This window comes from Entelurus aequoreus, linkage group LG11 (assembly GCF_033978785.1).
Source record: "Entelurus aequoreus isolate RoL-2023_Sb linkage group LG11, RoL_Eaeq_v1.1, whole genome shotgun sequence".
NCBI classification, from domain to species: Eukaryota; Metazoa; Chordata; class Actinopteri; order Syngnathiformes; family Syngnathidae; genus Entelurus; species Entelurus aequoreus.
In genome coordinates, this window is record NC_084741.1 from 18,545,896 (window position 1) to 18,780,895 (window position 235,000).

Sequence of the window (235,000 nt, forward strand, 5' to 3'; positions counted from 1 at the left end):
ATTATTTCTCGATTGTTTGTAAATGTTGCAGTTTATAAAAAAAGGTTTATAAAATAAAAAAATAAAAAAGCTTCGTGTCAGCTGATAAACCATCGTGACGTCACTTTCGCTTCTGTGATAACGCAATTATAAGAACTACATCTGATATGTTATTCTGTACTGTACAATGTCAATTGGTCTATAAAAAGTCAAATTGGTGTGCTGTTGAAAAAAACAATATTTGGATCATTTTAAGTTTTTGATACATATTCTGATACGCTCGTTCGTCATTTCCTCATCTGTCATATCAGCTGCTAAACTACCGTGACGTCACTTCCGCTTCCGTGATAACGCAATAATAAGAAATATATCTGATATGTTCTACACTGTACTATGTCAATTAATATATAAAAAGTCAAATTGGTGTCCTGTAAAAAGCAATATTTTGAATATTTTTAAGTTTTTGATACAAATTCTGATACGCCAGTTCGTCATTTCCTCATCTGTCATCGCTGCGTGCCTCGTGTCAGCTGATAACGCCAAGATGACGTCATTTCCGCTTCCGTGATTACAACAATAACAAGAAAAAGGGCCGAGAAGGAGACGAAGACCTGACGACGCGTTCCACTATTTTGAACAGGTATAAAGGTGGACGCGGCCTTAGTGACAGGGCGTGTTAAAGCGAGGGACGTGTTGTCAAAGCGAAAGTGAAAGTGTCTCGTAGGAGCGGGCCAGGCTAACGTTAGCCGCTAAGCTCACCGAGCTAGCCGTAGCCGCTAAGCTAACGCTGGTAAACATGACAGCTGTTGAACACTCACACAAAAACACTACAAATGTTGAATTGTGTGCATATTAAACCTGGTTATTGTAATTTGATGTTTTCACGTCGAAATGTGGTGACTGTGTAGTTTCGGTCACAACAAAAACTATTTTCGCAAGTTGAATATAATACAGGTTTGTAGAATGGACGGTAATAGCTTTATATGGCGTGTAGTCCATGTCAACTTTTTTTTTTTTACAATTTAGCTAAAAATCAACAACAATATTAGAAGAGGCAATTCCTGGAGGAATTGCTTGTGAATGCTCCAATGCTGACGTTGAAGTGAAATGCTGACAGAATGTAGTCTGAATGTAAGAATGGTTTGAATGTTGAAGAGTTTGAATTTCCAGGGAAACCGGAATTTGGTTTGGAACTTGGGGAAAGTGTTAGTTTGAATGTCCATGATGAGTGGAATGTGTTGAAGTTGGAATGGTTTGCATAGGTTGAAAAATGTGGAAATTGTGCAATTTGGAAAAATGTCCCATTCTTTTCAATGGGAACTTCCTGGAATTTTGGGAAGAGCGGGATTTTTCGGAAAATGATTAGGAGCATGCATGTCCTCAATGAGCTGAATTGGTTGGTGTTGGAATTGTTTAAATCGGTCAAGAAATGTTGAATTAGTAGCAGTTTTTGACAGAGCAATTCCTGGAATTTCGGGAAAACCAGGAATTGTTCTAGTTCCTTTACCAACGTGGTTTTTGTCGTAAATACGAGTGTTTTGACGGTGGAACGGATGAAATGGGTTGAGAAATGTGAAAGGAGTAGTCGAACTTAAGGCTGGGAATAGGTAACCAAAAAACGGGAATTCCTGGAAATTTGTTGAATGTGGAAAAATGGTAGTTTGAATGGTGGAATTTGTTAAAGGTGGAATGGGTTGAAAAATGTGGGAATTGTGCAACTTGGAAAAATGTCCCATTCATTTCAATGGGAACTTCCTGAAATTTTGGGAAGAGCGGGATTTTTTTGGAAAATGATTAGGAGCATGGATGTCCTTAATGAGCTGAATTGGTTGGTGTTGAAATTGTTTAAATCGGTCAAGAAATGTTGAATTAGTAACAGTTTTTGACAGAGCAATTCCTGGAATTTTGGGAAAACCAGGAATTTTTCTAGTTCATTTACCAACGTGGTTTTTGTCGTAAATATGAGTGTTTTGACGGTGGAATGGTTGAAATGGATTGAGAAATGTGAAAGGAGTAGTCGAACTTAAGGCTAAGAATAGGTTACCAAAAAAACGGGAATTCCTGGAAATTTGTTGAATGTGGAAAAATGGTAGTTTGAATGGGTTGAATTTGTTAAAGGTGCAATGGTTTGAATGGGTTAAAAAATGTGGGAATTGTGCAACTTGGAAAAATGTCCCATTCATTTCAATGGGAACTTCCTGGAATTTTGGGAAGAGCGGGATTTTTTTGAAAATGATTAGGAGCATGGATGTCCTTAATGAGCTGAATTGGTTGGTGTTGGAATTGTTTAAATCGGTCAAGAAATGTTGAATTAGTAACAGTTAGTTATTGATAAGAGAAATTCCTGGGATTTTGGGAAAACCAGGAGTGTTTCTAGTTCATTTACCAACATGGTTTTTGTCGTAAATATGAGGAGTGTTTTGACGGTGGAACGGTTGAAATGGATTGAGAAATGTGAAAGGATTAGTCGAATTTAAGGCTGGGAATAGGTTACCAAAAAACGGGAATTCCTGAAAATTTGTTGAATGTGGAAAAATGGTAGTTTGAATGGGTTGAATTTGTTAAAGGTGTAATGGTTTCAATGGGTCGAAAAATGTGGGAATTGTGCAACTTGGAAAAATGTCCCATTCATTTCAATGGGAACTTCCTGGAATTTTGGGAAGAGCGGGATTTTTTGGAAAATGATTAGGAGCATGGATGTCCTTAATGAGCTGAATTGGTTGGTGTTGGAATTGTTTAAATCGGTCAAGAAATGTTGAATTAGTAACAGTTTTTGATAGAGAAATTCCTGGAATTTCGGGGAAATGAGAAATCCAGTTCCTTTACCAACATGTTTTTTCACCTAAATATGAGGAGTGTTTTGACGGTGTAACGATTGAAATGGGTTGAAAAAATGTGAAAGGAGTAGTCGAACTTAAAGCTGGGAATAGGTTACCAAAAAAACGGGAATTCCTGGAAATGTGTTGAATTTGGAAAAATGATGATTTGAATGGTGGAATTTGTTAAAGGTGGAATGGGTTGAAGAATGTGGGAATTGTGGAAGTTTGAAAAATGGCCAATTCGTTTTAATTGGGGGAAATACAAAAAAAAACAAGGAATTATGGGAAATCCGGGAATTTCTTTTTAGAATTGTTGAAGTAGAGCACACAATTCCTGAAAAGGCTGAATATTTTGAAGTTGGAACGGTTTGAATCAGATGAAAAATGTGGAAGTTGTGGAACTTTGAAGAATGTCCCATTGATTCAGCAAAAATGGGGAATTTCGGGAAAAGTGGGAATTTTTTAAAAAATGGTAAAAAAAAAACTTGAATGAGTTGAAATGGTTGGTGTTGGAATTTTTCAAAAAGGTAGAGAAATGTTGAAGTAGTAATATGTTGAATTAAGAAATGGTATTACGGAATTTCGGGAAAACTGGGAATTTTTCCAGTTCAAACACAACTTTGTTTTTTGTTCTGATTAGGAGGAATGTTTTGACGGTGGAACGGTTGCAATGTGTTGAAAAATGTGGAAGTCAGGAAAAAAAGGGTGGAAATAGGGCTTTGAAAAAGCAGGAATTCTGGAAAATCCTGGAATTTTTTTTAACTTGGAAAAATTGAATTTTGAATTTCCAGAATGGTGGAATGTGTTGAAGGTGGAATGGTTTGAATAGGTTGAAAAATGTGGAAATGGTGGAAGTTTGAAAATAGCCAATATGTTTTGAATGGGAAAAATGCAAAAAAAAAAAAAATTGAATTATGGGAAATCCGGGAATTTTTTTTTTTAGATTTATTGAAGCAGAGCACACAAATCCTGAACAGGCTTAATATTTTGAAGTTGTAACAGTTTGAATCAGATGAAAAATGTGGATGTTGTGGAACTTTGACAAATGTCCCGTTGATTTCAATGGGAATTTCAGCAAAAATTGGAAATTTCGGGAAAAGCGGGAATTTTTTTGAAAATTGTAAAAAAATTGAATGAGTTGAAATGGTTGGTGTTGGAATTGTTCAAATAGGTCAAGAAATCTTGAAGTAGTAACATGTTGAATTGAAAAATGGTATTATGGAATTTCGGGAAAACCGGGAATTTTTCCGGTTTAAAAAACAATTTAATTTTTTGTCCTGATTAAAAGGAATGTTTTGACAGTGGAACGGTTGCAATGCGTTGAAAAATGTGGAAGGAGTAGTCGTCAGGAAAAAAAGGGTGGAAATAGGGCTTTGAAAAAGCAGGATTTCTGGAAAATCCCGGAATTTTTTTGAAGTTGGAAAAATTGAATTTTGAATTTCCAGAATGGTGGAATAGGTTGAAGATGGAATGGTTTGAATAGGTTGAAAAATGTGGAAATGGTGGAAGTTTGAAAAATGGCCAATTCATTTTGAATGGGGAAAAATGTCCCAGAAAACCTAGAATTCTGGGAAATCTGGGAATTTTTGGAATTTGTCAAGGAAAAGCCCGCGATTCCTGAATAGGCTGAACAGTTTGAAGTTGGAACGGTTTGAATCGGGCGAAAAATGTGGAAGGTAGAGCGAGCCAAAATCTGGAGAAGAATAATAAGAATTAAAGCTGCAGGCAGCGATGGACGGGACCGACTTTGAGGGCTCATAAAATTCAAACCGGAGCAGTAATTAAAACTCTTTCTTTAACTTTTAATCAGAAGTGTTCAATCTCTCTCCTGTGCTAATTTGAAGCCGACACGACAAACGTGCTCAGAGGAGATAATGTTTGAAAAAAGGTGACTGTTTTTACTCAACTTTTGTTTTGAAGGGGGAATTGCAAACTTCCTGTTGATTTTTGCTGGGGGTTGTCAGTGTATGAAATATAGGTCTAAGTGAAACCTACATAGAGGCTTTTGTTTCATGTCTCTACGACATTCCTACTGGGAGTTAGAGGCAGTTTTGTCTGTGTTTTCTTCCTAGGGGGCGCTAGAGAGCAGTTTTGGGGTTTGGTTTTTTGATTAGATCGCAATTTTCGCCAGTCCTGATGTGTGTCCAATTTGGTGAGTTTTGAAGCATGTTAAGGGGGTCAAATTACAGCTCAAAGAGGCGGCGGTATAATAATAAAACGCTAGAAACACAATAGGGTACTCTTACCCAAAGGGACATCGGTCCCTAATAAATAGATGAATTTTGGTGTAGAAAACCATATGTGCGAATGTTTATTCTTGAATTAGATTGTGCAAAAAATGAAGTGTCCAGTGAGTATTTAATAGCTTCCATCTCTTCTTTTTTCGCCAGAAATCCCCACTAAAGGAAGTCCTCACCAACAGATGAGGCTCCTTTAGAAGGGAAACCGTCCCCGCTCACCCCGTGTACAGCAGTGCTTGTTCAGGTTGCGAGGCGGCATGGAAAGGATTTGAGGGAGGTTCCTCCTCAGGTGACATGGAGCCAGGGGCGGCAGATAGCCCCGTCATCCTGGTCATCAAGTCCCCCAACCAGAAGTACCAGGACCAGACCATCACCTGCTTCCTCAGCTGGACCGTGGAGAAGCTGAAGAGGCACATTTCCGATGTGTATCCCAGCAAACCTGTAAGTCCTTCCGTACGTCTTCTCCCAGGACTATTAACTATGTAGCAGGTGAGCAAAGAAATGATGTGTGTGTTGCAGCGCTTCAAGGACCAGCGCCTGGTGTACTCGGGAAAGCTCCTGCAGGACCACCTCCAGCTAAGAGATGTGCTCCGACAGGTACAAGTCCAGGAGCCAAACGCCTAAAAACTGTATCACAATAAGTGTTTGATATCGGTCGATAATTATTGATATTTTTTATGACCTATCGAAAATAAGGACCAGGAGAAAAATGTCTTGGATTAAAATTTTAAACAAATGTAATCTTCCTCTGATTATAAATCCCCTCAGCTATCAAGGCAGAAAGGAAATGTCAACACAAGCATGGAAAACACTCAATGTAAACTACTGTTGTACCCGGTACCAAAATTATTTCGATACTTTTCTAAATAACGGGACCACAAAAATTGCATTATTGGCTTTATTTTAACAAAAAAATCTTAGCGTACATTAAACGTATGTTTCTTATTGCAAGTTTGTCCTTAAATTAAATAGTGAACATACAAGACAACTTGTCTTTTAGTAGTAAGTAAACAAACAAAGACTCCCTAATTTAGTCTGCTGACATATGCAGTAACATTGTGTCATTTTCCATTCTATCATATTGTCAACATTATTAAGGAAAAGTGGTAGAAAATGAATTATTAATCTACTTGTTCATTTACCATTAATATATGCTTACTTTCTCTTTTAACATGTTCTGTCTACACTTCTGTTAAAATGTAATAATCACTTATTTTTCTGTTGTTTGGATACTTTACATTAGTTTTGGATGATACCACAAATTTGGGTCATTACAGGATCATACATTGGTCATATTCAAAGTCCTCATGTGTCCAGGGACATATTTCCTGAGTTTATACAATTAATATAAAAAACAAAAGAAGATGTTGTGATGCCAAAAAATATCGACGTTATCATAGTAGTATCGATTAGATACGCTCCTGTACTTGGTATCATTACAGTGGATGTTAGTGTTGATTCACCAATGGCATTTGTTTACATTTTGACGCCGGTGAGCTACGGTGTGTAGTGAAGCATGTTTAGCTATTCCTAGTCCTGCAGGGATGATACTTGTAAGAAACGTACTTTATTTGTCGCCATGGAGACGAGCATTAGTGATTTAGCAGTAGTTACAAACCTGCCGACTGCAAATGGACGTTCGCCGCTAGCTAGCTAGCCACGTGTTAAAGCACCTCTTCCTGAGGGCGTTTCAGTGTATAACTTCACCTTTATCTTTAGTTTTTAAGCCAAGATGCGTCCGTTCTCTTTTTTCTGTCTATACACTGTGTCTGCTTGTAAGTACTCTGTGATTGTGCGCTGCCGAACATTCTCGTCTGCTCGCAAACCAACAATGACACAACGTGACGAGGAGGAGGATGGTGGACCGGTACTTTTCAGAGGCGGTATAGTACCGAATATGATTCATTACTATCGCAGTACTATACTGATACCGGTATACCATACAACCCTAATGTAAACACAATTCTAAAATCGACACTTAGCAATAACCACTTAAAATGAAGGGGCAAATATAAGCAATATGTATGAAATGCTTAATAAAGTGTAGCATAGTCGTGCAAAGTGAGAAAAGGTAAACAGAAACCCGCATGAGAACTATTTGCTGTAGGTTTAATGCCAAGAAGTTACGGATATGTAACATTTAATTTGGTCTGTTATTGTTAAAGTATGGAAAGGAATTTTATGTTTTGCAGAAATTGATATTTTTAAATATTATTGGACCAAATTACTATTATTTTAAAGTAACACATTTGCGACGTTTATTTTATTTATACAGTACGGCACTTTATTTCCTACCTGTTGGTTCGGTATACCCGAACAGGGAACAGATGAGAGTTGAAAAAAAAAGAAAGGTAAGCGTGGCTAAGGATTATGGTCCGTAAAAAAAAAAAAAAAGTGCCATACTGTCGAGGTGATGTTTTCTCTTTTCATCCACAATTTAGTCGCTCTCTGCAGCACTCATTTTTACTTTCCCTTCTCAGTCCTTGCGGAGAATCAACAGTGAGACAACAAGATGGCGCAACCAAACGTGATTGTTGATACCGTTACCTGATTGGCTGTCACGTGTCCCTCCCACTGCTAAGTGGTCAACAGAGGGCAAATGCCTTTGTTCATGCAACCAACCAAAATATATATATATTTACTTATTGAATGTTTTAGTGAAGGCTTTCTTTTAATTGATATCGATAATGTGGCTATTGTGATATATATTGATTCAGTTGAATTGACTTAGCCTGACCCAAGCCCATAGACTGGAGTTGTATGTAAGCCCTAAAAGCCCCTTTTTGTTTCCTCTTTCTGTCCCTGTGGCCCAGCAGCAGGATGAGTACCACATGCTACATCTAGTGTGTAGCTCTCACACCCCGCCGGGGTCGCCTGCCCCTCAGAGGACATCCACAGTCAACACCGCGGACGTCGGCGTAAGTGCCGCCGTCACTTCCCTTCTGCGTGCACGTGACACTCATCAAAGTCTCTTCTTTTCGTCCTGATTACAGAGTTCAGAAACCGCAAGCTCGTCATCCGCTGCTGCATCGCATTCTGACAGTCCGGCGTCCTCCTCATCCTCTGGTCCGGGGGGGCATGGCGGGCTCAGGCATCGCGGCGGCTCGACCCCGTTGAATCCTCCTCAGATGCCCGCCGGCGCCCCTCAGTGGTGAGCAAGCGAGTTATCACACTGTTGAGAACAACAGTGTGATAAACAACTGTCATATTGAGTTTGACGGTATACTGTCATAGTGAGTAAAACCTAATTTTTGTATTTGCAAACCTTACCAAAACACCTGATTCTAGTAAAACTCACATAGATACAACATTACAGACATTTTTAGACATAATGCAAACCTTACAAAATATATTTTTTCTAGTAAAACTCACAAAGATAAATTTCTCCAGGCATTATTAAACATTTTGCATGTTTGGTTTAGGAATTATGTTTAAATAACTGCCATATTGAGTGTGACAGTTATACTGTCATATTGAGTAAAACCTAATTTCTGTATTTGCAAACCTTACCAAAACACCTGATTCTAGTAAAACTCACATAGATACAACATTACAGACATTTTTAGACATTGCATGTTTGGTTTTGGAGATATGTTTATATAACTTTCATATTTATTATGACAGTTATACTGTCATATTGAGTAAAAAAACTAACTTTTGTGTCTTTGCAAACCTTACAAAATATATTTTTTCTAGTTAAACTCACAAAAATACATTTCTCCAGGCATTATTAGCCATTTTGCATGTTTGGTTTAGGAGTTATGTTTAAATAACTGTCACATTGAGTGTGACAGTAATACTGTCATAGTGAGTAAAACCTAATTTTTGTATTTGTAAACCTTACCAAAATACCTGATTCTAGTAAAACTCACATATATACAACATTATAGGCATTTATAGACATATTGCATGTTTGGTTTTGGAGATATGTTTATATAACTTTCATATTTAGTATGACAGTTATACTGTCATATTGAGTAAAAAAAAAACTAACTTGTGTCTTTGCAAACCTCACAAAATATATTTTTCTAGCAAAACTCACAAAGATACATTTCTCCAGGCATTATTAGCCATTTTGCATGTGTGGTTTAGGAGTTATGTTTAAATAACTGTCATATTGAGTGTGACAGTTATACTGTCATAGTGAGTAAAACCTAATTTTTGTATTTGCAAACCTTACCAAAACACCTGATTCTAGTAAAACTCACATATATACAACATTATAGGCATTTATAGACATATTGCATGTTTGGTTTTGGAGTTATGTTTATATAACTTTCATATTTAGTATGACAGTTATACTGTCATATTGAGTAAAAAAAAAACTAACTTGTGTCTTTGCAAACCTCACAAAATATATTTTTCTAGCAAAACTCACAAAGATACATTTCTCCAGGCATTATTAGCCATTTTGCATGTGTGGTTTAGGAGTTATGTTTAAATAACTGTCATATTGAGTGTGACAGTTATACTGTCATAGTGAGTAAAACCTAATTTTTGTATTTGCAAACCTTACCAAAACACCTGATTCTAGTAAAACTCACATATATACAACATTATAGGCATTTATAGACATATTGCATGTTTGGTTTTGGAGTTATGTTTATATAACTTTCATATTTAGTATGACAGTTATACTGTCATATTGAGTAAAAAAAAAACTAACTTGTGTCTTTGCAAACCTCACAAAATATATTTTTCTAGCAAAACTCACAAAGATACATTTCTCCAGGCATTATTAGCCATTTTGCATGTGTGGTTTAGGAGTTATGTTTAAATAACTGTCATATTGAGTGTGACAGTTATACTGTCATAGTGAGTAAAACCTAATTTTTGTATTTGCAAACCTTACCAAAACACCTGATTCTTGTAAAACTCACATAGATACAACATTACAGGCATTTTTAGACAGATTGCATGTTTGGTTTTGGAGTTATGTTTCTATAACTTTCATAATTAGTATGCGTTATCATACTCAATATATATATATATATATTGTCATATTGAGTAAAAAAAAGGAACTTAAGTCTTTGCAAACCTTACAAAAGATCGTTTTTCTAGTTAAACTTACAAAGATACATTTATCCAGGCATTATTAGCCATTTTCCATGTTTGGTTTAGGAGTTATGTTTAAATAACTGTCATATTGAGTGTGACAGTAATACTGTCATAGTGAGTAAAGCCAAATTTTTGTATTTGCAAACCTTACAAAAAAACTGGTTCTAGTAAAACTCACAAAGATAGATTATGCCAGGCAATATTAGACATTTTGCATGTTTGGTTTAGGAGTTATGTTTGAATACATTTGTATTGCTTTTTTCGCATTATCTCAGGATTCTAAGCACATTACTGTTAAATTGAGTAAAAAACTACTTTTTGTGTTTACAAGCCTTAAAAAAGCATATGTTTCCAGTAAAACTCACAAGGATGCATTATTTCAGGCATTATTAGCCATTTTTCATGTGTGGTTAAGGAGTTATGTTTAAATAACTGTCATATTGAGTGTGACAGCTATACTGTCATTATGAGTAAAACAGCTTTTTCATCCTCTTCCTCACCAGGCCTGACGGAGCTCAGGTGCCTTTGCAGGGTGGCCAGATGTTCATGCCCATGCAGATGTTGTTGTGGCAGCAGATGTACGCGCAACACTACTACATGCAGTAGTAAGTGTCAATGAATCAAACTCTACATATATAGCACTTTTCATACACAAGCAAGTTAAAAACACAAAAGTGCTGAACAAAAAACTAGAAGAAAACATTAATTTACGCACACACAGCACTATTGACAATATCAGAGCCAAAACAAAACATGGCATGGCACTGAGGTTCTGAGGAAAAACGTCATCTTTGAGGCGTTCACACCGGAGAATAACTTAAACTAACGCCATCTAAAAATAGTAGAAAACATGATGAAATAAATGTAAAAATAAATAATATAAATATTGCATTAATAGGTTAATAAAAACAACATTAAGAAAAACTAGTAGTAATAATTAAGACAGAAAACATCACAGTAAAATAAAATAATACAATTAAATATGAGAGTTTTAGATGGTCAGTAAAAAGCCTGATTAAAAAGGTGAAGTGAATTATATTTATATAGCGCTTTTCTCTTTTGATTGATTGAGACTTTTATTGGTAAATTGCACAGTACAGTACATATTCCGTACAATTGACCACTAAATGGTAAAACCCCAATAAGTTTTTCAACTTGTTTAAGTCGGGGTCCACATTAATCTAGTCATGGTACACATATATACTATCAGCATAATACAGTCATCACACAAGTTAATCATCAAAGTATATACATTGAATTATTTACATTATTTACAACCCGGGGGATGAGATGTGGAGGGGGTTGGGGCGGGGGGGGAGTTAGGTTTGGTTGATATCAGCACTTCAGTCATCAACAATTATATCATCTGAGAAATGGACATTGAAACAGTGCAGGTCTGACTTGGTAGGATATGTACAGCGAGCAGTGAACATAGTGAGCTCAGAAAGCATAAGAACAAGTATATACATTTGATTATTTACAATCTGGGGAGGTGGGATGTGGTGGGGGGAGGGTGTTAGTCTAGGGTTGTAGCTGCCTGGAGGTGTTCTTTTAGTGCGTTTTTGAAGGAGGGTAGAGATGCACTTTCTTTTACACCTGTTGAGAGTGCATTCCGTATTGATGTGGCATAGAAGGAGAATGAGCTTAAGACCTTTGTTAGATCGGAATCTGGGTTTAACGGACTCAAAGCGCTTACATTGTGACACCTATTATATCTAAGTTACATTTAAACCAGTGTGGGTGGCACTGGGAGCAGGTGGGTAAAGCATCTTGCCCAAGGACACGACGGCTATTGCGGCTTCACCACATTGTACGCATTTTAAAGCATATTCTACAACATATTTATCCAAGTCAAGGCCCACGGGCCGAATGATTTTTAATTAGTATTAGAAGCGGTCCCGCAGGCCACAGCCGCCTGCTGCTGTTTTGCATGCGCCGATACTCCATCAGTGTTGGTGAATTTTCAAAATGGGGTCCCAGGGACTCCATCAAGTCATAAAAATGGGGTCCCACAGTACATTTTTGGGGTCCCACTTTTTTGTAAGCGTTTTGAAAACATGATACAGGTATGCATTATCCTGTTACATCTCACCTTCTATATTGTGTTTTGGAAAAAGGTTGTCATAAATGTTACTTAATTTAAAAAAAAAAATTATACAAAAGAAAACACATTTTTATGCATGTGTAAATTTATTCAGTTATAAACATTCATTCATTTTCTTCTTTCCTTCATGGATCTAAACTTTACCGCTGCCGGTATTTTTTTATATATTTTTATTGTAATATTTTCAGAATGTGTTTGCTCTATTTTTGACCAAAGTAAGAAATAGAAAACAATCCGAAGTTGTCTTTATTTTTTAGTTTTAATGCCTTGATTTTAATAGTCCTGCACAGATTTTTCTCCATGCGGCCCCTGAGCTTAAATGAGTTTGACACCCCTGCTCTACAACATTGCTCGTCTAGATTAAGCATTTTCAAGCGAATAAATGGCTAAATGAACTAAAATACCAACACTACAGTAGTATTGGCCATTGCAGAAGAACAAAGAATGTTCTGGTCAGTACCGTGGCCACTGATTGGCTCAGCCTCAGGCAGTTTTTATACATTGGATTAAAATAGTGTAAAAGTAAAAATGGTGTTATTTCATGTTTAGAGGTCTCCAGTAATGTTAAAAAACATATTTAAAAGGCTGTAAATAGTCTTGCTATGATCTAGCTATGAAAATATTCGATTTATAACAAACCAATTGATCGTGATAAACTAGAGACGACTGCAATTGTAATATTTGCAATATTCCATGTGGAGCTCACAAAGTCCAAACCTCCAAAATGTTCTAGTCAAACATTGACAGAAAACATGGCCAACCTCTTAGATAAGCTAATATTTAGTTTTGTGTGTGAAAAGATCATTTGATCAGCAGGCCACAATCTGAATCATTTTTTTGCAGGTTTGATCTTTTTTCAATATATTTTAACTAAATAGTATAATTCAAAAAGGACATAAGGACAACCCTGTGCACCAGTTTGAATGTAGACCAGGTTGGGTTAGAGCAGGGGTTCTTAACTTTTTTGACTTTGGGGCCCAACTTTTCTACCACAGAGGGGGTAGGGGCCCACTCAATTATTAACACTGAATTAGTAATTTTACTCTTTTGATTTGCATTATTTTTTATAATTGTATCTATCTTGCTTAGAGTCTAACAGGATACATCTTAGCAAATAATATGAAACCAGCCTATGTAATTTTGATATAAAAACATCAATGGTTACTCAAATCTGATTACAAAGTCAGGCTGATGACAAAAATAACTACTAATCAAATATTCTGCAAAAGAAATGACTCAAAAACTGATGAAAAATAAATGTACATATTTGATTATAATATTACCAATTTGTGTAATTTTTTACAAATAAATCATACTAAAATGACACAACTATGCAGTTCTAAAATAAATTCTAACTAAACTAATAATAGATAATAATATAATATATATGTATGTTTCATAAATAAACTGTCAATAAAATGAAAGTGCAAATAAAAATGCAGCTTCACCACTTTAGTCCTAATTTTTGTGCTTAGGAAACTTCAATCAATCAATCAATGTTTATTTATATAGCCCTAAATCACAAGTGTCTCAAAGGGCTGCACAAGCCACAACAACATCCTCGGTTCAGAGCCCACATAAGGGCAAGGAAAAACTCACAACCCAGTGGGATGTCAATGTGAATGACTATGGAACTTCTGTGACTTTAGCTCCAGACTTCCTCTGTTTGCATGATATTTTCATTACTGCCACAAGTGGTAGAAAGGTGTATTACAACTGAGTATACCGGTGCGGCCCATACAGACCACAGTGGAGAAACAGATATTTTTTGGCGGCCCTGTAGTGGGTGCTCGGGGGCCAATAATGGGTCCTGTGGTTAAAAAACACTGGATTAAAAGGCAGTTTGTTGCAGTGACGTGCGGTGAGGTTCATGGCTGGTGAGGCACTGACTTCATCACAGTCAGATTTACAAACATGAACCCTGAAGAGTATCTTATTCACCGTTTGATTGGCAGCAGTTAACGGGTTATGTTTAAAAGCTCATACCAGTATTCTTCCCCGCTTGGCACTCAGCATCAAGGGTTGGAATTGGGGGTTAAATCAACAAAAATGATTCCCGGGCGCGGCGCCACTGCTACCCTCACCTCCCAGGGGGTGAAAGGGGATGGGTCAAATGCAGAGGACACATTTCATTACACCTAGTGTGTGTGTGACAATCATTGGTACTTTAACTTAACTTTAACTTTACACATACAAACTGTAGCACACAAAAAAGCACATTTAATAAAAAAAAATGTTATTATGGTCTTACCTTAACTTATAAATGAAGTCCATGCGCCGCTCCTTCTGAACAAAAGCATCGATAACTTGTTTATAGAAGTCTTCCTTATCTTTCAGTTTTTTAAAGTCTCTCTGTCTTGATGGAGATGATCCTTTAATTATTACCTCCTGCTTCGATTGAATGTCCAGTTTAGAAAACTGTTTTATCTTAGATATGTAATCCTCCATGTTAAAAGTCCAGGCGAGAGGAAAAAATAAACGATCGCTAACCGTTGCTGCTTGTTGTCACTTATTCTGCAGCCGAGTAGTCGCAAAAATTATCCCTGGGATCACTAGCGCCCTCTACCACCATGAGGCGGGATTACTGCGAGCCTCAGCCAGTGCGTCTTCGCGGCCGTGTTATGATTGCTCAGCACAAGAAATACGTTACACACATACAGTTGTTGACAAAATACACTGTACATTATATACCTCAGATAACTAAACTATGGAAATGTATAATATAATTCATATAGCAATACGGTCTCACTGCACAGCAGGCCAGCAGTTAGCCGAGTCATTGCGCAATCCATGGTGAGGCTCAACTGGCTGCTGACTCACCGCAAGTCTCTTCTCAGTATTTGAACGGCAAATGAGAAAATTCAGCGATTTTGAATAAAACTAATCTAAAACTGGTGAAGTTAAATGGAAAATAATTTTATAGTATAATCACTGGATACATATAACAATTTAATACATTTTTTTTCTTCTTACATTTTTTTTTTCCCATGATGGCACCTGAGGCCCCGCCTCACCTGCCTCCCCTGACTGCACGTCACTGGTTTGTTGTAACCTAAAAAATACACATACACTACCGTTCAAAAGTTTGGGGTCACATTGAAATGTCCTTATTTTTTAAGGAAAAGCACTGTACTTTTCAATGAAGATATCTTTAAACTAGTCTTAACTTTAAAGAAATACACTCTATACATTGCTAATGTGGTAAATTACTATTCTAGCTGCAAATGTCTGGTTTTTGGTGCAATATCTACATAGGTGTATAGAGGCCCATTTCCAGCAACTATCACTCCAGTGTTCTAATGGTACAATGTGTTTGCTCATTGGCTCAGAAGGCTAATTGATGATTAGAAAACCCTTGTGCAATCATGTTCACACATCTGAAAAGAGTTTAGCTCATTATAGTTTAGAAGCTACAAAACTGACCTTCCTTTGAGCAGATTGAGTTTCTGGAGAATCACATTTGTGGGGTCAATTAAACGCTCAAAATGGCCAGAAAAAGAGAACTTTCATCTGAAACTCGACAGTCTATTCTTGTTCTTAGAAATGAAGGCTATTCCACAAAATTGGGTGACCCCAAACTTTTGAACGGTAGTGTACAGTATAACCTGCTTCAGTTTTCCCCACAGGACTGTGATCTATTTGTGGGTTGCGGGAGTTTGCCCAATAATTGTCAAACTTCCACAATTGGCCATGACACATGAGCAAAAAAAATGTCAAATTATGAAAAGCAAAACAAATATATCTAGTTCTATAAATAATACCAATAATAATAACTAGAAAAGTACTCAAGAGAGCGCAGACATTCGCAAGGACCTATGTCCCAATTGTGAAGAATCCTTCAAAAATATCCTGAATCCAGACGGTGATCCGGATCGCGCCCAAAATCTGATCAGTTGCCCGTTATCCAACATAAATACACGACATTTAATAAATGTTGGGCTCTGACGTTGATTTGATCATTTGGTCATTTCCCAAACAATATTCTACAACATAAATACACAACATTTAATAAATGTTGGGTTCTGACGTTGATTCGACCATTGAAATTTGGTCATTTCCCAACCAATATTCTACAACATAAATACACGACATTTAATAAATGTTGGGTTCTGACGTTGATTCGACCATTGAAATTTGGTCATTTCCCAACCAATATTCTACAACATAAATACACAACATTTAATAAATGTTGGGTTCTGACGTTGATTCGACCATTGAAATTTGGTAATTTCCCAACCAATATTCTACAACATAAATACACGACATTTAATAAATGTTGGGCTCTGACGTTGATTTGATAATTTGGTCATTTCCCAAACAATATTCTCCAACATAAATCATACTAAAATGACACAACTATGCAGTTCTAAAATAAATTCTAACTAAACTAATAATAGATAATAATGTAATATATATGTATGTTTCATAAATAAACTGTCAATAAAATGAAAGTGCAAATAAAAATGCAGCTTCACCACTTTAGTCCTAATTTTTGTGCTTAGGAAACTTCAATCAATCAATCAATGTTTATTTAAATAGCCCTAAATCACAAGTGTCTCAAAGGGCTGCACAAGCCACAACAACATCCTCGGTTCAGAGCCCACATAAGGGCAAGGAAAAACTCACAACCCAGTGGGATGTCAATGTGAATGACTATGGAACTTCTGTGACTTTAGCTCCAGACTTCCTCTGTTTGCATGATATTTTCATTACTGCCACAAGTGGTAGAAAGGTGTATTACAACTGAGTATACCGGTGCGGCCCATACAGACCACAGTGGAGAAACAGATATTTTTTGGCGGCCCTATAGTGGGTGCTCGGGGGCCAATAATGGGTCCTGTGGTTAAAAAACACTGGATTAAAAGGCAGTTTGTTGCACAATTGGCCATGACACATGAGCAAAAAAAATGTCAAATTATGAAAAGCAAAACAAATATATCTAGTTCTATAAATAATACCAATAATAATAACTACAAAAGTACTCAAGAGAGCGCAGACATTCGCAAGGACCTATGTCCCAATTGTGAAGAATCCTTCAAAAATATCCTGAATCCAGACGGTGATCCGGATCGCGCCCAAAATCTGATCAGTTGCCCGTTATCCAACATAAATACACGACATTTAATAAATGTTGGGCTCTGACGTTGATTTGATCATTTGGTCATTTCCCAAACAATATTCTACAACATAAATACACAACATTTAATAAATGTTGGGTTCTGACGTTGATATGACCATTGAAATTTGGTCATTTCCCAACCAATATTCTACAACATAAATACACGACATTTAATAAATGTTGGGTTCTGACGTTGATTCGACCATTGAAATTTGGTCATTTCCCAACCAATATTCTACAACATAAATACACAACATTTAATAAATGTTGGGTTCTGACGTTGATTCGACCATTGAAATTTGGTAATTTCCCAACCAATATTCTACAACATAAATACACTACATTTAATAAATGTTGGGCTCTGACGTTGATTTGATCATTTGGTCATTTCCCAAACAATATTCTCCAACATAAATACACAACATTTAATAAATGTTGGGTTCTGACGTTGATTCGACCATTGAAATTTGGTAATTTCCCAACCAATATTCTACAACATAAATACACAACATTTAATAAATGTTGGGCCCTGACGTTGATTTGATCATTTGGTCATTTCCCAACCAATATTCTACAACATAAATACACAACATTTAATAAATGTTGGGTTCTGACGTTGATACGACCATTGAAATGTGGTAATTTCCCAACCAATATTGTACTATATAAATACACAACATTTAATAAATGTTGGGTTCTGACGTTGATACGAGCATTCAAATTTGGTCACTTCCCAACCAATATTCTACAACATAAATACATGACATTTAATAAATGTTGGGTTCTGACTTTGATTCGACCATTGAAATTTGGTCATTTCCCAACCAATATTCTACTACATAAATACACAACATTTAATAAATGTTGGGTTCTGACGTTGATTCGACCATTGAAATTTGGTCATTTCCCAACCAATATTCTACAACATAAATACACAACATTTAATAAATGTTGGGTTCTGACGTTGATTCGACCATTGAAATTTGGTCATTTCCCAACCAATATTCTACAACATAAATACACGACATTTAATAAATGTTGGGCTCTGACGTTGATTTGATCATTTGGTCATTTCCCAACCAATATTCTACAACATAAATACACAACATTTAATAAATCTTGGGTTCTGACGTTGATACGACCATTGAAATTTGGTCATTTCCCAACCAATATTCTACTACATAAATACACAACATTTAATAAATGTTGGGTTTTGACGTTGATACGACCATTCAAATTTGGTCCTTCCCCAACCAATATTCTACAGCACAAATGCAATGTTGAAAGAACATGCTTTCTGACAACGTTCAATCAATGTTGGGTTCTGACGTTGATTTGACCATTGATTTTTTGGGTCATTTCCCAACCATCAACATGGATCCAACGTTAAACATCAACGTTGTCTCAATTTACAAATACTACTATTTTGCAACGTAGTTTCCAAGTCAGTTGTAAAGGACATGTATGTATAATCAATGTTGTATCAATGTCTTGTACCTGCTGGGTATATGTTGTATTAGTTTAGAAAAATGAAAAGAGTCTAAGTGGCCCCGGCATGATGTCATTTTTTTTTAGTGTACGCTGATTTCGACGTTGAATTTGTGTCAGTCAAACTAAATCTGTCTCCTTGGTCTTCAACCTTCGCAGTCAAGCTGCGGTGGCGGCCACCCAGCCCCCCGCCGCCCAGCCCCCCTCCGTGCAGCCGCCTCCCCCGCTGCCCAACGAGGCCGTGCAGCCGCCGCTGGGGCCCGCCCCGGTTGCCGCCAACCCCCTGCCGGAGAACCCGCCGCAGGCCAACGCCAACATCCAGATGAACGCGCAGGGCGGGGCGGTGCTAAACGACGACGAGCTGAACCGGGACTGGCTGGACTGGATGTACACGCTGTCCCGGGCCAGTGTCCTGCTCAGCATTGTCTACTTCTACTCCTCCTTCAGCCGCTTCGTCCTGGCTGTGGGCGCCATGCTGCTGGTTTACTTGTGAGTCTTCTGTCTCCTCAGTTTGTCAGAACGACCACTTCAGTGTTTGTTGTTTGTTTTTTTTAGGCACCAGGCCGGTTGGTTTCCCTTCAGGCCGCAGGAGCAGAACCTTCAAGGTGCGGAACAGGCTCCGGCTCCTCAGCAGGAAGCACAAAGGCATCAAGACATACAGGAAATGGTAAAGTTATGACAAGTAGAACTGGGGCCTCATGTAATATGAGTTGTGTGGATTTCGTCCTAAAAAATGTATTTACGTTCAAATCCTGAAAACAGCGGGTATTAAATTGTCCAAGCACTAGGGCTGCAATTAACGATTCATTTGATAATCGATTAATCTGTCGATTATTACTTCGATTAATCGATTAATAATCGGATAAAAGGGACAAACTACATTTCTATCCTATCCAGTATTTTATTGAAAACAAACAGCATACTGGCACCATTCTTATTTTGATTATTGTTTCTCAGCTGTTTGTAAATGTTGCAGTTTGTAAATAAAGGTTTATTTAAATAAAAAAAAATAATAATAATTTTTATTTTTTTTAAGAAAAAAAAAGAAAAAAAAAAGCCTCTGCGCATGCGCATAGCATATATCCAACGAATCGGTGACTAAATTAATCGGAAACTATTTTTATAATCGATTTTAATCGATTTAATCGATTAGTTGTTGCAGCCCTACCAAGCACTTTACATCGCAATCATCTTGAAAGTGTCCGAAAGTCCAGGCTCCGCCCAGGCCACGCCCCTTTTATAAGCACTCAAATCATATTGAAAGTAGCCCTGTGCTGGAGGTCGGCACGTTCTGCCCAATCACAAGTCAGTAGGAGGGGCTCCTGTCTCGTCTTTCGAGCAAACGACAGCGCGATTGTCCGCCTGTCATCGTCGTCTCTCAGAACCAAACAGGTGGAAACAAAAAAAAGATGATGTCGTGTCAGGAAGAAGAGGATAGATATGCCTGGCCAAAATTGACTCTGGGAATTTAGTGCTGCACCCCGTTTACAAACATGGTCGCTACAATTAAGTTAAAGTTAAAGTACCAATGATTGTCCTCTGCATTTGACCCATCTCCTTGTTCACCCCCTGGGAGGTGAGGGGAGCAGTGGGCAGCAGCGGGGGCCACGCCCGGGAATAATTTTTGGTGACTTAACCCCCAATTCCAACCCTTGATGCTGAGTGCCAAGCAGGGAGGTAATGGCTCCCATTTTTATAGTCTTTGGTACGACTCGGCAGGGGTTCGAACTCACAACCTACCGATCTCAGGGCGGACACTCTAACCACGAGGCCGCCACTGAGTAGATATGATACAGTATAGGCCAAAAGTTTGGACACACCTTCTCATTCAATGCGTTTTCTTTATTTTCATGACTATTTACATTGTAGATTGTCACTGAAGGCATCAAAACTAGAGATAAATGCTTTAAAATATAATATCGGAAATTATCGGTATCGTTTTTTTTATTATCAGTATCGTTTTTTTTTTTTTGTTTGTTTGTTTTTTTTTATTAAATCAACATAAAAAACACAAGATACACTTACAATTAGTGCACCAACCCAAAAAACCTCCCTCCCCCATTCACACTCATTCACACAAAAGGGTTGTTTCTTTCTGTTATTAATATTCTGGTTCCTACATTATATATCAATATATATCAATACAGTCTGCAAGGGATACAGTCCGTAAGCACACATGATTGTGCGTGCTGCTGGTCCACTAATAGTACTAACCTTTAACAGCTAATTTGACTCATTTTCATTAATTACTAGTTTCTATGTAACTGTTTTTATATTGTTTTACTTTCTTTTTTATTCAAGAAAATGTTTTTAATTTATTTATCTTATTTTATTTTTTTATTTTTTTTAAAAAGGACCTTATCTTCACCATACCTGGTTGTCCAAATTAGGCATAATAATGTGTTAATTCCACGACTGTATATATCGGTATCGGTTAATATCGGTATCGGTAATTAAAGAGTTGGACAATATCGGAATATCGGATATCGGCAAAAAGCCATTATCGGACATCCCTAATCAAAACTATGAATGAACACGTGGCCTAGTGGTTAGAGTGTCCGCCCTGAAATGGGTAGGTTGTGAGTTCAAACCCCGGCCGAGTCATACCAAAGACTACAAAAATGGGACCCATTACCTCCCTGCTTGGCACTCCGCATCAAAGGTTGGAATTGGGGGTTAAATCACCAAAAAAATTATTCCTAGGCGCGGCCACCGTTGCTGCTCACTGCTCCCCTCACCTCCCAGTGGGTGATTAAGGGTGATGGGTCAAATGCAGAGAATAATTTTGCCACACCTAGTGTGTGTGTGACAATCATTGGTACTTTAACTTTTTAACTTATGTGGAGTTATGTACGTAACAAAAAAAGGTGAAATAACTGAAAACCTGTTTTATATTCTAGTTTCTTCAAAATAGCCATCCTTTGCTCTGTTTACTGCTTTGCACACTCTTGGCATTTTTTGATTGATTGAGACTTTTATTAGTAGATTGCACAGTACAGTACATATTCCGTACAATTGACCACTAAATGGTAACACCCCAATAAGTTTTTCAACTAGTTTAAGTCGGGGTCCACGTTAATCAATTCATGGCATTCCCTCGATGAGCTTCAAGAGGTAGTCACCTGAAATAGTTTTCACTTCACAGGTGTAATAGTTTTGATGCCTTCAGTGACAATCTACATTTATAGGTTTAGTCATGAAAATAAAGAAAACACATGTGTACAGCTCTGGTAATGGGTACATTCGCACCCACCTGCACAAATGTACTTCAAAATGTAACAGTCAAAATAAATATGATTTTTTTTTTGTTTACTAGGGCATGCATGTATAACATGCATTAGTTTGACCATTTAAAATCAAAGATAATAAGCTGGAGATGCTTGGAAATAGCATAAAAATGCCCCAAAAACTTGGAAAAACGCGATTCATAGAGTTACTTTTTGGTGTAACCATCATGAGCGTTCTGTTCCGGTATATTTCTTTTATATTTTGATAAATCATCATATTTATGTATTACTAAATTTAAATAGGTATTGATCAATCTTTAAGCTGTGTGTATTTGATTTCAGTTTGCTTTTGACATCTTATTTAGAATTGTAGTTGAAACTTTTACAACCTTGTGTTGCGCTCATGATGGCGTAACCAAACTAGATTTCTTTTAATTATCTTATTTTGAATATTTATTCCCTTTTTTACATTTAGTATATTTAAATATTCATTTATAAACATTGAATAAATTTCAAATATCAATAAAAAGCAATTGCCTTCATCTTATAGGGTAATGTTTAGTTACACCAAGTCATGAGCGTAACACTAAGCTTCATCACTTTGACTTGTAATATCTCTAATTCTGGTGATGTTTTATGCTTTTTTCTTTTTGGAACATGTACTATACATATAATACAATAAAGTCCCATATAAAATTATGTTTCTAGCAATACTTTAATTTTGCCTTTGAAAGTAACACTCCAATGTCCATTAGTGGAGCTGTACACCTAAAGTAACACTCCAATGTCCATTAGTGGAGCTGTACACACATTGAAATGAGAAGGTGTGTCCAAACTTTTGGCCTGTACTGTACGTAAAACTTCATAACAGTGGGTGACTCTGATTACCCCAAAAATAAATATAATTTGTTTAATTTACAACAAAATGTGTTCATGCAGTAAGTAGCCTGCTAACAGCCAGACTAGAGTTTCATGTGAAAATTATGTAATATTTCGATCTTTTGCTTTCAAACATGCTAGCGCTATTAAAAAGTAGACGACAGACTTCGACTGTTGTTTGATTACTCAATTTATTATTACAACCCAGGAGAGCTTCTTGTGGTAGCATCCGTCTGTGACACAAAGTCAGGTGCCTATGTACCGCAATCGGCAGCTGCTGCCTGCCTGATTTAGATTTGCTGTTTACTATGATAGCAATAGATGGCAAAATGTCTGCATACATAAATTAATATATGAGTTGGGGTGGGGTGTCCAACTCACTCTAGCTCAGGAGCCACATGAAGGAAAATGTATTCCAAATGGGGCCAAATTTGTAAAATCATAGCATGATAACTTAAACATAAAGACAACTTCAGATTGTTTTTTTTGTTTATAAATAGAGCAACCTCAATCCATTCCCTACTGTATCGCAACGGTGAACAAATAAATGAATATACAATAAGGAAATAATTATTAAATATATATATAAATAAGGTTCAATACCATTGCAAAACATGTAATGGGGATACATTTAACTATAGTATAATGTAAACATACAAGAACGATCAATAAAACAACAAACTTACAGTGAACAAATAAATGAATATACAATAAGGAAATAATTATTAAATATATAAATAAACAATAATGAAAGTTTTGATGAATAGTTAAGTAATTCATGGTTCGCCTATGAGATGAATAATATTATTAAATGTTTTTAAATAAGGTTCAATACCATTGCAAAACATGTAATGTGGATAAATTCAACTATAGTATAATGTAAACATACAAGAACGATCAATAAAACAACAAACTTACGGTGAACAAATAAATGAATATACAACAAGGAAATAATTATTAAATATATAAATAAAAAATAATGAAAGTATTGATAAATAGTTAAGTAATTTATGATTGCCTTTGAGATAAATAAGATTATCTTTTTAAAAAAAATAAGGTTCAATACCATTGCAAAACATGTAATGTGGATCAATTTAACTATAGTATAATGTAAACATACAAGAACGATCAATAAAACAACAAACTTACGGTGAACAAATAAATGAATATACAACAAGGAAATAATTATTAAATATATAAATAAAAAATAATGAAAGTATTGATAAATAGTTAAGTAATTTATGATTGCCTTTGAGATAAATAAGATTATCAATTTTTTTTAAAATAAGGTTCAATACCATTGCAAAACATGTAATGTGGATCAATTTAACTATAGTATAATGTAAACATACAAGAATGATCAATAAAACAACAAATTTACAGTGAACAAATAAATGAATATACAATAAGGAAATAATTATTAAATATATAAATAAACAATAATGAAAGTTTTGATAAATAGTTAAGTAATTTATGGTTCGCCTATGAGATGAATAATATTATTAAATGTTTTTAAATAAGGGTCAATACCATTGCAAAACATGTAATGTGGATAAATTCAACTATAGTATAATGTAAACATACAAGAACGATCAATAAAACAACAAACTTACAGTGAACAAATAAATGAATATACAATAAGGAAATAATTATTAAATATATAAATAAATAATAATGAACGTTTTGATAAATAGTTAAGTAATTTATGGTTCGCCTATGAGATGAATAATATTATTAAATGTTTTTAAATAAGGGTCAATACCATTGCAAAACATGTAATGTGGATAAATTCAACTATAGTATAATGTAAACATACAAGAACGATCAATAAAACAACAAACTTACAGTGAACAAATAAATGAATATACAATAAGGAAATAATTATTAAATATATAAATAAATAATAATGAAAGTTTTGATAAATAGTTAAGTAATTTATGGTTCGCCTATGAGATGAATAATATTATTAAATGTTTTTAAATAAGGGTCAATACCATTGCAAAACATGTAATGTGGATAAATTCAACTATAGTATAATGTAAACATACAAGAACGATCAATAAAACAACAAACTTACAGTGAACAAATAAATGAATATACAATAAGGAAATAATTATTAAATATATAAATAAATAATAATGAAAGTTTTGATAAATAGTTAAGTAATTTATGATTGCCTATTGTTTTTAAATAAGGTTCAATACCATTGCAAAACATGTAATGTGGATCAATTTAACTATAGTATAATGTAAACATACAAGAATGATCAATAAAACAACAAACTTTATCTCAATCCAATCCAATCCATTTTATTTATACAGCACATTTAAACAACAAAATGTTTCCAAAGTGCTGCACAACATATTAAAAAACAATATTAAAATATTATCCTTATCTACACCAATGACTGAATAAAAACAAAAAATAAATACATATAAAACCAATATAAAATAAATGTGATTAAAAACGATTTTAAAGGGTAAAACTCGCTACAGACAAGTTCAGTATGTTGTTTCCAAGTTCATTTTTCACCAACAATTACTTTCAAAAATTGGTTTGAGACACCAAGCTAATTTTGACGCCATCAGTAAATAATTTCACCACTTATTTATTATGAATTTTGGTTTTCAAACTAAAAATCATTAAATGATTTAGTTTATTCATTTTAAACCATTCAGAAATATTTGATATTTGCTTCTTTTGTCAAGCAATCAAAGTTTAGAATGGGATATTTAAAGGTTTTCGTGCATCAGCAAGCTCAATACACCTGGAACGTGTCGTCATGTGTGTGTCCTCCAGGAGCGTCTGATGGACGACGGCGCGGAAGATGACGACAGCTCAGAGGAAGGAGTACAGGAGGACCCGACCCAGGCTGCCCTCGTCCTCCCAGAGCCCAGCTTGCTCGCCACCGCGTGCTCCTTCATCAGCGGCTTCATTACCTCGCTCATCCCCGAAGGACGAGCACAAGCGGCCAACTAGACACGCCCCCTCCCTCCTCCTCGCCCCTGGTTAGTCCTTCACACGACGCCTCAACCACCTAACGCTAAACCAACATATGTTTTAATCACAGCAGTCAAAAGTAAACATTAGAACGCTCAAATGGTGAGGGATTGTCTTCCATGTCAAACTTTAAAGCAGGATGAAGAAAGAATAGAAAGCGATGTCAGTGATGACAAACTGTGTGCATCAAGTTTGCTATTTAATGCTAATCTATATTCTCATGTAAGTAAATCATTCTCAAATGTACATTTTTTGGAATAAAACTCTTTCTTCCTGTAAGTCATGTTGTGTCCTGCAGGTGGCAGCATGGTCATGTTAAGAAACCACAGGGTGGCCCTCAAGTCACATTAGAAATGTGCATTTATATATGGCAGGGGCCTCATTTATTAAGAGTTGTGTAGATTTCCTAGTAAAAATTTGCGTAAGCTCAAATCCAATTAAATTGCTCCACAAAAAAAAATCCAGCAGGCCATTTGCAGCCGAGGGCACATTCTAAGAATAGTATTTTTATAAAGCAAACAGGTGAAATATAACAAGAAAAGGTTGCTATTTTAACTTAACACAAAGCTGTCATGTCGGCTGTTTTTTTTCTTTGAAGCTGTTATTGCTAAAAAAGAAAAAAATAACTTAAAATCAATGTTATGAATTATTGACATATTCACATCAAAAACTGAAATATTTTGGAGGACAAATATTGAATATTTTGTTTTTGCCATATAAAAAAAAAATCTTTGACAAAAAGAGCATAAAACAAACACAAAATATCAAGTGTCTAGATCTAAGTTGATCTAGAGCAGGGGTCCCCAAACAGCGTCCAAAATCAGGCCCGCGGGAAGTCCCAAGTATAAAAAAAATAAATAAATAAATAATAATTTTTTTCTGTCTTTTCTTATCCACTTTGTACCGCTTGCTACTCATGGTGTCTCCTAGCCGCTCAGGCAAATCATATTGTCTAAAAATGCTTTTTCTCATCGATAACGTGACATCGCGCGCGCGGAAAGTGCGCTATATATATCTAATATATATATATATATATATATATATATAATATATATATATATATATATTATATATAATATATACAACCCGGCCCCCGGCCAAATTGTTTTAACCCAATGCGGCCCCCGAGTCAAAAAGTTTGGGGACCCCTGATCTAGAGACTTAAGTAAAATAAAAAATGTGTGATTTATATTTAACACTTATGAGTGGGACCCTTTTGGATCCCTAAGAATTTTAGTGGAATTTTAATTTTAATTTTTTTTTAAACTTGTCATTGGCTAAAAAATAATAATAAATTAAAAACAATGTAATGAATGATTTACCTATTTAAGGCTCCAATTACTTCACATGAAATATTCCACCTGGGGGAAAATACTTCATACTTTGTGTTTTTGCCACAAAAAACAGGGTGTTGACAAAAAAGGCTTAAAATAATTTAAAAAAAAAAACAAAACAGATCTTACATTTAGATTTAGCGTAAAAACAACAACGAAAAACATGCTATTTTATAACATTTTTATAACAACCAATTCCAGGTCCTTGGGAACAAACCTGAGAGGAACCCTGAAGGTTTAAAAAAATCTATATTGTATTGGTTTTGAAAATAAAAAAAACAAAAATGCCTCCCGCATATTTAGATTTTTCAGTGTGCGCCCCTCGGTGGAAAACCTTTGGACCTCTTGTCCAGGATGCACGTGGTCTGTACGGATAAAACGTGTACAGACCACGGGATACAAATTTTATCTGTAGTAATGTGCAGATCGATATTGAAATATCGATACCGCCAATACCAGATCTGGCGGCGTGGCTCAATTGGTAGAGCGGCTGTGCCAGCAACTTGAGGGTTCCAGCTTTGATCCCTGCTTCCCCCATCCTAGTCACTGCCGTTGTGTCCTTGGGCAAGACACTTTACCCACCTGCTCCCAGTGCCACCCACACTGGTTTTAAATGTAACTTAGATAATGGGTTTCACTATGTAAAGTGCTTTGAGTCACCAGAGAAAAGCACTATATAAATGTAATTCACTTTGCGCTCTAATATCGATCCTCCAATCAAAATATCGATACTTTTGATACCCTTGGTGTCCAAACTTTTTTCCACTAAGGGACGCGTACTAAAAAGTCGAAGAATGTGGGGGCCATATTGATCATTTTTTTAAATATAAAAAAAGATAGTGTCAACTTTGTATTATAGGTGACTAAGTATATTATTATTATTAATTATTAGAAGATTTCTCATTACATATACATTTTTTTGCTCTTTTTTCTTAAATTTTTACTATAGTTTTTTCCCCATGTAATAATTGAATACAAATACTAATAATATGGTTGTTTAACTGCATAGCCTAATGTTTTAAAATTTCTGCCTGTCTGAAAATATTCAGTTACACATTCAACAGTGTTTAGTATGGTTTTAGTTTTTCAAATAAATTCATCAGTGAGTATTATTTAATTGTTTTATTAATTAACTCAACTTTGTTTATATTTTAAGTATATTTTATTTTCATTTTGAGACCTTGTAATATTTTAGATCAGGGATGTGTAAACCATATAAGTAGACGCAGCATAGAGTGCTACTGCCTACTGGCGCTGACGAGACGCGGGGCCGCCATCTTGGAGTGGTGATCCGCTCCACTCTGTGCAATTCATTTGGCAGGAGCAATGAACTGTCAGCGTATTTAATTCATTTTACCTCACTGAATACCACTGATTTACACGTGTTTTTTTGTCATACGTGTATCTATGATAAAGGACACGTTTTGTCATGTTTTATAGTTTGCTTAACAGTAATAGAATATTCTTGTATGCTATAAGTGACCAGACGTCTGAGATCAAAACAGAATATAATCCCAGAGAAGGGAGAAAAAAACGGTCAGCTATTTTTAAATTGAAGAAACAATATGATTAGGTTATATATACATGCGTATATCCTACATAAACAATGTATGAATACATTAGATATCTATATATCTTAGGGACCTATAGACCGTATCTGTTGCAGCAGCAGCAGAGAGTTTATTCTGTCTTGACACTTTGTATTGATATTTTGTATTACATTCTTCCCTTAAATGATCATGTTTACAGTGATTGTTTTATATGTATTTTTTATGTATGTCGCTTTGGATAAAGCGTCTGCAAAATACTTAAACATAAACATATATAAACACCTGAAAGTCTTTATATCAGGTAAAACCACCAATCTGTTTCACTTAATTCAGAAAAAAAACACACAATCTGGACTGTGGTCCTAACTTTTACCCCTGTTGGCTTTTTACAATCTTCATCTTCCTCATTTATTTCAACTTTGTTATTCAAGTGTGACATTTTTAAATGTAATTATTTTTGGTCATACTCTTGTTTGCTCGCGGCTACGATTTCAGTACTATTGAATATCTTTGTTCCTTCTCAACTCTGTGGTAATATTCTTTTCACAAAATACAACCAATAGTACGTTAATGTTAAATCTTACTTATGAAAAGTAATCCCCCCGATTCCTATTTTCAACAGTCCGCTCATTTAAGCAGGAAAACGCTCAACACCGGCCCGGCATCTTTGTTTTCTACCTGTCAACTGTCAGTTTAGGCTGCTCGCTGGCTCCTCATCACCACTTCAAGATGGCGGCCCAATTTCTCGCGTCACAGCAGCCAATGCTGCTTAATACTTATAAGATGTCTATGGTGTAAACCTTTTCTTTAAAAGCCACTTCCTGAAAAGTCAAGTATGTGGGGGGGCCATTTTGTGTATTTCTATTTTTAAAAACATGCTAAAACATATATTATATATTTACAGACACAAGTGTTTGTTTTAGGTAACTAAGTATATGATTATTAGTAGTTTAAAAAGGTCAGTTTTTCCTCATTACATTCCGATATTTTAGGCATATTTGGGGGTGGGTGTTAAAATCCATTCAATAAGTTAATTAATTAACATTAATTTAAAAAAGAAAAAAAAACGTTTAAATCATAAATATTGTGTGGAAAAACAATGAAATAAAATGCCACAAATGTGCTCGAATCATCGTTCCCAGTCGGACCTTTTCAGCGACGGACACACGAGCAGCAACAAGAAGGCTGTCCATGCGTGTAAAATGCCGACACGGAAACTTGGTCAGGTCTTTGTCTGTAAGTAGTTATTGTGTATATAAATATTTTGTTTGTTTCGGATTAAAATCTCTGACTCGTTAATGTTCTTTGTATTCGCCTTGTTTTGTGGCTGAGCAACACCTGACGACCAACGCCTGTCAGGACATGTAGTGCTAAATTTGGCCAAAAGAGGGCGACATTCGCTACACCTCAGGTTTGTTGGCGTTCAGTCACATTCATTTGTTTGCAATGTTTCTTGTAGTTTATTTTGTGAATGTTTTAACACTAGTTCAGTTTATTTCGAACATGCATCACATATTTCCAGTTTCATTACACAGCACGTCCGAAAAGGAGTAGGAAGAAGCAGAGTAATATTTAATCCTACCCCTTTTCATTCCATAGCAATGTTATCCCATTTACTTGTTCTTTGTAACAGAACAGTGAAAAAATAAATCATAAATTAATAATATACCATTGTAAGTAAACAAATATGAAATACATAAAATAAAAAAGGTTCAAGCTGTTCATCACAATTATTGTTCTGTGTACTTTGTGAACACTTGTAGTTTGAATAGTCTCTTAAACTGAATCATATCGGTGCTTTGTTTGATTTCTTTGCTTAATCCGTTCCATAATTTAATTCCACATCCTGATATGCTAAAGGTTTTAAGTGGAGATGTCCGATAATGGCTTTTTTGCCGATATCCGATATTCCGATATTGTCCAACTCTTAATTACCGATTCCGATATCAACCGATACCGATATATACAGTCGTGGAATTAACACATTATTATGCCTAATTTTGTTGTGATGCCCCGCTGGATGCATTAAACAATGTAACAAGGTTTTCCAAAATAAATCAACTCAAGTTATGGGAAAAAAAATGCCAACATGGCACTGCCATATTTATTATTGAAGTCACAAAGTGCATTATTTTTTTTAACATGCCTCAAAACAGCAGCTTGGAATTTGGGACATGCTCTCCCTGAGAGAGCATGAGGAGGTTGAGGTGGGCGGGGTTTAGGGTAGGGGGTAGCGGGGGGTGTATATTGTAGCGTCCCGGAAGAGTTAGTGCTGCAAGGGGTTCTGGGTATTTGTTCTGTGGTGTTTATGTTGTGTTACGGTGCGGATGTTCTCCCGAAATGTGTTTGTCATTCTTGTTTGGTGTGGGTTCACAGTGTGGTGCATATTTGTAACAGTGTTAAAGTTGTTCATACGGTCACCCTCAGTGTGACCTGTATGGCTGTTGACCAAGTATGCCTTGCATTCACTTGTGTGTGTGAAAAGCCGTAGTTATTATGTGATTGGGCCGGCACGCAAAGGCAGTGCCTTTAATGTTTATTGGCGCTCTGTACTTCTCCCTACGTCCGTGTACACAGCTGCGTTTTAAAAAGTCATACATTTTACTTTTTGAAACCGATACCGATAATTTCAGATATTACATTTTAAAGCATTTATCGGCCAATAATATCGGCAGTGCGATATTGTCGGACATCCCTAGTTTTAAGTGTTGTACGAGCATTAGGGGTGTAACGGTACACAAAAATTTCGGTTCGGTACGTACCTCGGTTCAGAGGTCACGGTTCGGTTCATTTTCGGTACAGTAAGAAAACAACCAAATATAAATTTTTTGGTTATTTATTTACCAAATTTGTGAACAATGGCTTTATCCTTTTAACATTGGGAACACTAATTCTGCCCACGTTAATCAACATTAAACTGCCTCAAGTTGATGCTCAGATGAAATAAAATGACAAAACATTTCTTCTACATATAAAAAGTTTCAAGTCAACTCATCATGCTTAATTTATTACAGCATTTGGGAAGCCTGTAGTTGATTTTTATTATGTAAATGTTATATTTTTATCAACATGTGATAGCAGGGACCCTGCCATTCAAAACTAGGCTGCTACATTATTAATGATTAATGTAACTATAGCTGAAAAATAGTACAAGCAATAAGAATAAGCAATAGGAGAGACTACACACACACACATACACCGCAAAATGAGCTAACGCTACGCCAAAAGCGAATTAGCCTTCACCTCAAGCCAGGACTGCGAGCGAGCTGAGCTGCAGTTTAAGTTTCTACAAACCCTGTTTCCATATGAGTTGGGAAATTGTGTTAGATGTAAATATAAACGGAATACAATGATTTGCAAATCATTTTCAACCCATATTCAGTTGAATATGCTACAAAGACAACATATTTGATGTTCAAACTGATAAACATTTTTTTTGTGTGCAAATAATCATTAACTTTAGAATTTGATGCCAGCAACACGTGACAAAGAAGTTGGGAAAGGTGGCAATAAATACTGATCAAGTTGAGGAATGCTCATCAAACACTTATTTGGAACATCCCACAGGTGCAGAGGCTAATTGGGAACAGGTGGGTGCCATGATTGGGTATAAAAGTAGATTCCATGAAATGCTCAGTCATTCACAAACAAGGATGGGGCGAGGGTCACCACTTTGTCAACAAATGCGTGAGCAAATTGTTGAACAGTTTAAGAAAAACCTTTCTCAACCAGCTATTGCAAGGAATTTAGGGATTTCACCATCTACGGTCCGTAATATCATCAAAGGGTTCAGAGAATCTGGAGAAATCACTGCACGTAAGCAGCTAAGCCCGTGACCTTCGATCCCTCAGGCTGTACTGCATCAACAAGCGACATCAGTGTGTAAAGGATATCACCACATGGGCTCAGGAACACTTCAGAAAGCCACTGTCAGTAACTACAGTTGGTTGCTACATCTGTAAGTGCAAGTTAAAACTATCCTATGCAAGGCGAAAACCGTTTATCAACAACACCCAGAAACGCCGTCGGCTTCGCTGGGCCTGAGCTCATCTAAGATGGACTGATACAAAGTGGAAAAGTGTTCTGTGGTCTGACGAGTCCACATTTCAAATTGTTTTTGGAAACTGTGGACGTCGTGTCCTCCGGACCAAAGAGGAAAAGAACCATCCGGATTGTTATAGGCGCAAAGTTGAAAAGCCAGCATGTGTGATGGTATGGGGGTGTATTAGTGCCCAAGACATGGGTAACTTACACATCTGTGAAGGCACCATTAATGCTGAAAGGTACATACAGGTTTTGGAGCAACAATGTGTCCATCCAAGCAACGTTACCACGGACGCCCCTGCTTATTTCAGCAAGACAATGCCAAGCCACGTGTTACATCAACATGGCTTCATAGTAAAAGAGTGCGGGTACTAGACTGGCCTGCCTGTAGTCCAGACCTGTCTCCCATTGAAAATGTGTGGTGCATTATAAAGTCTAAAATACCACAAAGGAGACCCCCGGACTGTTGAACAACTTAAGCTGTACATCAAGCAACAATGGGAAAGAATTCCACCTGAGAAGCTTCAAAAATGTGTCTCCTCAGTTCCCAAACCTTTACTGAGTGTTGTTAAAAGGAAAGGCCATGTAACACAGTGGTGAACATGCCCTTTCCCAACTACTTTGGCATGTGTTGCAGCCATGAAATTCTAAGTCAATTATTATTTGCAAAAAAAAATAAAGTTTATGAGTTTGAACATCAAATATCTTGTCTTTGTAGTGCATTTAATTGAATATGGGTTGAAAAACATTTGCAAATCATTGTATTCCGTTTATATTTACATCTAACACAATTTCCCAACTCATGGAAACGGGGTTTGTACTTTGTGAACACTTGTACTTTGAACAGTCTCTTAAACTGAACCACATCGGTGCTTTGTTTGATTACTTAGCTTAATCCGTTCCATAATTTAATTCCACCTATTGATATGCTAAAGGTTTTAAGTGTTGTACAAGCATAGAAATGTTTTAAATTTCATTTTCCTCCACTAAACACTAAATCTATTTTATTTATGTAAAATACACAGTGGACATTATACTTTTATAATGTTTATTTCATGTTTATATTGTCAGTTTTACACATTCGATCAAAGAAAAAAACTGTCAATAAATAAAACTAGTAAGAAAATCAAAAAGAAGGAACATCAACTCTCGACAAAACTTCTGGGGCTTCTGTTCTTTCATGCTGTTGACTATCTGGAGGTTAGTAGTTGCAGAATAACAAACCGCTACAGTAGTTTTATGAAGTAATAATAATGTACAGTAGACTTCTTCTTCCAGCTCTGACCACTATCAGCAGCTTCTCCATACTTTCATGGATAAATGTCCGCCGTTTGAGTATCCTCTTAAAGTGCCTGGACTAATTCTGCTTCAGTGTGGCGCAGACTAGCGGTGTTACGCTCCAACTTCATATTAAGTTAGCTCGCCCGCTACGTGCTCTCTTATCCTTGTGATGATTTCTTTCTTGAATTCAATGAGTATTATCCACTTCTCAGCACTGTCCTTCACACGCACTTTCTTCAACAGAGTTATTTCCATCTCTAGCTAGCTAGTTAGACCGGATGTTTTGGTCCGATCTTACCGAACTCACTGCAGGGACGATTGTTGAAAGAAAGTTTATTTATCCTTTATTTTTTAGCTTATCTGCTATAGACACGAGAGAACCGCTTGACAACCTAAAACTAGTTTGTAAAACCCCAAATAGTAAATTAAAAAAGACGATTTGCGTGGAATTTTCCTGCAAACTTATTTCCAGACCTTTCCTGCTCCGTCACTAATAATTGGACACAATAGAAAATCCCGCTTTGGGAAGTAAAGGTCTTAGGATGGACCCCATGGTTGTGTTAAAAAGTACAACCTGGAGGATAAAATCTATAGCAGCGATTTTCTCAAACTGGTACGCCAAAGAATCACTTGGTTAAGCTGCAGTGTTTAATTATCCTATATTCAAACACAATGCTACTGTCCAAACTCAGTGTTTCCCACACATTCATTTATTTGTGGAGGCCCGCCACAAAAGAATTACATCCGCCACAAATTTAAAAAAAAAAAAAAGAATTTTTTTTTTTTTTTTTTTTTTTTTTTTGTTGTCCTGTCCAGCTTCTCAGGCAAATCATATAGTTGATGTAGATGCCCATATAGGCTGTTCAGGTTTACTTTACAAAAGAGAAGTGTAGGATACTTCTCTTGTTGCCTTATTTGTATTTGACCACTACTGTTTTCTGTTTATTTGTTACTGACTGTGGCAGGACACCTCTGCCTCTGTTTCACTTTATGTTGCTGGTAAATAATATGGTTGTAGTAGTAGGCTAAAGTGAAATTATTTAGTATGTACTAATTAAAGGGGCAGAGCTTTAAGAGACATTTTAGCTTTTATATTTTATAAGATATATATTTTTTAAGAACCACAATTAATAAATATATTTCAGTGAATAACTTATTGTTCAAATCTGCATATAAATATGTACATAAAGTGTTGTAATTATATTGTAAAATGGATGGATGGATGGATGGATGGACGTTTACAACAAAACTGTTATTATTAATTAGTAAGTATAAATTTTTTGAGCCTTTTTAGAGAAAATATCATTGTAGTAAATTATGCAAATTACTCAATGATGTCATGGTGACCACGCCCATAGCCACGCCCCCACAGCCACAGGTATCTTGGCAGTTTATGGGAAACACTGAAACTGTATGTAATGTTACAGTGGCCAAAGATATGAAATATACTTGTTAAATAAAACCTCTGCCTTGTTTTTAATGAGTGTTTAGGCCTATTACGCTACTGTGTGTTTAATGTTGGTCATTATGGTAGTACCAAGTGTTTTCTGGGGTGGTGAAAAGAGTTAGGAGGTAGCTCTACGGTAAAACATAAATAACGACTTTCTAAGCCCCGCCCCCGCCCGGCGGCCTGTGACGTCGGAGCGAGCGCGGCACCGCGAGGTCATGTGACAGGATACACTTCAGAGGAGTCGTCCGAAAGGCCCGAATTTGATCAGTATGGATTTCTGCGTATTAATTATGCATGACATGGGCTCGACCACCGCTTGATTGGGTTAAAGCACTCCCCCAACCCCCCACATCAAGACGTCCATCCAATCAGGTTAGGACCCCCCCCCCCCCCCCCCCCCCCCCCAGTGTTTGTGACATTTCATCATCCTAATAAGTTGTTGTTATTCAGCCTCTTTCTCTGCTATCACACATGCTTATCTTTACATCACACTTTATTAGCTCTGTGTGTGTGTGTGTGTGTGTGTGTGTGTGTGTGTGTGTGTGTGTGTGTGTGTGTGTGTGTGTGTGTGTGTGTGTGTGTGTGTGTGTGTCAGAGAGAGAGAGGGCGACCCAACACACAAAAAAACAGTAGGTTTTTAACCGGCTTTGTCTATTACATAATACAGTTTTTGTTATTGTTTTATGGTTTATGGAGATGTCCGATAATGGCTTTTTTGCCGATATTCCGATATCAACCGATACCGATATATACAGTGGTGGAATTAACACATTATTGTGCCTAATTTTGTTGTGATGCCCCGCTGGATGCATTAAACAATGTAACACAGTGTTTCCCATCAACTGCCAAGATACCTGTGGCGGTGGGGGCGTGGCTATGGGCGTGGTCACCATGACATCATCGAGTAATTTGCATAATTTACTACAATGATATGATTTTCTCTAAAAAGGCTCAAAAAATGTATACTTACTAAATAATAATAACAGTTTTGTTTTAAACGTCCATCCATCCATCCACCCATCCATTTTACAATATAATTACAACACTTTAGGTACATATTTATATACAGATTTGAACAATAAGTTATTCACTGAAATATATTTATTAATTGTGGTTCTTACAAAAATATATCTTATAAAATATGAAAGCTAAAATGTCTCTTAAAGCTCTGCCCCTTTAATTAGTGCATACTAAATAATTTAACTTTAGCCTACTTGTTAAGTATTCCCCATGTTATCTACGTTTCAGATACTTTATTTTGAAGCATTTCATGACAGTGTCACTTCCGCTTCCTTCCTGTAGGGGTCACTTCCGCTTCCCTTTTGACGTGTGTTAATGTGTGCTGACTTGTTTTCTCTGCTATGTTTAATCGGTGCTCTAGTCTTTGACGATGTGAGTATGTTGATTATTATATAAGACTAATTTAGTTTATTAATAGACATCACTGTGTTTGTGTAACATTTAGGGGCGTTTTAATAATATTATTGATGCTGTGTTGTCAGAATGCTACGAGCTAACATCTCCCTGTTAAGGATAGCATTGCTGCTGCTAATGTGGCTAGCTCATATGCCATTGTGGAAATGCAATATATTATGTCTCTAGTATTTTACTTTGAGCATATTTATAGGCATATATATATATTGTTGTTTAGTTAAATGACATAAATGTTGATGGGTGTTTGCTTGTGGTTTACAGATACTAACTAACTAACTAAATGAACCTACACCAATATGCACCATTAAAGTTGGAGGAGTGTTCCCAACACTTGTGCTACGTTTGTGCTGTTAATATGTTTTGTCTATTATAGTTTTTATGTTATTAAAGTGTATTTAACGTGTTATTTGTAACAAGCCCTCCTAACATGTCATATCAACAAACTTGTCTCATTCGTTTGTGCAACATTTGTGCTGCAAACTTTTTTTTTGTCTATTATAGTTTTAACGTGATATTATTCATAAACATCCCCCACCTTGTCAAAGTCTTCCCAAACCAGTCCCAGTTGTTTGTCCTGGTTTTGTTCTTTTTTTTTTGTGTGTCTGTTATAGTTTTTATTTTACTAATGTTTCATGGTTTTTATGTTTAAACGTGTTATGATTCATAACCAGCCCCCAGCTATGTCAAAATCTCCCCAAACTTGGTCCGAACATTTGTGCTGCAAATTAGTTTGGTTTAACAGTCATAATGTTTGTTGTTAAAGTTTTGTGGGGCTGGTTATGAATCATTAAACATTAATAACATAAAAGCTATACAACATTAACAACATAAAAACTATGATAGTTAATCAAAAACTGTTTGCAACACAAACCAGCACAAAGGAATGAGTCGAGTTTGGGGAGATTTTGACAAAAAATGGTGGCAAATCATTAATTAAATAATGGCAAATCATTAATAAGAATATGGCAATATGATGAGTAAGAATATGGCAAATAATTAGTAAGAATATGGCAAATAATTAGTAAGAATAGGGCAAATCATGAATAAGAATATGGAAAATCAGTAGTAAGAATATGGCAAATCATGAATAAGAATATGGCAAATCAATAATTAGAATATGGCAAATCATGAATAAGAGTTTGGCAAAACAATAATTAGAATATGGCAAATAAATGATTATGGCAAAACAATAATTAGAATATGGCAAATAATTAGTAAGAATATGGAAAATCATGAATAAGAATATGGCAAAACAATAATTAGAATATGCAAATAATTAGTAAGAATATGGCAAATAATTAGTAAGAATATGGCAAATCATGAATAAGAATATGACAAATCATTAGTAAGAATATGGCAAATCATTAGTAAGAATATGGCAAATCAATAATTAGAATATGGCAAATAATTAGTAAGAATATGGCAAATAATTAGTAAGAATATGGAAAATCATGAATAAGAATATGGAAAATCATGAGTAAGAATATGGCAAAACAATAATTAGAATATGCAAATAATTAGTAAGAATATGGCAAATAATTAGTAAGAATATGGCAAATCATGAATAAGAATATGACAAATCATTAGTAAGAATATGGCAAATCATTAGTAAGAATATGGCAAAACAATAATTAGAATATGGCAAATAATTAGTAAGAATATGGCAAATCATGAATAAGAATATGGCAAATCATTAGTAAAGATATGGCAAAACAATAAGAATATGGCAAATCATTAGTAAGAATATGGCAAATCATGAATAAGAATATGGCAAATCATTAGTAAGAATATGGCAAAACAATAACTAGAATATGGCAAATAATTAATAAGAATTGGCAAATCATTAGTAAGAATATGGCAAATCATGAATAAGAATATGGCAAATCATTAGTAAGAATATGGCAAAACAATAATTAGAATATGGCAAATAATTATTAAGAATATGGCAAGTTATGAATAAGAATAAGGCAAATCATTAGTAAGAATATGGCAAAACAATAATTAGAATATGGCAAATCATTAGTAAGAATATGGCAAATCCTGAATAAGAATAAGGCAAAACATTAGTAAGAATATGATAAATCATGAATAAAATAATGGCAAATCATTAATAAGGTTATGGTTATGAATCATAATACGTTAATAATATAAAAAGTATGAGTTGGACAAAAAAATTGCAGCACAAACGATGAGTTTAAATCGGGTTATGAATAGTAATGTAATGAACGTAAAAAAAACATTAAACGTTAATAACATAGAAACTATAATAGTCTAACAAAATTTCACAGCACAAACGATTAGGACAAGTTTGGGGAGATGTCGACAAGGTGGGGGGGTAGGGTGCACTTAACAAAGGTTTTATTCTATGGTTACAAAATAATGGCAGCTCAGTTGACAGAATTGTACCGTAAAAATAACACTGCTACTGTTATTCCATTTTTGCTGACCTCATAAGAACTCATCCCACATACTGTATACTCTATTACAGGCCTGGGCAAATTAAGGCACGGGGGCCACATGCGGCCCGTTAAGCTTTTCAATTTGGCCCGCCAGACATTCCCAAATAATTTTTTTTAGATGTTTAAGATGGAAAGTGTAGCTGCCATTATGATGTGCAGTGATGATGACCGTAAGTCTTCAACTATACAAAATATTTCAATGGTTGGAACCTGCGCTTTTGCATGATATACTAGTTACTATGGTAATCTAATTAGTTACTATGGTAATCTAAGTCACAGCAGCTCAGACGAGGCACCAAGCAGTGGGGCGCGTTTCCACAGTGTTTCCAGAGCGGCCAGCCTGAAATGTGGGTGTCAGGAACAGATGCAAAAGGAGATTTTCACAACAAAGTTCTAAAGCTTAGTGATATATCACATATATCAGATTGTAGGTGGGATTTTTTTTTTAACCCTTCGCGTTCATATTTTGCTGTTAGTTGCATTTCTGTTGCGTTTCGCTTGATTGTAAAATACACTACCGTTCAAAAGTTTGGGGTCACCCAAACAATTTTGAGGAATAGCCTCCATTTCTAAGAACAAGAATAGACTGTCGAGTTTCAGATGAAAGTTCTCTTTTCCTGGCCATTTTGAGCGTTTAATTGACCCCACAAATGTGATGCTCCAGAAACTCAATCTGCTCAAAGGAAGGTCAGTTTTGTAGCTTCTGTAACGAGCTAAAGTGTTTTCAGATGTGTGAACATGATTGCACAAGGGTTTTCTAATCATCAATTAGCCTTCTGAGCCAATGAGCAAACACATTGTAACATTAGAACACTGGAGTGATAGTTGCTGGAAATGGGCCTCTATACACCTATGTAGATATTGCACCAAAAACCAGACATTTGCAGCTAGAATAGTCATTTACCACGTTAGCAATGTATAGAGTGTATTTCTTTAAAGTTAAGACTAGTTTAAAGTTATCTTCATTGAAAAGTACAGTGCTTTTCCTTCAAAAATAAGGACATTTCAATGTGACCCCAAAGTTTTGAACGGTAGTGTATGTCGAGAGGGGGTGTGACGGTCAAATGTTGTATTCAGTGTCTTATCGTTCATAGTTAATATTGTAAATCCCACATTCTTTATTTTCATGTACACACTGAGTGTCTCATTCATTTAAAAAATGTAGAATTCCATTGCGTTTTTTACGGCGATCTGTCATAACGTTTTTAACATTCAGACATTATTGTGAGGTTTTGTATTAGTGTTCCTAAAAATGGATATACCGGCCCCCAGACACATTTTTTCTCTAAATTTGGCCCCCGAGGCAAAATAATTGCCCAGGCCTGCTCTATTATATACTCTTATTTATCTTATCATATTTTATTGCTATTAACAAATATATATTTTAGTGGTGTGTATTCCATATCAGTGTTTCCCATAAACTGCCAAGATACCTGTGGTGGTGGGGGCGTGGCTATGGGCGTGGTCACCATGACATCATCGAGTAATTTGCATAATTTACTACAATGATATGATTTTCTCTAAAAAGGCTCAAAAATGTATACTTACTAATTAATAATAACAGTTTTGTTTTAAACGTCCATCCATCCATCCATCCATCCATCCATCCATTTTACAATATAATTACAACACTTTATGTACATATTTATATACAGATTTGAACAATAAGTTATTCACTGAAATATATTTATTAATTGTGGTTCTTACAAAAAATATATCTTATAAAATATAAAAGCTAAAATGTCTCTTAAAGCTCTGCCCCTTTAATTAGTGCATACTAAATAATTTAATTTTAGCCTACTACTACAACCATATTATTTACCAGCAACATAAAGTGAAACAGAGGCAGAGGTGTCCTGCCACAGTCAGTAACAAATAAACAGAAAACAGTAGTGGTCAAATACAAATAAGGCAACAAGAGAAGTATCCTACACTTCTCTTTTGTAAAGTAATTCTGAACAGCCTATATGGGCATCTACATCAACTATATGATTTGCCTGAGAAGCTGGACAGGACAAAAAAAAAAAAAAAAATATATATATATATATATATATTTTTTTTTTTTTTTTTTTTTTTTTTTTTAATTTGTGGCGGACGTAATTATTTCGTGGCGGGCCGCCACAAATAAATTAATGTGTGGGAAACACTGCATATAGGGCTGGGCGATATATCGATATGCGCGATATATCGCGGGTTTGTCTCTGTGCGATATAGAAAATGACTATAACGTGATATTCGAGTATACATTCTCACGCAGTTGCTTTTAGCTGCAGGCATTACACTACAGGCTCTCCTCGCCCTTTCCTGTGTCTCCTTCTCACAGACAGCAAGCGCAGCTTCTACACACGTCACATACTGTCACGACATACGTCACATACGTATACGCCCTCGTGCAGCAGAGAGCTAGCACGTTAGCTGTGATGCTAGCGGTAATACGAGCGAAAGAAGGTGCGAATCTGGTAACAAATGAAGGAATAATGAATTCCCCCCAAAACAGCAGGGGGTCCATCGTCTGGCGGTGGTTTGGCTTCAAGTGGGAATATGTCAGAGACAACCGTAATTTGTCAAGTGTGGGGCGAAAGCGTTGCTATAAAAAGTAGCATTGCTGCTAATATGTAGCATTATTTGAAAAGTCACCTGCTAGAGAATGAAGAGTGCTTACTCCGCATGTCAACATCTCCATTCGGTGCCACACCATCAAAATGCCGAGGCAACCATTTCCAGATCAACACAGTAAGAAAAAAATGGTGATTTTTTTTAGTTGTGATTTCCTTCTCTGCATGAAAGTTTAAAAGTAGCATATATTAATGCAGTATGAAGAAGAATGTTTTAATGTAGACACAGAATCATCATACTGCTGTGATTATATGCATCAAGTGTTCATTCAAGGCTAAGGCAAAATATCCAGATATATATCGTGTATCGCGATATGGCCTTAAAATATCGCGATATTAAAAAAAGGCCATATCGCCTAGCCCTACTTCCATATTATTATATAACTCTTGGCATTTTTAAACTTGACATTATTTTTTTAAACTTACATTTTAAAATAACTAAAACGTAATGAGAACCTTGGAATGCAACTAAAATAAATTAGACAAAGTGATGAAATCCGACACCAGTTGGATTACAGTATATTTATTGACATATTGGAAACAGAAAAAAAAAAGTTGTAATTGTAGTACTTTATTATATTTGTGTAAGAAAGGCAAAGCTTAGCACAATAATGTAGACATTGACGATGTAAATAATCGTATTGACAAAAACTAGGTCATAAATGTCTATTTTGGAGCGCTGCTTTCTGCTTCTATCAGCGTCCCAAACGTGTCCTTGCTCGTCCCCACAGCACTCTGCGTCCGCCCGCAGACACCGCATCCATCACGCCGCCTGCTCTTAAACTATTAGCATACGGTTAGCAACATGGCCGCCGCCCCAACCTCGGCGGGCGGCCGCTAAAAGCCTGGGCGAGGGAGAAAAGGGGGCCCAAATGCAAAACGGATAGGAATTAGGCCGTTAGCGGGGGACCACGCTGCTGTGTAAATGACGTCCCACAATGCACTGTGGCGCGCGGCTGCTAGCCGCAATTAGCTTGGCCATGCGTCACGGCGGACGGCGATGCCCTTCCCCCGCCCTCTAATCCAATCACAGGAAGTTATTTATTTGTTTATTTATTTTCTTATCAGGACGGAAGATTCTTCCTTCTTCCTCAAGACCATCGACCCGCTTGCTGCTAGCTTGTCTGCGGTGGCGGGTGATGCTTTGCTGATAGACTGTGTGTGTGTGTGTGTGTGTGTGTGTGTGTGTGTGTGTGTGTGTGTGTGTGTGTGTGTGTGTGTGTGTGTGTGTGTGTGTGTGTGTGTGTGTGTGTGTGTGTGTGTGTGTGTGTGTTCTGGCAATGCTTACTTAATGGGCACATCGCTCTGTTTACACAGTCACCTTTAGGGGACCTCTGACGGTATGGGGACAAAAAAACAGGTCCCCTAATGGGAAACCTTTTTAAATGATAGTCAGATCCATTCTGATGATGCCTAAGTGATTTTTAAGCTTTGGCCCATAAAACATGTTTACTGGTTAGTTTGAGTGTGAGACATTTGCACAGCAGCCCCCTCATCGGGCTGTAGCTGGTACTGCACTCGCTGCTTTTTTTTAAATGGTCCTCAGTAGTCACGTACAAATTTGTGTGAATTATGCAAAATTATTTAAATTTGGTCCCCATGAACCATATGAACTCTTTTCCCCCAGAGTCCCCAGTAAGAATGATCAGCACATTACTTCATCAATCCAGAGATTTAAAGATGTGTATGAGCTAACTGGGCTGTGGCCATTTTACCAATTTTCTTTATGCCTCCACAACCTGTAGAAAGGGTGGTCCCCACAAGTGATGATCATTAACTTGGTCCCCATTCCAAATGATAACCTGTGTGTGTGTGTGTGTGTGTGTGTGTGTGTGTGTGTGTGTGTGTGTGTGTGTGTGTGTGTGTGTGTGTGTGTGTGTGTGTGTGTGTGTGTGTGTGTGTGTGTGTGTGTGTGTGTGTGTGTGTGTGTGTGTGTGTGTGTGTGTGCGTGTGTGTGTGTGTGAACATGAATATTGATGTTTGCACTGGTAACATTGTGATGTATGGATGGAAATGACTGCCAAAACTCCACAAACACAACAATGTTTTCACTCACGCCCAACGATTGGCAATTAATAAATACAAATTATTCAATTAAAGAAAATATTTCTTAAAATTACTGCAAGTAAAAAAAAAAAGATTTGCGAGTATAAAAACTATTTTATATATTAAAACAATTTTTAAAAAAAGAAAAAGTTCCATATAAAAAAATCTATTTGCAAGTATTAAACAATTTTCTGCAAGTAAAAAAACATTTCGCAATTATAAATAAAAATTATTCAATGAAAAAAAAGAACTGACAAGTATTTTTTTCCGTTAATTAAAAATAACGATTTGCAAGTATAAACCATGAATTGATTAATGTGGACCCCGACTTAAACAAGTTGAAAAACGTATTCGGGTGTTACCATTTAGAGGTCAATTGTACGGAATATGTACTGTACTGAATAAAAGTTTCAATCAATCAAAAACAATTTTCTGCAAGTACAAAAACATTGAGTTCAAAAACTATTTTCTTTAATTAAAAACGATTTTCAGGTATTAAAACTATTTTCTTGAATTAAAAAACGATTTTCAAGTATAAAAACAATTTCTTCAATTAAAAAACGATTTTCAAGTATAAAAACAATTTTCTGCATGTACAAAAAACAAATAGAGAGTATAAAAACAATTTTCTTCAATTAAAAAAAACAACAAGTATAACAAATGTTTTATTAAAAAACGATTTGCAAGTTCAAAATCAATTTTTTGCAAGTACAAAAACGAATCGCGAGTAGAAAAACACTTTTTTTTTAGATAATAAAAATTATTCGCAAGTAAAAACAATTTTCTTCAAGTTAAAACTTTTGGCAGTGATATTCCACCCTGCGTGATCCACACACTTGCACTCGTAATTCTCACTTTACAATGACAGGTGATACTGCCGAGTCAATTGAAGGTCGTCAGAGCGACTTTTATTTGCGCATGGTGCCGTCCGCCAATAATAACAAAAAAGAAGAAACAGGGTGGGGAGTAAAATGGCGGACAGGGTAATAATATAATCATTTTTTTACTTGCAGAAAAGGCTGTTTTTTTCCTTTGCGAATCATTTTTCTTTTTTATTGGAGAAAATCAACTTTTATTTGTTTAAATTGTTTTTGTATTTGCAGAAAAAAAAAATGACTTGCAGAAATTTGTTTTGTACTTGCGAAACGTTTTCTTTAATCAATTAATTGTATTTTATTTTACCTGTGAATAGTTTTTGTAGTTGGAAAAAATGTTTTTATACTTGCGAATGGTTTTTTTATTTGCAGAAAATCGTTGTTGTTTTTTTACTTGCTGTCATTTTATTAAATGGAAGAAAATTGTTGTTTTACTTGCGAATGGTTTTTAATAGAATTATTATTATTATTATTTTTACTTGTGAATCTTTTTCTGTAATCAATTAATTTTATTTTATTTTAACTGTGAATTGTTTTTTTAGTTGAAAAAAAATTGTTTTTATACTTGCAGAATTTTTTTAAATACTTTTTATTTGCAGAAAATTGTTTTGTTTTTACTTGCAGTAATTTTTTTAAATGGAAGAAAATTGTTTTTTTACTTGCGAATTCTTTTTTATAGAATTATTATTTTATTTTTTTTACTTGTCAATCGTTGGGCAAGAGTAAAAACGTTTTTGAGTGTTAGTGGAGTTTTGGCATTAATTTCACTCCTAAGTTGATTCTTGTATTCACAAAGCAACTCAACTTTACATTTAGTTCTTACTTTTTTATTATTAATTTTTATTTTATTTGAATTTCTACTATATATTTTTTTTATTTTTACTTTAGTTTCTTTTGTAGTTTCTTTTTTATATTTATTATCAAATTTATTAGAAATATTTATTGCTCTGTACTGCTGTAGAAAAACTATTTTTGATTGAATTTGAGAGGTCTGACTTAAATAATGTGTTTATTTACAGTGCTGTTAGATTCTACATCAAATAAATGTTACAAAATGACATGACAAAGCATCACACATTTTTTTTAGATTCTCCTCTAGATCAATCAATCAATCAATGTTTATTTATATAGCCCTAAATCACAAGTGTCTCAAAGGGCTGTACAAGCCACAACGACATCCTCGGTACAGAGCCCACATACGGGCAAGGAAAACTCACCCCAGTGGGACGTCAATGTGAATGACTATGAGAAACCTTGGAGAGGACCGCATATGTGGGTAACCCCCCCCCCCCCCTCTAGGGGAGACCGAAAGCAATGGATGTCGAGTGGGTCTGACATAATATTGTGAAAGTCCAACACATCAGCGAGAGTCCAGTCCATGGTGGGGCCAGCAGGAACCATCCCGAGTGGAGACAGGTCAGTAGCGTAGAGATGTCCCCATCTGATGAACAGGCTAGCGGTCCACCCCGGGTTTGGAGCAGAGTAGAAAAGAAAAGAAAAGAAACGGCAGATCAACTGGTCTAAACAGGGAGTCTATTTAAAGGCTAGAGTATACAAATGAGTTTTAAGATGAGACTTAAATGCTTCTACTGAGGTAGCATCTCTAACTTTTACCGGGAGGGCATTCCATAATATTGGAGCCCGAATAGAAAACGCTCTATAGCCCGCAGACTTTTTTTGGGCTCTGGGAATCACTAATAAGCCGGAGTTCTTTGAACGCAGATTTCTTGCCGGGACATATGGTACAATACAATCGGCAAGATAGGCAGGAGCTTGACCGTGTAGTATTTTATACGTAAGTAGTAAAACCTTAAAGTCGCATCTTAGGTGCACAGGAAGCCAGTGCAGGTGAGCCAGTATAGGCGTAATATGATCAAACTTTCTTGTTTTTGTCAAAAGTCTAGCAGCCGCATTTTGTACCATCTGTAATCTTTTAATGCTAGACATAGGGAGGCCCGAAAATAAAACGTTACAGTAATCGAGACGAGATGTAACGAACGCATGAATAATGATCTCAGCATCGCTTGTGGACAAAATGGGACGAATTTTAGTGATATTACGGAGATGAAAGAAGGCCGTTTTAGTAACACTCTTAATGTGTGACTCAAACGAGAGAGTTGGGTCGAAGATAATACCCAGATTTTTTACCGAGTCGCCTTGTTTAATTGTTTGGTTGTCAAATGTTAAGGTGGTATTATTAAAGAGATGTCGGTGTTGAGCAGGACCGATAATCAGCATTTCCGTTTTCTTAGCGTTGAGTTGCAAAAAGTTAGCGGACATCCATTGTTTAATTTCATTAAGACACGCCTCCAGCTGACTACAATCCGGCGTGTTGGTCAGCTTTAGGGGCATGTAGAGTTGGGTGTCATCCGCATAACAGTGAAAGCTAACACCGTATTTGCGTATGATGTCACCTAGCGGCAGCATGTAAATACTAAAGAGTGCAGGGCCAAGAACCGAACCCTGGGGAACTCCGCACGTTACCTTAACATAGTCCGAGGTCACATTGTTATGGGAGACACACTGCATCCTGTCAGTAAGATAAGAGTTAAACCAAGACAAGGCTAAGTCTGACATCCCAATACGCGTTTTGATACGCTCTAATAAAATATTATGATCAACAGTATCGAAAGCGGCGCTAAGATCAAGAAGCAGCAACATAGATGAAGCATCAGAATCCATCGTTAGCAATAGATCATTAGTCATTTTTGCGAGGGCTGTCTCCGTAGAGTGATTTGCCCTGAAACCGGATTGAAAAGGTTCACAGAGATTGTTAGACGCTAAGTGTTCATTTAGCTGCTGTGCGACAATTTTTTAGAGGATTTTCGAGATAAACGGAAGGTGGGACACCGGCCGGTAGTTCACCATGAGGTCGGGATCGAGGTTAGGTCTTTTGAGTAGAGGATGAATAACCGCTTTTTTGAATGCTAGGGGAACAGTACCAGAGGAAAGTGATAAGTTTATAATATTTAACACTGATGGACCTAATAAAACAAAAAGCTCCTTGATAAGTTTCCCATGAATTGGGTCAAGTAAACATGTTGTTTGTTTTGTCCCATTTACACATTTTAACAATTCCTCTAATGTTATTTCATCAAAGAGAGAGAGACTATTTTGGAGGGCAGTGTCCGTCGTATATACAGTAGTATCTGTGTTAATAGAACCCAGTTGTAGCTGAGATGCGTTGTCTTTAATCTCTTTTCTAATGACTTCAATTTTCTTATTAAAGACATTCATAAAGTCATCTGCTGAGTGGGTGGAGCTACTGGGAGGAGTCCCTTGTTGGGTTAGCGATGCTACTGTACTAAACAGAAATTTAGGATCATTTTTGTTGAGGTGGATGAGATTTGAGTAATATTTAGCTTTAGCTGAGGTAAGCATGCGTTTATAAGTTATTAAACTATCACACCATGCTTGATGGAAAACCTCAAGTTTAGTCGCACGCCATTTGCGTTCCAGCTTTCTACATGATAATTTCTGGGCTTTAGTTTCTTCTGTAAACCATGGGGTACGCCTTTTAGGGGCCCTTTTTAGCTTTAGCGGTGCTACACTATCAATGGTGTCGCGCAGGGCGTCATTAAAGTTGTTAGTGAGGTTATCAATAGAGCCCACATAATTTGGGAATGGTGCCATTACCGAAGGCAGTAGGTCAGTAAGAGTCGTCGTTGCGGGTGCTATAGTAGTTATTATTATTATTATTAGTTTGTTGACAATGAGTCAGAACTTCGAATTTTATAAGGTAATGATCGGACATTACTTTAGTGTACGGGAGTATCGTAACTTTAGAGGTGGTGACACCCCTGACAAGCACTAGATCTATCGTATTACCGTTGCGATGCGTGGGTTCATTTATTATTTGTGTAAGACCACAGCTATCAATTATAGTCTGGAGCGCCACGCATGGAGGGTCCGATGGGGTATTCATATGTATATTAAAGTCCCCCATTATGATTATATTGTCGGCGTGCGTCACTAGATCGGCAACAAACTCTGAGAATTCACTGATGACGTCCGAATAGGGCCCAGGGGGGCGGTAGATGACAGCCAGGTGGAGAGGCAGCGGTGTGACAAACCTCAAAGTGAGCACCTCAATCGAGTTATATTTATTATTTAGGTTAGGTGTAAGATTATAGTTTTCATTGTATATTAGTGCGACACCCCCTCCCCTTTTAAGAGGTCGGGCAACATGTGTATTGGTATAGCCAGGAGGAGATGCTTCATTTAGCGCAAAAAATTCGTCTGGTTTGAGCCAGGTCTCGGCGAGACCAACGACGTCAAGTTTGTTGTCTCTAATGACTTCATTAACTAATAACGTTTTGGAAGATAATGATCTTATGTTTAAAAAGCCCATATTATAGGTAGTGGGCTGTTTTGAGGATTGTTTGTTGAAATTATCCGAAGTAGCAATATTAATAATGTTGCGTTTATTATGCGTATTGCACTTTAAATAGTTTCGACCATATCTAGGAATTGATACGACGGGGATATTCAGATTGTTTGCTTGATGTTGCGATAAACTGAACGCATCATAGTTAGCTACCTCAGTACAATGTATGTCTGCCTCTGACACGGTCACAAAAGAAAAAACATTATGTGAGTTGTGTTTTATTCTAAGAGAATTGCTATGTGTGCAGGGATTATCCAGCCTGACTCCGGCTAGTTCTAGTTTAAATGGCTTCTTACCCGGAGACTCCACGTTTCTTTGGTTAGCTTTTCTCTTTGTTGTTAGCCCAGCTCGGCATCCCCGCTTCTGCTTCCGCTCGCACCGCTTATGTCGTCTCCATTGGCGGTCACCGCTAGCACTTGACTCCGCTGCTACAAAGGCCGCTCAATGTAGCCCACGAAGTATTCCCATGCTAGCGAGGAGGTCCACCGTACATGCATCTTTCAGTCTATAACGACCCGATCCATCCACATCCAGAATTGTCTGTCGGTCGTATGTGATCACAGAGTGTTCACGCTTTGAGCCAGCCATGAAATTGACAGAAATGACGGGTGTTTTTTGCCAAATCGCTCTACACTCCCAAGAGCGTTAGCAGAGCCGCTGCATTCTCATGCGATGCGCCGCCATGCATTTGTGTATTGATAATAATTACAATTATTTTTATTATCAATTCCCACAGAAAAATACATCTTATTTACACTAAGTCGGCATTAAGCAAAAATACCATCCATACATACATTTTCTACCATTACAATAAATCATGAAGTCCATCCATCCATCCATCTTCTTCCGCTTATCTGAGGTCGGGTCGCGGGGGCAGCAGCCTAAGCAGGGAAGGCCAGACTTCCCTCTCCCCAGCCACCTCGTCCAGCTCCTCCCGGGGGATCCCGAGGCGTTCCCAGGCCAGCCGGGAGACATAGTCTTCCCAACGTGTCCTGGGCCTCCCCAGTGGCCTCCTAACAATCTACCTTCAACAGTCTTGAAGGTAGAAAAGCGCTATACAAGTATAACCCATTTATCATTTATATGTTATACTATGAAGTTATTTTCCATTTAACTTAACCAATTTTAGATTATTTTTATTCAAAATCGCTGAATTTTCACATTTGCCGTTCAAATACCGAGAAGAGACTTGCGGTGAGTCACCAGCCAGTTGAGGCACGTCACTGCGTTGAGCCTCACCATGGATTGCGCAATGACTCAGCTAACTGCTGGCCTGCTGTGCAGTGAGACCGTATTGCTATATGAATTATATTATACATTTCCATAGTTTAGTTATCTGAGGTATATAATGTACAGTGTATTTTGTCAACAACTGTATGTGTGTAACATATTTCTTGTGCTGAGCAATCATAAAACGGCTGTGAAGACGCACTGGCTGAGGCTCGCAGTAATCCCGCCTCCTGGTGGTAGAGGCCGCTAGTGATCCCAGAGATCATTCTTGCGACTACTCGGCTGCAGAAGAAGTGACAACAAGCAGCAACAGTTAGCAGCGATCGTTTATTGTTTCCTCTTGCCTGGACTATTAACATGGAGGATTACATATCTAACATAAAACAGTTTTCTAAACTGGACATTCAATCGAAGCAGGAGGTAATAATTAAAGGATCATCTCCATCGAGACAGAGAGACTTTTAAAACTGAAGAAAGATAAGGAAGACTTCTTTAAACAAGTTATCGATGCTTTTGTTCAAAAGGAGCTGCGCATGGACTTCATTTATAAGTAAAGGTAAGACCATAATAACGTTTTTTTTAATTAAATGTGCTTTTTTGTGTGCTACAGTTTGTATGTGTAAAGTTAAAGTACCAACGATTGTCACACACACACACACTAGGTGTGGTGAAATTTGTCCTCTGCATTTGACCCATCCCCTTGTTCACCCCCTGGGAGGTGAGGGGAGCAGTGAGCAGCAGCAGCGCCGCGTCCGGGAATCATTTTTGGTGATTTAACCCCCAATTCCAACCCTTGATGCTGAGTGCCAAGCAGGGAAGAATGCTGGTATGAGCTTTTAAACATAACCCGTTAACTGCTGCCAATCAAATGGTGAATAAGATACTCTTTAGGGTTCATATGTTTGTAAATCTGACTGTGATGAAGTCAGTGCCTCACCAGCCATGAACCTCACTGCATGTCACTGGTATATATGTATATATATATGTGTATGTATGTATACATGTACAGTTTATATTTCTTATATATACATTATATATATATATATATATATATGTGTGTGTGTATGTATATGTGTATATACGTTAGGCCAGGAAAAAACACAGAGGCTATTTCATCCCTACAAGCCTGTTTCGCAGGTTTCCAGGGAAATCTGTGAAAATAAATATTTGTTCTAGAACAATAGGTATACGTAAATAAGAAATTTTGGTTCATTCTTCTGTGATTCATCATGGACAAAAACATGAATAAACAAGAAAACAGGTCATTGTTTGGGTGGTGATATACAGTATATTTCTCAGGTTTGACAAGTAACGTGTTGCATTATTTTCAGAGAACATAATAAATATATTGCACTTAAATAAAATCAACTAAACAACACAGCCCTGTTTGGTGCTCAGATTACAAGGTAAAAAAAAAAAGCATGTCAATAAAGCGGCGTCGTTTTGTACATTTTACATTCATAGAAACAATAAATATTCAGTTTGACTTCCTGAAGTGTCTTTATGTACACGTTCAAACACTTTTAGCAGGGCTAGAGCTACAAGAACTGCAACTTTCTTCAACGTAAACGTGCGCTAGTGAAATACAGAATGCGGGAGTTTTGAGTCCAAATACTGTCGAGGCTTGGCTGCGTGTGACGAGTCCTTGTTTGAAGTCTGCATTTTGATGTGTGTGTTACCTTGAAGGCTTGCAATGTAGGAGTTGGAGTACTCCCTTATATCTTATCTGTAGTAGAACAATGAGCCTGTATTCCTTTCTGGAGAGGGTGGGGGCTTTCTTCGTATGCAAGAAGTTGTCTCTTCCGTTTGAATGTTAGACCAATTCGAGAAGCCGGTGTGAGTGTATTGGTGTGGGCTGGTCTCCTGAAGCTTCAGTAAAACTTGATAATATTCCTATTCTGTCTTGATGGTCCTTCTTACTCTGCATATATGTTATCTGAAAGAACTTGGGATTGACCAGTGACTTTAATTCCCTGAGAGGGAATACTGGGCAGACGCAACAACGGACAAAATGACCGGAAACTTCTCTCATTGTGAGCTAATTCTCCAACATGCTACACGGCATCCTTCTTTTTCTATGTGACGTTAGAATTAACTCGCTAAACCAGCTAATTGTAAACGATGAAGAGTTTGGCCTGTTTGCTTGAGCTACCGCTAGCAAAAATGCTAACCGGGCAGGAAGCTAAGTTTGTTGTTTTGAAGCATCAACGTAAAAAAAAAAAAAGGATTTTGAGGAGTTCAAGTACCTCGGAGTCTTGTTCACGAGTGAGGGAAGAGTGGATCGTGAGATCGACAGGCGGATCGGTGCGGCGTCTTCAGTAATGCGGACGCTGTATCGATCCGTTGTGGTGAAGAAGGAGCTGAGCCGGAAGGCAAAGCTCTCAATTTACCGGTCGATCTACGTTCCCATCCTCACCTATGGTCATGAGCTTTGGGTTATGACCGAAAGGACAAGATCACGGGTACAAGCGGCCGAAATGAGTTTCCTCCGCCGGGTGGCGGGGCTCTCCCTTAGAGATAGGGTGAGAAGCTCTGTCATTCGGGAGGAACTCAGAGTAAAGCCACATGGAGAGGAGTCAGATGAGGTGGTTCAGGCATCTGGTCAGGATGCCACCCGAACGCCTCCCTAGGGAGGTGTTTAGGGCACGTCCGACCGGTAGGAGGCCACGGGGAAGACCCAGGACACGTTGGGTAGACTATGTCTCCCGGTTGGCCTCGGGATCCCCCGGGAAGAGCTGGACGAAGTGGCTGGGGAGAGGGAAGTCTGGGCTTCTCTGCTTAGGCTGCTGCCCCCGCGACCCGACCTCGGATAAGCGGAAGAAGATGGATAGATGGATGAATGGATTTTGAGCTTTTCTACTTCCGTTAGCATGCATGCTAATGTTTGTTTAGCTCTTTATAGCGAGCGAATGCCGCACCGCCATCTTTGTACGCCTTCACTTCCTGTGTCGTTGAAGAATTTGTCCAAAAGGCGGCAAAGCGTCGTCTCCTCGCTTTGGCAAAGTGTTGACATCGTGTGAGTCAACGATGCGTTTGAGGTTCGAGGTCCAGTCGGCCGTCAGGAAAGACGACCGCCGTCGGCAGTCAACTTCGCCGATATTTTGTCAGGACGTTGCTTCAAGTGTCTTTTGTGTGAATATTTACACGGGGACGGCGTGAGGGGGCGGAGTCATACGAAGGGCGTCATGACGGTGGAGGAGTGGCGTAGGCCCTGGATGGCGGCGTAGGGTCCCTGCTGGAAGTAGTGATGGTAGCGAGGCATGTGGAAGGACGGGAAGGACGGCCCGCTGCCCTGCATGGGGGTGAGGGGCAGGCCCAGGCGGCCGTAGGGCGGCAGGGAGCCCTGGATGGGGTGTGGCAGGGAGGCGGACAAGGACTGGGGGGCGTGCTGGAAGCCAGAGAAGCCCGAAGTGGTGCCGGCGACCCAGGAACTCAGAGACAGATTGTCTGACGCGCTGAACGCTGAACCTGTTGTCACATGACGCATGATGTCATCATCTTCATCATCATCACTAACATCCTAAACATAATCCTCTTTATCATTGTCATCATCTTCATCATCATCCTAAACATAATCATCCATCATTGTCATCCTGAACATACTCCTCTTCATCATTGTCATCATCATCATAAACATATTAATCTTCTTCATCATCATCCTAAACATAATCATCTTCATCATTGTCATCATCATCCTAAACATAATCATCGTCATCATTGTCAACATGATCATCATCATCCTAAACATAATCATCATCATCATCCTAAACATAATCATCTTCATCATTGTCAACATGATCATCATCATCCTAAACATAATCATCATCATCATCCTAAGCATAATCATCTTCATCATCATCATCATCCTAAACATAGTCATCTTCATCATCAACATCATCCTAAATATAATCATCTTCATCATTGTCATCTTCATCATCATCCTAAACATATTCATCTTCTTCATCATCATCCTAAACATATTCATCTTCTTCACTATCATCATCATCCTAAACATATTCATCTTCATCATTGTCATTACCATCGTCACATCCTCACTATCATCATCTTCATCATCATCATTCTAAATATATTCATCTACTTGATCATCATCCTAAACATAATCATGATCATCATCATATTCATCTTCTCAGCATCATCATCCTAAACATAGTCATCTTCTGCATCATCATCACCATCGTCACATGCTTACTATCACTATCATCATCATCCTAAACATATTCATCTTCTTCATCATCATCTTCTTCTTCATCATCAACCTAAACATAATCATCATCATCCTAAACATATTCATCTTCTTCATCATCATCATCCTAAACATATTCATCATCTTCATCATCATATTTAAACATGTGCATCTTCTTTATCATCATCCTAAACATAATAATCATCATCATCCTAAACATAATCATCTTCATCATCCTAAACATATTCATCTTCTTCATCATCATTATCCTAAACATAATCATCATCATTCTAAACGTATTCTTCTTCATCATCATCATCATCATCATCATCCTAAACATCTTCCTCATCATATTTAAACATATACATCTTCTTCATCATTATCCTAAACATAATCATTATCCTCCTAAACATATTCATCTTCATCATCATCATCCTAAACATATTCATCTTCTTCATCATCTTCTTTATTATCATCATCCTAAACATAATCATCATCGTCATCATCCTAAATGTATTCATCTTCATCATCATCATTCTAAACATAATCATCATCCTAAACATAATCATCATCCTAAACATAATCATCTTTATCATTATCCTAAACATAATCATCATCATCATCCTAAACTTATTAATTTTCTTAATCATCATCCTAAACATATTCATCTTCTTCATCATCATCATCCTAAACATAATTATCTTCATCATCATCATCCTAAACATATTCATCTTCTTCATCATCATCATCCTAAACCTAATTATCTTCATCATCATCCTAAACATATTCATCTTCTTCATTATCATCTTCTTTATTATCATCATTCTAAACATAATCATGATCATCATCATCATCATCCTAAATGTATTCATCTTCTTCATCATCATCATTCTAAACAATCATCATCTTCATCATCCTAAACATAATCATCTTCATCATCATCATCTTCTTTATCGTTATCCTAAACATAATCATCATCATCATCCTAAACTTATTCATTTTCTTCATCATCATCCTAAACATATTCATATTCTTCATCATCATCATCTTCATCATCATCCTAAACATATTCATCTTCTTCATCATCATCCTAAACATAGTCATCTTCATCATGATCTTCATTCTAAACATATTCATCTTCTGTATCATAATAATCTTTCATCATCCTAAACATATTCATCTTTATCATTATCATCTTCATCATCACCATCGTCACATCCTCACTACCACTATCATCATCTTCATCATAAGATCATCGTTGCACTCATCCTCGCCATCATCTTCATTCTCCTCACATCAACCTCAGATCACCATCCTCATCATCTTCATCTTCACCATCATCATCATCAACCTCACATCCCTAGCTTCATCTTCATTATTCTCACCATCTTCATCATCTTCACCCTCACCACCCTCGACCTCGTCATCCTCATCATCACCATTCTCCTCATCACCATCCTTCCCACCACCACCACCACCATCATCATCTTCACAAACATCACATGACTATCTTCATCTTCATCCTCGTCACACCCAGAAGGCTCACCTCTGCCATGAGGCGTGTGACCGTCGTCTCCCAGGCCGTCGTCCTCGCCGGCGTAGGTCCTGATGGGCGAGCGGGCGTACGAGTGCTTGTGGATGAGGTTCTCAACACTTTCCCTGCAGCACGAGTCCAAGAGAAACACCCGGAAATAAATCTCCTTGTTTTTTTTCCAACACGTTCATCTTCATCTTGAGTATTATAAATTGTTCCTAATACTTTTACAATCACATAATCATGTATTGTACTGCTCTATTACTATTATTATGTTGATAGTTGTATTAGCACACCTGCATATAAACCACTTTACCACATTTTCTACTGTAATTATTAGAGATGTCCGATAAATTATCGGTATCGTTTTTTTTTTTTTATCGGTATCGTTATTTTTTTTTTTTAATTTTTGTTTTTGTTTTTTTTATTAAATCAACATAAAAAACACAAGATACACTTACAATTAGTGCACCAACCCAAAAAACCTCCCTCCCCCCATTGGTTGTTTCTTTCTGTTATTAATATTCTGGTTCCTACATTATATATCAATATATATCAATACAGTCTGCAAGGAATACAGTCCGTAAGCACACATGATTGTGCGTGCTGCTGGTCCACTAATAGTACTAACCTTCAACAGTTAATTTTACTCATTTTCATTAATGACTACTTTCTATGTAACTGTTTTTATATTTTTTTACTTTATTATTTATTCAAGTAAATGTTTTTAATGTATTTATCTTATTTTATTGTATTAATTTGTTTTAAAAAAGACCTTATCTTCACCATACCTAGTTGTCTAAATTAGGCATAATAATATGTTAATTCCACGACTGTATATATTGGTATCGATTGATATCGGTATCGGTAATTAAAGAGTTGGACAATATCGGAATATCGGCAAAAAGCCATTGTCGGACATCCCTAGTAATTATCAATAAACTCTTATTGGCTTTTGACAGCCGACGTGTCATTGCTCCATACGTCCACCAGGGGGTGCCAATGTTCCCAAAGTGTATTTTTGAGTAGTTATTCTTCTTGATTATTTTTATTGGTTGAAAGTCTTCTTTCAATCTTTTTATTAATTAATGATAAATATTTACAACTTCTATTCCTGAAGAAAATGTGAACATATTTATAGTTTCAAAGGACTAAAAGGTAATTTCTACCTACCAACCTAAACGAGCAAAACATTTTGGCCACATGGAATATGTTGGCACCTAAATGTTCAAATGTGTTTCTCGGTGAAATAACATGACGTTGTCTTTTGATGTTTACTACAATAATGCAGCTTAAGCAGTAAAATATGAGGACATTTGTACGAGGGGTGTGGGTGACGATTCCATTCAGAAAGTATTATTTGGTGTAGCTATTATAACTAGATGAGGCAACTCCTGAAGGAATTGCGTGTGAATGCTGAAATTGAACTGAAATCCTGGAATTTTTTTTTTTTTTTTAAGAATTGTTGAAGTACAGCACACAATTCCCAAACAGGCTGAATATTTTGAAGTTGGAACCATTGATTTCAATGGGAATTTCGGGAAAAGCGGGAATTTTTTGGAAAATGGTAAAAACAAACAAACGTGAATGGTCTGAATGAGTTGAAATGGATGGTGTTGGAATTTTTCAAATCGGCCGAGAAATGTTGAAGTAGTAACATTTTTAATTGAGAAATGGTATTAGGGAATTCCTGGAATTTTGGGAAAACCGGGATTTTTTTACAGTTTGAAAAACAACTTTGTTGTTTGTCCTGATTAAGAGGAATGTTTGGACGCTGGAACGATTGAAGTGGGTTGAAAAATGTGGGAGGAGTAGTCGCCAGAAAAAAGGGTTTGAAAAAACGGGAATTCTGGGAATTCCTGGAATTTTTTTGAGTTTAGAAAAATGAATGTCCAAGATGAGTGGAATATGTTGAAGGTGGAATGGTTTGAATGGGTTGAAAAATGTGGAAATTGTGAAAAGTTTGAAAAATGGCCAATTCATTTTGAATGGGAAAAATCTGGAAATCTGGGAATGTTTTTAATTTTTCAAGAGAAAGCCTGCAATTCCCGAATAGGCTGAACAATTTGAAGTTGGAACAGTTTGAATCGGGTAAAAAATGTGGGAGTTGTGGAAATGTGAAGAATGTCCCATTGATTTCAATGGGAATTTCCCAAAAATTTGGGAATTTCGGGGAAAGCGGGAATTTTTTTGAAAATGGTAAAAAAAACAAAAAAACTTGAATGGTCTGAATGAGTTGAAATGATTGGTGTTAGAATTTTTCAAATCGGCCGAGAAATGTTGAAGTAGTAACATTTTTAATTGAGAAATGGTATTAGGGAATTTCGGGAAAACCGGGAATTTTTTGCAGTTCGAAAAACAATTTTGTTGTTTGTCCTGATTAAGAGGAATGATTTGACGGTGGAACGGTTGAAGTGGGTTGAAAAATGTGGGAGGAGTAGTCGCCAGAAAAAAGGGTTTGAAAAAACGTGAATTCCTGGAATTTTTTTGAATTTAGAAAAATGAATGTCCGAGGTGAGTGGAATATGTGGAAGGTGGAATGGTTTGAATGGGTTGAAAAATGTGGAAATGGTGAAAAGTTTGAAAAATGGCCCATTCATTTTGAATGAGAAAAATCTGGGAAATCTGGGAATGTTTTCTAATTTTTCAAGAGAAAGCCTGCAATTCCCGAATAGGCTGAACAGTTTGAAGTTGGAATGGTTTGAATCGGGTGAAAAATGTGGGAGTTGTGGAATTTTGAAGAATGTCCCATTGATTTCAATGGGAATTTCCCAAAAATTTGGGAATTTCGGGAAAAGCGGGAATTTTTTTGAAAATGGTAAAAAAAACTAAAAAAAACTTAAATGGTCTGAATGAGTTAAAATGATTGGTGTTGGAATTTTTCAAATCGGCCGAGAAATGTTGAAGTAGTAACATTTTTATTGAGAAATGGTATTAGGGAATTCCTGGAAAACCCTGATTTTTTTGCAGTTCGAAAAACAACTTTGTTGTTTGTCCTGATTAAGAGGAATGATTGGACGGTGGAACGGTTGAAGTGGGTTGAAAAATGTGGGAGGAGTAGTCGCCAGAAAAAAGGGTTTGAAAAAACAGGAATTCTTGGAATTCCTGGAATTTTGGGGAATTTAGAAAAATGAATGTCCAAAACAAGTGGAATATGTTGAAGGTGGAATGGTTCGAATGGGTTGAAAAATGTGGAAATGGTGAAAAGTTTGAAAAATGGCCAATTCATTTTGAATGGGAAAAACCTGGAAATCTTTGGAATTTTTCAAGGGAAAGCCTGCGATTCCCGAATAGGCTGAACAGTTTGAAGTTGGAACGGTTTGAATCGGGTGGAAAATGTGGGAGTTGTGGAAATGTGAAGAATGTCCCATTGATTTCAATGGGAATTTCCCAAAAATTTGGGAATTTCGGAGAAAGCGGGAATTTTTTTGAAAATGGTAAAAAAACAAAAAACTTGAATGGCCTGAATGAGTTGAAATGGATGGTGTTGGGATATTTTAAATCGGCCGAGAAATGTTGAAGTAGTAATATTTTTAATTGAGAAATGGTATTAGGGAATTCCTGGAATTTTGGGAAAACCGGGATTTTTTTGCAGTTCAAAAAACAACTTTGTTGTTTGTCCTGATTAAGAGGAATGTTTGGACGCTGGAACGGGTGAAGTGGGTTGAAAAATGTGGAAGGAGTAGTCGCCAGAAAAAAAGGGTTTGAAAAAAACGGGAATTCTGGGAATTCCTGGAATTTTTTTGAGTTTAGAAAAATTAATGTCCAAGATGAGTGGAATATGTTGAAGGTGGAATGGTTTGAATGGGTTGAAAAATGTGGAAATGGTGAAAAGATTGAAAAATGGCCCATTCATTTTGAATGGGAAAAATCTGGAATTCTGGGAAATCTGGGAATTTTTCAAGAGAAAGCCTGCGATTCCTGAATAGGCTGAACAGTTTGAAGTTGGAACAGTTTGAATCGGGTGAAAAATGTGGAAAGTAGAGCACATTCACACAATGAAACATTTTCAAAACAGGTTAGAAAAGCTTGTTCGCTAAATACGTATTTTAAAAATTTATTATTTTTTTAAAAATAATGAAAGTTACCTGTACCAAAATGCATTTCTGTACTTTTCTAAATAAAGGGGACCACAAAAAAATTCATTATTGGCTTTATTTGAACAAAAAATCTTAGGGTACATTAAACATATGTTTCTTATTGCAAGTTTGTCCTTAAATAAAATAGTGAACATACTAGACAACTCCTCTTTTAGTAGTAAGTAAACAAACAAAGGCTCCTAATTTAGTCTGCTGACATATGCAGTAACATATTGTGTCATTTATACACCTATTATTTTGTCAACATTATTAAGGACAAGCGGTAGAAAATGTATTATTAATCTACTTGTTCATTTACTGTTAATATCTGCTTACTTTCTCTTTTAACATGTTCTATCTACACTTCTGTTCAAATGTAAGAATCACTTATTCTTCTGTTGTTTGGATACTTTACATTAGTTTTGGATGATACCACAAATTTAGGTATCAGTCCGATACCAAGTAGTTACAGGATCATACATTGGTCATATTCAAAGTCCTCATGTGTCCAGGGACATATTTCCTGACTTTATAAACATAATATACATTTTAAAAAGGAAAAAAAGATGTGATGCTAAAAAATATTGAAGTAATCATAGTAGTATCGACTAGATACGCTCCTGTATGTAACGACCTGGTCGCATCGTGGTGCGAGGTGTTCTCCCAGAGATGCAGACGGCTTCGGACACAGCGTGCAGGTAGGAAAATGATTTATTTAAGCAAATAAATCATAGCAGGGGAAAAAACCAAAGACGTGTACATAGCACAAAAGACAAAAACAAAGGGACTAGCATGGGAGCTAGCAAGCAAAATAATATAGCATGAAAGCTAGCAGGAATCGAAGAAGTCGTTAGCTGTTGCATAAAAGCAAACTAGCAAGCCAGGCCGAGTGAGGCCCGGGCGAAGACTAAATAGCCCTCTGATTAGCGCTCGGGCAACAGGTGCGCGTCCCGAACGCTAACCAGAGGCAGGTGAGCACAATCTGCCGTCATGGCAACAGAAACAAAAACAAGGTGCTGAAAACACACGTGACACTAAAAAGTAAACAAACTGTGATCCGAGCAGCGGATCCTAACACTGTACTTGGTATCATTACAGTGGATGTCAGGTATAGATCCACCAATGGCGTTTGTTTACATTGTGACGCCGGTGAGCTACGGTGTGTAGTGAAGCATGTTTAGCTATTCCTGGTCCTGCAGGGATGACACTTGTAAGAAACGTACTTTATTTGTCGCCATGGAGACGAGGATTAGTGATTTAGAAGTAGCTACAACACTGCAGACTGCGGCTGGACTTAAAGCACCTCCACCTGAGGGCGTTTCAGTGTCGTAACTTCACCATTATCGTTAGTTTTTAAGCCAAAATGCGTCCGTTCTCCTTTTTCTGTCTACACACTGTGTCCGCTTGTAAGTACTCTGTGATTGTGCACTGCCGAACATGCTCCTCTGCTCCTTAAGTAGCAATGACCGGTACTTTTTAGAGGCGGTATAGAACCGAATGTGATTATTGAGTATCGCGGTGCTATACTAGTATTGTGCAAGTGTATCAACATTGTTTGTTTACGTTGCTTTTCATCTCATTTATGCTGATTGAAGCACTTTTAGACTTCCTGTTGCATTATTTTATTTTGATCCCCCCCGGAGTGCATTATCTCATTTGAGTCTTGTCAAAACACAGTGACACAAATTGTGTGTGTGTGTGTGTGCGTGTGTGTGTGTGTGTGTGTGTGTGAGGCATGTGTTCAGCATCATGACAGCCATGGTCCACATTAGCCCCCCCAATCAGGTTAGGAAAGTGCAATATCTGTCAGCAGACCAAATGTGTGTGTGTGTGTCACTGTCCCACCCCTTTGGTACACTAAGTCCCACAATGCACTGCAGGCGTGGGAGCGGGTGGGCGGGGCCTGTTGGCTTCAATCACTCAGTGCAGCCAATTGGATTAAAGTGTGTTTGAGTGCAGCAGGCGACTCCAGACTAATGTGATTTGTGCTGCTCCCCAAAGATCGATTGATCGGGTCTAATTCACAGCCTTCAAACAGTGTGTGTGTGTGTGTGTATGTGTGTGTGTGTGTATGTGTGTGTGTGTGTGCGCGCTTCACGATGCAGGATTGAAGGAAACGAGCAGTTGGTTTGATTTTGGCTTTAGTGCGGTAATCAGGAATGATGAGAATCTGTCTCTCTCTGTGTGTGTGTGTGTGTGTGTGTGTGTGTGTGTGTGTGTGTGTGTGTGTGTGTGTGTGTGTGTGTGTGTGTGTGTGTGTGTGTGTGTGTGTGTGTGTGTGTGTGTGTGTGTGTGTGTGTGTGTGTGTGTGTGTGTGTGTGCGCACGCACAGATTCTTGTATTTGTTAAGTTAAAGTACCAATGATAGTCACACACACACACTAGGTGTGGTGAAATTTGTCCTCTGCATTTGACCCATTCCCTTGTTCCATCCCCCCGGGAGGTGAGGGGAGCAGTGAGCGGCAGCGGTGGCCGCACCCGGGAATAATTTTTGGTGATTTAACCCCCAATTCCAACCCTTGGTGCTGAGTGCTTTACCTTCTTGAGACCTGAGGGAAAATCCCTCCCTCTTTTGGACCAGCCTTTCTAGATATATAAAGATGTGTATTTACAACATTAATAATATATATACATACTATGCACATATGAAAAAGCTTGTTGTGAAAAATGAGTTGGGATTTCACAGGGAAAAGGTCACAATTTCACTTGAAAAACTTTGAAGTTTGGCAGTATTATAATAAAAGTCGTCATTTTACTCAACGCAAGTCGAAATGTTACAAGAAAAACGGAACATTTGTACAATATTATGATAAAAGTTGGAATTTTACTCAATAACAGTCGCAATTTTACAAGAAAAGAGTCGTAATTTTATTCGACAAAAATCAAAATTTTATAAGAAAACTGCAAAATGTTGGCAATATTATAATAATAATTGGAATTTTACTTCAAGTTATTACAGTATGTCTCTCTCTATATATATATATTTGATTTATTTATATTTATTTATTTATTTATTTTTTAAACTAATTTTGACCAAAGGGGGCGCATTTCAATTTCTTACACACACTTATTATTACATATGTTGACCAGAGGGGGAGCACTTTTAAAAGCGACACACAGTCAATTTGAAAACTCCCTCCTTTTTGGGACCACCCTCATGTTGATAGATTTCACCACCAGGGGTGCAAATGAGACATTCTCTATTAGATGCAATGGTTTTCTGTATTGGGACCATGATTTATGTCCTAACTTGTTCACTCCTCCTCATATGGAAGCTACTTTTCCTTGTTGGTGTCTCAAGAAGGGTAGAAATACAAGAACACACACACACACACACACACACACATTCTTGTATTTCTTACCTTCCTGAGACCTCCCAAAAATGCCTCCCTCCCTAGATATATAAAGATGTGTATTTACAACATTAATAATATATACATACTATGCAAATATAAAAAAGTTTGTTGTGAAAAATTAGTTGGAATTTCACAAGAAAAACTCTGAATTTTTGCAGTATTATAATAAAAGTCGTCATTTTACTCAACGCAAGTCAAAATGTTACAAGAAAAACGGAACATTTGTGCAATATTATGATAAAAGTGGGAATTTTACTCCACAAAAGTCACAATTTTATAAGAAAACTGTAAAATGTTATAATAATCATCTGAATTTTACTTGTCACTATTTTACAAGAACAACAAAAAAATTGGCAATATTAGAATCGAATAGAAAGTACTTTATTGATCCCTGGGGGGAATTCAGCACCACAGTTTGCTCACAATAGACAATAATAATAAATAATAATATAATATATATAATATATAACTAATATAAATATATTCTACATATATTCTACATTTAAGTGCAGTCAAGGAACATATGCATTATACAGTATTGTGATACAAATCTGCATTTTATATGACAAATGTCACCATTTTGCATTAAAAATTCATAATTTTACACGAAAAAGTAATAATTTTACAAAAAAATATTGCAATATTACAGAAACAGAAAGAATATGAGAAATTGTTCCCAATTTTATTTTTTAAAAAAAGTTCACACATTGTGAGAAAAAGACTGCTTTTAGTTAATTTTTTTAAATTTATTTTTTTGTTTTTTTATTTACTTCAAGTTATTACAGTAAGTCTCTATATACATATTTTTTTTAAATTAATTTTGGCCAAAGGGGGCGCATTTCAATTTCTTACTCACACATGTTATTTCATATGTTGACCAGAGAGGAAGCACTTTTAAAACCGACACACAGTCAATTTGAAAAATCCCTCCTTTTTGGGACCACCCTCATTTTGATAGATTTCACCACCAGGGGTGCAAATGAGATCTCTTATTTTTTTGTGTTTTGTAATGTGCTTAAGGCCGATGACAAAGGAGTCACGGACCACAGATGGCCCCTGTGCCGCACTTTGGGCAACACAGCTGTAGAAGCTAACTGTTAGTAGCCACTATAGTCTTAGTACTGTAGTGTATTTGTTCATCCTATGGTCACATATGGGACGCGGGTTGTCTTACGTCAGCACCGGAAGTCGTAAAATAAGTTGCTCACCTGGCGGGATTTTTCGGGGATGAATAGGGACGTCCTTCTTTAGCTGCCGTCTTGTTTTATCATATATTGCTGCCTTTGCACCTGTCAATGTTTACTTTTGTATGCACTTTAAATCAACAAAAAAATCCTGACTTTGGAGCAATGTTCACGGACTCTAGTATTTGGCTCTCTATTAGATGCAATGGCTTTCCGTATTGGGACCATGATTTATGTCCTAACTTGTGCACACCTCCTCATATGGAAGCTACTTTTCCTTGTTGTCTCAAGAAGGGTAGAAGTACAAGAGCACACACACACACACACAAACACAAACACACACACACACACACACGCTATAACCCAACACACTATTTCATTATCCGCCAGGGAGGAAAACAAGGCGTAGAAAGAAATAAGTAAACACAAAATCTGTTAAAAGCACGCAAACACACACATTCAAATGCAAACACACACACACACGCCAAAAAATAAACACACACACTGCAGGTCCCAGAATTCTTTGTACCTCTCCATGTCGGTCAGCCGCGACGAATCCCGGAACCCTTTGGCGAAAGGATTGCTGTCAATCTTCAGCTTGGTGATCTAACACAAACGCACACAAACACACAAATCAACACAATGGAATATGCAAGAAGCGGTTCATTTTGGGTAACACACACGCCTATTTTTAGGACTACTTTGTGCTGATGTTTGTGTGTTTTGAAACACACAAAAAAATATTTTTTGTAAAGTTTTGGACACACGTGACTTAAAAGTCGAGACTCCGCGTTGAGAAGCGTTTGTATATAATACAGAGCTAACAGGCTAGTATGCTAACAGGCCAATGTGTTGTTTAGGGGAGGCCATGGGGTTCGGGTCATACAGTGTACAGAAAATTACTTTTAAAAAAAAGTCAACGTTACCCGTTACTTTACCAAGAAATATATTTAAATTGCAAATGGAATTACTATTTAATCAGTGTTATTAATTACTAGGTAAAGTCATTAATGTGTCACTTTAATAAAAAACTTGAAATATCTGGCATGTGTAGTTGAGAGACGTTTCATGAGAGCGGGGTGTTTTGATTGATTGATTGAGACTTTTATTAGTAGATTGCACAGTTCAGTACACATTCCGTACAATTGACCACTAAATGGTAACACCCCAATAAGTTTTTCAACTTGTTTAAGTCGGGGTCCACGTTAATCAATTTATGGTGTGTGTGGGGGGGCATTTAAAAGGCGGTGCCTGTTGCCAAGTGACGTGTGGCGTCAGCGGGCACGTTAGCTCAGCTGTGTTTGTTGGCTTAGCAGCGGAAGTGACTTCTATTGAACCCTTTTATCGGACTATTTTAGCGCGAGTTAAGAGATTGAGTGTGTTTTGATGGCTGTGTTATCCTCTCGGGGTATTGTTTGGATTGCAATCACTGATGTAGTGTGTATAAGTGCGTGTTTACATGTTGTTTGCTGTGTGATGTTGCCCCCTCCTATTTGATGGCAAGTTTGTTTGTCGCTTTCATGAGTAAAACAAATATCGGAAACGTAGATAGAAGTAATGAATTCGATGAGTTGTTACTAGTAAAAGTAGCGAGTTATTATATAACCTGGTTATTACCGACATTCTCATGTGTGTGCGACTCACCAGCTGGTTCTGGTAGGCGGTGACGGCGGTGAAGACGGTCTCCACGAAGACGAAGGTGCGGAATTCCTCGGACTTGAAGTTGAGCAGCGAGGCCGTGTGCTCCTTCTTCTTGATGATGTGAACACGAGGTTGGTATTTGTGCATGGAGTTCAAGATGATCTGCGCGAGTACAATCTTTTAGTGACACTTGAACGCATCATTTTATTTCACTGACTTTAAACACCTCCTTTTATTTGGTTTTTGAACACATTTTCTTAGTTTTATTTGCGATACATCCTTTTACTGGTTTTATTTTTAAACACATTTCATTTTTATTTTTTGGACGCATCATTTTATTTGATTAATTTTGAACACATCCTTTTTTTTAATTTTTGAACACATTTTTTTCATTCATCATTTTATTTTAACTATTTTGAACCCATTGTATTTTATTTTCAAACACATTTTTTGACGGCATACTTTTTTTGGAGTTATTAAACTTTTTTTTAATTTTTTAACACATTTTATTTATATTATTCCTGAACACATCATTTTGTTTTAAACACATAATTTCATACATTTTATTCCTCAACACCTAATTTTATTTATTTTACTTTTGTATACATTATTTTTGTTTTTAAACACATTTTATTTACTTTATTAATTAATTTTTACTGTAATTTTATTCAGGTTTACTTTTTGAAAACATAATTTTGTATATTTTATTCCTGCACACAACATTTTATGTATTTTCTTAAGCATACTTTTTTATACATTTTATTTCTTAAGACATAACTTTATTTTGTTGTTTTATAACATTTGTTTATTTTAAACACATTTTGTTAATTGTATTTCTGGATGCATTATTTTTTTATTTTAGTTTTGAATAAATGTTTTTTAATTTTTAAACACATTTTATGTACTTTATTCATTAATGCATACTGTAATAGTATTTATTTTACTTTTGAAAAACATACTTTTGTTTATTTTATTCCTGCACACAACATTTTATGTATTTTTTTAAAACATATTTTTCTATACATTTTATTTTTGAACACATTTTATTTTATTTTCAAACACATTTTGTTAATTGTATTTCTGAATGCATACTTTTATTTTATTTTGAAACACAAAACATGTTGGAAAACATAATTTTATATATTTTATTCCTGTACACAACATTTTAGGTATTTTTTTAAAACATATTTTTCTATACATTTTATTTCTGAACACATAATTGTCTTTTATTTTCAAACACATTTATTTATTTATTTTAAACACATTTTGTTAATTGTATTTCTGAATGCATTATTTTTTATTTTAGTTGTGAATAAATGTTTTGGGTTTTTTTTAAACACATTTTATGTACTTTATTCATTAATACATACTGTAATTGTATTTATTTTACTTGTCGAAAACATAATTTTATATTTTATTCCTGCACACAACATTTTATGTTTTTTTTTTAAAAACACATTTTTCTATACATTTTATTTCTGAACACATAATTGTCTTTTATTTTCAAACACATTTATTTATTTATTTTAAACACATTTTGTTCATTGTATTTCTGAATGCATCATTTTTTATTTTAGTTCTGAATAAATGTTTTTTAAACACATTTTATGTACTTTATTCATTAACACATACTGTAATTGTGTTTATTGTACTTTTCGAAAACATAATGTTAAATGTGTTATTCATGCACACATTTCTAAACACATTGTATTTCTGAATGCATCATTTTATCCATTTTATTTTGAAAACATCATTTTAAATATTCCATTCCTGAACGCATCATTTTATTTATTTTTGAAAACATCATTTTATATATTTTTTCCTGAACAGAAAATTTTATTTATCTTATTTTGAACACATTTATTTAGTATATATTTTATTTTGAAACTCATTATTTTAACACATCTTTACATTGTTTACGCTTTTGGGGCCTTTTCCCCAATGTTTTTTAAATAAATGAAAAAAATATATGTTTTAGGATCGAGGTGTTAAATCCTGGCTAAAAAAAACACTTTTATTCCACTCTGCATATGACAGCTGGAAATTTTGGATCCAAACGTTTTGCTTTTAATTCAAATGATTTTTAAAAAAAAAATGTATAGTCATTTTATTTTGTCAAAATAAACATTGACTCACGTGACCATGCTGGTCCAGTTCGTTGTTGGTCAGCTTGACTTTCTCGAAGGAAACCATTTGCTTCATCAGCTGCTCTCCGCTGAAAGGCGAGTCTGGATGAACGTACAACCTGCAGGGACACACAACCCGGAAGCGCGGCGTCAGGCGCTCGCCTCTGATTGGCTGACGGGCCTCCCAACTCTGTGGCCAATCAGCGCGCACATGTCACAACTTCTCGTTTTCTTACTTCGCTACTTTAGGAATACAAAATATATTTAAAGCGGTCAAATAATTCAGACTTTTACGATTTTAACGTCTTGTTTATTAAAAATGTTACTAATAATTTAATTTTTGACAGCTTTTGATTCAATTAGGTATTTTTTTTTATTTTAATTTGTATTTTTTAACTAATTATTACATCATACAGTATACTGTGTATGTACTTATTATATTTTCATTTGTTATCAGGTTGATAATAATTCATATATAAATTGATAAGCAAAATATTTAACTATTTCAACGTACAACCTGCAGGACACACAACCCGGAAGCGCGGCGTCAGGTGCTCTTCTCTGATTGGCTGACGGGCCTCCCGACTCTGTGGCCAATCAGCGCGCAGATGTTTCTCTTCGCTACTTTAGGAATACAAAATATATTTAAAACGGTCAAAAAATTCAGACTTTTACGATTTTAACGTCTTGTTTATTAAAAACGTTAATAATAATTTGATGTTTGACAGCTTTTGGGTCAATCAAGTTTTTATTTTTAAACGAATTATTACATCATACAGTATACTGTGTATATGCTTATTATATTTTCATTTGTTATAAAGTTGATAATAATTCGTATATATTAATTATATAAATTGATAAGCAACATATTTAACTATTTCACATTTCTTTCATTTAATGAAACTCCCCTTAAAACATTACCATACATTTTATTATTACCACGCACTAAAAAATGTGGGGTTGGAAAAAATAACCCAGTTTTAACCCAACTGCTGGTTTAAAAAAGGCTAGCCCCTTATTTGAGTTATTTTAACTCAACATTTTTGGGTACATTTTTTTCCAACCCAACTGTTGCGTTGAATTATTTAACCCAAAAGTTGAGTTATGCTAACTCAATGTTGGTTGATTCATAACCCAACTATTGGGTTGATTTATTTAACACAAAAGATGAGTTATGCTCACTACAATGTTGGGTTATTCACAACTCAACTATTGGGTAGCGCAAAATAGTTAAAAATTACACATTTTACTGCATATAAGATGTGTGATTGTAACTAATGTTAATGAGATTAATCCATAATAAAATTCCCTTTAAGAAAAAAGTAACTTTTTAATCATTTAAAAAAAGAGTCTATGCCCAAAAATGCGTTACTCGTTGAAAAACAACCCAAAAATGGTTCATCCTTTTGAAAACCCAGAAATTGATTTAAAATAATACCCTTATAACCCCCAAAAAATTGATTTCTCTTCCGAAAAATAACTCCAAAATATAACCCACATTTGGGTTATCAAAATAACCCAGCATTTTTTAAGTGTGTGTAACAGAGGTCATTTATGATCTCAATTGCTTACCGTCTTACTACTCTTCTTATTTTAATGTCATTTTATTTTAATGTCATATTATCTAATTTATTACATTTACACATTATGTAATGTGACTCTTTATTTAGCAAATTTTATTATTCTAAGTTTAGTACTGTGATTTCCTATATTTTTTCATGGTCACTGAACGTCACATGTCCCAGCAGACTTCCAGTAATTATAATGAATACAGAGTGCATATGGAAACAACAATATAAGTATACTGACCTGGCAGGCAGAGGGGGGTCCGCCTTGCCGGCCACCAGCCACGATGAGCGGTGATAAGCATAGCGATAGCGCTTGTTGTCCACCGGGACTATGTCCATCAGGACTATGTACTTGGAGTCCTGGTCCACCCCGGAGAACGACACACGGATGGTCGGGAACATCCGTCTAAAAAAAAAATTTTTTTTTTAAATTATGAATAATTAGCCTATATTATTATTATTATTATTATAAAGAAAAAACGTTGACACTTCTTTAAAAAATGATGCTCACTTTATAATAATAATTATATAATTATAATATTATTTTATAATAATGTTATAATTATTATAATAATAATTATTATTATTATAAAGAAAAAAAGTTCATTTTATAATAATAATAATATTATTATAAAATAATAATAATTATTATTATTATTATTATTGTTATTATTATTATTACTATTATGAAGAAAAAAAGTTGACATTACCTAATAAAATGAGCAACATAAATGTTTATTATTATTATTATTATTATTATTATTATTATGAAGAAGAAGAAGAAAAAAAGTTGACACTACTTCATAAAATGAGCACCATACATGTTTATCAATAAAATATGTCAAGGAATTCAAACTTATAACAAAATATAAATTGTAAGAGAACCAATAACTAACTGGGGAAATAAGGAGAATAAAGCAAAAAAAAAAAAATCAATATGTTAGGAAATTCATTTGCTAATATGATGAGCTGATATCGTTAAAATTACATTTTTATTGGCAAAATAGTGTTTTTCTGTCTCTTCAAAAATTGCTATTTTTGCGAACCACAATGCGAATACATTTCTAAATGTAGCACATTATTATATTAAAATGTATAAATAAACAACAAATCACTTTAAAAAAATATGTTCATAAATAAATAATAAATCCGTTTGCGTTCTTTATATTCTGACAGAAAATGTCATCTTTTCTTTCAATGACATACATTTAATATTTAAACGTTATCTGATTATGCACAAAAAATGTGATTAATATTATTTTTGAGAAAAATACTCAAATAAATGCTTGTCACTTAATTTTTCCAAGCAAGTTATCCATCAATTTGTACATTAAAAAAATATAATAATGAAATGCTTGGGACATTATGTAATATTGTCATGAGGCCCTTGATGAAAACAAATTTGACACCCCTCCGTTACTCCGTAAAAAAACGGCAGCTCATTACATTTCATGATGGTTTTCACACCAAATTAATGTAAAACGAAAAAAAAACAAAAAACAGTTTGTTATATTTACAGTAAAATTGTGGCAACCGAGCTGCCCTTTTTTGACATTAAAAATCTTTTTTTTTTTTTTTTTTTTTTTTTTTACAGCGTTATTTATCTGCGTGTTCTCTTACCTTCCGGACTTGGTGATGATCATCTCGGTGCCCAGATCGTGGAACTTGTCCCACAGGTCTTTGGTCTCCAGGCTGCAGGAGATCTTGGCCATCTCCTCGCTGGGGACGCCCGGGCTGGTGGGGATGAGGGGCTCCGTGCACGCCGCGGGCACGCTCCCCGCGAACTCTCCGTGCACGTCCAGCGACGACGGGAGGTCGGCGAGGGGCGGCTGGTTGCAGGAGGACTTCTCCACGAACTGTTCTGATGGACCCACGCACAACAGGTATTATTAATATTTGTATTTTTTTTTTTACACACTCTTACTTTGCTAAGAAATACTTGAAGATTATTTATAATTAATTGATGGTAATTGCGTTTGTGTTGTTCATTTTAATCCTAGAATTGTAATAAATATGCTATTATTTGTCTCTGTGGGTAGAGGTGGGTTATTATATATACAGTGTATATATATATGTATATATGTATATATATATATATATATATATATATATATATATATATATATATATATATATATATATATATATATATATATATATATATATATATATATATATATATATATATATATATATATATATAGTTTCGGTCTTTTTTTTCCCCGCAAGGAAAGTGAATTAATAAATTCAATTACGTAATTGTAATCAATTATGTATAATTGTTGGATCGACTAATTCATCACACTCTGATTTACTCAATAAATATATTCCCTAAAAAGATGTAACATATAATAATTGTATTATTCTCTCTTGTTAATTCCATGATTCTGTTGTTATTTGTCTCTGTGGGTGGAGGTGGGTAATTATATATATATTATAACTTCGGCCTTTTTTTCCCCACAATGAAAGGGAATTAATAAATGAAATGAATACAATTATGTAATTGTAATAAATGATGTAATATATAATACATATATTATACCTTTGTTTTTTCCCCCCCACAATGAAAGTGAATAAATATATGTAATAAATAATATTACGTAATTGTAATAAATTATGTAAAATTGTTACATCGACTAATTACATTAATCACACTCTGATTTACTCAATTAATATATTCCCTAAAAGTATGAAATATATTATAATAATATTTTTCTCTCATGTTAATTCCGTGATTCTGTTGTTATTTGTCTCTGTGGGTGGAGGTGGGTAATTATATATAATATATAATACATATATTATACCTTTGTTTTTTTCCCCCCCCACAATGAAAGTGAATTAATATATGTAATAAATAATATTACGTAATTGTAATAAATTATGTAAAATTGTTACATCGACTAATTACATTCATCACACTCCGATTTACTCAATTAATATATTCCCTAAAAAGATATAATATATAATAATTGTATTTTTCTCTCATGTTAATTCCGTGATTCAGTTGTTATTTGTCTCTGTGGGTGGAGGTGGGTAATTATACATTCTGCATAATATATATATTATAACGTCGGTCTTTTTTCCCCCACAATGAAAATAAATTAATAATTCAAATAAATAAAAAATTCCAGAGTTTTTTTTTACCCTAGAAGTAATTTGATTATGTTGACTAGTTATATTTATCACACTCTTATTTACTCAATAAATATATTCCCTAAAAGATGTAATATATGTGATCGTTGTATTTTTCACTCATGTTAATTTTGTTCTTGTTGTTCATTTTGATCCTGGAATTATGATATTTCTGTTATTATTTTTCTCTGTGGTAGTATATAGGCAGGTATTTATATATTATATGTCAGGAAATTTGTTACCGATTTATAACGTTCGTTTTTTTCTCCCTACATTAAAAAAACATTAATATATTTAATAAATCAAAAACCAGGAGTTTTTCCAACATGGAAATAAGTAGATTTTTTTTACTAATTATATTTCTCACAGTCCTATTTACTCACTAAATATATTCCCTAAAAAGATCGAATACAGCATGATTTTATTGTTACATTCATGTTCGTGTTGTTCATTTTAATTCTGGATTTACTAATTATTTGTCTCTGTGGGAGTAGGTGGGTATATGTTAGGAACTATACTACAGATTGATAGCAAGGGTTTTTTTTTTCTTCAAAAAAAACAAATTAATGATTTAAGTAAATAAAGAATCAACAGTTTTTGGACTTGAAAATAAGTTGATTGTATCTATTAATTTTATTTATCACACTCTTATTCACTCACTAAATACATTCGCTAAAAAGATTGAATACAGCATGATTCTATTGTTACATTCATGTTCGTGTTGTTCATTTTAATTCTGGATTTACTAATTATTTGTCTCTGTGGGAGTAGGTGGGTATATGTTAGAAAATATACCACAGATTGATAGCAAGTTCTATTTTTTTTTTTTTTACAATAAAACAAATTAATGATTTAAGTAAATAAAGAATCAGGAGTTTTTGGACTTAAAAATAAGTTGATTGTATCTACTAATTTTATTTATCACACTCTTATTTACTCACTAAATACATTCCCCAAAAAGGTTGAATACAGCATGATTTTATTGTTACATTCATGTTCGTGTTGTTCATTTTAATTCTGGATTTACTAATTATTTGTCTCTGTGGGAGTAGGTGGGTATATGTTAGAAAATATACCACAGATTGATAGCAAGTGCTATTTTTTTTATTTATTTATTTTTACAATAAAACAAATTAATGATTTAAGTAAATAAAGAATCAAGAGTTTTTGGACTTAAAAATAAGTTGATTGTATCTACTAATTTTATTTATCACACTCTTATTTACTCAATAAATACATTCCCCAAAAAGGTTGAATACAGCATGATTTTATTGTTACATTCATGTTCGTGTTGTTCATTTTAATTCTGGATTTACTAATTATTCGTCTCTGTGGGAGTAGGTGGGTATATGTTAGGAACTATATTACTGATTGATAGCAAGTTGGGGTTTTTTTTTTACAATAAAAACAAACTAATGTAATTTAATAATAAAAAATTAAGAGTTTTTGGACTTAGAAATAAATTGATATCATCAACTAACTTTATCACACTAACTAAAAATATTATAATATTGCATATTTACATTCTATCCATCAGCAATAAAGTACACAAATTAAACAATAAATTATCAATCTGTATATTTACATAAAATTATACAAATGTTTATTATTTATGTATTATCTATATACATTTTTTGTCCTTCCAGTATTTATTTTTTCCATTTCCTTTTATTATTGTTTTTCCTTCTATGACATTCACTATAATTAGTGTTTATTTCTGAAATAAATAAAAATAAATAAATAAATGGGGCAATGTCATATTGTATAATTTTGTGAATATATATTACTACCAAGTAATAAACAATAAATACATAAATAAAAACATTTAATTTCTTTGGCAGTTTGATTTTCCCTCTTCAAAATAACTATATTATATACATTGTCCATGTTTACTGTGCAGAAGGAAGTATTAGTACCGAGGGGCTTGATGGTGCTCTCCTCGGCCTCCTTCTCCCGGCTCGGCTTCCCGCTGGACATGAGCGCGGCGATGGAGAAGGCGTTGGCCCGGGAGGACAGCTGCGGCTTCGGGGAGGAAGTGTACTCCATGTCGCTGAAGAACCAGGGAAAAAAAAAAAAAAAAAAAAGTTCTAAAAAAAAAAAAATAAATAAAAATATTCTCCTACTTTGGCAGAAAAGATGCCGATCACCCCCCCACGCCCCCCGTGGAGAGGCGCGCTCCTGCTTGACGTGGAACTTCAGCAAGTCCACAGCGCGTGCATGGCGGGGGGGAACTCTTCCACGAAACAAGAAGAAGAAGAAGAAGAAGAAAAAGTTCCACGCTGCGTGTCTGAGGTGGCGCGTCTTTAGCCAGCTGGGCTCCAACTTCTCCTGCTTTTGACTGCACTACGTCCGCCAATCAGCGGACTTGGCTTCCACGTGACGCCGTCCCACCTCAGCAGCCAATCAAACGCCGCCTTGCTCGGACATGCGTGAGGTGGGCACGTGGGGGTAAGAGGAGGAGGAGGAGGGGGGGGTCGGAATGACGTCATGGTCCAGAAGATCTTGGTATTGTCCATTAAGGAGCTGGGGTTGACTCTTAAAATTAGAGATGTCCGATATTATCGGCCGATAAATGCGTTAAAATGTAATATCGGAAATTGTCGGTATCGTTTTTTTAAATTATCGGTTTCGTTTTTTTTGTTTTTTTGTTTTTCTAATTAAATCAACATAAAAAAAGACAAGATACACTTACAATTAGTGCACCAAACCAAAAAAAAACACCCTCCCCCATTTACACTCATTCACACAAAAGGGTTGTTTCTTTCTGTTATTAATATTCTGGTTCCTACATTATATATCAATATATATTAAAGATGTCCGATAATGGCTTTTTGCCGATATCAGATATTCCGATATTGACCAAACCCTTAATTACCGATACCGATATCAACCGATACCAATATATACAGTTGTGGAATTAACACATTATTATGCCTAATTTGGACAACCAGGTATGGTGAAGATAAGGTCCTTTTTTAAAAAAATAAATAAAATAAGATAAATAAATTAAAAACATTTTCTTGAATAAAAAAGAAAGTAAAACAATATAAAAACAGTTACATAGAAACTAGTAATTAATGAAAATGAGTAAAATTAATTGTTAAAGGTTAGTACTATTAGTGGACCAGCAGCACGCACAATCATGTGTGCTTATGGACTGTATCCCTTGCAGACTGTATTGATATATATTGATATATAATGTAGGAACCAGAATATTAATAACATAAAGAAACAACCCTTTTGTGTGAATGAGTGTAAATGGGGGAGGGAGGTTTTTTGGGTTGGTGCACTAATTGCAAGTGTATCTTGTGTTTTTATGTTGATTTAATAAAAAAAAACAAAAACCAAAAAAAACCCAATACCGATAATAAAAAAAACAATACCGATAATTTCCGATATTACATTCTATAGCATTTATCGGCACACATGATTGTGCGTGCTGCTGGTCCACTAATCTTTAACATTTAATTTTACTCATTTTCATTAATTACTAGTTTCTATGTAACTGTTTTTATATTGTTTTACTTTCTTTTTTATTGAAGAAAATGTTTTTAATTTATTTATCTTATTTTATTTTATTAATTTTTTAAAAAAAGGGCCTTATCTTCACCATACCTGGTTGTTCAAATTAGGCATAATAATGTGTTAATTCCACGACTGTATATATAGGTTGATATCGGTATCGGTTGATATCGGTATCGGTAATTAAAGATTTGGACAATATCGGAATATCGGATATCGGCAAAAAGCCATTATCGGACATCCCTACTTAAAATAAAAAAAATTTCACGCAAAAATCCACATAAATTCCATCCATCCATTTTTCTACCGCCTGTTTAAAAAAATCTGCAAAAGAACAACAAACAAACCTTTCCAAATCAGAGTGAAACAGTCGTTCTGAAACTTATTTGTTTATTTTTTAAATTTTTTTTATACCAAGTACCACCTCAGAAAACCGTGATGACAAACATTGAAATACAGTAACATAGTAGGCCTAAGTATTCATTAAAAATAGAGATGCTTTAAAATGTAATATCTGAAAATATCGGTATCTGTTTTTTTATTATCTGTATCGTTTTTTTGTAGTATTTTTTTAATTTTAATTTTTATATTAAATCAACATAAAAAAGACAAGATACACTTACAATTAGTACACCAACCCAAAAAACCTCCCTCCCCCATTTACACTCATTCACACAAAAGGGTTGTTTCTTTCTGTTATTAATATTCTGGTTCCTACATTATATATAAAAAATAACAAAAAACAACAACAATAACGATAATAAAAAAAACGATACCGATAATTTCCAATATTACATTCAAAAGCATTTATCGGACATCTCTAATATATATTAATATAATATATATTAATATATATATTTAATATATATTTTAACTAGTTACTCACTAACCACTATTAAAAAATTATATATATTAAAAAAATAAAAAAATAAAATATTAATAATACAAAAAATAAAAAATAAAAATTATATATATATATATACATATATATGTTTATATAGCCAATATTTTTGTTGTAGTAATATTTATACTTTTTATATCCATTAATGCACTTTATTCTTACTCATTATTTGCTTGTAATTTTGTTTTCTATATTGTTAAAATGCTACACATTTTTAGGTGAGGGAAAATTTTAACTAGTTACTCACTAGCCACTGTTAAAAATAAATAAAAATAAAAGTAAAATATATATATATATATATATATATATATATATATATATATATATATATATATATATATATATATATATATATATATATATATATATATATATATATATATGTTTATATAGCCAATATTTTTGTTGTAGTAATATTTATAGTTTTTATATCCATTAATGCACTTTATTTTTACTCATTATTTGCTTGTGATTTTGTTTTCTATATTGTTAAAATGCTACACATTTTTAGGTGAGGGAAAATTTCAACTATTCACTCACTAGCCACTATAGAAAAAAAAATAAAAAAATAAAAAAATATATATATGTAGCCAATATTTTTGCTGTAGTGATATTTATACTTTTTAATATCCATAAATGCACTTTATTCTTACTCATTATTTGTGATTTTATTTTATATGTTGTTAAAATGCTACACATTTTTAGGTGAGGGAAAATTTTAAGTAGTTACTCACTAGCCACTATTAAAATAATAAATTAAAAAAAATACATATATATATATATATATATATATATATATATATATATATATATATATATATATATATATATATATATATATATATATATATATATGTATATATATATATATCCAATATTTTTGTTGTACATGTAGCCAATATTTTTGTTGTAGTAATATTTATACTTTTTATATCCATTAATGCACTTTATTCTTACTCATTATTTGCTTCTGATTTTGTTTCTATATTGTTAAAATGCTACACATTTAGGTGAGGGAAAATTTCTACTAGTCACTCACTAGCCAATATTAAAAAAAAAAATAAAAAAAATAAATAATAATAATTAAAAAAAAAAAATATATATATACATATAGCCAATATTTTTGTTGTAGTGATATTTATACTTTTTTATATCCATAAATGCACTTAATTCTTACTCATTATTTGTGATTTTATTTTCTATATTGTTAAAATGCTACACATTTTTAGGTGAGGGAAACTTTTAACTAGCCACTCACTAGCCATTATTAATAAAAAAATAAAATAAATATAAATATATATATATATATATATATATATATATATATATATATATATATATATATATATATATATATATATATATATATATATATATATATATATATATATATATATATATACACACACACATATATATAAAATAAAAAAATAAAAAAATAAAAATATATATTTATATTTATTTTTTTTATTTTTTTTTATTAATAATGGCTAGTGAGTGGCTAGTTAAAAGTTTCCCTCACCTAAAAATGTGTAGCATTTTAACAATATAGAAAATAAAATCACAAATAATGAGTAACAATAAAGTGCATGTATTTATTTATTTATATTTATATAGCCAATATTTCAGAATAATTCCCAGCAATAAAGTAATATTGTGTAATATTCTGATGTACATTTTATCATATAACTGCCAGTAGTGATTGTTTCTTTAAACACAGTGCATGCTAATGACGCTACTGGACTGTACCATTATTACAGGGGGACATTTAAATAGGAACATAAAATCCAGGCAACATACACATCAATTAATACCACTAAAACCCCAACTTGTTTACAAATCATAACATATTCACCATCACATAAAGAGAAGGATACAAATATGACAAAAACAAACAAACGTGTTTACAGTTAATCTAACTTCTCTAACACCCCTATAGACAACATTCTGTTCCTAACCGGAAGTAATGACATGTGTAGGCCAGGGAATCCACAGTGAAACTTTTGCCAGTATTTGAGGAGGTAAGACCTTACAATTTAATAATTCCATATTCTTCAAAGATTTTCATGCTCAATATTATCTTCTTCACCATTTAGAATGAACGTGACATGTAAAAGTTGTTGGCTGTGTAACAATGCTAACTGTAATGAGTCAGCTACTTAAGCCTAAACAAGTTAGCATTTCTGTCTAAAATGCTAACATGCAAGTAACTACTGTTCGTTTAATATGGAGAACTACGTCAAAACATTACAAAACAAACATGGGTGAAATTATTTTGCCATTACTGAGGCAGTTAGTAGTGCTAGTTATCCATGACAAAAGGGAACTGCACTTCTTTTGTTATTTTGTCTATCATTCACAATCCTTCTGTGGAACAAGCACACATATGTTTAACTTTTTTATGCATTCTAAATCACAAATAAACCTTAACAAAAGTCAGCTAACAATACACCAAACGGGAGTTGCTCTACCCCGCCTATAAAGTGCTCTAAAAAAACATCCCAAGACAGCCGTCAGTTTTATATACACACTGTAAGTATATATGTAATGTAGTAACAGACACATTCATAATAACATGTAATATTGATGTATTTTAGTCATTTTAAATATACAACGGTGTATTAATTTCACAAATGTGTCACAACGTTCGCTTTTCCTCTCGATAACAACACTACTAATCATGCACTGCAACAACTGAAATCTAAGTAAGATTAAATATCTCAAATAAGGGCATACTTGCCAACCTTGAGACCTCCAATATCGGGAGGTGGGGGGTTTGGGGGCGTGGTTGGGGGCGTGGTTATTTACCACTAGAATTCACCAACTCGGGTATTTCATATATATATATATATATATATATATATATATATATATATATATATATATATATATATATATATATATATATATATATATAAATATGTATGTATGTATGTATGTATGTATGTATGTATGTATATATATGTATGAAATACTTGACTTTCAGTGAATTCTAGCTATATATATATATATTTATTTTATTTACATAAAATAAATACTTGAATTATCTATCCATTAGATGGCAGTATTGTCCTGTTTAACTTCTCTGTTCATGACTGAGAAATCATTTCGGCCACCGTGTTCAATGGAGAAGTCTGTTCTACATATTTACAGGCAACATACACCTTCCCCTTCGAACTGTCCTGGATGAACTGAAATTCTTGTTTCCATTCGTTTTGGAACTTGCAAGCGTATTTATATTGGGGGAAAGCGGACGTGAGAATAGGCTGTCCCCACTCAGTCTCAGGTCCGCATTGAGCTGGAGGGGGCGTGGCCTCCAGCTCCGGCTGAATACCGGGAGTTTGTCGGGAGAAAATCTCTGCCGGGAGGTTGTCGGGAGAGGCGCTGAATAACGGGATTCTCCCGCTAAAAACGGGAGGGTTGGCAAGTATGAATAAGGGTGATATTGGGTTATTTTCTGTCTAATAAGATAATTATTCTCACTAAGCAGATTTTATGTTAGAGTGTTTTACTTGTTTTAAGGGTTTTGGTCCTAAATGATCTCAGTAAGATATTACAGCTTGTTGCTGAGATTTGATGACCTATATTGAGTAAAACATGCTTGAAACGGGAATAAATGATAAATAATGATAAATGGGTTATACTTGTATAGCGCTTTTCTACCTTCAAGGTACTCAAAGCGCTTTGACAGTATTTCTACATTCCACTTGGAGGGAGCTGCCATGCAAGGCGCTACCAGCACCCATCAGGAGCAAGGGTGAAGTGTCTTGCCCAAGGACACAACGGACGTGACTAGGATGGTAGAAGGTGGGGATAGAACCCCAGTAACCAGCAACCCTCCGATTGCTGGCACGGCCACTCTACCAACTTCGCCACGCCGTCCCCATATATATATATATATATATATATATATATATATATATATATATATATATATATATATGTATATATATATATATATATATATATATATATATATATATATATATATATATATAAGTGTTGCAAAGCTGTGTCATCAACACTCACAAGTATAAAACTACTTTTTTAAAGTAATAATTTCTTATTTCAAGCATGAAAAAAAAATCATGATTTTGACACAATTGTGTCTCATAATTAAAACAGATGACAGCCAAATGGACTTTGCTGTTTTATTTTCAATGAAACAATAGAAAACACGTACTCATATATTAGTACAGTTGACACAGTACATACAGTAAACTGACAGTTAATATTTGAACATTTAACATGTGACATTTCAACAAATTTTGAACAGAAATAGTTCATGCACATTCAGAGAAATTCCTCAAATATACAATTAAAACATTTTTGGCCGGGGGCCGGGCTGTATATATGCGCACTAATTGGCTGAAAGAGCACGCACTTGGTGCAATGATGTCATGTTATCGATGGAAAAATGCATTTTTAGACAATATGATTTGCCTGAGCAGCTAGGAGACCACGAGAGTAACAAGCGGTTGCCTTGTTGCCTTTCCATTAAGAACAATAAATTAGTTTTAGTATAAGTTAGCTGGTTTCAAGAAATGTAATGCGGAGCGCATATCATTATGTCAAGATAATGGCACTAGCATTTACTTAATTTAAGAATATTTTTCAACATATTGAGCAAAAAGGTCTCTTTTTTTTCTATCAAGAAAAGTGCACTTGTTATTAGTGGGAATATACTTATTTTATGGTATTTTTGGGTTCATTGAGGTTAGCTAATTTTACTTGTTTTGGAAAGTCTTGACAAGCCAAAGTTTCTTGTTCTATTGGCAGATAATTTTGCTTAATTAAAATAAAATACCTCTAATTTGTGTATAATTTTTTCTTGTTTTTGAACACTGACTTTTTGCACTGTGGCAGACAACAAAGACTACTTGAGGACAAATGATGATCCAGAAATTTTTTTTGAGCCTGAATATAAGGAGGATGATCTACAAGTTTTAGAAGCCGAGTTATAAACACATCAGCTCTACTGCTAAACAAGATAAACAAACTACGAACATAATAAAACAATCACTTACTGTACAACGTCTGCTCTCACTGGGATGCCGACTGATGGGGTGTTTATATATTCCCGCCTAGATGAAGAATTCATCTTAATCTACAAAAAAATTTTTTTGTGTCTTTCTCACCGTCTCTGGGTCTAAGTTTATCAGTTTATTTCCACAACCTTCTGCTATCCATGTGAAAGGCATGATTTATAATCTAGAATTGACTTTCACCAACTCAGAGGCGATGCAGCAGCTCACCAGCTCAATATGTCAATATAGCAGCATAAGATAGCTAGTTAGCTCTCTGTGATCACAACACCACTAAAAATACATTGTCTGCGTTAACAATTATAATAACAATATCGCTAATACTCGGTTAATATTCAGGTCGCGAGCTATAAATGAAGTATTGTTGGCGACTTTTGAATGTTTTTTTAGAGGGCTTTTTGGACTAAATAGAGTACTCTCATTAGTTGCATTGTTAGCCACCTCGTGCTTGCCGTATTTTGCGACAAAAATGTATAAAATAAAGAAAAACGTATGTGTTTTTGTCTTATACAGAAATTGTGACTGACAGGCCATGAATTTACCATGAATTGATTAACGTGGACCCCGACTTAAACAAGTTGAAAAACGTATTCGGGTGTTACCATTTAGTGGTCAATTGTACGGAACATGTACTGTACTGTGCAATCTACTAATAAAAGTTTTTAAAAAAAGGCAAAAAAAGAAAATGCAGTTCCCTTTTAAAGGGCTTTTTTGTAACTTGCTAAAGCAGAACATTTTAAACCGAAAAATATAACAAGAGCACAACCGGCAAGCTAATGTTACCATCAGTGGTTTAACACAACATACACATTTTTAAATGTATAGTCGAGGTCTCTGTGGTTTATCCGTTATACAGTGCTCAATACCGGGGTAGAGCGGAATATACGTTAGGTATACTTGACACCCCTAAAAAAAAAAATCCCCTGAAGAGGATTTTTTTTAGGGGTGTCAAGTATCCCCTGAAGAGCAGGGAACCCTGCGAAACAGGCTTGTAGGGATGAAATAGCCTCTGTGTTTTTTCCTGACCTAACGTACATGTTTAAATGTATATAATTATCGCAATTACTAAATATATCGCATGAAAATTGCTCATCAGCCTAAGGAATTAGTTTGGCCTTCATGCTTATCCCTCACAGTTGTCTCACACACATACTTGCAGGAAGTGCATGCACAAAAGCAGTCCCAGAGTAAATCAAATGTGCAGTCATGTTGTTGTTATGATCGAACAATGTCAGGTTCAAACCTGGTGACATCTATTAAACAAGACAAGAAGCAAAGAATTAAACAGAGACAGAATTAAATTTGGCTCAATTGAGGAGAAAACGTCTGGGCTGTACTCTTGTACAGTCTCCAGCACGCTCTGGCGAAAGATTGTACGCCACCTCTTTTATTTGGACTTTCGCTGATTACATGGCAACAGCTGTTTCTAAGGGACCTGGGTCGTAAACAGCCATCGCCTTTGGTTACAGAACAGTTCAAAGGAAAGGTCGTAAAACCGATCACAGAAAAGGTCGTAAAACAGTTCAAACAAAAGGTCGCCTTGAGGGGAGTCTGGCCCTGCTTCCTCTTCGCTTTGTAGTTCTTGGGTCAAGACAAAATCTTTCTGTGGATTACAATACATGAAAGAAACAGAACACCTTCATGTTGCTTCCCATCCTACACAGTGGAGTTTTACAAGCCTTCTTCTTGGTAGATCAAAGGCAGCTTTTGTCTTCTCGCCGGGAACTCATTGACACACAAAGTTTGGTGATAACTTAGATACAATTATTCTGACACCCAAACTTGTTTTTTTTTTAACCAAGTACCACCTCAGAAATCACCACAATAAAGACTAACATTAAAATACAGTAGCGTCGTAGGCCTACTTATTCATTTAACACATATATTTACAAATTTTCGCCACTGTAACGTTACAGTTTGACCAGTTTGAAAAGTATGATTTGTTTTATAGGAAAATAAAACAATGCACTTAAATAGTTAATTACATTACATTACAATATTTATTTTGGTGTTATTTTGGCATACCACTAGATGGGGGCCCTCATACCACCAGTGGTGCGCACACCACATTTTGAGAATCACCGCGATAGGATATACATTCAATGATGGCTAATGTTGGCTAGCCCAAATGCTATCATTAGCTAAAACAGGGCTTGAATTTAACCGCGACAACCACGGTAACTGCCGCGACTGCCCTTGCCGTTTGCCATAATGCCCTAAAAATTGACCACCATCGACGGCAACAACCTTTTTTGGGACAATTGTAATATAATTGTTTCGTCGAATAAATTGATAAAAACACCCCGACATAACTTTTTTCTTTCATTTTCAGCTGTTTAAGACATCGGTATAAACAACGAGGGCGCAGCCGTTTCGGAAGAGTGTGTCAAAGGTAAGCCGACAACGAGAGATGCACCAGCTGCATCAGGGTCTGGAAGGACGTCAGGTGTTCGCTGAATTTAGGTCAGGCAGCTCTCAAAATGGGAGAGTCAAAAAAAGAAAACACAAACAATTACAGGCTGTCGGGAAAAAATGTAGCAAGCTACACAACTGAATGTTTATTTTGATTCGTGGCTGTCAACGACCACGTGTGGAACACGCGTGGATTTGTTTACTTTTTTGTAAAGGTTGAACATAAGTCGCTGATGTAAACAATAATGGAATGAAAATTGCATGGCGTTTTATATATTCGTTTATACACAACTTTACTAAAGTTTACTACAAGTTAGGTCATACGCTGTGTGATACAGTCTATTTCAATTTATTGACATTTGATTATTTGTATATTATATAATTGTGTGTGTGTGTATGTGTAAATATATAATATATATATTTATTTTGAGGGAAAGGGGGAATGCAACTGGGCACAATTGGACACTATGCCCATTTTTTTTTTAGATAAATGTGTATGAATATATATGTATATTTATTTATTCAGGGACAAGGCAGAAAGAAAGCAAATAGGCACATGCCCGCCCCCCTAAACCGGCCAGGTCGGCCAGCGTAAGGGGACACTATGCCCAAATCAAGCGGTGCAGCTTCAAATCTTACCAAAGTCGTACTAAAACATTTTGATAGATTTTTGAGCGCTGTGTGTAATGTTCTATATTTTCAAAGGAACATATAAAACGGCACGTATCTCTTGTGTTTGACTGCCATCTACTGGTCACACTTATCATTACACCATGTACCAAATAAAATAGCTTCGAGGTGGTTAAGCTTAACCAAACGTATTCCTTACATTAGGCGCACCGGGTTATAAGGCGCATAATTTTTATACATAGCTGATTATTTGCGCTCTTTTGACATGTAATGCACCTCAAATTTGGCGGCTAAAAAAATACTTTTTTATCACCGAAAGAGCTCTGCCAAAACCGGATGTTGTGATGACGTAGCCACTTCTGCTGCTTTTCCTGCGCACACGAATGACGTAGCTCCACCAAAGATCGTTTCGACTGCAGTTACATTTGAAAAGATCAGAACTGAGATAGGCTCCAGCGCCCCCCGCGACCCCGAAGGGAATAAGCGGTAGAAAATGGATGGACGGAAGAACCCAAACGTCTTCGCACCACCTCTTGGACTAGGTTTACGCTGCATGCCAAAGTGGCCCAAATTGGATTTTTTCTAAATCCGATTTTTTCCAGCTTTGTGATCATCATCAGACTCTAGTATAAACGCGCACTGGCCCCAATGTGGCCCCAATGTGGCCTTGACGTCATTTGCATGCGCAGTTTGATCAGGAAGGACAAGGAAGTCGCTGCTACTACTACTACTTCTTTGCAAATTAAAACTCCCACATCTTAAAAATGAGGAACTTTTTAAGTGAAAACAAATATTAAAGTAGTATAATGTGTGAATGGATGTACAGCACAGGCCAAAAGTTTGGACACACCTTTTCCTCATTCAATGCGTTTTCTTTATTTTCATGACTATTTACATTGTAGATCAGTGGTCCCCACACTACGGCCTGCGGGCCAGATTCGGCCTGCCAGCGTCCAAAGTCCGGCCCACGGGAAGTCAAGTAAAAAAAAAAATAAAAAAAAAAAAAATATATATATATATATATATATAAAAAATATATATTATTTTTTTAAATCTGTCTTTTCTAATCCATTCTGTTTTTTCTAGCCGCTCCGGCAAATCATATTGTCTAAAAATGCATTTTCCCATTGATAAGGTGACATCATCGAGCTTGAAATATGTATATATATGTATATATATATATATATATATATATATATATATATATATATATATATATATATATATATATATATATATATATATATATATATATATATATATATATATATATATACAGCCCAACCCCCGGCCAAATTTTTTTTAACCCAATGTGGCCCCCGAGTCAAAAAGTTTGGGGACTCCTGTTGTAGATTGTCACTGAATACATCAAAACTATGAATGAACACATGTGGAATTATGTACTTAACAAAAAAAGGTGAAATAACTGAAAACATGTTTTATACATCAGGAAGTGTTGTGTAAGAAAGTGTTAAAAATAAAACCATCAAAAGCCATCTGCTTTTGTATAAAGATACGTTAGGTTAAATGAAAATATTATTATTATTATTATTTATCTTACGGTATATCAAAAATAATTTGAGCAAAATTTAATTTAAATATTGTCGGTGTGGCCCTCCAGCAGTGCTCGGGTTGCTCATGCGGCCCCCGGTAAAAATTAATTGCCCACCCCTGCTGTAGGGGATCTCGGAGCAGCAGTGGGCCCCAGAGGCGAGGCGTGCAGGCCCACCAGTGTGTGGACACGCCCTGGCGTCCGCCAACCACTGCCCTATCTATGGGTTAAATAGATATAAGACCTCAACGGTGGAAGTGGCGGAGGATGACACTGCATGTCACAACGGCACTGAAGGCGGATGAAGGCTGCAACAGAGGGTGGTCTCCAGTCGTCATGGATCCATGCCACTGGATCAAGGCCCTTCTCTGCCAAGGACCGTGTGGTGGCTGCAGGCGCACCAGTCTCCCCACGCTAAAAGACGTCACGCGCGGGCGTACTCCGGAATGGGAACCCATCCATTCTGAGGACAGTCATACTCGACCACGAGTGACTGCCGATGATGATGATGATGATGAGTTTCTTCAAAATAGCCACCCTTTTCTCTGATTACTGCTTTGCCCACTCTTGGCATTCTCTCGATGAGCTTCAAGCAAGTGAAAACCATTTCAGGTGACTACCTCTTGAAGCTCATCGAGAGAATGCCAAGAGTGGGCAAAAAAGTAACCAGAGCAAAGGGTGGCTATTTTGAAGAAACTAGAATATAAAACATGTTTTCAGTTATTTCACCTTTTTTTGTTAAGTACATAACTCCACATGTGTTCATTCATAGTTGTGATGCCTTCAGTGACAATCTACAAGTTAAATAGTCATGAAAATAACGAACACGCATTGAATGAGAAGTTGTGTCAAAACTTTTGGCCTGTACTGTGTGTAGTGTAATATATTTGGGAGAGTTGTAAACGTTTTATAACTGTTAGGTAGAGGAGGCACAGGCATCAGCGTAGATCTACGTTCACGTTATTTTTCAACTCACTTAGGTAAAACCAACTTACATAATGTAAGTAACATGTAAGCAAATTCGCCACAGCGTCAATTCCGGTCCTTTTAAAAATGACTATTTCTCAGGAATCAAAGTATATATTCATTTATTACATATAGCCTACAAAACCCAAAATCAGTGAAGTTGGCACGTTGTGTAAATTGTAAATAAAAACAGAATACAATGACTTGCAATTCCTTTTCAACTTATATTCAATTGAATAGACTGCAAAGACAAGATACTTAACATTCGAACTGAGAAAGTTTTTTTTTTTTTTTTTCAAATAATCATTAACTTAGAATTTAATGGCAGCAACACATTGCAAAAAGTTGGCACAGGTGCATTTTTACCACTGTGTTACATGGCCTTTCCTATTAACAACACTCAGTAAACGTTTGGGAACTGAGGAGACACATTTTTGAAGCTTTTCAGGTTGAATTCTTTCCCATTGCTTGATGTACAGCTTAAGTTGTTCAACAGTCCGGTTCAACAGTCCGGGGGTCTTTGTTGTGCTATTTTAGGCTTCATAATGCGCCACACATTTTCAATGGGAGACAGGTCTGGACTACAGGCAGGCCAGCCTAGTACCCGCACTCTTTTACTATGAAGCCTCGCTGTTGTAACACGTGGCTTGGCATTGTCTTGCTGAAATAAGCAGGGGCGTCCATGATAACGTTGCTTGGATGGCAACATATGTTGCTCCAAAACCTGTATGTACCTTTCAGCATTAATGGTGCCTTCACAGATGTGTAAGTTACCCATGCCTTGGGCACTAATACACCCCCATACCATCACAGATGCTGGCTTTTCAACTTTGCACCTATAACAATCCGAATGTTTTTTTCCGTCTTTGCATCAGTCCATCTTAGATGAGCTAGGGCCCAGCGAAGCTGGCGACATTTCTGGGTGTTGTTGATAAATAGCTTTCGCTTTGCATAGTAGAGTTTTAACTTGCACTTACAAATGTAGTGACAAACTGTAGTTACCGACAGTGGTTTTCTGAAGTGTTCCTGAGCCCATGTGGTGATATTCTTTACACACTGATGTCGGTTTTTGATGCAGTACCGCCTGAGAGATCGAAGGTCCGTAATATCATCGCTTACGTGCAGTGATTTCTCCAGATTCTCTGAACCTTTTGATGATTTTACGGACCGTAGATGGTGAAATCCCTAAATTCCTTGCAATTGCTCGTTGAGAAATGTTGTTCTTAAACTGTTCGACAATTTGCTCACGCATTTGTTCACAAACTATGCCACTTCAGATTTGGTGTCCATGCTAACCGCAGCCATAGTTAGCTTTTTTCTGCTAAAAAGTCTTATCATTAATGTTTATGGCGCCACCCACAGTAAGTAGGATAGCCTGAACTTGTTTGTTTACGTTTGTATACGAGATACATTACATTTTTTGTAGTACGGTTCGACCCAAGCTACATAATTTGAAGTTGGTATTGTATGGTCATTTGTACACGGACATAAACGTCATTCTATGGCGGTTTTGCCACAGAAGCTTCTCGCAACTGCTGACAACAGAAAGCAACGTGCAGGTCTTCTTCCTTTCTTATCGTCATAATTCAACGCACGCTCGCTCATTCAATTGCGTAGCACAGAAGAAAGCTTTCAAGACGGATTAAAGTGTTTGTTCTTCTTCTCGTGCCTGGCTTTTAACTGGACAGGGCCCCGATCGAGTCTAGACGTCACCTCAGGCGACGTGTTTATGGAGACGCGACGTTGTTTCCTGCCGGATAGTGAGACTGATAAGCAGCAGCCAATCACTGAGACTTTTTGCACTCGTTGAGGTCTTTTTTAAAACCACTAACATTTGACGCTGTAGATTACAAGGGGGACCTGAACGCATCATGCATCCTGACATACGCTTGTTTTTACTGCATGATGAGGACCAATACTGAACATATCAAACCCACTCTGGGGACAAACAGACACACTGTGTGCATACAAGACAATGTTTATTGTAGGGACATAAACACACTTCCAGAAAATGTGATACTAAGCGGACATTGTGAGAATATTTCAGAGCAGGGCTGTCGAAACTGTAACCTTTTGTGCTCAGGCGTTATTGTATCTGCTGTGTTTATTTCTTATTATCTCTGCCAATATCTCGGCGTGGCGAAGTTGGTAGAGTGGCCGTGCCAGCAATCGGAGGGTTCCTGGTTCGATCCCCACCTTCTACCAACCTAGTCACGTCCGTTGTGTCCTTAAGCAAGACACTTCACCCTTGCTCCTGATGGCTGATGGTTAGCGCCTTTCATGGCAGCTCCCGCCATCAGTGTGTGAATGGGTGAATGTGGAAATACTGTCAAAGCGCTTTGAGTACCTTGAAGGTAGAAAAGCGCTATACAAGTACAACCCATTTATATATTTATTTATAATATGATATTACAATTGTTGGGTTTTGTCTGTTGTTGTTTTTTTTTGGGAGCAACATAACTCATAAATATTTTGGCGGATTTCGATGGAACTTTTAGCAAATGTCCCAAATGGGATAAAGAACAAGTGATTAGATTTGAGAGATGATTGATAGAAGTGTGAATCTTTGGGCACCTAAAAATTCGATCCAATTCTGATTCCATGGGTGACGATTCGGTTCAGAATCGATTCTCAATACATCACAATTCTCGATTCAAACTAACTCTCGCTATGTATTATGTAGTATGATAATTGTAATGAAATGTATCAAAACAGGTTACATGTTAGAAAATCTCTTTCTGGTTGCATGGAGATGGCATAAAAATGTGATACATTTTAAAAAATGTGTGTATATATATATATATATATATATATATATATATATATATATATATATATATATATATATATATATATATATATATATATATATTTGAAAATCCTGAATCGATTTTGATGGAACTTGTAGCAAATGTCCCAAATGGGATAAAGAACAAGTGATTAGATTTGAGGGATGATTGATAGAAGTGTGAATCTTTGGGCACCTAAAAATTCGATCCAATTCTGATTCCATGGGTGACAATTCGGTTCAGAATCAATTCTCAATTCATCACAATTCTCGATTCAAATCGATTCTCGCTTTGTATTATGTGGTATGATAATTGTAATGAAATTGATCAAAACAGGTTACAGGTTAGAAAATCTCTTTCTGGTTGCATGGAGATGGCATAAAAAATAATTTAAAAAAATGTATACATTTTAAAAATGTATATATATATATATATATATATATATATATACACTGTATATATTTGAAAATCCTGAATCGATTTCGATGGAACTTTTAGCAAATGTCCCAAATGGGATAAAGAACAAGTGATTAGATTTGAGGGACGATTGATAGAAGTGTGAATCTTTGGGCACCTAAAAATTCGATCCAATTCTGATTCCATGGGTGATGATTCGGTTCAGAATCGATTCTCAATTCATCACAATTCTCGATTCGAACCGATTCTCGCTATGTATTATGTAGTATGATAATTGTAATGAAATTGATCAAAACTGGTTACAGGTTAGAAAATCTCTTTCTGGTTGCATGGAGATGGCATAAAAATGTATTTAAAAAAATTGATACATTTAAAAAAATGTATATATATATATTTGAAAATCATGAATCGGTTTAGAAACGGGATTAATAGGAATCTCAATTCGGATGTGAATCAATTTTTTGTGCTGATGATTGGGATCAGCATTTGGATTTTTTACTATTGGGAGTTAGGGCCTGGCGAAGGTCTTCCCTATCCCAAGTGCTTCTCTCGTTATTATTTTCTGACTTGCTTTACATTTTTGACTCACCAAATTTGCATGCAAAAAATTTGATATTTTAGTGGTCCCGAACATGGATGTCCAGAACCTCCTCACTGGTGCCCCCTTTACATTCTTTTAAACTAACCTGTCGCTGCTACCGGTTTTGTGGATCGTCATGAGATTTGGCGGACACGTCTATCGTGACAGGACGCACAAACATGTCTCAAGAACACACGTTCGAAAACAAACAGGAGGTCATGCATTTTGGTTTGGATCGGTCGTTTCGGAGTAAAAACCAGGGTTCCTCATAGGGACTTTGACCAAATAATCCAAATCCTAATTTACCTAACCAATCATGTTTATATTGATTTTTTGGATGATGTTGCAGGTCAGGAATAATAATTAGCTGGGGGCTGCAAATGGTTCTCGGACTGCACTTTGGACATGCTTGTTTTAGAGCACAGGTGCATGATTCTAACTAAGGATGTCCGATAATGGCTTTTTGCCGATATCCAATATTCCGATATTGTCCAACTCTTAATTACTATACCGATATCAACCGATACCGATATATACAGTCTTGGAATCAACACATTATTATGCCTAATTTGGACAACCAGGTATGGTGAAGATAAGGTCCTTTTTAAAAATAATAATAAAATAAGATAAATAAATTAAAAACATTTTCTTGAATAAAAAAGAAAGTAAAACAATATAAAAACAGTTACATAGAAACTAGTCATTAATGAAAATGAGTAAAATGAACTGTTAAAGGTTAGTACTATTAGTGGACCAGCAGCACGCACAATCATGTGTGCTTACGGACTGTATCCCTTGCAGACTGTATTGATATATATTGATATATAATGTAGGAACCAGAATATTGATAACAGAAGGAAACAACCCTTTTGTGTGAATTAGTATGAAAGAGTGTAAATGGGGGAGGGAGGTTTTTTTGGGTTGGTGCACTAATTGTAAGTGTATCTTGTGTTTTTTATGTTGATTTGATAAAAATAAAATAAAAACCCACAAAAAACGATACCGATAATAAAAAAAACAATACTGATAATTTCCGATATTACATTTTAAAGCATTTATCGGCCGATGATATCGGCAGGCCGACATCTCTACTTCTAACAATACAATATTATGTAGGCCTTCTTCCACAGGAACGTTCTCATTTCAATAATTACCCGCCTGTGTTTCCACCAAAAACTTCCCGGGTAGATTTAGTTATTCAGGAACTATGTTTAGTTCTGGGAGCAGGGTGGGATTTTCTGGACTTCCCCAGGAACCTTTAAGGAGCGAGCTGTGCTGTCAAACGCTGATTGATTGAACACAGTGGGGGCGTCTCTGAAACTTTACATACAACGTTTCAGCCGCCATTACAGTACGCGTTGACAACTTGTTTATGTCTTATTTCTTGTGTTTCATCAAACTTGACAACCAACAGAAGAACGAAAGGACCTTTTGACTTGCAGGGAGTTTTGTGTGGCGTCTGTGTGCTGAAGAACTAATTAGTGGAACTATCTTGCAGTTTTTTTTTCGGCGGTGGTCTTTAAAGCAGTATGCAGTCATGTTGTTTATTATTTTTCTGAATTTAATTCCAATACGCAAAAGTACGAGAAGTGGATGGATTCTTTTAAACGTATTTACAGAGGAGTATAACGTATACACCTAGACTTCAAAGTGGCAAGGTGAGCTGCTGGCTTGGACTCCGACATCGTAGTTTGAAGAGAAATGTGAAATGAAGGACAAGTACAACAAAGGTAAATCACATCAAATATTCCCTTATTACTTTATTACATGTTGTAAAAGTAGTCAGTGACACGCCATTTGTGTAGTTATGCTTCTCAACCTGAGTGAACCCAATTCTAATGCTAACAAGCTAATGCTGAATCTGATGCCTTTATGTTGCCGCCGTGGGATAGACACTGACCTTTATTATTTATATATTGTTATTTACAGCTGAGATGGACCATTAGGACTCACCTGACCATCATTAATTCTACATTTACTGAGAGGACGACTTTCTGACTGTTCGACAACCTCATTTGAAGTAGTTTAAAAAATAAAATAGAAAAAAATTACTGAACAGCATAAAAGAGTAGACACAAAATGAAACAGTGAAGTTGGCACGTTGTGTAAATGGTAAATAAAAACAGAATACAATGATTTGCCAATCCTTTCCAACTTTTATTCGACTAAATAGACGGCAAAGACAAGATACTTAACGTTCGAACTGGTAAACATTGTTATTTTTTGCAACTATTAGCTCATTTGGAATTTGATGCCTGCAACATGTTTCAAAAAAGCTGGCACAAAATACAAAGAAAGTTGAGGAATGCTCATCAAACACTTATTTGGAACATCCCACAGGTGAACAGGCTAATTGGGAACAGGTGGGTGCCATTATTGGGTATTTAAGCAGCTTCCATGAAATGCTCAGTCATTCACAAACAAGGATGGGGCGAGGGTCACCACTTTGTGAACAAATGCGTGAGCAAATTGTCCAACAGTTTAAGAACAACATTTCTCAACGAGCTATTGCAAGGAATTTTTGGGATTTCACTATCTACAGTCCGTAATATCATCAAATATCATCAAAAGCTTCAGAGAATCTGGCGGTATGCATCAAAAAGCGACATTGACGTGTAATGGATATCACCACATGGGCTCAGGAACACTTTAGAAAACCACTGTCAGTAACTACAGTTTGTCACTGCATTTGTAAGTGCAAGTTAAAACTCTACTATGTAAAGCCAAAGCCATTTATCAACAACACCCAGAAACGCCGCCAGCTTCGCTGGGCCCGAGCTCATCTAAGATGGACTGATGCAAAGTGGAAAAGTGTTCTGTGGTCTGACGAGTCCACATTTCAAATTGTTTTTGGAAACTGTGGACGCTGTCCTCCGGACCAACGAGGAAAAGAAACATCCGGACTGTTATAGGCGCAAAGTTGAAAAGCCAGCATTTGTGATGGTATGGGTGTGTATTAGTGCCCAAGACATGGGTAACTTACACATCTGTGAAGGCACCATTATTGCTGAAAGGTACATACAGGTTTTGGAGCAACATATGTTGCCATCCAAGCAACGTTATCATGGACGCCCCTGCTTATTTCAGCAAGACAATGCCAAGCCAGGTGTTACAACAGCGTGGCTTCATAGTAAAAGAGTGCGGGTACTAGACTGGCCTGACTGTAGTCCAGACCTGTCTCCCATTGAAAATGTGTGGCGCATTATGAAGCCTAAAATACCACAACGGAGACCACCGGACTGTTGAACAACTTAAGCTGTACATCAAGCAAGAATGGGAAATAATTCCACCTGAAAAGCTTTAAAAATGTGTCTCCTCAGTTCCCAAACGTTTACTGAGTGTTGTTAAAAGGAAAGGCCATGTAACACAGTGGTAAAAATGCAACTTTTTTGCAATGTGTTGCTGCCATTAAATTCTAAGTTACCGGTAATGATTATTTGCAAAAAAAAAACAAGTTTCTCAGTTCGAACATTAAATATCTTGTCTTTGCGTCCTATTCAATTAAATATAAGTTGAAAAGGATTTGCAAATCATTGTATTCTGCTTTTATTTACGATTTACACAATGTGCCAACTTCACAGGTTTTGTAATATATGACATAATAATAGTTGTTCATCATGGTCAAGTGTGTATGGGGTGTTGTTGTCCTCTAAAGTGATGGAAACAGGACAGTGTGTGTCCTCCATCTGACTCTCTCTCTCTGAGAAAGAGATGGGGGTGAACTCCCAACACGGATCCAAAGATCCAGAGCCGCTAAACCTGTTAGCAGACTCCTGAATGCAAATCTGCTGGCTGCAGATATTTAATAAGAGACCTGTGCCGACAAATTTGATTACCGGCCTATTGCCAGTGGATAATGTGCTAAAAGCTTTCCCACTCAAGCTTCACTCCTTACTGAATATTATTCACACTTTGAGGGGCCGCCGTGGCCTTAAAGGAGCACGGCGCTTGCGGGGGCAGAGAGCCAAACGCTGTGTTGGTCACAACACAGAGGTTAGCACAACGTAAATGGCTCTAAATGTGCTTCTATTATTAATAATGCAAAATCATGGTACACGTAACAAGTTATACGTATTAAGTTATATATATTGGGTCATACATCAAGCACAAATACTCAGAAAAGTTGACGAACACGAACAATTCAACGCTATGTTGACTTTTTCCAACCTCGACACTTTCAATAAAATATATTTTTTTATCACTGTAAAAGTCACTGTCTTGCGGGTCTACGACTACGTACGTCAAAGTAGCCGAGCGTACAGAGTTGTACAACAGATTTAATGTTTTTCAACACACTCATCAGTTATACGTTTTTCTCCAGCACTTTTCAGTCTCTCTCCCAACTTCTTCCTTCTCCTGCACCCGGCCGCTCACTGTTAAAGACAACAGATGATTAGATTAACACGTACCACCTGTGCAATCTAATCATCTGCCAGCTGTGTCTCGCCGTCAGCACGTGCCACGCCCCCGTCTGACGGCGCTCTGTTTTCAGCACCATGGACAGAGGCGGTGACCTTTACTCCTGCAAGCGCGCTGATCACACTCCCTTTCCACAATCACCGTGTCACTTTTTGGAGTATAATTTCCAATTTATATTAGCCCTGATCGGGGTTACCCCCGGATTGCCAGTATACATGTGGCGGTGGGGGCGTGGCTAGGGGCGTGGTCAATGACGTCACCATAGTTATGACATCCTGATTAATTCAAACATCGTTGATGCATATACTTTCCTTAAAATGGCTTTATAAATGTTTTACATATATTTCAAAACAAATATGTGTTATTAGTATTAACATATATTTGATCCCACCTTCTACCTTCCTAGTCACGTCCGTTGTGTCCTTGGGCAAGACACTTCACCCTTTGCCTCTGATGGCTGCTGGTTAGCGCCTTGCATGGCAGCTCCCGCCATCAGTGTGTGAATGTGTGTGTGAATGGGTAAATGTGGAAATACTGTCAAAGCGCTTTGAGTACCTTGAAGGTAGAAAAGCGCTATACAAGTATAACCCATTTATCATCTTATATCGTTTTGCTCTATTTTTCAATTGTTGCTGCTTATTATAAAGTGTAACACCGGCTACACTGTACTCTGGAACTTAGTTTGCCAAATATGTAAACAGTCACCTTGAGGTGGTTCATCTATGTTCTCCACAATAAAGCCAATGAAAAATTACATCTATATGCAGATGAAGTGCACATACATATAGGAATGATGTTAAATTAATAATACAGTTTGGAATAAACTGAAAGAAAAAGCAATACAATTATTCAGGATAAAGGTTGGCTCTAATGCCGCGAGCTAACGTACAATGGACCAACTCATTGACAGTCTTAACGAAAATTAGCAGGGCCAATCGCAGGGCATGTATATAAGAAACAATCATTCACATTAATACCTATGGACAATTTACAGTCTCCAATTACCCTAACAGGCATTTTTTTGGGAAGTGACCTGGAGAAACCCCACGTACGCACGGGGAGAGCTCGCACACTTGAAACGGAGATGTCAAAACGGATGTTAGATTTCACTGTCGGTAGTAATGTCGATATTAGGCTAGTTTTCACAGGCTTCAACCATAAATGCATTAATCAACTTGAAATTACTTTCTCTTGTACTTTCTCTCCTTAGTTTTGCCGAGTACCATCTCTAATCCAGGGACGATCAGGTGTGCAAACAGGTGTAGGGCTTACGTTGACAGGCGGCAGATGCACGTTTTTCCAATAATTACCATAGAGAAACTTTTTAATGATATTTGTGATGTTTTTCAAACTAGTTATGGTCAACAATGCGTAAATAATAGACTATATATGTATATAAATATATACACACATTAATGCAATACATTACTTTTTGTTTTCATGATTTAGGGCTATATAAATAAACATTGATTGATTGATTGATGTAAAAAACCCTCACATTTTTCAGGTGTGGGGGCTTTTATTTTGCCGTGGCGGTGGGCCACAACATGTAGGTGAAACCCTGCTGATATTCTGTTGCAAGACTGCAGCGTCAATAAACATGCCTTAGCAAAGTTTATGTTTTAATAAATTAACACAAGGGGTGTCCCGATACAACTTTTTCACTTCCTGTACGATGCAGATATTGGAGCCTTGAGTATTGGCAGATACTGATAATGATGCGATTCGACATCAGCAGGAATCACACCTACATTTATTATTTTGTAGAGATAAATGTTTAAAAAAATTATATGAATTCAAATAACTATTTATTATTAACCGTTTGGAACAAACTTACGCTGTTTTTAGGTTGAAATGGAGTGGTCATTGTTTTTCAGAGACTACAATAATTCATGAAGTTTTGGACTGCAATATTGTTCAATTAAAGACTTTTGTTATGTATGTCTAGCTTGTGTGCTATTGCGTGCTTAGCTGTTGTGTAGCTGCTAGTTTCTAGTAGCCTATCATGTTTACCTTTTGTAAATGACTTGACTAAAATACAGGAAAATACCTTTTTGTGATATGTGTGATGTTTTTCAAACTAGTTATGGTCAATAGTGCGTAGATAATAGACTATATATGCATATATATATATATATATATATATATATATATATATATATATATATATATATATATATATATATATATATATATATATATATATATATATATATATATATATACATTCATGCAATACATTACTTTGTTTTCATGTAAAAAAAAATCAAAACATTTTAAGGTGTGGGGGCTTTTATTTTGCCGTGGTTACGACTTTTACTTCCTCTACATAGTCAAGTTTGACCGTCTTCTCGGCCTCCACCAGAGCCGGAGTAGACCCCCCGCGGGGCCGATCCAAGGACCTACTAATACTAAAACATCCAATCGGTAGTCGCGAAGTAAAGGCGCTGCAGCATCGCTTTCATCAGCGATTTTAGATGCAAACCGACGTTTTTTGTTGTTGTTGTAATAACTGAGGAGAAGTAATATAACATAGATAACCTTCACAAGTTGAGACACTTTTATTGTTTGTACATTTTAAGAATAATTTTGCTTAACTTGTTTTTGTTTTTTTACACTAGAACGGCTTGTAGGAATGAACAAATAACAGAAATATAATCTTAGAGAAAAACGTAATTTAAAACATTTATTTGCACGTACAACACTTAAGACCTTCAGTATATGAGTATGTGGAATTAAATTATGGAATGGATTAAGCAAAGCAATCAAACAATGTACTAATATGATCCACTTCAAGAAACTCTTCAAACTTAAAGTGTTTACAAAGTACAAAGAAGAAGAACCATGACAAACATTCTCAATTTATTTCATTCATCCATTCATTCATTCTTAAAGTAATCTTACTTATCTCATCATATGAAATATGACTTACTTCACCAATTATTATTATTAAATTATTACTATTATTTATTTATTTATTTTTATTGTGATTACTTATGGAGTTTATTGTGAATAAATTGTGAACAGGAAGTGAACAGGAAGTGAACAAAAAGCTTTAGCAGCTGTTATGTAAAGAAAAGGGGTAGGATTAAATAAGCTCTGCTTCTTCCTACTCCTTTTCGAACATGTTGAAAAGAGAAACTGGAAATTGTGATGTATCATGTTGTATGCTTGCATGTTCGAAATGAACTCCAACTCAAACTCAAATTTTACCGGAAACATTTCATCCAAGCTTAGCAAAATGGCTTTGTTTGGAACAAACTTATGCTGTTAAACGTGAAGTAAAGGATCACTTGTATCAGAGATTTTAGATGCCAACCCACAGGTAGTGTTGTCCCGATACCAATATTTTGGTACCGGTACCAAAATGTATTTCGATACTTTTCGATACTTTTTTAAATATAGGGTACCACAAAAAATTGCATTATTAGCTTTATTTTAACAAAAATTCTTACGGTACATTAAACATATGTTTCTTATTGCAAGTTTCTCCTTAAATAAAATAGTGAACATACTAGACAACTTGTCTTTTAGTAGTAAGTAAGCAAACAAAGGCTCCTAATTCAGCTGCTGACATATGCAGTAACATATTGTGTCATTTATCATTTTATTATTTTGCCAACATTATTAAGGACAAGTGGTAGAAAATGGATTATTAATCTACTTGTTCATTTACTGTTAATATCTGCTTACTTTTTCTTTTAATGTGTTCTATCTACACTTCTGTTAAAATGTAATAATCACTTATTCTTCTGTTGTTTGATACTTTACATTAGTTTTGGATGATACCACAAATTTAGGTATTGATCCGATACCAAGTAGTTACAGGATCATACGTTGGTCATATTCAAAGTCCTCATGTGTCCAGGGACATATTTCCTGAGTTTATAAACATAATATACATTTTGAAAAAAAAAAAAAAATAATAATAATAATAATAGTAGTATCGACTAGATACGCTCCTGTACTTGGTATCATTACAGTGGATGTCAGGTGTAGATCCACCAATGGCGTTTGTTTACATTGTGACGCCGGTGAGCTACGGTGTGTAGTGAAGCATGTTTAGCTATTCCTCGTCCTGCAGGGATGATACTTGTTAGAAACGTACTTTATTTGTCGCCACGGAGACAAGGATTAGTGATTTAGAAGTAGCTACAACACTGCAGACTGCGGCTGGACTTTAGCCGCTAGCTAGCTAGCCATGTCTTAATTAAAGTACCTCTTCCTGAGGGCGTTTCAGTGTTTTAACTTCACCTTTATTGTTAGTTTTTAAACCAAAATGCGTCCGTTCTCTCTTTTCTGTCTAGACACATTGTCTGCTTGTAAGTACTCTGTGATTGTGCGCTGCCGAACATGCTCCTCTGCCCGTAAAACCAACAATGACACGATGTGACGACGACTGGGGGACCGGTACTTTTTAGAGGCGGTATAGTACCGAATATAATTAATTAGTATCGCGGTACTATACCAATACTGGTATACTGTAAAACCCTACCCACAGGTTTTTTTTCCTAATAAATGAGGAGAGGTAATATATCATAGATAGCCTTTACAAGTTGAGAATCTTTTATTGTTTATACATTTTACATATAATGTTGCTTAAAGGCCTACTGAAAGCCACTACTACCGACCACGCAGTCTGATAGTTTATATATCAATGATGAAATCTTAACATTGCAACACATGCCAATACGGTCGGGTTAACTTATAAAGTGCAATTTTAAATTTCCCGCTAAACTTCCGGTTGGAAACGTCTATGTATGATGCGTATGCGCGTGACGTCACGACGGCAACGGAAGTATTCGTACCCAATGTGTCACCATACAAACTGCTCTGTTTTCATCGAACAATTCCACAGTATTCTGGACATCTGTGTTGGTGAATCTTTTGCAATCTGTTTAATGAACAATGGAGACTGCAAAGAAGAAAGTTGTAGGTGGGATCGGTGTATTAGCGGCTGGCTGCAGCAACACAACAAGGAGTACTTACTTGGATAGCAGACGCCTAGCCGATGCTAGCCGCCAACCGCACGGATGATCGCGTGAAGTCCTTCGTCGCGCCGTCGATCGCTGGAACGCAGGTGAGCACGGGTTTTGATGAGCAGATGAGGGCTGGCTGGCGTAGGTGGAGCGCTAATGTTTTTATCATAGCTCTGTGAGGTCCGGTTGCTAAGTTGCTAAGTTAGCTTCAGCGTCGTTAGCAACAGCATTGTTAAGCTTTGCCAGGCTGAGAATTATTAACCGTGTAGTTACAGGTCTATGGTTTAATAGTATTGTTGATCTTCTGTCTATCCTTCCAGTCAGGTATTTATTTATTTTGTTTCTATCTGCATTTGAGTCAGATGCTATCACGTTAGCTCGTAGCTAAAGTGCTTCGCCGATGTATTGTTGTGGAGATAAAAGTCACTGTGAATGTCCATTTCGCGTTCTCGACTCTCATTTTCAAGAGGATATAGTATCCGAGGTGGTTTAAAATACAAATCCGTGTTCCACAATAGAAAAAGGAGAGTGTGTGGAATCCAATGAGACCTTGTACCTAAGTTACGGTCAGAGCGAAAAAAGATACACCCTGCACTGCCTCTCTAGTTCTTCACTCTAACGTTCCTCATCCACGAATCTTTCATCCTCGCTCAAATTAATGGGGTAATCGTCGCTTTCTCGGTCCGAATCTCTCTCGCTCCATTTGAAAAACAATGGGGAATTGTGAGGAATCCTTCCTCCTGTGACGCCACGCTACTTCCGGTATAGGCAAGGCTTTTTTTTATCAGCGACCAAAAGTTGCGAACTTTATCGTCGATGTTCTCTACTAAATCCTTTCAGCAAAAATATGGCAATATCGCGAAATGATCAAGTATGACACATAGAATGGATCTGCTATCCCCGTTTAAATAAAACAATTTCATTTCAGTAGGCCTTTAACTTTTTTACGCCGGAACGACTCGTAGGAATGAACAAATGGGTTCAACCTTTATCGGAAACATTTCATTCAAGCTTAGCAAAATGGCGCTAGAAAATGTACTGTCACCATTTATAGTAATATTTAGAATATTGTCGCAGCAACACTGACGTTTGAGAGGAAAGTGTTCTCGGTTAGAGTGAATGAAAAAAAACAGTCCAATAGTAATAACCGCAGGCGAGCAGTGAGTGGGCGCTAACAAGATCGTGCTGCTGCACTCAAGGATATGACAATGAAAGCATCCTGACAATTATTCCGCCGGATAAATGGCGTCCGTGTGAGGAGGTCAGCGAGCAAGCGCAGCCAATTCCCAGCAGAGTGGAATTTGGGGAGAAATAATCGCTGGCTGATTGAATTGGAAGGCGGGACATTTGAGCCAGAGTAATGAAATGGCTGTTGTCGTGACCCAACCCTTTCACCTCGCTGACAATTTTTCACCAGATTACAGAGCGGGCGGCACGGGCGACTATTTGCCTACAGGAATACATTAAATATATGTACATGGCGCTGTTTTGGTCATGTAAATCCCCATTATGGCAGCTACTTCTGCTTGTCTTCTGTCACCTGCGGGGCCGACGGGGCCACGGCGCTCTTTCGCTGAGGACCCCAGACCCTGCTTTTGTCTCTCTTTTTGAAATGGCTGCTTTGAAAGAAGATTAGAATAGCAATTAGTGGTAAAAGAACAACACATTCTTACCGTTTGCTGCCGAAAAGAAACTTTCATTGCACGTAACGTGGGAATAAAAGTGATAAAATGTGAAATTTAACACAAAAAAAATTGTCAGACTAAACTTTGGATTTCTTTTTTTTTGTGTCTTTTTTTGTGTGACGTCCCCCACAGTTGGGTAGCAGGATGGCAAAGAGGAAACGTGATGATAATCACTAGCATAGGGAATAGAAAGTACTCTGACATACAGTACAGGACAAAAGTTTGGACACACCTTCTCCTCATTTAATGCGTTTTCTTTATTTTCATGACTATTTAACTTGTAGATTGTCACTGAAGGCATCAAAACTATGAATGGACACATGTGGAGTTATATACTTAACAAAAAAAGATGAAACAACTGAAAACATGTTTTATATTCTAGTTTCGTCAAAATAGCCACCCTTTGGTCTGATCACTTTTTCGCACACTCTTGGCATTCTCTCCATGAGCTTCAAGCACACCTGTGAAGTGAAAACCATTCCCGGTGACTACCTCTCGAAGCTAATCAAGAGAATGCAGAGAGTGTGCTAAAAAGTAATCAGAGCAAAGGGCGGCTATTTTGAAGAAACGCAGACGCAGACCAATACGAGCAGATTAAAAAATATATATTTTGGAATGAATATAGTAACGCAGTGGTTCTAAAACTTTTATTTTTTTTACCAAGTGCCACCTCAGAAAACACTTGGCCCTCCAAGTACAACCATATTGACCAACATTAAAATAGAGTAGCGCCGTAGGCTCAAGTATTCATAAAAACAAGGAAGAAGTTTTATTTAACTTTACAAAACCCAAAACCAGTGAAATTGGCACGTTGTACAATTTGTAAATAAAAATAATAGAATGATTTGAAAATAATTTTCAACTTATATTCAATTGAATAGACTGCAAAGACAAGATATTTAATGTTCGAAGTGAGAAACATAATTTTTTGTCGCAAATAATCATTAACTTAGAATATAATGGCAGCAACACGTTGCAAAAAAGTTGACAAAGGGGCATTTTTCCACTGTGTTACATGGCCTTTCCTTTTAACAACACTCAGTAAACGTTTGGGAACTGAGGAGACTAATTTTTAAAGCTTTTCAGGTGGAATTCTTTCCCATTCTTGCTTGATGTACAGCTTAAGTTGTTCAACAGTCCGGGGGTCTCCGTTGTGGTATTTTAGGCTTCATAATGTGCCACACATTTTCAATGGGAGACAGGTCTGGACTACAGGCAGGCCAGTCTAGTACCCGCACTCTTTTACTATGAAGCCACGCTGTTGTAACACGTGGCTTGGCATTGTCTTGCTGAAATAAGCAGGGGCGTCCATGATAACGTTGCTTGGATGGCAACATATGTTGCTCCAAAACCTGTACCGTATGTACGTTTCAGCATTAATGGTGCCTTCACAGATGTGTAAGTTACCCATGCCTTGGGCACTAATACACCCCCATACCATCACAGATGCTGTCTTTTGAACTTTGCGCCTATAACAATCCGGATGGTTCTTTTTCTGTTTGACCCGGAGGACACAACGTCCACAGTTTCCAAAAACAATTTGAAATGTGGACTCGTCAGACCACAGGACACTTTTCCACTTTGCATCAGTCCATCTTAGTCGAGCTTAGGCCCATTGAAGCTGGCAGCATTTCTGGGTGTTGTTGATAAATGGCTTTGGCTTTGCATAGTAGAGTTTTAACTTGCACTTACAGATGTATCAACGAACTGCAGTTACTGACAGTGGTTTTCTGAAGTGTTCCTGAGACCATGTGGTGATATCCTTTACACACCGATGTCGCTTTTTGATGCAGTACCGCCTGAGGGATGGAAGGTCACGGGTTTAGTCATTTACGTGCAGTAATTTCTCCAAATTCTCTGAAACTTTTGATAATATTACGGACCGTAGATAGTGAAATCCTTAAATTCCTTGCAATAGCTCGTTGAGAAATGTTGTTCGTAAACTGTTGGACCCTCGCCCCGTCCTTGTTTGTGAATGACTGAGCATTTCATGGAAGCTGATTCATGGTAGCTAATTAAGAAATGTTGTTCTTAAACTGTTCGACAATTTGCTCAGGCATTTGTTGACAAAGTGGTGACCCTCGCCACATCCTTGTTTGTGAATGACTGAGCATTTCGTGGAAGCTGCTTTTATACCCAATCATGGCCCCCACCTGTTCCCAATTAGCCTGTTCACCTGTGGGATGTTCCAAATAAGTGTTTGATGAGCATTCCTCAACTTTCTCAGTCTTTTTTGCCACTTGTGCCAGCTTTTTTGAAACATGTTGCAGGCATCAAATTCCAAATGAGCTAATATTTGCAAAAAATATATAGTTTTCCAGTTTGAACGTTAAATATCTTGTCTTAGCAGTCTATTCAATTGAATATAAGTTGAAAAGGATTTGCAAATCATTGTATTCTGTTTTTATTTACCATTTACACAACGTGCCAACTTCACTGGTTTTGGGTTTTGTAGTACACACAAACCCTTAGTAGATCAGGCCCTAAGTCGCTAAGTTGACAACACTGATCCCTCCTGCTGTGTCTTTTTATTCTCTGGCAAGTCGCCACAAATAGATGTATGGGGAACACTGGACGTTAAATGACATGTTCTTAATGTGATGCTGACTGTATTGTAACATAAATGTTCTATGTAATCATACCAAAATTGACAGCTCACCTTCATGCCAACATAGGAAAATATATAATATGAAACTGTTCTTTAGTTCTTTTACAATACTTTGAAGTCGTCACTATTAAGTGGATTCTCATTCACCTGCTGTTAGTGCAGTGACACACACACACACACACACACACACACACACACACACACACACACACACACACACACACACACACACACACACACACACACACACACACACACACACACACACACACTGGTCGGTCTGCTGCCTGCATTCATATGACTAATTAGACGAAGCCTCACACTGTGCCTTTCTTTTGATGTTGATCCCTGGTGCTAATTGCTGCGTCAGTCGCGGGCCACAGTCTGGTTAAGTTCAAATGCAGGACCACTGCATCACCCTGACCATTATAGAACCTTTACTAAATGTCCAGGTGACGTTTCAGTCACATTTCAACATTCTCAAGTTTCACATCAGTGTAAAAATATGCCAAGCAGCATTAATAGTATGAAAGAGACCCTCAATGTGTTTCAAATACCTCCATTAGTAATAGTGGTGTCCTGATTCAACTTTTTCACTTCCTTGGTATCGGAGCATTGAGTATTGGCCAATACCGATATTGGCCCCCTTCGATATCAGCAGGCACGCATGTAGTTGGTGGCTGTAGAAATCCTGGGTTCTTTTCCAGTCACCAAGTGAGTGAACGGTTAAGTCCTAGTCACAATGGATTACTCCACCTAGTGGCCCGAAGACTACACCATCCCTCACCAGAGTGCCACCACCACTTCCGGGCATCTGGCCATCGAGATGTTCTGCAGGTTCGGCGCACCAGAAGAACTCTACAGGGATCGAGGCAGGAACTTTGAGGCCCAGGTCTTTAGTAAGGTCTGTCATCTCTTAGGGATAAAGAAGACCTGGAGGACACCATTGCATCCCTAGAATGACGGCCCCGTACAGTAGGACGTTTTAATCACACCCTGGCCACCCAGCTTGCCATCCTTACAAGCCGCCAGACTTGGGACCTGCACCTGTTCTTGATTTTGAGAGTATACCGGACAGCAGTCCAGGAGTCACTGAACTGCACCCCCGCAACCCTGAGGTTCGGACGAGAACATTAAAATCCTGTCGACGAGTCATACCAAAGACTATAAAAATTGGACCCATTGCCTCCCTGCACTCAGCATCAAGGGTTGGAATTGGGGGTTAAATCACCAAAATGATTCCCGAGCGCGACCAGCAATGCTGCTCACTGCTCTCCTCATTTCCCAGGGGTGGAACAAGGGGATGGGTCAAATGCAGAGAGTTATTTCTCCACACCTAGTGTGTGTATGACTATCAGTGGTACTTTAACTTGACTTAGTGTTTGGGGCTCCACCTGAACCTGGCCTAGACTACTACGGCCGACTGCGAGACTGACTGCGAGAGGTGTACCACTTGGCCTGACAGACCCTCTGTGAGGCCGGCTGTCACCAGAAGCAAGCTTACAAGGCACGCTGCAGAGGCGAGGACTTTGCCACCTGCGCACAAGTCTGGTTGTACTGCCCGGAGAGGAAGAAGGGACAGTCGCCCAAGCTGATGAGCCACTGGGTGGGACCGTGTACCATCTTCGGCTGCGGAAGTGGAACCGGGTGGTAGTCCTCCACTGTGATCGGCTTGTTCCATACCAGCCCCTGATGACATCCGAGAATGGGTCTAGAATAAAAATGGTCAAATTGGTATTGACATTAGGGCCTTTTCCACCACAGGAATTTCTTCAGGAACTTTCCGACTTACCCGAGTAACTAAAATTCCCAGTGTTTCCACCAAAAACTACCTGGGTAGATTTAATTCTTGAGGAACCTTTCTGAGTTCCTCCTAGCTTGGTGGGACTTTTCGAAGCTACCCGGAACCTTGTAGGGGGCATTTTTTTCCCAATACTTATTTTTCAAACGCACGAAGAACGACTTGTTTATTTCTTATTTCTTGTGTATTTCTATTACAACAAACTTGACAACGGAGAGAAAGAAGAACGAAAGGATCTTTGGAAATGCAGGAACTTTTGTTTGGCATTTTTGTGCTGAAGAACGCTGATCAGTGGAACTATCTTGCAGTGTTTACAGTCTTTAATCTATATGCAGTTCATTAGTTTTTACAAACTTCATTCATTTTGTTACGCATGCACCTCCTGGTACCCTAGCACCTCCAAATCCCTTAAATCTAGACTCCAAACATCCCAGAACAAGCTAGTCAGATTACTTCTAGACCTCCACCCCAGATCACACCTCACTCCTACCTACTTCTCCAAAGTGGGCTGGCTCAGGGTGGAGGACAGAGTAAAGCAACTTGCACTGAGCCTAGTCTATAAAATCCGCTACACCTCCCTGATACCGAAGTACATGTCAAACTACTTCTTTAACGTAAATGACCGCCATAACCACAACACCAGAGGGAGCTCCACTAACCACGTTAAACCCAGATTCCGAACTAACAAAGGTCTTAACTCATTCTCTTTCTATGTCACATCAATATGAAATTCACTCCCAACAGGTGTAAAAGAAAGTGCATCTCTATCCTCCTTCAAAACCGCAGTAAAAGAACACCTCCAGGCAACTTCAACCCTAAACTAACACCCTCCCTTCCACATAATACCTCTTCGGATTGTAAATATTCAAATGTAAACAATCAAATGTAGACACTTTTTCTTATACTTTCTGATCTCTCTCTCTATGTCCACTACTTGCTGTACATATCCTACCAAGTCAGTCCTACACGGTTTCAATATCCATTTCTCTGATGATGCAATTGTTGATGCTGATTGTTGATGACTGAAGTGTTGATACCAACCAAACCTAACCCCCGCCCCCTCCATATCCCACACCCCGGATTGTAAATAATGTAAATAATTCAATGTATATACTCTGATGATTATCTTGTGTGATGACTGTATTATGATGTTAGTATATATTTGATAGTATATATCTGTATCATGAATCAATTGACTCAAACAAGTTGAAAATCTTATTCGGGTGTTACCATTTAGTGGTCAATTGTACGGAATATGTACTTCACTGTGCAATCTACTAATAAAAGTTTCAATCAATCAACGCGAAGCTACAAGAAGTGGATGGATTCTATTAAACGTATTTACAGGGGAGTATGAAGCCGGACTTGAAGCGACGACCTCAGCTGCTTACTACTCTGACTTTGTTGGGTAAATGTGAAATAAAGGAGGTAGTACACGAGTGGAATGAATGTAGATAACATCAAATATTGACATATTTACTTTATATTTACTTTATTACATGTTAAAAAAAGAAATCAGTGACACTCCATTTGTGTAGTTATTAGCCTCAACCCGAGTGAACAGAATGCTAATTCTAACAAGCTAACGCTAAAACCGTTGTGTTGGTGTTATTATCTATATATTGTTATTTACAGCTGAAATGGACCGTAAGGAATCGCCTGACCCTCATGAATTCATCATTTACTGACTGTTGGACATTGCGGACAAAATAGATAGATAGTACTTTATTGATTCCTTCGGGAGAGTTCCCTCAGGAAAATTTCAAAATTTCAAAAGCCTGACTTTTTATGAACAATTCAGAGTTTTGTATATTATTGCTTTGTATTTCATCTACCGTGTTTTCCGGACCATAGGGCACACCGTATTATTAGGCGCACTGCCGATGAATGGTCTATTTTTTATCTTTTTTCACATATAAGGCGCACCAGATTATAGGGCGCATTAAAAGAGTCATCCATCCATCCATTTTCTACCGCTTATTCCCTTCGGGGTCACGGGGGGCGCTGGAGCCTATCTCAGCTACAATCGGGCGGAAGGCGGGGTACACCCTGGACAAGTCACCACCTCATCGCAGGGCCAACGCAGATAGACAGACAACATTCACACTCACATTCACACACTAGGGCCAATTTAGTGTTGCCAATCAACCTATCCCCAGGTGCATGTCTTTGGAGGTGGGAGGAAGCCGGAGTACCCGGAGGGAACCCACGCAGTCACGGGGAGGACATGCAAACTCCACACAGAAAGATCCCGAGGCCGGGATTGAACTCACGACTACTCAGGACCTTCGTATTGTGAGGCGGACGCACTAACCCCTCTGCCACCGTGCAGAGGGGTTAGTGCGTTAGTTAGAGTCATATTATTATTATTTTTTTCTAAATGTAAAATACTTCCTTGTGGTCTACATAACATGTAATGGTGGTTCTTTGGTCAAAATGTTGCATGGATTAGGTTTTACAGATCATCTTCAAGCCGCTTTCTGACATAATCTATGCGCCCTTTTGTGGGCGGTCTTATTTACGTGGCTCACCTTCGGCAGCGTCTTCTCCCCGTCATCTTTGTTGTAGCGGTGTAGCGTGCAAGGACGGGAGTGGAAGAAGTGTCAAAAGATGGCGCTAACTGTTTTAATGACATTCAGACTTTACTTCAATCAATAACGGAGCAGCATCTCCTCATCCGGAAACAACAACAAAGCCGGAAATGTGTCCCGTGAAAAACCGTCCGACCGGAACTCTCTAATAACTAAAGTTCCTTGGGTGAATAATCTAAACTCACTACACCGGTATGTTTTAGCGCTTTCATGGCGAGTTTACTGACAGATTTAAGTAAGAACTTTACACTACTTTATATTAGAAACGGCAACAGCGGAGGATGAATGTCCCATAACAAGAAGATAGAGAAAAAGAACATGTTTATCATGGCCTACAAAGGCGGAAGCGCACACTTTTTCAAGATTTATGCAGATCCCAAATACAGATCAGCTGGTACCTGAAGGTAAGAAAAGTTGCTTTTGCATAATACTGCGAAACAAAATGCCAGATATGTCTTACCTTATAAACACACCATAGTAATACTTGTATGTTTAATGTGCTGACAATCCATCAAGCGGTGTGGCTTCATAGCTTACCAAAGTCGTACTAAAACATTTTTATAGATTTTTGAGCACCAGTGTAATGTTCTATATTTTGAATGGAACATAGAAAATGTTGGTGTTGTTTAGTTGAGTCATATTGCCATCATAGTGCAGCCTACACTTAGCTCTTATGTTTGACTGCCATCTACTGGTCACACTTATCATTACACCATGTACCAATATACTAAATCAATTCTCCATACGTCATCAGCCTGATTTGTATAAACTACCTTGAACTTTTAAATGTGGCGGAAACACAAACCACACAGGTCTACAGGAACCTATAGTTCCAGGAACCAACAGAGCCTAATGTAATGTGTTTTGCCGTACTTTTCACTGAGAACGTTCGAATATGTACCACCTCAAAGGCATATTTCCCCCAGACTTCATCCGTCAAAATCCAAACCCTGAAAGCCCAAGGGTGTTGGACGAGGATCCGGAGTAGAAACATATCTGACATATCAATCAATCAATCAATCAATCAATCAATGTTTATTTATATAGCCCTAAATCACAAGTGTCTCAAAGGGCTGTACAAGCCACAACGACATCCTCGGTACAGAGCCCACATACGGGCAAGGAAAACTCACCCCAGTGGGACGTCAATGTGAATGACTATGAGAAACCTTGGAGAGGACCGCATATGTGGGGAACACCCCCCCCCCACCCCCCCCATCTAGGGGAGACCGAAAGCAATGGATGTCGAGTGGGTCTGACATAATATTGTGAAAGTCCAACACATCAGCGAAAGTCCAGTCCATAGTGGGGCCAGCAGGAACCATCCCGAGTGGAGACGGGTCACATATCAGCCACTGATGTGTTCAAACAAGTGTTGGATCTTTAAATGGAATGTTTTAGCGTTTAAATAATAGAGGAGCCGCGGTGGAAGCAGAGGATTGTCGTTTACTCGTGTGCGTCCTGAGACCGCTCGGCGCGACAGACATGCGAGAAGCTCTAAAAAACACGGCTGCCGCGACACCGGCACGCTTTTTGCAGCACGGCGGTGGCAACTGTGAGGTTTTAGCGGCAGCGGCAGGCAGACGGCGTATGGTGCTAAAAGCTGAGAGTAGCACCCCCCCAGCAACCTTCTGCTACCAGTCTTTAACAAGCACAGCTGTAATTGTGTTGTCCCTCTCAATGCCACTTTGACCCCGGTGATCCCTCCCCCCCTCCTCCTCTTTGGGAGTGACTTCTCTAAATATGGCCTCACCCTGTCATGTTAGACTTCTTGTCCAGGTCATAGCTGAAACTGCACTTGAGGAAGTCCACACTTCAAATACGCAGATTTTCACCTGCACGGATGATCTGCTCAGAGCAAAGTTGAAATGGTTTTATGTCTAATATTTTACAGACTGAGAGTTATTTGGTTCCTGATTTGCTTCCGATTAAGTGTTTATTTTTTTATTCAATGTGGACGAGTCCACATTTCAAGTCCATCTGACCCCAGGTGACAGCTGGCTGGGGTATATGTTGCTATGGTAACTTCTGTGCAATGCTTGTGTCAAAAAAGCCTAACCGTAAGAATGTCTGAAAAGAGTTCAGTTAAGTGCATCTTTTTAAAAGGGTTCTTTCAAAACATAAATTCAAAATTTACATTCACAGAATATAGTAACAAAGATACAGTGGTACTTCTGGATGCACACGTGTTTATTTGGTTCTGTGACTGTGTTCTTGAAAAACTTGCTATGCGAGACAGCGTCGTCAATTAAAATGAATTGAAAACTGTGGAGGTCTTGCTCCTCCGGGTTCTCTGGACCACCAATGACGGACATGACAGCCGTGTTCATCTTTGCGAACAAGGATTTATTTTGCAATAAGTTGTGCTTTTCAGCCATGTTCAAGTTTCTCTCGCTCGTTCTCCACCATCAACAACCTCCTCTCCTTCCCGACTGCTGCCTTTAGCAGAGCAACAGGTGATCAGACAAACACTCACAGCTGTGTCATCTACGCACCTGTCACTAATCTCAAATCCGATCCTGACACACCCCGCTTCACTGCAGGTCCGCAGGCCACGCCGCCCCACAAAATCGAATTTAATCTGTGCATTATTTCATTTTAACAGGTAATAGCGCTAACATTATAGGCGGTGTTTGTCACGTCTTCAAAGACAACTGATCAGTTGAATGTCATGAGACCAACAATAACCTGATACTAGGGTTGTACGGTATAATGAATAACTAATGAATCATATTCTGTACTATACCGCCTCTAAAAAGTACCGGTCCGACTTTCACGTCGTGTCATTGTTGGTTTACAAGCAGACGAGCATGTTCGGCAGCGCACAATCACGGAGTACTTACAAGCAGACACAGTGTGTAGACAGAAGAGGGAGAACGGAAGCATTTTGGCTTAAAAACTAACGATAATGGTGAAGTTATAACACTGAAACGCCCTCAGGAAGAAGTGCTTCAAGACATGTCTTGCTAGCTAGCGGCTAAAGTCCATACGCAGCCTGCAGTGTTGTAGCTACTTCTAAATCACTAATCCTTGTCTCCATGGCGACAAATAAAGTGAGTTTCTTACAAGTATCATCCCTGCAGGACGAGGAATGGCTAAACATGCTTCACTACACACCGTAGCTCACCGGCGTCACCGCTAATGACGCCGTTCCTGAATGTAAACAAATGCCATGGGTGGATCTACACCTGACATCCACTGTAATGATACCAAGTACAGGAGCGTATCTAGTCGATATTTTTTAGAATCACAAAATCTTCTTTTGTTTGAAAAAAATAATATTATGTTTATAAACTCAGGAAATATGTCCCTGGACACATGAGGACTTTGAATATGACCAATGTATGATCCTGTGACGACTTTGTATCGGACTGATTTGTGGAATCATCCAAAACTAATGTAAAGTATCAAACAAAAGAATAATAAGTGATTATTACATTTTAACAGAAGTGTAGATGGAACATGTTAAAAGAGAAAGTAAGCAGATATGAACAGTAAATGAACAAGTAGATTAATAATTAATTTTCTACTGCAAAAAAGACTGAGAAAGTTGAGGAATGCTCATCAAACACTTATTTGGAACATCCCACAGGTGAACAGGCTAATTGGGAACAGGTGGGTGCCATGATTGGGTATAAAAGCAGCTTCCATGAAATGCTCAGTCATTCACAAACAAGGATGGGGCGAGGGTCACCACTTTGTGAACAAATGCGTGAGCAAATTGTCGAACAGTTTAAGAACAACATTTCTCAATGAACTATTTCAACGAATTTGGGGATTTCACCATCTACGGTCCGTAATATCATCAAAAGGTTCCGAGAATCTGGAGAAATCACTGCACGTAAGCGATGATATTACGGACATTTGATCCCTCAAGCGGTACTGCATCAAAAAGCGACATCAGTGTGTAAAGCATATCACCACATGGGCTCAGGAACACTTCAGAAAACCACTGTCAGTAACTACAGTTTGTCACTACATCTGTAAGTGCAAGTTAAAACTCTACTATGCAAAGCGAAAGGCTTTTATCAACAACACCCAGAAACGCTGCCGGCTTCGCTGGGCCCGAGCTCATCTAAGATGGACTGATGCAAAGTGGAAAAGTGTTCTGTGGTCTGACGAGTCCACATTTCAAATTGTTTTTGGAAACTGTGAACGTCGTGTCCTGCGGAACAAAGAGGAAAAGAACCATCCGGACTGTTATAGGCGCAAAGATGAAAAGCCAGCATCTGTGATGGTATGAGGGTGTATTAGTGCCCAAGGCATGGGTAACTTACACATCTGTGAAGGCACCATTAATGCTGAAAGGTACATACAGGTTTTGGAGCAACATATGTTGCCATCCAAGCAACGTTACCATGGACGCCCCTGCTTATTTCAGCAAGACAATGCCAAGCCACGTGTTACAACAGCGTGGCTTCTTAGTAAAAGAGTGCGGGTACTAGACTGGCCTGCCTGTAGTCCAGACCTGTCTCCCATTGAAAATGTGTGGCGCATTATGAAGCCTAAAATACCACAACGGAGACCCCCGGACTGTTGAACAACTTAAGCTGTACATCAAGCAAGAATGGGAAAGAATTCCACCTGAAAAGGTTCAAAAATTGGTCTCCTCAGTTCCCAAACATTTACTGAGTGTTGTTAAAAGGAAAGGCCATGTAACACAGGGGTAAAAATGCCCCTGTGCCAACTTTTTTGCAACGTGTTGCTGCCATTAAATTAAAAGTTAATGATTATTTGCAAAAATAAATTAAGTTTCTGAGTTCGAACGTTAAATATCTTGTCTTTGCAGTCTATTCAATTGAATATAAGTTGAAAAGGATTTGCAAATCATTGTATTCTGTTTTTATTTACGAATTACACAACGTGCCAACTTCACTGGTTTTGTGTTTTGTATTACAAGTAGCTCTGTTGCAATCTTTTCTCGTAATATGCAGCCAAACTTTGGAGCGTCAGACGCAATGTTGCTGTCGAATGACGTCATTCCCGCTTGCAGGAATCGTAAAGGGAATCGTTTAAAAAATGGCAAGTGATTCCAAGGATTGATTGATTGAAACTTTTATTAGTAGATTGCGCAGTTCAGTACATATTCCGTACAATTGACCACTAAATGGTAACACCCGAATAAGTTTTTCAACTTGTTTAAGTCGGGGTCCACGAAATCAATTCATGGTAAATGATAAATTGGGAACCGTTAGAACCGGTTCTTAATTCCAACCACTGAGAACAAGTTACTACAATTGAAGTCTGTGCTGATGGTCAGAGACCAATGGTAAATGTGACACAGGTTTGTGAAAATGTAGATTTTGGTACATTTGGGGTTAAAAACAGATAGACAATATCTCCGAGAACATGTGCGTCCTTCATAGACTCCAGTAGCCAATAAGTGTTGGCGTGAAAGCACTGCTAGGATGTAATCTGGTAGTCTCATGGCTTGTGTGCCTTGCTAGAAGTGGGATTAGCATCGCGGCTAAAACAACACTGAAAGAACTGGAGCAGAGCCAAGCAGGCCCAAGAAAAGGTCCATTGTTGGAAGTGTTGTTATTGGCCCGAATAATCTGAGCTTAGTTACACCATATTTTACACACACACACTTGTAATTCCACATCCACACACACACACACACACACACACACACACACACACACACACACACACACAACAAATAAACACTTTACACACTTGTCATGTGGTGCAGCTGATGCCCGTCGTGGATTTCATCCCGGCTCTTTGCGCCAGAGTTAAAATAATAGAACCTGTTTTCTCACGTCTCGGCGCGCCCACGTCACAGACTGTCTGCGATATGATCGGCTTCCATTATTTGACCCCATTAAAAAGTCTGTCTGGGGTCAGAGTTCAAGAAGAGGATTATAGCGTTTGGCAGTGACCACGTCTGAACCCTCCTGGGGGCCGCGGGGAGTGGACTTGATCAGGGCGATGCGGCTGCGACACAAAAGGTGAAGTTGGGAATTATAAATTGACACGTGATTGTTCAATGTCCGTCATCGACTCTTTTTTATAGGTTTTATAAGATACATTTACTATATGTTTGATATAAACATATAGTAACTTATATAGTAAGTTATATAGTAACAAACTTTTCCCCTACAGAGGGAAAAGTTAAATATTAACACTGAATTAGTAATCTTACTCTTAATTGTATTCGTATTCAATAATTATATCTAACCTACTTACAGTTCATAAAGATACACCTTTTAAAATGATATAAAAGCATGTGTTAAGATTATTATCAAGGCGTAGTTCAGGCTGGTTACAAAAATAAATACTAGTCAAATATACTGCAAAAGAAGAGAATCATAAGAATGATGACTAATAAATGCACACACAATTACGCAGTGCTAAAATAAAAAATACAATAATGATAATATATATTTTCCTAAATAATTTAATTTAAGTGCAAATGAAAATACAGCTTCACCACTTAAGTCACAATTTTTGCGCTTAAGAAACTTCTCTATGTATTTTTCGAGAGTTTTTCTGTTTGCTTGATATTGTCATTACTGCCACGAGTGGTGGAAAAGTGTATTACACCGGACTATATATATTTGTATACTTACAGTATGTATAAAAATATACACACACACATGTATATAAATATATAAAAGTATATATATGTATATGTGTAAATATATGTATATAAATATATATATGTGTATATATACACACGCATATATATATACATATATTAATATTTGTATATACATACATATGTAATATATATATATATATATGTATATATATACAACATATATATTACATATGTGTGTATATATATATATATATATATATATATATATATATATATATATATATATATATATATATATATATATATATATATACTGTGTGTGTGTGTGTGTGTATATATATATATATATATATATATATATATATATATATATATAATGTATATATATATATATATATATATATAATGTATATATGTAAATACACACATACATACCCAGAGCTCAAATTGAACCACGGCAACCACATGTTTGCCGCCCTCGTCACTTGCCCTAATGCCCTAAAACATTGACCAGCATCGGCGCCAAGAACATGCCATGACCGCCATTGACTTTTTACTTGTTAATAGACGAGGGATGTAACAGTAAACGGTATAATGATAATTCGCAATAAAATTCCAGATGGTTAGTAATAGTGTGTAATTTTTTAATTACCGAAACCTGTCATTTTTTTAATGCATTTTAGGCAACACAAAGTCAGGTGCATGCGCACTTGCGTCGTTTGGCTTGATAATCATGGCTGACAAACTACACAGACTTTGCTCTGGAGATTTAGAAATGTACATAACTTATAAAAATATATAAAATACTAAAAAAAACAACTCCCTCTATCAAAATGTAAAAATAGAGATAAAGACATAATGTAATGATTAATATTACTTTGGCCATAATTGGCAGCCCTAGATCTCGTACATGAACACTGTTTTTTATCTATATGTTTGCCTTGGTGACCTAAAATATGAGCACTCTTTTAAGGCAACACTTGCCTTGACCTTAAAAAGTTAAAATTCAAGGCCTGCATACCGCGGTGATCGCCAACAATTAATTGGAGAAAGTTGACATACTTTGCACAAAAGTCACAAATTCTCCGTATTTGTTGGTCCAAAGCTCATGAGGATTTTGGCAAAATGCAGGTAATAGGTTATTTTAGTTGATCTGTAAATTTTCTTATTATTATTATTGCGCCGTCGGGAGCGTGTTAGACAGCCTCCTAGTCACGAAACACTGTATGAGTGCATAAAAATTATATTTGGACAAAATAAAAGCATATTTTATTGTAAGTTTATGAGCTGGAGTATGTTTAAAACTATATTAAGACATATTATTTGTTTTTTGTTTTTTTGTCAGGAAAACTAACGACGGCAATGCATGCCTTCGGGCACAGCCGCACAAATCCTTAGTAGCAAACATGGCGCCTGTTTTAATTGGCCATACTCTTTTTGTATACATGACGTGCTGCGTGGTCTAAATAAAAAGTGCCTCTGCTGGTTGCATTAATGTACTGCACTCCACTGGGCAACACAATACATCAACAATCAATTCCACAACATTAACAAATAATAACAAATCAATTATGAAAAGCCTTTGTCGTGGCGTAAAGATACAATGCTTGTTTCGAGGATAAAGAAGAAGAATTCAAGTTGTTATAAAAGTTACCCTAATGCCAAGTGAAAGTGCTGAGATGAAGTTGATGGTCAAGGTGGTGTGTGTGTGTGGTGGTGCGGGGGCGAGTGGGCCTCTTCCTCGTGCCTCCAGTCGAGCAGAAAATCTCAGCAAATTAGTTACCGCGACGACGGCTGGTCGGGGAGCTTTCATCCAGCGCAGCGGCACAATGGGATCGAGGAAAAGAATCACCATCCCGACTAACAACATCCTCCTCCCCCCCAAACCCTCCCTCGCTGCTATCCAACCATCCATTACTCTTTGCAGCATTAGCACCCCTGAAGAGGTGTCACATAAATACTGAACAGCCGCTAAGAACTTGGACAGGCCCGAGAGACACGGCTTTATCCTTGCTTGTGTGTGTGTGTGTGTGTGTGTGTGTGTGTGTGTGTGTGTGTGTGTGTGTGTGTGTGTGTGTGTGTGTGTGTGTGTGTGTGTGTGTGTGTGTGTGTGTGTGTGTGTGTGTGTGTGTGTGTGTGTGCGTGCGTGCGTGCGTGCGTGTGTATGCTGTTTAGTTTTTTTTAATGTATATATATATATATATATATATATATATGTATATGTATATATATGTATATATATATGTATATAAATGATAAATGTATATATATATATATGTATATATATATATATATGTATAGATATATATATATGTATATATATATATGTATAGATATATATATATATATATATGTATATATATATGTATAGATATATATATATATGTATATATATACATATATATATATATCTATATATATATAGATATATATATATATGTATATATATACATATATATATATATCTATATATATATAGATATATATATATATACACATATGTATATATATATATATATATATATATATATATATACACATATGTATATATATATATATATGTGTGTGTATATATATATATAAATGTATATATATATATATATATACGTGTATATGTATATATGTGTATATATATATATATATGTATATATATATGTATATATATATACGTGTATATATATATGTATATGTGTATATACAGTATATATATATATATATATGTATATGTGTATATACTGTATGTATATGTGTATATATATATATATGTATATGTGTATATACTGTATGTATATATATATATATATATATATATATATATATATATATATATATATATATATATATATATATATATATATATATATATATATATATATATATATATATATATATATATATATATATATATATATATATATATATATATATATATATATATATATATATATATATATATATATATATGATATGGGTTAGTTTTTTTGGTGAGAGCCACGTAGGACACGCAATAACCTAATTTGAATAAAACGGTATGCACCAGTTATCAGTTGCACACACAGTCTTAGTAGATCACACACATCACGCCCACTAATAGTAAACACATCTTTATAGTTTGCACGCACTGTTTAGCGGGTGGTATTTGGATCTTGGTTGATCAAGCGCAAAATGTACTATTATTTTTCTTAAGAAGCCAGAACAATATTTAATGTTTCTTCATGTTTTTTATTTTTTCTTTAGTAGAAAAATACAACTAGTTTAAAAGATGTCAATATGTGTGTAAGTACTTTTTGAGTAGATTCAACAATACAGTGATGATAATGATTATTTGGGTCACAATAACTGTGATATATCATTATATGTCATCACGTCACGGCGACAATATCTTTATCATAGATGCTTTAAATCAGGGGTTCTTAACGTTTCTGACCTCGGGGCCCAACTTTTCCACTATAGAGGGGCCCACTCAAGTATTAACACTGAATTAGTCATCTTACTTTTGACTTTTATCATAATTAATAATTATATCTAATAGGGGTGTGGGGAAAAAATCGATTCGAATTCAAATCGCCAGTATCGATTCTCATTTTTCCCAAATCGATTTTCTTCCCCCGCTCCCAGCAATGTGTATGTGACTTCTGGGCTACCGTAGGTATTGCGCAATAAGCAGCGTGGCTACCTGGTGGCAAGCTACTAAGGTGAGTGTAGTGTTGTTGTGTTGCCGCTAAAATGCAGGTAGAAGAAAAAGACACAGAGCAGCCTAAAGAAGAAATACAACCGCCTCCGCGGACTTTGAAAGCAAACGTTTGGAGACACTTTGGATTCTACCCTGGCAAGAAAGGGCTTGACATGACTCATGCAATGTACAGACTTTACAACGCTAAAGTTAAGTATTTTGGGAATACTTCAAATCCCCACGCTCACTTGGACAGACAACAGCCAGAGTTATCAGAGGAAAAGGATCATCCAATCCAATCCAATCCACTTATTTATATAGCACATTCAAACAACAAGAATGTTTCCAAAGTGCTGCACAGCCATGTTAAAAACAATATTAAAGGCCTACTGAAACCCACTACTACCGACCACGCAGTCTGATAGTTTATATATCAATGATGAAATCTTAACATTGCCAATACGGCCGTGTTAACTTACTAAGTGCAATTTTAAATTTCCCGCCACACTTCCGGTTGAAAACGTCTAGATATGATGACGTATGCGCGTGACGTCAACGGTTGATACGGAAGTATTCGGACCCATTGAATCCAATACAAAAAAGCTCTGTTTTCATCCCAAAATTCCACAGTATTCTGGACATCTGTGTTGGTGAATCTTTTGCAATTTGTTTAATGAACAATGGAGACTGCAAAGAAGAAAGCTGTAGGTGGGATCGGTGTATTAGCGGCGGACTACAGCAACACAACCAAGAGGACTTTGAGGATAGCAGTCGCGCTAGCCGAACGACCTCACCTTGACTTCCTCCGTCTCCGGGCCGCCAACCGCATCGGTGATCGGGTGAAGTCCTTCGTCGTACAGTCGATCGCTGGAACGCAGGTGAGCACGGGTCGTGATGAGCAGATGAGAGCTGGCGTAGGTGCAGAGCTAATGTTTTTAGCATAGCTCTGTCGAGGTTCCGTAGCTAAGTTAACTTCAATGGCGTCGTTAGCAACAGCATTGCTAAGCTTCGCCAAGCTGGAAAGCATTAACCGTGTATTTACATGTCCAGAGTTTGGTAGTATTGTTGATTTTCTGTCTATCCTTCCAGTCAGGGACTTATTTGTTTTGTTTCTATATGCAGTAAAGCCTGATGCTATCACGTTAGCTCAGTAGCTAAAGAGCTTCACCGATGTATTGTCGTGGAGATAAAAGTCACTGTGAATGTCCATTTCGCGTTCTCGACTCTCATTTTCAAGAGGATATAGTATCCGAGGTGGTTTAAAATACAAATCCGTGATCCACAATAGAAAAAGGAGAGAGTGTGGAATCCAATGAACCCTTGTACCTAAGTTACGGTCAGAGTGAAAAAAGATACGTTCTGCACTGCACTCTAGTCCTTCACTCTCACGTTCCTCATCCACAAATATTTCATCCTCGCTCAAATTAATGGGGTAATCGTCGCTTTCTTGGTCCGAATCTCTCTCGCTGCTGGTGTAAACAATAGGACAATGTGAGCAGTCCTTCCTCCGGTGTCGTCACGCTACTTCCGGTAGGGGCAAGGCTTTTTTTTATATCAGAGACCAAAAGTTGCGAACTTTATCGTCGTTGTTCTCTACTAAATCCTTTCAGCAAAAATATGGCAATATCGCGAAATGATCAAGTATGACACATAGAATGGATCTGCTATCCCCATTTAAATAAAAAAAAATCATTTCAGTAGGCCTTTAAAATCAATTCTAAAATGAACAGGGAGCCAGTGCAAACTCTCAAAAATTGGGGTTATATGCTCGCGTTTCCTGGCCCCTGTTAAAAGTCGTGCTGCCGCGTTCTGGACTAACTGCAACCGGGAGAGAGCTTTTTGGCTAATGCTAGCATAAAGTGCATTGCAGTAGTCCAGGCCACTTGAAATAAAAGCATGCACCACTTGTTCAAAAAGGTTAAAAGATAAAAACGGTTTTACCTTTACTAAAAGATGATAAAAACATGATTTTAAAGGCCTACTGAAATTATTTTTTTTTATTTAAACGGGAATAGCAGATCCATTCTATGTGTCATACTTGATCATTTCGCGATATTGCCATATTTTTGCTGAAAGGATTTAGTAGAGAAAATCGACGATAAAGTTTGCAACTTTTGCTCGCTGATAAAAAAAAACCTTGCCCCTACCGGAAGTAGCGTGACGCCACAAGCGGTAGTGCTGCTCACAATTCCCCGTTGTTTACAATGGAGCGAGAGATATTAGGAGCAAGAAAGTGACGATTACCCCATTAATTTGAGCGAGGATGAAAGATTCGTGGAAGAGGAACGTTAGAGTGACGGACTAGAATGCAGTTCAAGAGATATCTTTTTTCGCTCTGACCGTTACTTAGGTACAAGCTGGCTCATTGGAATCCACACTCTCTCCTTTTTCCATTGTGGATCACGGATTTGTATTTTAAACCACCTCGGATACTATATCCTCTTGAAAATGAGAGTCGAGAAGGCGAAATGAACATTAACAGTGACTTTTATCTCCACGACAATACATCGACGAAGCTCTTTAGCATGAGCTAACGTGATAGCATCTGTCTCAAATGCAGATAGAAACAAAATAAATAAATCCCTGACTGGAAGGATAGACAGAAGATCAACAATACTACTATCAGGAGACACCGAACCAAACACTGGACATGTAAATACACGGTTAATGTGTATTCGACGCCTGTCGAAGCCTAGCAATGCTGTTGCTAACGACGCTAACTTAACAACAGGACCTCGTCAGAGCTATGATAAAAACATTAGCGCTCCACCTACGCCAGCCAGCCTTCCTCTGCTCATCAACACCCGTGCTCACCTGCGTTCCAGCGATCGACGATGCGGTCGGCGGCCCGGAGACGTAGGAAGTCAAGGTGAGTTCGCTGCTAGCGCGTCTGCTATCCAACAAAGTCCTCCTTGTTGTGTTGCTACAGCCAGCCGCATACACCGATCCCACCTACAACTTTCTTCTTTGCAGCTTCCATTGTACATTAAACAAATTGCAAAAGATTCACCAACACAGATGTCCAGAATACTGTGGAATTTTGTCGAAGCAAACAGAGCTTAGTGTATTGTGTCCAAAAGGGTCCAAACACTTCCGTGGACCTCGCGACGTCACGCGCATACGTCATCCTCCAAAGGCGCTTTGAACCGGAAGTTCCCCGGGAAATTTAAAATTGCACTTTATAAGTTAACCCGGCTGTATTGGCATGTGTTGCAATGTTAAGATTTCATCATTCAATCAATCAATCAATGTTTATTTATATAGCCCTAAATCACAAGTGTCTCAAAGGGCTGTACAAGCCACAACGACATCCTCGGTACAGAGCCCACATACGGGCAAGGAAAACTCACCCCAGTGGGACGTCAATGTGAATGACTATGAGAAACCTTGGAGAGGACCGCATATGTGGGTAACCCCCCCCCCCTCTAGGGGATTGATATATAAACTATCAGACTGCGTGGTCGGTAGTAGTGGGTTTCAGTAGGCCTTTAAAACGCCATTGACTTGTTTGTCCACTAACAACACCGGCAGCTGATCAAGCCACACTTCACCAGTTTACAAAATGACCACCCAGTTCTGAACGGGCAAAGAAGATAACCAGATCCATTGCTTGTTTCATTGCAAAAGACCTGCGACCATACAGCGCAGTGGAGAGAGAAGGCTTCAGGTTCATGATCAACACTATTGAGCCACGGTATGACATCCCATCACGTTCGGAATGTTGTAGCTTCATTTACAGAGAGACTAAGCTAAAAGTGGGGGAAGCTGTGACTAAAGCGAGCAGAGTAGCTAGCAGACATTTTATTACTGCTTTTGTGTTTTGTTAAGAAAAAAAGAGACATAACTAACTAGTATTTGTGTAATTTTATTTTTGGAATTGGCATGTTCTCAGAAATATGAAGGCAGCTAGCTTAAGCTCATTTGATTTATGAATAATTTATTTTGTTTTACACAAAGAAGTAGTTCATAATGAACAGTTACAGTGTTTTTGTATAATTTATGGTAATGTTTGGGCAAGTTCTGGCACCAATTGTATTCTATTGATGTTACAGTCACAGGAGTTGTATTACTGTATTTTATTGTTCTGGTAACTGAGTGAGTAGTAACCGAGTGTCAAATTCAGTCAGACGTTAAAACGTTTTGTTGTAGTTAAAATTTGTGCAAGCATGAATATATCAGACAGCATATTGTCTTGGATTTACATTTGTGTGTTTACATTATTGCAATCAGTTGATAAAACATTGTCCTTTACAATTATAAAATATTTTTTACAAAAATCTACTACTCTGCTTGCATGTCAGCAGACTGGGGTAGGTCCTGCTGAAGTCCTATATATTGAATGAATAGAGAATCCTTTTGAATCAGAAAAATATGGTTTTTGAATTCAGAATCGAAAAATCGATTGATAATCGAATCGTGACCCCAAGAATCGATATTGAATCGAATCGTGGGACACCCAAAGATTCACAGCTCTAATATCTAGCCTACTTACAGTTAACAACCTTGTCAAATTAGGTGAAACCATGTGTTAATCACAAAGATGCATAAACCTTAGACTTAATTGAGGCTGATTAAAAAAATAATGAATAAGAAAGGACTCATAAAGAACCAACTTTTTTTTTTTTTTTTGCATACAATTATGTTGTGCTAAAATAAATAAATTAATGAATATACTTATTACTTAAACCGTCAATAAAATTAAAGTGCAAATGAAAATACAGCTTCAACACTTTAGTCATACGTTTTGCGCTTAAAGGCCTACTGAAACCGACTACTACCGACTACGCAGTCTGATAGTTTATACATCAATGATGAAATCTTAACATTGCAACACATGCCAATACGGCCGGGTTAACTTATAAAGTGCAATTTTAAATTTCCCGGCAAACTTCCGGCTGAAAACGTTTCGATATGATGACGTTTGCGCGTGACGTCAACAGTGCAAGCGGAAGTATTCGGAGCCCATTGAGTCCAATACAAAAAAGCTTTGTTTTCATCTCAAAATTCCACAGTATTCTGGACATCTGTGTTGGTGAATCTTTTGCAATTTGTTTAATGAACAATGAAGACTGCAAAGAAGAAAGTTGTAGGTGGGATCGGTGTATTAGCGGCTGGCTGTAGCAACACAACCAGGAGGACTTTGACTTGGATAGCAGACGCGCTAGCCGACGCTAGCCGCCGACCGCACGGATGATCGGGTGAAGTCCTTCGTCCTTCCGTCGATCGCTGGAACGCAGGTGAGCACGGGTGTTGATGAGCAGATGAGGGCTGGCTGGCGTAGGTGGAGCGCTAATGTTTTTATCATAGCTCTGTGAGGTCCCTTGGCTAAGTTAGCTTCAATGGCGTCGTTAGCAACAGCATTGTTAAGCTTCGCCAAGCTGGAAATTATTAACCGTGTATTTACATGTCCATGGTTTAATAGTATTGTTGATCTTCTGTCTATCCTTCCAATCAGGGATTTATTTATTTTGTTTCTATCTGCAGATATGCATTGATAATTGAGCATTGAGCCCGATGCTATCACGTTAGCTCAGTAGCTAAAGAGCTTCGCCGATGTATTGTCGTGGAGATAAAAGTCACTGTGAATGTCCATTTTGCGTTCTCGACTCTCATTTTCAAGAGGATATAGTATCCGAGGTGGTTTAAAATACAAATCCGTGATCCACAATAGAAAAAGGAGAACGTGTGGAATCCAATGAACCCTTGTACCTAAGTTACGGTCAGAGCGAAAAAAGATACGTCCTGCACTCCACTCTAGTCCTTCACTCTCACTTTCCTCATCCACGAATCTTTCATCCTCGCTCAAATTAATGGGGTAATCGTCGCTTTCTCGGTCCGAATCTCTCTCGCTGCTGGTGTAAACAATGGGAAAATGTGAGGAGTCCTTCCTCCGGTGACGTCACGCTACTTCCGGTATAGGCAAGGCTTTTTTTTATCAGTGACCAAAAGTTGCGAACTTTATCGTCGTTGTTCTCTACTAAATCTTTTCAGCAAAAATATGGCAATATCGCGAAATGATCAAGTATGACACATAGAATGGATCTGCTATCCCCGTTTAAATAAGAAAATTTAATTTCAGTAGGCCTTTAAAACAAGTAGATATATTGAGTTATAACCTAAACGGCCAGCCAAAATACTCTGGAATGTTTGTGAGATGATATGTCATAAAAATAACTATGACCATGTGTGAAAAGTAACAAAGTTTCAGTCAATACTAAAAGGATGAACACCCCAACCAGAGTCCACTGGTAGAGTACATGCACTGTGCAGGAACACCAGCAGTCTTGTGTGCAAACCTTCAGGGAAACACGTTAGCTGCTAAAACCCAAAGATCCGGAACATACACGTTCACACCTCTGAGTGGACTTCTCACTCGCACAATGTCACACTTCCCGACTCCCGACACAAATAAAAATGGTGTCCACTTTGTCATTTGATGGATTTCAATGTCCGTCCATCTGATCGCAATCAGTGACGCGCATGAAAGTCATGTTTTAAAACACACCATTGATCTCAACACTCTTATTTGTATCACCAGCGTATTGATTAGTGTTTTGAAGTGGACTATTCAATTGGACCAGCAGTTATGTTAATTAATTTCTGCTACTTTTAGAGGAGCCGTATGTAAAAATCTGACCAGAAATGGTACTGGAATCACGGTCAAAATTCTGTAGTCCCCTCCCCCTCTCTCTGACTGAGGTTGCCAGATACGCAGCCGAATCCAGCTCGAACGACTGGGCTACTCCAAGGAACTTCAAACTTCCACTGCCTCTTACTAGGAGTTGAGGTGCTGGGGACCACAATAGCATACTTGCCAACCTTGAGACCTCCGATACCGGGAGGTGGGGGGTCGGGGGTGGGGGCGTGGTCGGGGGTGGGGCGGGGGCGTGGTTGGGGGCGTGGTTAAGAGGGGAATATATTTAAGCTAGAATTCACCAACTCAAGTATTTCATATATATATACCGTAATTTCCGGACTATAAGCCGCACCTGACTATAAGCCGCACCAGCTAAATTTAGGGGCAAATACAGATTGCTCCATATATAAGCCGCACCCGACTATAAGCCGCAGGGTTTTGATGTGTAATTACCGTAGTATATAGGGGTTCCTGCTACCACGGAGGGGATTGTCGGGACAGAGATGACTGTTTGGGAACGCAAAGCGTCCCATTTATTAACAATAAATCTTTCAATCATTCAATCAAACTTTCACATCTTTGACATGGCGAACAGCATTCATGCAGAGTACAAATAATACAACGGTGCAAAGTAATACAAAGTGCTCGCCTGTACGTTATCAAAATAACCAGCCTACCGGTATATGAAAAGTCAGTCTTTAATCATTGTGTCATCGTCTTCCTCCTGTGTACTAAAACCACCGAAATCCTCTTCGTCGGTGTCGGAGAAGAACAGGCCGTATATAAGCCGCACCGTTGTATAAGCCGCAGGGACCAGAACGAGGGGAAAAAGTAGCGGCTTATAGTCCGGAAATTATGATATATATATATATATATATATATATATATATATATATATATATATATATATATATATATATATATATATATATATATATATATATATATGTGTGTGTGTGTATGAAAGACTTGACTTTCAGTGAATTCTAGCTATATATATATATACTGTATATATATATTTATTTTATTATACATATAAATAAATACTTGAATTTCAGTGTCCTGGAGGTTATCCAGTAGATGGCAGTATTGTCCTGTTTAAGAGTGTCACAACATTGCTGTTTACGGCAGAAGAACTGCTTTACGGTAGACTAAACGTGACTGCTGTTGTTGTGTGTTGTTACCGCGCTGGGAGGACGTTAATGAAACTGCCTAACAATAAACCCACATAAGAAACCAAGAACTCGCCCTCGACCATTTTACAGTTATGACGTCATTGGGCAGGCAAGCTGTTTATATTGTGGGAAAGCGGACGTGAGAACAGGCTGTCCCCACTCAGGTCCGCATTGAGCTGGAGGGGGCGTGGCCTCCAGCTCCGGCTGAATACCGGGAGTTTGTCGGGAGAAGATTTCTGCTGGGAGGTTATCGGGAGAGGCGCTGAATACCGGGAGTCTCCCGCTAAAAACGGGAGGGTTGGCAAGTATGATAATAGCTGAATAGACAAGTGTTTTGTCAATAACAAATCTCTAACCAACACATTTTACACAGCAATTGGGCTATTTTCAGGAAGAAGTGTGTCAGGCCTGCGTACAATATCACAACAAATGGCAAACATGTGGTTTTTCTCAGTCCTATCAGAAAATTAGACTAAAACAAACTACAACCAATGGTTATACTGGTTAAAATAAGTAGATCATGCTGAGCAGCCTAATGTACGCCCAAAACTAAAGAGTCATTTTACCAAGGTATGCGTATAGGCTACTGTTTCAAACGTTTCAGATTGCCATATAACTTGGTACATGTGGTCCACAATTTGCACACAGGAATGAGGAATTATTTTAACATGTGATATGGTTGTCTTCATACGATTGCCATTATAGCCTGTTAATGTTGGAATGCATTTCCTCAGCGTATCAGCATATTGAGAACAAAATAGGCACTGGTACTACCCATATCCACATAGGTTTTATTTGTCGAAAATATATTTTGCCGTTAGTTTGAATACACATCGACATACAGGCTAACAGGCATATATTTCCCCCGTTATATTTCCGCCTATATGTCGATGTGTCATTGACCGGGCTAGCATGCTAAGCATTGATTGATTGATTGAAACTTTTATTAGTAGATTGCACAGTACAGTACATATTCCGTACAATTGACCACTAAATGGTAACACCCGAATAAGTTTTTCAACTTGTTTAAGTCGGGGTCCACGTTAATCAATTCATGGCATTCGTGGTATTAACATACTAGCTTTGTTAGACAAGATCATAGACTGTATTGGACAATATAGTTTACATACTAAATGTCCATTTCCATTTATTTTAAGTAGTAAGAAAATGTAAATGCCTGACTTACCTATCAAGGAGGAAATTAGCAAATTTGGTGTCGGATGAAAAAATCTTCTCTGCCTTCAATCGTCTCCATCTTTCAAAGGCATCCCCGATACAAATCCTTGTTTTGTTCTTGGCTTTGTCATGAATACATTGAGAATCGTAACGACGCCTTTCAGATTTTCTAAGGTCTGACATGTTTAGTAACTTTACCAGTGGCAGAAGCCAGACGAAGGTGGCGGTGCGTTTTGATTGATTGATTGAGACTTTTATTAGTAGATTGCACAGTACAGTACATATTCCGTACAATTGACCACTAAATGGTAACACCCGAATAAGTTTTTCAACTTGTTTAAGTCGGGGTCCACGTTAATCAATTCATGGCATTCGTGGTATTAACATACTAGCTTTGTTAGACAAGATCATAGACTGTATTGGACAATATAGTTTACATACTAAATGTCCATTTCCATTTATTTTAAGTAATAAGAAAATGTAAATGCCTGACTTACCTATCAAGGAGGAAATTAGCAAATTTGCTGTCGGATGAAAAAATCTTCTCTGCCTTCAATCGTCTCCATCTTTCAAAGGCATCCCCGATACAAATCCTTGTTTTGTTCTTGGCTTTGTCATGAATACATTGAGAATCGTAACGACGCCTTTCAGATTTTCTAAGGTCTGACATGTTTAGTAACTTTACCAGTGGCAGAAGCCAGACGAAGGTGGCGGTGCGTTTTGATTGATTGATTGAGACTTTTATTAGTAGATTGCACAGTACAGTACATATTCCGTACAATTGACCACTAAATGGTAACACCCGAATAAGTTTTTCAACTTGTTTAAGTCGGGGTCCACGTTAATCAATTCATGGCATTCGTTGCATGAACATAGTAGCTTTGTTAGACAAGATCATAGACTGTATTGGACAATATAGTTTACATACGAAATGTCCATTTCCATTTATTTTAAGTAATAAGAAAACGTAAATGCCTGACTTACCTATCAAGGAGGAAATTAGCAAATTTGGTGTCGGATGAAAAAATCTTCTCTGCCTTCAATCGTCTCCATCTTTCAAAGGCATCCCGATACAAATCCTTGTTTTGTTCTTGGCTTTGTCATGAATACATTGAGAATCGTAACGACGCCTTTCAGATTTTCTAAGGTCTGACATGTTTAGTAACTTTACCAGTGGCAGAAGCCAGACGAAGGTGGCGGTGCGTTTTGATTGATTGATTGAGACTTCTATTAGTAGATTGCACAGTACAGTCCATATTCCGTACAATTGACCACTAAATGGTAACACCCGAATAAGTTTTTCAACTTGTTTAAGTCGGGGTCCACGTTAATCAATTCATGGCATTCGTTGCATGAACATAGTAGCTTTGTTAGACAAGATCATAGACTGTATTGGACAATATAGTTTACATACGAAATGTCCATTTCCATTTATTTTAAGTAATAAGAAAACGTAAATGCCTGACTTACCTACCAAGGAGGAAATTAGCAAATTTGGTGTCGGATGAAAACATCTTCTCTGCCTTCAATCGTCTCCATCTTTCAAAGGCATCCCCGATACAAATCCTCGATTTGTTGCTGGCTTTGTCATGAATACGTTGAGAATCGTAACGACGCCTTTTAGATTTACTAAGGCCTGACATGTTTAGTAACTTTACCAGTGGCAGTAGCTACACGAAGGTGGCGGTGTGTAACTGGCAACCTGGATGTGACACACTCACAGACTTTCTAATTGGTCAAACGGTAGAGGGCGGGGCATCGAAATGAAAACAATACAATTTCGGGGCTGTAAATCTAATTTTGAAATGAGCATATCCCGGCTGAACTACTGTTATCAGTTATGGAGGTATTCGAAAATAACAAGATTTATTAATGCCTTTTGACATATCAGGGCCAGTTAATGATGACTTGACATTAAATTATTACATATGGCTCCTTTAATATCATGTAATACAACTTAGCTCCTCAGGAGGCAACACTAAGTCTTAAAGGCCTACAGAAACCCACTACTACCGACCACGCAGTCTGATAGTTTATACATCAATGATGAAATCTTAACATTGCAACACATGCCAATACGGCCGGGTTAGATTAGTAAAGTGCAATTTTAAATTTCCCGTGAAATATTCTGCTGAAAACGTCTCGGTATGATGACGTTTGCGCGTGACGTCACGGATTGTAGCGGACATATTGGGACTCCATTGTGGCCAGCTATTAAGTCGTCTGTTTTCATCGCAAAATTCCACAGTATTCTGGACATCTGTGTTGGTGAATCTTTTGCAATTTGTTTAATGAACAATGAAGACAGCAAAGTGGGAAGCGGTGTATTAGCGGCCGGCTGGACTCTTACCAGGAGGACTTTGAGTTGGATAGCAGACGCGCTACCATAAGTACGCAGCTTTGGCTTCCAAACATTTGATCGCTTGCCCGTACGTGCGTGCCGCTATGTGCATGTCACATACGTAACTTTGGGGAAATATATGTGCTGTATGAACTTTACGGAGGTGAACGGTACTTTGGGCTGTGGGATTGAGTGTGTTGTGCGGGTGTTTGAGTTGTATTGGCGGGTTATATGGACGGGAGGGGGGAGGTGTTTGTTATGCGGATTAATTTGTGGCAAATTAAATATAGGCCTGGTTGTGTTGTGGCTAATAGAGTATATATATGTCTTGTGTTTATTTACTGTTGTAGTCATTCCCAGCTGAATATCAGGTCCCACCCGCCTCTCACAGCATCTTCCCTATCTGAATCGCTTCCACTGCCCTCTAATCCTTCACTCTCACTTTCCTTATCCACAAATCTTTCATCCTCGCTCAAATTAATTGTTAGCCACCTCCCACTTGCTTTATTTTACGACTTAGAATGCATAAAAAAAGAAAAACTTATGTGTTCTTGTCTTACATAAGGATTGTGAATGATAAGCAAAATTCCCCCAAAAAGTTCAGTTCCCCTTAACCTTCGTCTGACCCGTTTTAGTTTTTAAATGCATAAAAGAACCACATACATTTATTTTTTTGCATCAAGGCTTTTTGAATTTGTCAGGAACCTCTATTTCAACAAAATACAACTTTTTTTCCCCCACTAAATTATAAAATGCTCTGGTTGAAATTATGACCTTGGTGTTGTTAGGGTCGGTTTCGATCTAGTTATGAAAATAAGATTATAAAGCAATAATTAGAGCCAAAACTGAACACACTGACAGCCAGCTCCTCTCCCAATTATGTGAGCTTTAGGAGATTCTCATTTTACCTTGTTATCCAGTACAAAAACAAACAAAGACTTTTATTTATTTATACGATTTGAGGTTCATTTTACCATTTTTTAAATTGAAATCGAGGGGTATACTGATAAAAAAAAAGGCCCAATGGCCCACACAAAAAATTTAAAACAAATATTTTCATGTATAAGGAAGCCTAACAAGGTAACCAAGAGACGAGAAACAAATTGGATGATAGATAATTGTTTTTAGTGTATTTTACAGCTGATTAAATCAAAACCGACCCTTTAACATAAGAGATGGTAACAGAAAGCTAACACAAGAGGAAGATTAAGACGTAATTTTTTTCAGCATCCCATTAGGTAACTTTTTAAAGATTTTATTAATAATAAACGTAACCATAGAGTCAACAACGGTTCCAATGACGGCTTGATGATGGAAAGATGTCCGCGGACTTCTGTTGCTCCGTAGCCTTTGACCCCTGACATCCCTCCCTGTTTGCAGCCACTGTGCAGCAGCAGCAGGAGGAGGAAGAGGATCAGTGCGCTCGCTGATAGACGATGGATAATGGACGCCGCCGCGTTCAAAGGCAAATTTATGCAGACAGCCTCTGTGTCTTGCAGAAAGACAACCTGACCCAAAAACAACTTCAACCTTTAGGACCACGATGATAGCTAAATATTTTTTTCTGATTAGGTTGCGTTCTTTATAACTTTAGCATGCGGTTTTGAAATAAAAAGACAATACATGTAATATAGATATCTTTAAGACGTTGCAATTATTGGACAATTTGGATCCAGGAAAATAGGTTCACTTTTTGCCACAAATCATGTAATCAATCAGTAATTTGTTGGTTTTCCGACATGGACTTGTTTCTTCAGCATTGTCAACACGTTTAAGTCAGGACTTTGGGAAGGCCATTCGAAAACCTTAATTGTAGCCTAATTTAGCCATTTCTTTACCACTTTTGGCAAATTTAAACCAACAAATTTAGCTGAACTGCCCCAATTTTGTCAAGAGGAGTGGTCAAAAATTCAAGCAGAAGCTTGTGGATGGCTACCAAAAGTTCCTTATTGCAGTGAAACTTGCCAAGGGACATGTAAGAAAATATTAACATTGCTGTATGTATACTTTTGACCCAGCAAGTATGTGCTCCAATCACTCTATCAAAAAAAAATAAGAGTTGTAGAAATAATTGGAAAGTCAAGACAGCCATGACATAATGTTCTTTACAAGTGTATGTAAACTTTTGACCACGACTGTATAAATGTATGTATTTATGTTTATATGGATGTATGTATTGTATGTATGTATGCATGTGCACCGTTTTATGTACAAACCCTGTTTCCATATGAGTTGGGAAATTGTGTTAGATGTAAATATAAACGGAATACATTGATTTGCAAATCATTTTCAACCCATATTTAGTTGAATATGCTATAAAGACAACATATTTGATGTTCAAACTGATACACTTTTTTTTTTGCAAATAATCATTAACTTTAGAATTTGATGCCAGCAACACGTGACAAAGAAGTTGGGAAAGGTGGCAATAAATTCTGATAAAGTTGAGGAATGCTCATCAAACACTTATTTGGAACATCCCACGGGTGAACAGGCAAATTGGGAACAGGTGGGTGCCATGATTGAGTATAAAAGTAGATTCCATGAAATGCTCAGTCATTCACAAACAAGGATGGGGCGAGGGTCACCACTTTGTCAACAAATGTGTGAGCAAATTGTTGAACAGTTTAAGAAAAACCTTTCTCAACCAGCTATTGCAAGGAATTTAGGGATTTCACCATCTACGCTCTGTAATATCATCAAAGGGTTCAGAGAATCTGGAGAAATCACTGCACGTAAGCAGCTAAGCCCGTGACCTTCGATCCCTCAGGCTGTACTGCATCAACAAGCGACATCAGTGTGTAAAGGATATCACCACATGGGCTCAGGAACACTTCAGAAACCCACTGTCAGTAACTACAGTTGGTCGCTACATCTGTAAGTGCAAGTTAAAACTCTCCTATGCAAGGCGAAAACCGTTAATCAACAACACCCAGAAACGCTGTCGGCTTCGCTGGGCCTGAGCTCATCTAAGATGGACTGATACAAAGTGGAAAAGTGTTCTGTGGTCTGACGAGTCCACATTTCAAATTGTTTTTGGAAACTGTGGACGTCGTGTCCTCCGGCCCAAAGAGGAAAAGAACCATCCGGATTGTTCTAGGCGCAAAGTTGAAAAGCCAGCATGTGTGTTGGTATGGGGGTGTATTAGTGCCCAAGACATGGGTAAATTACACATCTGTGAAGGCACCAGTAATGCTGAAAGGTACATACAGGTTTTGGAGCAACATACACTACCGTTCAAAAGTTTGAGGTCACACTAAAATGTCCTTATTTTTGAAGGAAAAACACTGTACTTTTCAATGAAGATAACTTTAAACTAGTCTTAACTTTAAAGAAATACACTCTATACATTGCTAATGTGGTAAATGACTATTCTAGCTGCAAATGTCTGGTTTTTGGTGCAATATCTACATAGGTGTATAGAGGCCCATTTCCAGCAACTATCACTCCAGTGTTCTAGTGGTACAATGTGTTTGCTCATTGGCTCAGAAGGCTAATTGATGATTAGAAAACCTTTGTGCAATCATGTTCACACATCTGAAAACAGTTTAGCTCGTTACAGAAGCTACAAAACTGACCTTCCTTTGAGCAGATTGAGTTTCTGGAGCATCACATTTGTGGGGTCAATTAAATGCTCAAAATGGCCAGAAAAAGAGAACTTTCATCTGAAACTCGACAGTCTATTCTTGTTCTTAGAAATGAAGACTATTCCACAAAATTGTTTGGGTGACCCCAAACTTTTGAACGGTAGTGTATGTTGCCATCCAAGCAACGTTACCATGGATGCCCCTGCTTATTTCAGCAATACAATGCCAAGCCACGTGTTACATAAACATGGCTTCATAGTAAAAGAGTGCGGGTACTAGACTGGCCTGCCTGTAGTCCAGACCTGTCTCCCATTGAAAATGTGTGGCGCATTATGACGCCTAAAATAGCACAACGGAGACCCCCGGACTGTTGAACAACTTAAGCTGTACATCAAGCAAGAATGGGAAAGAATTCCACCTGAGAAGCTTCAAAAATGTGTCTCCTCAGTTCCCAAACGTTTACTGAGTGTTGTTAAAAGGAAAGGCCATGTAACACAGTGGTGAACATGCCCTTTCCCTAAACTACTTTGGCACGTGTTGCAGCCATGAAATTCTAAGTTAATTATATTTGCTAAAAAAAAATTTAAGTTTGAGTTTGAACATCAAATATCTTGTCTTTGTAGTGCATTCAATTGAATATGGGTTGAAAAGGATTTGCAAATCATTGTATTCCGTTTATATTTACATCTAACAGGAGAGAACACACAGAAGATAATACAAATAATAACAGAAGAAATGAACAAATTAAAAAGATGGTTTGACAAAAACAGTCTATCTTTGAATCTCAGTAAAACTAAAATAATGCTATTTGGTAATAGTAGAAAAGAGCATCATACACGAATACAAATAGACGTAGACATTCGAGTAGACATCGAAAGGGTAAAAGAAACCAGATTTTTGGGAGTATTAATAGATGATCAAATTAACTGGAAATCTCATATACAAAACATACAACATAAGGTGGCAAAAACATTTAAGAAATGAATAAAGCAAAATACGTCCTGGGCCAAAATTCACTTCATATTCTCTACTGCTCGCTAGTGTTACCATATCTGAGTTATTGTGCAGAAGTATGGGGAAATAACTACAAATGTGCGCTACATTCGTTAACCATGTTACAAAAAAGATCAGTTAGAATAATACATAATGTTGGATATAGAGAACATACAAACCCTTTATTTATTAAGTCAAAAATATTAAAATTTGGTGATTTGGTAAAATTGCAAACAGCTAAAATGATGTACAAAGCAATCTATAACCTGCTACCAAAGAATGTACAACAATTCTTCTCAACTAAAGAGGAGAAATATAACCTTAGAGGAAAAAAATAATTTAAAACATTTATATGCAAGTACAACACTTAGAACTTTTAGCATATCAGTATGTGGAATTAAATGATGGAATGGATTAAGTAAAGAAGTTAAAAATTGTACGGATATAATCCAGTTTAAAAGGTAATGACTGAATTAATTAATTACATATTACAAAACTGTTGTGTATACTAATTCACAGATGCTATTTTATTATATAAAAAGGTCAGTAAATGATTCTATATATTTGTAAACGCTTTGAAGTGGGAAAGGGGTAGGATTAAATAAGCTTTGCTTCTTCCTACTCCTTTTCGGACATGATGTAAAATGAAATGATATGAAATTGTGTGATGTATTATGATGTAAGTGTGTTCATGTTCCAAATAAACTAAAGAAAGAAAGAAAGAATTTCCCAACTCATATGGAAACGGGGTTTGTATGAATGATTGTAGCGCACGTGTGTGTGTGTGTGTGTGTGTGTGTGTGTGTGTGTGTGTGTGTGTCTGCGTGTGTGTGAGTCCACCATGAGTCCACAGATAAACTATCTTGTAGACACAAATAGTGTCTCCTCAGCCTGTTAGCGAGCCACAATTAGTCAGCATCTCAAATTAGTAAACGCGACAAGTCTGCGGTCTTTTATCAGCAGCGTTTGGGTCTTTGTGGTGTCTTAACGCTGCCATCCGCTTGCGTACCCGCTGAAGCTGCCGCTGTGGGTTGGGAGGCAAAGAGCGGCACTGAGGGCTAAAATAACTACCGCCGAAAAAAAAAAAATCTTCTGTCTTTTTCACTGTGCCGCCTTTACTGCACGGCTCCGCTTGTCTTATCAGGTCGCTGCGACTGGACGCTAACAGTGACGGCCTGCTGTTCCCAGGGAGGGGGGGGGGGGGCAGGCCTCAATCACTGCTTGTTCCTATGCTGGTGTGGCGGGGGGGGGCTAGTGTGGTGTCGACAGTGCCTTGCCCCGTCCATATTTGTGCATGTTTAGTGCGCTAAGACGCCGCCAAGGAGCTGAAATGAAAACGTTGAAACACTCCGCTATGTTTGTGCGGCTTTGTGGGGACCGAGTGCTTGATAGTAGACAACCACATTTTGGGTGATTTGGTCACGCATTGTAACAACACGAAGCACTACACCAGGGGTGTCCAAACTTTTTCCAGCAATGGCCAAAACAATGTAAGCAAACGGGGGCTACTTTCATACGTTTTGTATAGAGATGTCCGATAATATCGGTAGGCCGATATTATCGGCCGATAAATGCTTTAAAATGTAATATTGTAAACATTATCGGTATCGTTTTTTTTATTATCAGTATCGGGTTTTTTCTTTTTAGGTTTTTTCATTTTAATTAAATCAACATCAAAAACACAAGATACACTTACAATTAGTACACCAACCCAAAAAACCTCCCTCCCCCATTTACACTCATTCACACAAAAGGGTTGTTTCTTTCTGTTATTATTATTTTGGTTCCTACATTATATATCAATATATATCAATACAGTCTGCAAGGGATACAGTCCGTAAGCACACATGATTGTGCGTGCTGCTGGTCCACTAATAGTACTAACCTTTAACAGTTAATTTTACTCATTTTCATTAATTACTAGTTTCTATGTAGCTGTTTTTATATTGTTTTACTTTCTTTTTTATTCAAGAAAATGTTTTTAATTTATTTATCTTATTTTATTTTATTAATATTTTAAAAAAGGACCTTAACTTCACCATACCTGGTTGTCCAAATTAGGCATAATAATGTGTTAATTCCACAACTGTATATATCAGTATCGGTTGATATCGTCATCGGTTGATATCGGTTTCGGTAATTAAAGAGCCTGACAATATCGGAATATCGGATATCGGCAAAAAGCCATTATCGGACATCCCTAGTTATAATGAAGGCAACACATGATGTAAGTGTCTATATTAGCTATAATAGCCTACTATCAAAACTACTTTAAAAGTCTTATGTAAGTGTTATAATGAAGGCAACCCATGATGTAAGTGTCTCTATTAGCTATGTTAGCCTACTATCAAAATGACTTTAAAAGTCTTATGTGAGTGTTATAATGAAGGCAGCACATGATGTAAGTGTCTATATTAGCTATATTAGCCTACTATCAAAATGACTTTAAAAGTCTTATATAAGTGTTATAATGAAGGCAACACATGATGTAAGTGTCTATATTAGCTATATTAGCCTACTATCAAAATGACTTTAAAAGTCTTATGTAAGTGTTATAATGAAGGCAACCCATGATGTAAGTGTCTCTATTAGCTATATTAGCCTACTATCAAAATGACTTTAAAAGTCTTATGTGAGTGTTATAATGAAGGCAGCACATGATGTAAGTGTCTATATTAGCTATAATAGCCTACTATCAAAATGACTTTAAAAGTCTTATGTAAGTGTTATAATGAAGGCCACACATGATGTAAGTGTCTCTATTAGCTATGTTAGCCTACTATCAAAATGACTTTAAAAGTCTTATGTAAGTGTTATAATGAAAGCAACACATGATGTAAGTGTCTATATTAGCTATATTAGCCTACTATCAAAATGACTTTAAAAGTCTCATGTAAGTGTTATAATGAAGGCAACACATGATGTAAGTGTCTATATTAGCTATATTAGCCTACTATCAAAATGACTTTAAAAGTCTTATATAAGTGTTATAATGAAGGCAACACATGATGTAAGTGTCTATATTAGCTATATTAGCCTACTATCAAAATGACTTTAAAAGTCTTATGTAAGTGTTATAATGAAGGCAACACATGATGCAAGTGTCTATATTAGCTATATTAGCCTACTATCAAAATGACTTTAAACGTCTTATGTAAGTGTTATAATGAAGGCAACCCATGATGTAAGTGTCTCTATTAGCTATATTAGCCTACTATCAAAATGACTTTAAAAGTCTTATGTGAGTGTTATAATGAAGGAAGCACATGATGTAAGTGTCTATATTAGCTATAATAGTCTACTATCAAAATGACTTTAAAAGTCTTATGTAAGTGTTATAATGAAGGCCACACATGATGTAAGTGTCTATATTAGCTATAATAGCCTATTATCACAATGACTTTAAAAGTCTTATATAAGTGTTATAATGAAGGCCACACATGATGTAAGTGTCTATATTAGTTATAATAGCCTACTATCAAAATGACTTTAAAAGTCTTATGTAAGTGTTATAATGAAGGCAACACATGATGTAAGTGTCTATATTAGTTATATTAGCCTACTATCAAAATGACTTTAAAAGTCTTATATAAGTGTTATAATGAAGGCCACACATGATGCAAGTGTCTATATGAGCCTATTATCAAAATGACTTTAAAAGTCTTATATAAGTGTTATAATGAAGGCCACACATGATGTAAGTGTCTATATTAGCTATAATAGCCTATTATCAAAATTACTTTAAAAGTCTTACATAAGTGTTATAATGAAGGCCACACATGATGTAAGTGTCTATATTAGCTATATTAGCCTATTATCAAAATGACTTTAAAAGTCTTATATAAGTGTTATAATGAAGGCCACACATGATGTAAGTGTCTATATTAGCTATATTAGCCTATTATCAAAATTACTTTAATGGTCTTATATAAGTGTTATAATGAAGGCCACACATGATGTAAGTGTCTATATTAGCTATATTAGCCTACTATCAAAAAGACTTTAAAAGTCTTTTGTAAGTGTTATAATGAAGGCCACACATGATGTAAGTGTCTATATTAGCTATAATAGCCTACTATCAAAATGACTTTAAAAGTCTTATATAAGTGTTATAATGAAGGCAACACATGATGTAAGTGTCTATATTAGCTATAATAGCCTACTATCAAAATGACTTTAAAAGTCTTATATAAGTGTTATAATGAAGGCCACACATGATGTAATTGTCTATATATCAGCTAAAATAGCCTACTATCAAAATGACTTTAAAAGTCTTATGTAAGTGTTATAATGAAGGCAACACATTATGTAAGTGTCTATATTAGTTATATTAGCCTACTATCAAAATGACTTTAAAAGTCTTATATAAGTGTTATAATGAAGGCCACACATGATGCAAGTGTCTATATGAGCCTATTGTCAAAATGACTTTAAAAGTCTTATATAAGTGTTATAATGAAGGCCATACATGATGCAAGTGTCTATATGAGCCTATTGTCAAAATGACTTTAAAAGTCTTATATAAGTGTTATAATGAAGGATACACATGATGTAAGTGTCTATATTAGCTATAATAGCTTACTATCAAAATGACTTTAAAAGTTTTATATAAGTGTTATAATGAAGGCCACACATGATGTAAGTGTCTATATTAGTTATAATAGCCTACTATCAAAATGACTTTAAAAGTCTTATGTAAGTGTTATAATGAAGGCAACACATGATGTAAGTGTCTATATTAGTTATATTAGCCTACTATCAAAATGACTTTAAAAGTCTTATATAAGTGTTATAATGAAGGCCACACATGATGCAAGTGTCCATATGAGCCTATTGTCAAAATGACTTTAAAAGTCTTATATAAGTGTTATAATGAAGGCCACACATGATGCAAGTGTCTATATGAGCCTATTGTCAAAATGACTTTAAAAGTCTTATATAAGTGTTATAATGAAGGATACACATGATGTAAGTGTCTATATTAGCTATAATAGCCTATTATCAAAATGACTTTAAAAGTCTTACATAAGTGTTATAATGAAGGCCACACATGATGTAAGTGTCTATATTAGCTATATTAGCCTATTATCAAAATTACTTTAACAGTCTTATATAAGTGTTATAATGAAGGCCACACATGATGTAAGTGTCTATATTAGCTATATTAGCCTACTATCAAAATGACTTTAAAAGTCTTATATAAGTGTTATAATGAAGGCAACACATGATGTAAGTGTCTATATTAGCTATAATAGCCTACTATCAAAATGACTTTAAAAGTCTTATGTAAGTGTTATAATGTGTCATGATCCGTGGTCCGGATCATGTTTTGTGTTTTCTGTTTGTTTTGGACTCCTTTAGTTCCTGTTTGTGCACCTCCTGAGTTTGTTACCATGGCTACTTATTATTTGCACCTGCCTCTTGTGTTTGGGACGCTCACCTGTTGCTCATCAAGAGACATTATTTAAGCCTGCCTTTGCCAGTCAGTCGGTCTGGCTTCTTTGTTTGCTTCATGCTCGCGTCATGTAAGTTTTGCTTGTCTCCTAGCCTATGCTGAGTTTAGTTTCGAGTGCGATTGGCACCTTGTTCCGTCGGTTGGTTTTCTGTTTTTGTATCTCTTTGAGTGTTTTTTTGAGAATGAAATGATGTTCCTACCTGCAAGTCCTGTCCGGAGTTGTCCGTTTGCATCCCGGGAAAACGAACCGCGCAGTAAGCCGCAACCAAACCGTGACATAATGAAGGCAACACATGATGTAAGTGTCTATATTAGCTATAATAGCCTACTATCAAAATGACTTTAAAAGTCTTATGTAAGTGTTATTAAAATGACTGTGTGTCGCAGGCTGACGCAAATCTTCGTTGACAGAAATGTTGAAATGTAATATTCATTCTACACCAGGGGTCACCAACGCGGTGCCCGCGGGCACCAGGTAGCCCGTAAGGACCAGATGAGTAGCCCGCCGGCCTGTTCTAAAAATAGCTCAAATAGCAGCACTTACCAGTGAGCTGCCTCTATTTTTTAAATTGTATTTATTTACTAGCAAGCTGGTCTCGCTTTGCCCGACATTTTTAATTTTAAGAGAGACAAAACTCAAATAGAATTTGAAAATCCAAGAAAATATTTTAAAGACTTGGTCTTCACTTGTTTAAATAAATTCATTATTTTTTTTACTTTGCTTCTTATAACTTTCAGAAAGACAATTTTAGAGGAAAAAATACAACCTTAAAAATGATTTTAGGATTTTTAAACACATATACCTTTTTACCTTTTAAATCCCTTCCTCTTCTTTCCTGACAATTTAAATCAATGTTCAAGTATTTTTATTTTTTATTGTAAAGAATAATACATACATTTTAATTTAATTCTTCATTTTAGCTTCTGTTTTTTCGACGAAGAATATTTGTGAAATATTTCTTCAAACTTATTATGATTAAAATTCAAAAAAAATTATTCTGGCAAATCTAGAAAATCTGTAGAATCAAATTTAAATCTTATTTCAAAGTCTTTTGAATTTATTTTAAACATTTTTGTCCTGGAAAATCTAGAAGAAATAATGATTTGTCTTTGTTAGAAATATAGCTTGGTCCAATTTGTTATATATTCTAACAAAGTGCAGATTGGATTTTAACCTATTTAAAACATGTCATCAAAATTCTAAAATTAATCTTAATCAGGAAAAATTACTAATGATGTTCCATACATTCTTTTTTAAAGTTTTTCTCTTCTTTTTTTCGGTTGAATTTTGAATTATAAAGAGTCGAAATTGAAGATACCGTAAACTCTGTTTCAAAATGCAATTGTCATTTTTTTCGTGTTTTCCCCTCTTTTAAACCGTTCAATTAAGTGTAAATATCATTAATTATTAATAATAACATAGAGTTAAAGGTAAATTGAGCAAATTGGCTATTTTTGGCAATTTATTTAAGTGTGTATCAAACTGATAGCCCTTCGCATTAATCAGTACCCAAGAAGTAGCTCTTGGTTTCAAAAAAGTTTGGTGACCCCTGTTCTACACATTTTTACAACATTAGAAAACATTAGTAAAATGGAGGCTTCTCAGAGGGTGAGATAACTCCTGGAAATGACTGGCTTAGAATGGCCAAAGTTATAGATGTGTGTGTCCAAGTTTAAGGAAACGGCAGGCTGTCTTCTTCTAATGGATTTATTATGATCTTTGCAAGCTGGTTAATGTTTGCTGTGGTCTGGAACAGCATGGCACACAAACAACTATCAGAAGTGCAGCCAATATTACATACAGATTATGTGTCATGAGACATATAAATATCAATTAAATTCACGGAGGACACACGTAAAGGAAATTAAATAAGCTCAGAAATACCTACGAATGAATCATAATGATGCAATATGTTCATACAGATAGCCTAAAAAGCATGTTAGCATGGATTAGCTTGCAGTCATGCAGTGACCAAATATGCCTGATGAGCACTCCACACATGTCAAATAACATCAACAAAGCTCACCTATTGTGCATTCACGCACAGCATAAAAAGTTTGGTGGACAAAATGAGACAAAGAAGGAGTGTCATAAAGCACGTCTTCCTGTTTTTCCTTTGAATCCTTTGATTAAACATTGAATATTTAAGAAGTTTTTTCGATGGATGTTATGATTAGGAGATTGATGACTCTGCTCTCTGTGGTCCAGGTGTTTACCTGCAGGGCCGGACAGAGGACGGCGTGGGCATGATGTTTGGCGTCAACCACCAGGGACACTTCCTGCTCACCAACCTGCTGCTGGAGCGCCTGAAGGAGTGCCAACGGAGTCGCGTGGTCAACGTGTCGTCCCTGGCGCACAACTTTGGAAAAATCGACTTCGATTGCCTGACCAAGCACAAAGCTCTGGGCTTGGGGACGTCCTTCGCCCAGGTGTCTCAGATCTACTCAGGAAGCAAACTGTGCAACGTCCTCTTTACTCACCAGCTGGCCAAGAGACTGCAAGGAAGCCAAGTCACCTGCTACGCTCTCCATCCAGGTATGTACTCACTCACTATTCTGTATTCTTTATAAATATACTCACTATGTACCACCTTTAAATAAGGACAGCTTGTGTGGACATGATTACATCATGTTTGTGAGTGAGGTTGGAAAATGTGGGAATTGTGCAACTTGGAAAAATGGATCATTAATTTTGAATTAGGAAAATGTCCCTAAAAACTGGGAATTTTAAGAAATTCTGGAATTTTTTAAATAATTGTTGGAAGTGAGCACACAATTCTTGAACAGACTGAATGTTTTGAAGTTGGAGCGGTTTGAATCAGTTAAACATTGTGGGAGTTGTGGAACTTTGAAACATTTCCCATAAATTTCAATGGGAATTTCATGGAAATTTAAAACATTTTTTGAAAATGTAAACAAATTTGAATGTTCTGAATGATTGGTGTTGGTTTTTTTCAAATCGGTTGAGAAATGTTGACGTAGTAACAGTTTTAATTGAGAAGTGGTATTACGGAATTCCTGGAATTTCGGAAAAAAACGGGAATTTTTCCAGTTCAAAAAATAACTTAGTTTTTTGTCCTGACTAAGAGGAATGTTTTGACGGTGGAACAGTTGAAGTGGGTTGAAAAATGTGGAAGGAGTAGTCGACAGAAAAAAGGATTTGAAAAAACGGGAATTCTTGGAAATCCTGGAATTCTTTGGAACTTGAAAAAAAATAGTTCCTGTTGTTGAAGACTTAAATGATAAATGATAAATGGGTTATACTTGTATAGCGCTTTTCTACCTTCAAGGTACTCAAAGCGCTTTGACAGTATTTCCACATTCACCCATTCACACACACATTCACACACTGATGGCGGGAGCTGCCATGCAAGGCGCTAACCAGCAGCCATCAGGAGCAAGGGTGAAGTGTCTTGCCCAAGGACACAACGGACGTGACTAGGATGGTAGAAGGTGGGGATTGAACCCCAGTAACCAGCAACCCTCCGATTTCTGGCACGGCCACTCTACCAACTTCGCCACGCCGTCAAGTCAAAGACTTGCCGAAATTAGTAGGACAAAATGGTGCTCGCCATATACTCTCATCAGTGAAGTAGTTTATACTAACAGTGGGATTTCTAACAATTAGGAAGGTTTGTGTCATGTTCGTCCTCCTACAGAAACCATATTAAAACAAAAAAAATATTTTTCCCCCCATTTTTTTCTTTTTCATACATTTTTTAAAAAGCTAAATAGCCGCGGGTTGCAGAACCCCGAGTTAACTGAACATAACATCCACATCTTTGCTTTGTGTTATACTTGAAATAACAAAACAAATTGGTGTAAGACAGGGCCGTGCCTTGCAAAATTGGGGCCCTAAGGAAGATCTTATTTTGAGGCCCTTTACAGAACGTATTTAATTTTTAAAATTAATATAAAAAGATTTTTATATGTTTTTTTTAAAACTTGAATTTAATTCAATGTTCAATGATAATTTTACTTTGCAAAATAACATATTTAACATAAATAAACTTAGGTTCGCATATCTTCCTCACACATAATCAGACACATTTTTTCTTCAGTAAAACTCCACCAACTGAAACCTTTTTAAGGGTTTGAGCACGCTCGAAAACAAACCATACCTTGACAATATCTTGTACACAGGCTTTTCATGACAAGACACACGGAAATAATCAAAGACCATATAGCGTAAGACGCCCAGGTCGTCTGCCATTTTTGGTTTTTAGGTCTCATTTTGAGGGAGATTTGGGCCATATCCATTTTTTATGGAATGTTCAACCCCATGATGTTTATTTTGTCTTAAAGGCCTACTAAAATGAGATTTTCTTATCTAAACGGGGATAGCAGATCCATTCTATGTGTCATACTTGATCATTTCGCGATATTGCCATATTTTTGCTGAAAGGATTTATTAGAGAACATCGGCGATAAAGTTCGCAACTTTTGGTCGCTGATAAATAAGCCTTGCCTGTACCGGAAGTAGCGTGACGTCACAGGTTGTGGAGCTCCTCACATCTGCACATTGTTTACAATCATGGCCACCAGCAGCGAGAGCGATTCGGACCGAGAAAGCGACGATTTCCCCATTAATTTGAGCGAGGATGAAAGATTCGTGGATGAGGAAAGTGAGAGTGAAGGACTAGAGGGCTGTGGAAGCGATTCAGGTAGGGAAGATGCTGTGAGAGGCGGGGGTGACCTGATATTCAGCTGGGAATGACTAAAACAGTAAATAAACACAAGACATATATATACTCTATTAGCCACAACACAACCAGGCTTATATTTAATATGCCACAAATTAATCCCGCATAACAAACACCTCCCCCCTCCCGTCCATATAACCCGCCAATTCAACTAAAACACCCGCACAACACACTCAATCCCACAGCCCAAAGTACCGTTCACCTCCGTAAAGTTCATACAGCACATATATTTCCCCAAAGTTACGTACGTGACATGCACATAGCGGCACGCACGTACGGGCAAGCGATCGAATGTTTGAAAGCCGCAGCTGCGTACTTACGGTACCGCGTATCCAACTCAAAGTCCTCCTGGTAAGAGTCTCTGTTGTCCCAGTTCTCCACAAGCATGCGTATCCAACTCAAAGTCCTCCTGGTAAGAGTCTCTGTTGTCCCAGTTCTCCACAAGCATGCGTATCCAACTCAAAGTCCTCCTGGTAAGAGTATCTGTTGTCCCAGTTCTCCACAGGCCAATGGTAAAGCTTGACTGTCATCGTTCGGGAATGTAAACAATGAAACACTGGCTACGACGTAGCCGCTACGTGTTTGTGTTGCTGCAGCCGGCCGCTAATACACCGCTTCCCACCTACAGCTTTCTTCTTTGCTATCTCCATTGTTCATTAAACAAATTGCAAAAGATTCACCAACACAGATGTCCAGAATACTGTGGAATTTTGCGATGAAATAGATGGCCACAATGCTGTCCCAAAATGTCCGTGACGTCACGCGCAAACGTCATCATACCAAGACGTTTTCAGCAGGATATTTCGCGGGAAATTTAAAATTGCACTTTACTAATCGTATTGGCATGTGTTGCAATGTTAAGATTTCATCATTGATATATAAACTATCAGACTGCGTGATCGGTAGTAGTGGGTTTCAGTAGGCCTTTAAAGAATAAAATAACAATAAAAAAAACAGCTACGGGCCACTTTGGACACCCTCGCATTAAACAGTGTTTGCTCTGGCTTAATATTGTTTTTGATGCGACACATAAACGACTGAAAATAAGAACGTTAAAAAGACTTTGGCTCTTCAGACATAAATATACTTTTTAACGACACACACACACATCATGACAGTGGCTATTGACAACCAGGGAAGGCGGAAATACGGGAACTGGTCATAAACGGTGGACATGGCGCGTGGTTAACTTATTTACCCATCAGGCTCTGCTCCCTGAAACATTAACCACTCTCTCTCTCTCTCTCTCTCTCTCTCTCTCTCTCTCTCTCTCTCTCTCTCTCTCTCTCTCTCTCTCTCTCTCTCTCTCTCTCTCTCTCTCTCTCTCTCACTTTATTATTATTTTTTTTAGCTTTAAAAGCTTTTCAGAGCGATAAGGCACAAGCGCCCCTTCCCTTAGGATAGATGCGGTTGTCACGGGTAACTAGAGGTCAGGCCAACAACACACGCACACAGTACACGTGCAGTTTTTTTTAACGTAAAGTCATCCAAAATAAATTATGATATATTATTATATTTTTAATCAATGTAATCATTTATAAATTGTTTTTGCTGAATGTGAGATTGCAAATGGAAACCAGGTGCTTAGTTTTTAAAATCTAAATTTTAATAATTGTATTAATTAAGCTGTTTTTACAACTTTTTTTTTTACTGTTCTGTTTTTTGCTTAAAATAGAATCATTCATTTTGCGTATGCCCAGTAAAACTAAAATAATTCATGATAAAATCTGTCACACATACACAGAAGATGACAGTATCATATTTTATCAATATAGCTTTGGTTTGTAATGATTACTCACTTAATGAGTGTTACTATTTAAATGTGTAAATGGTAGATAAAAACAGAATACATTGATTTACAAATCCTTTTCAACTTAAATTTTATTTAATAAACTGCAAAGACAAGATACTTAATGTTTGAACTAAGAAACTTTATCTTCTTTTTGCAAATAATCATTAACTTAGAATTTAATGGCAGCAACACATTGCAAAAAAGTTGGCACAGGGGCATTTTTACCACTGTGTTACATGGCCTTTCCTTTTAACAACACTCAGTAAACGTTTGGGAACTGAGGAGACACATTTTTGAAGCTTTTCAGGTGGAATTATTTCATATTCTTGCTTGATGTACAGCTTAAGTTGTTCAACAGTCCGGGGTCTCCGTTGTGGTATTTTAGGCTTCATAATGCACCACACATTTTCAATGGGAGACAGGTCTGGACTACAGGCAGGCCAGTCTAGTACCGCACTCTTTTACTATGAAGCCACGCTGTTGTAACACGTGGCTTGGCATTGTCTTGCTGAAATAAGGTTGGATAGCAACATATGTTGCTCCAAAACCTGTATGTACCTTTCAGCATTAATGGTGCCTTCACAGATGTGTAAGTTACCCATGTCTTGGGCACTAATACACCCCCATACCATCACACATGCTGGCTTTTACACTTTGCTTTCCTATAACAATCCGGATGTTTCTTTTCCTCTTTGTTCCGGAGGACACGACGTACAGTTTCCAAAAACAATTTGAAATGTGGACTCGTCAGACCACAGAACACTTTTCCACTTTGCATCAGTCCATCTTAAATGAGTTTGGGCCCAGCGAAGCCGGCGGCGTTTCTGGGTGTTGTTGATAAATGTCTTTCACTTTGCATAGTAGAGTTTTAACTTGCACTTACAGATGTAGCGACCAACTGTAGCTACTGACAGTGGTTTTCTGAAGTGTTCCTGAGCCCATGTGGTGATATCCTTTACACACGGATGTCGGTTTTTGATGCAGTGACGCCTGAGGAATCGAAGGTCCCAGGCATTCAATGTTGGTGTCCAGCCTTGCTGCTTGCGTGCAGTGATTTCTCCAGATTCTTTGAACCTTTTGATGATATTACGGACCATAGATGGTAAAATCCCTAAATTCCTTGCAATATCTCGTTGAGAAATGTTGTTCTTAAACTGTTTGACAATTTTCTCACGCATTTGTTCACAAAGTGGTGACCCTCGCCCCATCCTTGTTTGTGAATGACTGAGCATTTAATGAAAGTTGCTTTTATACCAATCATGGCACCCACCTGTTTCCAATTAGCCTGTTCACCATTGGATTTTCCAAATACTGTAAGTGTTTGATGAGCAATCTTCAGCTTTCGCAGTCTTTTTTGCCATTTGTGCCAGCTTTTTTGAAACATGTTGCAGGCATCAAATTCCATATGAGCTAATATTTGCAAAAAATAACAAAGTTTTCCAGTTCGAACGTTAAGTATCTTGTCTTTGCAGTCTATTCAATTGAATATAAGTTGAAAATGATTAGCAAATCATTGTATTTTGTTTTTATTTACCATTTACAGAACTTCTCTGGTTTTGGTTTTTGTACATTTATTAGAATATAATAATGAATGTTTTGACAAGCAGAAAAATCTTTATTTCAACTATTTTCCCTAAAATTTGCATTGAGACTGTTAAAAGTTTTATCCGATTACTTCAATAATCGAACACAACAGTTGATGGATTGTTAAAAAAAATCGATAGCTGCAGCCCTAAATATAGCAACGTTTGGCTCAATGTGATTGGCTGCCGGACAGGAAGTGACTAAAATGCAGCTGGGTCCAGAAGGTGGAAACAAGGTTGTGTTTTTCTCCCACACTAGTGATAGAGCTATCAGTAGCCCCCCCTCCCTAAACGTCCCTCCTTCCTTCCCCTGGTCCTCAGGAGGAGCCAGCCAATAAAGATAAACCTGACCAAGGAGTCATCCAATAAATGATAAGGGTCTGAGCGGGCCAGCCAATAAAAGATAAGGTGGAAGGGGGGTTATGTCTGACGACTTGACTGTTTTCTTTTTTTGTTCTTTTTCTTGTGGGGATAATATGTGACATGCTGCTGATACGCTTGGCGTCTTGCTGGCATCCGCAGAGACGCGGAACATTCCGGCGAGCAGCAGCAGGGTTCCTTCGCAGCCTCACTCTCTTCTTCCAGTGCGGAATGTGTCGCACCATGATGCAGCGCAACAACTGCTGCACCTGCACCCGTGTCACGCACAACACGCAACATAGTTGTTGACGCTGATGTTTTAGACCAGGGGTCTCTAACTTCTTCTCGTTGAGGACCACGTCGCAATTATGGCTGTCCCAAGAGGGCCACCTTAATGGTGTGACGGACCAGTTTAAATGATGTGGCAGACCACATTGAATGACATGGTGGGCCACTTTAAATGAAGTAGCAGACCACAATGATTGATATGGTGGGCCACATTATATGAAGTAACAGACCACAATGATTGATATGGTGGGCCACATTATATGAAGTAACAGACCACAATGATTGATATGGTGGGCCACTTTAAATGAAGTAACAGACCACAGTGATTGATATGGTGGGCCACATTAAATGAAGTAGCAGACCACAATGATTGATATGGTGGGCCACTTTAAATGAAGTAACAGACCACAATGATTGATATGGTGGGCCACTTTAAATGAAGTAACAGACCACAATGATTGATATGGTGGGCCACTTTAAATGAAGTAACAGACCACAGTGATTGATATGGTGGGCCACATTAAATGAAGTAGCAGACCACAATGATTGATATGGTGGGCCACTTTAAATGAAGTAACAGACCACAATGATTGATATGGTGGGCCACTTTAAATGAAGTAACAGACCACAATGATTGATATGGTGGGCCACTTTAAATGAAGTAACAGACCACAGTGATTGATATGGTGGGCCACATTAAATGAAGTAGCAGACCACAATGATTTATATGGTGGGCCACATTAAATGAAGTAACAGACCACAGCGATTAATATGGTGGGCCACATTAAATGAAGTAACAGACCACAATGATTGATATGGTGGGCCACTTTAAATGAAGTAACAGACCACAATGATTGATATGGTGGGCCACTTTAAATGAAGTAACAGACCACAATGATTGATATGGTGGGCCACATTAAATGAAGTAGCAGACCACAATGATTGATGTGGTGGGCCACATTATAGGAAGTAGCAGACCACAATGATTGATATGGTGGGCCACATTAAATGAAGTAGCAGACCACAATGATTGATATGGTGGGCCACATTATATGAAGTAACAGACCACAATGATTGATATGGTGGGCCACATTAAATGAAGTAACAGACCACAATGATTGTTATGGTGGGCCACTTTAAATGAAGTAACAGACCACAATGATTGTTATGGTGGGCCACATTAAATGAAGTAGCAGACCACATTGAATGACATGACAGCCCTGATTAATAAGGTGACGGACCACATTGAATGACATGGCGGGCCACATTTAATAATGTGGCAGACCACAATGAATGACATGGCGGTCCAATTTAAATAATGTGGCAGACCACTTTGAATGACATGGCGGGCCTGATTAATAAGGTGACGGACCACATTGAATGACATGGCGGGCCTCATCTTATGGTGACGGACCATTTTAAATGATGTGACGGGACAATTTAAATGATGTGGCAGACCACATTGAATGGCATGGTGGGCCACTTTAAATGAAGTAGCAGACCACAATGAGTGCCACGATAGGCCTGATTAATAAGGTGACGGACCACATTGAATGACATGGCGGGCCTCATCTTATGGTGACGGACCACTTTAAATGATGTGACGGGACAATTTAAATTATGTGGCAGACCACATTGAATGGCATGGTGGGCCATTTTAAATGAAGTAGCAGACCACAATGAATGACATGACAGGCCTGGTTAATAAGGTGACAGACCACGTTGAATGACACGGTGGGCCAGTGTAAATGAAGTAGCAGACCACAATGAATGACATGACAGGGCCTGATTAATAAGGTCACAGACCACATTAACTGATGTGGCGGGGCCATATTGAATGACATGGCGGGCCACTTTAAATGATGTGGCGGACACATTTAATGACATGGCGGGTCCACATTAAATGATGTGGCAGACAACATTGAAAAACATGGCGGGGCTCAATAATAAGGTGACGAACCACATTCACTGACATGACCACTTTGAATGACATGGCGGGGCCACATTTAATGATATGACGGATCACGTTAAAAGCAATGGTGGACACGTTAAAAAAAAATGGCACAAAGAGGGACTACCCTCAATACTTTTTAGACGGAAATAAAACAATGACAACATAAAGGAAGTAGTTGAAAGCTTCAATAATTATTTTGTAAATATTGGACCAAAATTGGAAGAAAGGATTCCAGACCCAGTTCCAATTGAGGGACTATAATGATACCATAGAGCGAAATCCCAACTCCATGTTCCTCAGTAATGTGACACAGGAGGAAATAGTTATAATCGTGAAAAAAATGTAAATCTAAGACTTCAACTGATTGTAATGGAATTGATATGGATACGATAAAAAAGGTTATAGAAGAGATCTCAGGACCATTAATGTATATCGGGTAACATATCATTTCAAACAGGTACATTTCCAAACAAAATGAAAATAGCTAAAGTTGCACCAATTTATAAGACTGGAGATAAACATCAATTTACAAATTATAGACCTGTTTCTTTACTTCCACAATTTTCTAAAATCATTGAAAAACTGTTTAATAACAGATTAGAGAGTTTCATAAATAAAAAATAGAATACTCGAAGAGAACCAATATGGATACAGAGCTAATGTCTCAACTTCAATGGCTTTAATTGAAATTACAGAAGAAATTACCAATGCAATAGACAGTAAAAAATGTGCAGCAGCAGTTTTTTATGGATCTAACTAAAGCATTTGACACAATCACAATATTTTAATAAAAAAACTAGAACGATATGGCATCAGAGGGTTAGTCTTAAACTGGATAAGAAGTTATCTAACGAACAGGAAACAATACGTGAAGCTAGGCGAACACATGTCTACAACGCTAAATATATCCTGTGGTGTACCTCAGGGATCAATATTAGGACCTAAATTATTCAATCTCTATATAAATGACATTTGTAAAGTTACAAAAGATTTTAAAGTTAGTATTATTTGCGGATGATACAACAGCGTTTTGTTCAGGAGAGAACACACAGGAGATAATACAAATAATAACAGAAGAAATTAACAAATTAAAAAGATGGTTTGACAAAAACAGACTATCGTTGAATCTTAGTAAAACTAAAATAATGCTATTGGTAATAGTAGAAGAGAAAGTCAAACACAAATACAAATAGACGGAATAGAAATTGAAAGAGTAAATGAAACCAAATTTCTAGGTATAATGATTGATGATAAATTGAACTGGAAATCTCACGTAAAAAATATACAACATAAAGTAGCAAGAAACACGTCAATAATGAATAAAGCAAAACATGTTCTAGACAAAAAATCACTTCATAGTCTATACTGCTCACTAGTGTTACCATATCTGAGCTACTGTGTAGAATTATGGGGAAATAATTACAAAAGTACACTTCATTCATTAACGATGTTACAAAAAAGATCAGTTAGAATAATACATAATGTTGGATATAGAGAACATACAAATCCTTTATTTATTGAATCAAAGATACTGAAATTCCACGACATAGTGAATTTGCAAACAGCTAAAATTATGCACAAAGCAAACTACAACCTGCTACCCAAGAATATACAACAATTCTTCTCAAAAAAAGAGGAGAAATATAATCTTAGAGAAAAATGTAATTTAAAACATTTGTACGCACGTACAACACTTAAGACCTTCTGTATATCAGTATGTGGAATTAAATTATGGAATGGATTTAGCAAAGCAATCAAACAATGTACTAATATGATCCACTTCAAGAAACTCTTCAAACTTAAAGTGTTTACAAAGTACAAAGAAGAAGAACCATGACAAACATTTTCAATTTATTTCATCCATTCATTCATTCATTCTTAAAGTAATCTTACTTATCTCATCATATGAAATATGACTTTCTTCACCATTATTATTATTAAATTCTTACTATAATGTATTTATTTATTTTTATTGTGATTACATATGGAGTTTATTGTGAAAAAATTGAGAACAGGAAGTGAATAAAAAAAAGTTTCAGCAACTGTTATGTAAAGAAAAGGGGTAGGATTAAATAAGCTCTGCTTCTTCCTACTCCTTTTCGAACATGTTGAAAAGAGAAACTGGAAATTGTGATGTATCATGTTGTATGCTTGCATGTTCGAAATAAACTCAAAACTCAAACTCAAACTCAAACTATAGTGGACCCACAAATAAATTTAACGGTAGATCACATTAAATGACATGATGGACCACATTGATTACTTTCTGGGAAGCAGTTTTTGTATATCAGTTTGGAAAATGCTGCTTTTCAAAAAAATTGCGCTGACAATTTAACTTTTAAAAATGAAATTGTCTCACAAATTGATGTGTTTGTTAGCAACATAATGCAAATAATTATGGACTGTCAAGACTAGGACTATGGTGTGGTTTGTTTTCCCGTGGTGCAAGCGACTGGACCGGACACGACGTGAAGGTAATGACATCTTTTAATTAATCTATCAAAAGGTGAAAACAAAAGGCGCGCACAAGGCGGGGAACAAACTTGGCTAATAAAACAAAACTAGCACAAAGGCATAACTATGGACATAAAACAAAACTTGCAAACTATGGCATGAATAAAGAAAGCTTACTTGGAACGAGAAAAGAGCATGAAAAAGAGCAGCATGGATCATCAGCATGAATAACAAGGGTGTGTAGAGGGTGATGTCACCAGACAGACTGCCTGGCAACTGTAAGCTTAAATAATACCGACATGATTAGTGACAGGTGCGCGAGTGCAAAACGTGAGACAGGTGAAACTAATGAGTAGTCATGGAAACAAAACAAGCAAGAGTGCACAACCAGGAACTAAAAAGAGTCTAAAAAAACAAACAGCACATGGCCAAACAAAAACATGATCAACAGACATGACATGGACTGATTTTGATGACATTTTCAGGGAATATCTGAAAAAAAAAAAGTGTCGTATCTACTACAAACACACTTCTCCTGTAGGCTTCCTCTTTTTCCCCCGTTCACGGCGTCACCACCACTCCAATTTGCCGCCGCAGAGGATTTTGGCAGATGCAAAAGCGCCAGAAAAAAACATATTCACCAAGTTTTCGTTTGAGCCCGTCACTCGCCACGGCATTATTGTGAGGATTTTGAAACCGCACTATCTACAATCCTGTTACATCCCTACTGCACACTCATGGTTTTGTGCGTACTGATAGTGTACTGACGTGAAACGCTTCAAGTTACTGTATTTTCCGGACTATAAGGCGCACTTAAAATCCTTTTTTTTCTCAAAACTCGACAGTGCACTTTATAACAGCATCGACACTACTATGGTCCAAGGGACGACTAAACAAGAGGACCTACATTCAGGATTGCATCCACCTACACTTATAGAGATTATTGAAACAACATCAAAGATTGTTGAACAAGAAAATATGGAACTAAAAAATTTCTGCAACAAAGATCACAAAAACCAGGATTTGGAAAATGATATAGATCCAGATACACATTTTTTCTCCCACATTAGGAATAATTGTTTTTATTATACAGATGAACAATATAATAGCAACATTAAATGTGATAACAAATGGTCAATTATTCCTTTTAATAGCAGAAGCTTGTATGCAAACTACAACAACATTAAGAACTTTTTGGAACACATCAACGAACCCTTCAAAGTGATTGCTGTCACAGAAACATGAATTGATGATAAAAAAGAAAAAGATTTTGATCTGGAAAGATATGAACTAAACTACATCAACAGAACCAACAAAAATGGAGGAGGAGTAGCTGTGTACGTGATGAAGAACCTGAACTACAAAGTGGTAAAAAACATGTCATTTGCTATAGATAATATCTTAGAATGTATAACCATTAAAATATGTCAGGAAAAAAAGCAAAAACATGCATGGCGTAGTGGGCAGAGCGCCCGTGTCAGAAACCTGAGGGTTGCAGGTTCGCTCCCCGCCTCTTACCATGCCGTTGTGTCCTTGGGCAGGACACTTCACCCTTGCCCCCGGTGCCGCTCACACCGGTGAATGAATGTTGAATGAATGATAGGTGGTGGTCGGAGGGGCCGTAGGCGCAAATTGGCAGCCACGCTTCCGTTAGTCTACCCCAGGGCAGCTGTGGCTACGAAAGTAGCTTACCACCACCAGGTGTGAATGAATGATGGGTTTTTAACATGTAAAGCGACTTTGGGTACTTAGAAAAGCGCTATATAAATCCCAGGTATTATTATTATTATTATATTCATCAGTTGTATATATAGATCACCTAAGTCAAGTATAGAAACATTATTGTGATTACTTACTGAGTATATTGTGAATAAATTGAGAACAGGAAGTGAACAAAAGTTTTAGCAACTGTTATGTAAAGGAAAAGGGGTAGGATTAAATAAGCTCTGCTTCTTCCTACTCCTTTTCGAACATGTTGAAAAGAGAAACTGGAAATTGTGATGTATCATGTTGTATGCTTGCATGTTCCAAATAAACTCAAACTCAAACCCGGTGCGCCTAATGTGCGGAATAATTCTGGTTTTGCTTACCGACGACCTCGAAGCAGTTTTATTTGGTACATGGTGTAATGATAAGTGTGACCAGTAGATGGCAGTCAAAAATAAGAGATACGTGTAGACTGCACTATGATGGCAATATGACTCAAGTAAACAACACCAACATTTTATATGTTCCATTGAAAATATAGAACATTACACACGGCGCTCAAAAATCTACCAAAATGTTTTAATACGACTTTGGTAAGCTATGAAGCCGCACCGCTTGATGTGCTTCAACATAGGAGTATTATTATGGTGTGTGTATAAGGTAAGGTATTATGCAAAAGCAACTTTTCTTACCTTCTGCTACCCGCTGATCTGTATTTGGGATCTGCATAAATCCTGAAAAATTGTGCGCGTCTGCCTTTGTAGTCTGTGACGACACCATAGTCGATAAGCTTCTTCTTTTTCTCTATCTTCTTCTTATGGGACATTCATCCTCCGCTGTTGCCATTTCTAATATTAAGTAGTGTAAAGTTCTTACTTATATCTGTCAGTAAACTCGCCATGAAAGCGCTAAAACATACCGGCAAGGTTCCCTCTAAGGTGCGCGCCTGTGCAATTGCGCACTGCTCAAGCGTCCTCTGCGCACGACAAATCTATGCCACACACAAAATCAAATTAAAAAATAAGCGCATAACAATTTTCGACACGACACGGACACGACAGAGAAAACAGTTTTCGTCATCATTGTTCAAATATTGTAACGTCTGTCGAGACGCTTTGAGGACATGAATTCCATCCATCACTTTACTGAGCAAAACTCTTTATTGTCGGCCATAAACACATCACCAAAACATTAGTAAAAAGTGGTCATTTTCTGCAGTACAAACCAGACCAAAAGCAACTTTGTTATATCAACAGCAGCCGCTCGCTCTTTCTCACTTGCGCCAACACATGCACATATGGCACTTAGCCAGTGATGCGTTTACAGCCACACAAAAAGTCGTACAACTCCAACACCACACATAAAGTGTCATTCCAGGTCGTTACACTATGATTTACCAATCAAATGTGTGCTTATTCTAGTGTAATTTATTAGGAATCTTAATGTATATATATTAATCATGAAATGCTGTTAGTATATTAAATAAATACTAATACAAATATATTTTTTACAAACAGGAAGTTGCAGGAATGTACACATGATCCCCTGCTTACATCTCATTGTGCAACATGTGAATGTTTTAATGGGAACTAAATGCAATGTCTGAAAGGGGTACAAATTATTTCCAAAGCAGGACCTCCACCCAGACAAACAATACAAGTACACAGTTCATGAAAAACAATATTTTTTGTTATTGTCATTGTAAGTGGGCCTAAACACTTATATTAGAAAAGGAAATTACTGCTGTCATTTGATTATAATAATAAGAGAATGTTGTCTGTCTATCTGTGTTGGCCCTGCGATGAGGTGGGGACTTGTCCAGGGTGTACGCCGCCTTCCGCCCGACTGCAGCTGAGATAGGCTCCAGCACCCCCCGCGACCCCGAAAGGGACAAGCGGTAGAAAATAGATGGATGGATGGAGATGGAACTTGTTATTTAGTCAGGTTTGGGACAGGTGTGTTGCTGGTGTAGCCACAGTGTGCACGTCTGATGTTGCTCACATGGGCTCCACTGAATGCTCAGGGAGTTTTTGCGTTTGCTCACACACATGAAAAATTAGAGGGAACATTGCATACCGGTGTAGTGAGTTTACATTATTCACCCAAGCAACTTTAGTTATTAGAGAGTTCCGGTCAGACGTTTTTTCCCAGAACACATTTCCGGTGTTGTTGTTTCCGGATGAGGAGATGCTGCTCCGTTATTGATTGAAGTAAAGTCTGAATGTCATTAAAACAGTTAGCTCCATCTTTGGACACTTCTTCCACCCCCGTCCTTGCACGCTACACCGCTACAACAAAGATGACGGGGGAGAAGACGCTGCCAAAGGTGAGCCACGTAAATAAGACCGCCCACAAAGCGGACGCATCCGGAAGCGACTGTCAGAAAGCGGCTTGAAGATGAAATGTAAAACATCATCCATGCAACATTTTGACCAAAGAACCACCATTACATGTTATGTAGACCACAAGGAAGTCTTTCACATTTAGAAAAATATAATAATAATTAGGGATGTCCGATAATATCGGACTGCCGATATTATCGGCCGATAAATGCTTTAAAATGTAATATCGGAAATGATCGGTATTGGTTTCAAAGATATCGTTATCGGTTTCAAAAAGTAAAATGTATGACTTTTTAAAACGCCGCTGTGTACACGGACGTAGGGAGAAGTACAGAGCGCCAATAAACCTTAAAGGCACTGCCTTTGCGTGCCGGCCCAATCACATAATATCTACGTCTTTTCACACACACAAGTGAATGCAAGGCATACTTGGTCAACAGCCATACAGGTCACACTGAGGGTGGCCATATTAACAACTTCAACACTGTTACAAATATGCGCCACACTGTGAACCCACACCAAACAAGAACGACAAACACATATCGGGAGAACATCCGCACTGTAACACAACATAAACACAACAGAACAAATACCCAGAACCCCTTGCAGCACTAACTCTTCCGGGACGCTACAATATACACCCCCGCAACCCCCTACGCCCCCGCCCAACCGCCCCCCCCTACCCCCCAACCCCGCCCACCTCAACCTCCTCATGCTCTCTCAGGGAGAGCATGTCCCAAATTCCAAGCTGCTGTTTTGAGGCATGTTAAAAAAAATAATGCACTTTGTGACTTCAATAATAAATATGGCAGTGCCATGTTGGCATTTTTTTCCATAACTTGAGTTGATTTATTTTGTAAAACCTTGTTACATTGTTTAATGCATCCAGCGGGGCATCACAACAAAATTAGGCATAATAATGTGTTAATTCCACGACTGTATACATCGGTATCGGTTGATATCGGAATCGGTAATTAAGAGTTGGACAATATCGGAATATCTGATATGGACAAAAAAGACAATGTCGGACATCTCTAATAATAATATGACTCCTTTAATGCGCCCTGTAATCCGGTGCGCCTTTTATATGAAAAAAGATGAAAAATAGACCATTCATCGACAGTGGGCCTTATAATCCGGTGCGCCCTATGGTCCGGAAAATACGGTACTCTCCCCACCCCTAGGGGGCAGTGTGTTAATGGTAAATTGCATTGGATGGATGGGAAGTGAAAAACATGCTAACCTCGTAAAGCATGAACAAAGAGAATTCAGCCGCATTTATTACTGACGTACAGATACAAGTTGTACTCGACACCACATTGCGGGTCACACAACATCATGCAACCTTGAAATAGAATCGTTTTGGAAAAAAATGCTGAGTGGACAACATCAGTGTTTACTTCCCGGACGTGTCCTCACTGATTGTTTTTCACTTTCTTAAACGGCCGCGCGCTTGATAATCTGACAACGCTAAACGCACGCATTCTTCAAGCGCGCTCATTTGCGTCTGACGGGCCCCTAATGGCGCGCACACACACACACACACACACACACACACACACACACACACACACACACACACACACACACACACACACACACACACACACACACACACACGCAAACGTGCATGGCAGACATGAAGACGGACTTGTCGTCTTTGAGCCTTCTGAGATAAAGTGAGAGTTCTGCTCCATGTCACACACACACACACACACACACACACACACACACACACACACACACACACACACACACACACACACACACACACACACACACACACACACACACACACACACACACTGACAGCACCCCCCACCCTCCTACTGCCACACTGCAGTCGCTAATGATGGACAGCTGAAGGCACACTCTTGGGGCGCCAATCAAATTTGCAGGCCTGTAATTGGATTACAGCGGGCAAGGGGGGAGGGCTTTTATCTACCCCCCACACCCCCTCCACATGCACCCCCCCCCCACCCTCGCTTGTTTGTGCTCTCGTCTGCAGATGAATGATGGACAAAAGAGCGGCCTGTCGACTGGAGGCTGAGTGCTGATTGGTTGGAGGCGACATGGCTTTGTTATTGTGTCTTTTTGCTTTTTGCCTCCATCCCTGTGTGTGTGTGTGTGTGTGTGTGTGTGTGTGTGTGTGTGTGTGTGTGTGTGTGTGTGTGTGTGTGTCGCTGCAAAGGCACCAAAGAGCGAAGCATCACTTAGCTCATTGCCTGGTCGCTGTTGCCTTTTCAGCAGGCCTCAACACCAGAACCAGAACCGTTCAAAGGTTAGGGCCGTCGTGCTGCGCTGCAAATGACAACATTGCTCACACAAAAGAAGCTCAAAGAAGAAAATAATCGTTGTAACCAATAACAAGTAACTTTATGTAACAATTAAGTGTAACTATAAGAACATTTGACAGACCAACAATGACAAGTTCATTTTCAAACACTTGCCGTCATGCATTCGGCTACAAGTTGACGTACCTTGCGTAAGGACGTGTAGTTGCGACTGCTGGTTCCGGAGTTGGCTCATCACGTTTGAAGTGTTGCCTCGCTTCGCGGGTGTTGCAAACAGCGCTAGTGCGCATGCGCCTTTTTGGAGGCGCCGTTGCTGCTGCGTTTCCAGGAAGTGAGCAGTGTCGCCTAAAATGCATTAATAAATGATGGTTTTTTGGTAATTAAAAAATTAAATGGTATTACCAATCGTCCAGAATTTTACCACGGTTTATCATTATATTGTTACCGTTACATCCCAACGTATATGTATATGTGTGTATATGTATATGTGTACCGGTATACTTATTTGTATATGTGTATATGTATACTGTATACGGTCATATATGTATGTATATTTGCATATACAGTATATACCGTAAATGTATATACATGTATATGTATATATATGTATATGTATGTATGTATGTGTATGTACGTGTATGTATGTATATGTATGTACGTGTATGTATGTATGTATATATATATATATATATATATATATATTTAACAAGTAATCGATTAAATCGATTGGAATCGATTATAAAATTAGTTGGCGATTAATTTAGTCATCGATTCGTTGGATCTATGCTATGCGCATGCGCAGAGGCAATTCTTTTTTTATTTTTTTATTTTTTTATTTTTTATAAACCTTTGTTTATACACTGCAACATTTACAAACAGCTGAGAAACAATAATCAAAATAAGTATGGTGCCAGTATGCTTTTTTTCCCAATAAAATACTGGAAAGGATAGAAATGTAGTTTGTCTCTTTTATCCGATTATTAATCAACTAATCGAAGTAATAATCGACAGATTAATCGATTATCAAATTAATCATTAGTTGCAGCCCTAATGCATATATATATATATATATATATATATATATATATATATATATATATATATATATATATATATATATATATATATATATATATATATATACATATATATATATATATATATATATATTTATATATGTATATGTATATACATATATATATTTATATATGTATATGTGTGTGTATATATATATATATATATATACATATATATATATATATATATATATATATATATATATATATATATATATACATATATATATATATATATATATATATATATATACATATATATATATATATATGTATATATACATATATATATTTATATATGTATATGTGTGTGTATATATATATATATATATATATGTATGTATGTATGTATGTATGTATGTATGTATGTATGTATGTATGTATGTATGTATGTATGTATGTATGTATGTATGTATGTATGTATGTATGTATGTATGTATGTATGTATGTATATACAATAAAGCCACAAACTCCTGAATTTTTGTCTTTTAAGCATCATAGTTTTTAAAATGAATTAACAATTCTTTCTGTCTCTGATTCATGTTAAATATCTTGTTAAATATTTGATGGATGAAATTAAGACAAGTAATGACAGAACTTAAACGGTCATTGCTTAAGAATTAAAACATATATGTATATATAAGAAATACATGATGCATGCATGTATTTCTACTGTCATGTACACACATTCAATATATTGTAATTTGTTATGAGTTGAAGTTATACATGGACTAGCATGCGTCATGCTTGACTGGCGGCCATCAGGCTGTCAGCCTGGTGTGTGTGGAGACGCTCCACGTGGGAACGCTGTGGGAAAGTGCGTCCTATCAGCGCTCTCACGCCGGGAAGCTGTCACCTCAGTCGGCCGACAGCAACCCAGAGTGTCAAACAGAGACGCTGACTGCCATCGCAGCCTGATATCACCACTGTGGTGTGTGGTTGTTGTTTTAGTCCAGTACTGTGTGGTATACATGCACCCAACATTACATTTAACATCTCCGTGCACGTCATAGTCATGCACACAGGTGGAGGTTGTCTGAACATTTTACAAGCAATGAGAGAAAAATGATGGTGAAATTAATAAGAAAAAACACTGTAAAATATAGTAAAAAAAAGTATAGTATGCTGATACTGTACACCAGTATAACAACTACTACTACGCCTACTATAATACTACAATAAAGATTGCAAGTGCTAGTACTGTGGCTACATTAATTATTTCAAAAAATAGTGCAGTAAACAATACTGTGCCTTACTTTAATTGGGGTTGAAATGTTGAATTTAGTAGTGTAGAATTTTAGAGCCTGATATAAAATAATATGCAAAAGAACAATATACATAAAACATTATATCATATATATTTTATACATATATTTCATGATTGTACGACTATATTACCGATATATATGTATGTACTGTATGTATATACTGTATATATATATAACCCCAAAACCAGTGAAGTTGGCACATTGTGTAAATGGTAAATAAAAACAGAATACAATGATTTGCAAATCCTTTTCAACTTATATTCAATTGAATAGACTGCAAAGACAAGATATTTAATGTTTGAACTGAGAAACGTAATTTTTTTTGCAAATAACCATTAACTTAGAATTGGCCCAGGGGCATTTTTACCACTGTGTTACATGGCCTTTCCTTTTAACAACACTCAATTAACGTTTGGGAACTGAGGAGACCAATTTTTGAAGTTTTTCAAGTGGAATTCTTTCCCATTCTTGCTTAAGTTGTTCAACAGTCCGGGGGTCTTCGTTGTGGTATTTTAGGCTTCATAATGCGCCACACATTTTCAATGGGAGACAGGTCTGGACTACAGGCAGGCCAGTCTAGTACCTGCACTCTTTTACTGGAAAGCCACGCTGTTGTAACACGTGGCTTGGCATTGTCTCGCTGAAATAAGCAGGGGCGTCCATGATAACGTTGCTTGGATGGCAACATATGTTGCTGCAAAACCTGTATGTACCTTTCAGCATTAATGGTGCCTTCACAGATAAGTACGTTACCCATTTATTGGGCACTGATACACCCCCATACCATCACAGATGCTGGCTTTTCAACTTTGCGCCTGTAACAATCCAGATGGTTCTTTTTCTCTTTGGTCCGGAGGACACGACATCCACAGTTTCCAAAAAAAAATTGAAATGTGGACTCATCAGACCACAGAACACGTTTCCACTTTGCATCAGTCCATCTTAGATGAGCTCAGGCCCAGCAAAGCTGGCAGCGTTTCTGGGTGTTGTTGATAAATGGCTTTCACTTTGCATAGTAGAGTTTTAAGTTGCACTTACAGATGTAGTGACAAACTGTAGTGGTTTTCTGAAGTGTTCCTAAGCCCATGTGGTGATATCCTCTACTCACTGATTTTGCTTTTTGATGCAGTATTGCCTGAGGGATCGAAGGTCCATAATATCATCGCTTGCGTGCAGTGATTTCTCCAGATTCTCTGAACCTTTTAATGATATTACGGACCGTAGATTGTGAAATCCCTAAATTCCTTGCAATAGCTCGTTGAGAAATGTTGTTCCTAAACTGTTCGACAATTTGCTCACGCATTTTTCCACAAAGTGGTGACCCTCGCCCCATCCTTGTTTGTGAATGACTGAGCATTTCATGGAAGCTGCTTTTATACCCAATCATGGCACCCACCTGTTCCCAATTAGCCTGTTCACCTGTGGGATGTTCCAAATAAGTGTTTGATGAGCATTCCTCAACTTTATCAGTCTTTTTTGCAGTAGAAAATTAATTATTAATCTACTTGTTCATTTACTGTTCATATCTGCTTACTTTCTCTTTTAACATGTTCTATCTACACTTCTGTTAAAATGTAATAATCACTTATTATTCTTTTGTTTGATACTTTACATTAGTTTTGGATGATTCCACAAATTTGTTTGTTCCAAATAAGTGTTTGATGAGCATTCCTCAACTTTCTCAGTCTTTTTTGCCACTTGTGCCAGCTTTTTTGAAACATGTTGCAGGCATCGAATTCCAAATGAGCTAATATTTGCAAAAAATAACAACGTTTTCCAGTTCGAACGTTAAATATCTTGTCTTTGCAGTCTATTCAATTGAATATAAGTTGAAAAGGATTTTCAAATCATTGTATTCTGTTTTTATTTACCATTTACACAACGTGCCAACTTCACTGGTTTTGTGGTTTGTACAAAGTCTGAAGCAGTTTACTAAACTGGCGGCCCACAGACCACATCCGGCCCGCCAAAGCTTTTAACAACACTCAAATAGGCTTGATGAAACCATTGAAAATAAGGTACTCCCGCCACTCCACAAGAGGACACGGCGAATGAAACATCAGTGGGTGAGTAGAAGAAGACGGCACTATCGACCGTAAAAAAAATCAAAATAAATCGCGAAAATTGGACTTTTAACAGCGACGGGACAACAAAGTATAAATGTTTTGAAATAGCTGACTTTGTGATGTCTTTTGTATTCGTGGTCATGTTGTTTTTGGCTGTTTAACTCTGCTGATCAAAACTGGTTAAATACACTGAATTTGACCAGCAGTGGCCGATAAAGCTACACCTTAGGTTTAATTGTGTTAAACCAAATGTGTGCAATGTTTGCTGTGTGTATTGACACTAAACCTTCAATTTTATGTATGTAATATACACACTGGACGTTATACTTTTGTATTGTTTATATTTTCAGTCTTCCAGGGCTAAATAAAGGAAGACGTATAAAAAAATAAAATTGCGGAGCAAAAATAATGCAAAAGAAGGAAGATCGATCAGCAAAAAAAAATTAGCTTCTGCTTCTTCATGCTGTTAACTATCTGTCTAGCTGCACACGCTGGAAACGAGTAGCAAGGGCAGAATAATGCATTTATTGACAGTGCACTTTGAAAGCTGATGCGTTTACTTTGTAAATAGGTAAACACAGTTTCAAAGGAATATAAAGACATTTTGATGTCCGGCCCCGTGAGACTTTAGGCTCTTGAAGCTGCGGCCCCTTTCGTTATTGAGTTAAATAGCCCCGGTCTAAAGTGTTAAAGTGTCCTTTCAAAGCGTTAAATCTCTTTCAAGCATCCTCCCACTGCGTAGCCTAATCCGTCTTTCGTGCGTTTGTGCTGCACGAGTGCCGCAGGCGAGCATGTCAAGTACGCTGTGTTCTTTTGGCGACGTGTGCGTGAAGTGCACGACACCCCTTTGTGTACTTGATGGTCATGTGACCACGTCGTGTCCTTTTACAGTACGTCCGTTTTCAGCCCTTTTTGTCTTGCTGACCGAGAATATGAAACAAGGCAGAGTTAAAGTGTTTGTGTTGATGTTGTTCTGCACGTGTGTGTGTGTGTGTGTGTGTGTGTGTGTGTGTATGTGTGTGTGTGTGTGTGTGTGTGTGTGTGTGTGTGCGTGTGTGTGTGTGTGTGTGTGTGTGAGAACGTTGGCTGACATGTTCCAGAGCCTCCTGCTGCTGAGAGTGTGTCAGCCTGGCCGACGCTGAAACAAACTCAGGACAAGTTAATCCTGCAGAGCTCGTCTTTATCAGCGAGCTAGCATACCCCCCTCCCCCACCCGCCCCCCCTACCAACCTGCACCCCCCCGCGGGGGTGATCGATCGACTACTTTGCAAGCACTTGTTCAGGCCCGCGCTTGTTTTCTGCGCGGATTATAAACGTCGCTATTTCTCAAACTGTCCGCATCCACTTCTCGGGGCCTGAACACTTCACTCTCATTCCGTGACCTCCTTGAGTGTCACGCAGGTGTAAAAAGAAGTGAAGCGGCATGCTAAGTGCTGAGTGCTAACCTTGTTTTCCAAGGCACATTTTACCATTAAGTGTAATTTAGGTGTAAAAAGAAGTGGAACATTGTTAATAGCATAACATGTTAATCTTGTTTTATTTAGTACTTTTATTAGGGACGAGTCCCCTTCGGGACAGAGGACCCTATTGTATTTCTAGCGTTTTATTATTATACCGCCTCCTCTTTGAGCTGTAATTTGACCCCCTTAACATGCTTCAAAACTCACCAAATTGGACACACACATCAGGACTGGCAAAAATTGCGATCTAATCAAAAAACCAAACCCCAAAACTCAAAATTGCGCTCTAGCGCCCCCTAGGAAGAAAACACAGACAAAAACTGCCTCTAACTCCCAGTAGGAATGTCGTAGAGACATGAAACAAAAACCTCTATGTAGGTCTCACTTAGACCTAGATTTCATAACCCCCAGCCAAAATCAACAGGAAGTCTGCAATTCCCCCTTCAAAACAAAAGTTGAGTAAAAACAGTCACCTTTTTTCAAACATGATCTCCTCTGAGCGCGTTTGTCGTGTCGGCTTCAAATTAGCACAGGAGAGAGATTGAACCTTTATGATTAAAAGTTGATGAAAGAGTTTTAATAACTGCTACGGTTTGGATTTTATGGCCTTTAAAGTCGGTCCCGTCCATCGCTGCTTGCAGCTTTAATTTCATTAGTTTCTGACAGTTATTCAAACATAACTTCTAAACCAAACATGCAAAACGTTTAATAATGCCTGCATTAATGTATGTTTGTGAGTTTTACTAGAAGCACATGCTTTTGTAAGGTTTGCAAACACAAAAATTAGTTTTTTACTCAATATGACAGTAATGTTCTTAGAATCCTGAGATAATGCGTAAAAAACAATAAAACATTTATTGAAACATAACTCCGAAACCAAACATGCAAAATGTCTAATAATGCCTGAAATAATGTATATTTGTGAGTTTTACTAGAAACATATACTTTTGTAAGGTTTGCAAACACAAAAATTGTTTTTTTTACTCGATATGACAGTAATGTTCTTAGAATCCTGAGATAATGCGAAAAAAATAATGAAACATTTATTCAAACATAACTCCTAAACCAAACATGTAACATGTTTAATAATGCCTGAAATAATGTATCTTTGTGAGTTTTACTAGAAACATGTGCTTTTGTAAGGTTTTCAAACACAATAAAAATGTTTTACTCAATATGACAGCATAACTGTCACACTCAATATGACATTTATTTAAACATAACTCCTTGACCAAACATACAAAATGTCTAATAATGCCTGAAATAATGTATCTTTGTGAGTTTTACTAGAAACATATACTTTTGTAAGGTTTGCAAACACAAAAATTGTTTTTTTACTCGATACGACAGTAATGTTCTTATGCTTATGCTTTTGTAAGGTTTGCAAACACACAAAAAAAGTTTTTACTCAATATGACAGTATAACTGTCACACTCAATATGACAGTTATTTAAACATAACTCCTAAACCAAACATGCAAAATGTCTAATAATGCCCGAAATAATGTATCTTTTGTGAGTTTTACTAAAAGCATGTGCTTTTGTATGGTTTGTAAACACAAAAATTTGTTTTTTACTCAATATGACAGTAATGTTCTTAGAATCCTGAGATAATGCAAAAAAACAATAAAACATTTATTCTAACATAACTCCTAAACCAAACATGCAAAATGTCTAATAATGTCTTAAATAATGTATCTTTGTGAGTTTTACTAGAAACATGGGCTATTGTATGGTTTGCAAACACCAACATTAGTTTTTTACTCAATATGACACTAATGCTGTGATGAGCTGGCAACTTGTCCAGGGTGTACCCCGCCTGCCGCCCGAATGAAGCTGAGATAGGCTCCAGGGACCCCCGCTACACCAAAAGGAACAAGCGGTAGAAAATGGATGGATGTATGGGATGACAGTAATGTTCTTAGAATCCTGAGATAATGTGAAAAAAACAATACAACATTTATTCAAACATAACTCCTAAACCAAACATGCAAAATGTCTAATAATGTCTGAAATAATGTATCTTTGTAAGTTTTACTAGAAGCACGTGCTTTGTATGGTTTGTAAACACAAAAATTAGTTTTTTTACTCAATATGACAGTAATTTTCTTAGAATCCTGAGATAATGCAAAAAAACAATAAAACATTTATTCAAACATAACTCCTAAACCAAACATGCATAATGTCCAATAATGCCCGAAATAATGTATCTTTTGTGAGTTTTACTAAAAGCATGTGCTTTTGTATGATTTGTAAACACAAAAATGTGTTTTTTACTCAATATGACAGTAATGTTCTTAGATCCCTGAGATAATGCGAAAAAAAATATAAAACATTTATTCAAACATAACTCCTAAACCAAACATGCAAAATGTCTATAAATGTCTGAAATAATGTATCTTTGTGAATTTTAGTAGAAACATGTGCTTTTGTAAGGTTTGCAAACACAACTAGTTTTTACTCAATATGACAGTATAACTGTCATACTAAATATGACAGTTATTCAAACATAACTCCTAAACCAAACATGCAAAATGTCTAATAATGCCTGAAATAATGTATCTTTATGAGTTTTACTAGAAACATATGCTTTTGTAAGGTTTGCAAACACAAAAATGTGTTTTTTACTCAATATGACAGTATAACTGTCACACTCAATATGACAGTTATTTAAAGATAACTCCTAAACCAAACATGGTTTAAATCAACAGGAAGTCTGCAATTCCCCCTTCAAAACAAAAGTTGAGTAAAAACAGTCACCTTTTTTCAAACATGATCTCCTCTGAGCGCGTTTGTCGTGTCGGCTTCAAATTAGCACAGGAGAGAGATTGAACCTTTATGATTAAAAGTTGATGAAAGAGTTTTAATAACTGCTCCGGTTTGTATTTTATGAGCCCTCAAAGTCGGTCCCGTCCATCGCTGCTTGCAGCTTTAATTTCATTAGTTTTTGACAGTTATTCAAACATGACTTCTAAACCAAACATGCAAAACGTTTAATAATGCCTGCATTAATGTATCTTTGTGAGTTTTACTAGAAGCATATGCTTTTGTGAGGTTTGCAAACACAAAAATGTGTTTTTTACTCAATATGACAGTACAACTGTCACACTCAATATGACAGTTATTTAAACATAACTCCTAAACCAAACATAGTTAAGTATAATTTAAGTGTGAAATGAAGTGAGTCATTGTTAATCAAATTAAATATTAACCTTCTTTTATAAGACACATTTTATCATTAAGTGCAATTTAAGTGTAAAAATAAGTTGTTCAGTGTTCCTCGTATGCAATATTCCCTTTGTCATATTCTAATTTCGTAAAAGTGTCTTGCAAGGGTAAAAAAAAAGTAAGAGAGACTTAAATTGACCTTTTATGCAAAACCAGCTTGACTTACCTATTGGTACCTGCTGTTGTCTGTTTGGGATCTGCATGAGCTTGAACGTTTGAAATCCAACCATGGAGGCATTGCAGAAATATTTATAAAACAATCTTGCCTTCCTTCATACTTCCTCCAAACCAACTTTCGGGAATTTGCTCTGACCTGTGATGTTTTTTCACACCATATATGTCCGCCATTGTAGTCAATAATCTCCTTCTTTTTCCTCTGTCCTCTTGTTGTGGGGCAGACTGGCTCGTACATGCACATGCTCCCTCCGCTGTTGCCATTTCTGATACAAATTAACGCACAGTTCTAACTTTTATCTGTCAGTAGACTCGCTATGGAAGCACTAGAAACTATAAGATGACGGATAGAAGACGCAGTCGAAGTGGAAGCTCGTAAATAAGACCGCCAACAAAACGGCGCATCCTGAAGAGACGGTCAGAAAGCGGCTCGAAGATGATCTGTAAAACATCATCTATGCAACATTTTGACCAAAGATCCACCATTACATGTTATGTAGACCACAAGGAAGTCTTTTAAATGTAGGAAAAACAAACATAATATGACCCTTTTAAGGCACATTTTAATATTAGGTGTAATTAGGTGAAGTAAATCAGTGTTAATAGTATACAATATTATCTTTGGTTTTCTTTAAGTCAAACTCTAACCTCTTAAGTGCCACGCAAGAGTTAAAAGAAGTGAAGTACCGTTAATAGTATAACATGTAAAGTTTGTAGGAATAGAAAACTAAAAACTAAAATAAGTGATATCCATAAAAGTAGCAAAAACGTGAAAATGTCCAGCTCAGCTTGTGTTGAACGCCAGCGCAAATAAGTGTGTTTTTATAGTGACGATTTTATAAGTCTGGAGAGATGAAGCAGCTGTGACATTCAGAGGGAGAGCTGTGCAGAGTTTATGGCCTGCTACCGCATAAGCTTGGTCTCCTCTGGTCTTCATTCTAGACCTTGGGCACTGTAAAAAAACACAGGTCAGATGACCTAATATGTTACTTGTTTTTAAAAAGTTACATTATAATTAGTATAAATATATATATATATATATATATATATATATATATACATATATATATATATATATATATATATATATATATATATATATATATATATATATATATATATATATATATATATATATATACACACTACCGTTCAAAAGTTTGGGGTCACATTGAAATGTCCTTATTTTTTAAGGAAAAGCACTGTACTTTTCAATGAAGATACCTTTAAACTAGTCTTAACTTTAAAGAAATACACTCTATACATTGCTAATGTGGTAAATGACTATTCTAGCTGCAAATGTCTGGTTTTTGGTGCAATATCTACATAGGTGTATAGAGGCCCATTTCCAGCAACTATCACTCCAGTGTTCTAATGGTACAATGTGTTTGCTCATTGGCTCAGAAGGCTAATTGATGATTAGAAAACCCTTGTGCAATCATGTTCACACATCTGAAAACAGTTTAGCTCGTTACAGAAGCTACAAAACTGACCTTCCTTTGAGCAGATTGAGTTTCTGGAGCATCACATTTGTGGGGTCAATTAAACGCTCAAAATGGCCAGAAAAAGAGAACTTTCATCTGAAACTCGACAGTCTATTCTTGTTCTTAGAAATGAAGGCTATTCCACAAAATTGTTTGGGTGACCCCAAACTTTTGAACGGTAGTGTATATGTGTATATATATGTATGTGTATATATATGTATGTGTATATATATGTGTATTAGGGTTGTCAAATTTTTTTTTCCTCCAAATGAATAGCCATTCATTTTTGGACCGATTCCTTATCGATTAAAAAAAAAAAAAATCAAAAATCTATTTTTTTAAAAATCTGACCTGTCCAGCCACTCTGGCAAATCATATAGTTGATGCAGATGATCATATCTGCTGTACAGAATTATTTTAGAAAAGAGAAGTGTTGGATACTTCTCTTCTCTTTATTTGTATTTGACTTTATTCAATATTTGTGTAGAATTTTAGGAAACAAAAAAACGTTTTCTTTTAAGTAATACATAATTGTATTAGAACTGTTTATATTATTTTATTTTAATGAATTGTTACCCCCAATAATCAAATCGAATCATGCTTTGCCCAAATATTCACAGCCCTAATGTGTGTGTAAGTGTATGTATTAAAGATTAAAGATTAAAGATTAAAGTACCAATGATTGTCACACACACACTAGATGTGGTGAAATTTGTCCTCTGCATTTGACCCATTCCCTTGGGGAGCAGTGGGCAGCAGCGGCGCCGCGCCCGGGAATCATTTTGGTGATTTAACCCCCAACTCCAACCCTTTGATGCTGAGTGCCAAGCAGGGAGGTTATGGGTCCCATTTTTATAGTCTTTGGTATGACTCGGCTGGGATTTGAACTCCAACCTACCGAGTGTTGTAACGATACCAATATTTAGGTACCTGTACTAAAATTATTTCTGTACTTTTCGGTAATTTTCTAAATAAAGGGGACCACAAAAAAATTGCATCATTGGATTTATTTTAACAACAAATTTTAGGGTACATTAAACATATGTTTCTTATTGCAGTTAAGTCCTTAAATAAAATAGTGAACATACTAGACAACTTGTCTTTTAGTAGTAAGTAAACAAACAAAGGCTCCTAATTTAGTCTGCTGACATATGCAGTAACATATTGTGTCATGCATTATATAAAATATTTGTAAATAACCCACCCCCCTCACCTGCAGGTGCAGAAAATGACATAGTAGTCACTATACAGGTATTGTGGTATTTATTTTGTCTGCAATTCTTTAAATGCTGTTAGTTATTCATTCAATATTTGTTAAAACACTCTCAAGACATGCTTTTGTATGTTTGATCAAATTAATTAATTTTCAAAATATCATTAATTATTTATTAAAACACTCTTAAGTAAATTATTTATTTATTTTTTAAATAAAATATAAAAAGTAGGTTGATTGGCAACACTAAATTGGCCCTAGTGTGTGAATGTGAGTGTGAATGTTGTCTGTCTATCTGTGATGAGGTGGCGACTTGTCCAGGGTGTACCCCGCCTTCCGCCCGAATGCAGCTGAGATAGTCTCCAGCACCCCCCGCGACCCCAAAAGGGACAAGCGGTAGAAAATGGGTGGATGGATATTGTTTCATTCATCATTCTATTATTTTGTCAACATTATTAAGGACAAGTGGTAGGAAATGAGTTATTAATCTACTTGTTCATTTACTGTTAATATCTGCTTACTTTCTCTTTTAACATGTTCTATCTACACTTCTGTTCAAATTTATTAATCACTTATTCTTCTGTTGATTGATACTTTACATTAGTTTTGGATGATACCACAAATTTAGGTATCAATCCGATACCAAGTAGTTACAGGATCATACATTGGTCATATTCAAAGTCCTCATGTGTCCAGGGACATATTTCCTGACTTTATAAACATAATATACATTTTTTACAAAGAAGATGTTGTGATGCCAAAAAATATCGACTAGACACGCTACTGTACTTGGTATCAATACAGTGGATGTTAGGTGTGGATCAGGGGTGTCCAAAGTGCGGCCCGGGGTTCATTTGCGGCCCACAGCTAATTGTTTACCGGCCCGCCACACATTCTGGAAATACTATTGTAAAAATAAAAAAGAACATTAAAAAAAGTGGAATGAGGTGAAATGTAACGAGAAAAAGTTGCAATGTTGACATAAAAGCTGCCATGTAGGCTGTTTTTTTTTCTTTTGTCTTTCTTTATTTTTCTTTTCTTGCCATTGCTTAAAAAAAAAAAAAAAGACAAAAAATCCATGTTATAATGAATTATTTTCAGGGCTTTAATTACTTCAAATATTTCACTTTAAAATGTTTTATGTGGTAAATATTGCATATATTGTGTAGTAGCCATATAAAAACATCGTTTTCTTTGACAAAAGCGCATAAAACAAACAAAATAATTGTTCCAGCATAAAATTGACAGATATATCTGAAGTTGATCTCGTAACTTAAGTGTTGAAAGTAAAAGAAAAACCTAATAAAAATAAATAAATTAATGAGTGGGGCACCTTTTATAAATGATAAATGATAAATGGGTTATACTTGTATAGCGCTTTTCTACCTTCAAGGTACTCAAAGCGCTTTGACAGTATTTCCACATTCACCCATTCACACACACATTCACACACTGATGGCGGGAGCTGCCATGCAAGGCGCTAACCAGCAGCCATCAGGAGCAAGGGTGAAGTGTCTTGCCCAAGGACACAACGGACGTGACTAGGATGGTAGAAGGTGGGGATTGAACCCCAGTAACCAGCAACCCTCCGATTGCTGGCACAGCCACTCTCCCAACTTCGCCACGCCGCCCAAATTGGATCCCAAATATATTTAGTGATTTATTTTTATCTTTTCACTGAGATTACTCAAAAATATGAAAGAATTAAAATCAATGGTGTCCTGCATTATTGATCTTTTAGAGCTCTAATTACTAAATACTGCATATTTCAGTTTTACTATAAAAAAAACTAAGTTGTTTTTGACAGAAAAGCCATAAACATTTTTTTTAATTTGTATTACTTTATATCAACTTGAAGTTGATATAGAGATTTACCGTAAGCGTTAAATAATTAAAAAAAAATAATAATCTGACTTTTTTTTAAACATTTTAATGACTGAGACCCTTTATGGTCCCTGGGACCCCTAAAGGTAAAATAAATAAAAAAATCCATATATTTTGTTATGGTTTGAAAATGAAAAATATCAAAATGGCCCCTACATGCTTAAATTTTTCCGTGTGCGGCCCTCAGTGGAAAAAGTTTGGACACCCCTGGTGTAGATCCATTAATGGCGTTTGTTTACATTGTGACGCCGGTGAGCTACGGTGTGTAGTGAAGCATGTTTAGCTATTCCTCGTCCTGCAGGGATGATACTTGTTAGAAACATACTTTATTTGTCGCCATGGAGACCAGGATTAGTGATTTAGAAGTGGCTACAACACTGCCGACGGAATTCCACCTGAAAAGCTTCAAAAATTTGGTTCCCAAACGTTTACTGAGTGTTGTTGAAGGCCTACTGAAAGCCACTACTACAGACCACGCAGTCTGATAGTTTATATATCAATGATGAAATCTTAACATTGTAACACATGCCAATACGGCCGGGTTAATTTATAAAGTGCAATTTTAAATTTCCCGCTAAACTACCGGTTGAAAAACTCCTTTGGATATGACGTATGCGCGTGACGTCACGACGGCAACGGAAGTATTCTTACCCAATGTGTCACAATACAAACTGCTCTGTTTTCATCGAACAATTCCACAGTATTCTGGACATCTGTGTTGGTGAATCTTTTGCAATTTGTTTAATGAACAATGGAGACTGCAAAGAAGAAAGTTGTAGGTGGGATCGCTGTATTAGCGGCTGGCTGTAGCAACACAACAAGGAGTACTTACTTGGATAACAGACGCCTAGCCGATGCTAGCCGCCAACCGCACGGATGATCGGGTGAAGTCCTTCATCGCGTCGTCGATCGCTGGAACGCAGGTGAGCACGGGTGTTGATGAGCAGATGAGGGCTGGCTGGCGTAGGTGGAGCGCTAATGTTTTTATCATAGCTCTGTGAGGTCTGGTTGCTAAGTTAGCTTCAGCGTCGTTAGCAACAGCATTGTTAAGCTTTGCCAGGCTGAGAATTATTAACCGTGTAGTTACAGGTCCATGGTTTAATAGTATTGTTGATCTTCTGTCTATCCTTCCAGTCAGGGATTTATTTATTTTGTTTCTATCTGCATTTGAACCAGATGCTATCACGTTAGCTCAGTAGCTAAAGAGCTTCGCTGATGTTTTGTCGTGGAGATAAAAGTCACTGTGACTGTCCATTTCGCGTTCTCGACTCTCATTTTCAAGAGGATATAGTATCCGAGGTGGTTTAAAATACAAATCCGTGATCCACAATAGAAAAAGGAGAGTGTGTGGAATCCAATGAGACCTTGTACCTAAGTTACGGTCAGAGCGAAAAAAGATACACCCTGCACTGCCTCTCTAGTTCTTCACTCTAACGTTCCTCATCCACAAATCTTTCATCCTCGCTCAAATTAATGGGGTAATCGTCGCTTTCTCGGTCCGAATCTCTCTCGCTCCATTGTAAACAACGGGGAATTATGAGGAATCCTACCTCCTGTGACGTTACGCTACTTCCGGTACAGGCAAGGCTTTTTTTTATCAGCGACCAAAAGTTGCGAACTTTATCGTCGTTGTTCTCTACTAAATCCTTTCAGCAAAAATATGGCAATATCGCGAAATTATCAAGTATGACACATAGAATGGATCTGCTATCCCCGTTTGAATAAAAACATTTCATTTCAGTAGGCCTCTAAGAGGCTGAGCCAATCGGTGGCCACGACACTGAACAGCGCTCTCTGATTGGTTTGATTTAGTTCCTTTAGCCGTTTTTATGCTTTAAAATGCTTAGTTTGGGCCCAGTACGCCTAAAGAAACCTGCGATAGAGTGCCTCATTTTTCTTCCCTGGAATACCGAAGACGAATGGGCGGATTAGCTACGCGGCCCCTCGTGTCCAGGAGAGATCCCATGACCCGGCTGCTTGTTGGCGTAGCGGCGGGGATGCGGCGGCGCTCGGCCTCGGCCTCCCAGAGCTGCCGGGATGCCTGAGGATTAAAGTGTACGGCGAGCGCCGCGTCTGTTTTGTTTCCTCGCAAGTAGCAAGTGAGCGCGGGCACGCGGGAGGAGCGTGTGAAAAAGTTCTTATGGCAGCGCCCAAGGTGCGCTGGAGGAGTCATAAATAGAGTGGGGATTAGGAGCGTGTAAACATGTCGGCAGTACCACACAGAGATGGGAAAGTGGAGCGGCTTGAGTGGCACATATATCTGTCTGCTCCTCTTCTTCACCTAGTAAAAAAGGAAATCTGGTTAAAGCTTCTTTCTTGACAACAACTTGCTGAGGCTTGGACTTTAGTGAGAAGGAAAGACTGGAGTTCATGAAGAACGTGGTTTATAAGGCTATGTCTACATTATGTCCAGAGTCGGGACCCGGGGTGGACCGCTTGCCTGTGCATCGGTTGGGGACATCTCTGCGCTGCTGACCTGTCTCCGCTCGGGATGGTGTCCTGCTAGCCCCACTATGGACTGGACTCTCACTATTATGTTAGATCCACTATGGACTGGACTCTCACTATTATGTTAGATCCACTTTGGACTGGACTCTCACTATTATGTTAGATCCACTATGGACTGGACTCTCACACTATTAACTAGATCCACTATGGACTGGACTCTCACTATTATGTTAGATCCACTATGGACTGGACTCTGACTATTATGTTAGATCCACTATCGACTGGACTCTCACTATTATGTTAGACCCACTATGGACTGGACTCTCACTATTATGTTAGATCCACTATGGACTGGACTCTCACACTATTAACTAGATCCACTATGGACTGGACTCTCACTATTATGTTAGATCCACTATGGACTGGACTCTCACTATTATGTTAGATCCACTATCGACTGGACTCTCACTATTATGTTAGACCCACTATCGACTGGACTCTCACTATTATGTTAGACCCACTATGGACTGGACTCTCACTATTATGTTAGATCCACTATGGACTGGACTCTCACACTATTAACTAGATCCACTATGGACTGGACTCTCACTATTATGTTAGATCCACTATGGACTGGACTCTCACTATTATGTTAGATCCACTATCGACTGGACTCTCACTATTATGTTAGACCCACTATCGACTGGACTCTCACTATTATGTTAGACCCACTATGGACTGGACTCTCACTATTATGTTGGATCCACTATGGACTGGACTCTCACTATTATGTTAGATTCACTTTGGACTGGACTCTCACTATTATGTTAGATCCACTATGGACTGGACTCTCACACTATTAACTAGATCCACTATGGACTGGACTCTCACACAATTATGTTAGATCCACTATGGACTGGACTCTCCCACAATTATGTTAGATCCACTATGGACTGGACTCTCACTATTATGTTAGACCCACTATGGACTGGACTCTCACTATTATGTTAGACCCACTATGGACTGGACTCTCACTATTATGTTAGATCCACTATGGACTGGACTCTCACACTATTAACTAGATCCACTATGGACTGGACTCTCACTATTATGTTAGATCCACTATGGACTGGACTCTCATTACTATGTTAGATCCACTATCGACTGGACTCTCACTATTATGTTAGACCCACTATCGACTGGACTCTCACTATTATGTTAGACCCACTATGGACTGGACTCTCACTATTATGTTAGATCCACTATGGCAGCGTTTCTCAAAGTGTGGGGCGCGCCCCACTGGTGGGGAATAGAGACATGACAGGTGGGGCGCGAGGAACGGGAGGAAATTTCACTTTACTTTTTTTTTTTTTTTAATTATATTCTTAGATTTTTTTTTTTACTATGCTTTCATTTTCTATACACACTGTAAATCACTTTGTGATTCTGTCTGTGGAATCCGCTATATAAATAAATGTAAATTACTTATTTTTCCTGTAGACTTTAAATTTCTAGGTAGGAGCGCAAGTTTGACAGACATAGCAACAGTAACTAATGGGGGCGGGGCTAAGCGGAAGCTCTGTGAATGGCGAGTCACTGTGCGAGGATTTGCTGTTTTGCAAATACATAAAAAATAGAGCCACTGCTGATGAGCTGTTCGAGATAATGGACAGTTTCCTCAAAGAACACAACCTTAAATGGGAAAACTGTGTGGGCTTTTGCTCTGATGGCGCACAGACCATGGCAGGGTAAAGAAACGGGCTGCAGGTTCTAATAAAGAGGGTTGCGCCAAATGCGCATTGGACACACTGTGTGTCATTCACCGGGAAGCACTCGCGTCAAGCCAGCTCAGCCCCGAACTCAATGAGGTTTTAACAGTGGCAGTGTCAAGCCTGCAACCCCGATTTGAAAAGCTGTGCAGTGCAAAACAGGCTCATTGCAGCCATTAATGCTGGAGTATTGTAAAACTCATGTTCACTTGCAGGGGCGCCGAAAAGGGGGGGGTAAAGGAGACGGATTCTAGGGGCCCATGATGGAGGGGGGCCCAGAGAGGCCCCTAATTATGATGAAATTATAATACAGAAAAAATAATGACACTAAGTTATTAACTAACATATAATCACACATGTTTTATTTTCCATGTCCTGGTAACAATACCTTTATTTGTTTTGGAAGCATCAACACCTGCAGGGCCCTCCCTTCCCCCCTCTATTTACGTAAAATGGTTCAGTCCGACTAGATCAGCTGCAGGTAGAGCACCGACGATTTGTCACAGACAGACAGCGCCACAGCGGGCAAATCGGAGGAGACAGCAGTATGCCTAAAAAATCAGGCAGCCAAAAAATAAAGGAAAATAAAATAAGAGAGGAGAAGGAGTTGAAGGGTCGACAATATGTCACCCAATATTTCCCAAAAAAAGGTGGGTTTGTTAGTTGTGGTGGAAAGTTATGCATATTAACTTTGTCTCTGTCTGTGGTAATAAGCTAGCTCACTTTTCTCACCATGTTAGCTCAAGAAAACTCTGGATTTTTACATTTTACTGCTATATTAGTTAAATAATCAATCCAGTCAAACATTTATCAAGCTGTTCTTATTCAATAATAGTTGATCTCCCCTGTCAAAATGATGCCTCATTCTGAACAGAGTCAAGTGCACCAGCAGCAGCAGCAGCTGTCTGTCAGCCCCCAAGTCCCCCTGCCCCTGAATCAGCCCCAGTGCCCCCACAGGAGGAAGGAGGTGAGCAGCTGTGTGTGTTGAAATAATAATAATAATAATAATAATAATAATAATAATAATAATATAATACAAAATATAATACATTTTACTACAGTCTCAAGAATCAGTGGTGCAGCAAATAAATGACTCAAAATTAATTCCATTGTATTCAGAATACCATTAAAATGCATAATTGTATGTAAAATAGCATCAAAAAATGTTGCCGCTGTGTTGGGGGCCCTGTAAAGATTCTTTTCATGGGGCCCAAAATCCCTAGCGGCGCCCCTGTTCACCTGCCCTGTCTTGCCAAAATGCATAGCCCCTCCTTTTTTTTTTGCAAAGATTGCAAAGTGACACTTTTATTTTATTTATTATTATGCATCAAGTTATTTGATTTATTATTGAACTTGAAGCAAGTTATAACACTTTTATTTTATTTATTATTGAACTTGATGCAAGTTATAACACTTTTATTTGATTTATTATTGAACTTGATGCAAGTTATAACAATTTTTTTGATTTATTATTGAACTTGATGCAAGTTATAACACTTTTGTTTTATTTATTATTGAACTTGATGCAAGTTATTTGATTTATTATTGAACTTGATGCAAGTTATAACACTTTTGTTTTATTTATTATTGAACTTGATGCAAGTCATTTGATTTATTATTGAACTTTATGCAAGTTATTTGATTTATTATTGAACTTGATGCAAGTTGTACCACAGCTGAACAGTTATTTTATTTATTATTGAACTTGATGTTATTTTATGTTATTGAGTTTGAATGTATACAACTTGATGTTACTCGATGTTCAATACATTTGAAAATGTTAAGCTTGGCATTAGCGTTCTGTTGGGGCGATGGGGGCAGGTGGGGCTTGAAAACTCCCCCTTGTCCAAAGTGGGGGATGACAAAAAAGTTTGAGAACCACTGCACTATGGACTGGACTCTCACTATTATGTTAGACCCACTATGGACTGGACTCTCACTATTATGTTAGATCCACTATGGACTGGACTCTCACTATTATGTTAGATCCACTATGGACTGGACTCTCACACTATTAACTAGATCCACTATAGACTGGACTCTCACACAATTATGTTAGATCCACTATGGACTGGACTCTCACTATTATGTTAGATCCACTATGGACTGGACTCTCACTATTATGTTAGATCCACTTTGGACTGGACTCTCACTATTATGTTAGATCCACTATGGACTGGACTCTCACACTATTAACTAGATCCACTATGGACTGGACTCTCACTATTATGTTAGATCCACTATGGACTGGACTCTCACTATTATGTTAGATCCACTATCGACTGGACTCTCACTATTATGTTAGACCCACTATGGACTGGACTCTCACTATTATGTTAGACCCACTATGGACTGGACTCTCACTATTATGTTAGATCCACTATGGACTGGACTCTCACTATTATGTTAGACCCACTATGGACTGGACTCTCACTATTATGTTAGATCCACTATGGACTGGACTCTCACTATTATGTTAGATCCACTATGGACTGGACTCTCACACTATTAACTAGATCCACTATGGACTGGACTCTCACACAATTATGTTAGATCCACTATGGACTGGACTCTCACTATTATGTTAGATCCACTATGGACTGGACTCTCACTATTATGTTAGATCCACTTTGGACTGGACTCTCACTATTATGTTAGATCCACTATGGACTGGACTCTCACACTATTAACTAGATCCACTATGGACTGGACTCTCACTATTATGTTAGATCCACTATGGACTGGACTCTCACTATTATGTTAGATCCACTATCGACTGGACTCTCACTATTATGTTAGACCCACTATGGACTGGACTCTCACTATTATGTTAGACCCACTATGGACTGGACTCTCACTATTATGTTAGATCCACTATGGACTGGACTCACACTATTATGTTAGACCCACTATGGACTGGACTCTCACTATTATGTTAGATCCACTATGGACTGGACTCTCACTATTATGTTAGATCCACTATGGACTGGACTCTCACACTATTAACTAGATCCACTATGGACTGGACTCTCACACAATTATGTTAGATCCACTATGGACTGGACTCTCACTATTATGTTAGATCCACTATGGACTGGACTCTCACACTATTATGTTAGATCCATTATGGACTGGACTCTCACTATTATGTTAGATCCACTATGGACTGGACTCTCACACTATTAACTAGATCCACTATGGACTGGACTCTCACTATTATGTTAGATCCACTATGGACTGGACCCTCACTATTATGTTAGACCCACTATGGACTGGACTCTCACTATTATGTTAGATCCACTATGGACTGGACTCTCACTATTATGTTAGATCCACTATGGACTGGACTCTCACACTATTAACTAGATCCACTATGGACTGGACTCTCACACAATTATGTTAGATCCACTATGGACTGGACTCTCACACAATTATGTTAGATCCACTATGGACTGGACTCTCACTATTATGTTAGATCCACTGTGGACTGGACTCTCACTATTATGTTAGATCCACTTTGGACTGGACTCTCACTATTATGTTAGATCCACTATGGACTGGACTCTCACACTATTAACTAGATCCACTATGGACTGGACTCTCACTATTATGTTAGATCCACTATGGACTGGACTCTCACTATTATGTTAGATCCACTATCGACTGGACTCTCACTATTATGTTAGACCCACTATGGACTGGACTCTCACTATTATGTTAGACCCACTATGGACTGGACTCTCACTATTATGTTAGATCCACTATGGACTGGACTCACACTATTATGTTAGACCCACTATGGACTGGACTCTCACTATTATGTTAGATCCACTATGGACTGGACTCTCACTATTATGTTAGATCCACTATGGACTGGACTCTCACACTATTAACTAGATCCACTATGGACTGGACTCTCACACAATTATGTTAGATCCACTATGGACTGGACTCTCACACAATTATGTTAGATCCACTATGGACTGGACTCTCACTATTATGTTAGATCCACTATGGACTGGACTCTCACACTATTATGTTAGATCCATTATGGACTGGACTCTCACTATTATGTTAGATCCACTATGGACTGGACTCTCACACTATTAACTAGATCCACTATGGACTGGACTCTCACTATTATGTTAGATCCACTATGGACTGGACTCTCACTATTATGTTAGATCCACTATGGACTGGACTCTCACACTATTATGTTAGATCCACAATGGACTGGACTCTCACTATTATGTTAGATCCACTATGGACTGGACTCTCACTATTATGTTAGATCCACTATGGACTGGACTCTCACACTGTTATGTTAGATCCACTATGGACTGGACTCTCACTATTATGTTAGATCCACTATAGACTGGACTCTCACTATTATGTTAGATCCACTATGGACTGGACTCTCACACTATTATGTTAGATCCACTATGGACTGGACTCTCACTATTATGTTAGATCCACTATGGACTGGACTCTCACACAATTATGTTAGATCCACTATGGACTGGACTCTCACACAATTATGTTAGATCCACTATGGACTGGACTCTCACTATTATGTTAGATCCACTATGGACTGGACTCTCACACAATTATGTTAGATCCACTATGGACTGGACTCTCACTATTATGTTGGATCCACTATGGACTGGACTCTCACTATTATGTTAGATCCACTATGGACTGGACTCTCACTATTATGTTAGATCCACTATGGACTGGACTCTCACACAATTATGTTAGATCCACTATGGACTGGACTCTCACTATTATGTTAGATCCACTATGGACTGGACTCTCACACAATGATGTTAGATCCACTATGGACTGGACTCTCACTATTATGTTAGATCCACTATGGACTGGACTCTCACACAATAATGTTAGATCCACTATGGACTGAACTCTCACACTATTATGTTAGATCCACTATGGACTGGACTCTCACACTATTATGTTAGATCCACTATGGACTGGACTCTCACTATTATGTTAGATCCACTATGGACTGGACTCTCACACAATAATGTTAGATCCACTATGGACTGAACTCTCACACTATTATGTTAGATCCACTATGGACTGGACTCTCACACTATTAACTAGATCCACTATGGACTGGACTCTCACACAATTATGTTAGATCCACTATGGACTGGACTCTCACACAATTATGTTAGATCCACTATGGACTGGACTCTCACTATTATGTTAGATCCACTACGGACTGGACTCTCACACTATTATGTTAGATCCATTATGGACTGGACTCTCACTATTATGTTAGATCCACTATGGACTGGACTCTCACACTATTAACTAGATCCACTATGGACTGGACTCTCACTATTATGTTAGATCCACTATGGACTGGACTCTCACTATTATGTTAGATCCACTATGGACTGGACTCTCACACTATTATGTTAGATCCACTATGGACTGGACTCTCACTATTATGTTAGATCCACTATGGACTGGACTCTCACTATTATGTTTGATCCACTATGGACTGGACTCTCACACTATTATGTTAGATCCACTATGGACTGGACTCTCACTATTATGTTAGATCCACTATAGACTGGACTCTCACTATTATGTTAGATCCACTATGGACTGGACTCTCACACTATTATGTTAGATCCACTATGGACTGGACTCTCACTATTATGTTAGATCCACTATGGACTGGACTCTCACACAATTATGTTAGATCCACTATGGACTGGACTCTCACACAATTATGTTAGATCCACTATGGACTGGACTCTCACTATTATGTTAGATCCACTATGGACTGGACTCTCACACAATAATGTTAGATCCACTATGGACTGAACTCTCACACTATTATGTTAGATCCACTACTGACTGGACTCTCACTATTATGTTAGATCCACTATGGACTGGACTCTCACTATTATGTTGGATCCACTATGGACTGGACTCTCACACAATTATGTTAGATCCACTATGGACTGGACTCTCACTATTATATTAGATCCACTATGGACTGGACTCTCACACAATTATGTTAGATCCACTATGGACTGGACTCTCACTATTATGTGAGATCCACTATGGACTGGACTCTCACTATTATGTTAGATCCACTATGGACTGGACTCTCACTATTATGTTAGATCCACTATGGACTGGACTCTCACACAATAATGTTAGATCCACTATGGACTGAACTCTCACACTATTATGTTAGATCCACTATGGACTGGACTCTCACACTATTATGTTAGATCCACTATGGACTGGACTCTCACTATTATGTTAGATCCACTATGGACTGGACTCTCACACAATAATGTTAGATCCACTATGGACTGAACTCTCACACTATTATGTTAGATCCACTATGGACTGGACTCTCACACTATTATGTTAGATCTACTATGGACTGGACTCTCACACAATTATGTTAGATCCACTATGGACTGAACTCTCACACTATTAGGTTAGATCCACTATGGACTGGACTCTCACTATTATGTTAGATCCACTATGGACTGGACTCTCACACAGTTATGTTAGATCCACTATGGACTGGACTCTCACACTATTATGTTAGATCCACTATGGACTGAACTCTCACACTATTATGTTAGATCCACTATGGACTGGACTCTCACTATTATGTTAGATCCACTATGGACTGGACTCTCACTATTATGTTAGATCCACTTTGGACTGGACTCTCACTATTATGTTAGATCCACTATGGACTGGACTCTCACACTATTAACTAGATCCACTATGGACTGGACTCTCACTATTATGTTAGATCCACTATGGACTGGACTCTGACTATTATGTTAGATCCACTATCGACTGGACTCTCACTATTATGTTAGACCCACTATGGACTGGACTCTCACTATTATGTTAGATCCACTATGGACTGGACTCTCACACAATTATGTTAGATCCACTGTGGACTGGACTCTCACACTATTATGTTAGATCCACTATGGACTGGACTCTCACTATTATGTTAGACCCACTATGGACTGGACTCTCACTATTATGTTAGATCCACTATGGACTGGACTCCCACTATTATGGTATATCTACTATGGACTGGACTCTCACACTATTAACTAGATCCACTATGGACTGGACTCTCACACAATTATGTTAGATCCACTATGGACTGGACTCTCACACAATTATGTTAGATCCACTATGGACTGGACTCTCACTATTATGTTAGATCCACTATGGACTGGACTTTCACTATTATGTTAGATCCACTATGGACTGGACTCTCACACAATTATGTTAGATCTACTATAGACTGAACTCTCTCACTATTATGTTAGATCCACTATGGACTGGACTCTCACTATTATGTTAGATCCACTATGGACTGGACTCTCACACTATTAACTAGATCCACTATGGACTGAACTCTCACACTATTATGTTAGATGCACTATGGACTGGACTCTCACTATTATGTTAGATCCACTATGGACTGGACTCTCACTATTATGTTAGATCCACTATGGACTGGACTCTCACTATTATGTTAGATCCACTATGGACTGGACTTTCACAATGTTATGCTAGACCCACTCGACGTCCATTGCATCCGGTCTCCCCTAGGGGCGTGGGGGGTCACCCACATCTGCGGTCCTCTCCAAGGTTTCTCATAGTCATTCTCATAGACCACCCACTGGGTTGTGAGTTTTTCCTTGCCCTTATGTGGGATCTGAACCGAGGATGTCGTTGTGGCTCGTGCAGCCCTTTGAGACACTTGTGATTTAGGGCTATATAAAGAAACATTGATTGATTGACTGATTGATTGATTGATTGATTGATTAAGCCGGATAACCCCTTAAACAAATAATTATTTCGCCTAAGCCCCGTTTCGGCCACACTAAACCATCATTTAAGTTTCACCTCCTCGGATACTTTTTTACACGGGTAAGTGCGCCGTGTATTTCTTGAATCTCCGGCTCTTAGCTTTGTATGGACTCATTGATCGTTTACAAACTGAGTTCGGTCCGGAAGTGACGCCAGAAAGAGCGCGCTCCACACAGGAAGAGACGTCAGAAAGAACGCGCCACAGCCAGCTTCATAACGACTGGCTTAGTAACTCGGAGCTAACCGCTGGAAAGATGGAGGCGAGTCATCCAGACATGCCCGTGTTTCTCCTTCTCCTACATGTACAGACGCTTGTGGAAATCACACATGAATACCTTCAGTCAGTGTTCCCCAACCTTTTTTCCACCAGGGACCGGTTTAATTTATGCATTATTTTCACGGACCGGCTTTCTATGCCATACTTGCCAACCATGAGACCTCCAAATTCGGGAGATTTGGAGGTGGGCGGGGCTGGTTCTGGGGGGCGGGGTTAAGGAGGGAGGAGTATATTTATAGCTAGAATTAACTGAAATTCAAGTATTTCTTGTGTATATATATATATATATATATATATATATATATATATATATATATATATATATATATATATATATATATATATATATATATATATATATATATATATATATATAAATAAAAATACTTGACTTTCAGTGAATTCTAGCTATATATATATATATATATGTATTTTATTATATACATACAGTATACATATAAATAAAATAAATACTTGAATTTCAGTGTTCATTTATTTACACACACAACATTCCTCTCTACTCATTGTTGTATTTGAAAGTGCAATGCTTTGCAGCCAGTAGCACAGCCTTTGACGGAGCGTAGGTATGGGCAGTGTAATATTCTGGGTTGTAGTCAATAACCAGGCGAGGTGACGAAGTTACGTCTCTTTACTTCATACTTCAGAACCGACTCCCACACTTGCCGTCAGGGTGCGCAATACAACGTAAACCGTTGGCCAACCAAAAAGTAACCACAGAACACTATACGGTATAGTGTTCTGTGGTTACTTTTTGGTTGGCCAAGCGGATGTGACGACAGGCTGTCCTCACGAGGGGGCGTGCCTTAAAGGCCTACTGAATTTTTTTTTTTAAATTTAAACGGGGATAGCAGATCCATTCTATGTGTCATACTTGATCATTTCGGGATATTGCCATATTTTTGCTGAAAGGATTTAGTAGAGAACATCAACGATATAGTTTGCAACTCTTGGTCACTGATAAAAAAAGCCTTGCCTGTACCGGAAGTAGCGTGACGTCACAGGTTGAAAGGCTCCTCACATTTCCCCATTGCTTACACCAGCAGCGAGAGCGATTCGGACCGAGAAAGCGACGATTACCCCAGTAATTTGAGCCAGGATGAAAGATTCGTGGATGAGGAACGTGAGAGTGAAGGACTAGAGTGCAGTGCAGGACGTATCTTTTTTCGCTTTGACCGTAACTTAGGTACAGGGGCCCATTGGATTCCACACTTTCTCCTTTTTCTATTGTGGATCACGGATTTGTATTTTAAACCACCTCGGATACTATATCCTCTTGAAAATGGGAGTCGAGAACGCGAAATGGACATTCACAGTGACTTTTATCTCCACGACAATACATCGGCGAAGCACTTTAGCTACGGAGCTAACGTGATAGCATCGGGCTTAACTGCAGATAGAAACAAAATAAATAAAACCCCTAACTGGAAGGATAGACAGAAAATCAACAATACTATTAAACCATGGACCTGTAACTACACGGTTAATGCTTTCCAGCCTGGCGAAGCTTAACAATGCTGTTGCTAACGACGCCATTGAAGCTAACTTAGCTACGGGACCTCACAGAGCTATGCTAAAAACATTAGCTATCCACCTACGCCAGCCAGCCCTCATCTGCTCATCAACACCCGTGCTCACCTGCATTCCAGCGATCGACGGAGCGACGAAGGACTTCACCCGATCATCGATGCGGTCGGCGGCTAGCTTTCGATAGCGCGTCTGCTATCCAAGTCAAAGTCCTTCTGGTTGTGTTGCTGCAGCCAGCTGCTAATACACCGATCCCACCTACAGCTTTCTTCTTTGCAGTCTTCATTGTTCATTAAACAAATTGCAAAAGATTCACCAACACAGATGTCCAGAATACTGTGGAATTTTGGGATGAAAACAGAGCTTTTTGTATTGGATACAATGGTGTCCGAATACTTCCATTTCAACGATTGACGTCACGCGCATACGTCATCATACATAGACGTTTTCAACCGGAAGTTTCGCAGGAAATTTAAAATTGCACTTTATAAGTTAACTCGGCCGTATTGGCATGTGTTGCAATGTTAAGATTTCATCATTGATATATAAACTATCAGACTGCGTGGTCGGTAGTAGTGGGTTTCAGTAGGCCTTTAAGTCCGGCTGGAAATCGGGAGAAATTCGGGAGAATGGTTGTCCCGGGAGATTTTCGGGAGAGGCACTGAAATTCGGGAGTCTCTCGGAAATTTGGGGAGGGTTGGCAAGTATGTTCTACGTGTAAATTAGCCTTTGCCCACAATCTGGCACATTAAAATGTTATATTTCCATTGATGTGCATTGTCCTATTACAACTACAATGGAGTTGTAATATACATCTATTAACAGGCACATTGGTGTGTTTAGTGGGACAGGCGAAATTTAAGTCTGAGAAAATGTGGTAGTTTATAAATGAATTCATGATTCTGTGCGGCCCGGTAGCAAATGCGTCACGGACCGGTAACGGTCCCCGGACCGGTGGTTGGGGACCACTGCCTTAAGTGAAGAAAACGCGCGATTGCAGCTATTTGGGATACAACACATCTCAGACGGTAAGAGAACTTTCCAATGTCATGGTCATGGTCATGAACGCATGGTCAGGTCATGGTCATGGTCCTGTCATGTCATGGCATGGTCAGGTCATGGTCATGGACGCATGGTCAGGAAATCACACATGAATACTTTAAGAGAAAGCGATTGCAGCTATTTGGGATACAACACTTCTCAGACGGTAAGATAACTTTCCAATGTCCAGGTCATGGTCATGGTCATGGTCATGAAAGCATGGTCAGGTCATGGTCATGTCATGTCATGGTCCTGTCATGTCATGGCATGGTCATGGACGCATGGTCATGGACGCATGGTCAGGAAATCACACATGAATACCTTAAGAGAAAGCGATTGCAGCTATTTGGGATATAACACATCTCAGACGGTAAGAGAACTTTCCAATGTCCAGGTCATGGTCATGGTCATGAACGCATGGTCAGGTCATGGTCATGGTCCTGTCATGTTATGGCATGGTCAGGTTATGGTCATGGACGCATGGTCAGGAAATCACACATGAATACCTTAAGAGAAAGCGATTGCAGCTATTTGGGATACAACACATCTCAGAAGGTAAGAGAACTTTCCAATGTCCAGGTCATGGTCATGAACGCATGGTCAGGTCATGGTCATGGTCATGGTCATGTCATGGTCCTGTCATGTCATGGCATGGTCAGGTCATGGCCATGGTCATGGACGTATGGTTAGGAAATCCCACATGAATACCTTAAGAGAAAGCGATTGCAGTTATTTGGGATACAACACATCTCAGACGGTAAGATAACTTTCCAATGTCCAGGTCAGCTGTGATTCTACTCAGCAAAAAACTTTGTCCATTTGTCGAAGGAGAGACAACGAGAATGCGGGCTCCCGTGGATGTGATTTTAAAAAAGTAGCGTGTGCTTTGTATTACCTGGCCGTCGAGGGAAAACTACGGAAAACAGTGAATGCTTTTGGACTGGCAAAGCAGACTGTATCGGTTATTGTCCGCCATGTATGTCGCGGACTCAACGTCTAGGTCCAGAGTATATAAAGTCACCAAAAACTAATGGACAATGAAAGTGAAGGCAAAAGAGTGAGGAGTGTCCTGACCAGGTATCTAGATCCCTAGATTGATTGTTGTAAAATGTTCTTTATCACATTGTTTACGTGTCTAATGAAGATTTGATTAATTTAAACCAGCACACTGGATTCCAGTTAATTGAAATACCACAACATTGGATATTGTTCAGATAAGTTACATTTAAGAACTTGCACACAAAGCAACACTGGAGGTGACTCTGGAGGGAGGGGGGGTCTTAAACGACCATATTGTGTTTTCGGACACGGATACGGTTAGGTGGGATTTACCCTGGATAACGTTAGCCGGCTTAGTGTAAACAGGGCTTAAGTTCATATCAGCTATTGAATTATTACTTAACATTTCCTTTCAATTGTTGTTGTAGTTGTGGTCTTTGATCCATTGAGAACTTGATTAGGATGATTGGGCGCAGGATCATTTCTTCACGTTTTTCCTACCTTTGGATTGTTGTTGTTTTTCAGTATAAAAGCATCAATATATACTAGTTTTCAATTGCTAGGTTGCAATCACTTCCGGGTTTCAGGCGATGGTCTAAAGCGGGGCTCTAGATTTAGCGCCGCCCTTGTGGCTCCCTGGAGCTTTTTAAAAAATGTATGAAAATGAAAAAAGATGAGGAAAAATATCTATTTTTTGGTTTAATATGGTTCCTGTAGGAGGACAAACATGACACAAACCTTCCTAATTGTTAAAAATCCCACTGTTTATGTTATACATAATTCTCTGATGAGAGTATTTGGCCCGCGCCATTTCGTTCTACTAATTTCTGAAGTCCTACGCACCGTAGTTTGTTTACATGTACAACTTTCATTGATGCTGCTACAGAAAGGCGTGTTTTATACCACTCCTTCTTTGTCTCATTTTGTCCACCAAACTTTTTATGCTGTGCGTGAATGCAAAAGGCTGCTCGCCAAATACTCTCATTAGTGAAAAATGTTTAATATAAACAGTGGGATTTCTAAAAATTAACTTTTTGTGGCATCGTCGGAGAAAGTTGCACATGTAAACATACATTGGTGAGTTCAAATTAGTTGGACAAAAGGCCGCTCACCAAATACTCTCATTAGTGAAGCATGTTTAATATAAACAGTGGGATTTCTAAAAACTAACTTTTTATGGCAGCGTTGGAGAAAGTTGCACATGTAAACAAACATTGGTGAGTTCAAGGACAGACGAAATTAGTAGGACAAAAGGCCGCTCGCCAAATACTCTCATTAGTGAAGCATGTTTGATATAAACAGTGGTATTTTTAACAATTAACTTTTTGTGGCAGCGTCGGAGAAAGTTGCACATGTAAACAAACATTGGTGAGTTCAAGGACAGCCGAAATTAGTAGGACAAAAGGCCGCTCGCCAAATACTCTCATTAGTGAATCATGTTTGATACAAACAGTGGGATTTGTAACAATTAACTTTTTGTGGCAGCGTTGGAGAAAGTTGTACATGTAAACAAACATTGGTGAGTTCAAGGACAGACGAAATTAGTAGGACAAAAGGCCGCTCGCCAAATACTCTCATTAGTGAAGCATGTTTAATATAAACAATGGGATTTCTAACAATGAACTTTTTGTGGCAGCGTCGGAGAAAGTTGCTCATGTAAACAAACATTGGTGAGGTCAAGGACAGCCGAAATTAGTAGGACAAAAGGCCTCTCGCCCAATACTCTCATTAGTGAAGCATGTTTAATATAAACAGTGGGATTTCTAACAATTCACTTTTTGTAGCAGCGTTGGAGAAAGTTGTACATGTAAACATACATTGGTGAGTTCAATTTAGTAGGACAAAAGGCCGCTCGCCAAATACTCTAATTAGTGAAGCATGTTTAATATAAACAGTGGGATTTCTAACAATTAACTTTTTGTGGCAGCGTCGGAGAAAGTTGCACATGTAAACAAACATTGGTGAGTTCAAGGACAGCCGAAATTAGTAAGACAAATGGCCTCTCGCCAAATACTCTCATTAGTTAAGCTTGTTTAATATAAACAGTGGGATTTCTAACAATTAACTTTTTGTGGCAGCGTCGGAGAAAGTTGTGCATGTAAACATACATTGGTGAGTTCAAATTAGAAGGACAAAAGGCCGCTCACCAAATAACTCATCAGTGAAACATGTTTAATATTAACAGTGGGATTTCTAACAATTAAGAATAGAATACAATAGAATAGAATGGACTTTATTGTCATTATACAATACAATAGAATAGAATGGACTTTATTGTCATTATATTTGCATATAACGAGATTAAGGACCCCAACTTAAGGTGTGGTAGTGGGAACAAATATGGGATAAAAATGAATTACACAAGAGGTAATAAAGACAAAACTAAGAATTGAAATAAACAGACTACTATCCAATAAAAATAATAAGCAATCCTGTACAATATACAAAACACTTTACAAAATACAAAATACTGTACAATATACAGAACAAGACTAGAGTACCAGAGTAATAAATAGCAATCGGTGTCGGATGTATTGCACTCGAAGGGTAATATTGCACAGTAGAGTATTAGGGTAGGAGGGTAACTTTCTGTGGCAGCGTTGGAGAAAGTTGTGCCTGTAAATAAACTGTTGCGTCACAGTCTACACGACCACGGTGAGTTGAAGGACCGCCAAAATTAGTAGGACAAAACGGCGCTCGCCAAATACTCTCATCAGTGGAGCATACACACAAACATATTAAACAGTGGACTTTATAACATTTAGTAAGGTTTGTGTCATGTTTGTCCTCCTACAGGAACCATATTAAAATAAAAACATATATTTTCCCCCCATATCTTTGCATTTTCATACATTTTTGAAAAATCTCCAAGGAGCCACTGGGGCGGGGCTATTCTTTTCAGCGGTTCTTGATCGCACCGTAAAACCACCTCAGTCCGGTCGATTATTCTGCAACTGGACGTGACGTCACGTGAACACCCACTACCGTAACATGGCACCGTTTCATTTTACAAGAATCGGGGGATTTGGTTTTCGGTTGGTGCACAAAAAAAAGTACCAGATTTGGTAACATCCTTGGCCTGAGAGTTGCAAAGAAAGATGTGCACAAACAATACAAAATATTAACATACAGTCGTGGTCAAAAGTTTACATACACTTGTAAAGAACATAATGTCATGGCTGTCTTGAGTTTCCAATCATTTCTACAACTCTTATTTTTTTTGTGATAGAGTGATTGGAGCACATACTTGTTGGTCACAAAAAAACATTCATGAAGTTTGGTTCTTTTATGAATTTATTATGGGTCTACTGAAAATGTGAGCAAATGTGCTGGGTCAAAAGTATACATACAGCAATGTTAATATTTGCTTACATGTCCCTTGGCAAGTTTCACTGCAATAAGGCGCTTTTGGTAGCCATCCACAAGCTTCTGCTTGAATTTTTGACCACTCCTCTTGACAAAATTGGTGCAGTTCAACTAAATTTCTTGGTTTTCTGACATGGACTTGTTTCTTCAGCATTGTCCACACGTTTAAGTCAGGACGTTGGGAAGGCCATTCTAAAACTTTAATTCTAGCCTGATTTAGCCATTCCTTTACGACTTTTGACGTGCGTTTGGGGTCATTGTCCTGTTGGAACACCCAACTGCGCCCAAGACCCAACCTCCGGGCTGATGATTTTAGGTTGTCCTGAATAATTTGGAGGTAATCCTCCTTCATTGTCCCATTTACTCTCTGTAAAGCACCTGTTCCATTGGCAGCAAAACAGGCCCAGAGCATAATACTACCACCACCATGCTTGACGGTAGGAGTGGTGTTCCTGGGATTAAAAGCCTCACCTTTTCTCCTCCAAAAATATTGCTGGGTATTGTGGCCAAACAGCTCAATTTTTGTTTCATCTGACCACAGAACTTTCCTCCAGAAGGTCTTATCTTTGTCCATGTGATGTAAGATGAAACACAAATTGTGTTGCAGATTTTCAGTAAACCCATAATAACCTCAATGAAAAATAAAACCTATGGACCCAGATTTCCCTCGCCCGGACGCGGGTCACCGGGGCCCCCCTCTGGAGCCAGGCCCGGAGGTGGGGCACGATGGCGAGCGCCTGGTGGCCGGGCCTGTCCCCATGGGGCCCGGCCGGGCACAGCCCGAAGAGGCAACGTGGGTTCCCCCTCCAATGGGCTCACCACCCATAGCAGGGGTCATAGAGGTCGGGTGCGATGTGAGCTGGGCGGCAGCCGAAGGCAGGGCACTTGGCGGTCCGATCCTCGGCTACAGAAGCTAGCTCTTGGGACGTGGAACGTCACCTCGCTGGGGGGGAAGGAGCCTGAGCTAGTGCGCGAGGTTGAGAAGTTCCGACTAGACATAGTCGGACTCACTTCGACGCACAGCAAGGGCTCTGGAACCAGTTCTCTCGAGAGGGTCTGGACTCTCTTCTACTCTGGCGTTGCCGGCAGTGAGAGGCGACGGGCTGGGGTGGCAATTCTTGTTGCCCCCCGGCTCAGAGCCTGCATGTTGGAGTTCAACCCGGTGGACGAGAGGGTAGCTTCCCTCCGCCTTCGGGTGGGGGAACGGGTCCTGACTGTGGTTTGCGCTTACGCGCCAAACCGCAGCTCAGAGTACCCACCCTTTTTGGATTCACTCGAGGGAGTACTTGAGAGTGCTCCCCCGGGTGATTCCCTCGTTCTACTGGGGGACTTCAATGCTCATGTTTGCAGCGACAGTGAAACCTGGAGAGGCGTGATTGGGAAGAATGGCTGCCCGGATCTGAACCCGAGCGGTGTTTTGTTATTGGACTTTTGTGCCCGTCACAGATTGTCCATAACAAACACCATGTTCAAACATAAGGGTGTCCATATGTGCACTTGGCACCAGGACACCCTAGGCCGCAGTTCCATTATCGACTTTGTAGTTGTGTCGTCGGATTTGCGGCCTCATGTTTTGGACACTCGGGTGAAGAGAGGGGCGGAGCTTTCTACCGATCACCACCTGGTGGTGAGTTGGCTGCGATGGTGGGGGAGGATGCAGGACAGACCTGGCAGGCCCAAACGCATTGTGAGGGTTTGCTGGGAACGTCTGGCAGAGTCTCCTGTCAGAGAGAGTTTCAATTCCCACCTCCGGAAGAACTTTGAACATGTCACGAGGGAGGTGCTGGACATTGAGTCCGAATGGACCATGTTCCGCACCTCTATTGTCGAGGCGGCTGATTGGAGCTGTGGCCGCAAGGTAGTTGGTGCCTGTCGTGGCGGTAATCCTAGAACCCGTTGGTGGACACCGGCGGTGAGGGATGCCGTCAAGCTGAAGAAGGAGTCCTATCGGGTTCTTTTGGCTCATAGGACTCCTGAGGCAGCGGACAGGTACCGACAGGCCAAGCGGTGTGCGGCTTCGGCGGTCGCGGAGGCAAAAACTCGGACATGGGAGGAGTTCGGGGAAGCCATGGAAAACGACTTCCGGACGGCTTCGAAGCGATTCTGGACCACCATCCGCCGCCTCAGGAAGGGGAAGCAGTGCACTATCAACACCGTGTACGGTGAGGATGGTGTTCTGCTGACCTCGACTGCGGATGTTGTGGATCGGTGGAGGGAATACTTCGAAGACCCCCTCAATCCCACCAACACGTCTTCCTATGAGGAAGCAGTGCCTGGGGAATCTGTGGTGGGCTCTCCTATTTCTGGGGCTGAGGTTGCTGAGGTAGTTAAAAAGCTCCTCGGTGGCAAGGCCCCGGGGGTGGATGAGATCCGCCCAGAGTTCCTTAAGGCTCTGGATGCTGTGGGGCTGTCTTGGTTGACAAGACTCTGCAGCATCGCGTGGACATCGGGGGCGGTACCTCTGGATTGGCAGACCGGGGTGGTGGTTCCTCTCTTTAAGAAGGGGAACCGGAGTGTGTGTTCTAACTATCGTGGGATCACACTCCTCAGCCTTCCCGGTAAGGTCTATTCAGGTGTGCTGGAGAGGAGGCTACGCCGGATAGTCGAACCTCGGATTCAGGAGGAACAGTGTGGTTTTCGTCCTGGTCGTGGAACTGTGGACCAGCTCTATACTCTCGGCAGGGTCCTTGAGGGTGCATGGGAGTTTGCCCAACCAGTCTACATGTGCTTTGTGGACTTGGAGAAGGCATTCGGCCGTGTCCCTCGGGAAGTCCTGTGGGGAGTGCTCAGAGAGTATGGGGTATCGGACTGTCTGATTGTGGCGGTCCGCTCCCTGTATGATCAGTGCCAGAGTTTGGTCCGCATTGCCGGCAGTAAGTCGGACACGTTTCCAGTGAGGGTTGGACTCCGCCAAGGCTGCCCTTTGTCACCGATTCTGTTCATAACTTTTATGGACAGAATTTCTAGGCGCAGTCAAGGCGTTGAGGGGATCTGGTTTGGTGGCTGCAGGATTAGGTCTCTGCCTTTTGCAGATGATGTGGTCCTGATGGCTTCATCTGGCCAGGATCTTCAGCTCTCGCTGGATCGGTTCGCAGCTGAGTGTGAAGCGACTGGGATGAGAATCAGCACCTCCAAGTCCGAATCCATGGTTCTCGCCCGGAAAAGGGTGGAGTGCCATCTCCGGGTTGCGGAGGAGACCCTGCCCCAAGTGGAGGAGTTCAAGTACCTCGGAGTCTTGTTCACGAGTGAGGGAAGAGTGGATCGTGAGATCGACAGGCGGATCGGTGCGGCGTCTTCAGTAATGCGGACGCTGTATCGATCCGTTGTGGTGAAGAAGGAGCTGAGCCGGAAGGCAAAGCTCTCAATTTACCGGTCGATCTACGTTCCCATCCTCACCTATGGTCATGAGCTTTGGGTTATGACCGAAAGGACAAGATCACGGGTACAAGCGGCCGAAATGAGTTTCCTCCGCCGGGTGGCGGGGCTCTCCCTTAGAGATAGGGTGAGAAGCTCTGCCATCCGGGGGGAGCTCAAAGTAAAGGTGCTGCTCCTCCACATCGAGAGGAGCCAGATGAGGTGGTTCGGGCATCTGGTCAGGATGCCACCCGAACGCCTCCCTAGGGAGGTGTTTAGGGCACGTCCGACCGGTAGGAGGCCACGAGGAAGACCCAGGACACGTTGGGAAGACTATGTCTCCCGGCTGGCCTGGGAACGCCTCGGGATCCCCCGGGAGGAGCTGGACGAAGTGGCTGGGGAGAGGGAAGTCTGGGCTTCCCTGCTTAAGCTGCTGCCCCCGCGACCCGACCTCGGATAAGCGGAAGAAGATGGATGGATGGATGGCATAATAAATTCATAAAAGAACCAAACTTCATGGATGTTTTTTGTGACCAACAAGTATGTGCTCCAATCACTCTATCACTGTGGAAGACTTCTTCCCTCGGGTTCCTCGGACCACCAATCACCGACATCACTGCTCCTTTTCAGGGTTTTTAGACAGTTTTATTTTCATCAATGTGCCAAGTCTTTTGGTGCTTTTCAGCAGTTGTCTAGTCTCACTCTCTCTCGCATGTTCCAACTCCAACTCTCCTCTCCTTCCCGGCTCCTGCCTTTTAACAGAGCGACAGGTGATTAGATAAGCAGGCCCAGGTGGGCCATCTACGCTCCTGTCGCTGATCTCGAAGCCCGTCCTGGCACACCCCGCTTCGCTGCAGGTCCACATGCCACGCCCCCCTCCACAATCACAAAAAAATAAGAATTGTAGAAATGATTGGAAACTCAAGACAGCCCTGACATTATGTTCTTTACAAGTGTATGTAAACTTTTGACCACGGCTGTGTGTAAATAATAAATGATATTATCTGAATCAGTATCAGCTTAAAAAAAGAGATATATCCCAAGTATTAGCACTAGTACAATGTCTGCAAGTTTTATTGTGTAGTGATAGTAAAGTCATGGTAAATAAGCATAAACCCTGAAAAGTCATTGAAGTATCAATGGAGGGTCAGAACTTTGCTTGCGTTCTGATTCTTTGTCCTTAGGCGGGACTCTAAAGAGGCAAAGTGCTCCGTCATTATGTCTCAAATCCTCCCAAAGCCCTTAGTCAGGTGTGCCAAAAGAAGCGTACAAGATGACAGCCGGGCTTATCCCGCCTTGTGTGGTTCCCGTGTACGGAATGCCCAAAACGCGCCAAAAACGCTCGGCACTCCGGTCCCAAAGTGGGACAATTTGTGCGCCGCACTTTGAAGTGAGACGACGATGACGGCTCGCCTTTTACCCTCCCTCGGCCTTTGCCAGGAAGCGTTGGGCGACGACCTGCCAGATCAAAGCCAACATGGCTGACAAGCGGTGGGAGTTAACGACCTCGCTGAGCGCTCGCACAAATCCTCCCCAGGCAGACGTTTTATCTCTGCACAATACCAGTCTTAATTGCACATAATCACAGGTGACAAGCTCAAAATGAACACAGACACCCGATGGATTCAATGTAATAGAGCAGTGTTTCGTAACCACGAGTGCCCCCTAGGGGGCCGCCAAAAATATTTGTGTCTCGGCTGTAGTCCGTGTGGGTTGCAACGGTACTCAGTTGTAATACACTTTTCCACCACTTGTGGCAGTAATGACCATCTCAAACAAACAGAAGAAGTTTTGAGTTTCTTAAGCGCAAAAAATTATGACCAAAGTGGTAAAGTTCTATTTTCATTTGTCCTTAATTTGTCTTTTAATTTTGCTTTTATTTTCTTTCATTTCACTTTGTTGTCTGTGAAGCACTTTGAGTCTGCCTTGTGTATGAAAAGCGCTATACAAATAAAGTTGCCTTGCCTTGCCTTAATTACGTCCATCCATCTCTCCGTTTTCTACCGCATATGTATTATTATTTATTAATAATTCAGTTAGAATTCATTAAAAAAAAAAAAAAAAAATATATATATATATATATATATATATATATATATATATATATATATATATATATATATATTGATAAGTCCATTTTACAAATCTCAATAAAATACCTCATCAATTGCTTTTGTAATATGTGTTTTCATTGTAAAGATACTTTTTGGACACTCTCTATTCCAGTGTTTCTTAACCATGGGGCCACTAGAGGGCCGCCAAGAAAATGTCTGTTCCTCAGCTGTTGTCCGTATGTATACCCAGTTGTAATACACTTTTCCACCACTTGTGGCAGTATTGACAATCTCAAACAGAAGACATTTTTAGTTTCTTAAGCGCCAAAATTATGACCAAAATGGTCAAGCTTTATTTTAATTTGCATTTTTAAGAAACGTCCATCCATCTATCCGTTTTCTAACGCATATTTATTATTATTCGTTAATAATTTAGTTAGAATTTATTAAAAAACTATTGATACGTCCATTTTAAATGGAATATCTCATGAATTGCTTTTGTAATATACGTAGGTTTCCTTTGTAAAGATACTTTTTGAACAGCCTCTATTGCAGTGTTTCTTAACCATTGTTTCGCACGAGTGCCCACTACAAGGCCGCCAAAAAATTTCTGTTTCTCAGCTTTTTTCCGTATGTATACTCAGTTGTAATACACTTTTCCACCACTTGTGGCAGTAATGACAATCTCAAACAAACAGAAGAAGTCTTGAGTTTCTTAAGCGCAAAAAATTATGACCAAAGTGATACAACTTTATTTTAATTTGTTTTTTTAAAAAACGTCCATCCATCAATCTGTTTTCTACCGCATATGTATTATTATTCATTATTAATTTAGTTAAAATGTATTTAATATATATTGATAAGTCTATTTTAAATAAAATATCTCATCAATTGTTTTTGTATTACATGTTTCCATTGTAAAGATACTTTTTGAACAGCCTCTATTGCAGTGTTTCTTAACCATTGTTGGGCACGAGTGCCCACTAGAGGGCCGGCAAAAAATGTCTGTTCGTAAGCTGTTGTCCGTATGTATACTCAGTTGTAATACACTTTTCCACCACTTGTGGCAGTAATGACAATCTCAAACAAACAGAAGAAGTCTTGAGTTTCTTAAGCGCAAAAAATTATGACCAAAGTGATAAAACTTTATTTTAATTTGTTTTTAAAAAAAACGTCCATCCATCAATCCGTTTTCTACCGCATATGTATTATTATTCATTATTAATTTAGTTGAAATGTATTTAATATATATTGATAAGTCTATTTTAAATAAAATATCTCATCAATTGCTTTTGTAACACGTTTCCATTGTAAAGATACTTTTTGAACAGCCTCTATTGCAGTGTTTTTTAACCATTGTTGGGCACGAGTGCCCACTAGAGGGCCGGCAAAAAATGTCTGTTTGTAAGCTGTTGTCCGTATGTATACTCAGTTGTAATACACTTTTCCACCACTTGTGGCAGTAATGACAATTTCAAACAAACAGAAGAAGTCTTGAGTTTCTTAAGCACAAACAATTATGACCAAAGTGGTAAAGCTCCATTACCATTAGTTCATTTAGGAAACGTCCATCAATTCATCTATTTTCTACCGCATATGTATTATTATTCATTATTAATTCAGTTAGAATTCATTAAAATAAATAAATAAAAAATGTTTAGTCCGTTTTACAAATCTAAATAAAATACCTCATCAATTGCTTTTATAATATATGTTTTCATTGTAAAGATACTTTTTGGACACCCTCTATTCCAGTGTTTTTTAACCATGGGGCTGCCAAAAAAATTTCTGTTTCTCAGCTGTTGTCCGTATGTATACTCAGTTGTAATACACTTTTCCACCACTTGTGGCAGTAATGACAATCTCAAACAAACAGAAGACATTTTCAGTTTATTAAGCGCCAAATTATGACCAAAGGGGTAAAGCTTTATTTTAATTTGCTTATTTAAGAAACGTCCACCCATCCATCTGTTTTGTACCGCATATTTATTATTATTCATTAATAATTTAGTTAGAATTTATTAAAAAAATTGATAAGTCCATTTTAAATAAAATATCTCATGAATTGCGTTTGTAATATATTTTTCCATTATAAAGATACTTTTTGAACACCCTCTATTCCAGTGTTTCTTAACCATGGGGCCGCCAAAAAAATGTCTGCTTCTCAGCTGTTGTCCGTACGTATACTCAGTTGTAATACACTTTTCCACCACTTGTGGCAGTAATGACCATTTTAAACAAACAAGACGTTTTTGGTTTCTTAAGTGCCGAAATTATGACCAAAGGGGTAAAGCTTTATTTTCATTTGCTTATTTAAAAAACATCCATCCATCTATCCGTTTCCTACCGCATATTTATTATTATTCATTAATAATTTAGTTAGAATTTATTAAAAAAATATTGATAAGTCCATTTTAAATAAAATATCTCATGAATTGCTTTTGTAATATAGGTTTCCATTGTAAAAATACTTTTTGAACAGCCTCTATTGTAGTGTTTCTTAACCATTGTTGGGCACGAGTGCCCACTAGAGAGCCGGCAAAAAAAATCTGTTTCCCAGCTGTTGTCCGTATGTATACTCAGTTGTAATACACTTTTCCGCCACTTGAGGCAGTAATGACAATCTCAAACAAACAGAAGAAGTCTTGAGTTTCTTAAGCGCAAAAAATTATGACCAAAGTGGTAAAGCTCCATTTTCATTAGTTAATTTAGGAAACGTCCATCAATTCATCCATTTTCTACCGCATATTTATTATTATTCATTATTAATTTAGTTAGAATTCATTAAAATAAATACAAAATGTTTAGTCCGTTTTACAAATCTAAATAAAATACCTCATCAATTGCTTTTGTAATATAGGTTTCCATTGTAAAGATACTTTTGGACACCCTCTATTCCAGTGTTTCTTAACCATGGGGCCGTATGTATACTCAGTTGTAATACACTTTTCCACCACTTGTGGCAGTAATGACCATCTCAAACAAACAGAAAAAGTCTTGAGTTTCTTAAGCGCAAAAAATTATGACCAAAGTGATAAAACTTTATTTTGATTTGTTTATTTAAAAAACGTCCATCCATCTATCCATTTTCTACCGCATATTTATTATTATTCATTATTAATTTAGTTGGAATTTATTTAATAAATATTGATAAGTCCATTTTAAATAAAATATCTCATGAACTGCTTTTGTAATACATGTTTCCATTGTAAATATACTTTTTGAACAGCCTCTCTTGCAGTGTTTCTTAACCATTGTTGGGCACGAGTGCCCACTACAGGGCCGCCAAAAAATTTCTCAGCTGTTGTCCGTATGTATACTCAGTTGTAATACAATTTTCCACCACTTGTGGCAGTAATGACAATCTCAAACAAACAGAAGAAGTCTGGAGCTAAAAATCATAGACAAGTTCGTTAAGCGCAAAAATGATGACTGAGGTGGTGAAGCTTGTATTTTCATTTGCACTTTAACTTTATTGACACTTTATTGAAGGAACTTATGCTCTATTATTTTTGGTTCATGTATTTTAGCACAACATAATTGCATGTTGTTGCATTCATTTGGTTTATTTGGTTCTTACTTATTTTTCTAATCAGCCTGACCTAAGCCTAATAAGGTTTATGTGTTCAATAAATAATAATCTTTGTGATTAACACATGCTTTCATATCATTTGACAAGGTTGTAAACTGTAAGTAAGTTAGATATCGTTATTGAATATGATAAAAAAAAAAAAAGAGTACGATTACTATTTCAGTGTTAATATTTAAGTGGGCCCCGGTGCCCTCTGTTTTGTAAAAGTTGGGCCCCGAGGTCAAAAAGGTTAAGAACCCCTGCTCTGTTGTAAACAATATATAATAAATATAACAATGTATTTCAACAAAAAAATAAAAAGGACTGAAACAAATGGATCTCATGGATACTAGCCTGGTATCGATGGTATCTACTGTGTGGCATTGTAACCACATGGATCGCTCCCTGTGAGAACCCCGGTGGGTCGAGACGCGGGTGGTCTCCAGGGCGAGAGCCAGGAAACGTCAGTCCCCTCGTTGGCTTGTAAAAAGGTGACACAAGCAAAACAAGGGGCCGCGGTAATAAATGGCGTGCCACTTCCTGAGGTATGCATGAGCGAAAGTGCCAGAGGAAATATGGAAGTGGTCCACGCCGTCCATGGTGGGGGGAGGAGGGTGGGGGGTCTTTTGTCCTCCACTCGGCACACCATCATCCATCTTGTCACTCATGACGCTTCCTGTTGAAAGAGCCGAAGACATGACGCCAACCTCCTATTTCGTGATAACGGACATCACCCTTGCACGTTTTTTTTACCTTTTTTATTCTGACATGTTGCCGATCAAACAAGATTAATATTATTACGTTTTTTGGAAGACCACCTTAACTTTGAGCAGATCAATGTCAGTAAACAATTTGTTTGCATTTTCTGGACCAACTCAATAAATGAAGGAACTGAATGATTATTAATAGAGATGTCCGATAATGGCTTTTTTGCCGATGTCCGATATTCCGATATTGTCCAAGTCTTAATTGCCGATTCCGATGTCAACCAATACCGATATATACAGTCGTGGAATTAACACATTGTTATGCCTAATTTTGTTGTGATGCCCCGCTGGATGCATTAAACAATGTAACAAGGTTTTCCAAAATAAATCAACTCAAGTTATGGAAAAAAAAATGCCAACATGGCACTGCCATATTTATTATTGAAGTCACAAAGTGCATTATTTTTTTTAACATGCCTCAAAACAGAAGTTTGGAATTTGGGACATGCTCTCCCTGAGAGAGCATGAGGAGGGGGGCGGGGGTAGCAGGGGGTGTATATTGTAGCGTCCCGGAAGAGTTAGTGCTGCAAGGGGTTCTGGGTATTTGTTCTGTTGTGTTTATGTTGTGTTACAGTGCGGATGTTCTCCCGAAATGTGTTTGTCATTCTTGTTTGGTGTGGATTCACAGTGTGGCGCATATTTGTAACAGTGTTAGAGTTGTTTATACGGCCATCCTCAGTGTGACCTGTATGGCTGTTGACCAAGTATGATTTGCATTCACTTGTGTGTGTGAAAAGCCGTAGATATTATGTGACTGGGCCGGCACGCAAAGGCAGTGCCTTCAAGGTTTATTGGCGCTCTGTACTTCTCCCTACGTCCGTGTACACAGCGGCGTTTTAAAAAGTCATACATTTTACTTTTTGAAACCGATACCGATAATTTCTGATATTACATTTTAAAGCATTTATCAGCTGATAATATCGTCAGTCCGATATTATCGGACATCTCTAATTATTAATAAGCTACAAACCCTGTTTCCATATGAGTTGGGAAATTGTGTTAGATGTAAATATAAACGGAATACAATGATTTGCAAATCCTTTTCAACCCATATTCAGTTGAATGCACTACAAAGACCACATATTTGATGTTCAAACTCATAAACTTTTTTTTTTTTTTGCAAATGATAATTAACTTAGAATTTCATGGCTGCAACACGTGCCAAAGTAGTTGGGAAAGGGCATGTTCACCACTGTGTTACATGGCCTTTCCTTTTAACAACACTCAGTAAATGTTTGGGAACTGAGGAGACACATTTTTGAAGCTTCTCAGGTGGAATTCTTTCCCATTCTTGCTTGATGTACAGCTTAAGTTGTTCAACAGTCCGGGGGTCTCCATTGTGGTATTTTAGGCTTTATAATGCACCACACATTTTCAATGGGAGACAGGTCTGGACTACAGGCAGGCCAGTCTAGTACCCACACTCTTTTACTATGAAGCCACGTTGATGTAACACGTGGCTTGGCATTGTCTTGCTTAAATAAGCAGGGGCGTCCATGGTAACGTTGCTTGGATGGACACATTGTTGCTCCAAAACCTGTATGTACCTTTCAGCATTAATGGTGCCTTCACAGATGTGTAAGTTACCCATGTCTTGGGCACTAATACACCCCCATGCCATCACACATGCTGGCTTTTCAACTTTGCGCCTATAACAATCCGGATGGTTCTTTTCCTCTTTGGTCCGGAGGACACGACGTCCACAGTTTCCAAAAACAATTTGAAATGTGAACTCGTCAGACCACAGAACACTTTTCCACTTTGTATCAGTCCATCTTAGATGAGCTCAGGCCCAGCGAAACCGAAGGCGTTTCTGGGTGTTGTTGATAAACGGTTTTCGCCTTGCATAGGAGAGTTTTAACTTGCACTTACAGATGTAGTGACCAACTGTGGTTACTGACAGTGTTCCTGAGCCCATGTGATGATATCCTTTACACACTGATGTCGCTTGTTGATGCAGTACAGCCTGAGGGATGGAAGGTCACGGGCTTAGCTGCTTACGTGCAGTGATTTCTCCAGATTCTCTGAACCCTTTGATGATATTACGGAGCGTAGATGGTGAAATCCCTAAATTTCTTGCAATAGCTGGTTGAGAAAGGTTTTTCTTAAACTGTTCAACAAATTGCTCATGCATTTGTTGACAAAGTGGTGACCCTCGCCCCATCCTTGTTTGTGAATGACTGAGCATTTCATGGAATCTACTTTTATACCCAATCATGGCACCCACCTGTTCCCAATTTGCCTGTTCACCCGTGGGATGTTCCAAATAAGTGTTTGATGAGCATTCCTCAACTTTATCAGTATTTATTGCCACCTTTCCCCTACTTCTTTGGCACGTGTTGCTGGCATCAAATTCTAAAGTTAATGATTATTTGCGAAAAAAAAAAAGTTTATCAGTTTGAACATCAAATATGTTGTCTTTGTAGCATATTCAACTGAATATGGGTAGAAAAGGATTTGCAAATCATTGTATTCCGTTTATATTTACATCTAACACAATTTCCCAACTCATATGGAAACGGAGTTTGTATATAGAGTATATCGTAATGTAATTTACAATATAAATCAGGGGTTCCAAAAATACTATTACAACATACAAACACAAAGTGGAATAGAAGAGCAAATAGGTGTATAGCAGGGTGTTTTCATCAGAGGGCCACTTACAGTGGATATGAATTATAGTTTATAATCGCCTCGATTCTTTATAGATTTGAATGTTCAATTTTTTAATGTACAAATTGACAGATAACTGTACTTGCTTTTGAAATTATAGGTCAACGGGACAAGCATTTTATTCCAACAAAAATTATTTGGAACAATACAGGGTTTATGTAAAAGTGATAGTATGCCGGAAACATTTTGATTTATTTTTATTTTGTAGAAAACCCAAAACCAGAGAAGTTGGGACGTTGTGTAAATGGTAAATAAAAACAGAATACAATGATTTGCAAATCCTTTTCAACTTATATTCAATTGAATAGACTGCAAAGACTAGATATTTAACGTTGGAACCGGAAAACGTTGTTATGTTTTGCAAATATTAGCTCATTTGGAATTTGATGCCTGCAACATGTTTCAAAAAAGCTGGCACAAGTGGCAAAAAAGACTGAGAAAGTTGAGGAATGCTCATCAAACACTTATTTTCAACATCCCACAGGTGAACAGGATAATTGGGAACAGGCAAGCACATGTCAAACTTCTTCCATAACATAAATGACCGCCATAACCACAACACCAGGGGGAGCTCCACTAACCACCTTAAACCCAGATTCCGATCTAACAAAAGTCTTAACTCATTCTCCTTCTATGCCACATCAATATGGAATGCACTCCCAACAGGTGTAAAAGAAAGTGCATCTCTATCCTCCTTCAAAACCGCACTAAAAGAACACCTCCAGGCAACTTCAACCCTAAACTAACACCCTCCCCCCTCCACAACCCACCTCCCCGGATTGTAAATAATCAAATGTAAATAATCAAATGTAGGTACTTGTTATTATGCTTTCTGATTTCTCTCTCTCTCTATGTCCACTACTTGCTGTACATATCCTATCAAGTCAGACCTACATTGTTCCAATGTCCATTTCTCAGATGATATAATTGTTGATGACTGAAGTGTTGTTATCAACCAAACCTAACCCCCCCTTCCATATTCTACACCCCGGATTGTAAATAATGTAAATAATTCAATGTATATACTCTGATGATTAAATTGTGTGATGACTGTATTATGCTGATAGTATATATTTGTACCATGAATCGATTTAAGTGGACTCCGACTTAAACAAGTTGAAAAACTTATTGGAGTGTTACCATTTAGTGGTCAATTGTACGGAATATGTACTGAACTGTGCAATCTACTAATACAAGTCTCAATCAATCAATCAATCAAAGGTGGGTGCCATGATTGGGTAAAACGGCTGATCCAACAAAACAGAAATCATCGTCATGGACCCACGAGCTGCGGAAGCTAGCTCTCCAGTCAGCTAAACAGACTCAATAACTCCACGGTGACGTTTTGGTGAATTTACTGAGGAATTTTTGAAACTGAAACAATACAAAAAGCATACCATTGTAAGTTAATAATACTAACACAGACACTCGTAAACGTGTTATCATATTAGCTAATGCTAACGACACTAGCGTCATTACGTTATGATAGCACGTACAAATATGCATGAAAACACCCCTACAAACATCACACATGGGACGGTTTCGTAAGTGTGAACTGTTTTAGTTATATTGTAAAACTTACAAACGTTGGTTGAAGCCATGAATGAAGAATCCATACGAGTAGAAATGCTATGGACGACTAAACGACAGAACGGCACTTGTACTTCCGGTTGAATGCACTAAACAGAAGGAATTCATGTACACTTTCACCCCTCAGCATCTGCAGTGAGCGAACTTGTCCAAAAGATGGCGACATAACACAAACAATAACACACCTATTCAGTGTTTGTTGAAAACGATTTGTTGAATTCAAAACATTATAACCGTTAGCGAAGAAAAATCCCATCAATTGACGGCACAGATTTATAAGTCTCAGGGTTCAAAGCGTAGGGAAAAAGTAGCAGCTTATAGTCCAGGATTTACAGCATATTCACCATTGTTGTGAGAAAGGGACTTTTATTATTGGAAGTATGCTTGCTAACTTACTCTCCACGCCAACAGGGGGCAGCAGACTTGATGAGCAACACTGCTGAGGGGAGAAACCACAACAATGAAGTCTGCAACAGAACAAGATGACTTAACTGCATGGACATCTTCCTCATGAAGAAAAAAGGTATTTTAGAAAGTAGCTATTGGGTGTATTTCACAACAACATTGTAGACACTGTGGCGTTAATACTACTTCTAAGCAGTCAAAAATACACACATTAGCATTTAGCTAACATGACAGAGCGCCATTTTTAGTCCAGTGCATCACATTTTATTCTTGTCATTTCCTAAAGTAAATAGTACAAACCCCAAGATCAGTGAAGTTGGCACGTTGTGTAAATGGTAAATAAAAACAGAATACAATGATTTGCAAATCCTTTTCAACTTATATTCAATTGAATAGACTGCAAAGACAAGATATTTAATGTTCAAACTGGAAAACGGTGTTATTTTTTGCAAATATTAGCTCATTTGGAATTTGACGCCTGCAGCATGTTTAAAAAAAGCTGGCACAAGTGGCAAAAAAGACTGAGAAAGTTGAGTAATGCTCATCAAACACTTATTTGGAACATCCCACAGGTGAACAGGCTAATTGGGAACAGGTGGATGCCATGATTCGGTACAAAAACAGCTTCCATGAAATGCTCAGTCATTCACAAACAAGGATGGGGCGAGGGTCACCACTTTGTCAACAAATACGTGAGCAAATCGTCCAACAGTTTAAGTTCAACATTTCTCAATGAGCTATTGCAAGGAATTTAGGGATTTCACCATCTACAGTCCGTAATATCATCAAAAGGTTCAGAGAATCTGGAGAAATCACTGCAAGGCCGAAAACCAACATTGAATGCCCGTGACCTTGGATCCCTCAGGCGGTACTGCATCAAAAAGCGACATCAGTGTGTAAAGGATATCACCACATGGGCTCAGGAACACTTCAGAAACCTACTGTCAGTAACTACAGTTGGTCGCTACGTCTGCAAGGGCAAGCTAAAACTCTACTATGCAAAACAAAAGCCATTTATCAACAACACCCAGATTCGCTGGACCCGAGCTCATCTAAGATGGACTGATGCAAAGTTTAAAAGTGTTCTGTGGTCTGACGAGTCCACATTTCAAATTGTTTTTGGAAACTGTGGACGTCGTGTCCTCTGGAACAAAGAGGAAAAGAACCATCCGGATTGTTATAGGCGCAAAGTTGAAAAGCCAGCATATGTGATGGTATGGGGGTGTATTAGTGCCCAAGACATGGGTAACTTACACATCTGCGAAGGCACCATTAATGCTGAAAGGTACATACAGGTTTTGGAGCAACATATGTTGCCATCCAAGCAATGTTACCATGGACGCCCCTGCTTATTTCAGCAAGACAATGCCAAGCCACATGTTACATCAACAGGCTTCATAGAAAAAGAGTGCGGGTACTAGACTGGCCTGCCTGTAGTCCAGACCTGTCTCCCATTGAAAATGTGTGGCGCATTATGAAGCCTAAAATACCACAACGGAGACCCCCGGACTGTTGAACAACTTAAGCTGTACATCAAGCAAGAATGGGAAATAATTCCACCTGAAAAGCTTCAAAAATGTGTCTCCTCAGTTCCCAAACATTTACTGAGTGTTGTTAAAAGGAAAGGCCATGTAACACAGTGGTGAACATGCCCCTGTGCCAACTTTTTTGCAATGTGTTGCTGCCATTAAATTCTAAGTTAATGATTATTTGCCAAAAAAAATAAGTTTCTCAGTTTGAACATTAAATATCTTGTCTTTGAAGTCTATTCAATTGAATATAAGTTGAAAAGGATTTACAAATCATTGTATTCTGTTTTTATTGACTATTTACACAACGTGCCAACTTCACTGGTTTTGGAGTTAGTACTAACTACTGTAAACACAAATGTAAAATGAGCTCTGAATTGTTTGAGTAAGTCAACAAAGAGTATTACTCACATTGCATCAGTTTTTGGCAAGCTTCATGGAGTTAATTCCTACATTTTTATCATAGCAGCCTGCTCCTCTGTGCGTGTCGTGTTATCCGTGTTTAACATTGCTGTCACATATTTGGTGTGTCTCGCCGTGATATCATTGTCTGCCAGGTTTTAAAAGGCCACGATCAACCCAGGAACCATATTAGGTAACATTAGTGGGTGCACAATATGGTTATAAACATGCTAATATTGATGCTAACGACAATGTGTGAATGAAATGACATATCATGGAATTGGAATCTTATAATTGCAATCATATGTATTTTAATGCAGTGCTTCCCACAGGACTGCTACCTATTAGCGGTCTAGTTGATAGAAAAGCGCTATATAAATCTAATCCATTATTGTGTGAATGCTCCAAAACAATCACACATATGGTTTTTCTTTTTCTTCTTCTTCTCCAGATTTTGGCGCGCTCTACCTTCCACATTTTTCACCCGATTCAAACCGTTCCAACTTCAAACTGTTCAGCCTATTCGGGAATTGCTGGCTTGCCCTTGACAAATTCCAAAAATTTCCAGATTTCCCAGAAATCCAGGTTTTCCGGGACATTTTTCCCATTCAAAATGAATTGGCCATTTTTCAACCTTCCACCATTTCTACAGTTTTCAACCTATTCAAACCATTCCACCTTCAACACATTCCACTTTCCAGAAAATTCAAAATTCCCCTTTTCCAAGTAAAAAAAAAAAATCCAGGACTTTCCATAATTCCTGGTTTTCCGGGACATTTTTCCCATTCAAAATGAATTGGCCATTTTTCAACCTTCCACCATTTCTACAGTTTTCAACCTATTCAAACCATTCCACCTTCAACACATTCCACCTTCCAGAAAATTCAAAATTCCCTTTTTCCAAGTAAAAAAAAAAAATCCAGGACTTTCCATAATTCCTGGTTTTCCGGGACATTTTTCCCATTCAAAATGAATTGGCCATTTTTCAAACTTCCACCATTTACAGTTTTCAACCTATTGAAACCATTCCACCTTCAACATATTCCACCTTACAAAAAATTCAAAATTCCCTTTTTCCAAGTAAAAAATAAATCCAGGACTTTCCATAATTCCTGGTTTTCCGGGACATTTTTCCCATTCAAAATGAATTGGCCATTTTTCAAACTTCCACCATTTCCACAGTTTTCAGCCTATTCAAACCATTCCACCTTCAACATATTCCACCTTCCAGAAAATTCAAAATTCCCTTTTTCCAAGTTAAAAAAAAAATCCAGGACTTTCCATAATTCCTGGTTTTCCAAAACCCTATTATCACCCTTTTTTTCTGGCGACTACTCCGGCCACATTTTTTAACCCACTTCAACCGTTCCACCGTCAAAACATTCCTCTTAATCAGGACAAAAAACGAAGTTGTTTTTTTGAACTGGAAAAATTCCAGATTTTCCCGAAATTCCAGGAATTCCGGAATGCCATGTCTCAATTAAAAATGTTACCACTTCAACATTTCTCGACCGATTTGAAAAATTCCAACACCAACAACTCATTCAGAACATTCACATTTTTTTAGCATTTTCAAAAGAATTTCCGTTTTTCCCGAAATTCCCTAGTACCATTTACTACTTCAACATTTCTTGGCCGATTTAAACAATTCCAACACCAACCAATTCAGCTCATTCAGGACATTAATGCTCCTAATCATTTTTTAAAAATCCTACTTTTCCCCAAATTCCCAAATTTCCAGGAAGTTCCGATTGAAATGAACACACCAACAACTCATTCAGAACATTCACATTTTTTTTTTAGCATTTTCAAAAGAATTTCCGCTTTTTCCGAAATTCCCTAGTACCATTTACTACTTCAACATTTCTTGCCCGATTTAAACAATTCCAACACCAACCAATTCAGCTCATTCAGGACATTCGTGCTCCTAATCATTTTTAAAAAATCCTACTTTTCCCCAGATTCCCAAATTTCCAGAAAGTTCCCGATTGAAATGAATGGGACATTTTTCCAAGTTGCACAATTCCCACATTTTTCAACCTATTCAAACCAATCCAACATCAACACATTCCAGTCATCCTGGACATTCAAACTAACACTTTCCCAAGTTCCAAACTAAATTCAGGTTTTCCTGGAAATTCTAACTCTTCAACATTCAAACCATTTCAGCGTTTAAACGATTTCGACATTCAAACCATTTGTACATTCATCCTAAGTTCCATTAACATTTCAGTTCAGCGTCAGCTCTTCAACATTCAAACCATTCCAACATTGAAACTAGTCTTACATTCATACTACATTCTGTCAGCATTTCACTTCAATTTCAGCATTGGAGCATTCACACGCAATTCCTTCAGGAATTGTCTCTTTTAGTTATTATTATTATTAATTACGGTGGTGGTGGTGTCACATTTGCAAAATTAGCCATGTTGCCATAGCAAAAAGTGAGTTAAAAACATGAAACGCAAAACAAACACAGTGGTGACACAGTTTGAACCTTTTAAAACCTTGTATTACCAAACATTTAAATTAATTAATACTAATTTAAGCTCTACTTGGTACCCTCAAACAGCACATTTTAAAATGTGAGATGACTTTTCAAAAGAAAAAGTAACTTTTAGATAATAAATATCATATTAACAAAACAATAGACTCTACTACAAACAACTTCAGTAGTTTTATGAAGTATTGTAATAGCAATGTACGGTATTTACCTTGGAGAGTGGACTTCCGCGGTGTTTCCTTCCGGCTGCTTCTCCGTCAAACACACCATCAGCAGCTTCTCTATATTTTCATGGATAAATGTTCGCCATTTAGTAATTATCGACTCCTTCTTCTTCAGTTTGGCGCAGACTAGCAGTGCTACGCTCCAAATGCCTCACCAAGTTAGCTAGCTAAAGGTTCTGTCACGTTTTGATGATTTTTTTCTTTAATTCAACGAACATCATCCACGTCTTCTTCTCAGAAATGTCCTTCACACTCACTTTCTTCTTTCCCATGTTTAGAAGAACAGAGTTATGTCCGTCGCTGGCGACAAGCTAATGCTAGGGAGTAAAATCGAATGTTGCAGGTTCACTGTGACATTTGCTACGGCAACTTTTTCCCTCGTAAACCAAAACATACCCAATAACTGACAGACAGATTGTGTACTGAGAAATTAAAGATAAAGTTTGGCGCCATGCCACGCCCACATTTTATGGCAGAGGCGAAATGTGTTTGCAATTTATCACCGCCTCTATGTGTAGTATCTGTAATTTTTTTTGCCAAAAACCATCAGAGCAAAGTTTGGCGCCATGCCACGCCCACATTTTATGACGTAGGAAAATGCTTTTCACAATTTATCATCGCCTATATGTGTAGTATCTGTAATTGTAACCGTGACTCATTTGGCCAAAGTCCGTAGGAGGAGTTTGTTAAATTACGATTTTTATTTTTTTTTGCCGAAAAATGGCCAAAAACCATCAGAACAAAGTTTGGCGCCATGCCACACCCACATCATATGACGTAGGAAAATGTTATTCGCAATTTATCATCGCCTATATGTGTAGTATCTGTAATTTTAACCGCTAATCATTTAGCCAAGGTCTCTAGAAGGAGTTCGGAAAAGTAGAACTTTTGTTTTTTTGCCGAAAAATAGTAAAAATCAATCGGAGCAAAGTTTGGCACCATGCCACGCCCACATTTTATGGCGTAGGAAAATGTTGTTCGTAATTTATCATCGCCTATATGTGTAGTATCTGGAATTTTAACCGTGACTCATTTGGCTAAAGTCCGTGGGAGGAGTTTGTTAAATCACAACCTTTTTTTTTTTGCTGAAAAATTGCCAAAAACCATCAGAGCAAAGTTTGGCGCCATGTCACGCCCACATTTTATGATGTAGGGAAATGTTGTTCGCAATTTATCATCGCCTATATGTGTAGTATTTGTAATTTTAACCGTGACTCATTTGGCCAAAGTCCGTAGGAGGAGTTTGTTAAATCACAACCTTTTTTTGTTTTGCCCAAAAATGGCCAAAAACCATCAGAGCAAAGTTTGGCGCCACGCCACGCCCACATCATATGATGTAGGAAAATGTTATTCGCAATTTATCATCGCATATATGTGTGGTATATGTAATTTTACCCGCTAGTCATTTAGCCCAAGTTCCTAGAAGGAGTTCGTTAAAGTACAACCTTTTTTTTTTACGAAAAATAGTCAAAATCCATCGGAGCAAAGTTTGGCGCCATGCCATGCCCACATTTTATCACGTAGGCAAAATATTTTCGCAATTTATCATCGCCTATATGTGTAGTTTCTGTAATTTTAACCGTGACTCATTTGGCCAAAGTCCATAGGAGGAGTTTGTAAAATTACGACCTTTTTTTTTGGCCGAAAAATGGCCAAAAACCATCAGAGCAAAGTTTGCCGCCATGCCACGCCCACATTTTATGACGTAGGAAAATGTTGTTCGTAATTTATCATCGCCTATATGTATAGTATCTGTAATTTTAACCGAAACTCATTTGGCCAAAGTCCGTAGGATGAGTTTGTTAAATTACGACCTTTTTTTTTGCCGAAAAATTACCAAAATCCATCAGAGCAAAGTTTGGCGCCCACATTTTATGGTGAAGGCAAAATTTGTTCGCAATTTATCATCGCCTATATGTGTAGTATCTGTAATTTTAACCGTTACTCATTTGGCCGAAGTCCGCAGGAGGAGTTTGTTAAATCACAACCTTTTTTTTTTGCCGAAAAATTGCCAAAAACCATCAGAGCAAAGTTTGGCGCCATGCCACGCTCACATTTTATGACGTAGGAAAATCTTTTTCGCAATTTATCATCGCCTATATGTGTAGTATTTGTAATTTTAACTGCTAATCATTTAGCCAAAGTCCCTAGAAGGAGTTTGTTAAATTACGACCTTATTTTTGCCGAAAAATTGCCAAAAACCATCAGAGCAAAGTTTGGCGCCATACCACGCCCACATTTTATGACGTAGGAAAATGTTGTTCGTAATTTATCATCGCCTATATGTGTAGTATCTGTAATTTTAACCGTGACTCATTTGGCCAAAGTCCGTAGGAGGAGTTTGTTAAATTACGACCTTTTTTGTTTGGCCGAAAAATGGCCAAAAACCATCAGAGCAAAGTTTGGCGCCATGCCACGCCCACATCATATGGCGTAGGCAAAATGTGTTCACAATTTATCATCGCCTATATGTGTAGTATATGTTATTTTAACCGCTAATCATTTAGCCAAAGTTCCTAGAAGGAGTTCGTAAAAGTACAACTTTTTTCTTTTGCCGAAAAATAGTCAAAATCCATCAGAGCAAAGTTTGGCGCCATGCCACGCCCACATTTTATGGCATAGGCAAAATGTGTTCGCAATTTATCATCGCCTAAATGTGTGGTATCTGTAATTTTAACCGTGACTCATTTGGCTAAAGTCCGTAGCAGGAGTTTGTTAAATTACAACCTTTTTTTTTTTGCCAAAAAATTGCCAAAAACATGCCAAAAAAGATGTCCGACTTCCTGTTTGTTTTCAGTTATGGGTTCCTGGGACTTTTATGTGCGAACCATCATGGTAGACCTCTCCTGCCATTTCTGTGTCGATACGTGAAACTGGTAGGGGTACATTTTTTCCAATTTTAAAGGTGGCGCTATAGAGCCAATTCAGAAATTTCATATTCAGTATACCAAAAATATAAACATTTTCACTTTTTCTGAGGCGCCAGCAAAATTTGGGGACTTTTTGTGCATGTTAAGCGCCTCAAAAAGACGTCCAAACATATGGAAATTTGTCATATGGGAATTTGTACGTTTGTTAATGTTGATAATAATAACGTTAATGTTTCAGTTTAGCATGGTGATGGAGTCACGTGAGGCGAACAATGGACCAGCGAGGAAGGGAGGTTGACACTCGCATGGAACGTTCTCTGATCAGCCATCGAGGGCAGGTGAGTCTCCTGATCGCTTATCAGAAGCAGGTGTGTACAATCAGGGCTCCTAGCAACCAAACGTAACCAAGGAACAGAAACTAAATCACAATTATAGGGGAACGAAACACTAACCTAAATGTTGAAAGAGCCATATTGGACCAAAAATACAAAAAAACTATCTGTCTGGAGCAGCAAAAACTTAAAAGTCTTATATAAGTGTTATAATGAAGGCAACACATGATGTAAGTGTCTATATTAGCTATATTAGCCTACTATCAAAATGACTTTAAAAGTCGTATATAAGTGTTATAATGAAGGCAACACATGATGTAAGTGTCTATATTAGCTATATTAGCCTACTATCAAAATTACTTTAAAAGTCGTATATAAGTGTTATAATGAAGGCAACACATGATGTGTCTATATTAGCTATATTAGCCTACTATCAAAATGACTTTAAAAGTCTTATATAATTGTTATAATGAAGGCAACACATGATGTGTCTATATTAGCTATATTAGCCTACTATCAAAATGACTTTAAAAGTCTTATATAAGTGTTATAATGAAGGCAACACATGTTATAAGTGTCTATATTAGCTGTATTAGCCTACTATCAAAATTACCGTAAAAGTCTTATATAAGTGTTATAATGAAGGCAACACATGATGTAAGTGTCTATATTAGCTATATTAGCCTACTATCAAAATGACTTTAAAAGTCGTATGTAAGTGTTATAATGAAGGCAACACATGATGTAAGTGTCTATATGTTAGCTATATTAGCCTACTATCAAAATGACTTTAAAAGTGTTATATAAGTGTTTTAATGAAGGCAACACATGATGTAAGTGTTTATATTGGCTATATTAGCCTACTATCAAAATTACTTTAAAAGTCTTATATAAGTGTTATAATGAAGGCAACACATGATGTAAGTGTCTATATTAGCTATATTAGCCTACTATCAAAATTACCGTACAAGTCTTATATAAGTGTTATAATGAAGGCAACACATGATGTAAGTGTCTATATTAGCTATATTAGCCAACTATCAAAATGACTTTAAAAGTCGTATGTAAGTGTTATAATGAAGGCAACACATGATGTAAGCGTCTATATTAGCTATATTAGCCTACTATCAAAATGACTTTAAAAGTCTTATATAAGTGTTATAATGAAGGCAACACATGATGTAAGTGTTTATATTGGCTATATTAGCCTACTATCAAAATTACTTTAAAAGTCTTATATAAGTGTTATAATGAAGGCAACACATGATGTAAGTGACTATAATAGCTGTATTAGCCTACTATCAAAATGACTTTAAAAGTCTTATATAAGTGTTATAATGAAGACAACACATGATGTAAGTGTCTATATTAGCTGTATTAGCCTACTATCAAAATTACTGTAAAAGCCTTATACTGTATAAGTGTTATAATGAAGGCAACACATGATGTAAGTGTCTATATTAGCTATATTAGCCTACTATCAAAATTACTTTAAAAGTCTTTTATAATTGTTATAATGAAAGCAACACATGATGTAAGTGTCTATATTAGCTGTATTAGCTTACTATCAAAATTACTGTAAAAGCCTTATATAAGTGTTATAATGAAGGCAACACATGATGTGTCTATATTAGCTGTATTAGCCTACTATCAAAATGACTTTAAAAGTATTTTATAATTGTTATAATGAAGGCAACACATGATGTAAGTGTCTATATTAGCTGTATTAGCCTACTATCAAAATTACTGTAAAAGCCTTATATAAGTGTTATAATGAAGGCAACACATGATGTAAGTGTCTATATTAGCTATATTAGCCTACTATCAAAATGACTTTAAAAGTCTTATATAAGTGTTATAATGAAGGCAACACATGATGTAAGTGTCTATATTAGCTATATTAGACTACTATCAAAATGACTTTAAAAGCCTTATATAAGTGTTATAATGAAGGCAACACATGATGTAAGTGTCTATATTAGCTATATTAGCCTACTATCAAAATGACTTTAAAAGTCTTATATAAGTGTTATAATGAAGGCAACACATGTTTTAAGTGTCTATATTAGCTGTATTAGCCTACTATCAAAATTACTGTAAAAGTCTTATATAAGTGTTATAATGAAGGCAACACATGATGTAAGTGTCTATATTAGCTATATTAGCCTACTATCAAAATGACTTTAAAAGTCTTTTATAATTGTTATAATGAAGGCAACACATGATGTAAGTGTATATATTAGCTGTATTAGCCTACTATCAAAATTACTGTAAAAGCCTTATATAAGTGTTATAATGAAGGCAACACATGATGTAAGTGTCTATATTAGCTATATTAGCCTACTATCAAAATGACTTTAAATGTCTTATGTAAGTGTTATAATGAAGGCAACACATGATGTAAGTGTCTATATTAGCTATATTAGCCTGCTATCAAAATGACTTTAAATGTCTTATGTAAGTGTTATAATGAAGGCAACACATGATGTAAGTGTCTATATTTGTGTCGCAGGCTGACGCAAATCTTCGTTGACAGAAATGTTGAAATGTAATATTTATTCTACACATTTTTACAACATTGGAAAACATTAGTAAAACTTCTCAGAGGGTGAGATAACTCCTGGAAATGACGGGCTTAGAATGGCCAAAGGTATAGATGTGTGTGTCCAAGTTAAAGGAAACAGCAGGTTGTCTTTTTTTAATGGATTTATTACAATCTTTGCAAGCTGGGTAACGTTTGCTGTGGTCTGGAACAACATGGCGCACAAACAACTATCAGAAATGCAGCCAATATTACATACAGATAATGTGTCATGAGACATGCAAATATAAATTAAATACACAGAGGACATAAGTGAAGGAAATTAAATGAGCTCAAATATACCTACAAACTAGGCATAATGATGCAATATGTACAAACAGCTAGCCTAAATAGCATGTTAGCATCAATTAGCTCGCAGTCTTGCACTGACCAAATATGTCAATAACATCAACAAAGTGTGCATTCACGCACAGCATAAAACGTTTGGTGGACAAAACGAGACAAAGAAGGAGTGGCATAAAACACGTCTTTCTGTGGCAGCGTCTGAGAAAGTTGTACATGTAAACAAACTACGGTGAGTTCAAGGACAGACAAAATTAGCAGGAAAAAAGTGCACTCGCCAAATAACTCATCAGTGAAGCGTGTTTAACATAAACAGTGGGATATCTAACAATTAGGAAGGTTTGTGTCATGTTTACAGAAAATATATTAACACAATAAATATGTTTTTTCTGCCATCTTTTTCCATTTTCACGCATTTTTGAAAAAGCTCCAGTGAGCCCTTAATGCAGTGGAATTGTATTCTAATTTAGAAAGTTCAAATTTGACTTGAACTTTTCTCCGATTTGAATGTGCGTGCGTGTGAGGGAGCAGGATATGCAGAACCGTCAGGAATGCTAACAGACCGCCGGCCTGCTTTGGGCCGGCTCCGACTCTTATCAGCTCGTGCCGACTCACAATCAATTGACGCTCGCCGCCGACCAACCACAGGGCCCCCGGCTCCCCGAGACAATAATAACAACGTTGTCTTTTAAAAATGTCATCCGCGATAAAGCGACACAAACACACGCATGCCAAGCATTGCTCCGGCGGGAGACTCCGCCTCCCGAATATGAGATGACATCATGAGCAGTCGGCAGGCTCCGCGAGGCCTCGGTTGTGTTTATGGAGCCTGGCTGGAGATTAGGAGGACTGGAGCATCCTCTCTGGCTTCTTTTTAAGGGGGTCCCCTTATCCAGGGCCTGGAGACTGGCCCACTGACACTATCTGCCTGTGTGTGTGTGTGTGCGTGTGTGTGTGTGTGTGTGTGTGTGCGTGTGTGTGTGTGTGTGTGTGTGTGTGTGTGTGTGAGGGCTCGACTTAAAACGGGTCAAAGCGTCAGATATGTCTGTCGCCACAGCGCCGTCATGCTATGGAAACTGCAAGGCATCATGGGAGGAGCCTTAAGGACAACAACACCAGGACACGCTTCAGTCGGGGCGATGACCTCATGGCGCTCAGGCGTGGGAAAAAATTCACTCAAAGAGCGTTTTTATTTTCACATTTATTACAATGACGTCATGAAGGCGTCACTGGACGGTTCACACATGTTTGTGTATCACACGTGTCCACATATACACTGTGTGTGTGTGTGCGTGTGTGTGTGTGTGTGAGTGTGTGAGTGCGATAAGGAGAAGTGTGATGGCGCCGTGTTGATCCTCCTCTCAACAACGCAACCAATGTTCCCAGGCTGTCTGCATCCTTTTAATGAGTTTTTCTCCTAATGACTTGTGTATGGAGTGAAATTAAGTTTCATAGAAACTTTCATCAAACTTTCATCCTCCATAGAAACTCCACAAACAACAAAACACATTTCTTCATTTAAAATGACAATAAGCAAGTTAAAAAAAATAATCGGCAAGTAATTAAACGATTCACAAGTTAAAAAAAACTATTTTCTGCAAATAAATAAAAAATTTGGTAATTAAAAAAAAATTCTGCAAGTAAAAAACGATTCGTAAGTATAAAAACAATTTCCTTGAATTGCAAAAAAACCCCAAACAGATTCCTAAGTAAAAAAACAAACTGCATTTTCTGCAAGTGACAAATGATTTGCAACTATAAAACCAATTTTCTGAAAGTATAAAAATGATTTGCAACTAAAAAAAAATATTTCCTGCAAGTAAGAAAACAATTCACAAGTTAAAAAAAATAAAAATTTCTGCAAGTAAAAAACTTGTTGGTAATAAAAAAAAATTCTGCAAGTAAAAAGAGATTCGTAAGTATAAAAACAATTTCCTTGAATTGCAAAAAAAAAAAAAAAGATTCCTAAGTTAAAAAAAAACAGCATTTTCTGCAAGTGGCAAATGATTTGCAACTAAAAAACAAGTTTTTGAAATTAAAAAAAAGATTTGCAACTATAAAACCAATTTTCTGCAAGTATAAAAATGATTTGCAAGTAAAAAAAAAAAAATTTCTGCAAGTAAGAAAACAATTCACAGGTTAAAAAAAACAAATTTCTGCAAGTAAAAAAATTATTGCTGCTAAAAAGAAATTCTGCAAGTAAAAAATGATTCGTAAGTATAAAAACAATCTCCTTGCATTGCAAAAAATAAACCCGATTCCTAAGTCAAAAAACCCCAACATTTTCTGCAAGTAACAAATGATAAAAAACTAAAAAATACGTTTAAAAAAAAAATAAAAAAATTTGCAACTATAAAACCAATTTTCTGCAAGTATAAAAATGATTTGCAACAAAAAAAAACTATTTTCTGCAAGTATAAAAATTATTTGCAACTAATAAACAATTTTCTTCAAGTAAAACAACGATTCGAAAGTTAAAAAAAAAAAAGTTCTGCAAATTAACGATTTGCCACTAAAAAGCATATTTCTGAAAGTAAAAAAATAAATAATTTGCAAGTGTCAAACCAATTTTCTGCAAGTATAAAAATGATTTGCAACAAAAAAAAAACAATTTCTATAAGTAAGAAAACAATTCACAGGTTTAAAAAAAACAACTTTCTGCAAGTAAAAAAATGATTGCAAATAAAAAAAAAATTCTGCAAGTAAAAAATGATTCGTAAGTATAAAAACAATTTCCTTTAATTGCAAAAAAAAATAAGATTCCTAAGTAAAAAAAAAAACCTAATATTTTGTGCAAGTAACAAATGATAACAAACTAAAAAATACGTTTTTGAAAAAAAAAAAAAAGATTTGCAACTATAAAACCTATTTTCTGCAAGTATAAAAATGATTTGCAACTAAAAAAAACTAATTTCTGCAAGTATAAAAATTATTTGCAACTAATGAACAATTTTCTTCAAGTAAAACAACGATTCAAAAGTAAAAAAAACAATTTTCTGCAAATTAACAATTTGCCACTCAATAGCATATTTCTGAAAGTAAAAAAAAAAATTTTGCAATTATAAAACCAATTTTCTGCAAACAAAGAAACGATTTGCAAGTATCAAACCAATTTTCTGCAAGTATAAAAATGATTAGCATGTAAAAAACAATTTTCTGCAAGTAAAAAACGATTTGCAAGTACAAAACAATTTTCTGCAAATAAAAAACGATTTGGCACTAAAAAGCTGGCAGTAAAAAAATATATTTGCAAGTATAAAACCCATTTTCTACAAGTAAAGAAACAATTTTCCGCAAGTAAAAAAAAAAACATTCTTTGCAACCACAACAAAAAAACATTTTCTGCAAGTAAAAAACGATTTGCCACGAAAAAGCAATTTTCTGTAAGTACAAAAGTGAGAAATTGCAAGTATAAAACAAATTTTTTGCAAGTAAAATAACGATTCGCAAAAAAAAAAAAAAAGAATTTTCTGCAATTAAAAAACAATTAGCAACTAAAAAACAATGTTCTGCAAGTAAAAAAATGATTCGTAAGTAAAAAAATTTTTTTTCTGCATGTAAAAAACTATTTGCAACTAAAAAGCAATTTTCTGACAGTAAAAAAAAAATATTTGCAAATTTATTTCGAGTTCATTTTGGGTAAGCACACCTTTCATTCAGAGCTTGGCTCCAAGTTCCAAATGTACACCATCAAGTCAGGCTGACCTCACCTGTCGGCTTCCGTCTGCTCCAACGTTTCACCTTCTCTTCGTGCTCGCTTCTATAAGCAGCAGTTCATTCTCCGTATATTCAGCTTCAAAAAGATAAGGTTGTGAATCCTCATTTGTCCAAAAATAGCAGCCTTCGTCGTCTGTTACCAAGTCTGCCATGATTACAACACACTCGCGTTTATTTACGGAAGTAGGAACACACATTTGTTGCCAGAAGTCGGAAGTGCGCTGCTATGGAAACAGAAATAAATGCTCTCAGGGAAGATGTTCCGGTAATGCATAAAAAGACCAAAATATGATAAATGTTGTACATTTGACATATTTTTATAAATGTGTTTGTTACTGCATTTTATATATATATATATATATATATATATATATATATATATATATATACTTGAAGTGTGTATATAAAACGTTGATGGAGGGTTTTGAGATTTTTTTAGAGGGCTTTGAAGGCTACAATGTTAACTCCTATTAGCCACATTTTGGTTTTGAACGATAGACAAAATTCACCTAAAAGTGCAGTTCCCCTTAAAAAAGAGTGGTTTTTTTTACGTGAAAATAAATGAAAGTAATATAATGTATGGATGTACCGTATTTTCTGGACCATAGGGCGCACCAGATTATAAAGCGCACTGCCGATGAATGGTCTATTTTTGATCTTTTTCATATATAAGGCGCACTGGATTATAGGGCGCATTAAAGGAGTCATATTATCATTATTTTTTTCTAAATGTAAAATACTTCCTTGTGGTCTACATAACATGTAATGGTGGTTTTTGGTCAAAATGTTGCATAGATGATGTTTTACAGATCATTCTTCAAGCCGCTTTCTGACAGTCGCTCCCGAATGCGCCGTTTTGTGGGCGGTCTTATTTACGTGGCTCACCTTCGGCAGCGTCTTCTCCCCGTCATCTTTGTTGTAGCGGTGTAGCGTGCAAGGACGGGAGTGGAACAAGTGTCAAAAGATAGAGCTAACTGTTTTTTTAATGACATTCAGACTTTACTTCAATCAATAACGGAAATGTGTCCCATGAAAAACCGTCCGACCGGAACTCTCTAATAACTAAAGTTCCTTGAGTGGATAATGTAAACTCACTACACCGGTATGTTTTAGTACTTTCATGGCGAGTTTACTGACAAATATAAGTAAGAACTTTACACTACTTTATGTTAGAAATGGCAACAGCGGAGGATGAATGTCCCATAACAAGAAGATAGAGAAAAAGAAAAGCTTATCGACTACGGTGTCGGCACGGACCACAAAGGCGGTCACGCGCTATTTTTCAGTATTTATGCAGATCCCAAATACAGATCAGCAGGTACCAGAAGGTAAGAACAGTTGCTTTTGCATAATATTGCGAAACAAAACGCCAGATAATGTCTTATCTTATACACACACCATAATAATACTCCTATGTTGAAGCACATCAAGCGGTGCTGCTTCATAGCTTACCAAAGTCGTACTAAAACATTTTGATAGATTTTTGAGCGCCGTGTGTAATGTTCTATGTTTTCAATGGAACATAGAAAATGTTGCTGTTGTTTACTTGAGTCATGTTGCCATCATAGAGCAGTCTACACGTATCTTTTATGTCTGACTGCCATCTACTGGTCACACTTATCATTACACCATGTACGGAATAAAATTGCTTCGAGGCCGGTAAGCAAAACCAGAATTATTCCATACATTAGGCGCACCGGGTTATAAGGCGCACTGTCGAGTTTTGAGGAAAAAAAAGGATTTTAAGTGCGCCTTATATTCCGGAAAATATAGTATATAGTGAAATATATTTCGGAGGGTTCTAATCTTTTTTTGGCTGTTAAGTAGAGGAGACACGGACATCAACGTGGAAGTGCGTTAGTTTAAATTTTTTTCCCACTTACCGTATTTTTCAGACTATAAATCGCAGTTTTTTTCATAGTTTGACCGGGGGTGCGACTTATACTCAGGAGCGACTTATGTGTCAAATGATTAACACATTAACGTAAAATACCAAATAATATTATTTAGCTCATTCACGTAAGAGACTAGACGTATAAGATTTCATGGGATTTAGCGATTAGGAGTGACAGATTGTTTGGTAAACGTATAGCATGTTCTATATGTTATAGTTATTTGAATGACTCTTACTAATATGTTACGTTAACATACCAGGCACGTTCTCAGTTGGTTATTTATGCCTCATATAACGTACACTTATTCAGCCTGTTGTTCACTATTCTTTATTTATTTTAAATTTTCTTTCAAATGTCTATTCTTGGTGTTGGCTTTTATCAAATAAATTTCCCCAAAAAATGCGACTTATACTCCAGTGCGACTTATATATGTTTTTTTCCTTCTTTATTATGCATTTTCGGCCGGTGCAACTTATACTCCGAAAAATACGGTACGTAAACAACTTACGCAATGTACGTAACATGTAAGTAAATACACCACAACAATCGCTGTTTCTTCGGAATCAAAGAATATATTACATATAGCCTATTGTTTGCGCACTATTGATTTGTGATGTACCAAAAATTAGTCCGTCGGAAAAAAGACTTTGCTCACAGAAACCGGATGTTGTGATGAAGTATCCACTTCCTCTGGCGGGCTGTGTCTTTCACGAATGACGTAGCTCACCCAAAGCTGGCAAAAAAGTCACGTAAGTGTGTCACATTCTGGTCGGATTGCCGTTTAGACTGAAGTCACATTTGAAAAGATCAGATTCCAATCGCATTTGGACAACCTCCTGATGCGGCCTGAATCCGATGTCAAAAGAGCAGATTTGAAGCACTTTGGAGCGTTTCAACTGGTCAAAAAAAATCCTATCTGTAAAAAAATCAGATTTGGTGTGCAGTGTAAAACAGGGCATGTCATTATTTACAGCACAACAACTTTCAGCTACAGCACGAATGCAAAAGCCATACCAAATACAAACAACCCAACACAATAATACAAAGCCAAAACACAACTTTACGCTAAAAAAGGATGCAACTGCCACACTGGAAGTTAAGCAACGCACCGACTTCGGGGAAACTACATATTGGCCCCCCCAGACAAATTTTTTCCCTCAATGTGGCCCCCCGAGTCAAAATATTTGCCCAGCACTGTTTTAGAGGCATATTTTATACAGAGTTCACATTTCGGATTGTTTCAAGGCTTCGACTTCAGGTGTATGTGTGTTTGTTTTAAGAGGGTCATTCTGATACTATTGTTAGTGAAATCTAATCTGTGTGTTGTATTGGGGTTGGAGTGGGGAGGCTTAGTGTGTGTGTGTGTGTGTGTGTGTGTGTGTGTGTGTGTGTGTGTTCTTGTATTTCTACCCTTCTTGAGACATCAACAAGGAAAAGTAGCTTCCATATGAGGAGGTGTGAACAAGTTAGGACCGAAATCATGGTCCCAATACGGAAAAGCATTGCATCTAATAGAGAGCCAAATACTAGAGTCTGTGAACATTGCTCCAAAGTCAGGATTTTTGTTGATTTAATGTGTATACAAAAGTAAACATTGACAGGTGCAAAGGCAGCAATATATGATAAAACAAGACAGCAGCTAAAGAAGGACTTCCCTATTCATCCCCAAAAAATCCCGCCGGGTGAGCAGCTGATTTTACGACTTCCGGTGCTGACGTAAGACAACTCGCGTCCCATATGTGACCATAGGATGAACAAATAGAGATCTCATTTGCACCCCTGGTGGTGAAATCTATCAAAATGAGGGTGGTCCCAAAAAGGAGGGATTTTTTCAAATTGACTGTGTGTCGGTTTTAAAAGTGTTCCCCCTCTGGTCAACATATGAAATAACAAGTGTGTGTAAGAAATTGAAATGCGCCCCCTTTGGACAAAATGAATTAAAAAAAAAAATTAAATATGTATATAGAGACATAGTGTAATAACTTGAAGTAAATTAAAAAACAAAAAATAAATAAATTAACTAAAATAAGTATTTTCCTCACAATGTGTCAACTTTTTTCATATAAAATTGGGAACAATTTCTCATATTCTTTCTGTTTCTGTAATATTGCAATAATCTCTCGTAAAATTATTACTTTTTTATGTAAAATTATTATTATTATTTATATGACATTTGTCATATAAAATTCGGACTTTTATCACAATATTGCCAATTTTGTTTGTTAAAATAGTGAACTTTTTGGAGTAAAATGATGACTTTTGCCAAGTGAAATTCCGATTATTATTATAACATTGCCAAAATGTTAAAGTTTTGACACAATTGTGACTTTTGTCGAGTAAAATTACGACTCTTTTCATAAAATTGCCAAAACGTTAAGCTTTTCTTGTAAAGTTGCGACTGTTATTGAGTAAAATTCCAACTTTTATCATAATATTGCACAAATGTTCCGTTTTTCTTGTAAAATTTTGACTTGCGTTGAGTAAAACTACAACCTGTATTATAATACTGCCAAAATTCTAAGTTTTACTTGTGGAATTGTGACCTTTTTCTTGTGAAATTCCAACTCATTTTTCACAAGCTTTTTTTTATAATGGCATAGTATGTATATATTATTAATGTTGTAAATACACATCTTTATATATCTAGAAAGGCTGGTCCTAAAGTGGTAGGCATTTTTCTCAGGTTTCAAGAAGGTAACAAATACAAGAATGTGTGTGTGTGTGTGTGTGTGTGTGTGTGTGTGTGTGTGTGTGTGTGTGTGTGTGTGTGTGTGTGTGTGTGTGTGTGTGTGTGTGTGTGTGTGTGTGGAGGACTACATTGTGCTGAGTTCGGGTGTTCAGCAGCCGTGTTCTCCATTAATGCTCCATTATCCAAATTAGAAGCCTAATTGGGAAGGCGAGGATATCTCTTAAAAGGGTGTGTGTGTGTGTGTATGTGTGTGTGTGTGTGTGTGTGTGTGTGTCTTTCTCAGACGTCCTTTGAAATGTCTTCTTTCTCTCCGAGACTGGAGGACAGGAGAGTTTGCGAACGAGCGAAGGTGCAACGCCGCTGGAGACTTTGATGACAGTTGCTGACGCTGAGCAGCCATTTCCCGCCTTAAAGGGCCGGCGACTGCTCACCCCATTAGCGGGTCATTAGCTAATTAGTTAGCCTGCTGGTGGATGAGCCCCAGGGTAGGTGTGGACTTCTGTACCAGGTACAGCTAAATCTGTTTACGGCCACACATGTGGGGGCTCGTCCCGCTTTGATGACACGTCCAGTCAGCAGACACTTCATTAGGGACGCCATCTAATCCAACACAAGCGCAAAGATAACGGCAGAAAAAATGATGTATTATTGTGTGTGTGTTCTTGTATTTCTACCCTTCTAGAGACATCAACAAGGAAAAGTAGCTTCCATATGAGGAGGTGTGAACAAGTTAGGACATATTTCATGGTCCCAATACGGAAAAGCATTGCATCTATTAGAGAGCCAAATACTAGAGTCTGTGAACATTGCTCCAAAGTCAGGATTTTTTTTGTTGATTTAATGTGCAAACAAAAGTAAACATTGACAGGTGAAAGGCAGCAATATATGATAAAACAAGACGGCAGCTAAAGAAGGACGTCCCTATTCATCCCCGAAAAACCCGACAGGTGAACAGCTGATTTTACGACTTCCGGTGCTGACGTAAGACAACCCACATCCCATATGTGACCATAGGATGAACAAATACACTACGGTACTAAGACTATAGTGGCCATTAACAGTTAGCTTCTACAGCTGGGTTGCCCAAAGTGCGGCACAGGGGCCATCTGTGGTCCGTGACTCCTTTGTCATCGGCCTTAAGCACATTACAAAACACAAAAAAATAGAGATCTCATTTTCGCCCCTGGTGGTGAAATCTATCAAAATGAGAGTTGTCCCAAAAAAGAGGGATTTTTCAAATTGACTATGTGTCGGTTTTAAAAGTGCTCCCCCTCTGGCCAACCTATGAAATAACAAGTGTGTGTAAAAATTTGAAGTGGTCCCCATGTGGCCAACGTATGTTGGTGTGTGTGCCCCCTTTGACCAAAATTAATAAAAAAAATAAAAATAAAGATGTATATAGAGACATACTGTAATTACTTGAAGTAAATAATGAAGATTAAAAAACAATTACAAAAAACAAGTATATAAATAAATTAACTAAAAGCAGTCTTTTTCTCACAATGTGTCGACTTTTTTCTTATAAGATTGGGAACAATTTCTCATATTCTTTCTGTTTCTGTAATATTGCAATATTTTCTCGTAAGGTTCTTACTTTTTTATGTTAAATTATTATTTTTTAATGCAAAATGGTGACATTTCTCATATAAAATTCTGACTTTTATCACAATATTGCCAATTTTTTTGTTGGTCTTGTAAAATAGTGACATTTTTGGAATAAAATTATGACTTTTGCCATAAGTTTGCCAAATACAATTCCGATTATTATTGTAACATTGCCAAAATTTTAAAGTTTTCTTATAAAATTGTGACTTTTGTCGAGTAAAATTACAACTCTTTTAATTAAAATGCCAAAAGTTTAAGCTTTTCTTGTAAAATTGCGACTGTTATTGAGTAAAATTCCAACTTTTATCATAATATTGCACAAATGTTCAGTTTTTCTAAAATTTGACTTGCGTTGAGTAAAATTTAGACTTTTTATTATATTACTGCCAAAATTTTAAGTTTTTCTTGTGAAATTCCAACTAATTTTTCACATTAAACTTTTTCATATTTGCATAGTATGTATATATTATTAATGTTGTAAATACAAATCTCTATATATCTAGAAAGGCTGGTCCTAAAGAGGGAGGCATTTTTCGGAGGTCTCAAGATATACAAGAATGTGTGTGTGTGTGTGTGTGTGTGTGTGTGTGTGTGTGTGTGTGTGTGTGTGTGTGTACAACCCGACTGCAGAACATGCGAAGGTCAAAATATTAGAAAAGGCTCACTCCCAACTTAAGGAATTTGAAATCTTCCCTTTTTTCTTTTCCCCTCCATGATGACTGACAGGGTTGTTTACCCAGAAAACACTGCAGCATCCACGTATTGTGCCTCTATGTCCGGACAAGAGGATAAATGGCGATATTGTTAGACCTGTGTGTGTGTGTGTGTGTGTGTGTGTGTGTGTGTGTGTGTGTGTGTGTGTGTGTGTGTGTGTGTGTGTGTGTGTGTGGTCCTATAGTCTACTGAGGTTGGACCAGGTCAGACCACTTTAATGATGCAAAGTAAATATGAGACAATGCATATTTTGTCTTCTTAAACGGTTCTTCAGGACGCGTTGACACATGATGCCTTCACGGTCCTCCACGATAATCAATAATTTCAATCTCCGCTGTTAATCTCTGCCGAGCGCCTCTCGGGGAGACCTGGGGTGATCAATGATGTTGTAAGAACAGCAATAATCCAATCACATTAGACTTGTTGGATTGATTTTTAAAATGTATTTTTATATAGCATTTCAGACTTAGGTATTGGAACAGCTGCAAGGAGCTGGGAAAACAAGCAGTATGGGTTTGTTGGAATTTTGTCCATTTGTAGAGGTCAGAGGTCGCTGATGTTGGGCCTGTTTTAAAAAACCCAAAACCAGTGAAGTTGGCACATTGTGTAATTCGTAAATAAAAACAGAATACAGTGATTTGCAAATCCTTTTCAACTTATATTCAATTGAATAGACTGCAAAGACAAGATATTTAATGTTGCAACTGAGAAACTTCATTTTTTTTGTGCAAATAATCATTAACTTAGAATTTAATGGCAGAAACACATTGCAAAAAAGTTGGCACAGGGGCATTTTTACCACTGTGTTACATGGCCTTTCCTTTTAACAACACTCAGTAAACGTTTGGGAACCGAGGAGACCAATTTTTGAAGCTTTTCATGAGGAATTCTTTCCCATTCTTGCTTGATGTACAGCTTAAGTTGTTTAACAGTCCGGGGGTCTCCGTTGTGGTATTTTAGGCTTCATAATGCGCCACACATTTTCAATGGGAGACAGGTCTGGACTACAGGCAGGCCAGTCTAGTACCCGCACTCTTTTACCATGAAGCCACGCTGTTGTAACACATGGCTTGGCATTGTCTTGCTGAAATAAGCAGGGGCGTCCATGATAACGTTGCTTGGATGGCAACATATGTTGCTCCAAAACCTGTATGTACCTTTCAGCATTAATGGTGCCTTCACAGATGTGTAAGTTACCCATGCCTTGGGCACTAATACACCCCCATACCATCACAGTTGCTGGCTTTTCAACTTTGCACCTAGAACAATCCGGATGGTTCTTTTCCTCTTTGTTCCGGAGGACACGACGTCTACAGTTATCAAAAACAATTTGAAATGTGGACTCGTCAGACCACAGAACACTTTTACACTTTGCATCAGTCCATCTTAGATGAGCTCAGGCCCAGCGAAGCCGGCGGAGTTTCGGGGTGTTGTTGATAAATGGCTTTGCACAGTAGAGTTTTAACTTGCACTTACAGATGTAGCGACCAACTGTAGTTACTGACAGTGGTTTTCTAAAGTGTTCCTGAGCCCATGCGGTGATATCCTTTACACACTGATGTCGCTTTTTGATGCAGTACTGAGGGATCGAAGGTCCGTAATATCGCTTACGTGCAGTGATTTCTCCAGATTCTCTGAAACTTTTGATGATATTACGGACCGTAGATGGTGAAATCCCTAAATTCCTTGCAATAGCTGGTTGAGAAATGTTGTTCTTAAACTGTTGGACAATTTGCTCACACATTTGTTGACAAAGTGGTGTCCCTCGCCCCATCCTTGTTTGTGAATGACTGAGCATTTCATGGAAGCTGCTTTTTATACCCAATTATGGCACCCACCTGTTCCCAATTAGCCTGTTCACCTGTGGGATGTTCCAAATAAGTGTTTGATGAGCATTCCTCAACTTTCTCAGTCTTTTTTGCCACTTGTGCCAGCTTTTTTGATACATGTTGCAGGCATCAAATTCCAAATGAGCTAATATTTGCCAAAAATAACAACGTTTACCAGTTCGACCGTTAAGTATCTTGTCTTTGCAGTCTATTCAATTAAATATAAGTTGTAAAGGATTTGCAAATCATTGTATTCTGTTTTTATTTACCATTTACACAACGTGCCAACTTCACTGGTTTTGGGTTTTGTATATGCATACAAATCTGTACTTTGTGTGAATGTATTAACACTAAACCTTCTCTATTGTTTTTGTAAAATATACAATGGATGTGATACTTATGTCGTGTTTATTTCATATTTATATTTTCAGTCTTGCAAACCTTATTGAAGGAAGAAGTGTGGGGAAATAAAACCCAGGAAGGAATATCATTCAAAAGAAGGAACATCAGTCCTCAACAAAACTTCTGGAGCTTCTGTTTCTTCATGCTGTTAAACTATTTTTCTAGCTGCACATGCTAGAAAGGACTAGCGGAAATGAATAATGCATTTATTAACAGTGCAGTGTGAAAGTCGCTGTGTTTACTTTGTAAAAGAGTAAAAGCAGTCTCAAAGGAAAGGTGGAACTTTTCTAACGAAGTCTTAGGGGTCTTGAAACTGCGACCCTCTTCATTATGTAGTTGAACAGTCCTGGTCTAGTCCAACGGGATCGATTGATTCATTGATTAAGCGTTTTATCTTTCCAATGAGTGGTGGTCATGGTATCGAGAGGAACAACAGTATCGATGATAGAAGTGACTTGTGTCCCACTGAGTTAACGAGGTTACTGGACCTGTATCAATACTGTGCTGCATCATGATGTTCTAACTCAGGCCTGGGCAATTATTTTGACTCGGGGGCCACATTTAGAGAAAAAAATGTGTCTGGGGGCCGGTATATCTATTTTTAGGAACACTAATACAAAACCTCACAATAATGTTTGATTGAATACTAAAAACATTATGACAGACCGCCTTAAAAAACGTAATGGAATTTTACATTTTTCTATGAACGATAAAACACTGAATATTGACAAAATATGAATGTCACACCCCCTTTTGATCGACATATTTTACAATCAAGTGAAACGCAACAAAAATGCAAAAAACAGTGAAATATGAACGCGAAGGGTACAAAATAAACCCACCTACAGTCTGATATATCTGATATATTACTAAGCTTTAGAACTTTGTTGTGAAAGTCTCCTTCTGCGTCTGTGGAAACGCTTCCCACCCACACTGTTTGGTGCCTCGTCTGAGCTGCTGTGACGTAGATTACCATAGTAACTAATTAGATGACCATAGTAACTAATTAGATGACCATAGTAACTACAAACCCCGTTTCCATATGAGTTGGGAAATTGTGTTAGATGTAAATATAAACTGAAATACAATGATTTGCAAATCATTTTCAACCCATATTCAGTTGAATATGCTACTTAGACAACATATTTCATGTTCAAACTGATAAACATTTTTTTTGTTGCAAATAATCATCAACTTTAGAGTTTGATGCCAGCAACACGTGACAAAGAAGTTGGGAAAGGTGGCAATAAATACTGATAAAGTTGATGAATGCTCATCAAACACTTATTTGGAACATCCCACAGGTGAACAGGAAAATTGGGAACAGGTGGGTGCCATGATTGGGTATAAAAGTAGATTCCATGAAATGCTCAGTCATTCACAAACAAGGATGGGGCGAGGGTCACCACTTTGTCAACAAATGCATGAGCAAATTGTTGAACAGTTTAAGAAAAACGTTTCTCAACCAGCTATTGCAAGGAATTTAGGGATTTCACCATCTACGGTCCGTAATATCATCAAAAGGTTCAGAGAATCTGGAGAAATCACTGCACATAAGCAGCTAAGCCCGTGACCTTCCATCCCTCAGGCTGTACTGCATCAACAAGCGACATCAGTGTGTAAAGGATATCACCACATGGGGTCAGGAACACTTCAGAAACCTACTGTCAGTAACTACAGTTGGTCGCTACATCTGCAAGGCGAAAACCGTTTATCAACAACACCCAGAAACGCCGTCGGCTTCGCTGGGCCTGAGCTCATCTAAGATGGACTGATACAAAATTGAAAAGTATTCTGTGGTCTGACGAGTCCACATTTCAAAAGGTTTTTGGAAACTGTGGACGTCGTGTCCTCCGGACCAAAGAGGAAAATAACCATCCGGATTGTTCTAGGGTCAAAGTGTAAAAGCCAGCATGTGTGATGGTATGGGGGTGTATTAGTGCCAAAGACATGGGTAACTTACACATCTGTGAAGGCACCATTAATGCTGAAAGGTACATACAGGTTTTGGAGCAACATATGTTGCCATCCAAGCAACTTTACCATGGACGCCCCTGCTTATTTCAGCAAAACAATGCCAAGCCACGTGTTACATCAACGTGGCTTCATAGTAAAAGAGTGTGGGTACTAGACTGGCCTGCCTGTAGTCCAGACCTGTCTCCCATTGAACATGTGTGGAACATTATGAAGCCTAAAATACCACAACGGAGACCCCCGGACTGTTGAACAACTTAAGCTGTACATCAAGCAAGAATGGGAAAGAATTCCCCCTGAGAAGCTTAAAAAATGTGTTCCTAAACGTTTACTGAGTGTTGTTAAAAGGAAAGGCCATGTAACACAGTGGTGAACATGCCCTTTCCCAACTACTTTGGCACGTGTTGCAGCCATGAAATTC

At 37.5% G+C, this 235,000-nt stretch overlaps 3 protein-coding genes and 1 long non-coding RNA gene across 6 annotated transcripts; 3 read left to right on the forward strand and 1 right to left on the reverse strand.

Moving 5' to 3' along the window:
• Nucleotides 1-497: 497 nt before the first annotated feature.
• Nucleotides 498-26,194, forward strand: herpud2 (HERPUD family member 2). The gene is made up of 9 exons (XM_062062647.1): nucleotides 498-619; nucleotides 5,189-5,479; nucleotides 5,558-5,635; nucleotides 7,855-7,956; nucleotides 8,032-8,189; nucleotides 10,600-10,701; nucleotides 18,967-19,296; nucleotides 19,363-19,474; nucleotides 25,713-26,194. Exons 2-9 carry the CDS (start codon nucleotides 5,333-5,335, stop codon nucleotides 25,890-25,892), a joined length of 1,209 nt encoding a protein of 402 aa, XP_061918631.1. The 5' UTR covers nucleotides 498-619; nucleotides 5,189-5,332; the 3' UTR covers nucleotides 25,893-26,194.
• Nucleotides 26,195-30,002: 3,808 nt separating this feature from the next.
• On the forward strand, nucleotides 30,003-75,875 carry LOC133660598 (uncharacterized). Of its 2 annotated transcripts, none has more exons than XR_009827838.1 (4): nucleotides 30,003-30,208; nucleotides 66,623-66,747; nucleotides 71,905-72,193; nucleotides 75,343-75,875. It is a non-coding gene; the product is annotated as an uncharacterized LOC133660598 (long non-coding RNA). The 2 variants fall into 2 exon arrangements; XR_009827839.1 differs by lacking the exon at nucleotides 30,003-30,208 and adding an exon at nucleotides 36,922-36,964 and having other exon boundaries at nucleotides 66,636-66,747.
• On the reverse strand, nucleotides 52,895-75,586 carry tbx20 (T-box transcription factor 20). Of its 2 annotated transcripts, none has more exons than XM_062064150.1 (8): nucleotides 75,359-75,586; nucleotides 71,931-72,171; nucleotides 70,552-70,716; nucleotides 68,753-68,861; nucleotides 66,620-66,778; nucleotides 65,505-65,581; nucleotides 56,369-56,481; nucleotides 52,895-54,086 (listed from the first exon to the last, which is right to left on the reverse strand). In XM_062064150.1, the coding sequence occupies exons 1-8, from the start codon at nucleotides 75,486-75,488 to the stop codon at nucleotides 53,788-53,790; spliced, it is 1,293 nt and encodes a 430-aa protein (XP_061920134.1). In that variant the 5' UTR covers nucleotides 75,489-75,586; the 3' UTR covers nucleotides 52,895-53,787. The 2 variants fall into 2 exon arrangements, with proteins under 2 accessions (XP_061920134.1, XP_061920135.1); XM_062064151.1 differs by having other exon boundaries at nucleotides 65,475-65,581.
• A 9,163-nt stretch (nucleotides 75,876-85,038) lies between the features above and the next one.
• On the forward strand, nucleotides 85,039-217,087 carry LOC133659635 (retinol dehydrogenase 11-like). Its single transcript, XM_062062218.1, has 6 exons — nucleotides 85,039-85,087; nucleotides 85,252-85,302; nucleotides 144,133-144,459; nucleotides 180,344-180,436; nucleotides 209,017-209,128; nucleotides 216,777-217,087. The coding sequence occupies exons 1-5, from the start codon at nucleotides 85,039-85,041 to the stop codon at nucleotides 209,046-209,048; spliced, it is 552 nt and encodes a 183-aa protein (XP_061918202.1). The 3' UTR covers nucleotides 209,049-209,128; nucleotides 216,777-217,087.
• The last annotated feature ends 17,913 nt before the right edge of the window (nucleotides 217,088-235,000 follow it).

Excerpts from the sequence above, each read along its gene's own strand:
- herpud2 (XM_062062647.1), top strand. The coding sequence starts at position 5,333 with ATGGAGCCAGGGGCGGCAGATAGCCCCGTCATCCTGGTCATCAAGTCC. Across the intron at positions 7,957-8,031 it reads TCAACACCGCGGACGTCGGC|AGTTCAGAAACCGCAAGCTC; the intron begins GTAAGTGCCGCC and ends TCCTGATTACAG. Across the intron at positions 8,190-10,599 it reads CCCGCCGGCGCCCCTCAGTG|GCCTGACGGAGCTCAGGTGC; the intron begins GTGAGCAAGCGA and ends CTTCCTCACCAG.
- tbx20 (XM_062064151.1), bottom strand. The coding sequence starts at position 75,488 with ATGGAGTACACTTCCTCCCCGAAGCCGCAGCTGTCCTCCCGGGCCAAC. Across the intron at positions 68,862-70,551 it reads GACCCCCCTCTGCCTGCCAG|GTTGTACGTTCATCCAGACT; the intron begins GTCAGTATACTT and ends GTGTCCCTGCAG. Across the intron at positions 65,582-66,619 it reads CCGCCTACCAGAACCAGCTG|ATCACCAAGCTGAAGATTGA; the intron begins GTGAGTCGCACA and ends CGTTTGTGTTAG.
- LOC133659635 (XM_062062218.1), top strand. The coding sequence starts at position 85,039 with ATGCTATCATTAGCTAAAACAGGGCTTGAATTTAACCGCGACAACCAC. Across the intron at positions 144,460-180,343 it reads CTGCTACGCTCTCCATCCAG|AGTCAAGTGCACCAGCAGCA; the intron begins GTATGTACTCAC and ends CATTCTGAACAG. Across the intron at positions 180,437-209,016 it reads GCCCCCACAGGAGGAAGGAG|GGGGCAGCAGACTTGATGAG; the intron begins GTGAGCAGCTGT and ends CCACGCCAACAG.